This window comes from Pelophylax lessonae (assembly GCF_965119305.1).
Source record: "Pelophylax lessonae genome assembly, chromosome: 2".
In the NCBI taxonomy this organism is placed as follows: Eukaryota; Metazoa; Chordata; class Amphibia; order Anura; family Ranidae; genus Pelophylax; species Pelophylax lessonae.
The window spans coordinates 275,362,607-275,650,964 of NC_138769.1; the positions used below are offsets into that span (position 1 = coordinate 275,362,607).

General features: G+C 43.6%; 1 protein-coding gene across 1 annotated transcript; it reads left to right on the forward strand.

Moving 5' to 3' along the window:
- Positions 1-13,460: 13,460 nt before the first annotated feature.
- PROK1 (prokineticin 1) lies at positions 13,461-157,750 on the forward strand (the record flags this gene model as incomplete). Its single annotated transcript, XM_082247250.1, has 3 exons — positions 13,461-13,532; positions 51,550-51,675; positions 157,628-157,750. 3 exons carry the CDS (start codon positions 13,461-13,463, stop codon positions 157,748-157,750), a joined length of 321 nt encoding a protein of 106 aa, XP_082103376.1.
- Between the last annotated feature and the right edge of the window lie 130,608 nt (positions 157,751-288,358).

Sequence of the window (288,358 nt, forward strand, 5' to 3'; positions counted from 1 at the left end):
ATGAAACCATTATCACCAACGTACTCCCATCTTGTGGTACCAATAAGAGTTGCTAACTTTATATTTTGATATAACAAAAAAGAACTGACAACTTTGTGTTTTTCTTTTTATTTATATTTATTCATTTTAGTAACGATTTGATTTCAGGTCTTATACAGTACCATTACTTTTTGAGATATAAGTCTACTCACCCCTTAGGAACCTCGGAGGGGTCAATTCCAGGTTACCCAATCATACTTCTTATAAGCTCGCTCACAGTATATCCCCAACAGGGGTGACAGGCTTTACCTCACAGAGAGGTCATCTCAAAATACAGTATACCTCTAGGTTTCCCAGCGGTGAACAACAATAGTGTTGTATATCTTGTTTATTTTTTTTATCCTGTTCCTCAAATGTACAATGAATTCATACAACATATCTACCTGTCTATTGTATTTGTGCATCTTGAACCTTAATAAAAAAACTATGGTTAAAAGAAAACAATTGAGAGGAAGTCATCATATTTCTGGCACATTAAGTCTATTAATAATTATCTTAAAGAAATAATAAACCCATTTGCTTTGAGAAATTTTCCCAACTCTCGACAATCTTGATTTACCATTCAAACGACAATGGGAAGAGATCTTGCAAAAGTGCTCCAGAGATATAATGAACCTGTTAATTGAAGAGTACAACAAGCGAATTATCAGATTTGATGGGGAGATTGACAAAATTTACGCCCGACTGTCGCTTCTTAAAGCACATCCTTCATATTTGCTTCAAGAAACCATGCTAAAAAGAACATGTTGAGAAATACATTAGAGAATATTCATCAAGAAGGAAAATAAATTCTGTCATGATAGGATGGCATTTCTAGAAAACAGGGCCTACAAATGGCAAAATGAAAATGCACAAGTCAGAACAAAAAGAAACAATACTGCTTTTAATGATACTAACTATATTGTGTCACAAGCGTCATCTCACTCTCCCACTTCTTCCTTTCAAGGATCCTCCAAATTCAATAATTCTCAGAAAAATAAAAGATGTTCCTATGGTGACAACCAACAAGACTGACTGCACAAAAAACGCATGTGGTGATTTTAGTTTGGTGGTAGGTAAAATAGGGTGAGCCACCCCAGGCTGTATCCACGAGTAACAATCTATCCAATCTTTCTGTTTCCACTCACATGAAAGCCCTTTCACAATGACATACATACATTAGGGCACCTAATCCCGTTACTTCACGTTATGCATCCAATGACATACAAGATAACAAAAGGATAGAAATTGGTCACAACGTGTTAAAAAATGAAGAAAGCAGATTGAACGTAGTAAATCTATCTGACCATCAATATACAATTTATGAATTGTCAATTCTGTCTAGAGGTTTATGTTTTTGCCCCAACCAAAACATGGACAAATTTAGGGTGATTAAAGGCCTTCAACTTTTTGCTAGAAAAGTGATCTTAAAAACCCTCTATAGTCATCAAGCCAATAACGTAAACGTAACCCCCACACCGAGTTCTATGGATCCAGAGTCACTTGAGAACCTATTCTTAACGTTAGCTGAGGTTGGGGCGTTGGATCTAGTTGATCACCTCGATCTGTCTCAACTTCAACAAGTTGAACGATGCAGTACTGAAAGGTCTGTTAATCCACTAACAGGAAAAAATAAATCTGACAGGTTTCCTCCATTGAGCTTGAATTTAAATGTTTTGACATGTGAGGAAATCAAAAATTAAAAGTAACCGATTCAGAGGGAAATCCAACCAAAGAAAAGAGGACTGCACTATTCAATTTTTCCAACAACTTAAATATCACAATAAAGCCCGCCAATAAGGGGGGCAATATTGTGATAATGAATAACGAACATTACTTCTGTATGTGCACGAACATTCTCAAAAATAAATCATGGTATCGCCCCATATCAAATTTCGGTAGTTGAGAAATTCAACAGAGAATTACACTCATAAGTGAATTCGGTATATTCAAGTGGAGCCTTCACCAAAACTGACTGGGAATTCATTAGAGCCAAATACCCCCACACACCTACTTTTATGCTCTTCCCAAATTGCATAAGGAAATAAATCCCCCACCGGAACATCCCATAATATGGAATTTTAACTGACAATTTGAGCAAACCTTTTGATGATCACCTACGATCTTTGTGACCAACCTTGCAAGCTAAGGACTACAAGGCCCAGCATGTCTTATTTATGGTCACATGATAGGGGGGTCGTCTCCTATAGGTGGGGCAACTGGTGGCGAGTAACCCTTAAGGCCTGGCTAGTAGCTCAGGACTTGAAATTTTGAGCCCTGCTTTATGCAATACCTTAAGGAGAACCAACTAAACCTCAAATTCCCTATGAACTGTGATCTGAAATCTATCACGTTTTTAGATGTAGAAATTCAAAAAATAGAGATGGATCCTTATCTAGGAGCCGATTTAGAAAAAGTACAGTTGGGAATTTTATTCTGTATAGTACCAGCTTTTATTATCGCCCATTGGTCTCGTTAATACCATACAGCCATTGCCTTTGGGTACATCCTAACTGCTCAGAGGAGACTACTTTCAAATGGGAAGCAGACAAATAAAACAAAGACTACTCACACAAGGCTACTCTAATAATGTACATCTATAAAAAAAAAAAAAAAAGCATATACAGTAGATGTACTTTGCAGAAAACTCGCCACAAATTACTATATGGTAAAAAAACAAAAAACATCCATAAAAGGCTCTACGCATTATTATGCGATTTTCCCGTCAGCATTCCCAGATCACTAAAATTACATCTAAGTATTGGCATTTACTTGCCGTGGACCCCTCGGTGGGACCCCTTGTTCCACACAAACCTGCTTTTACATTCAAATGTGCCACTTCAGTGAGGGATAAACTGGTTGAAAGCAAATACATTGGTTCCAACAGATTTGATACCTGTAAATGACCAGAGATATTTACGTGTGGTGGCTGCAACTACTGCAGATACAGTATCACACAAAAGTGAGTACACCCCTCACATTTTTGTAAGTATTTTATTATATCTTTTCATGTGAAAACACTGAAGAAATTACACTTTGCTGCAACGTGAAGTAGTGAGTGTACAGCTTGTATAACAGTATAAATTTACTGTCCCATCAAAATAACCCAAAACACAGCCAATAATGTCTAAACCGCTGGCAACAAAAGTGAGTACACCCCTAAGTTAAAATGTCCAAATTGGGCCCAAAATGTCAATATTTTGTGTTGTGAAAAAGAGTGAAAATACAAGAGTCCAATTGCCCCCCGAAACAATGCCAGAACAGGTCAGAAGCACAGAGGTTAAGAAATGATAAGCTTAGAGTCCTGTCTACAAATGCTCGCAGTTTAGGTAAAAAAATCAATGAACTTGGGTCAATAATGGCATCAGAGAATGTAGATTTAGTGGCTGTTACGGAGACATGGTTTAATGAAAGAAATGACTGGGACATAACCATACCAGGGTACTCTTTATACAGAAGAGACAGAGAAGGCAAGAAAGGAGGAGGAGTGCCCCGTATGTGAAAGATAGCATTAAATCTAACCTAATACAAGTTGGTGAGGCCAACATAGAGTCAGTTTGGGTTACGTTGCAGTTTGCTAATCATGCAGTAACTCGTGTAGGTGTGATATATAGACCACCTGGTCAAGTTAAAGAACTAGATGATCTACTAGTTGAAGAAATAGCTAAAATGACAATGAAAGGAGAAGTTATCATTATGGGAGATTTCAATCTTCCAGATATAAACTGGAAAACCAAAATAGCAAGTTCTACCAGGAGTACAGATATTCTAAATTCCCTACTGGGGTTGTCTCTGCAACAAGTGGTTGAGGAGCCAACCCGGAGGGAGGCCATTTTGGATTTGGTATTCAGAAATGGGGATTCGGTATATGATGTCATTGTAGGCGAAACCTTGGGATCTAGTGATCACCAGTCAGTGTGGTTTAATATAAGAACTGTGAAAGAGTCACACCACACAAAAACACAAGTTTTAGATTTTAGAAAAACAGACTTTTCAAAAATGAAATTAGCCATAAATGAGTCCTTATCAGACTGGAACGGATTACATGGAGTCCAGGAGAAATGGGACTACTTAAAAGGTGCATTATTGAAGGCAACAGAAAATTGCATTAGACTTGTCAGTAAAAGCAAAAAAAGGAAGAGACCACTGTGGTACTCAGCAGAAGTGGCCCAAATCATTAAAAATAAAAAGCTAGCATTTTGTAATTATAAAAAAACCCAGAGCAATGAAGATAAGGAAATCTACAAGATTAGGCAGAAAGAGGCCAAGCAAGTTATAAGAACTTCTAAAGCGCAGGCAGAAGAAAAACTAGCTCAGTCTATGAAAAAGGGGGATAAGACATTCTTCAGATATATAAATGAAAAAAGGAAATTAAAACAAGGAATAACTAAATTAAAAACAAAGGATGGAAGGTATGTAGAAGAGAATAAAGGGCTAGCCGACTGCCTTAATGAATACTTCTGTTCAGTTTTTACAGAAGAAAAAGAAGGAGAAGGACCTCCACTTGAAAGGATGACTAATGAATCGTTTGATGCATGTGTCTTTACAGAGGAAGACGTTCTAAGATTGCTGTCTAAAGTGAAGACAAATAAGTCACAGGGTCCTGATGAGATACACCCAAGATTATTAAAAGAGCTTAGTGGTGAGCTGGCAAAACCATTAACAGATCTATTTAACCAATCATTAGTAACAGGAGTCATCCCGGAAGATTGGAAATTGGCAAATGTCGTGCCCATTCACAAGAAAGGTAGTAGGGAGGAATCGAGCAACTATAGACCAGTGACTCTGACATCAATAGTAGGCAAATTAATGGAAACCCTATTAAAGGATAGGATTGTGGAACATCTTAAATCCCATGGATTGCAAGATGAAAAACAACATGGGTTTACTTCAGGGAGATCATGTCAAACAAATCTTATAGATTTTTTTGACTGGGTGACTAAAATAATAGACGGTGGAGGTGCAGTAGACATTGCATATCTAGATTTTAGTAAGGCTTTTGACACTGTCCCACATAGAAGACTTATCAATAAACTGCAGTCATTGAGCATGGACTCCCATATTGTTGAGTGGATTAGGCAGTGGCTGAGTGACAGACAACAGAGAGTTGTAGTCAATGGAGAACATTCAGAACAAGGTCATGTTACCAGTGGGGTACCTCAGGGATCTGTACTGGGACCAATTTTGTTTAATATCTTCATAAGTGATATTGCAAAAGGCCTCGATGGTAAGGTTTGTCTTTTTGCTGATGACACAAAGATATGTAACAGGGTTGATGTTCCAAGAGGGAAACGCCAAATGGAAAAGGATTTAGGAAAACTAGAAGAATGGTCAGAACTCTGGCAACTGAAATTTAATGTGGATAAGTGCAAGATAATGCACCTGGGGCGTAAAAACCCAAGGGCAGAATATAGAATATTTGACACAGTCCTGACCTCAGTATCTGAGGAAAGGGATTTAGGAGTAATTATTTCAGAAGACTTAAAGGTGGGAAGACAATGTAATAGAGCAGCACGAAATGCCAGCAGAATGCTTGGATGTATAGGGAGAGGTATAAGCAGTAGAAAGAGAGAAGTGCTTATGCCGCTGTACAGAACACTGGTGAGACCTCACTTGGAGTATTGTGCGCAGTACTGGAGGCCATATCTCCAGAAGGATATAGATACTCTAGAGAGAGTTCAGAGAAGAGCTACTAAACTAGTACATGGATTGCAGGAAAAAACTTACCAGGAAAGGTTAAAGGACCTTAACATGTATAGCTTGGAAGAAAGAAGAGACAGAGGGGATATGATAGAAACTTTTAAATACATAAAGGGAATCAACTAGGTAAAGGAGGAGAGCATATTTAAAAGAAGAAAAACTACCACAAGAGGACACAGTTTTAAATTAGAGGGGCAAAGGTTTAAAAGTAATATGAGGAAGTATTACTTTACTGAGAGAGTAGTGGATGCATGGAATAACCTTCCTGCAGAAGTGGTAGCTGCAAATACAGTGAAGGAGTTTAAGCATGCATGGGATAGGCATAAGGCTATCCTTCATATAAGATAGGGCCAGGGACTATTCATAGGATTCAGATATATTGGGCAGACTAGATGGGCCAAATGGTTCTTATCTGCCGACACATTCTATGTTTCTATGTACAGTATATATTATGGTGCGCTTAATTCTAACTAATTAAGCGCCAGCCTACGCCACCCCCTGTGTCCAACACTAGGTGGAGCTATGACCTTTTACCTCTGAGCAAAAAAAAAACTCCTGACCTTTGACCTTTAGGGTGTATCCATGACCTGGGGTGGGTCCATGATCCATTCCCTGTGTCAAAACCATCCCCTGTGTCATTACCGGCAATAGGCAACCCTAACCCCTAACCCTAACCCTAATCCTAACCCTAACCCTAACCCTAACCCCTAACCCCTAACCCTAACCCTAACCCCTAACCCTAACTCCTTAAGATAGTGAAAAGATCTTGAATATAGTAAAAGATCAAAATAATGGAAGTATAGGTGCAGTGCTAAACAAACAGTATAATTAAAAACAAAATCCACATCCAAGGGGAATGAAAAACCACAGAGAAGTGTCCACTCAAATTCAAAAAGTCTTCTTATAGGTGATAAGAGAGCCGTCACCAGCAATGTTCCCTCTAATTTTTTACTGTTCTGAGCAAATAAAAAAAATTCTGAGCGCAGTGCTCTCCAACCTTTTTATCGCCGCGGATCGGTCAACGTTTGATCGTTTGATTATTTTTCTGTGGCCCACTGGGGGGGGAACACGTCAATGCAGAGTGACCAGCGTGCCCCCAATCAATGCAGAGTGCCCACACCATTGCCCCCAATCAATTCAAAGTGTCCACAGCATTGCCCCCAATCAATGCAGAGTGCCACAGCATTGTCCCCAATCAATGCAGAGTGCCCACAGCATTGCCCCCAATCAATGCAGAGTGCCACAGCATTGCCCCCAATCAATGCAGAGTGCCACAGCATTGCACCCAATCAATGTAGAGATGCCAGCGTGCCACCTTTCAATGTAGAGATGCCAGCGTTCCCCCTGTGAGACCAGTGCACTTACCTGACGGCAGCTTCTCTTCAGTTCAATCCCCGGGATCCCGCATCTCCTCAGTCCTCCCGGCGCCTCCTCCTCGGCCAATGGCATGGGGTTGGCCTTTCGGCCAATCAGGAAGCGGGAGGACCCCCTCCCTGATTGGCCAGGAGGAGGATCGGTGTGACAATAGCGAATTTTCATTTGCTATTGTCACACAATGGGCGTGCTCTCGGGGCGCACGCTCTGCTCCCCGGCCGCCACGTCTGCAGGTGCACGATCTGCATCTGTGCAGGACCTTCAATGACACTGCACGTCCGCGCATGCGCGCACCTTGCAGCAATGCTGACAACATCTGGATATGACACTGAGCACGTGCACTCAACTCCTTTGGTAGACCATGGCGAGGCCTGTTCTGAGTGGAACCTGTCCTGTTAAACCTCTGTATGGTCTTGGCCACCATGCTGCAGCTCAGTTTCAGGGTCTTGGAAATCTTCTTACAGCCTAGGCCATCTTTATTTAGAGCAACCATCTTGTTTTAGATCCTCAGAGAGATCGTAGCCATGAAGTGCCATGTTATACTTCCAGTGACCAGCATGAGAGAGTGAGAGCGATAACACCAAATTTAACACACCTTCTCCCCATTCACACCTGAGACCTTGTAACACTAACGAGTCACTTGACACCGGGGAGGGAAAATGGCTAATTGGGCCTAATTTTTACATTTTCACTTAGGTGTGTACTCACTTTTGTTGCCAGCGGTTTAGACATTAATGGCTGTGTGTTGGGTTATTTTGATGGGGCAGTACATTTACACTGTTATACAAGCTGTACACTCACTACTATTACTACTCAAACCATTTTACCTAATGGACAAATGTTTAAACCTCGACATTACACAAATTGCAAGACCCATGGTGTAGTTTATCTGCTCATGTACGAATGCCACTCTTTGGTCGACCATGGTGAGGCCTGTTCTGAGTGGAACCTGTTCTGTTAAACCTCTGTATGGTCTTGGCCACCATGCTGCAGCTCAGTTTCAGGGTCTTAGCAATCTTCTTACAGCCTAGGCAACCTTTCTGTAGTGCAACAATTCTTTTTTTTTTTAGATCCTCAAAGAGATGTTAGCCATGAGGTGCTATGTTGAACTTCCAGTGACCAGTATGAGAGAGTGAGAGCGATAACACCAAATTTAACACACCTGCTCCCCATTCACACATGAGACCTTTTAACACTAACAAGTCACTTGACACCAAGGGAGGTAAAATGGCTAATTGGAGCCAATTTGGACATTTTCACTTAGGGGTGTACTCACTTTTGTTGCCAGCAGTTTAGACATTAATGGCTGTATGTTGGGTTCTTTTGATGGGACAGAAAATTTACACTGTTATTCAAGCTGTACACTCACTACTTTACATTGTAGCAAAGTGTCATTTCCTCAGTGTTGTCACATGAAAAGGTATAATAAAATATTTACAAAAATGTGAGGGGTGTACTCACTTTTGTGAGATACTGTACAGAAACACCAATCCTCAAACCATTTTACCTAACGGACAAATATTTTAACAAATTGCAAGACCCATGGTGTAGTTTATCTGCTCATGTGCGAATACCACCGCTTTTACTTGGGAAAAACAAATAACTAATTTTGGAAAAGGGCCTAAAGGCATATTTCAGCCATGAGAACTTGCAATCCAAAATTACCACTTGACCATCATGTTAGACAGGCACAAGATGGCAAATTTCCCAAAATACAATTTTTAATACCAGATTGCATCCATCCCGGCCTACGAGGAGGAGACTGGAACAAGCGTCTCCTCCAATTGGAACTGCGGTGGATTTTCAACCTAAATGCTATTTCTTGTTATTCTAGATAATCGAAATACATGCAGTCCAATTGTACTATATAAATGTTGATAGTCTGTATACTTTAAATAACTACAAAACTGTGACAGCAATGTTAGTGTAAAGTTTTTCCTCCTTTCCTCCATCAGGGGGCATTTGGAATTTCTGATCGTCCATCTGTATCCCCAACTGGAGCACTGGGGTCGTTTCCTACCCTTCCTATACTGGCGGGGCAGGGACGGCTTTTGCATTGGCTTGCGCACCTTGGCATGGCTGCATGGGCATCTCTACGCCCTGGATCCTTACCCGGTCTCACCAGTGTGCCAGCGACCATTTGAGGTGTGTCGTCATCCCACTGAGGGGCGGGGGGCCGACCCAGGCAACACAGCTAGGACACTGGAGGCTTGAGTCTTGACAGTCATCGTGCTGCAGCTGGCCTTCCCCCATTTATTTAATTTATTGTCTTAATTGGAAGCAATCTCTCCCTGTGTCCCAGGCTTTTATGGACAGCATCAGTGCTTATGCTGTCCATTTGCCCTCTGATCATTGTTGTACCAGCAACAGTGTAATGTACACTCCCTGAATTTCAGGTAAGCACCTCTCTCTTGTCCATAGAACTAAGTGTCAGCAAATGAGCAAGTTTAAAAGATTTACATCTCTTCAGTTGTGCCCATATTTATATATACAAAAACAGACCGACAAGTTCCCATTTCTTCTTACAGGAAGTAAAGATCTCTACAATGATTCTGTCTGATTAGTTCTCACCATACTTTAGACAACCCAAACTGACCCTAAAAACTTGCTGCACCATAATTCGATTTGGACCAATCAGGTATACATAATTATACACTGCTCAAAAAAATTAAAGGAACACTTTGAAAGCACATCAGATCTCAATGGGGAAAAAAAATAATGCTTGATATCTATACCAGTGTTTCTAAACTCCGTCCTCAGGGCACACTTGTCTTCAGCAAACTGTTTGTGTGTTTTCTTATGCATCATCTTTAGAAGAGGCTTCCTTCTTGAACGACAGCCATGCGGACCAATTTGATGCAGTGTGCGGCGTATGGTCTGAGCACTGCCAGGCTGACCCCCCACCGCTTCAACCTCTAAAGCAATGCTGGCAACACTCATACGTCTATTTCCCAAAGCCAACCTCTGGATATGACGCTAAGCACGTGCACTGAATTTCTTTGGTTGACCATGGCGATGCTGGTTCTGAGTGGAACCTGTCCTGTTAAACCACTATATGGTCTTGGCCACTGTGCTGCAGCTAGGTTCAGGGCCTTGGCAATGTTCTTATAGCCAAGGCCATCTTTATGTAGAGCAACAATTCTTTTTTTAGATCCTCAGAGAGATCTTAGACATGAGGTGCAATGTTGAACTTCCAGTGACCAGCATGAGATATTAAATATAAAATATTTACAAAAGTGTGAGGGGTGAACTAACTTTTGTGAGATACTGTGTGTGTGTATATATATATATATATATATATATATATATATATATATATATACAGTCAGGTCCATAAATAATGGGACATGGACACAATTCTAATATTTTTGGCTCTATACACCACCAAAATGGATTTGAAATGACACAAACTTTCAGCATTTGCAGACTTTCAGCTTTAATTTGAGGGTATTTACATCCAAATCAGGTGAATGGTGTAGGAATTACAATAGTTTGTATATGTGCCTCCCACTTTTTAAGGGACCAAAAGTAATGGGACAGATTAACTATCATAAATCAAACGTTCACTTTTTAAAACTTGGTTGCAAATCCCTTGCAGTCAATTACAGCCTAAAGTCTGGAAAGCATAGACATCACCAGACGCTGGGTTTCATCCCTGGCGATGCTCTGCCAGGCCTGCAACTGTCTTCAGTTCCTGCTTGTTCTTGGGGCATTTTCCCTTCAGTTTTGTCTTCAGCAAGTGAAATGCATGCTCAATCGGATTCAGGTCAGGTGATTGACTTGGCCATTGCATAACATTCCACTTCTTTCCCTTAAAAAACTCTTTGGTTGCTTTCGCAGTATGCTTCGGGTCATTGTCCATCTGCACTGTGAAGCGCCGTCCAATGAGTTCTGAAGCACTTGGCTGAATATGAGCAGATAATATTGCCCGAAACACTTCAGAATTCATCATGCTGCTTTTGTCAGCAGTCACATCATCAATAAATACAAGAGAACCAGTTCCATTGGCAGCCATACATGCCCACGCCATGACACTACCACCACCATGCTTCACTGATCAGGTGGTATGCTTTGGATCATGAGTAATTACTTTCCTTCTCCATACTCTTCTCTTCCCATCACTCTGGTTCAAGTTGATCTTGGTCTCATCTATCCATAGGATGTTGTTTCAGAACTGTGAAGGCTTTTTTAGATGTTGTTTGGCAAACTCTAAGCTGGCCTTCCTGTTTTTGAGGCTCACCAAAGGTTTACATCTTGTGGTGAACCCTCTGTATTCACTCTGGTGAAGTCTTCTCTTGATTGTTGACTTTGACACACATACACCTACCTCCTGGAGAGTGTTCTTGATCTGGCCAACTGTTGTGAAGGGTGTTTTCTTCACCAGGGAAAGAATTCTTCGGTCATCCACCACAGTTGTTTTCTGTGGTCTTCCGGGTCTTTTGGTGTTACTGAGCTCACCGGTGCGTTCTTTCTTTTTAAGGATGTTCCAAACAGTGGATTTGGCCACACCTAATGTTTTTGCTATCTCTCTGATGGGTTTGTTTTGTTTTTTCAGCCTAATGATGGCTTGCTTCACTGATAGTGACAGCTCTTTGGATCTCATATTGAGAGTTGACAGCAACAGATTCCAAATGCAAATAGCACACTTGAAGTGAACTATGGACCTTTTATCTGCTCCTTGTAAATGGGATAATGAGGGAATAACACACACCTGGCCATGGAACAGCTGAGCAGCCAATTGTCCCATTACTTTTGGTCCCTTAAAAAGAGGGAAGCACATATACAAACTATGAAAAACAGGTGTTACTCATTCAGATGATTAGTATCGAACACAGTGACACTAGCAGCGCTAAAATAATGACATGCATAAATAAATATAATATGTCAAATAAAGTAAAATAGGGACACAGTATTATTGTGCAGCATGCAAGTGTGAAAATACACTCTAGTCCAGTCCACAATGGCTGGATTCCCATACAAAAGAAAGTGCAACAACAGTGCAAGATCCTTAGACTTTATAATGGAAATATAAGATTCTTCTACACACCAGTGCACCTCCACTGTCATTCAGTGCCACCCCAGTCAGAATGGACACTCACCAAAGGTAGATAAGTATGCGCCTGTATGACCCACGTATATGGTATAATCCACCAGAGGATGAGGATCAGCTGCAGCTCGACTCCAATACAGATTTGTGTCCCAAAACGAGTATAACTCACGCCGGTGTCCTGCCGATGCCAAGGATGCCAGTATCCATCGGAACTGTAGTATGCTCTACCAGTTGCACCACAATCTCGCATGAAAATTATAGTGGCAGAAGTATCTTCTGCATCCAAAACAGTTGCTAGAAAGTTGAATGTCTGTGGTGGCATCCACCAGCTTCTATGTCACTACGGTTTCAGGCATTTGTGTATCTAGGGGCAAATATGGAGATCTTCACTTGTCTGCATCAGAACTAAAATGCCTTCTGTATCTGAGGTAAAATCATTATCACATATACAAACTGTTGTAATTTCTACACCTTTCACCCGATTTGGATGTAAATACCCTCAAATTAAAGCTAAAAGTCTGCAGTTAAAGCACATCTTGTTTGTTTCATTTCAAATCCATTGTGGTGGTGTATAGAGCCAAAAAGTTTAAAATTGTGTCCATGTCCCAATATTTATGGACCTGACTGTATGTGTATATATATATATATATATATATATATATATTATATATATATACACACACAGTACACACAGTATATGATATATTGTACAGTATATAATGGAATTCAGGCACAGTATAGAGATTTGAAAATGTATTATAAAAATATAATACAAATTATGTGTGTTTACATGTTTTGTTGTGTCTTTCATTTGTTTAGTGCAAACATATCAAACAACACTTGACTTCATTTTGTATTTGCCATCAAAAGAAAAAGGATCTGAAGCTGGTAATACTCCTAGTTACAAGTGTTTGCAGTTTAGTTAATAGATATACTGTATATAAAGATTATAGGTCTAGATAGAAATAAAATAAACTTTCAGTAATACACAACATCATTTATATTCAATATAATCTTTAAGATTACACATTTTTCATTACATTTTTAATATAGTACAGTTTATGAATATATATTTACCGACAAAGAAATGTATGTGTTCCACACCTCCTCTGAGCGTTTGGTAGAGAAAATGGTCAGAGATCTTTTTATGCTCCTATAGTTCATTATTGATTCAGAAGAGCATCACATTAATGAAGAAACGCCTGCCTTATAAGCAGGGTCTAAAGGAAAAAGCTGGCAGAAAACTCAGAGAGTGAAGCAGCTGATCCAGGGCAAACAGACCTTTTCTCTAGACAACATATAATTTTTTTAAGTTGTCATGAAAATGATACTGCTGGCATATTTGCTTTTGCTGATAACTACTTTCGCAAAATGTGCAGTCATAACAGGGGTAAGTCTTTAAAGATGTATACTTTCTACAAACTTCATTATAACCAAACGTGTTATACTAATCATCCATTAACATTATTATCATAGTTGCACTTTTTATTATAATAGTCATTGTTAAGAGTGATGGTGTTAGTGTTCCACAACTTAAAAAATGTAAAGTAGCTGTAAAATGCTTAGCTGCATATAAAGTATGCTTTATGTAACCCTGATCATGTTAAATTTGTCTTGATTTCATTTTTTTATTCCTTCATCATTCTCATCTGTAATTCGGTTATGTTATCTGTTTATAGCACAAAGCATTCATTCTGGAGGTATTGCAGTATTTTGTATTGTTGTATTATTGTTTGTATTATTATGTATATAGTATTATTGACTGAATAATGCGTTATATATTTTTATGTGAACCAATAGCAAGGATATTCACTAAAGAAGTATATTTTACCCTAGACTGTTTTCAACCTAATGGGAACTAAAAATTGTTCACTAGACCTGGATTAGAGTTTAAACAGAGCATAGAATAGTGTTAAAGATTCCCCTTTAATAAAGTAACCCTATAAAGTTTAATTGTTAATATAGATAGATTTTTATATTGTACTAGACATTAAGCCCGTTAAATTAACGGGCGTTAGAACATATGTGGTCAAACATTTGTAAAAACAGACTTAGCAGTAAGTCCACACGAGCGCGCACCCGCCGCGCGCCCACGCACACCCACCGCTTCAACAGTTTTGCCCGGCCGCCCGAAGTCTCTGCGCTCCAAGTCCCAACGGCTGTCCATGGGGCACATGTGCAGTAGGGCAATCCCACGAGAGACACTTCTACTTTATATGTATAGATTATTTAGTATACTTAGAACAGAAGGAGCTATATATATATATATATATATATTTTCTTTTTATTTAATTTTTTTTTTATTTAGTATACTTAGAACAGAAGGAGCTATATATATATATATATATATATATATATATATATATATATATATATATATATATATGTATGTATATATATATATATATATATATATATGTATGTATATATATATATGTATATATATATATATATATATATATATATATATATATATATATATATATATATATATATATATATATATTTTTTATTTTATTCTTCCATTTATATATAAAAAAAAATATATATATATATATAGATATATATATATATTTTTTTATAATACTAATATTTCATATTTGGTTTTTAATATGTATCTTTAGTATTTCGTTATATTTTGTATTTCTTATTTTTTATTATTTATTTTTTATTATTATTATTATTTAGTATACTTAGAACAGATTACACGGCCGCTGTCCTGTCGGATAATGCCCCCCCGCCTCCTCTCAGTCAGCTGTTCGCTATAATTATTCTTCCCGCACTGTCTCCCGTCGAAAAATGCATCTGACGGACTGCGCACGCACAATAATGACGTCAACCCCAGCTGAGCGGAGCAGTCAGCTGGAGTGACATCATTTACCATGCATGCGCAGTCCGACAGATGCATTTTTCGACAGGAGGCATTATCCGACAGGACACCGGCCGCCCGAAGTCTCTGCGCTCCAAGTCCCAACGGCTGTCTGTGGGGCACATGCACAGTAGCGCAATACCATGGACACAGGGACTGGACGCAGAGACACTTGGACTTTATATGTATAGATATATATATACACACACACACACACACATCTCTGACAGGAGTTCTAATTCTCCCACACTTTATTCAAAAACATATATATATATATAATAATGTAGCGACAGTGGATCAGACGGGATACAATCTGATTGTACAAACTCTGCTCCATTTCCTGACATGGATGTAGAACCCATTGTACAGTGTATGGGGGACGGAGGGGATTGTAGTGTATGGGGGGGAGAGGGAGGGGATTGTAGTGTATGGGGGAGGGTGGGGATTGTAGTGTATGGGGGGACGGAGGGGATTGTAGTGTATGGGGGGGATTATAGTGTATGGGGGAGGGGTTCTACAGTGTATGGGGGAGGGAGGGTATTGAAGCGTGGGGGGGAGGGAGGGGATTGTAGCGTGGGGGGAGGGAGGGGATTGTAGTGGGGGGGGATTGTAGTGTGTTGGGGAAGGGAGGGGATTGTAGTGTATGGGGAGGGGATTGTAGTGTATGGGGAAGGGATTGTAGTGTATGGGGAAGGGAGGGGATTGTAGTGTGGGGGGAGGGAGGGGATTGTAGTGTGGGGGGAGGGAGGGGATTGTAGTGTATGGGGGGAGGGAGAAGATTCTAGTGTATGCGGGAGAGTGGATTGTAGTGTATGTGGGAGGGAGGGGATTCTAGTGTATGGGGGGACGGAGGGGATTGTAGTGTGTTGGGGAAGGGAGGGGATTGTAGTGTATGGGGAAGGGAGGGGATTGTAGTGTATGGGGAAGGGAGGGGATTGTAGTGTATGGGGGGAGGGAGGGGATTGTAGTGTATGGGGGAGAGGGGATTGTAGTGTATGGGGGAGGGAGGGGATTCTAGTGTATGGGGGAGGGAGGGGATTGTAGTGTATGGGGGGACGGAGGGGATTGTAGTGTATGGGGGGACGGAGGGGATTGTAGTGTATGGGGGGACGGAGGGGATTGTAGTGTATGGGGGGACGGAGGGGATTGTAGTGTATGGGGGAGGGGTTCTACAGTGTATGGGGGAGGGGTTCTACAGTGTATGGAGGGGAGGGGATTGTAGCGTGGGGGGGAGGGGATTGTAGTGGGGGGAGGGAGGGGATTGTAGTTTTTTAGGTGGAGGTGATTGTAGTATATGGGGAAGGGAGGGGATTGTAGTGTATGGGAAAGGGAGGGGATTGTAGTGTGGGGGGGGGTTGTAGTGGGGGGAGGGAGGGGATTGTAGTGTATGGGGGGAGGGGATTGTAGTGTATGGGGGAGGGAGGGGATTGTAGTGTGGGGGGGAGAGAGGGGATTGTAGTGTAAGGGGGAGGGAAGGGATTGTAGTGTATGGGGGAGGGAGGGGATTGTAGTGTATGGGGGAGGGGTTCTACAGTTTATGGGGGAGGGAAGGGATTGTAGTGTATGGGGGAGGGAGGGGATTGTAGTGTGGGGGGGGCGAGGGGGGATTGTAGTGTAAGGGGGAGGGAAGGGATTGTAGTGTATGGGGGAGGGAGGGGATTGTAGTGTATGGAGGGGAGGGGATTGTAGTGTATGGGGGGGATTTAACGATAAATGTCGGGTTGGAGATTGGTGTGGGGGAGGGGAGATGTGAGGGCAGGAAATCAGAGAGGAGGGGGAGCTCCTCACACACACACAGAACAGTGGATCATCCAATAGGAAAAGACCCCCAAATCCACCACCACCTCACCTCCCGGGAAAATTGCTGTCACGGGCGAACCAAAGTGTTGTGGGATTGTAGTGTATGGGGGACGGAGGGGATTGTAGTGTATGGGGGGGAGATTATAGTGTATGGGGGAGGGGTTCTACAGTGTATGGGGGAGGGAGGGTATTGAAGCGTGGGGTGGAGGGAGGGGATTGTAGCGTGGGGGGGAGGGGATTGTAGTGGGGCAGGAGGGGATTTTAGTGTGTTGGGGAAGGGAGGGGATTGTAGTGTATGGGGAGGGGATTGTAGTGGGGCAGGAGGGGATTGTAGTGTGTTGGGGAAGGGAGGGGATTGTAGTGTATGGGGAGGGGATTGTAGTGTATGGGGAAGGGAGGGGATTGTAGTGTATTGGAAAGGGAGGGGATTGTAGTGTGGGGGGAGGAGCATACTGTATATCCATTTTACAAGCGATATAGGTCCTGGTGGCCTGAATCTTTCTCGTGAGCATATATGATTCAAACACTATTCACAGGGTGAAAAATGTTCCTTCATTTTTTCGCATGGTGAAGGTGCTTTTGGCAGTCATCTATTTTCATCATCAATCACTAGACTTTATACACTAACATTTTTTGATTTGGACTGTCTGTGTTTTATTTCTATTCACAACATTTTATGTCATTGTATTTATTTGGCAACTTATGTATTACACATATGTCCTTTTCATATATTTACTACATATTTTTTGTCACATTGATATAGTCACTATTTTTTATATGTTTTAGGTGATATTTATATTATTTACTTATTATCCATATTCTCAACACAGTGCGGTAGTGATTTTGAGCAGTTTTTAAACAGCATGTTTTTTATTTTATTTTGTTTTACTTGTTTGCATGTGTTGATTCACATTTAAACCCCGTACACACTGGGGCGATGCTACTTGCCGGGGCGACCTTGGAGCGGCCGACACGGACTTCAACCTCCGGACCCTTTTTATAAGTCGGAGCGACTTGTGTCGCTCCTATTAGAACGGGTCCACAGCTTCTCTATGGCAGGCGACCTACGGCGATCTGTCAGGCGACCAGGTCGCCTGACAGGTCGCCCCAGTGTGAACGGGGTCTTAAAGGGTCAGCAGTTTATATTGGTTTTTGTAGTTTGTTGGGTTTTGGCACTTTCACAATATTATGTAAGGAGTTCAATTGGTACCACATCCTAACTTGATATCAATATCACACAGCGTGAAGCAAAAGAAAAAAGGAAGTGGGAAAAATTCACAGTCCTCTCCTTTCCCAACTTCGTAAAGTGGAATATGAATTGCTTACTTTCCCTATGGCGGCCCGCCTACGCACAGTCACCTCCCTATAGAACCATTTCAAAACTCTTGACATGAATATAATTTCCAAATCTTTCCTTTGGGCTAAGCAGAAATGTTATGATTACTCTAATAAACCCCATAGAATGCTGGTGAACAGGCCTAAACCCCGCCCATTTCATTCCTTTTCTGACTTTCTCATACAACCTGATGTATCCCCTACCTACTGCCCACAGAATATGTCCAAAGTATTTGGCAAATTTGATCATAAACTATATACGTGTCTAAATGCTGATTCTAAATACCTCTTTTCTCAAAATATATAAATTTGGCTCTTTCTTTCTTTAACTCCTTTCAATTACCTAGACTATCTCCCTCCCACATCTCCTCTCTAAACATTGCTATTACTTTAAAAGAAATAGCCATTGTGGGTAAAGATCTTCCTTCCCACAAATCCCTTGACCCAGACGTACTACCATACTACTACAAGACATTTCTTCTGATCCTAAGTTCCTACTTACTTGACTTATTTACCTCATTGATAAAAGGAATTGCCCCCCCCCCCTCCTCAATTTTTACATGCTCATATTACAGTTATCCCGAAACCTTGAAAACCCCATCCCTCCCGGATAACTATAGACCCATAGCTGTACTTAATTCTGTCTATAAAATATTTACAAAAATTCTAGCTAATAGACTTAACTCAAATACTTCCTAGACTCATACATAAAGATCAGGTAGGCTTTGTGTCTTCCAGGCATGCCGATGACAACACCAGATGCTACATTGAACTTATTGATTTGCCAAACAATACCACTCGCCCAGTTCTTATCCTGGGTTTGGACACCCAGAAAGCTTTCGATAGGCTTATGTGGCCTTATATGTTTGCCACCCTCTTAGATTACAGATTTACAGGTCCATTTGTTGCGGCCCTCCATTCTTTATATTCCCACCCTACTCCTCAGGTGCAATTGTCCTCCTTCCTGTCACCATCTTTTACCCTGAGCAATGGTATCAGGCATGGGTGTCTCCTGTCTCCTGTCTACCTTTATAGTATGCTTAGAACCCCTAGCTGAAGCTACACGTTCACATACTGACATCCGTGTGGTCTTTTTGTGACAGAGGGAGTATAAACTGTCTTCCTTATCTCCACACTTTGCTGATGACTTTTGGCATGCTCCCTGGTTATAAGACTGTAACAGAACCGCGACCCACACTGTACTTGTGGGCTTCCGTCAGTACACGGCTTCCTCCCAATAGATATCAGATTTTCCAGCCGCCCTACATACAAGTCTGATTCGTGCAGGCCCGACTGGGGTTCTTGGTCACCCTGTGCCCCTAATAGGCACAGGGTGACTTACACAGGGTGACTTACACATAAGAGGGGCCGAGGAAGCTGGACAAGGAGTTTCCCGACCTATCTTAATTAATTAGGGTTTCACAAGTCTCCCACCCAATGTGACTCCTGTCACAAAGGCCAACACAGCCAAGACAGAAGCCTTACCCATACATAGACTTTTGGCATGCTCCCTGGTTATAAGACCAACACACCCAAGACAGAAGCCTTACCCATACATATCAGCCCCCCTCCCCACACACACACGTCTTGCCACTCTGCAGGGAAATTTTCCTTATCACTGGTGCTCTTTCTCTCCCAAATACTTAGGGATACACTTTATACTTGACCGCATCCTACTCTACCCTTTACCAAGCCAATGACCCCACTCTCTTTACAGAGATTGGCCGTCCCCTATGGCAATGGGAAGACTTTCCACTGTCTCTTCTAGGTGGGGTAAATGTTCTCAAGATGTCACCCATCTACTCTGCTCTGATCCCTGCACCTCCGTTTCTCTGCCCTCCTCTGTGCAGTCCCCGGCCTGCACCTGTCGGGTACGATCCCAGCTCTCCTTCAGTATGGAGAGTCTTCTCAGTGTTGCTAGCTGCTTCCCTAGATTCAGGACCTGAGCTTCCAGGGAACGTGCTTACATTTTGTGCATTTGTATTTGCCCTCGATCGCATGATCGAGGAACGTATACATACCACAAGATGCACACCGAATCGCATCTCCACACCCGCCGGGCATTGTACCTACTAATCTAATCTAATGGGGATTCAGTAATTTAAGTCTGTCCTGTGTGGCTGTTTCCTAGCGTCCCATCTCTACTTTCTCACTTTCTGGTACTCCGCGACCCTCACTGACACTCCCAGACACTCAGGTACTCCCAGACTCTCACAGGTACTCACAGAGCACGGTCAGTCACAGAGCACAGTCAGTCAGAGAGCCCAGTCAGTCGCAAAGCACGCAGAGCCCGGTCAGTCGCAGAGCCCAGTCAGTCCCCTGAGCACAGTCAGTCACAGTCAGTCGCAGAACACAGTCAGTCGCAGAGCCCAGTCAGTCGCAGAGCATGCAGAGCACGGTCAGTCGCAGGCACAGTCAGTCGCAGGCACAGTCAGTCGCAGAGCACAGTCAGTCGCAGAGCACAGTCAGTCGCAGAGCACAGTCAGTCGCAGGGCAGTCAGTCACAGGTCAGTCTAAGGTATTTTTCCTGGTTGCTAAGGTGCTACTCCCAGTAACAAGATACTTGCAGATATCAAGGTACTAGGTACTGTCAAATCTACTGCTTTTCTGCCCTTGTCTGATGGAAGATCCTGCAGCCTCCCCCTGCCAGCCTCTCTACATGCTGTCTGTGCCTGTCTGTGTGATTCCCCCTCCCCCTCACTCAGCCAAACAGCTGATTCAGCACACTCACATTTCTGCTGTCTCCTGTCCGGTCAGTCCCTGCATGCCTCCAGTACTGTTCCCGCTGCCTGGTGTCTGTCACTTTGCGTCGGCAGTCCCCCATCAGTCACTGGCTTCTGTCTGTGTGTACATCAGCTGTTCCTCCGAACGTCTGCTCCCCCGCACAGCACGGCAATCACGGCTCCTCTCCTCTCCACGTGGTGCTCTCCTCTGCCTCTAGTGGCCACAGGAAGCCTGTATCTTGTGAATGCCTAATATACACAAATCAATAGTTTGAGACAGATCACAAAACCCAATATATCAATGTTAGTGATTCAGTGATAAAATAACATGTACAATAGAATATTTCTAATACAATGTTAATAGTGTAGAAAGTGACAAGTGCTTGCACCCTGTATGACAGTCCTCAAATATGAAATGCACTAAAATCAAAAATAAAAAATGTGCTTTCGTAAAATATTTGTGCCGGTGTCATCACCTGTGCTCCCCCATATGTGTCACACTCACTGAAAGATTCTCCCCACCATGGGGGTATTCAGCATTCACAGCACTATAAGCTGTATGTAATCTCCTTTGACAATGGATAGCTGACACTCTGTTTTCTTATACTCCAGTTACCCCCGCAGTCTCAGGTATGTATAAGAAATAAAACATCCATAGCGTAATTCTATGGTGTCGATTTTAATAAAAGATTAGCAGTACACTTTTAATCTGTATAAGCCAAGCAGTAAAAACAAATAGTCAAGAAGTTCGGGACACTGATGCGCTCCATAGACCCAAAACAGGAAGTGATGCAATGACGCTGTGCTTCTGCCCTATGCAATTTGTCACTAAGGCGTCATCGGGAACGGCCTATATATACAGTATATATAACGTATAGAAACCTAAATCTCTCTAGTCCTTTGTATGTAAATCTAGAGGAGGTAATGAAAACCGAGAGGAAGTAATAGAAGTTCCATCTATATGGACTTTAACCAGTATCTATAAAGCATTCTATATTGTGGCCATGGGGTTCGTAAAACTTTAATGGTTGGCCAATATCCAAGGGTTTTCTGTGTATCGGAAGGACAGGGAAGGAAAAAGAGGGGGGGTAGGTCTCTATGTCAAGAATAATGTAACGGTGGCAGGGCCGGACTGGGAATAAAAATCAGCCCTGGAAAAAATTTCATACCAGCCCCATAGTATTATTATACCGGCCCAATAGCATAACGCCATTATTTTCTTGTTTATAAAAGGGAAAACCATGCATTTTAAAGCAAATTTGAAGAGTGTACTATCATAGATAAGATAGATATAAAAGCATATAGGGCTTTATATATAAAAGAGCAAATTCTAGTTAAAAGTGGTAAAAGTGCGGACATGGTATAGGAGATGTCAGGGGCTGTGCGGACATGGTACAGGAGATGTCAGGGGCTGTGCGGACATGGTACAGGAGATGTCAGAGGCTGTGCGGACATGGTACAGGAGATGTCAGAGGCTGTGTGGACATGGTACAGAAGAGGTCAGAGGCTGCGGACATGATACAGAAGATGTCAGGGGCTGTGCGGACATGGTACAGGAGATGTCAGAGGCTGCGGACATGGTACAGGACATGTCAGGGGCTGTGCGGACATGGTACAGGAGATGTCAGAGGCTGCGGAGATGTTACAGGAGATGTCAGAGGCTGTGCGGATATGGTACAGGAGATGTCAGAGGCTGTGCGGATATGGTACAGGAGATGTCAGAGGCTGTGCGGATATGGTACAGGAGATGTCAGAGGCTATGCGGATATGGTACAGGAGATGTCAGAGGCTGTGTGGACATGGTACAGGAGATGTCAGAGGCTGTGTGGACATGGTACAGGAGATGTCAGAGGCTGTGTGGACATGGTACAGGAGATGTCAGAGGCTGTGCGGACATGGTACAGGAGATTCAGAGGCTGTGCGGACATGGTACAGGAGATGTCAGGGGCTGTGCGGACATGGTACAGGAGATGTCAGAGGATGTGCGGACATGGTACAGGAGATGTCAGAGGCTGTGTGGACATGGTACAGGAGATGTCAGAGGCTGCGGACATGACGAGGGGGGTGGGATGAGTGGCAGCAGGGGTGGTGGTGAGGGGGGTGTAATCAGAGGAAGTGGTGGTGATGGTGAGGGGGGTGGGATAAGTGGCAGCGGTGATGGTGAGGGGGGTGGGATCAGTGGCAGCAGGGGTGGTGGTGAGGGGGGTGGAATCGGTGGCAGCAGGGGTGGTGGTGAGGGGGTGGCAGCGGTGGTGGTGATGAGGGGGGGTGGCAGTGATGAGGGGGGTGGGGTCGGTGGCAGTGGTGGTGGTGATGAGGGGGGTGGGATCGGTGGCAGCGGTAGTGGTGAGGGGGGTGGGATTGGTGGCAGCAAGGGTGGTGGGGAGGGGGGTGGGATTGGTGGCAGCGGTGGTGGTGATGAGGGGGGTGGGATCTGTGGCAGTGGTGGTGGTGAGGGGGGTGGGATCGGTGGCAGTGGTGGTGGTGAGGGGGGTGGGATCGGTGGTAGTGGTGAGTGGGATGGGATCAGTGGCAGGGGTGGTGGTGGGGGGGATGGGATCAGTGGCAGGGGTGGTGGGGGGGATCAGTGGTGGTGGTGAGATCAGTGGCAGCTATAGTGGTGAGGGGAGATTAGTGGCAGTGGTGATGGGGAGTGCCATCCTCCCCACCGTGGTGGAGGTCGAAGGATGGGACCAATAATTGCACTGCTGCTGATTTTTATGACTTACTTGGTCAGTCGATTCATTCATCCAGTTGATCATGCTGCTGTCGTCTGTGTACTGACAGTACTGGATGTGGTGTGGGACTCTCGGCGCCGTGAGTGACCGTCCGACGTCCGTCTTGCTGAGTCACATGATCCACCGCCGAACACCGGTGCCGCGCAGGCGCTCCCGCGAGATGTGATGTCTAGCCACTCATAGCGGCTGACGTCACGTAGGAAAGACTTCACCGGGGCTGCAGCGGCCATCACAGCTCGGCCGCGGCGCGGTCCCAATAGCGCCCACGGCGCGGTCCCAATAGCGGCCGCGTCTTAAAGCGGCCCCCCCAATCTTAAAGCGGCCCCAATGCGGCCCCAGGGCCGGCGGCCCACCGGGATATTTCCCGGAATCCCGGTAGGCCAGTCCGGCCCTGAACGGTGGTGGAGAGGAGTGATATTATGGAAGGGATGAGTATGGAGTTACAATCCGTGTGGGTAGAACTCCGTAGGGAAGGTGATAAGGGGAAAGTAATTGTGGGGGTTTGCTATAGGCCACCCAACCAAAGGGAGGAGGTAGAGTTGGAATTTATGTCACTGTTGTGTAACGTTGCAAAGCTGGGATCAGTCATCATATTTGGGGACTTCAACTATCCTGACATTAACTGGGAAGAGGGGACTGCACACTCACTAAATGCCCGTCTCTTCATGAAACCTTACAGGACAACTACATGTCTCAGATGGTGGATTCTCCTACTAGAATAAATGCAGTGTTGGATCTATTAATTACTAATGACCCAGACCTAATCTCAGATGTAGGAGTCCGGGACAACTTGGGTTCTAGCGATCACATTTCACATAAAAGCAGAATGGGGGGTCCCCCTAGGGTGTGGGACTTTACCGGCAAACACACTTCCACAAGTAGATAAAAATAAATCATTTTATTAAACAAGGTTTAAAATTGATCTTACATTGATCGAACGGGTCACATAGATTGTACAGATAGTGTATATAGGTATAATTTTCAAAAGAAAAATGAAGAGAATTATGTTGCATATACTCAATGGTACATGTTGACTTCTTGAAGGAAATCCTCCCACCCGACGCGTTTCAGGCACGCAGGCCTTTCTTCAGGGGTCTGAAGTGGGGAGATTTGTGATTTTCCTGTGGGCTACTAAGGAAGTGACTAGAGAGTCACGGCTGTTAAAGGAAAGAAAAAATAGGATTCCGCTGTGTTAGATGCCGACGTGGGTGCCACTGGATCCCTGAGGCTGTAGGCTCTCCAGTGTGTGGCCCCAGCGAGGATGCCTATATTGAGGTCACACTGGCGTCTTTTGGCATTTGTCTCAGCACCTATGATTAGGGGGGTTGTGGTGTGTCTGTTCCGCTGAGAGTCAGAAGGTAGAAAATGTGGTACTTGTTTCTTTTGGTGTTTGTATCAAAAAGAACTTTATACCAAAGGGATTGGGAGTTGTGTTGTTAGTTCCCGATCTGTGAAGGACGGATGGTCCTAGATGGAGTGATTTTGATTTGTATTTAGTTTTCTCCTTCAAGTTGCTGGAATAAGTATCTGATATTATTTGGAGGTGATGCTGTTTTTGTATGGGAATCGGTCTCCCTTATGGTTCCTTCGGCTATTGTTGTGGGTTATTCTGCCGTGTCTGCATTTCACGTAAATCACAACATAGCAAGGCATGAGGGCAACATAAGAACCCTAAACTTCAGAAGGGCCAACTTTCCCAAACTGTGTTCAATGATAGAGGAAACAAACTGGGACAAAACCCTAGGAACAATGACCACGGAGGAAAAATGGGATTGCTTTAGGAACATATTAAACAAATGCATCTCGCAGTGCATTCCTATGGGAAATACATTTAAAAGAGCCAAAACCAAACCGAGCTGGCTTAACCATAATGTAAAGAAACTTATTCGGGGAAAAAAATGGGCTTCAAGAAATATAAATCGGAGGCGACGTTATCGGCTTTCAATTAATACAAGGAATTAAATAGGAAATGTAAATACCAAATCAAAATGGCTAAAATCAAATTCGAGAGACAAATAGCGGAGGATAGTAAAAAGAACCCTATGAAATTCTTTAAATATATCAACAGCAAAAAAAACGAGGTCAAAGCATGTTGCACATATAATTAACAATGATGGGAGGATGGCTACAGAGGACATGGAAAAGGCAACTGTGCTTCATGCTTTCTTCTCCTCAGTCTTTACACAGGAAAAGGAGGGGTACACTGACCATGACTGTATGGTTAGTAGTACTTCACAGGACTTGCCGCTATGGGTGACAGAGGGTGAAATCAGGGAAAGGCTGGATAAAATTAACACAAGCAAATCACCAGGCCCGGATGGAGTACATCTGAGAGTACATAAAAAACTCAGTAAGGTTATATCTAGACCACTGTTCCTGATCTTTGCTGACAGTATTGTGACAGGAACTGTACCAGGTGACTGGAGGAAAGCTAACATGATACCCAAAAAAGGGCAGAGGCATGTCCCGGGAAATTATTGGACAATCAGCCTGACGTCAATAGTATGTAAACTTCTGGAGGGGATGATAAGGGACTATATCAAAGAGTTTGCTAAAGTCAATAATATCATCAGCGGTAATGAGCACGGGTTCAAAAAGGGGGGTTTGTGTCAAACCAATCTGTTAACATTCTGTTAACATTCTATGAGGAGGTTAGCTGTGAGCTAGACAGTGGGAGACTTGTGGATGTGGTGTACCTGGATTTTGCTAAGGCATTTGATACAGTTCTCCACAAACAGTTGATTTATAAATGAAGGCATCGACCACAAGGTTTGCTCTTGGATACGGAACTGGTTAAAGGGGCGTGTCCAAAGGGTGGTAGTAAATAATGCATACTCGGACTGGTCTGAGGTGGTAAGTGGGGACCCCCAAGGCTCTGTTCTGGGTCCAAGTTTGTTCAATTTATTCATAAATAGCATTAAGGACAGGGTCAATAGTTCAAGCTCAGTTTTTGCAAATGACACAAAATTGAGCAGGGCAATAATTTCACATCGGGAGGCCGAAATCTTGCAGAATGACCTGAACAAAATAACAGAGTGGGAAACTACATGGCAAATGAGGTTTAATGTGGATAATTGCAAGGTATTGCACTTAGGGACTAATAATGTAAAAGCAAAATACACGCTAGGGGGGGAACCTCTGGGGGTATCAAAAATGGAGAAAGATCTAGGGGTCTTAATAGAAGATAGATTTAGCAATAGCATGCAATGTCAAGCTGCAGCTGCCAAAGCCGGCAGAATATTAGCATGCATAAGGAAGGGGATATATTCCAGAGACAAAGCTGTAATCCTTCCACTTTATAAATCACTGGTCCGACCACATCTGGAGTATTCTGTCCAGTTCTGGTCGCTGGTCCTCAGAAGGGATGTGTTGGAGCTTGAGAGAGTACAGAGAAGGGCAACAAGACTTATTAGGGGATTAGAGGACCTTAAGAGGAGCGTTTAGAAGTGCTTGATTTATTCTCCCTGGAGAAGAGACGCCTGAGAGGGGACTCGATAGCAATTTTCAAATACCTCAACGGTGATCAGAGTATAGAAAAAAAACTATTCAGTCACAAGGAATGCATGAGGACATGAGGCCATACAATGCGATTAGAGGAGAAGCGTTTTAACCTCAGGCTACGCCGGGGGGTTCTTTACAGTAAGGGCTACAAGACTGTGGAATTCTCTGCCACAAATGGTAGTAACTGCGGGGAGTATGGCTACTTTTAAAAGACTCTTGGACATACATCTCAAGGATCAAAACATTCAGGGGTATGGGAAATGATTCACACCTTCACAGGTTGAACTGGATGGACCATTGTCTTTATTCAACCTCAAATACTATGTAACTATGTAATTAATCCTGTTGTGCTAAAAAGCACAGTTCTCAGCTCTTTTGTATAAGGTAATGGAGCGCACTCAGCAGTATCCAGTAATACGGATACACAAGTTGTTATCACATTGTATGCTTGATAGAATGTCCTGCCTAAAGCATTGAGCTCTGTTTATTTATGGGACAACAGCAAGAAGTGATGGCTATACAACATCAGCCAATCGGTTCCGAATGCATAGTCACATGACATACAGTATCTCACAAAAGTGAGTACACCCCTCACATTTTTGTAAATATTTTATTATATCTTTTCATGTGACAACACTGAAGAAATTACACTTTACTACAATGTAAAGTAGTGAGTGTACAGCTTGTATAACAGTGTAAAAATTGCTGTCCCCTCAGAATAACTCAACACACATCCATTAATGTCTAAACTGCTGGCAACAAAAGTGAGTACACCCCTAAGTAAAAATGTCCAAATTGGGCTCAATTAGCCATTTTCCCTCCCCGGTGTCATGTGACTCATTAGTGTTACAAGGTCTCAGGTGTGAATGGGAAGCAGGTGCGTTAAATTTGGTGTTATCGCTCTCACTCTCTCATACTGGTCAATGGAAGTTCAACATGGCACTTTATGGCAAAGAACTCTCTGAGGATCTGAAAAAAATAATTGTTGCTCTACATAAAGATGGCCTAGGCTATAAGAAGATTGCCAAGACCCTGAAACTGAGTTTCTGCACGGTGGCCAAGACCATATGGCAGTCTAACAGGACAAGTTCCACTCAGAACAGGCCTCGCTCGATCAAAGAAGTTGAGTGCACGTGCTGAGTGTCATATCCAGAGGTTGTCTTTGGGAAATAGATGTTTGAGTGCTGCCAGAATTGTTTCAGAGATGAAGGGGTGAGGGATCAGCCTGTCAGTGGTCAGACCATATGCCACATGCTGCATCAAATTGGTCTGCATGGCTGACATCCCAGAAAGAAGCCTCTTCTAAAGATGAAGACAAGCAGACTAAGGACATGGATTACTGGAACCATGTCCTGTGGTCTAAAGAGACCAAGATAAATGTATTTTGTTCAGAGAGTGTCAAGCGTGCGTGGTGGCAACCAGGTGAGGAGTACAAAGACAAGTGTGTCTTGCCTACTGTCAAGCATGGTGGTGGGAGTGTCATGGTCTGGGGCTGCATGAGTGCTGCCGGCACTGGGGAGCTACAGTTCATTGAGGAACCATGAATGCCAACGTGTACTGTGACATAATGAAGCAGAGAATGATGCCCTCCCTTCGGAGACTGGGCCACAGGGTAGTATTCCAACATAACGACCCCAAACATACCTCCAAGACGACCATTGATGGTGATGGACTGGCCAAGCATATCTATGTAGAGTGAACGTCTCTACACATCTATGGGAAGGTTTTCACTGCCAGTAGTCTTTCCGCAAAGCTGGTTCACTCGTACACGCTCTAATAAGCATATTGCAAGCTGTTACGGAACAGGGCACCCCTGAGCAGGTACCTCCGTTGACAGATGCTCCTAGTGCTTCCCGAGGGCTCCAAGCACTCCACCAGACACCGTAAGCACTTCAGACTCCACGAACCGCCGCAGCTTGGTTAGGGTCTTGGCATCTCCTACCCACCCTGGACCAACGACAAGGCTCCAGGTTCCTGTGGGTGAACCTCTCTTTCCCCAGAGAGTGCAGCAGAACAAGCTTCCCCCAACAACCGCTTTCCCATTGGTCAATTGTAAAGTACTTGCAGTTCCCAATAAGGTCCTCTCCAGCCCATGCAAATGAGGGCTTGAAAATGAGTCAACAGTGATTGGTCAGATAGCTTTGACCAATGCAAGGAGGGCTGCTATGCAAATGAGGACTTGAAAATGAGTCAACAGGGATTGGTCAGATAGTTTTGACCAATGCAAGGAGACAGAAGCCCCAGGGGGCAATCAATGTAAACTATAGTCAGACACAGAACAATGGTTCCCTAATGAGCCCTCAATACACATTGCTCTGAGTGTCAATAGACAGCCCGTCTCCTCAGCACTTCCTGTAATGCCCATATTAGGAGTTGACTTCCTGTTCCTTACAGTTTACAGGAATACGTTTTAGCTTCCAGGATAAAGGCAAGACTCCATTAGCCACATTGGTTAAAGAAACACAAAAAGACACAAAAATGCATAACTCCCAGTCTACTGAACAGAACCCCCACATTCAACCCATCCCCAGATAGCCCGGATCTGAGCGCTCAACATATCCAAACAGCGCTCAGATGCCACAAACACAGTCAAATTGCCATGGTGTTTATGTTTAGCATGGGCTGATGATAGGGTCCATAGTCACATTGCAGGAGGCGAGCAACCAGGCTTCTCCAATGCCCAGTGGCGAAATTGGTCTCGTCACATCTCTCCCCCTTTCCAAAAAGACTAACAGGGTACCTGACCTCCTGCTGGTCAGTGCCCTTGTTAGTCCAGCAGCCCACCCACAATAAATGGTTACTACACTTGGTTAGAGGAGAAACTTGTCCATGTCCAGGTGCCTCACCACGGCTGTGTAGGGGACTGGTAGGCTGCCATGGTGGGTTGCTGAGTGGGCAGAGACCAGCGGTACTCTGTCCTGGTGCCAGCACTACAACCGGAGTAGTCTGGTTGGAGCCTGGTTGCTGGAGACGGACTGTCTCCCCCTTAGGTGCATAGCTCTGCTGCGGAATGGGGAGACCGGTTGTCTCCCCCTTGGATACACAGCTCTGTCGTGGGGGGGTAGGACCGCCCATCCCTACCCCCTGTGTGGTAAGTGCAGAGACCACGGTCCCATCTGCACCGGTGGGGGGCTTACAGTCAACCCCTGGTACATTAAACTGCCGCTGGGGAGAGGGGGTAACAAGCTCCTCTCCCGATAGAACACTCTGCCCATTAATGATCCGCCGCTGGGGAGAGGTGGTAACAATCTCCTCTCCCATACATACTTCCAGTCTTTGCGGAGGGAGACCGACTGTCTCGTCTCCTAACACAGAGTCCTGCTGCTGGGGAAAGGAGACTGGGCTCTCTATTCCCTGTAGGATACTCTGCCGCTGGGGAATGGAGACTGGGCTCCCAATTCCCTGCTGTATCTCCCGCTGGGGAATGGAGACTGGGCTCCCAATTCCCGGCACATCACACTGCCGCTGGGGAGGGAGGACACTGCTCTCCTCTCCCTGCACTTTACACTGCCGCTGGGGAATGGAGACTGGACTCCCAATTCCCTGCAGGACCGGTGGAGAGACCTTGGTTCCATCTGCACTGGTGGGGGGCTTACAGTCTCCCCCTGGTACATTAAGCTGCCGCTGGGGAGAGGGGGGTAACAATCTCCTCTCCCATACATACTTCCAGTCTTTGTGGAGGGAGACCGACTGTCTCTCCTCCCAACACAGAGTCCTGCTGCTGGGAGACAGGACCGACTGTCTCTGCCCCCTGTAACTCAGCCTGCCGCTGGAAAATGGAGACTGGGCTCCCAATTCCCAATAAATCAGGCTGCCGCTGGGGAATGGAGACTGGGTTCTCCTCTTCCCTTAACTGTACCTGCCGCTGGAGTTCCTCCCAATGTGCCAGCTGGCCCTCTCTCTCTGCCCTGTCTAGCAGAGTCCCGAACACTAAGTTCTTCATGAACCGCTTGGATCTCTCCAGTGGATTGGGTCCGAAGAAGTTCAGCCGTAACCACACCATACGGTCATATTCTCTCAGAGAGTATCTGTACTCCACTGCTGGTTCCATCCTGTTGCTTTAAGGGTCGCTGTATTGAGACATGCGTTGCCCCCAACTTGTAAATCCACGGAATGGTGCCTCCTGTAGCTGTCCTTCTGGCTGTGAGAACGATCCCGCCGCTTGCCACCAATTGTAACGTAACAGGGCACCCCTGAGCAGGTACCTCCGTTGACAGATGCTCCTAGTGCTTCCCAAGGGCTCCAAGCACTCCACCAGACACCGTAAGCACTTCAGACTCCACAAACCGCCGCAGCTTGGTTAGGGTCTTGGCATTTCCTACCCACCCTGGACCAACGACAAGGCTCCAGGTTCCTGTGGGCGAACCTCTCTTTCCACAGAGAGTGCAGCAGAACAAGCTCTTACACAAGCTCTTACAAGAGCTTAGTGATTCTCTAAGGGAGTATGGAAGACCATAGCAATCCCTGCAGCAGATTCCCCCAATAACGAGACAAAGCTCCGAGATGAGGGTAAAACAGGAACAACAACAACATTTATTGGAAGAACACAGCACACTTTTATACAGAAATTGGAACATCCTTCCCCCAACAACCGCTTTCCCATTGGTCAATTGTAAAGTACTTGCAGTTCCCAATAAGGTCCTCTCCAGCCCATGCAAATGAGGGCTTGAAAATGAGTCAACAGTGATTGGTCAGATAGCTTTGACCAATGCAAGGAGGGCTGCTATGCAAATGAGGACTTGAAAATGAGTCAACAGGGATTGGTCAGATAGCTTTGACCAATGCAAGGAGACAGAAGCCCCAGGGGGCAATCAATGTAAACTATAGTCAGACACAGAACAATGGTTCCCTAATGAGCCCTCAATACACATTGCTCTGAGTGTCAATAGACAGCCCGTCTCCTCAGCACTTCCTGTAATGCCCATATTAGGAGTTGACTTCCTGTTCCTTACAGTTTACAGGAATACGTTTTAGCTTCCAGGATAGAGGCAAGACTCCATTAGCCACATTGGTTAAAGAAACACAAAAAGACACAAAAATGCATAACTCCCAGTCTACTGAACAGAACCCCCACATTCAACCGATCCCCAGATAGCCCGGATCTGAGCGCTCAACATATCCAAACAGCGCTCAGATGCCACAAACACAGTCAAATTGCCATGGTGTTTATGTTTAGCATGGGCTGATGAGAGGGTCCGTAGTCACATTGCAGGATGCGAGCAACCAGGCTTCTCCAACGCCCAGTGGCGAGATTGGTCTCGTCACACAAGCAAACCAACAACAGGAGCTATAATGACAAGCTAAATAATACACAATAAAAATTTCCACTACAGTAACCCCAAGTCAACGCTGTAAGAGTGGCTCTCCTCTACATGTCAGGTACTGACCAGGTACGTGACAACATGGCTCCCTAAATCATCACAGACTGTGGAAAATTTTGCTTTTTATTTGGAAATCAAGGTCCCAGAGTCTGGAGGAAGAGTGGAGAGGCACAGAATCCAATTTGCATGAGGTCCAGTGTGAGGTTCCACATTCAGTAATGATTTGGGTAGCCATGTCACTTACTGGTGTTGATTCACTGTGTTTTATCAAGTCCAAAGTCAGCGCAGCCTTCTAGCAGGAAATTCTAGAGCACTTTATGCTTCCCTCTGCTGAACAGCTTTATGGAGATGCTAAATTCATTTTCCAGCAGGACTTGGCACCTGCCTACAATGCTAAAAGTACCAATACCTGGTTTAATGACCATGGTATCACTGTGCTTGATTGGCCAGCAAACTCAGCTGACCTAAACCCCATAGAGAATCTGAGCCAGAGGCTGATTGCCTCCATGACTTGATGCAGTAATTCATGTAAAAGGAGCCCGGACCAAGTATTGAGTGCATACTATACTGTACATGGATATACTTTTCAGCATTAGTAGCCAACATTTCTGTATTTAAAACCCTTTTTTAATTGGTCCTATGTACTTTTCTAAGATACTGAATTTTGGGTTTTTACTAGCTGTAATACATAATCATAAAAATTAAAATAAATAAATGCTTGAAATATATCACTATGGGCCTAATTCAGTATAAGTTTGGAGTAGAGCTGCTCACTTCTCCAGAAATAACTCCAGCCTAAACTCATTGCATCCTAATTAGGTAAGTGGCTGGAGTTAAACCATCAACTAGATGCTTTAATGAATTCGGAGTTGGAGTTAACTTAGACTGAATTCGGGTTTGGAGTTAACCAAATTCCCTTTGTGTTTTTCATAAAAGGAAATTTGTCTATTCTGAATCACTATTACACAGCAATGTCATCTATTGTGGTTTATTTTAATTTTAAGGTATAGTTACGTATCTTATGTGTTTTAACCTTTAGATTTTCTAATAGCAGACTACACAGCTGTCTAATTAGCAGTCTTCATTCTTTATTCATCTGAAACTTTCAGGCATGTCTGATTGTATTCAGCACTTTGGTGTAGTGGGCTAAGCTCACAGCTAAAGATTGCTAGGTCATGAGTTCAAGGCCAGACCATGATAACACCCTGTGTGCCATAATTTTTTTTGGCCACATAGTAATACATTGGCTACATCACCTAAAATTGCATGTCAATGGCCATGTATATTCAAGAAACAAACATGCATATGTGCAGGGTGCAATTATGCATTTGCCAAGTTTCAGTATTTATTTATAGCTGTCTAAAATTTAAGAAGGTGATGGCACACTTGGGATTTGAACTCATGCTCTCAGTGTTTATAGCCAGGAACACTAAGCACTAAACCATTGAGCTGAGCATGATTACCCCTGGAATATTTATTCCCATGTTTCAATAGTTAACCACTTCCTCACAGGGCAGTTACACCCCTTCCTGCCCAGGCCAATTTTCAGCTTTTTATACTGTTGCATTTTGAATGACTATTGCGCGGTCATGCAACCCTGTACCTAACACAAATGTATCACAGTATTTTCATAAAAAAATAGTGCTTTCTTTTGGTGGTATTTGATCACTGCAAGGTTTTTTTTCTATTGGCAAAAAGAACACCTAAATGTTTGACCCCTAAAATAATGTGTTTTTGTTTATGTAATAAAATTTGGTAAATCAATATGTTTTTTGTTGCACTGACGAGCATTGAAGAGGCTGCGCTGGCAGGCACTGATGAGACACTAATAATATGCAGCACTGATAGACAGATAGGTGGCACTGATATGCAGCATTGATGGGCATTGATAGGTGGCACTGATGGGCAATGATTGGCACTGGTGGGCAGCACTGAAAGATGGTAATGATGGGCAGCATTGATGAGGAGGGCACTAACAGGTTCCCTGAGCACTGATTGGCATCAATGGTGGCATGGGTGGGCATCCCTGGTGGCATCCCCCAAGGGTCTGCACTGGTAATCAATGCTCTGATTACAAGCACAGACCCCCCCCCCCACACACACACTTACTTTGCATATGAATGCCATTTCTTCACAGCTGAAAGTGGCCCTCACCATGATTAGCCAGTTGATTGTGACCACTTGCTGGAATGTGTGCAAGCCAATTTGGTGTCATTTCTGGTCCAGGGCGAACGCCAATGTGCCATTTGCAATTTATTGTAAAGAGATTTTGCTTTATTTTAAAAATGGCGCACACAGACAACTAAAATGTATTGGAAATGTTTTACCTAGGCCAGTGATGGTAACCCTTAACCCCCCCCCCCCCCCAAGATGTTTTTGCCCTACATTTCCCAAAATGCTCATGTACTCTGCAGTGTAGGTGAGCATAATGGGAAATGTTACAAAACACCTGTGTTGCCAAGGTTCATCATCACTGACCTAAGCCAACTAAAAAGGCGAGTGAGCGCTGTAGCAATCTTTTATTTAGTAATCATTTTTAGTGATTTTTTTGTTAAATGTCTTGGTTACATTCATCCACAGCGGCTGAATGGAAATTTTGTATTATTCCTTAATTTATATATTTTTAGCTAAATATATACATAAACACTTTAATTTTTTCTTACAATTTAGCCCCACACACACACACACCCCCCACACACACACACCCCCCACACACACACACACACACACACCCCACACACACACCCCACACACACACCCCACACACACACACACCCCCCACACCCACACACACCACACACACCCCACACACACCCCACACACACACCCCACACACACACCCCACACACACACCCCACACACACACCCCACACACACCACACACACACCCCCCACACCCACACCCCACACACACACACACACACCCCACACACACACACACACACACACACCCCACACACACACACCCCACACACACACACCCCACACACACACACCCCACACACACACACCCCACACACACACACACACACACACACACACCCCACACCCCACACACACACACACACACACCCCACACACACACACCCACCCCACACACACACACACACCCACCCCACACACACACACCCCACACACACCCACACACACCCACACACACACCCCACACACACACACCCCACACACACACACCCCACACACACACACCCCACACACACACCACACACACCACACACCCCACACACACACACACCCCACACACACCCCACACACACACACACACACACACACACCCCACCCCCGTCCATACACACCCACACCCATACACACTTCGCTGGAGTAAAGTGAGAAACCCTACCCATGTTCATACTGTACTGCCATTGCACACACACACACAAAAAATACAAGAAATGGATTACATTCAATAGACACAAAAGGTATCTGAATTACATCTAGACAAATATGAAGAAAAGAAAACAAAAAAACAGGAGCTGTGTACAAATGAATAAGCTTTATTGAACATGTATAAAACATCAGTAATCACTCAAGCAAGCATGTGAAATGTGAAATGTCCCCCCCCCCCCCCAAACCCCCAAATCAAGTAATTTTTATTCAAATTACAGTGCAAAAAGATACAACATATGATGGATAGATAGAGCTTACAATATCCAAAAGTCAAGCAAAATAAGTTGTAGACACCTTAGTATTAAGCATAAAACATACCCAACATACTTTTATGTTAATTGTTTGCATGAGCCTGTCTTTCCATTTAAATACCATCAAATCAGTAGAACATACAGCTACACAGAGGCATGAAAATAAAAAAAAAACATGTATAGAGTACATAAAGACACACTTTGCAAAAACTATACCAAACAGTTAGAGCATGAAAAGTATTCATCCAACAGAATACACTTAATGCAATATGGATCATTAGGCATGCCAGCAAACCCCCCCACCCCCAAAAGCAATTTCAGACATAAAGACCTGTGGCCCTTCCACAGGCCAAATGATATGATCTCATACATCCCTTTATATAACCTTGGTTAAACTACACCCACCCAGTATAAGAAACACCCAGCAAAGTAATTAATTGGGTCTGTTGGTTCCTAAACCAAAATCACCAGTTCACTAATGAATGAGTGTTTGGCTGGCCATCCATGATCCAAGTTTCTTACAAGTCAACACACATAAGAAATGCTTTCAATAATCTCAGCATGAGCACAAAGTGGCTTTTTCATTTAGACTAATGCCTCGTACACACGTACCGATCGTCGGCCGACCGATCGGCCGTCTTTTGTCCAGGGCTGTCCTGTCTGTTGAAAACTGCAAAAGACTGCACATGAATTTTGTCGGCCAACAACAGACGACTGCAGAAGTGATGTCATGTGATGGTTAACTTTCCGTGTGTTTTTTTTTTCTGAGCATGCCCAGTCTTGCAAATCTGCTGATTGTCGGCCGAATTCTGTACTGACTGGCGAACAATTGGCCGTTCTGGTGTTGGCCAACAAAAAATGTAATGCCTGCACGACAGATTCTGTTCGGCCGAAAATGCGCTGTCGGCTGTCGGAAGCATCATACTAACAAGCCTACAATCGGCCGATCGGTCGTCGGCCTAATGTTTACGGCCGACAATCGGTACTTGTGTACGAGGCTTAAGGCTGGCCATACATGTTCCAATTTTCTTACAATTTTCTGTCCAATTTTCTTGAAATTTACCTTCAAGTATGTAGTACAAAGGCCTGCCTAATTGGATACAAGTGAATGTGTTTTTTAGCTTTGACCTCACATTATGTGGTTTGTGGTAGATCTACCAGAAAATTGTACAACAAAAGTTGAACATGTATGGCCTGCTTAATGGGCCATACACACTATAATGCCTCGTACACACGTACCGATCTTCGGCCGTAAATATTCGGCCGACGACCGATCGGCCGATTGTAGGCGTGTTAGTATGATGCTTCCGACAGCCGACAGCGCATTTTCGGCCGAACAGAATCTGTCGTGCAGGCATTAAAATTTTTGTTGGCCAACACCAGAACGGCCGATTGTTCGCCAGTCAGTACAGAATTCGGCCGACAATCGGCTGATTTGCAAGACTGGGCATGCTCAGAAAAGAAAAAACACAGGGAAAGTTAACCATCACATGACATCACTTCTGCAGTCGTCTGTTGTTGGCCGACAAAATTCGAGTGCAGTCTTTTGCAGTTTTCAACAGACAGGACAGCCCTGGACAAAAGACAGCCGATCGTTCGGCCGACGATCAGTACGTGTGTACGGGGCTTAAGATTTTCTGAAGACTTTTTCCTTTAGATTTACCAAAACCAGATAATGTGAGGTCAAACCTAAACACTTTCAATTTGTATGCAATCTTGCAGGCCCTTGCACTACATAGAAAAGGTAAATCTGAAGGAAAAAGTCTTCGGAAAATCTTATAGTGTGTATGGCCATACATGTTCAATTTTTGTTGTACAATTTTCTGATAGATTAACCACAAACCACATAATGTGATGTCAAAGCTAAACAACACTTTCACTTGTATCCAATTAGGCAGGCCTTTGTACTACATACTTGAAGGTAAATTTCAAGAAAATTGGACAGAAAATTGTAAGAAAATTGGATCATGTATGGCCATACACACTATAAGGTTTTCTGAAGACTTTTTCCTTCAGATTTACCTTTTCTATGTAGTGCAAGGGCCTGCCAGATTGCATACAAATTGAAAGTGTTTAGGTTTGACCTCATATTATCTGGTTTTGGTAAATCTAAAGGAAAAAATCTTCAGAAAATCTTATAGTGTGTATGGCCCATTAGTCTAAATAAAAAAAGCCACTTTGTGCTCATTCTGAGATTATTGAAAGCATTTCCTATGTGTGTTGACTTGATGTAGTAATTTTTTATATATATATATCTATTTTTTTTTTTTTGGGTTGTTGAATTCTGAGTTCTGGGGTTGCACTGCATATGTTCAATCAATTTGCAAATTCTCAGATTTGCAAGCTCAAACACTGCTATTTTTCAGAGTGTAATGTGGCTCTATATAGGAAGCAACACTAATATGGCTCCCCACTCAACAAATATATTAATTTCACAAATATACAATGTTTTATTTTTGGGGCGTTGCTTGTCATATATAACAACAGACAGTTGTAGGTAGTTCAGGGATTTGAACACCCAAATACATTGTTGCATGGCAGCTGTGCTAACCACTTAGATATTTTGGTCAGTTTATTTAATCAAGCTCAAGCTCAATACATATTTGCAACATTTTTGCAAAACACAATTTACACAAACATAATCACTTTGTTACATTTATTTCATAATATATGCCACTGATAGTTTCTTAGCCTAACAATTTAAGTTTAAAATACAAATTTTTCACAGAAATAAATGTTTTAAACACCTATATATAATTTCCAGCATGCAGGATTATTTTTAAAAATTTGTTGATTTTATACAGTTTCACTAAACTAGGTTAATTATATGGGAATTGTGGTCTCTGAGGTTTTTTTTTTTTTTGTTTCTTGTTATCTTTATACCAAGCATACATGCACTGGCACCTTAAGAGCCCATTCACATTGAGGCGACATGACTTCGGGGGGTGACCTGTGAAGTCGCGTGCACCGCTGTGCACTGCGACTTGCAGAGACTTCACATACCGGAAGTCTATGCAAGTCGCTCCGAGGTCCCCCCAAAGTGGTACAGGACCCTTTTTCTAAGTCGGAGTGACTTGTGTCGCTCCTATTAGAACGGGTCCTGTACTACTCAATGGACCGCAACATACCGCGACTTGTCAGGCTGACAAGTTGCCTGACAAGTCGCGCTAATGTGAATGGGCTCTAAAAATTAATATAGTTTGATTCAATTAGTCCATCAAAAAATTTTAATAAATAAAAATTATTTGAGCTTGAATTGGGTCTAAATAGAATATATATATATATATATATATATATTTTTTTTTTTTTTTTTAAAGTACAAATCACACATGCTTTGAAAAAAAATGTCATTAGCTTTAGGTAGTTAAGTGGTTAGCACCGCTGCCTTGCAACAGTGTATTTGGGTGTTCGAATCCCTGAACTACCTACAACTGTATGTTGTTATATATGACAAGCAACACTAATACGGCTTCTCCCCAAAAATGAAACATTGTATATGTGTGAAATTAATATATTTTTGGGGTTGGTTAGATATAGGAAGTAACAATAATATATAGTTTTTTGCATATATATATATATATATATATATATATATATATATATATATATATACACACATATGCAAAAAACATATATTATTGTTACATTCTATATCTAACCAACCCAAAAATATATTAATTTCACACATATACAATGTTTAATTTTCGGGGAGGAGCCGTGTTAGTGTTCCTTTTCATATATATATATATATATATATATATACACACATAGGCAAATCAATAAATAAAACATATATATATATATATATATATATATACATATAATTATTTTTGGGTATCTATCTACATATATATATATATATATATATATATATATATATATATATATACACATATATATGTGTGTGTGTTTATATATATATATATATATATATATATACACACACACATATATATATATATATATATTTATGTATAGATATATATTTTTTTGTGATTCATATATATATATATATATATATATATATATATATATATATACATACATAGATATGTGCAAAAAAAAATAAAAAATAAAAAATAAAAAAAAAATAAAAATTTATTAGCGCCGGAATAGCGCCGTTTTACCGCGAATTTGCAGCGGTATTTGCCGCAAATTCAATAAAACTCCCACTAACGTTTTCAAAAACGTTATTTTCAGCCTAGTTTTTGGTTTGCAGCATGCTCACATGGGCTATCTGCCAGAAATTGACTCTGGAGCTATTTTTGCATTTTACACTTTTATTAATATCTTTTTTTCTACTTAACATTTTCACACAGTTTAAAAGCAGTTTAGCTCAAAATCATATAACACATCTTTCCCACACATTTTTTATTTTTTTCCTGCCATATTTTGTGATTTTGAAAAAATTAGTCCACCTTTCAGCTGGACTGTTTTTAAGTCCAGTCCTGACATTAGTTGATCTTAATGAATCTCACAGTTGGCGTTATTTTCCGCCCGCCGTTCTTTGAATACCAATTTCAGACTTAAAAATTCGCCGGTTCGCAAAATCCCGCCGAAACGCCAATTCGCCGTACTATGAATCAGGCCCTATGTGTGTAACGCATTTATATAAAGTAATAGAGTTTCACTTTTTTAATTGAATTACCAAAATGAATTAACTTTTTAAAAGATATTCTAATTTTATGAGATGCGCGTATAAAGGGGAGATTGTTTTTTAGGGTGCAGAGGAGGCAAAAAAAAGAAAATGGTAAAATATAGAGGAAAGAGAGGAGGAAAGAGAGCCGAAACAAAGAAAAGGAAAATGTAGGACAGACCAATGGCATTTTAACTAAAAAGAATTGATGGTCCTAAATAAAAATTTGAAGTTTTCACCTAAGGTCAAAATTCCTGACCTTTATAGACATCCAGAAGTTTACTAGACAACTAAATATTAAGAGGCATTTGTTACAAAATCCCATTTTAAGAAATGGTAACTATTCATCAGAGTATCGACAAACAACACTCAGAAATGCATCCCTTTTCAATCCACCATGCAACAGTGGATATACAGTCAGGTACATAAATATTGGGACATCAATACAATTCCAAACTTTTTAGCTCTATACACCACCAAAATGGATTTGAAATGAAACAAACAAGGTGTTCTTTAATTGCAGACTTTCAGCTTTAATTTGAGGGTATTTACATTCAAATCAGGTGAAAGTTGTAGGAATTACAACAGTTTGTATATGTGCCTCCCACTTTTTAAGGGACCAAAAGTAATGGGACAATTGGCTGCTGTCTAAACCATTGGCAACAAAGAGTACACCCCAAAGTTAAAATGTCCAAATTGGGCCCAAAGTGTCAGTATTTTGTGTGGCCACCATTATTTTCCAGCACTGCTCTAACCCTCTTTGGCATCAGAGCTTCACAGGTTGCCAGTGGAGTCCTCTTCCACTCCTCCATGATGACATCATGGAGCTAGTGGATGTTAGAGACCTTGCGCTCCTCCAACTTCCGTTTGAAGATGAACCACAGATGCACCACAGATGCACAATAGGATTAAGGTCTGGAGACATGCTTGGCCAGTCCATCACCTTTACCCTCAGCTTCTTTAGTGTAACGCTCCTGCGTTTTTATATGGTGTGGATTTTCAGCTGCAGAAATAGTTCCACGTCAGCAGTCATGTAAGAGATATGCTGAGACACCATTCCCAACCTCAATGACTCATCATGTGTGGAAGGTCTTATTTCAGCCAGTAAATACACACAATTAGCAAGCTGGTTCTTAGAGTGACTTTATGCATGTGGTAACACAATGATGAAGGTTGAGTGAAGGTGGTAGGTGATAGACACTTGAAGGTGAGACAGTAGCAGATGAATGCAGGAAGGTTTAGCAATGTTGTATGATAGCAGATGATAGAATAGCAGGTGGACATACAAAAGAGATCAACCCAGTGCAGAAAAGTAGCAGTAGTCTCAAGAGCTAGCAATCTAGTTTATGCAGATGTGATAAACAGTCTCTACTATGCAGAGCTAGATAGTGTAAGCTTAGTATAAGTTTATAGAGAATTCCCCTGTGGGGTACTTAGCACTATTAGCGATACAGCCGAAGGGTGGTTCAGGAGAGGCGGATGATCCAGTAGCGGGATACAGGGATCAGCGCAGCGAGGTTCCGTCAGCGAAGTAAGCTTGCAAGCATGGAAGCTTCAAGCAAGGTTAGCATCCAGATAAGGGTGTTTGAACGAACACATGTGAGTGAGAACCGACGCCTTAAATAGCCATCTAGTCCGGCGCTGAGTGATGACAGCTCCAGTCTTAAAGGTGTATGCGCACCTTTCCAAAAGTAAATGGTAGGGCGCATACACTTGTGGAAAGTGTAATTTAGGGTACAAAAGGTACCGGAACATTACAATACCCCCCCCTTAAGGCCTGCTCCTGAAGGCCTCTGGAGCTGGTTTGTCTGGGTATCTCGCATGAAAATTGCGGATTAATCTAGGGGCATGTATGTCAGAGGTGTTTAGCCAGGTGTCGCCTTGGGGCCCATAGTTCTTCCATCTAACCAAGTACTGAAGTCTTCTTCTGTAGATACGAGAATCCAGAATCTCTTTTATCTCGTATTCTTCTCCACCTTCAACTTGTACAGGAGGGGGAGGTGGAATATTAGGCCTTATTCCTTGGTCCGGAACATGGGGTTTTAGTAGCGACACATGGAAAATGGGATGGATTTTTAGCTCCATTGGCAATGTAAGCTGCACTGCAGCTTTTCCAATAAGTTTCTTGATTGGGAAAGGTCCCAAGAACAGAGGCCCAAGCTTTTTGCTAGGGATCTTCAGTCTCAAGTTTTTTGTTGAGAGCCAAACGAGGTCCCCGATAGTATACTGTGGAGAAGGTCTTCTACGAAGATCATAGTACTTCTTTTGTTGACTGTGAGCGTGTGCAATGGTAGTATTTAGTAAACCCAGAGAATCCTTTATTTGGGAAAGATAGTCTGAGGCTACTGGGTTATTTGAAGGAAGGATGCGTGGAGGGAGAATAGAGGGATGGAACCCATAGTTCAAGTAGAACGGACTCTGCTTGGTTGTACTGTGAGTTGCGTTGTTGTAGGCAAATTCTGCCAGGGGGAGAAGATCCAACCAATCATCCTGTTGGTAAGAAGTGTAACAACGTAAATACTGCTCGATGCATTGGTTGACTCTTTCAGTCTGTCCGTTGGTCTGCGGATGGTAAGGAGAAGTGAGCTTCCGCTCAATCCGTAGTATGTGACATAGTTCTTGCCAGAATTTAGAAATAAATTGGGATCCACGGTCAGACAAAAGAGTTTTTGGGATACCATGTAATCTGAAGACATGTTTCATCAGGAGTTCTGCCGTTTGTTTGGACGAAGGTAGTCTGCGAATAGCAATGAAATGTGCCATCTTTGTCAGATGGTCCACTGACACCAAGATGGTATTAAATCCTTTGGAAGGAGGCAATTCTACGATGAAGTCCAATGACAGAACCTCCCATGGAGTTTGGGGTATTGGTAGACTGCATAGTAGACCGGATGGTCTCGTAGTGTCAATTTTGGACCTGGCACAGACATTGCATGAAGAGACGAATTTTTGTATAGATGTTTTCATGTCAGGCCACCAGAATTGCAGAGAAATCAAATTGAAAGTCTTTGTCATACCCATATGTCCTGCCATAGGCACATCATGCGATAATTCCAAGATCTTGGTGCGTAGGGTAGGTGGTATGTAAAGTTTGTCGTTGTAGTAGAGGAAGCCTTCTGCATCGGTAGTTAGTTGTGGTGGGGGTGAATCCAACCTTATACCATGCAGAACCTCTTCCTTCAAGGAACGGACAACTCCAATAATGCGTTTGTGAGGTATTATAGGAACGGAAGGAATTTCAAAGTAGTTTTCTTCAGTTAGTCGTGATAGTGCATCCGCCTTTTTGTTCTTATCTGCAGGTGTGTAGGTCACTAGGAAGTTAAACCTTAGAAAGAATAGTGACCATCGTACCTGTCGATGCGAGAGAGTTTTGCTAGTCTGAAGATATTGGAGGTTTTTATGGTCCGTGTATATAATTATTGGTAATTGGGTGCCTTCGAGTAAATGTCGCCAATTCTCCAGAGCCAATTTTATAGCAAGCAGTTCCTTCTCATCCACGGGGTAATTTATCTCGGGACTGCTCAGGGATTTAGAAAAAAAGGCGACTGGATGAAGTGGTGAAGTGGGAGTAGGTCGTTGGGAGAGTATTGCTCCTACTGCCAGGTTTGACGCATCTACCTCCAGAATGTATTGGAGGGATGGGTCTGGATGGCGTAATATGGGAGCGGAAGTAAACCTTGTCTTTAACAAGTGGAAAGCCTTATTTGTTTCTTCTGACCATTTAAATGGTATTTTTATGCTAGTGAGCTGTGTGAGGGGTCTCACAATAGCAGAAAAGTTTTTTTATGAACTTCCTGTAGAAATTTTAAAATCCCAGTAATCGCTGTAGCGCCTTGCGTGTAGTTGGTGTAGGCCAATCCTGAATGCAGGATATTTTACTCATGTCCATCTCGATTCCTGTTTTGGATATGATGTAGCCTAGAAAGAGTACCTCATCTTTATGGAACAAGCATTTCTTCAGCTTCACATAAAGATTATGTGCAAGCAATCTCGATAATACAAGTCTTACATGTCTTATGTGTTCAGACAGGGTCCGTGAATATATAAGTATATCGTCCAGATATACCACAACACAGACATCTAGTAAGTCTTTAAAAATATCGTTTATAAATCGTTGGAAAACTGCAGGGGCATTGCATAGGCCGAATGGCATCACAAGATATTCGAACAATCCGTATCTAGTTCTGAACGCAGTCTTCCACTCGTGTCCATCACGGATTCGAATGAGATTGTATGCTCCTTTCAGGTCTAATTTTGAAAAATAGGTAGCTCCACGCACCTGCTCAATGAGCTCAGGGATAAGCGGTAGAGGATAGCGATCTTTTATTGTGATAGCATTCAATTTCCTGTAGTCGATGATAGGTCTGAGACTTGAATCTTTATTGCGAACAAAAAAGAGTCCTGCTGCTGTGGAAGAAGTGGAAGGTCTAATAAAACCTTTTTCCAAGTTCTCATCCAAATAGGTTTTGAGATGGGCAAGTTCATCCTGTGAAAGAGGATAAACATGACCGAACGGCAATTTGCTATTTGGGAGTAGATCAATGCTACAATCATAGTCTCGATGAGGAGGTAATGCTTGAGCATTTTTCTCAAGAAAAACCTCAGAAAGATCCTGATAACATAGTGGTGCAATCTCATCTGTCACCACAGACAGAATCTTCCCGGAAAACGGGAGGTTACACGTTTCCTCGCAATAACAAGAAGGGAAGGTCAAGGACCGTTTCTTCCAATCTATGGTTGGTTGGTGTGTGTGCAACCAGGGAAGTCCCAACACAATGGGAAAGTGGGGTGATGGTATTAAATCGAAGGTAGAAGTCTCCCTATGAGACTCGTTAATAGTGACTAGAAGTGCACGTGTCTGATCGGTGATCGGACCAGAGGATAACGGAACACCGGTAATAAGACTTACTGAGACAGGTTTGAGTTTAGAAATAATAGGAATTTTATTTAAAGCAGCAAAACATATATCCATATAATTTCCACAAGATCCTGTGTCAATCATGGCCTTAGTAGTAATCCTGTTCTGGTCCCACTGTAATGTCAAAAAAACAGAAATGTAGGGGTTAGTGAATGAAGTTGTCAATCCTCCTAGAGAGACATGTGAACACTCACCCTTCTTTTTGTTGACTAGGGGACAGACGTTTATCTTGTGATCCGGGGATGCACAGTACAAGCAGAGATTTTCATTTCGTCTTTTGGCTTTTTCCATAGTTGATAGCGGTGGGCGTATGGTTCCTACCTCCATAGGAACGGCCAGACTCCGAGAGGAAACGGATAATGGCATTCCCATCTTTTCAGCCTTTCTTTCTCGTAGTCTTCTATCTATGGTAATACTGAGTTGTATTAATGCATCCAGGGTTTTTGGCAGATCCGCTCGGGCGAGCTCGTCCTTAACGGCTTCTGATAGGCCAAGCCTAAATTGGGTTTTCAGAGATGCATCATTCCATTCTGAATCAAGGGTCCATCTCTTGAACTCTGCGACAAAGTCTTCCACAGGCCTCCTTCCTTGTTTCAAGGATCTTAACTGAAGATCAGCAGTACTCTGCCTATTGGGGTCATCATATAGGCTAGTGAGCTCTGCCAGGAACAAGGCATAGGAGTTGAGAAGCTGGTCGTTTTTCTCAAAAAGAGAATCTGCCCAGGCTCGAGGATCGCTTGATAGGTAAGAAATAATAGTACAAACCTTAATGTGATCAGTAAGGTAGGTACGAGGTTTTAGCAAAAAAAGTAACTCACATGCGTTTTTAAATTCGTGAAATTTTTTGCGATCGCCTGTAAATACCAAAGGGGGATTTATCTTGGGTTCAGAGGACTGAGCAGAGGTAAGTTGTGTCAGTCTAATTACCTGCTGCGACAGAGCCTGATTGTCTTCTTTTAATTCAGCAAGTGCGTGTATTAACGCAGATACTTGCTGTTTTAATTGTGTCACCTGAGTGGTTATTTCTGGAACTATTTCTGCTGAATCCATTTTTAGGTTCGTTCAATCTGTAACGCTCCTGCGTTTTTATATGGTGTGGATTTTCAGCTGCAGAAATAGTTCCACGTCAGCAGTCATGTAAGAGATATGCTGAGACACCATTCCCAACCTCAATGACTCATCACGTGTGGAAGGTCTTTTTTCAGCCAGTAAATACACACAATTAGCAAGTTGGTTCTTAGAGTGACTTTATGCATGTGGTAACACAATGATGAAGGTTGAGTGGAGGTGGTAGGTGATAGACACTTGAAGGTGAGACAGTAGCAGATGGATGCAGGAAGGTTTAGCAATGTTGTATGATAGCAGATGATAGAATAGCAGGTGGACATACAAAAGAGATCAACCCAGTGCAGAAAAGTAGCAGTAGTCTCAAGAGCTAGCAATCTAGTTTATGCAGATGTGATAAACAGTCTCTACTATGCAGAGCTAGATAGTGTAAGCTTAGTATAAGTTTATAGAGAATTCCCCTGTGGGGTACTTAGCACTATTAGCCATACAGCCGAAGGGTGGTTCAGGAGAGGCGGATGATCCAGTAGCGGGATACAGGGATCAGCGCAGCGAGGTTCCGTCAGCGAAGTAAGCTTGCAAGCATGGAAGCTTCAAGCAAGGTTAGCATCCAGATAAGGGTGTTTGAACGAACACATGTGAGTGAGAACCGACGCCTTAAATAGCCATCTAGTCCGGCGCTGAGTGATGACAGCTCCAGTCTTAAAGGTGTATGCGCACCTTTCCAAAAGTAAATGGTAGGGCGCATACACTTGTGGAAAGTGTAATTTAGGGTACCAAAGGTACCGGAACATTACATTTAGCAAGGCAGTGGTCATCTTGGAGATGTGTTTGGAATCGTTATCATGTTGGAATACTGCCCTGCGGCCCGGTCTCTGAAAGGAGGGAATCATGCTCTGCTTCAGTATGTCACAGTACATGTTGGTATTCATGGTTCTCTCAATGAACTGTAGCTCCCCGGGGCCGGCAGCACTCATGCAGCCCCAGACCATGACACTCCCACCACCATGCTTGACTGTAGGTAAGACACACGTGCTCCTCACCTGGTTGCCGCCACACACAGTTGACACCATCAGAACCAAATCATTTTATCTTGGTCTCATCAGACCACAGGACATGGTTCCAGTAATCCAGTCTGCTTGTCTTCAGCAATCTGTTTGCAGGCTTTCTTGTGCATCATGTTTAGAAGGGGCTTCCTTCTAGGATAACAGCCACGCAGACCAATTTTATGCAGTGTGCGATGTATGGTCTGAGCACTGACGGCTGACCCCCCCCACCCCTTCAACATCTGCAGCAATGCTGACAGCACTCATACGTCTATTTCCCAAAGACATATCTGGATATGATGCTGAGCATGTGAACTCAACTTCTTTGATCGACCATGGCGAGGCCTGTTCTGAGTTGAACCTGTCCTAGTAAACCGCTGTATGGTCTTGGTCACCATGCTGCAGCTCAGTTTCAGGGTATTGGCAATCTTATAGCCTAGGCTATCCCAACCCAACCCAACGCTGAGGCCAAGCAGCTGCACACCACCTGTCCAATAAATAGGTGCCAAAACGCCTGCTGCATTGGTGTACAGGTCAAAATCTGCATTTTTCTTCAAGGACTCAAGCCAGTAGGAAGTACCATTGAAAGAGCCCAGAAACTCCCGCCAAATCCTGAGATACTCATTGTGATGAAAAGTTAAACAAATAAAATGGTGTTGCTCATAAATACCCATCGTGGCTAAAGACAAGCGACCCGAGAAAATGTGGCCCATCGGCAACACTCTGCATTCAAAGTTTATTTTACCGACCAGTGACTGTAACTGCCTCAGTGTGACCTTCTTTACATGCAAAGCCATGCCAATCTTGGAAACCAGATCAGTAAGTTTGTCAGCAGGAAGTCTACTGAGTCATTTTCAATGCCAAAAATATGATGTCAGAGGCAGGCCCTTCAGGGAGGGAAACCAAATTGCCTAAAAATGTGCATAAGACTGCGGAGCAGGAGATCACAAACCCGGGGAAACCCTGGGACGGACACAGAGAAAGTCGTCCAGAAAATGGACAACATAGTCGCATGGACCCTGACGACCCATTCAAGGAAAGAGCTGAAAAGCTCAAAATATGCACAGGAAATAGAGCGGCACATGGGAAGGCACCTGTCAACAAAATAGGTCCCATCAAATTGACACCCCAACAGAAACAAGCTGGCAGGATAAACTGGTAAAAGGCGGAAAGCCGCCTCTATATCTATTTTTGCCATAATCTCAAGGACTTAACTAAGAAAAGGGCTGTCTTGAAGGATGTATATGAAACAGATGATAGATCCTTGCTAATGCCAGCATTGACAGACTTCCCTTTTAGAAATAAGTGATGTATCATGCAAAATTTTCCTGCCTCCTTCTTGGGAACCACCCCTAAATTGGGAAGAGGAGGCACAGAAAATGGGCCTGCCATGTGGACCAATGTGACCCCTTTTCTCCAACTTCTCCCAGATAATCTCTGGGGGCTGGTAAACAGATTTCAAATTCCGTGAGGCTGGCAACATGGGGGGATTCATGGGGAAAATAAAACCACTAACAAAGTCCTCCTCCAACAGTGACACTGCCCGGATATCTAGCAAACCAGTGTGGAATCACCTCTATGCTCACCGGAGACCTCCCCTTTTTCAGTCATGTCCCCTAGATTCCAAAGGAGGCCTTTGCCTTTTTTGAAACCGCGACTGACAGGGTGGCTGTCCCCCACATCCCGATCACTCATGTCAGAAACCACAAACTGAGCCCCACTTACACTGGGAATCATTGAAAGACTAACAGGTGCCCTTCTTTTTGATTCAGTGTGCTCCTGCTCCGGCAGAGGCAGCACCTGACTGAAAGGGGGACTGTTCAGAGACATTGGTATACAGGCCCCCCTTAGAATTCATGACCCGCATCCATACGCCGATGTCACTATGATCCTAACTAAGGTCCAGGCAGACAGACATACACTACCTGAACTGTTTGTCATATCAGAGCCATGCTGTTCCCCCGTAAACCCTGAGGGGTCTCTAAATTGAATCCAAATAAGAAAAAAAGGGTGAACAGAGTCGTGGGTGTTTCTCACCAATAACACTACCCAGGATCATAAAGGTCTGTAGCCAATTCCTGAAAGTATGAGGGATCAAGTGGTATTGCCACCTGTCGTCATCCTCCTTGCAAGATTGTAGTCACCAATGTTTGTCCCATTGCTAAAAAACTGTTGGTCCCATGTTACCAGTTTCTGCACTCAAAGTAGGAGACATTATGCAAGTTTATTACCTGCCCCACATATAAACAGTTGCAGCTGGGAATTTCCCACAAATGAACAGTTAATCTTTTCTTCAAGGTAAATTCATAGCCTAATATCACTCGCTGCCACACTGACCAGGAGGTCATTAAAGACGAACTCTGAAGTTGATGCATCTTTCTTGTTTATGCCTTCACAATTGCTAACAGTTTTGCAGACGTGAAGGACTCTAATGATTTCAAATGCACCTTTAAAAGAGCTCCAACGTTTGGCCAATAATATGGGTTATGTTTCACTTCTAGGTTATTGTTGCATCAATAAACCTTAGTCCTTGGCTCGAGATGTCCTTGAGATTTAGTTCCATTGCCATTTCCCTGCTCAGTTTTTAGGGAGGACCTTTTCAATACCCAGAGCTGGGGCTGAATATTAATGCCTTTCAGTTCTGTATGACTAATTAGAGGAAAAGAGGTCCTGTTGTATACCAAATTCGGGTTTACTAGTATTACTGTTGGAGTTGAATGCTTACAGCGTGGAATATTGCTTAAGTAAATTTTTTACATATTATTCTCATCAGTGTAATGTTAAATTGTTTTCAAAACATTGCCTGCCTTATAAAGATCTTGCTTGGTTCACTGAATTACATTGTCTGTTCAAAGTCAGTAGCAATGTGAGTGTGTTTGGTAGTGTCAGTGAAAGAGGGGAAAACTCAGTTGGGGGCCTCAGGAGTGAACAAAAACCCTTTTTAACCAAGTGGCCCTCAAGGGTGTGGCGCTAAACCTTAACCCCTCCCCCCCCAATACCCCAAGGGATTAATACTCATAAAGGGCCCTACTTTCACCTAGGACTCTATTTATTATTTTATTTATCAAAGACCTAAAGCTTGAACTGTTTGTGCTAAATTAAGTACAGTATTATATTTTTTTCTGGATCTGTGGGGTTGAGGTACAGAAGGGAGTGGTGTGACATAAGAAAGGGTGATTCCTTTGCCCTTCTTCTACCTGTACCAATAGGTTTCAACTTTAACAGAGTCCTGATCTTGTGTAAGTGTTCATTATATCCTGCAATTAGTTTCTGCTTCCTTTTTGACTGTTTTCTACCATCAGTATTATTTGTAATGTAAAATATGAGCAAGTGGCAACTTTGTTACTGAATCCTAAGGCTTTTAATGCCTCAGTAAACAAAGTTCAACTGTTTCACTTAAATTATGTGTGTTTCTAATTGTTTTGTCTTGGTCACTACCAAAAATGTCTGAATCCAGGGTGTCAGAGGTGTCGGAGGACTTGCAAGGTTGGGCCAACCTGTGGGGTGCAGATTTATTGAGCGGCCCTCACAGGGGTAGCGCTACAGTACATAGTTATGGTATATATGGTTATGATACATTTAAATGACAATGTAAAGTTTGGTTGTATTGTGTATGGCTACCCTAAAGGTTCACACTTGAATGCCCCTATATCGAGCAAGTTTGCCAGGATTGATCTAAGTGGTCTGAGAAACTAAAATACTGCGAATACACGAATACAGGAGTAAATACAAATGTATATCTTTTCTTATCCAATAAGAATTTTATTGAGTTTTTAAAACAATATATCTTTTCAATTAGGCTTGTGAGAGAGATCTGCAATGTGGGGTTGGAACATGCTGTGCAATAAGTCTGTGGTTACGTGGCCTAAGGATGTGCACTCCAATGGGACAAGAAGGTGAAGAATGTCATCCATTTACCCATAAGGTATTTATTTGAAATTTCTAAAACAGTAACATTTGGAATAGATTTAGGTTACTAGTTAAAAGTAAACCTATGCTCACTACACCAATTCTTAACTGCAGGCAACATTATATACACTATATTACCAAAAGTATTGGGACATCTGCCTATACATGCACATGAACTTTAGTGGCCTCCAAGTCTTAGTCCATAGGGATGAATATTGAGTTGGCCCACCCTTTGCAGCTATAACAGCTTCAACTCTTCTGGGAAGGCTGTCCACAAGGTTTAGGAGTGTGTCTATGGGAATGTTTAATCATTCTTCCAGAAACGCATTTGTGATGTCAGGTACTGATGTGGAGGAGAAGGCTTGCTGGCAGTCTGCTCTCAAATTCATCCCTAAAGTGTTCTATCGAGTTTAGGTTAGGACTCTGCGCAGGCTAGTCAAGTTCCTCCACCCCCAAACTCTCTCATCCTTGCTTTGTGCAATGGTCCAAATCATTTGGGGGAAGGGAGATTTTGGTTTGAGATTGTTTTTCAGGGGTTTGGCTTGGCCCCTTAGTTCCAGTGAAGGGCACTCTTAGGGGCATCAGCATACCAAGACATTTTGGACAATTTCATGCTCCTAACTTTGTGGGAACAGTTTGGGACTTGCCCCTTCCTGTTCCAACATGACTGCGCACTAGTGCACAAAACAAGGTCCATAAAGACATGGATGAGTGAGTTTGGGGTGGAGAAACTTGACTGGCCTGCAAAGAGTCCTGACTTCAACCCGATAGAACACCTTTGGGATGAATTAGAGGGGAGACTGCGAGCCAGGCCTTTTCGTTCAACATCACTGCCTGACCTCACAAATGTGCTTCTGGTCAAACATTCCCATAGACACACTCCTAAACCTTGTGGACAGCCTTCCCAGAAGAGTTGAAGCTTTTATAGCTCTTTTCACATAGTTCCTACTAGGTACCTGTACAGTTAGCGCCCAAAATGTCCCAAAAAAGGTACTTTTTTTTCTGAGCATGTCAGATGAAGGTGAAGCCTTTACTGACAGAAACCAGCTCAGAATACAAACCTGTAGAAAGCAGCACCATCGTGACAGCTGGCTCGGACGATGGAGAACAGGTCCCTGTGTGGCAGGACAAGGCCATGCCACTATGTAATAAGGCAGTCTGGGCCAGGTTTTGGAGAAAAGAGAAAACAGGCCCATTAATTGGTGGTGTGTGCTGTTCTTTTAGTAGTATCAAGATGAGAAAGGCGGGGCCCTTCCAAGAGGTGTATGCAGTGTGGTAGCGTCCAGGGCAAGGCAAGTAATTTGCACCCCCTCTATGTCTATGTATTGTACAACTAAAATGTATAGAGTGCAGGGGTCAGAAGTAACTAATTTACAAAACAGCATATAGAGTGTAGCAATCAGGATGACCCCTCTGTTCACATCAGAGTCTCCCTTTACATCACAGTCCCCATCATATCCCTATAGGTCATGGTTTCCAGAGTCCATCCTTACATTAGAGTCCACAGTGTCCCCCCCCCCCCTCACACACACCAGAGTGTTTCTCTTACATTAGAGTTCCCCTTTAATACAGAGTACACAGAGTTCTCCATTAAATCAGATTCTCCCCAGCATTCCCTCCCTACACCCCTAGCATTTAATGATGCTTAGAGTGAGACTGGGGGTTCCCCTTAGTCTGATTGTAAAGTGGCACATCTGTACTGTGAATAAAACCTGCTGCAGCAAAACTGACATATAAAGAAAAAAAAATTGTAAATTGATTTTCCCAGCTGCAAGCTTTTTTGAAAAAAAAAAAAAACATTGGCGGCAATACCAAAAGGTGGAAAAAATCAGAGTGGGGGTCCGCCCCAAATCCATATCAGGCCCTTTGAGTTTGGTATAGAGTTTAAGGGGCTCCCCCATGCCAAAATGTAAAAAAATGGTGTGGTGTCCCCCCAAAATCCATACCTGACCCTTATCCAAGTATGCAGCCTGACAGGCCAAAAAAGAAGGGGGCGAGATACCAGGCCACATGCCCACAAAATGAGCTCTGCCCCTCCACCCCAAAGCCCCTTGTCCACATGTTGATGGGGACAAGGGCCTCTTCCCCACAACCCTGGGCGGTGATGGCAGGGGGTTTATCAGAATCTGGAAGCCCCCTTTAATGAGGGGTCCACCAGATCCTGTCCCCCCCCCCCCCCCATGGGAATTCACCAAAAAAAAGTGTCTAAAAGAAATAAAAACACACACAGTTTTTGACAATTCCTTTGATTAAAAAAAACAAAAAAACAATCACACCGGCCATACCTGAAAGAAAAAAAAAAGCTTGCCCGTGATGAAGGCCACCGCCGTCTGCCTGCTCCGCCATGTGACAGTTCTTAAATAGGTAAGGGTCGGGCCACCAGGTAATGTTGCCAGGCGGCTCCACCCCTTATCAATTTAAGAACCTTTAAACAGCAGAGCGGGCAGTCGGTGGGGAGCCTTTTTTTGCAGGTGGAGTTTTTTTTTTCTGGTGGCTCCCTTGTTAAAAAGGGCTTCCAGTTTCCAATAAGCCCTCTACCAACTGACTCCCAAAACCACAGCCCAGGGTGTGGAGAAGAGGCCCCCCTGCCCCAAAGCACCCCCCATGTTGAGGGCATGTAGCCTGGTATGGTTCAGGGAGAGACACTCTCTCGCCCCCCCCCCCCCCCCTTTTCTGGCATGCCAGGCTGCATGCTCACATAAGGGTCTGGTATAGATTTTAAGGGGATCCCACATCGTTTTTTTTTTTTTTTTCAATTTTGGCATAGGGATCCTCTTAAAATCCATACCAGACCCAAAGGGCCTGGTATGAAATGGGGGGGGGGCACACTCACTGTTTTTTTTTTTTCCTCACATTTTTGTATTGTTTTTTTTTTCCATTCAGCTGTCAGCGGGGAAGACCACTGATAGCTGATTACTCCTCTATTGTTAAGGACGCAGTGGCCGGCTTCCCGACCCACTCCTCAACAACCAGCTATTCACTGTGCCCTGATTCAGCAAAGCCTTGCAGTGACCATAATAAGATGGGTAATTTACCATGGAAGATTGCTATTGATGTTAAACAGAACCAAGAGCCAAGGGTACCCACATAGGTTTTAGCGAACCTGAAAAACAGATGGTGGTGTTTGAGACTAATACACGTAAGAAGAGGAGTGGTTCCCTGACAGTTACCATGGAAGTAGGCCCCCTACAGTTCTGGGAGAGAAGTTTGGGGGGAGGTAAAAAGAAACACAGGAACCCAAGGCTAAAAGCTAGAAGGGATGGTAGAGATACCAGTGCTTGTGAAAATACACTCGGAAAAAGAGATGGATGGATTTCCTCTTTAGAGGCAAAAGACATAAGGTCAGACAGGATTGCACCCCGGTAAGTGGTAAGGAAGTGGTGTTTCTCCCTCTGTGCAAAACAAAGGGGGGTATATGTGGAGGCTGACACAAAGAGAAAGCACAGGTGCCTTCTAAGTGTAGCTGGTAAAACATTTATTACAGGATAAAACAAAGAACTATTCACAAATGTAGTGATAGTAAAAACTCATAGCTCATGAGGCTGCATTGATAGGTCCTCAGCATTGTGTCCGGGAGGTACACAATAATAGGATGTAGCTGTTTGCCAAGCCACCATTGGGGGATGCCGGTGGATTCCGGCGCTTCCTAGTCTGTGGAACGCATTGGGTTGGCAGTGGTGTTGTCACTTCCTGCATGGGGACAGAGGCAGTGACGCATCTGCAGAGCATGCGCTTCTTCTTCAGGCCGTCTCAGTGCCATGTTGGGAGAGGGCTATATATGGGCATGGCACTGGCAGCAGCTCCTAAAAGCTCTGCCCTAGTATTTTATTCACAGGAATTGTATATATAAAAAAAAACTTTGTAAAAGAGCTGGCTAAAGGATTAACAAATGTAAATGAAAACACTGTCCTATGCATTTAAAGTACATCAAAGCATCATGTATTAGTTGACAGAGCGGTGTGTCTGTGAATAATGAGAATGACACTTGCTGTGTGAATTGTACTAATCTATGTGCGATCTCTTACTGATATCTTTTTATATAAACGGTGTCATTTTAAAAAAATGCCAAGAAAAAATGCATACCTAAATAAAAAGCTTTGCCCAATCAGGCAATAGTGAAAAGCTGGTTGTTAAGGAGCGGGCTGGGAAAACCCCACACCATTTTTTTATTTTTTTTTTGGTGTGAGGTTTTTATTTAAAATCCATACAAACCCGTTTTTTTTTTTTTTTTTTTTGTGTTGCTGGCAATGATATTTTCCTGACAGACTCCATGGCAGCATACGTTCGGGTAGGCTCCGCCTCCTCTCCTACCTCATAGGACCCCACTCCCATAAATCTTTGCTCCCTTTCAGCATCAGTGTTCCTTTTTCGTCCTCCTCATACATATGTCTGATGTTCCTACTATCTGGTCCTGTATATCGGTGGCAGACTGAGTTTTGGAGTCTCCGATAAGCCCTGGCTCTTAGCGGGGTATGGAGGGGGCAATGGAAGAGACCCTTAGCTGGAGCTATGTGGTTTGGCCGAGAGAGCCCTGCTGCTGCGGGTGGCCTTTTATTGCCTGAAGGCACAAGCTGGTGTTGCGTCTCCTGGACTCGGTTATGCTATCGGAGGGTGGTAAGCCCTTATATGGGACCATTTCTTTTCCTCATTTTATGCTTATCTTTCGTTTTTAGTGCCTTTTTTGTCTATGCTCGTGTCTAGGGTGTTTTTCTGTCAGTTATTGCTCAGGGTTTGCTAGTTCTGTGGCTTAGTACTTACTTATGGTGCTTCTTGGCCGCCGCCACGGTCTTTGCCGCTACTTCCGGGTTGTTCGGCGCTTCTGGGCATGCGCAGTACGCTCTGAGTATCGGAGTCGTCGCGCATGCGCAGTGGTGCGGTCTGACGTCACGCGCGGTTGCGCAATACGGCGTGTCACGGCCCGGCGGTCTATTTAAACTTAGGATTAGACCGGAGCTGGCGGGAAGGTCGGCATATCGGTAGCCTCCCCCAGACTCCGGTCCTGTGGTTAAGGTAAGAAGATTCCTTCCCCTGGGGGTCTTGCTTTCTGGGTAAATGGGACTGATGGTTATGTCCTCTTCCTATTAGGATTTCTATCCCTAACTAGTGCACCATTGAGTTTACTCGAGCAATGGACTCATCGCCGCCCCCTAGTGGCCAGCCTGCTCTTTCTAGCTATGTGCTGGTTTTAACAGTTTTAATGTCCTGTTTCTCTTTCATCTTTCTTATGGCTTGTTGTATATGTCTGTCTCAGCTCTCTTAGGTCTGATCAACAGCCCCGCACACGCAGCGAAGACAGTCATGCAAATACGCAACACCAGCGCTCCTCATCTAAGTCTAAGCGCAGCTCCTCCCACAGCAGGGGACGTGAGCACCATTCCTCCTCGCACCATGGCAGCTCAGAACGCCCGCAAGGGAAAAAATGCTGGGGTTGCCGTACCCTGATACCAGACGGTTCCTCTTTGTGCAAACCCTGTTATACCCAAGCTACGGGTGAAAGGGAAAAAACGGACAAACATATTGAGGAGGTGGTACGCAGAGTTTTAAAGGACTCTCTTGCTGAATTGCATAAGCCAAGCACTTCTGCAGGTCCGTCACGCTCTCTTGACAGAGATTTGTCGGTTCAGGATCCGTTTGAGTCCTCCCAACCCAGCCATACATCTATCCTCCCGTCTGAGTCCGATTCCGATTCGGATGACTCCGGTACTGGATTTGAATTTGCCCTCGTGTCTCCGTTAGTTAAAGCGGTGAGAGAGGCCCTTGACTGGGAGGATCCTGCTGTCTCTTCTCCTAAGCAGAAGAAATATTTCAAGCAGTTATGCAAAGAGCGTTTAAATTTCCCATTTCTAGAGGAACTGGGAGATATAATGTCGGAAGAATGGAGCAAAGTGGAAAGGAAAAATTCCATGACCACTAAAGTATCGAAGCTCTATCCTTTTAAACAGGAAAAGGTGAAATACTTGGAGTCATCTCCTAGCGTGGATGCAGCAGTGATGCGTCTGGCGAAACACGTCACTCTCCCAATGGAGGATACAGCATCATTTAGAGATCCTTTGGATCGGAGGATTGACGCTGATCTTAAGCGTGCATACCTATCGGCCGGCATGGCCTGTAAGCCAGCAATGGCTTTGGCTACAATTTCCAAGGCCATGGAGGTTTGGGTTAATGCCCTCGAAGATACTCTTGGAGGAGTTTCGGAGGAAGTGCTCCAAAGTTCTCCTATACAGGAGCTGAAGATGGTAGCGGGCTTCTTGGGGGAGGCTTCCTTAGATACTATTCGCCTTTTGGCCCGGGTTATGCTGGCCTCTGTTGCGGCCAAACGTGCCCTTTGGCTTCGGCCCTGGGTTGCCGATGCTGCCTCTAAACATGCTTGGTGTAGGATTCCCTTTGAGGGTTCTTCCCTCTTTGGGAATAAACTAGATGCAGCCATAACTCGGGCCACGGGTGGAAAATCTGGGTTCCTTCCCCAGGACAAACGCCCAAGCAATCAGAAACGCTCTTTCCCAAGGAGGCAAAACGCTAATCGTTCTAGGGAAGCGCGCAGCTACAAACCAGGAAAATCCTATGGGAGAAGCTGGAAGTCAAGACAGTCCTCCTTTCAGAAAGGCCCCAAGGGCTCTTTGTCCGGTGACCGGGAGGCCACCAAATCCTTTTGAGGTTGGTCCCGTCCAGTCTGTTCCGGTAGGGGCCAGGTTGCTCCAATTTCGGGACGTCTGGGCGGCCTCGATCCAGGATCCCTGGGTTCTGAATGTTGTGTCGCAAGGGCACTCTTGGACGTTCAACAACGTTCCCAAACCCAGGTTCATTGCAACTTCCCTTCCTCCTGCAGCAGAAAAGAAGAAGGTTCTTCTCAGTTATGTAAATACCCTACTGGATCAACGAGCTGTCGTACTAGTTCCCGAAGAGGAAAGGGGTCAAGGAGTATATTCGCCTCTATTTCTTGTCCAGAAAAAGAACGGCACTTGGCGCCCGGTAATAGATCTAACTTATCTCAACAGATCTATACGTCGAGAGAGATTCAAGATAGAGTCCCTAATTACAATACAGCACTCGGTTCTCCCAGGAGATTGGTTGGCATCAATAGACCTAAAATATGCGTACTTCCACGTTCCTGTGGCAAAAGAGTATCATCAGTTCCTCCGATTTGCTGTCAATCGTGTCCACATGCAATTTACATGTCTTCCCTTTGGGCTCTGGACTTCGTCTCGCACCTTCTCCAAGACGCTATTGGCAATCTTGGCTCTCATCAGAACCAGAGGTATCAGATTACATCATTACCTGGACGATCTACTTCTTCTGTCCCAGGACAGGTCCCAGCTACTGCTACATCTGGAGCAGGTGATTCGTACTCTTCAGGAGTTCGGGTGGATTCTCAATCTGGAGAAGAGCCATCTGGTGCCCATGCAGTCCCTGGTTTTTCTCGGAGCACTGTTCAATACGGTGAATTGCACCATATCTCTTCCAGAAGAGAAAATTCCAGTGGTCCAGAGCAGGGTGGCTCTCGCCCTCGCTGCCTCCCAGCTCACTGCTCGTCAGTGTCTAAAGGTGGTAGGGACTCTAGTGGCTACCTCACCCATGGTGAAGTGGGCTCTGTGGAGGATAGACCCTTTCAGAAGGGGTTTCTCCACCAGTGGACGACAGAGAACCTGTCACAGATTATTTATCTAACACCATTCATGAAGGGGTGTCTTCCTTGGTGGCTACGCTGTGCAAATCTAACCAACTGCAACTCAATTGCTCCAATTTCGTGGGTGACGATAACCTCCGACGCCAGCAGTACCGGCTGGGGAGCTCACTGCCGGTCAGAAGTGGCACAGGGCAGGTGGAATTTCGCCAGTCACGGAGTGGTGTCCAACATCCTAGAGCTACGAGCCGCCTTCAAAGCCCTCCAGGCTTTTCACCATCTGACTCAAGGGGCCTCAGTGTTACTCAGGATGGACAACACCACGGCAGTGGCATACGTCAAGAGGCAAGGTGGAACCCGCAGCATGTCTCTACTCCAGGTGACGGATCCAATTATGTCTTGGGCCCAGCAACACCTGGCCAACCTCTCAGCGGTCTTTGTCCCGGGGATATTGAATACGCAAGCAGACTTCCTGTCCAGATTCCAGTTGGACAACAACGAATGGTCCCTCCATCAGGAGGTGTTCAATTGGGTTCTGTCTCTAGGAGTCTCACCGGAGGTGGATCTTTTTGCGAGTCCACATAACAAAAAACTTCAGAAGTATTACACGAGGTTCAGAGATCCTCGAGCCTTCGGGGTGGATGCCCTCACGGACAGATGGAACTTCCAAGTTGCCTATGCCTTTCCACCGGTGCCAATAGTACTCCAATTCCTTCGGAGACTGAAGATGGAGGAAGTAGAGGTCATAGCGATAGTTCCCTTCTGGCCCAACAGGCCTTGGTTTGCTCTGCTGTCCCTTCTCAGCTTCAGGGATCCGATCCCTCTGCCTCTCAGGCCAGACCTTCTATCGCAGGGGCCTACTCTACATCCGTGCCCTGCGCGTCTACACCTCAAGGTCTGGTTCTTGAGAGGGAGAGGCTGGAGGTCCTCGGATGTCCAGAAGAGGTGATTCCCACTCTTATGAGCTCGAGGAGGGCTAGCACCAACAGAGTGTATGAGAGAATCTGGGCAAGGTTTCTGAGTCATCAAGCCCAGGGTTTGGGTCCAGCAGGGGCACCTACCATTCAGCAAGTATTGAGTTTCCTACAGTCTGGTTTAGATCTGTCCCTCTCGGTCTCTTCTCTCTTTCTCGTTTCTGCCATCTCAGCTTTCACCGGAATTCAGTGGGCAAGACATCAACTGATCCAACAGTTTTTTAAGGGCGTAGTCAGGCTCAGGCCGCAGAGAAAACCTAGATTCCCGAAATGGGATCTTCCGTTGGTCCTGGACTTCTTTGCTTCGAAAGAGGTTGCTTCCATGTCCATCAGGGAGCTTACGTTGAAGACGGTATTTCTGGTGGCTATCACCTCTGCCAAGAGGGTCTCAGAGATACACAATTTGGGCTGCAAAGAGCCTTTTCTGACCTTTTTTCAGGACGGGGTGGTCCTAATCCCTATGTTGGGGTCAAACCCTAAAGTTACATCTGTCTTCCATGAAAATTCTGAGATAGTTCTGCCCACCTTCAGAACAAATGATGAATCCTTAGTCAATCCTTTAGATGTGGGAGACACTCTGAGTCAATACTTAGAGGCCACATCCTCCTTCCGGCAATCGGATTTCCTGTTTGTTCTTCTCCATGGGAATAAGAAAGGTACTCGTGCATCTTCAAGAGCGGTGGCTGCATGGATTGTCCAGGCTATACAATGGGCATATAGAGCAAAAGGCTTGGCTCCTCCAGAGGCGATTACGGCTCATTCTACCAGAAGCATTGCTACATCCTGGGCAGTTTCTTAACACGTCGCGCCTGATGTGATCTGCAAAGCAGCCGCTTGGTCATCTGTGAATACCTTCCTTACACATTACTGTGTTGAACCTGCTGCCTTATCTTCAGTTAACTTTGGCGTTCAAGTTTTGTCAGTTGACAGTGCCAATTAAAGTTTTCTTTGTTCAGCATCTTCCCACCCGGGAGTGTATAGCGAGTTATTTCCCGAACGTATGCTGCCATGGAGTCTGTCAGGAAAACGGAAAATTGATATCAAATACTTACCATAATTTTCCTTTCCTGATGGACTCCATGGCAGCAGGAGTCCCCTCCCAATTCCTGAGTAGGCTAGTTACAGAACACTGATGCTGAAAGGGAGCAAAGATTTATGGGAGTGGGGTCCTATGAGGTAGGAGAGGAGGCGGAGCCTACCCGAACGTATGCTGCCATGGAGTCCATCAGGAAAGGAAAATTACGGTAAGTATTTGATATCAATTTTCCGTTGTATTGCTGGCAATTTAAATGTCATTTTTATCTCTTTATAATTGTCAGTTTTGCTGAAGCAGGTTCTATACATGGTACAGATGCGCCGCTTTACTGGCAGACTAAGGGGACCCCCCAGGCACTAAATTTAAAGGAGTTTTTCATTTCTATTGTTTCACTTTAAGCATCATTAAAATCACTGCTCCTGTAAAAAATAAAAAAATAAAAAGTTTGCATTGATACATGTCCCCCAGGGCAGTACCTGGGCCCCATACCCTTTTTGGCCAATACCTTGCATATAAGCCTTCAAAATGAGGACTTTTTATTATTCAAGTTGGGGTCCCATAAACTTTAATAGAGTTTGTGGCTTGGATCCAAACTTTTTACATATTTGGAAGTTCTGGTACAAACCGAACTGAGGAGTGTTCAACCCATCCCTGTTAAGCAATATCTCCCCAGCAAGTGTGTCAGATATGGGGTCAAACTGTATAAGCTCTGTGAAAGGGCCACAGGCTATACATATTGTTTTCAAATTTTTAAGGGAAAAGACACTTATCTGGAGCCTCCCGAATGCCCAGACTAAATGGGGAGCAGTGGCAAAATATTATGGGACTTGATGTCATTGTTGTTTCCAAAGGGGTACCATTTGTACGTTGGAAACTTTTATGCAAGCGACTTTTCGACATTTGTTCAGTAACCACCAGGGCCGCTGCTAGTATTTTTGTATACACAGGCGAAGGTGCATATTGGTGCACTCCACCACCATTCTTTCACTACCCGGACCCCAGACAGCAGCTCTGCCGGGAGGATGGGAACCTTTCTAAATTCTAAATGAGCCCCTTCATTAGAACCCACAGAATTCCCCTTGATATTGTAATGGGAAACTCTGATGAAAAGGGGCTCTGGGCACCCTGTTTTAAGGGGGAACACTGGCAACTCTGATAAAAGGGGGCTCTGGTGACAAAGCCTTCCTTACAACAGGGTTCCTCTTTGCACCAGAGTTTAGAGTTCCCCTTACAATATATCAGTGTCCCGAATACATCAAAACCAAAATATTTTGCTATATAAAAATTTGGTGCGCTGTTCCTTTACATTATTTTCAATGCTATCAAAGTGTTTCTAAATTTCAAAAAAATTTCAGTAATACAAAATATCTTACATAAGCAAACAGAGCCAAAGAAAAAACATCTATCATATAAGTATGAACCACAATAAAGTGCAATGTGATTATCAAGAATAATATATGTGCAAAGTGCTAGTGCAATAAATAATATGCATAAAAAATAGATTTCATCTAAAAAGTCTAATAAAATTGTGCCGTGATAAACTTGTGCAGATCCACTGCAAGTTGTTTGCACCGACTTCATTGTAACATCACCAAGGCAAATCACATACCATCGGCTTACCAAAAAATTGACTTCATAATCTTTTGAGGTCATGTGTCATCTGCGGGATATTTGCAGCCACTTCACTCAAAAAGAAACAATGCAGGCATGATGGCTTTCTCCCAAAATTGGCCTTTCACCACTCCATTGAGTCCAGTGCCAACCACAGGAAACAATAAATCACTCTATAGTGCATTAGCAGGACAAACTGTGCTGCTTTATGAAAGCAATGTACTTACAGCAAACTTTACAAGGATAAAGAGACAAATTGTTTGATTGGCTTGGTAATGCACTATACCGTGCATTATTATTTGCATATACAGAGTTTCCTGTGGTTGGTACTGGACTGGATATAGTGGTGAAAGGCCGCTTTTGGGAGAAAGCCATTATACCTGCATTGTTGCTTTTTTGAGTGAAGTGGGTGCAAATATCCAGCAGATGACAAGCACACATGACCTCATGATTTTAAGAGGACACAATTTTTGGTAAACAAATGGTGTTTGCTTTGTCTTGGTGATGTTACACTGAAGTTGGTGCAAATATCTTGCATTGGATGTGCACAAGTTAATCATGACACAATTTCATTGGACTTTTTGTATGAAACATATTTACTGCACTAGCACTTTGGAACATACATATATTAATTATTCTCTATGTATCAATCACATTGAACTTTTAGAGTCGGTTCACACTATGGCGACACGACTCTGCACTACTTCGGGAGGCGACTTGTCAGTCCCGTGCACCGCGACTTCGGCGCGACTTGCAAGGACTTCATATAATGAATGTCTATGCAAGCCGCTCCAGGTCGCCCAAAGTAGTACAGGACCCTTTTTCTAAGTCGGAGAGACTTGTGTCGCTCTTATTAGAACGGGTCCTGTAGCAGTCAATGGACCGCGACTTGTCAGGATGACAAGTCGCCTGACAAGTCGCGGCAGTGTGAATGGGGTCTTAAATGAGCAGTCTAATTGGATCCACCTGTCTGTTTTTCAGGTGGACCCAATTAGACCCTCTGTTCTCTTGGAACAGCGGGTGTAATCGCCAATCTAATCTGCTCTACTAAAAACAATCGGAAGAGGAACTGTTCCCCTCCATCTGGGTCGAATTGGATCAGATTGCAGGTTGGTGTAAAAGGTGAGCAAAGTCTGTTTACACCTGACTGCCCATAGAGCAGGGTGGGCTCTGTCCCACTGTAACCAGCAGGGATCAGCTCACAGATCCCCCACTGAGCAAAGCAGAGCCCTCACTGCCCCCATCACTCTTTCTCCCTTGTTCTATCTCTCCTTATCTGTCCTCTTTTCCCCATGTGTTCACCCTAGAGAGGGTCCCCATGTACATGCAGTTGGCTGTATAATAAAAGTACACAGTCAGGCATTACCAGGCATTTAATCCATGCACTACCTTCCCCCCGAGGATTGTCATCTGTACCATAGCAGCTCCTGTGCCTGCCCCTGGTCTCACTCGGCTCCTCCCCCCGGTCTCCCAGGCTCCCTCTTCTCTTAATCAGCTCCAGTTCAGCGGCGATTGTATCTGTGTCGGACTGGAAGTGGGACTCTATGGCAGGGGATTGTTTACAGAGAGGGATGGAGGGGGAGAAACAAACAGCCAGCGTCTGCCATGCAACTCATTGCAAGAGGCGAAGGGGCCGGGAGAGGAGATGGAAAAGTGTGGAGGCAGCTCTTAACTTCACAGTGCCGGAACTGTGCTGCCTGTTACTGTGTGCTCCTGTTAATGGCAAAATCCCAGACGAGCCCCCAAATGTAGCAGGTTTTCCAGGCATTGGGCCTGATGTGGGTCTGCCATTGTTAACGGTTACCTCCCCAGCCCATGTGAGCTGTGACCCTGGGTGTGAGAACTGAGACATTGACAACTCCGGCATCTTTGTTTTGTGGTTTTATTGTAGATAAAGGGGATGGAAGAAGGGAACGAGTAGGATACTCTTTTAGGCTTAACTAGATACAATTTGGGACTTTATCCGGAAAATGTCCGTTAACGCTTCCTTGACGCCAGCCGACGCTAGCCATCGCTCACTGACGCTTAGAACACACTGTAACTTGACAGAAGTGCTGAATCCTTGACTCTATGTCCAGAAGACTCAGGACTGTGCAGCATAGAACTACTGATACTGCTGCAATGCAAAGTCTCTGACCACTCTCTCCAGCCTGGCACTGGCTGGAGGTGGTGTGCTGTGAATTACTGTATAGCTGCAACTCTCAACTGGTACTCTGTACAATTCAGGGCCCAAACCGCTGGTGCCCCCTTTACACTTTTAGCTCTTTAGGGTCCACTGACTATGTACCCCTTCTGCTACTTCAGGGTCCTCAACCTAGGTACTCCCTTTACAGCTAGTTGACACTGGATGCCAGAACCTCCTCCGGAGTGGTCTCCTCTAACTCTTCAGGCAGACCCCCAGGGGCAAACTTCAGTACTCGCGACCTGTGTAGGCTTTCCTGGGACTGGACCCCTCTCGCTCTCCACTGGTTCTTGGCACACCAGATCCCCTCAGCTCAACTCAGCACTCTCTGGATTCTCAGGCGACACCCCAAGACATCCACTTCCTCAGACAGGAGGAGAGACAGCCGTTCTATCCCTCCTGGGACTCTGTTCCCGCCAAAGACACTGTGTCACGCGCTTCCCCCAAACTTATACCCACTCCCAGAATCCTTTGCAACATATTCTGCCTTCTGGGGTAGTTACAGGCTTGGATGTGTCCCCTGATTGGATTTCCACCACTGCCCTATCAGAAGCCTCTAATAGAGCCAGTGGGGAGACTCCCCTCTCAGGAGACACACTTGGAAACTATGAAAACCTACCTAGCAAAAAGAAACATGGCCCTGCTGTTAGGCAGACAAGGCCCACTATGCATTTACCTAGCACCTACCTGTAGGGTGCTACACCCACCCCACACCAAAATGAGTCAGGTCCCTCTGACTTCGAGGCAGCCGCCTCCTATCAAAATTCTGCCAAAAAAAATCCCACAAACCTGGAAAGGGAGAAAAGGGGAAAAACAAATTTACAAATAAATTAGCGGGAAAAAATAGATCTTTACACTCTGCTGTACATGTATATTACATAGTTTAAGGTGCATGATAACTGATGCACCCCCCACCAAATAAACTAATTTGGTGGAGAACAACAAAGAAAAATACGATGCAAACATCCTGACTGTCTAGCTCTAGGGTGGTCCCAAGTGTATAGAGAAAAAGGAAGCAAAAGGTTAGTCAACCACATCACATATGAAATACAAGCCTAACTATCTGAACAGTTGAATGGAAAGACCCTCCTTCATGGGATGTAAGGGCGACCTTTCCATTCCCTCCCTGACTACCTCTGCCAACCAGTGTCTTGACACGCCGGGGTCCTCCTTTATCTGGAAGAACTTGTTCCCTAACACTAGCTGCCTAGACAGAGTCATTTCTGTTGAAGTGAAGCACAGCGCCCTCTGCTGTCCTTCCAAGCACTTCAGTAAGGAAACAGGGCAGGTCACACTCTCTCATGACCTACAGTCCTGCTGAGTCAGGGAAACATCACAGGGGTCCAGCAGGGCACCCCACACCAAAGTTCTTGAACACTTAAACTTTGTAGCAACATCTTCATCTGTACAGACTGTGGATGAAGTCCCACACAGCCATTTGTAATCCACAAATGGTCCTGGTCCGATGGCCCAAGGGACCTAGCAAACAAAAATAGCTTTCCAGAAGACCCGGACCCGATGGTCCCAAAAGGTCTAAGATCACAACACTTTACTTTCTGAAAAGACCCTGGCCTGATGGCCCAAGGGGTCTGTTCTAACTTCAAACAGGTGTAAACTTGAATTCAGCATTATGTCACTTAAACACTTCCTTGGTCAGTTGTTGTAGCCTGCCGTCCACACAAATTTCCCTTTGTTTGCTCCTGAAACTCCTCCTTTTAATAAACGCTGACAATCTTTAGATGTAATACTCTGGATGATACTTGAGCATACTCCCGTTCTCATTTTTGACTCGGATGGACCAAGCATGTCTTGAGCCGGACCTCCAGCCTATCTATGTAGATGGAGCACCCGTAATACCACTGAGCTTCGACCTTGTTAAATTTGTCTTTTAGCCCCTCCTCTGGAGAGTCCCAGTAAGGTTTTGGGACAAACAGGTAATCCCAGATCAGTTAATCGCACCAAAAGTCCCTGTACTTTTCTACTAACAACATTTCTTCCCTTGGTGCATAAGGGTAGTCATACCCGTATTCCAGTGCAACCTTTTTCTGCATCCATCGCTGCATTCTAGACAACCGGGGAATGGTCCTCCGGTTTCCTCTTCCTGGTGGAGAAAAAGGGGTGCATATCCTCTGAATCATTTCTTTATTTGCCGTGTTCTGGTCTCTGGCCCTGGCAATGTTCCCCGGTGGGGTGAGGTCTGGCACCCTTGGAACATAGGCATCGCAAAACCCCAATTTCTGGGCCAGTTCTCCCCTCTCAATAGCCTCCTTGGCCTCCTGGTCTAAAGGCACAGTCACTTCGGGACCTTGGGAGCTGCTCCCAGCCTCTGACACCCATTCCCACTCGGTCTCGTCAATTGATCCCCACTCATCCATGCCATCTTCAAATGATCCGTATTTTGTATAAAATGATGGGCAATCGACTCTAACAGGGCATCTCCCTCCCTCACTGCTGGTGCTGGAAGAGGACACCTGGGTGACTTCTGTCTTGACAGGCTGTGGAACAGTAATAGGGGCGGATCCCATTAGGGCCCTTGCTGTAGGCATCTCTGGCCACTCTCCTACAGTTTGGGTGGACACAGACCCCCTCCCTATGGAGTTCTGTGACCGAACTCCCTTCCCGCAGGCTGTAGGCCCACCGACTGCTGGCAGGGCCTCCAGCTGCATCATCAGCCTGAACATGCCCCTTCCTGCTCCACAGAGGAACTTGGACTCGTTCCCTGTCACCTCCTGGGGGAGGCCTGTCTCCCACATAACAGTCAGCTTCCTGGGACGGCCCTCACCCTTCTGAGCCCTGAGCAGCAGATCACCACATTGCCCACATTGGACCCACGCCTGCACTTTCAGAGTAATGGTGGCACATTGGGGACATACCACTCCAAGGAACTCTCGACCTCCTCCGGTGGACAACGTGAGTCTGCCGTCCGGCACCCTCTGGATACCAGTATCCCAGACTAGGAGGGAATCGGGCTGTTGGATCTGCTCCTGGCTTTGCTCCGCAGGGTTTTCTCCAATGGTGGCAGTAATAGCGGGAACACTCTTCGCTCCTCTGGTGAACGACATGCCTCCTTCTCCTACACGTGTCTCCCGCACGGCCGCACCCGAAGAAGGGGATATTAATAGAGTCCCCTGGATCACTCCTGATTGACCGGAGGTTCCCACTATCTCCACTCTTTTGCCATATTGGGCGGTTACTCCTCCCACTGGGCAGACCTGCACGTGGCGTGCTTTCCCATGCGGTACTGTAACTCTTCCCCTGCCATGCTGCTTTGCTGCAAACCTTTGGGAAGTAGCTGCAAAGCGGACTGTGTCACTTGCTAGACACACGTCTGCCCATCTCAATTGCACTAGGGCCTTCACTGCACTTTTCCTGGCTGAAGCCAGCTGTCCCTGTCCCTTCTTGCTCGGCAAGAGTAGCATCCCGCTGCCGGTTGCACGGCCGATACTCCTCTTCCTTGCCACACACATGCAATCCTTTTCTTCCATACTGGCTCCTGGACTAGCCCCACTGCCCTTCTCAGCATGGCCGACTGCGATCCCCACAGTATGTGTGTAGCAACTATAAAGAATAAATGTCCCGCTGTCAAATGCACGGTCAACATTCTTCCACATAGCGTGCACCACCACCAGGCCCCTGGCATCTCTCTTCCCGTGCCCCTGGCCTCCATTTTCACCGTCCACACTAGGACCTCCGGCGTCCTCTTCTCTGTCCTCCCTAGGACCCCTGACATCATCTTCACTGCCCACCCTGGGACTTCTCACTGTTAAGCAGTTGCAGCATTCATACACTCGGACACATTTGCCTCCTGCTCTCCATTTTCTGATAGCAGAAGACATTCCATAATCCACATGAAAAGTCTTTGTCACATCACAATTTCTCTTACAACATTTACGTTGCCACAAACATCCTTCTATGTGGGCTTCCAACTTCAACCCACTCTCCCTGCCTCCCATGGTTGTAGTCTCCCATCCGGCCTGGTGCTTGAATAGAAGTTCTGGATACAAAAAGGGATTTTTTTGGAAGTTTCTTTTTGCCGTTGCCAAAGGCAACTGGCCCAGTAACTAATGGCAAAATCCCAGACGAGCCCCCAAATGTAGCAGGTTTTCCAGGCATTGGCCCTGATGTGGGTCTGCCATTGTTACCGGTTACCTCCCCAGCCCATGTGAGCTGCGACCCTGGGTGTGAGAACTGAGACATTGACAACTCCGGCATCTTTGTTTTGTGGTTTTATTGTAGATAAAGGGAATGGGAGAAGGGAATGAGTGGGATACTCCTTTAGGCTTAACTAGATACAATTTGAGACTTTATCTGGAAAATGTCCGTTAATGCTTCCTTGATGCCAGCGCTCACCTACGCTTAGAACACACTGTAACTTGACAGAAGTGCTGAATCCTCGACTCTATGTCCAGAAGACTCAGGACTGTGAAGCATAGAACTACTGACACTGCTGCAATGCAAAGTCTCTGACCAGTCTCTCAGGCCTGGCACTGGCTGGAGGTGGCGTCCGGTGAATTACTGTATAGCTGCAACTCTCAACTGGTACTCTGTACAATTCAGGGCCCAAACCACTGGCGCCCCCTTAGCACTTTTAGTTCTTCAGGGTCCCCTGACTATGTACCCCCTCTGCTACTTCAGGGTCCTCAAGGGGGGTACCCCCTTTACAGCTAGCTGACACTGGATCCCAGAACCTCTTCTGGAGTGGTCTACTCTAACTCTTCAGGCAGACCCCCAGGGGCAATCCTCAGTACTCATGACCTGTGTAGGCTTTCCTGGGACTGGACCCCTCTCGCTCTCCGCTGGTTCTCGGAACACCGGATCCCCTCAGGTCAATTCAGAACTCTCTGGATTCTCAGGCGACACCCCGAGACATCCATTTCCTCAGACAGGAGGAGAGGCAGCCATTCTCTCCCTCCTGGGACTCTGCTCCCGCCAAAGACACTGTGGGCCTAATTCAGTATAAGTTTGGAGTAGAGCTGCTCACTTCTCCAGAAATAACTCCAGCCTAAACTCATTGCATCCTAATTAGGTAAGTGGCTGGAGTTAAACCATCAACTAGATGCTTTAATGAATTCGGAGTTGGAGTTAACTTAGACTGAATTCGGGTTTGGAATTAACTTAGACTGAATTTGAGTTTGGAGTTAACCAAATTCCCTTTGTGTTTTTCATAACAGGAAATTTGTCTATTCTGAATCACTATTACACAGCAATGTCATTTATTATGGTTTATTTTAATTTTAAGGTATAGTTATGTATCTTATGTGTTTTAACCTTTAGATTTTCTAATAGCAGACTACACAGCTGTCTAATTAGCAGTCTTCATTCTTTATTCATCTGAAACTTTCAGGAATATCTGATTGTATTCAGCACTTTGGTGTAGTGGGCTAAGCTCACAGCTAAAGATTGCTAGGTCATGAGTTCAAGGCCAGACCATGATAACACCCTGTGTGCCATAATTTTTTTTGGCCACATAGTAATACATTGGCTACATCACCTAAAATTGCATGTCAATGGCCATGTACATTCAAGAAACAAACATGCATATGTGCAGGGTGCAATTATGCATTTGCCAAGTTTCAGTATTTATTTATAGCTGTCTAAAATTTAAGAAGGTGATGGCACACTTGGGATTTGAACTCATGCTCTCAGTGTTTATAGCCAGGAACACTAACCAGTTACACCCCTTCCTGCCCAGGCCAATTTTCAGCTTTTTAAACTGTAGCATTTTGAATAACAATTGCGCGGTCATGCAACCCTGTACCTAACACAAATGTATGACAGTATTTTCATAAAAAAATAGTGCTTTCTTTTGGTGGTATTTGACGACTGCAAGGTTTTTTTTCTATTGGCAAAAAGAAGACCTAAATGTTTGACCCCTAAAATAATTTGTTTTTGTTTATGTAATAAAATTTGGTAAATCAATATGTTTTTTGTTGCACTGACGAGCATTGATGAGGCTGCGCTGGCAGGCACTGATGAGACACTAATATGCAGCACTGATAGACAGATAGGTGGCACTGATGGGCAATGATTGGCACTGGTGGGCAGCTCTGAAAGATGGTAATGATGGGCAGCACTGATGAGGAGGGCACTAACAGGTTCCCTGAGCACTGATTGGCATCAATGGTGGCATGGGTGGGCATTCCTGGTGGCTCTAGTGGCATCCCCCAAGGGTCTGCACTGGTAATCAATGCTCTGATTACAAGCACAGACCCCCCCCCCCCCCCACACACACACACACACACACACACACACACACTTACTTTGCATATGAATGCCATTTCTTCACAGCTGAAAGTGGCCCTCACCATGATTAGCCAGTTGATTGTGACCACTTGCTGGAATGTGTGCAAGCCAATTTGGTGTCATTTCTGGTCCAGGGCGAATGCCAATGTGCCATTTGCAATTTATTGTAAAGAGATTTTGCTTTATTTTAAAAATGGCGCACACAGACAACTAAAATGTATTGGAAATGTTTTACCTAGGCCAGTGATGGTAACCCTTAACCCCCCCCCCCCCCAAGATGTTTTTGCCTTACATTTCCCAAAATGCTCATGTACTCTGCAGTGTAGGTGAGCATCATGGGAAATGTTACAAAACACCTGTGTTGCCAAGGTTCATCATCACTGACCTAAGCCAACTAAAAAGGTGAGTGAGCGCTGTAGCAATCTTTTATTTAGTTATCATTTTTAGTGATTTTTTTATTAAATGTCTTGGTTACATTCATCCACAGTGGCTGAATGGAAATTTTGTATTATTCCTTAATTTATATATTTTTAGCTAAATATATACATAAACACTTTAATTTTTTCTTACAATTTAGCCCCCCCCACACACACACACACACACCACCCCCCCCCCACACACACACACACACACACACACACCACCCCCCCCCCCCCCACACACACACACACACACACACACCACCCCCACCCCACACACACACACACCACACACACACCACCCCCCCCACACACACCCCCCCACACACCCCCCCCCCACACACACACACACACACACACCACCCCCCACACACACACACACACCCCACCCCCCCCCCCCACACAAACCCCACCCCCCCCCACACACACACACACACACACACACACACCCCACACACACACACACACACACACACACACCTCCCCCCCCCACACACACACACACCCATACACACTTCGCTGGAGTAAAGGGAGAAACCCTACCCATGTTCATACTGTACTGCCATTGCACACACACAAAAAATACAAGAAATTGATTACATTCAATAGACACAAAAGATATCTGAATTACATCTAGACAAATATGAAGAAAAGAAAAGAAAAAACCAGAAGCTGTGTACAAATGAATAAGCTTTATTGAACATGTATAAAACATCAGTAATCACTCAAGCAAGCATGTGAAATGTCCCCCCCCCCCCCAAAACCCCCAAATCAAGTAATTTTTATTCAAATTACAGTGCAAAGATACAACATATGATGGATAGATAGAGCTTACAATATCCAAAAGTCAAGCAAAATAAGTTGTAGACACCTTAGTATTAAGCATAAAAAACATACCCAACATACTTTTCCTGGTGCCTCCATGGCAGCATACATATGGTGGTTGCTCCGCCCTCAACCAACCCACAGGACCTCCTTAACTCTATAAAAGTAAGAACTGCCCCCCCCTATGCCATTCTTTTTTCTGTCCTCAAGCCTGCAGGATCACGATCAGCCCTTACTGCACCTTCACATGGTGTTACCATTACAGGGTCATGCTCCCCTGTAGGATGGAGTCCCAGGTCTTAGGCTGCTAAAGGCGCCAACAAGGCTGGGAGCCTGTTTTTCTGTGGATCTTTTTCCAGGTAAGGAGTCTAGTTCAGCCATGCTCCTCCCGGGAACCCCCCCCCCCCCTCTGGTTTGGGGGCTGCCCCGGTAACATTGATGCTTCCTGCATTAAATTTAGCCTGTCCTACTTACAGTCTGTCCTCATGTGGGCGCTGGGGTGCAGGATTGCTAGTAAGCCTCTCTGGAGCCCCTGGGGCGTTTCGCGCCTGCCACCTAACCTCTGTTTTACTGTTCTGGGGGCGGGGCGATGGCGCCGCCCTATGACATCACCTGTAGGCAGATGAAGCCATCGGCGGCCATCTTGGTACTCCCATTGGAGTACATGTATTTATATGGCCAGCCTCTCTCATTCTGAGGGCGGATGTCAGAAGCATAACATCTCCCTTGCTGCTGAGGAGAAGCTTTCAAGTCTGCCTGTGCTGCTGCCTCCCGATGGAAGCCAGAGGTATTGCAGCTTCTTTTTCTTTTTCTCTCCTCTTCTTGGAAATATATATTTATTTATAATAAAAAAGGGGACTATTAGGTTGGGACCTTTCCATTTACTTTTTCTTTTCTTCTTACCCTTTGTGTCTCTCTTATCCCAGCCATCTCCCGTAGTCCAGTGGCACAAAAAGATCCTCAACATTCCGCTAGGTAAGGGCTGCACCATTCAGGTAAGTTTAAAAAAAATGTAAAAAAGAGCATCGGGCGTATGAAACATCAAAATTTCCTATGTTTCATTGCAGCCCGCAACGCCGATCATCCCGCAGGGACTCACCGGCGAGGAGGTCCAGAGGCCACAGCCACTCAAGACATGACCAATATCACTCGTCTACCCCTCGCACATCACACAAGTCTCGCAGATCAACCCATTGATCTGACAGACAATGCAGTTCCATCCGGCCTGGGGACAAAGCATGCTGGGTCTGTGGCGGACAAGCTCTGCCGGGAAAACTGGTCTGCGAAACATGCTTTTTAGAAGCCACGGGGGATCGGGAAAAAGAAAAGCAAGAGTCCATTGATACAATGAAGAAGCTGATTAAGGACTCAATTCGAGAACTGAACTTGTCCCAGGAGTTGATGGCCCCGACCACAAGTGGGGGATCCCTTGAGACTCCAGTCCAGTTGGCAGGTTCCGGCTCCAGCTCAGAAGACGAAGGGGACACAGCGGAGGAGAATGTGTCTACCTTTGATTTTGGGTTGATCAGCCCCTTCGTGGTAGCAGTCAAGAACGCAATTGAATGGGAAGAGTCACCTGAGCCCCCTGCCAAGTCCAGGAAATACTTTCCTCACCTCAAGAAAAAACCTCCTACCTTCCCACTTATGGAGGAGATAAGGGATCTGGTGACAGATGAATGGCCGAAGGTGGATAGGAGACCGATCGCCTTTAACCGCTTTAGTAAATTATACCCTCATACCCTCTGGCGGATTCTGATGCCCAACTATTTGATGGTATGCCGTCAGTGGATGCATCAGTCATGAGATTGGCCAGGAACACAACTTTACCCTTAGAAGACGCAGACTCCTTTAGAGATGTCTTAGATCGAAGAATTGATGCTGATCTAAAGAAGGCGTATCAGGCGGCCGGGGGGGCTTGCAGGCCGGCAGTGGCTTTAACCTCAGTATCCAGAGCAGCGCGTGCTTGGACTGACAATATAGAATCGATCCTCAAGCAAGGCTTAGACACAGACCAGATTGTGAAGGCTCTGGATGAGTTAAAATTGGCATCAGATTTTGTGGCAGAAGCGGCCATTGACACTCTGAAATGTTCCGCCAGAGCCATGCTATATTCAGTCACGGCAAGAAGAGCACTTTGGCTAAAACCATGGGCCGCTGATCCCTCCTCCAAGCAGACGTGGTGCTGCATACCCTACGATGGGAAAGCCCTATTTGGCGAACAGCTGGATACAGCCATTACCAGAGTCACAGGGGGCAAGAGCGGTCTGATTCCTCAGGACAGGAATAAAAGGAAGAAATTTGCAGCGAGGGCGGTTTTCCAGCAAAAAGCCAGAGAAGCCAGAACATACCGTCCAGGGAGAGAATACAGAAGAGGTTGGAAGGGCTCCCAGGCTACCTTCCTGAAGATGGGGAAACAGAAGGCTGCTACCTCGACACAGGAAGGCCAGAAGTCTTTTTGACTTCTTGCCCACCCAAACCGGCCCGGTGGGTGCCCGTCTCAGGGCATTCTCTCAGGTTTGGGTGGAAACTTGCTCGGATCGTTGGGTCACCTCCACAATCCTTCAGGGGCATTTTTGGAGGTTCAAGCGCCAACCGCCCCGTTCTTCTTTTCTACCCACCAGGATTCCAAACTCCGAAGAGAAGCGCAAGGTTCTGCTACAATATGTCCAGACGCTAATTCTTCAGCAGGCAGTGGTACCAGTGCCGGAGTCGGAAAGATTCTTAGGCTTTTATTCCCCAGTCTTCTTGGTACGCAAAAAGGCGGGAGGATGGAGGCCAGTTCTAGATCTGAAGCGGTTGAACAAGTTTATCCGCCTCGAGCGGTTCAAGATGGAATCCCTGAACACGGTCATCCTAACTGTGCAACCAGGCGACTGGATGGTCTCTATAAGGTCTATCAGGATGCGTATCAACATATACCAATACTTCACGACTTCCAGTCATTCCTAAGGTTCAAGATAGGGGAACTTCACCTACAGTTCCAGTGTTTGCCTTTCGGCATATCCACAGCCCCCAGAACCTTCACCAAAGTGTTGGTGGCAATGCTGGCACCCCTCTGGGAGAAGGGGGTCCGTGTCTTACATTATCTAGACGACATTCTCATCCTGTCGCAGGACAAAGAGCTCCTAAAGATCCATGTTCAACAAGTCTTGGACACACTGATGAGGTACGGATGGCTAATCAATCACTCGAAGAGCCAGCTTACTCCAGCCCAAAAGATGATATACTTAGGGGCACTGTTCAACACACGGAGGAATGCAGTGTCACTGCCACCCGAGAAGATTCCTATAATCACAGGGAAGGTGAAGAAGGCACTGGCGAGCAAAGCCATGTCGGCATTGGAGTGTCTGAGTCTCCTCGGAACCTTTTCCTCATGTATCCCGATGGTAAAGTGGGCCCACTGGCATCTTCGTGCTTTTCAACAGGGGTTTCTATCCCAGTGGAGAAGGAGGTCACTTTCCCAGGAGGTGTTGATCACGGTATCAATGAAGTCCAGCCTATGGTGGTGGACGAAGCTGCCCAACCTTCAAAATCATTGCCCCATCTCATGGATCACGCTTACAACCGATGCTTCAGCAGGAGTAGATGCCTTAGTTCAACCGTGGTCCTTCCGAGTCGGGTATGCGTTCCCTCCTACCCCTCTGATTCTCAGATTCCTTCAACGCCTAACAGGGGAGGAGGTGACCATCCTGGCGGTGATTCCCTATTGGCCGAAAAGGCCTTGGTTCACGCTGTTGACCCAGCTGTCTGTTTGCAACCCTCTAGTCCTTCCGAAGATTCCCGGTCTCCTGTCGCAGGGGGACTACATCCACCCACATTCAGAAATCCTGGATCTGAGGGCCTGGAAGTTGAAAGGAAGAGGTTGGAGGAGTTAGGTTGCTCTCATGAGGTAACCCAGACGTTGCTCCAAGCCAGAAAATCGTCCACTAATAGCTCCTACTACAGAGTATGGCAGAAGTTTTCAGAAGTTGCCGAATCCAACAAGTTTAATCCATTGAAGCCAGCTGTGCAGGACGTTCTACTGTTTCTACAGAAAGGTCTGGATGTAGGTTTGGGGCTTAATACCCTTAAAGTGCAAGTTTCAGCCTTATCAGCTCTGACAGACATCAGATGGGCCTTACATCCTTTGATAGAGCGGTTTATGAAGGCAGTACTAAGGTTAAGACCACCTAGGAAAACATTGTACCCGAAGTGGGATTTACCCTTGGTGTTGGATACTCTAGCAGCACCGACCATTTGCTCCTACTGAGGACTGTTCTCTGGAGGATGTTACTCTTAAAGCAGTTTTTCTCGTAGCTGTCACTTCAGGCCGTATATATACATATAATTATTTTTTGGGTATCTATATATATATATGTGTGTGTGTGTGTGTGTGTTTATATATATATATATATATATATATATATATATACACACACACACACACATATATATATGTATTTATGTATATATATATATATATATTTTTTGTGATTCATATATATATATATATATATATAGACAGACATAGATATGTGCAAAAAAAAAAATTTATTAGCGCCGGAATAGCGCCGTTTTACCGCGAATTTGCGGCGCTATTTGCCACAAATTCAATAAAACTCCCACTAACGTTTTCAAAAACGTTATTTTCAGCCTAGTTTTTGGTTTGGAGCATGCTCACATGGGCTATCTGCCAGAAATTGACTCTGGAGCTATTTTTGCATTTTACACTTTTATTAATATCTTTTTTTCTACTTAACATTTTCACACAGTTTAAAAGCAGTTTAGCTCAAAATCATATAACACATCTTCCCCACACATTTTTTATTTTTTTCCTGCCATATTTTGTGATTTTGAAAAAAATAGTCCACCTTTTAGCTGGACTGTTTTTAAGTTCAGTCCTGACATTAGTTGATCTTAATGAATTTGACACTGCTCTTAACGTTTCTGATGGTGTTAGAGTGAATTGCATTTGCACCTAAAAATAGTCAAAATTGAGGTAAAATAGAACAGAATCAGCATTGGAGGTACAATGAATTTGGCCATGTGTCACGCGCTTCCCCCAAACTTATACCAACTCCCAGAATCCTTTGCAGCATATTCTGCCTTCTGGGGTAGTTACAGGCTTGCATGTGTCCCCTGATTGGGTTTCCTCCACTGCCCTAATAGAGCCAGTGGGGAGACTCCCCTCTCAGGAGACACACTTGGAAACCATGACAACCTACCTAGCAAAAAGAAACATGGCCCTGCTGTTAGGCAGACCAGGCCCACTATACATTTACCTAGCACCTACCTGTAGGGTGCTACACAAGACTTTTACACAGCCTGACCACAGAAAGAGACTCAACATCTAAGTAGCACCTTCAGGAGCATAAATTACATTTTCTGACTAACTATTACAATTTTGAAGGCCCTAGAGCACCAAGACAATAGAAACGCCCACAAAATGACCACATTTTGCAAAGCAAACGCCCCAATGTATATTCTATGAGGCATTATGAGTCTTTTGAACATGTCATTTTTTTCCACAAGTTTTTGGAAAATGTGGGGAAAAAATGAAAACCTATTTTTTTTTACACAAAGTTGTCAATTTATAGGATATTCCTAACACATAGCATGTACATAGCAAAAATGACACCCCAAAATACATTCTGCTACCTCTCCTGAGTATCGCGATACCACACGTGTGAGACTTTTTCACAGCATAGCCACATAGAGGGGCCCGACATCCAAGGAGCACCATCATGCATTCTAGGGACATAAATCACACACAAAACTCTGATGGACAGGTGACAGGCAGATGACAGGTACTCGGGTACTGATGAGCAGGCGGCAAGTACTCAAGTACTTTGATAGGCAGGCAGCAGGTCCTCTGATGAGCAAGTGGAAGGTACTCAGGTACTTTGATAGGCAGGCGGCAGGTACTCTGGTGAGCAGGTGGAAGGTACTCGGGAACTTTGATAGACAGGCAGCAGGTACTCGGGGTACTCTGATGGGCAGTTGACAGGTACTCTGATGGGCAGGTGACAGGTACTCAGGTACTCTGATGGGCAGGTGACAGGTACTCAGGTACTCTGATGGGCAGGCGGCAGGTACTCTGATGAACAGGTGGAAGGTACTCGGGTACACTGATAGGCAGGCAGAAGGTACTTGGGTACTCTGATGGGCAGGTGACGCGTACACGGGTACTCTGATGGACAGGCAACAGGTACTCGGGTACTCTGATGGGCAGGCGACAGGTACTCGGGTACTCTGATGGGTAGGCGACAGGTACTCGGGTACTCTGATAGGCAGGTGGCAGGTACTCAGGTACTCTGATCGGCAGGTGACAGGTACGGATATGCTGATGTGCAGGTGACAGGTACTCAGATGGGCAGGTGACCTGGTACTCTGATGGGCTCACAGATAGGTACTAGTGTCAGTGTGGTGACAGGTCCTCTTTATTTGGTGGGGCAATCAGGGCAATTAGGGCACAGTGGTATGCACAGTAAAGTGGTAACTCACTGTTTCCAGATCTCCTCCTCACACTGGATCGGTGTGTGAGGAGGAGAACCTGGTAACAGTGAGTTACCACATCTTTGTTGACATTTGTGACCAGCTGTGATTGAACACAGCCGGTCACATGGTAAAGAGCCAATTTCATTGGCTCTTTACCTTGATCAGGGATGGGCTCTGTTCGAGGGAGGAGCCTCATTCCCGATCGCCGCGCTGCACGCCCCTGGGGGCGCGCATTGCGGGGAGAACGAGCGGTTCGCCCTGGAGCAGCTCATGTGATCGGCTGTGATTGGACATAGCTGATCACGTGGTAAAAAGCAAATTTCATTTGCTCAATACCTTGATCGGGGATGGGCTCTGTCTGAGGGATGAGCCTCATCCCCGATCGCCACTCTGCGCGCCACCGGGGGCGCACAGTAGTGGCGAGAACGGGCGGACGTCATATGACGGCCGCCTGGATCGATGAGATGTTCCTGCCGGTGTCATTTGTCTATGGCCTAGTAAGGAACTGGTTAAAGAATTTGGTTGCTGTGGCACCATGTAACCCAGTTGCAGGGGATTCCCCCAATGGCTCGTTAACACCTGACTTATAAAGGTGAAGAAAGCCTGCTTGCAGAATGATGAACAACTCACAGTGAAGTAGAAGGACAAACTAATTGTATTCATCCTGTCTTCCATTCACCCAGACACGGCAGTCTAAATTAGCATTGCATCTGGTGTTGTTAAAAAGTTTCTCTGTGTCCACAATTATAATCTTTATATGGGAGGAATAGACTTCAACGACCAAATGATGAAGCTGTATTTAGCATCCTGCAGAGCTAGCTGCATGAGAGACATTTTACAGATTTTCTCTCAGGCTTCCCAATCCAAAGGACACCCCAAAAAAGATGCATCTGTGGGAGAAACGGAATATGGCGTGACACCCGTTTTTTTTTTTTTTTTAGATTAATTTGGAAAAAGTGTGGACACCTAATGTTTGGAACACTGCATTAAGGACGCAATGTTTTTTGTCACTCCTCCTTTTTGCTATTCGGCACTGCGCTACTCTAACTGGTGATTGCGTGTACATGCAGCACTGTACCCAAACAAAATGTATGTATTTTTTTTCACACAAAAAGAGCTTTCTTTTGGTGGTATTTTATCACCACTGGGTTTTTTATTTTTTGTGATATAAAAGAAAAATACCCAACATTTTGAAAGAAAACAATATTTTCTGATTTTTGTTATAACAAATATCCAATCAACCTAAATGTTGTCATACATTTAGACAAAAATGTATTCTGCTACATGTCTTTGGTAAAAAATCTCAATAAGTGTATATTAATTGGTTTGCACAAAAGTTACATCTTCTACAAATTATGGTATATATACTGGAATTTACGTAGCTTTTACTTTCTGACTGCCTATCACATTATTTGAGGTGCTAAAATACCAGGGCATGACAACCCCCTCCCCCAAATTACCTCTTTTTGGAAAGTAGACACCCCAAGGAATTTGCTGAGAGGCATGTTTAGCCGATAGAAGAATTTAGTTTTTGTCACAAGTTTTTGAAAAATTATAAAAAAAATTTTTACACAAATTTGTCACTTAAATAATATACTGCTCAAACATACCTTGGGTAAATAGGAAATTATACCCCAATACCTTCTGCAGTATGTAATTGTATGGAGTATGGAGATACTACTACACGCAAGACTTTTTGGAAGCCTAGCCAGGTACAGGTGCTGAAAACCAATTTCCGCCTTCAGGCTTTAAAAGGGTGCAAATTGCTCATTTCACTTCCCCACTACCTATCACAGTTTCGGAGGACCTGAAATGCCAATGTAGCACTGCCCCCTAGAGGACTGCTGAGTATTACACCTTAAGGTTTCCCCTGGATTACCCGTAGCAACTGGTTGAAGAAAAGTAGTATTTCAGGGTCTTGGCTCAGTCAATAATCAGTCCAGGGGATGTTGTTATGTAGTTTTATTTTGAACTGGGATAGGAGAAGGGATGAGTGGGATACTCCAACTAGTAACTATTCACAGTATTGAGGACATCTGACTTGAGGATGCAGCAAGGCCGCTGCTTCACTCCGCCACTGGAATGAAGGTAATATAAGTGTTCCTACTTGTAATTATCTTCAGGGTTCTAAATTGGCACCCCCTTTCTCTCCTTCTGTGTAGCTGACACCCGTCCACTGACTCCTACACTCTGGAGTGGTCCCCCTTCCTGGGCAGACCCCGGGCTCCTCAGTTGCTCTATACTCACAGACTCCAGAGTCGCCAATGCCCCCAACTCCTCCAGTCAGCTTCTCCTGGACCTCCGGATTCAGCCACACACTCTGGTTCACCAGGCCGACCGCCTGAGACCACCATCCACTGCTGTAGAAAAGGAGACAGCCGTCACCCTTCTTTTGGAACCTGGCTTCCTGCCCAAAGACCCTGAGCACATGTGTCCTTGGCTTTATATACCCTGCCCCATAATGCACCGAGACAGTCAGTCTGTGCCAATCCAAGGAGGGCACTACACCAATATAGCACAACCCCCCCCCCCATGACCCCTTTTTCGAAAGTAGGCACCCCGAGGTGGCTCAAAAATTGAAAGAAGAAGAAAATATATTTTCGTTTTCTTTCTTAATTTTCTAAAAAATTGTGGCAACAGATGAAATATGCAAAATACCATGCCTCTTAGCAAATAAATAAATCAGCGCTGCTCTTAAACCAGTGGGCTCTATATATTAGTCCTAAATATAACGGATGATGGTAGGTAGCAACTAAACGTGTTACCACCCTTCTCAAAACTATAGTGTATATATTGATAGAGAAGAGTGACCAGCGCTACGGACTGTGATATATGGTGGGAGGGTGAAAAAATAAAAAGGTGTAAGCTGCCCCAATCAAACCTTAGGTGAAGGTGAAGAGTGATAAAATAAAGTATGACGATTGGTGTTGGCGCTACCTAATAAATTCTAATAACTCTAATAAATTGCCCCAAATGGCGTGAATGGGAATATGGGGTGTGATGACCCACAAATGATGGAAATGTGCCAAAGTAATATAAGTGAAAGTCTGAAAATACAAGGTGTTTATTCACATAAAATCAAATTAATGCCAAAACAGTGAAAATAAACAAATGCCGTGAGTATAGTCAACCCACTACCACAAAGTGTGTGAAACAAGTTACTAATAAAAAAATAAATAATCGTGCCACACAGAGTGTGATTAGGTGCTGAAAGGACGTTGGTATGTAAAGTTCACGAGTGGCCACTGGGTGGCGTTTTTGCTGATACAACCTGTATGATGATATGTGGGGGGTTCCTCTTCGTTGCGGGGAGCAATCGTGAGCCGGTGGCGGGTGGCCTAGATGCTCGCATAGGAAGAAGAAAGCCCCATGGTGAATAAATGAATCATACAGATAAAAACAAAGGCGTAGATAACTCACTCGTTAGATGATCGAGATCAGAAAAACACAGTTCCCCTTGGGATGCTTCCGCGTTCCACGGCCGACAACCGGAAGCGACGTTTGACGTAGGAGACTCTGCCCTACACGTTTCATCACGATGACATCAACTGGAGTGGCGTCAACTAAGCGTACTCCCGGACTTCTTATAGCCGCCCGTATCCAAGCAACGGAGGGGACGGAACAACACCGCCATCTTGCTACTCCCTCTCCGGAAGCCATGTTGCTCTACCAATAGCTTCTTTCTATGGATGTGCAAGGGAACGGCCATATTTCATCATATCTGATCAATCTATTATAACCGATTGTGTTACGAGCCTTAGACAATCCAAAACATTCTTTTATTAATAACGTTAAAAAAGTCTCGTAATGAAGAAATACCGATTAAAAACTACTGAATATAAAAGTTAAATAAAAAAACGGACATATGGATATATTGAGAAAACGGATATCTGGATGAAAAAGGGGAAGTAAAATTCTGTACGTTTAAGTGCATGTATAAAAAAAACATTCAAAAAAACGTGCAGATGCTAAAAAAACAAAACAAAAGGATACCCTCAATCTGCATCATTAAAGGAGGGGATAGCCAGTGCAGATGTGGGCCAAGTGACTTCATATTTAAACAGTGTTTATTAACTCGGGCCATAATTATGTGCAAACAGTAACAGTCATCAAATGCTAGATGACGGATAAAAATGACGGATAAAAATAAGTTAATTAAGAAGCATTTGTGCCTGTAGACATGATGTTGGATGAGAAGGCAAAATTGCACAGAAAAATTTTTTTTTAAACAATGTAAATATCCAGATTGATATCTGAAAGTAAAAAAATAAAAAATAATATGGAGAAGAGGTGGTTGTGCAAAAAAACAGAGATATGAGTAATACGGTGGAGTGTTAGACATGTTAAAACATACTTTTAGCGTATTCTGTGATGTTGAGTAGAAGGGTTAGAACGTCCGGGGTGAAATCGGTCGTATAAAACCCAGTAAAAATTCTATTCAAAAATTAATTGAAACAAGATATTAAAAAAGATATTAAAAAATAGGATATTAAAAAATATAAAAAATGTATCAAAAAATCAATTAGTGGAGGATGCTATGTATCTGATGGATGATAAAAAACAAAATCAAATGTACAAAAAAGGGAGGATGGGACGCAGAGATACACTTAGTAGTTGTGCCAATATTTAGAGGATCAGGAGGATGCTGGATGAGAAAGGATGGGAGATGCATACACATATGTTAAAAATTTATAAAAAATTATAAAAAAATACAAAGTTTAAGACATAGTTCAAAATGTCATTAAAAATGTCCAAAAACGGGTAGGGGCTCCCATAGGCTGAGAGAGAACAAACCTACACCAAAAAAACACATTGGGTTAAAGGGAAATGCTCAGAGGCTAAAAAATTGGTATATAAAACCCAAAAAAGGAGAAGTATATGAAGACAAAAGGAGCAACGATCTAGAATCCCAGTACCTAAAAAACGTCTGTATAAAACCCTCTGTGTGAAAAATGGGATAAAAATGGGATAAAAAGTGGGAATTGTGGATTAAAAAAGAAGAAATAGGCTGAGTGTTTATGTGTCTGTAATAAAACAGTTCAAGTCTATGTCAGCGTTTAAACCTTCAGGACGGAGAGATCTCATCCTATAAATCCACTTTGTTTCGCTGCGTGAAACCATTCTACGTTTATTACTGCCTCTCCAGTCTTCTTTGATCTTGTCTATTGCATAAAAAGTGAGGCCTGAGGGATCCTGAGCATGTGCTTCTTTAAAGTGTCTTGAAAGAGTATGTTTGTCAAAACCCTTTTTAATGTTTTTGATATGTTCCCGTATTCTGACGAAAAGCTGTCGGGTGGTTCTTCCGATGTACTGTAGATGGCACGGGCACTCTACGACATATGTCACGTAGGAACTGGTGCATGTGATAGTGTCTTTGATCGTAAACTCTTCTCCTGTGGTGTTGGATTTAAAATTGGTGATTTTTCTGGGCTGTTTTCTGTTCGTTCTACATGGTAGGCATTTTTTACATCTAAAGAAGCCATTGAGGTTGGTCGGGAGGGTGATCCGTTTAGGGGGGTTAATCACATTTTTTACCAATCTGTCCCTTAAAGTTGGGGCTCTCCTATATATAAAGGTTGGCCTTTTTGGTAAAATCTTCTTCAGTGTCTTGTCAGCTGCGAGAATGGGTCAGTGCTTCTTTATTATTCTCTCGACCTCTTTGTGTTGCCTATTGAAGCCGGTGATAAAGGCGAATTCATAGTTGTTCTTCCTTTCTTTTTTATCTTTATCCTTAATAAGTTCTTCCCTGTTTGTATTTCTTACTATTTTCTTGAGGTTTTCCATTTCCTTCTTGTTATATCCCTTCTCTATGAATCTCTCTATGAGTAGATCAGCCTGTATGTCGTAATCCCGAGCGTTACTGCAGTTCCTGCGTATACGTAACAGCTGTCCCTTGGGGATATTCCCCAACCATTGCGGATGATGACAACTTCTCTTGGGAATGTAGCCGTTCTTGTCGGTCTTTTTAAAAAAAGTTTTACTGTAGATATTTCCGTCCTGTTTAAATAATTCTAGGTCTAGGTACGATATTTTTTGCTTATCCCAATTGCCTGTGATGGTTATTCCGTACCTGTTACCACTAATCTCGTCAAAGAAGGTTTGTAAACTTTCAACATCCCCTCGCCAGATCAAAATGATGTCATCAATGTATCTTTTGTAGTATTTCAAATTTGGTCTGTCCACACTAAATATCTGCTATTCCTCCCATTTATGCATAAAAATGTTCGCGACGCTCGGTGCGTATTTGGCTCCCATCGCGACACCCTTGGTTTGTTCATAATACTTCCCTTTATACCAAAAATAGTTTGAGTTCATAGCCATCTTAAGGCCCTCAAGGATAAAGTGCATCTGTGCTTGTCTGAGGTCGGTATATTTGTGTAGCGCCCAGTCAATACTGTCTAACCCATCGCTCTGTATGATATTGGTATATAGGGAGTTTACATCTATGGTTACCAAAATATCTTCTTCCGTGACCGTTATGTTTTTAATTTCGTTTAGAAGTTGCTTGCTATCTCTAAGATAAGATCTCCCTTTGGGTACTAGGGGTTGTAGGAATTTATCCAAGTACTCTCCTAGACGTGAGTGCACCGAGTTAATACCACTCACTATTGGGCGTCCTGGGGGCTTTTTTTCATCTTTGTGGATCTTAGGTAAAAAATAAATAATCGGTGTTCTCGCTGCTTCCAACTGAAGGTATTCTGCTTCCTTGCTGTTTAAAATTCCCATCCTCTTTCCTTTTTCAATAAAATCCTTTAAAACCTTTTGTAACCTCATCTTGGGGTTTCCAGGTAGTTTCTTATATGTGTCTTCTGCGTTTAGTAGTCTTTCCAGCTCCTCCTCATAATCTTTTTGGTTCAAAATAACTAGACCTCCACCTTTGTCTGCTGGTCTAATAATAATCCCCTTCTTTTTTTCAAGTTTTCTAATTGTGTCCCATATATTTTTCTCTTTCCTCTTCTCAATTTTCAAATTCCTAATCTCATCCTCTACCATTCTTTTGAATACTTCCAGGTTCTCATTTTGTGGGTTTTTTGGATTAAAGGTTGATTTGTTTTAGTGTATATAAATTATTTATATAAATATAAAGTGCATACGGTAGTGCCTGTGATATATACTCCAATAAATATAAAGTGCTTGCAACCATGCCTATGATATATCATTAAATAAAATATATGCAGCAATACCTGTGATATATGCTCAAATAAATATAAAGTGCAAACAATAATGTCTGTGTTATATACTCAAAATAAATACAACAGCAATTGACTCTTATATAGATACAGTGACAAATGAATCTCATAAAAATTAGACAAAGTGAATAAATGAATAAAGTGACAAGTGCTGGTGCAAATCATCCATTAACTCCTCCTCATTCTGTTATTTAGTCCTTCTGTTATGCAGTTCATAAAGTGGTCGGTGTTCACTGTGCATATTAGCCACACTCGTGCTCTCTCACTGTGCCCAGTGCTGTAAAGCGTGCTCCCCTCTCTCCTCCCTAATTACCAGAAGTAGGTATGATAAGGGCCATATAAATCTCCACTGGCGGTTCTATAATACACCTCCTCCAGGGATAAGGGTCACTCCAGCGTACCCTCCTATACTACGGGACTATCTCCTCCTTATCTCCATGTCCCAGTCGCCATATAAAAATAACATGCTCCCATAGTGTGGTATATTTAAGAAAGCTTTTATTAACCACTTAAGCCCCGGAAGATTTTACCCCCTTCCTGACCAGGGGGTATTTTGCGATTCGGCACTGAGTGACTTTAACGGACAATTGCGCGGTCGTGCGACGCTGTACCTAAACGAATTTGACGTCCTTTTTTTCCCACAAACAGAGCTTTCTTTTGGTGGTATTTGATCACCTGTGCGATTTTTTGATCACGCGCTATAAACAAAAAAATAGCGACAATTTTGCAAAAATAACAATATTTTTCACATTTTTTTATATGAAATTCCCCCCAAAAAAAAAGTAAAAATCAAAATTTTTTAAAATTTTCGGCCAATTTGTTTTATGCTACATATGTTTGGTAAAAAAAATCGCAAAAAGCATATTTTGATTGGTTTGCGCAAAAGTTATCGCGTTTACTAACAAAGGGAAAGATTTTTGTCATTTTTGTTGTTTTTTTTTTAACGCGTAATGGCGGCGATCTGCGATTTTTTTTGCAGTACTGCGACATTGCGGCGGACAGATCGGACCCTTGACTGACATTTTTGACACTTTTGGGGTTACCAGTGACATTTCTACAGTAATCAGTGCTATATATATGCACTGTTACTGTAAAAATACACTGGTAGTGAAGGGGTTAACTTTATTTGGGAGGGAGGGGCTGTGTGTGTCCCTAGGGGCATGCTTTCTACTGTGATTGGCTGTGGCTTGAGCTGTAAGGACACTGATCAACGGATCTACATACTAGATCCGTTTGATCAGTGCCTTTACAGCGAGGAGAATGACAGGTCGCTTGTTTACACAAGCTGCCTGACATTCTCCCTCTCCCCCGCCGATCGCCGAGTGGCCGGCGGACATCGGGTCCGCTGGTCACACGCGCGGGGGGGGTCCGTGACCACGCGGGAGCGGGAGCGCGCCTCCGGGGGCGCGCGCTCGCTCCCTAGACCCTCACAAGCTAGTGACGTAGCCCTACGTCACTTTGCCTGTGAGGGGCTGACTGCCGACGTAGATCGGCGTTAGGCAGTCGGCAAGTGGTTAAATAAAATGCAAGGTAAACTTACAAACTCTCCGTGCTATAATGTGCTACTTCCTGGTGTGGTGGACTCCGTAACCAGCCTGCGCTCCAACCACCAGTAACGGATGTGACGTCAGACTCAAGACTCGAAGACTTGACGCGTATCGCCCCTCCCACAGGGCGTCCTCTGAAGCTACTGCTTTTTAGATCAAACCGGGTTTTTTAAGTGTGGTATATGCATTACATGTAGGACATGTAAAAAGACCAACAAGAAGATCACACACTTCAGATCAAACACTACGGCATGAAGTTATGAGATTGCCCAATTTATCACTTGCCATAGCACGCATGTTACCTACTTGCTGGAGTGTGAATGTGGACTCCAGTATGTAGGACGTACTACCAGACAATTAAAAGTGAGATTAAGAGAACATGTCAAAAATATCAAAAAATGCTTCCAACAACATAGCCTGTCCAACCATTTTAGGATCTATCATAATAGGGATCCAAGCAAATTGAAATTTTGTGGAATTGACAAAATTAACGCACATTGGAGAGGTCAGAATATGAAGCGTGTGATATCCCAAAATGAAACAAAATGGATTCACCAATTGAAATGTATGGCACCTGCAGGTTTGAACGTGGAATTGGACATCAGTTGTTTTAATAACAATTTTTTATATTTATTTATTTAGGTTTTTAATAGAGAGTGTTTTAGATAACCACATCTTTAAAATGCAGATATATCTTAATATTTATGTTGTCCCTGATCCCAGATCAAAAGTGCACCATATTTCCTTACAAATATTAACTACAATTTGTTATAATATAATTTATATAGTATATTTTAATAGTCCCAGCTGTCCCTAACCGCAAATAAGAACAATAACACAGTTCTTTATAAATTTTAACTTGTGACTGATAGTAATTCAATTTCCGTTAGGGTAATATAGCATAGTAATATATGCATTTATAGGAGTAAGTTTTTTACATTTTATTTTTGAGGGATTTTTTTACCCTGAATCCAAGCGCAATACTAAAATTGAGACAGGATGGTATATTGTGTTGTAAATGTATACATATCTTTAAGTTTTTTGTATTATCATGACATGACATATGATGATCGACGTTCATAGATAATCCCCTGATGTTAATTAAATAGTTGGAGCAAGTGTAGTATACTACTATTTAAATCAGACAGACGCATGATGCAGTAGCTTCAGAGGACGCCCTGTGGGAAGGGTGAAACGCGTCAAACTTCGAGTTGTGCGTCTGACGTCACATTAGTTTCCGGTGGTTGGAGCGCAGGCTGGTTACGGCATCCACCACACCAGGAAGTAGTGCATTATAGCATGGAGAGTTTGTGATTTTACCTTGTATTTTATTTAATAAAAGCTTTCCTAAATATACTACACTATGGGAGCATGTTATTTTTATATGGCGACTGGGACATGAAGATGAGGAGGAGATAGTCCCGAATTATAGGAGGATACGCTGGAGTGAAACTAATCCCTGGAGGAGGTGTATTATAGAACCGCCAGTGGAGATTTATATGGCCCTTATCCTACCTACTTCTGGTAAATAGGGAGGAGAGAGGGGAGCACGGTTTACAGCACTGGGCACAGTGAGAGAGCACGAGCATTGCTTGTTTGCACAGTGAACACCGACCACTTTATGAACTGCATAACAAAAGGAGGAGGAGTTAATGGATGATTTGCACCAGCACTTGTTACTTTTTTCATTTATTCACTTTGTCTAATTTTTATGAGATTCATTTGTCACTGCATCTATATAAGAGTCAATTGCTGTTGTATTTATTTTGAGTATATAACACAGGCATTATTGTTTGCACTTTATATTTATTTGAGCATATATCACAGTATTGCTGCATATATTTTATTTAATGATATATCATAGGCATTGTTGCAAGCACTTTATATTTATTGGAGTATATATCACAGGCACTACCATATGCACTTTATATTTATATAAATAATTTATATACACTACAGTTTTGAGAAGGGTGGTAACTAGAGTTGAGTGAACACCTGGATGTCCGGGTTCGGCGGGCGAACTTGAAAAAAAAGTCTGGGTTCGTGACCAGGACTTAACCCCGATCCCGAACAACTTTGAAGTCAATGGTGACCCGAACTTTTGAGCACTAAAATGGCTCTAAAAAACACATGGAAAGGGCTAGAGGGCTGCAAATGGCAGCAAAATCTTCTTAAGAGCATGGCACGTGCTCTGCAAACAAATGTGGATAGGGAAATAACTTAAAATAACATAAAATACATAAAAATAAAAAATAATAATCTTGAATGATGTAGGAGGAGGACGAGGCCCATATGTAGTAGGAGGTTGAGGTGGCGGTGGATATGGCGGTGTAGGTGGAAGCGGCGGCGGCAGTGGAGGAGGAAGACAAGGTAGCCAACACTGGTTTTGGTTTTTAATTTAATTTTTTTTTTTATATTAGGGTACACCCCAAAAGAGTAAGAAAGATTTAAATACAACAATGGCTGGGTAAGGCCGGTATACATGTCTATTCTGCAGAAGGTACAGACAAGTCCTGTGGGATCTATGCCTGGTTCATTTTAATGAACGTGAGCTTGTCCACATTGGCTCTAGACAGGCGGCTGCGCTTGTCTGTGATAACGCCCCCAGCCGTGCTAATTACCCATTCAGATAATACACTGGCTGCAGGGCAGGCGTGCACCTCCAAGGCGTAAAGGGCAAGCTCAGGCCATGTGCCCAACTTGGAGACCCAGAAGTTGAAGGGGGCAAACCCGTCATTCAGTATGTCTAGGCATGTGCACACATACTGCTCCACCATGTTAGTGAAATGCTGCCTCCTGCTAACACGTTCCATATCAGCTGGTGGTGCTGCTGCTTGTTGTGGCGTGCTGACAAAGCTTTTCCACATTTAGGCCATGCTAACCCTGCCTTCTGAGGTGCTGGCGGTGCCCTGGCTGCATTGGTGACCTCTTCCTCCTCCTCCGCCTTGGCCTTGTGCTTCCACTGTGCCCCCGCTGTCAGGTGGGAATGCCACCAGCAGCGCATCTACCAGCGTGCGCTTGTACTCGCGCATCTTCCAATCAGTGAGGGAATTAAGGACGGTACGTTGTCCTTGTAACGGGGATCCAGCAGCGTGGCCACCCAGTAATCAGCACAGGTTACAATGTGGGAAACTCGGCGGTCGTTGCGGAGACACTGCAGCACGTAATCGCTCATGTGTGCCAGGCTGCCCAGAGGCAACGAAAAGCTGTCCTCTGTGGGAGGTGTATCCTCTGTAACCTCTGTATTCCCCCAGCCATGCACCAGGGATGGCCATGAGCTGGCCTGGGTGCCACCCTGCTGTGGACATGGTTCCATCTCCTCCTCCATCTCCTCCTCCTCATCCTTGTCATCCTCCAGAACTGTGCCCCTGCTGGACAATTGTGTACCTGGCGTTTGTGGGTGCAGGAACCCACCCTCGGAGCCACTTGTGAATGACTGCCCTGAAAGCCTTGGAAATGATACTTCTTCCTCCTCCTCCTCATTTTGTGCCACATCCTCTTCCATCATAGCCCGAAGCATTTTTTCAAGAAGGCATAGAAGTGGGATAGTTAAGCTGAGAACGGCCTCATCGCTACTGGCCATGCTGGTGGAGTACTCGAAACAGCGCAACAAGGCACACAGGTCTCGCATGGAGGCCCAGTTATTGGTGGTGAAGTGGTGCTGTTCCGCAGAGCGACCCACGCGTGCATGCTGCAGCTGAGACTCCACTATCTCCTGCTGCTGTTCGCACAGTCTGGCCAGCATGCGCAAGGTGGAGTTCCACCTTGTGGACACATCACATATGAGGCGGTGAGCGGGAAGGCCGAAGTTACGCTGCAGCGCTGACAGGCGAGCAGCAGCAGGGAGAGATCGCCGAAAGTGCGCACAGACGGGCCGCACTTTCTGCAGCAGCTCTGACATATCGGGGTAATTTCTAAGGAACCTCTGCACCACCAAATTCAGCACATGCGCCAGGCAAGGGATGTGTGTCAAACCAGCTAGGCCCAGAGCTGCTACGAGATTTTGCCCGTTATCGCACACCACCAGGGCGGACTTGAGGCTCACTGGCAGCAACCACTCATCGGTCTGCTGTTGAATGCCCCTCCACAACTCCTGCGCGGTGTGTGGTTTTTCCCCCAAACAGGCACGTTTTAAAACTGCCTGCTGTCGTTTACCTCTGGCTGTGCTGAAGTTGGTGGTGAAGGTGTTACGCTGACCGGATGAGGAGGCGGTAGAGGATGAGGAAGCGGAGTAGGAGGAGTTAGGAACAGGAGGCAAACTGAAGCGCCCTGCAATCCTCGGTGGTGGAAGATTAGAACTGCTATCCGCCACAGGCCACTGCATTTACCCAGTGTGCTGTTAGGCAGATATAACGTCCCTGACCGTGCTTACTGGTCCACGTATCCGTAGTTAGGTGGACCTTTACACAGATGGTGTTGCGCAGTGCACACCTGATTTTGTCACCCACTTGATTGTACAGAGAAGGGATGGCTTGCCTGGAAAGTAGTGGCGGCTTGGCATGACGTACTGTGGGACAGCCACCGCCATAGGGCTTTTAAAAAAATGCGTCTCCACCAGACGGAATGATAGCATTTCAAAGGCCAGGAATTTTGAAATGCTGGCATTCAGGGCCAGGGATCGCGGGTGGGTAGGGGGGGTACTTCCTCTTCCGCTCCAGTGTTTGGAAGATAGAAAGCTGAAAGCTTTCACGGGACATTGTGGAGATGGTTGTTGGTGATCCAGGTGGTAGTGTTGCTGGCAGATCCTCTGTTTGCGGGGTGGCAGGTGCCACTGTCACTACAGAGGTGGATGAAGAGGCCGAGACTGCAGCAGAAGAGGAAGCAGGAGGAGCCAGAGACCTTTCTTGGTTTTTGAGGTGTCTACTCTACTGCAGCTCGTGCTTTGCTCTTAGATGCCTGGTCATGCAGGTTGTGTTCAGGTTGAGAAGGTTTATGCCTCGCTTCAGGCTCTGATTGCACAGCGTGCAAACCACTCGTGTCCTGTCATCATCACATTGTCTGAAGAACTGACACGCTAGGGAACTCCTTTGAGCTGGCTTTGGTGTGCTCGGTCCCTGCGTTGGGCAGTAGCAGGCGTAGTGTCTAGGGCACAGCCCCCCTGCTTTTGCACCCTGCTCCCTCTTCTGCTGTGCTGGTGGCTCTGTGCGACCACCGCCTCTTCCTCCAAACTACTCAGGTCACCTGCATTACATTCATTCCATGTGGGGTCGAGGACCTCATCGTCCTCCACATCGTCTTCCACCCAGTCTTCACTAGTGATGGACGAACATCGGCCGGGGCGGTTCGCGAACGCCAGCCGCAAATTTTCTCAAAAGCCTGCAAACCGCGAGTTCGCGGCGGGCCCCATTGACTTTAATGGGAGGCGAACTTTAAACACCTTTAGGTCATATTTGGAGCCACAAAAGACGTACTAGCTGTGCACAGATAGTCCTAGCACATGGACAATGTCATAACAGAAGTATTGCAATTGAAAAAGTTGCCCTAAATATTTTTTTTTTTTTTTACAGCAAAAAATATTTTTTTGTTTTCATAAATCAGCCAGAACTGACAGCAGCCGGTAAATACATTGTCTAATACATATAGGGTCTATTCACACATCTGTAAAATGGGTCCGCATCCATTCCACAATTTTACAGACTCATTGTTTTTCATTTCCAGTCTGAAAAATTCGGCATTCTCAGGATAAAGAAGTAAGTGTCAGCCATTCCAGGCCACAAAAATTAACCCACATGCGTTTACCTGACAGCTAAGAACGTAGTATTCTGTGGCTGAAGGTACATTAGGCATTCACAGGTAACAGAAGTAAGTGTCGGCCATAACAGGCACCAAATAATAGCCCACATGGGTTTACCTGACAGCTAAGAATGTAGTATTCTGTGGCTGAAGGTACATTAAGCATTCACAGGATACAGAAGTAAGTGTCGCCCATTCCAGGCCCAAAACATTAGCCCACATGGGTTTACCTGACAGCTAAGTACGTAGTATTCTGTGGCTGAAGGTACATTAGGCATTCACACAGTATATAGAAGTAAGTGTCAGCCTGTATAGGCTGCAAAAATTAGCTCACATGCATTGAACTGACAGCAAAGAACATAGTATATGATGGCTAGAGGTACAGTAGGCGTTCACGGTATACACAAGTAAGTGGCGGCCTGTATAGGCTCCAAAAATTAGCTCACATGGTTTGAACACACAGCAAAAAACTTAGTTTATGATGGCTAGAGGTATGGTAGGCGTTCACAGTACACAAAACCGTAAGTGTCGGCCTGTATAGGCTCCAAAAATTAGCTCACATGGTTTAAACAGACAGCAAAAAACTTAGTTTTTGATGGCTAGAGGTACGGTAGGCGTTCACAGTACACAGAACCGTAAGTGTCAGCCTGTATAGGCTCCAAAAATTAGCTCACATGGTTTGAACAGACAGCAAAAAACATAGTTTTTGATGGCTAGAGGTACGGTAGGCGTTCACAGTACACAGAACCGTAAGTGTCGCCCTGTATAGGCTCCATAAATTAGCTCACATGGTTTGAACTGACACCAAAGAACTTAGTATTTGTTGGCTGGAGGTACATTAGGCATTCACAGAAAAAATAATTGTCGGCCCTGAAAGTCCCCTAAAATTTGCCATTCAATGGACATGAAATGTCTTTTATGCCGCTGTATGGAGGGTGTGCTAGAGACCTAGAGCCTGTTGTGCCACATCACTAATAAATATGCGAAAATTTAAGGTTCCCCTAAATTGGGACTTTTAAGGCACATAAAATTAGAAAGATAGATGGATAGTATTAATGAAAATTTTTTTTATTAAATACAAATACAAATCAAAAATTAAGAACAATGTGCAAGCAGAAAACGAACAGAGAGGACATAACTCATGGCGCTAGAACATGACCCGACATGTTTCGGAGCTAAAGATACTTGCTCCTTCTTCAGGGGAGGTTTAAGCGGTACTCTGGTGGTATAAAAATATGGGCGTGTAAAAAACCAACATTTGTAGAGATTCTTTCATAATACAGAGTGACTAATACAGTTCACATAGTATATAGCATGTATAGTGAGTACTTACAGAGTTATATCATAGCTGAGTTTAAATAGCCTGCACAAGGGTTAAAAACAACTGGTGATGTGGATTGATCAGGCAGACACGTGTGGCAGTATGAGTTGTAAATTGATGTTGGTATTTAGAGGAAAATCACAGCTGTTAAATCACGGAGGTGACCAACAATCAAACTGGTCATCTGAAGTCCTCAGAAAGGGGGGAAGCCAGGTGCAGTCTCCTGGATGGAATAATTATCCAGTATAGGTACTGCCGGTCTGAAAGATAGGACGACAGCGACTAATTAGAAATCGGTTTAGGCATATCAAGGAGATTATGCAAAAAACAATATATGTTTGAAAAACAATATATGCTTAAAAAACATGTTTAAAAAAAAAAAAGGAGAGCCCACATCAGGGACTACAAAGTGTCACAAAATCAAGGGATAATTGAAAGATTAATTAAATAGATAAATATGTTCCTTTGAAAAATAGGGGCAGGATATTACACATACCTTGATGTTAAACCAGATTAGAATGGCAACGTCCTCTCCACACTGCAGCCAGCAAACAAGACGCTGGCTGAGTGTTAGGAGAGGTGCACTAATATGTGTGTGGTCATGTTCTAGCGCCATGAGTTATGTCCTCTCTGTTCGTTTTCTGCTTGCACATTGTTCTTAATTTTTGATTTGTATTTGTATTTAATAAAAAAAATTTTCATTAATACTATCCATCTATCTTTCTAATTTTATGTGCCTTAAAAGTCCCAATTTAGGGGAACCTTAAATTTATGCCGCTGTATGTAGCGAAGCCAAGGAATTGTTGTGGGTGGAGGAATTTCGATGAAACCTGGTCTACTGGTCACATGTGTTGAATTCCTCAGAGATCCATGCCTCATTAATTTTTATAAATGTGAGGTAGTCTACACTGTCATGAGCTAGACGAGTGCGCTTATCGGTCACGATCCCCCCTGCTGCACTGAACGTCCTTTCGGACAGGACACTGGATGGGGGGCAAGCCAACATTTTCATTGCAAATTGTGCAAGCTCTGGCCAGAGATCAAGCCTGCCCACCCAGTAATCCAGGGGTTCATCACTCCTCAGAGCGTCCACATTGGCCGTTAACCCGATGTAGTCGGACACCTGTCGGTCTAGGCGTTCCCTCATGCTGTATCCGGAGTACAGCTGTCGATGGTTCGGCTGAAAGAAGGATCTCCTATCTGAAGTGACCAAGACATCTTCCAACCGGCCTCTTCTTGCAGGCGCTGTTGGATTGCTACCCGCAACTGTCTCTCTGTGACTGGACATTCCTCTGCCAGCGCATGGAAAAGCAGAATGCAGTATTTCCCTCAGAAAGGCCTGGAAGTGCTGCATTCTGACCGCCCTCTGTGATTGTGGTAACATTTCCGCCATTTTGTGTTTGTACAGGGGGTCTAAGTACGTTGCCACCCAGTACTGGTCCTTGGCCTTTATGCGTTTTATACGGGGGTCCCCCTTAAAACACTGCAGCATGTAGGCCCCCATTCCCACTAAACTGGAAGAGGTATAGCGGCCTGCTTCCAGCTCATCATCCAGGATAATGTCGTCCTCGTTCTCCTCCACCATCCACAGATAACACCAGGGATCCCAGAAAGGTTTAAAGCATGCTCTTCTTGCTCCTCCTCATTCCCCCCAGCACCATCCTCCTCCTCTTACTCCTCTTCAGACTCCTGCTGTTGATTTGTCTCAGATGGAGTAGCACCCCCTGGGAATTCATCCAACATTGCGACTTCCTGATCTTCCTGCTCCTGCTCCTCGACAGCTTGATCAATGACACGATGCAATGCATGCTCCAGAAAGAAGGCGTAAGGTATGATGTCACTTATGGCGCCCTGGCCGTGACTGAATCGAATGGCTGCAGAAGTCTGCATACGTCCCGCATGAGCAGCCACTGGTCAGGTGAAAAATACCCAAGCTCCCCACAACCTGTCCTGCTGCCGAGTTTGAACAGGTAGTCATTAACTGCACGTTTCTGCTGGAGCAGCCTATCAAGCATATGCAACATTGAGTTCCATCGCGTCGGGCAGTCACAAATAAGACGCCTGAGGGGCAGGTTGTGTCGCCGCTGAATCTCAGCAAGGCGAGCCATGGCTGTGTAAGATCTTCGGAAATGGCCCGAGATTTGTCTGGCCTGCCGCAAGATGTCCTGGACCCCAGGGTATTTGCCAACGAATCGCTGCACCACCAAGTTCAGGGCACGTGCCATGCATGGCACGTGTGTTATTTTGCCCTGTTTCAGCGCGCTCAGCTGATTGGCACCGTTGTCGCACACCACTTTACCAACTGACAAATTCAGCGGTGTCAGCCACTGATCTGCCTGTGAACGCAAAGCTGAAAGGAGTGCAGGACCAGTGTGGCTCTTGGCTTCCAGGCAAAACAGACGCAGCACAGCATGGCAACGTCTCGCCTGGCATGTGGAGTAGGTTCTGGGGATCTTGGGCGGCGCAGGAGAAGAGACGGTAGCAGCGGAAGAGGAGGAGTCAGCCGAGGAGGAGAGGGAGGATGATGGAGGAGGAGAAGAAGAAAACAACAAGAGAAGGGCGCACCGACCTTGTTCATTACCATTTAAAAGTTTATTATAATCAAAGAAGGGTAGCGTACAATATACTCACAAACGTAGCATATGAACAAGCATATAGGAAATGGGCACCGCTCGCGATTTTGGCTCTGAGGAAGAGGGTCCTCCCTCGAAATGCGTAAGCCACATTAGGTTTTGAGGACGCCATCACGCTATCCAGCAGTAGAGAAGTGTCCTGGAAGCGAGCGGTGCCCATTTCCTATATGCTTGTTCATATGCTACGTTTGTGAGTATATTGTACGCTACCCTTCTTTGATTTTAATAAACTTTTAAGTGGTAATGCACAAGGTCGGTGCGCCCTTCTCTTGTTGTTTTCTTGTAGTGCCTTTTGGATACCCTTGGTCCTGAGGGGGGCAGCAAGTCCACTTCTTTTGTGTCATAAAACCGCCTAGAAGATTCACCTTCCCGTATACCACTTGAGCGCAGGAGAGATATTATTGGAGGAGAAGAAGAGGCAGGCCTGCTTGCAATCCGTGGCGGTACAACTAAATCTACACGGGTGCCACGGGTTACATGCTTATCGCCCATCAGGAGGTTCACCCAGTGGGCAGTAAAAGTGATATACCTTCCCTGCCCGTGTTTGCTAGACCATGTCTCTGTGGTCAGATGTATCCTGGCACCAACACTGTGTGCCAGAGATATATTCACTTGCCGGCTAACATGGCCATCCAGCTCTGGAATGCCCTTTTGCGAGAAATATTTCCTGCCTGGAACCTTCCATTGTGGTGTTCCAATGGCCACAAATTTACGAAAGGCCTCCAAGTCCACCAGTTGATATGGCAGTAGTTGGCGGGCTATCAGTTCCGACAAGCCAGAAGTCAAACGTTGGGCAAGAGGGTTATCCGGCCTCATCATTTTTTTCCGCTCCAACATTTGGACCACAGAAGCCTGCCTTTTTCCAGAACAACGAGACGATGGCATCATGGAAGTTGGAGTGGAGGGCAAATGTGAGGAGAGAGGAGAAGGAGAAGGGGCTGGATGGTGAGAGCCTAGAGTGTGGCTTTGTGGGTTCAACTTCTGACGTTGTTGCTCCCACTGGGCTCGGTGATGGGAGTTTAGGTGCATTCTTAAGGCGGTTGTCCCTAGGTGAGTGTTGGGCTTACCGCGACTTATGCGTTGACTGCAAAGGCTGCAGATGGCAACACTGTTGTCAGCAACGGACACATTAAAAAAAGCCCACACTGCGGAGCCATGTGTCGGCGTCCTGGAAGCGCCAGATGTGACTGTACATGGTTGATGGCTCGCTCCTGATACATTTGCAGTCTGCTTTCTACCTCTTGTGCAATGCAAGTTCTGCCTGCCCCTTCTCCCTATCTGCCGGTCCGTCTCTCCCTCTGAACTCCCTTCCTCTTCCTCTCTTGTGGACTCCCACATGACGTCCATAGACTCATCTTCATCCACGTCATCTTCCCCACCACTAACATTCAAGATCTCGGAGTAGGCAGCAACAGCGGGGACCAACCTCCTTGGGCTGATCTGGGTACTTGTAATGTTCTGGTACCTTTGGGTACCCTAATTTCTCTTTCATAAGTGTATGCGCCCCACCATTCTCTTTTGGTAAGGTGCGCATACACCTTTAAGACTGATGCTGTCATCACTGAGCGCCGGACTGGATGGCTATTTAGATCGCCGGCTCTCACTCACATGTGTTCGTTCAAACTGCTTTGTGCCTTGATGCTAACCTGTCTTGAAGCTCACATGCTTGCAAGCATACCTCGCTGTCGGAACCACGCTGCGCTGATCCCTGTATCCCGCTACCGGATCATCTGCTCTTGCCGAACCTCTCCTCTGCTACATTGCTATTAGTGATAAGTACCCCACAGGGGAAACCTCTATAACCTTTATACTAAAGCTTACACTATCTAGCTCTGCATACTAAGGACTATTACTACATCTGCATTATCTAAGATTGCTAGCTCTTGAGCCTACTACCACCTGTTCTTGCACTGGGTTGATCTCTCTTGTATGTCCACCTGCTACTCTGTCATCTACCACCATACATGATTGCTAAACCTATCTGCATCCCATCTGCTACTATCTTACTTTCAAGAACATTTCCTTTCAAGTGTCTGTCATCTACCATCTCTACCCAACCTGTCTCTTCAGCCTATCATCACTGTGTTACTATATACATAAGTCACTCTAGGAAACATCTTATTGAGTGTGTGTATTTACTTGCTGAATTGAGATCATCCACACATGATGAGTCATTGAGAGTTGGGAATGGTGTCTCAGCGTTTCTCTACATGACTACTGAAGTGGAATATTTCTGCAGCTGAAAATCCACATCATACGTAAAACGCAGGAGCGTTACAGATTGAACGAACCACAAATGGATTCAGCAGAAATAACCACTCAGATGACACAATTAAAACAGCAAGTAACTGCGTTAATGCACGCACTTGCTGAATTAAAAGAAGACAATCAGGCTCTGTCGCAGCAGGTAATTAGACTGACACAACTTACCTCTGCTCAGTCCCCTGAACCCAAAATAAATCCTCCTTTGGTATTTACAGGCGATCGCAAAAAATTTCGCGAATTTAAAAACGCATGTGAGTTACTTTTCTTGCTAAAACCCCGTACCTACCTTACTGATCACATTAAGGTTTGTACTATTATTTCTTACCTAACAGGCGATCCTCGGGCCTGGGCAGACTCTCTTTTTGAGAAAAACGACCAGCTTCTCAACTCCTATGCCTTGTTCCTAGCAGAACTCACTAGCCTATATGATGATCCCAATAGGCAGAGTACTGCCGATCTTCAATTAAGATCCTTGAAACAAGGTAGGAGACCTGTAGAAGACTTTGTCGCAGAATTCAAGAGATGGACCCTTGATTCAGAATGGAATGATGCATCTCTGAAAACCCAATTTAGGCTTGGCCTATCAGAGGCCGTTAAAGACGAGCTCGCCCGAGCGGATCTGCCAAAAACCCTGGATGCATTGATACAACCCAGTATCACCATAGATAGCAGACTACGAGAAAGAAAGGCTGAGAAAATGGGAATGCCATTATCCAGTTCTTCTCGGATTTCGGCCGTTGACCCCGTTCCTATGGAGGTAGGAACCATACGCCCACCTCTATCAACTATGGAAAGAGCCAAAAGACGATCTGGTAATCTCTGCTTGTACTGTGCATCCCCGGATCACAAGATAAACGTCTGTCCCATAGTCTACAAAAAGAAGGGTGAGTGTTCACATGTCCTCCTAGGGGGATTGACAACTTCAATCACTAACCCTTACCTTTCTGTTTGCTTAACATTACAGTGGGACCAGAACAGGATTACTACTAAGGCCATGATTGACACAGGATCTTGTGGAAATTATATTGACATACGTTTTGCTGCTTTAAATAAAGTTCCTATTATTTCTAAACTTAAACCTGTCTCAGTAAGTCTTATTAACGGTGTTCCTTTATCCTCTGGTCCGATCACTGATCAGACACAGGCACTCCTAGTCACTACTAACGGGTCTCATATGGAGACCACTACCTTCGATCTAATACCTTCACCCCACTTTCCCATTGTGTTGGGACTTCCCTGGTTGCACACACATCAACCAACCATAGATTGGAAGGAACGGACCCTGGCCTTCCTCTCTTGCTATTGCGAGGGTACGTGTAACCTCCCGTCTTTCGGAAAGATCCTGTCTGTGGTGACAGATGAGATTGCACCACTATGTTATCAGGATCTCTCTGAGGTTTTTCTTGAGAAAAATGCTCAAGCACTACCTCCCCATCGAGACTATGATTGTAGCATTGATCTACTCCCAAATAGCATATTGCCGTTCGGTCATGTTTATCCTCTTTCACAGGATGAACTTTCCCATCTCAAAGACTATTTGGATGAGAATTTGAAGAAAGGTTTTATTAGACCTTCCACTTCTTCCACAGCAGCAGGACTCTTTTTTGTCCGCAATAAGGACTCAAGTCTCAGGCCTATCATTGACTATAGGCAATTGAATGCTATTACAATAAAAGATCGCTATCCTCTACCGCTTATCCCTGAGCTCATTGAGCAGGTGCGTGGAGCTACCTATTTTTCAAAATTGGATCTGAAAGGAGCATACAATCTCATTCGAATCCGTGCTGGACACGAGTGGAAGACTGCATTCAGAACCAGATACGGATTGTTCGAATATCTTGTAATGCCATTCGGGCTATGCAACGCCCCTGCAGTTTTTCCAACGATTTATAAACGATATTTTCAGAGACTTACTAGATGTCTGTGTTGTGGTATATCTGGACGATATACTTATATATTCACGATCCCTGTCTGAACACATAAGACATGTAAGACTAGTATTATCGAGATTGCTTGCACACAACCTTTATGTGAAACTGAAAAAATGCTTGTTTCATAAAGAAGAGGTACTGTTTCTAGGCTACATCATATCCAAAACAGGAATCGAGATGGACATGAGTAAGATATCCTGCATTCAGGATTGGCCTACACCAACCACACGCAAGGCGCTACAGCGATTCCTTGGATTTTCGAATTTCTACAGGAAGTTCATCAGAAACTTCTCTGCCATTGTGAGACCCCTCACACAGCTCACTAGCATTAAAAAACCATTCAAATGGTCAGATGAAGCAAATAAAGCTTTTCACCTGTTAAAGACAAGGTTTACTTCTGCTCCCATATTACGCCATCCAGACCCATCCCTCCAATACATTCTGGAAGTAGATGCGTCAAACATGGCAGTAGGGGCAATACTCTCCCAACGACCAACTCACACTTCACCACTTCATCCAGTCGCCTTTTTTTCTAAATCCCTAAGCAGTCCAGAGATAAATTACCCCGTGGGTGAAAAGGAACTGCTTGCTATAAAATTGGCTCTGGAGAATTGGCGACATCTACTCGAAGGCACCCAATTACCAATACTTATATACACAGACCATAAAAATCTCCAATATCTTCAGACTAACAAAACTCTCTCTCACCGACAGGTACGATGGTCACTATTCTTTCTAAGGTTTAACTTCCTAGTGACCTACACACCTGCAGATAAGAACAAAAAGGCGGATGCACTATCACGACTAACTGAAGAAAACTACTTCGAAATCCCTTCCGTTCCTATAATACCTCACAAACGCATTATTGGAGTTGTCCGTTCCTTGAAGGAAGAGGTTTTGCATGGTATAAGTTTGGATTCACCCCCACCACAACTAAATACTGATGCAGAAGGCTTCCTCTACTACAACGACAAACTTTTCATACCACCTACCATACGCACCAAGATCTTGGAATTATCGCATGATGTGCCTATGGCAGGACATATGGGTATGACAAAGGCTCTTAATCTGATTACCAGACAATTCTGGTGGCCTGACATGAAAACATCTATACAAAAATTTGTCTCTTCATGCAATGTCTGTGCCAGGTCCAAAATTGACACTACGAGACCATCCGGTCTACTATGCAGTCTACCAATACCCCAAACTCCATGGGAAGTTGTGTCCTTGGACTTTATAGTGGAATTGCCTCCTTCCAAAGGATTTAATACCATCTTAGTGTCAGTGGACCATCTGACAAAAATGGCACATTTCATTGCTATTCGCAGACTACCTTCGTCCAAACAAACGGCAGAACTCCTGATGAAACATGTCTTTAAGTTACATGGTATCCCAAAAACTCTTCTGTCTGACCGTGGATCACAATTTATTTCCAAGTTCTGGCAAGAACTATGTCACATACTACGGATCGAGCGGAAGCTCACTTCTCCTTACCATCCGCAAACCAACGGACAGACTGAAAGAGTCAACCAATGCATCGAGCAATATTTACGTTGTTACACTTCTTACCAACAGGATGATTGGGTGGATCTTCTCCCTCTGGCAGAATTTGCCTACAACAACGCAACCCACAGTACGACCAAGCAGAGTCCGTTCTACTTGAACTATGGGTTTCATCCCTCTATTCTTCCACCACGCATCCTTCCTTCAAATAACCCAGTAGCCTCAGACTATCTTACCCAAATAAAGGACTCTCTGGGTTTGCTTAATACTACCATTGCACACGCTCATAGTCAACAAAAGAAGTACTATGATCTTCGCAGAAGACCTTCTCCTCAGTACGCTATCGGGGACCTCGTTTGGCTCTCAACAAAAAATTTAAGACTGAAAATCCCTAGCAAAAAGCTTGGACCTCTGTTCTTGGGACCTTTCCCAATCAAGAAACTTATTGGAAAAGCTGCAGTACAGCTTACATTGCCAATAGACCTCAAAATACATCCCATTTTCCATGTGTCGCTACTGAAGCCCCATGTTCCTGACCAAGGAATAAGGCCTACTATCCCACCTCCTCCTCCTGTACAAGTTGAAGGTGGAGAAGAATATGAGATAAAAGAGATTCTGGATTCTCGTATCCACAGAGGAAGACTTCAGTACTTGGTTCGATGGAAGAACTATGGGCCCCAAGACGACACCTGGCTAAACACCTCTGACATACATGCCTCTAGATTAATCCGCAATTTTCATGCGAAGTACCCAGACAAACCAGCTCCAGAGGTCTTCAGGAGCCGGCCTTAAGGGGGGGTACTGTAATGTTCTGGTTCCTTTGGGTACCCTAATTACTCTTTCATAAGTGTATGCGCCCCACCATTCTCTTTTGGTAAGGTACGCATACACCTTTAAGACTGATGCTGTCATCACTGAGCGCCGGACTGGATGGCTATTTAGATCGCCGGCTCTCACTCACATGTGTTCGTTCAAACTGCTTTGTGCCTTGATGCCAACCTGTCTTGAAGCTCACATGCTTGCAAGCATACCTCGCTGTTGGAACCACGCTGCGCTGATCCCTGTATCCCGCTACCGGATCATCCGCTCTTGCCGAACCTCTCCTCTGCTACATTGCTATTAGTGATAAGTACCCCACATGGGAAACCTCTATAACCTTTATACTAAAGCTTACACTATCTAGCTCTGCATACTAAGGACTATTACTACATCTGCATTATCTAAGATTGCTAGCTCTTGAGCCTACTACCACCTGTTCTTGCACTGGGTTGATCTCTCTTGTATGTCCACCTGCTACTCTGTCATCTACTACCATACATGATTGCTAAACCTATCTGCATCCCATCTGCTACTATCTTACTTTCAAGAACATTTCCTTTCAAGTGTCTGTCATCTACCATCTCTACCCAACCTGTCTCTTCAGCCTATCATCACTGTGTTACTATATACATAAGTCACTCTAGGAAACATCTTATTGAGTGTGTGTATTTACTTGCTGAATTGAGATCATCCACACATGATGAGTCATTGAGAGTTGGGAATGGTGTCTCAGCGTTTCTCTACATAACTACTGAAGTGGAATATTTCTGCAGCTGAAAATCCACATCATACGTAAAACGCAGGAGCGTTACAGTACTGTGGTCAGACTGCTGAGTGGCGGCTGTTGCTACCTCCTCTTCCTGATCCAATGCCAACAATGGCTGCGCATCGCAAACCTCTTGTGATGTATCGGAAAATAATTCCAGTGACTCAAGTGGAGGGTATGTGCTGGTGGTGGTGGATATGGTGTCTTTGGGGGTGCACACAGCAGAGCGTAAAGAGGGTGCAGACAGAGAGGATGAGGAGGGTGCAGAAGAGGAAGGCTGACTGACCCACTCAACCAAGTCTGGTGCGTCTTTTGTCGTAATTGCACGTGGCTTTTGAAACTTTGCAGTTAGGGTCCGGCCTACTGCTCCTGCCCTACCCTTACCACCCCTGCGTACGTCTCTGCCTCTTCCTCTGCCTTTCATGTTTTTTAATTACCCTGTGACAAAAGTCTCAAGAGAATCACAGTATATCTGGAAAAAGGTAGGTAACACCCCGCTTCAATATGTGCTATTGGGGGGCCACTGGTCTATCACACCAGTTCTACAAATAATTGGCCAGTAACTGTTGTCACTGTGTGTAGCACAGTCAACACAGCAAGAGAGGCCAAATTTTTGCAGGACTAAAATACCCTCTTAGAAAAGTATACTGTTAAATAACATCCCGCTTCAATATGTGCTATTGGGGGGGCCACTGGTTTATCACACCAGTTGTTGAAAAAATTGGCCAGTGAGTTTGGCACTGTGTGTATCAGACTTCACACAGCAACAGAGGCAATGTTGTTGCAGGACACAAATAAACTTGTAAAAGTATACTCAGTCAGATAACACCCCACTTCAATATGTGCTTTTGGGGGGCCACTGGTCTATCACACCCGTTCTACAAATAATTGGCCAGTAACTGTTATCACTGTGTGTAGCACAGTCAACACAGCAAGAGAGGCCAAATGTCTGCAGGACTAAAATACACTCTTAGAAAATTATACTGTTAAATAACACCCCACTTCAATATGTGGTATTGGGGGGCCACTGGTCTATCACACCAGTTGTTCAAAAAATTGGCCAGTGAGTTTGGCACTGTGTGTATCAGACTTAACTCAGCAAAAAAGACAATATTGTTGCAGGACACAAATACACTTGTAAAAGTATACTCAGATAACACCCCATTTCAAGATGTGGTATTGGGGGGGGGGGGGGTGGGGCATTGGTCTATCAAACCAGTTATAATATATTATAAGTGCTTTTGTCACTGTTTATAGTATTGCTGCAGCAACGCTCAATCACCACACCTGTCACAATGCTGCACAGTGAACAATAATACTACTAATCCACTATAATATGCTTTCTACAAAGTATATTATACTGTGGATTACCCCTCCCCCTTTTTAGTGCACTGCACAGCAATACCAAAAATTTTGCAGCCCTTTAAATGACTTTTGTGGACATTGACAGATCGATTTGTGTGTGACTGCAGCCGATCTCTAACTGCCCCTAAAGCAACCACTGTATACCTGCCCCTATAGTAAAGAGACTGTAATAGAGCCTAGAACGACATTGGAGCACTTTACATGACTTTTGTGGACATTGACAGAGCGATTTGTGTCTGACTGCAGCCGATCTCTAACTGCCCCTAAAGCAACCACAGGATACCGCTCCCTAAGCTCAAAAGATACTAGACCTATACCGAAATACCAGCCCTGAAAAGGACTTTTGTGGACATTGACAGAGCGACTTGTGACTGCAGCCGATCTCTAACATCCCCTAAAGCAACCACTGGATACCTCTCCCTAAGCTCAAAAGATACTAGTAGACCTATGCCAAAAAATACCAGCCCTGGAAAGGACTTTTGTGGATCTTCCCAACGCTATATGTGTCTAGCAAACTCTCCCTGATGAGCACAGCAGACCTCTCCCTACACTGGCAGAAAGCGGAATGTGAAATGGCCGCCAGATTGGGCCTATTTATAGGGTAGGGGGACTGTCCATGTGCTGGAATGTTTCAATTGGCTCTCCCATTCCACCTGACGGCTGTGTCACGGGTCAAAGTTCTCCCCAATGTAAACAAATATGGCCAGACATGTGTTCGCAAATTTGGCGGGTAGCGAACAAGCAAAGTTTGCCGTGAACCAAACGCCGGGCGAACTGCATAGCCATCTCTAGTCTTCACCCCTGCCCTCCTTGTCGGTCTCCACAATTCGGAATTCCGCAGCAGTTGGCACCTGTGTTTCATCATCATCCGAGACGTGATGCGATGGTCCTCCCATGTACTCATCTTGAGACATAAGTGGTTGGGTATCGGTGCACTCAATCTCTTCCACTTCTGGGGCAGGGCTAGGTGGATGGCCCTGGGAAACCATGCTAACAGAGTCATCAAAAAGAAGAAGAAACTGCTGCATGACTTGGGGCTCAGACTGCTTGGCTGGTTTGCAAGGGGGTTAGGTTACATTGGCTGCAGGTGCCAACTCTGACCTTTCAGCAGAAGACTGGGTGGGAGACAATGTGAAGGAACAGGAGGCACTGTCAGCAACCCAATCTACTATCGCCTGTACTTGTTCTGGCCTCATCATTTGTAGAGGCACATTAGGCCCTGCCAAATACTGCTGCAGGTTCTGTCACCTACTCACACTTGTGGAAGGTGTTTCACTTGTACGTGTAGCTGGCACAGAGCGACCACATCCTCTCCTTGCAACAGGAGCTCCACCAGCAGCACCACTACCCAGGCCACGTCACTTATTTAACCTTCTCCTCATATTTCTCTAATTTAGGATCTTCCCCTAAATGAGTGTTTATTGATAGGCGGACTACAACAACAGTATCCAAAGGGTGTATCTCACTGTAACATATGCAGATTAGGCCGTAATTCAATTTATTTCCCCTAAATGGGTTTTTATTGCAAAGCGGAATACAACAGCAGTATCCAATGGGTGTATCTCACTGTAACATATGCAGACTAGGCTGCAATTTAATGTTTTTCCCCTAAATGGGTTTTTATTGCAAAGCGGAATACAACAACAGTATCCAATGGATGTATTTCACTGTAACATATGCAGACTAGGCTGCAATTTAATTTTTTCCCCTAAATGTGTTTTTATTGCAAAGCGGAATACAACAACAGTATCCAATGGGTGTATCTCACTGTAACATATGCAGACTAAGCTGCAATTTATTTTTTCCCCCTAAATGGGTTTTTATGGCAAAGCGGAATACAACAACAGTATCCAATGGGTGTATCTCACTGTAACATATGAAGACTAGGCCGCAATTAAATTTTTTCCCCCTAAATGGGTTTTTATTGCAAAGAGGAATACAACAACAGTATCCAATGGGTATATCTCACTGTAACATATACAGACTAGGCCGCAATTACATTTTTTCCCCTAAATGGGTTTTTATTGCAAAGCGGAATACAACAGCAGTATCCAATGGGTGTATCTCACTGTAACATATGCGAACTAGGCTGCAATTTAATTGTTTTCCCCTAAATGGGCTTTTATTGCAAAGCGGAATACAACAGCATTATCCAATGAGTGTATCTCACTGTAACATATGCAGACTAGGCTGCAATTTAATTTTTTTCCCCTAAATGGGTTTTTATTGCAAAGTGGAATACAACAACAGTATCCAATGGTTGCATCTCACTGTAACGTATGAATGAAAAATTTAAATTTTTCCCTTTATTTGGTGATTTTTGAAGAGCAGATTTGCATTAAAGTGTCTAAACGCTGTATGACAGTGTCACAGTAAAGTATGAATGAAAAACTGAAAAATAATTGTCCCCTTAATTGTTGCTTGTTGAATAGCAGATTAGAACTGCAGTGTCTAAACGCTGTAAGTCACAGTAAAATATGAAGGAAAAAATTTTTTTTTTTTTAAATCCAGAATTAAGCAGACACATATGCACTGAGCTTGCATTACATGGCTGCTACACGCCGCACGCCTAACAGGTTGGATACTGTTGTTGTTCTTTTCCGCTATTGAAAAAAAAAAAAAAAAACATTTGAATGAAAAACTGAAAAATATTTTTTTTTCCCTAAAAAATGAAATAAATTTATCTTCCCCTTAAAGTGGTGCTTTTTGAAGAGCAGATTAGAAAAGCAGTGTCTAAACACTGTATGTCAAAGTAAAATATGAAGGAAAAAAGTTTTTTTCTTTTTTAAATCCAGATTAAGCAGACACATATGCACTGAACTTGCATTACATGGCCGCTGCACGCCGCACGCTGCCCACCTAACAGACTGATAAAAAAAAATTTTCTCCCTTCTCCTCACTGGGCTCAGGTCAGGGCAAAAAGATTGTGCACTGCACCCCACACAATAAAATCAATGTAGATCGCTGTCTGATTAAAGAAGATTCTTCCTATTCTTTCCCTGAAAGCAATCTCCAGCCTGCCCCTACAATAATCTCCTATCTCTCCCTCGGGAGCATCAGAAACCTGTCCCTAGTATAGTTAGAGCAGAGTGATGCGCGGTGCTATGTGACTCTAGCTTATGTAGAGGCTGGGTCACATGCTGCACTGGCCAATCACAGCCATGCCATTAGTAGGCATGGCTGTGATGGCCTCTAAGGGCACACTAGTTAAACGCTTGCTGATTGGCTGCCTTGCAGCTGTTGAAACCGCGCCAAAACATGAAATAACATTACCGAACAACGGACTGTATCCCGAACATACAGTGAGTGAAATGTTCGGGTCCGTGTCCGGGTACTGAATACCCAAAAGTCCGGTACGATCCCGAACAATATAGTCCGGGTTCGCTCAACCCTAGTGGTAACATGTTTAGTTGCTACCTACCATCATCCGTTATATTTAGGACTAATATATAGAGCCCACTGGTTTAAGAGCAGCGATGATTTACTTATATACTGTCACCTTTAAAGGAACCATTCCTTTTTTTTATCAGCAGCAGCCTATATATATTTTTTTTTACTGAGCATCAGGTTTTAACATAGAATTATTCTCCTAAGCGCAGGTACATCCCCTTTCTTCTTAGCAAATACCTTTCCAAAAAAGGGGTCATAGGGGGGTTGCACTATTCTGGCATTTTAGGGCCTCTGAAACTGTGATAGGTAGCCAGGAAGTGTAATGAGGAATTAACGTACTTTAAAAGACTGAAGGTGCTTATTGGATTTCGGAGTCCTGTAGTGTAGACTGCCAAAAAGTCTCTCACATGCGGTATCCTCATACTAAGGAGAAGTAACAGAATGTATTATGGAGTGTATTTCTGCATATACTCATGGCATGTGTGAGCAATATATAATTTAAGTAACAACTTTGTGTAAAAAAAAAATATATATATATATACAGTATATATACAGTGGGTACGGAAAGTATTCAGACCCCCTTAAATTTTTCACTCTTTGTTATATTGCAGCCATTTGCTAAAATCATTTAAGTTCATTCTTCTTCCTCATGAATGTACACATAGCACCCCATACTGACAGAAAAACACAGAATTGTTGACATTGTTGCAGATTTATTAAAAAAGAAAAACTGAAATATCACATGGTCCTAAGTATTCAGACCCTTTGCTCAGTATTTAGTAGAAGCCCCCTTTTGATCTAATACAGCCAGGAGTCTTTTTGGGAAAGATGCAACAAGTCTTTCACACCTGGATTTGGGGATCCTCTGCCATTCCTCCTTGCAGATACTCTCAAGTTCTGTCAGGTTGGATGGAAAACGTTGGTGGACAGCCATTTTTAGGTCTCTCCAGAGATGCTCAATTGGGTTTAAGTCAGGGCTCTGGCTGGGCCATCCAAGAACAGTCACGGAGTTGTTGTGAAGCAACTCCTTCGTTATTTTAGCTGTGTGCTTAGGGTCATTGTCTTGTTGGAAGGTAAACCTTCGGCCCAGTCTGAGGTCCAGAGCACTCTGGAGAAGGTTTTTGTCCAGGATATCCCTGTACTTGGCCGCATTCATCTTTCCCTCAATTGCAACCAGTCGTCCTGTCCCTGCAGCTGAAAAACACCCCCACAGCATGATGCTGCCACCACCATGCTTCACTGTTGGGACTGTACCAGCAAAGACTTTATGGACTTTATGGATAGTTGTTTACCCTTTATTAGTAAAGTCTGTTCCGGGGCTGGTTTTACTGGGAGTTTGATAGAGATCTGGGTGGGACAGATTCCCAATTCTGTGGACCACAGTTTATTGGTTTCTGTCTAGGTCTTGATTAATGCAGCTGGTCCTAGATCTCAGTGAGAGTGTGGATGTCTCCATGTGAGGAAGCAACTGGGAGCATGGCTGCTTATCCCTGAAACTTAGATACAAATGTTTGCTCTGTAAACAACACTGACCTTAGATGAAGGACTTTATCAGACTATGGACACAGTAAGGTAAGGTGACCAGATTTTTTAAAATGAAATTCGGGGACATATATGTATATATATATATATATATATAATTTTTTTTTGGCAAATAGTAAAATATTTTATAAACATATTTTCCTCATATTATATATGCAGTGTACTGTATGTGGTATGTGTTTATGGAATGATATATATATTTTATATATATATATATATATATATATATATATATATTATACACGTTTTCTTGTCACATTTTGTCCATGAGTTAAAAAAAAAAAAAGATACTTCTTAGAATTTTTTTGAGATATGACTACCAAATGTTATGAAGATAAAACAAAAGTTCAGAGTTCAGCAGTGCGTTGCATAAAGAATGCAGGGTTAAGTAGCACTCAGGAGTAAAGAATAAAGAATGCAGGACGCAGGAGTGCGCTACATAAAGAATGCAGGACGCAGGAGTGCGCTACATAAAGAATGCAGGACGCAGGAGTGCGCTACATAAAGAATGCAGGGCGCAGAAGTGCGCGCTACATAAAGAATGCAGGGCGCAGAAGTACGCGCTACATAAAGCATGCAGAGCTCAGCTGTGCCCATCCAGTGCAGCTTGACCAGTGCCCATCCAATGCAGTCTCACAAGTGCAGGGGATCAAAGAGAAAAGGAGAGCCGGCCAGATCATCACACAGGCCGGTGTCGCCCACTGTGTCAGTTTTAATTTGAATTGCTGGGCGCCCGCCATCACACAAGTCCCTCCTCCTGGATCGGCTCCTACCTATGATAGACAACATGCGTCCTGGCATTGGAAAAGTGTACTGTCTATCAGAGGAGCAAAGCCAGGAGGAGGGACTTTGGGTGACGGCAGGCGCCCAGCGATTCAAATTAAATCTGACTCAGAGAGCATGACACCCCCCCTCCCCCCCAATGTTTGGCATCTGGGGTGGACCATCCCCCGTTGGCATGCCACTGGCTTAAGCACACCCATCTGCCTCAGCCCCCACCCACGATCGGCCCTGCACCTAGCGCCGTCCCTGCAATCCGGGGACAAATCCGAGGACAGACTGGCTCCAGGGACAGTGTTATCAATCCAGGGACTGTCCCCAGAAACTGGGAACATCTGTTCACCCTACAGTAAGGCTCAGAAAAGAAGTTTACTTTTGTTTGTTTTATGGCAAGGAGCCTGTATCTATTGTTATGAATTTTCCTGTGGATTAAATTTGATGTTTTTTCTAAAGAAGCTGTGAGCGTGTCCCTGCATTGAGTCTGATCCCCTACAATTGGTGGCTTGGAGCGGGCACAAATTGTACCTCTTGTAGCGCCATTATTTAAAAAGCCAGCATTCTTAAAGGGACAGTACACCAAAATTGTTTTTACTGGGGCCTGTAAAGGATGGGGATAATTGAACTAATCAAGCAAGCACCGAACAACAGAAAACTAACCGTTTATTGCTGCTGCTACCCAAGTGGCCATGCAAGAACAAAAAGAGTTCAATAAGCTCAAACATATACAGTCCCTGACTGACAAGGCTCTAAGCGTGGATTAAGCCCCCCGGTACCCATCGGGTCCGCCGGTCACACGCACTGACTTGTCAGTGAACGAGCCGCGGCGGGCGCGCGCCCGCCCGCAATTGGCTCTCAAGTCAGTGACAGGCGAGTGACGTACCCATACGTCACTCTGCCTGGCCGGGGCTGACCGCCGCAGTATATAGTCGTGCGGTGGTCGGCAACCGGTTAACTGACCAAGGCACTCCTTTCATGTCAAAGGTTACCAAAGCATTGTGTAAATTGTTTAAAATTAATCACTTACACACTTCTGTGTACCACCCGCAAACGGATGGTCTAGTGCAGTGTGATCAGGGGGGGATCAGGGGGTTAAATCTTTATTGGAGGGATGGCGGGGACCCTAAACCTACTTGGGACAGAAACTAAGTCGCTAGCGCTAACTCAAGTCACAATCGCACTAATACAAAATACAGAAAAACAGTATAGGGGAGGGCTCAGAAGTAGAATCAGTCAGGAGGGAGCAAAGGACTGAAGGCAGTTGTAGGGTCAGCAGCGACAGTAGGTCCACAACGCCAATCGGTAGGTCTGTGCGGGAAAACCTCAGACCAAACAGGAATAAACATAACCACCAATTGCGCTCAACTTCCGTAAAACTAAGAGGGGTATATGCTAATGCCAGGAGCCTAGCTAATAAAATGGATGAGTTGGAAATATTAGTACATGAGGAGGACATAGACCTTGTGGGAATAACAGAGACTTGGTTCGACCCCTCACATGACTGGCTGGCCAATATCCAAGGGTATTCGGTGTACCGGAAGGACAGGGTAGGAAAAAGAGGGGGAGGGGTATGTCTCTATGTCAAGAACAATATAAAGGTGATAGAAAGGAGTGACATTACGGAAGGGATGAGTATGGAGTTAGAATCTGTGTGGGTTGAACTCCATAGGGAAGGAGAAAAGGGGAAAGTAATTGTGGGGGTTTGCTATAGGCCACCTAACCAAGGGGAGGAGGTAGAGCTGGAATCCTTAGCACTAATGAGTAAAGTGGCAAAATTGGGATCAGTCATCATATTGGGGGACTTCAATTATCCTGACATTGACTGGGATGAGGGGACTGCACACTCACAGAAGGCCCGCCTATTCACAGAAACCTTACTGGATAATTACATGTCACAGTTGGTGGATTCTCCGACTAGAGAAAATGCAGTCCTGGATCTATTGATCACTAATGACCCAGACATAATCTCGGAGGTAGTAGTTCAGGACAACCTGGGCTCTAGCGATCACAGGATGATCACATTTAGTATAAATAACAATATAACAAGGCAAGTGGGGAACATAAGAACCCTAAACTTCAGAAGGGCAAACTTTCCAAAATTGTACTCATTGATGGAAAGGGTAAACTGGGACCAAACCCTGGGATCCCTGACCACAGAGGAAAAATGGGAATGCTTTAGGAACATATTAGGCAAAGGCATCTTGCAGTGCATTCCTATGGGAAATAAATTTAGAAGAGACAAAGCCAAACCTGGCTGGCTTAACCGTAGCGTTAAAAAACGTATTAGGGGAAAAAAATTGGCCTTCAAGATATATAAATCAGAGAGCACTGTATTGGCTTTCGAGCAATACAAGGAGGCAAATAAGAAAAGTAAACACGAAATCAAAATGGCTAAAATCAACTTTGAGAGACAAATAGCGGAGGATAGTAAAAAAAACCCAAAGAAATTCTTTAAATATATCAACAGCAAAAAACTAGGGCAGAGCATATTGCACACATAATTAGCGATGATGGGGGGATGGTTACAGAGGACACTGAAAAAGCAAGCGTGCTGAATGCTTTTTTCTCGTCAGTCTTTACACAGGAAATGGAGGGGTACACTGACCATGACTGTATGGTTAGTAGTAATACACAGGACTTGCCACTATGGCTAACAGAGGGTGAAATCAGGGAAAGGCTGGATAAACTTAACACAAACAAATCACCAAGCCCGGATGGCGTACATCCGAGAGTACTCAAGGAACTCAGTAAGGTTATATCCAGACCACTGTTCCTGATCTTTGCTGACAGTATTAGGACAGGAGATGTACCAGGGGATTGGAAGAAAGCTAACGTGATTCCGATATTCAAAAAGGGCCAGAGGCATATCCCGGGAAATTATAGGCCTGTCAGTTTGACATCAATAGTATGTAAACTTCTGGAGGGGATGATAAGGGACTATATCGTAGAGTTTGCTAAAGACAACAACATCATCAGCAGTAATCAGCACGGGTTTACAAATGGGCGTTCTTGTCAAACCAATCTCTTAGCATTCTACGAGGAGGTAAGCTGTGAGCTAGATAGGGGGAGACCAGTGGATGTGGTGTACTTGGATTTCGCTAAGGCGTTTGATACAGTTCCCCACAAGCGCTTAATTTATAAAATAAGGTCTGCAGGTATCGACAGCAGAGTTTGCTCTTGGATACGGAATTGGCTTAAAGGGCGTGTCCAAAGGGTGGTAATAAACAGCGCATACTCAGACTGGTCTGAGGTTGTAAGCGGGGTGCCCCAGGGTTCAGTCCTGGGACCAACCTTGTTCAATTTATTCATAAACAGCATTGAGGACGGGATCAGTAGTGCGTTATCAGTTTTTGCAGATGACACAAAATTGGCCAGGGCAATAACTGCACAGCATGAAGCAGATATCCTACAGAATGACCTGGACAAAATAACAGAGTGGGCAACGACATGGCAAATGAGGTTTAACGTGGAGAAGTGTAAGGTTTTGCACTTGGGGACTAAAAACATAAAAACACAATACACGTTAGGAGGGGAACCCTTGGGGGAATCAAAAATGGAGAAGGATCTGGGAGTCTTGGTTGATGATAGATTAGGCAACAGCATGCAATGTCAAGCGGCAGCTGCCAAAGCCAGCAGAATATTAGCATGCATAAAGAAAGGGATGTATTCCAGAGATAAGAATATAATCCTTCCACTTTATAAAACTCTGGTCCGACCGCATCTGGAGTATTCTGTCCAGTTCTGGTCGCCAGTCCTCAGGAGGGATGTGTTGGAGCTGGAGAGAGTCCAGAGAAGGGCAACTAAACTAATTAGGGGATTGGAGGACATTGACTATGAAGAGCGTCTACAATCGCTCGATTTATTCTCCCTGGAGAAGAGACGTCTGAGGGGGGACATGATAGCAATTTATAAATATCTTAATGGGGATCCCAGCTTAGAAAAAAAGCTGTTCATTCGAAGGGATTGCATGAGGACTCGAGGGCATACAATGCGATTAGAGGAGAAGCGTTTTAACCACAGGCAACGTGGGGGGTTCTTTACTGTTAGGGCTACAAGATTGTGGAATTCTCTACCACAAGAGGTGGTTTCTGCGGGTAGTATGGTGGCTTTCAAAAGACTCTTAGACTTACATCTCAAGGATCAGAACATTCAGGGGTATGTGAGATGAGTACAGCCACACACACCTACACAGGTTGAACTGGATGGACTATTGTCTTTATTCAACCTCACCTACTATGTAACTATGTAACTATGTAACTATATTACGTTTGTATTAGTGTGCAATGTGACAGGGGGGAAGGGGTTAACTGGGGGTGATCAGGGGGTTAAATCTTTATTGGGGGTGGCGGGTATTTTAAGTGAAAAAGGGGGGGCCCGCAAGCGCTACACCTGGTCACAAATCACACTTATACAGGTATATAGGAAAATGCTATATGCTGTATACAGTGTGTCTTGTGACAGGGGGTGTAGGGGTTAACGGGGGGGGGGGCGATCGAGGGTAAAGTGTGCCTATCTAAGTGTATGTGGGTGTGCTTGGTGCAGTACTCACAGTTAGATGTGCTCTCTCCTCTAGATGAATCCAAAAAGGATCATGGGAGGGGAGAGCAGGTCTTTTCTGAGCCTGTGTTTACATTACACAGGCTCAGCATGGAATCTGATTGGGCAGGACCGATCAACAGGTCCAGGCCAAAAATCATTGGCCTGGACCTGATGACTGATCGGTTCTGAACCCAATCAAGCCATCGGCGGGGGGCGTGGGAGCACACACCAGACCGGCGGGAAGCAGCGACGTAGTCCTACGTCACTTTGCCTGCACGGGGCTGACCGCCGCAGTAAATAGTCGTGCAGCGGTCGGCAAGTGGTTAAAGGATTTCTTTTTTTGCTGCATAGGTCATATTTCCCTATACGGCCACAAACTCTCAGCAGGTATTTGGCATGTTGTGGAAATTGTATTAATATTTATGTGGACGTTTCTTTAGGATGTATTTTTAGTTAAATTGCCATTATGTCTCCCAGTGTCAGTTTACCGGTAATCGCATAGCGAATATTGCTTTAACTGGCATTGAGGAAAGACCTGATAGTGGAAATCTTCCATTAGATGGGATTGCACAATACTTGTAGCCTGATACATGGCAGCACAAGGGGATATACCCGCCATCCTGGGCCCCGGCTATTCACTGCGGAGATGTGTTTGTGATGTGGAATTCTTATAGTTTTACCAAGATTAATGGCTGGCATCTTTCTGTCATATTTAATCCATATGATTGAAATACTGCTGCTATTGTCTTATGCAAATATAATAAAGTCCCATTCACTGGAACAATAGCATGGTCACTATCAAAGATGGTTTATATGAACAGTATTTGATGGAATCCACTAACAGGTTAGGATGAGTTCATGCTTGTGGATTAACATGGCTGGGTCCATGGGAATCTATCTGGCAGCCATATTTCTTTGTTCACCTGGCAGTTAAGAGTCTCTGCACATGGCGATTTTCATACATACGTAGGCATTCACTCCTCCTTTCTATTGTACTTTTGAATGTATACATGTCTGTGATTGGTGGTCTTGAAGCCACTCCCTGTAACCTCCCTTTTGTTCACTTGCTGTAAATAAACCTAGCCCTGCTCTGGGACACAGGGAGACTTTCACACAGACACTCAGACTCACACAGACAAACTCTCACACACACACACAGACACTCTCACTCACACACGCACGCAGACTCACACACGCACAAAGGGACCCGGCAGATGTCATCGATATGGCCCAGCGTGTCTGTTCCTTGTTGCCGAGTGCGATGGCCTAACTTTATACAAAAGAGCTGTACATCGTACTTTTCAGTACAAGGGATTAATGGCGTTTGGCGCATATTAATAACCACAAGTGCGCTTTTCAGCACAGCAAAGTCTTCAGCGCACCGAGCGAATTTCTATGCTCCAAGCCCTATTAATTTCCACGACAGTAATGGCGAGCCAGGAAGTTCTAACAGAACGTTTCTGAACTTCACAGCGGAGAAAGAGAGGGGAGAGTCGGATCTGGTTCTACAATGGCCGGTCATGTGGTAAGAAAATTTGTTGTTTAGAACCAAAGCTTACTTTCTTTGTCTGCTGTGGAAGTTAGAAACACAGCTTAGCAAAGGACCTTTTCATTTGCAGCGTTCGCTCTTTTGTATAACAATGGGGTGTCTTGTATTAATATTTGTGGCTGGGGATAAGGTCCATTAATTGGGAAAGAAGCCTGTATATCAGTCCTCTACAAGGTTACCAGTTAATACAACCTAATATGGGGTTGTGATATGTGTTAAATATTTCCTTCTAGCATCTCTGTTGTAATATCAGCTTTGTTTGATAGGATAGAAATAGATTATCAATCGGTGTTGGTTTTGGCAGCAGATTGTTTGTGTATGTGCTGGAATTGGTTTGAGTTGAGCATAGAGCAGATAGTTTTGTACTGAGTTTCTGTTTTAACCACTTTACCACCGGAGGATTTTGCAGCTTAACCACTTAAGCCCCGGAAGATTTTACCCCCTTCCTGACAAGGGGGTATTTTGCGATTCGGCACTGCGTGACTTTAACGGACAATTGCGCGGTCGTGCGATGCTGTACCTAAACGAATTTGACGTCCTGTTTTCCCCACAAACAGAGCTTTCTTTTGGTGGTATTTGATCACCTGTGCGATTTTTTGATCACGCGCTATAAACAAAAAAAGAGCGTCAATTTTGCAAAAATAACAATATTTTTCACATTTTTTTATATGAAATTCCCCCCAAAAAAAAAGTAAAAATCAAAATTTTTTTAAATTTTCGGCCAATTTGTTTTATGCTACATATGTTTGGTAAAAAAAATTGCAAAAAGCGTATTTTGATTGGTTTGCGCAAAAGTTATCGCGTTTACTAACAAAGGGAAAGATTTTTGTCATTTTTGTTGTTTTTTTTTTAACGCGTAATGGCGGCGATCTGCAATTTTTTTTGCGGTACTGCGACGTTGGGGCGGACAGATCGGACCCTTGACTGACATTTGTGACACTTTTGGGGTTACCAGTGACATTTCTACAGTAATCAGTGCTATACATATGCACTGTTACTGTAAAAATACACTGGTTGTGAAGGGGTTAACTTTATTTGGAAGGGAGGGGCTGTGTGTATCCCTAGGGGCGTGCTTTCTACTGTGATTGGCTGTGGCTTGAGCTGTAAGGACACTGATCAACGGATCTACATACTAGATCTGTTTTATCAGTGTCTTTACAGCGAGGAGAATGACAGGCAGCTTGTTTACACAAGCTGCCTGACATTCTCCCTCTCCCCCGCCGATCGCCGAGTGACCGGCGGACATCGGGTCCGCTGGTCACACGCGCGGGGGGGTCCGTGACCACGCGGGAGCGGGAGCGCGCCTCCGGGGGCGCGCGCTCGCTCCCTAGACCCTCACAAGCTAGTGACGTAGCCCTACGTCACTTTGCCTGTGAGGGGCTGACTGCCGACGTAGATCGGCGTTAGGCAGTTGGCAAGTGGTTAAAGACCAGACCCCTTTTTTCAACTTGGCACTGTGTGAATTTAACTGACAACTGCACCGCCCCTCTATTGGGGTTCTTATACACTTAACTGCTTGCTACCAAACTGAGTTGGGATGGCTGATTGCAGGGTGGTATTGGACCAGTGGGACAGCCCCCATAGGTGTGTATGTAAATGCTTTGTTTTTAACAAGTCTTATGCCTAGTTACACCTGTGGAAATTAAGTCAATACCCCATTGGTGAAGACTGTATGAGTGGGCGGCAACTGTCGGAGGACTCAGAGAGGAATTTTACTGTAAGATTTTACAAAAATTCAGTTTTTTCCCGGTTTGGGTATAGGCTTGTAACATTTCTTCAGGGAAAGCGGAAGAGGCAGCTGTCCGGGCAAACACTGATGACAAATAGGGGGTAAGGAGCATGGAAAAAGATTTATAATACTCCATCAGGACCTGGGGATTTACCCTGTGGAAGAGACACTATAACTCTACTGATTTCTTGCTCGGAAATAGGGTCATTCAATACTTGTAATTGATCTGGGGTCGAGGAAGGGAGGTTAAGTTTAGCCAGAAAATCAGAAAATTTGGGATTCAACAGGATGAGACATGAAGGTATCGTCTTTTAAATTATAAAGGGCACTATAATAATCAGCAAAATGGTCCGCGATATCTTGGGGGTTATGGATTTTTTGTTTAGACAAGGGGTGTATGAGGTATGCGATTTATTTTTTATTCTGGCGGATTTCAAGCGGTTAGCCAAATACTTGCCGGCTCTGTTGGCATTAGCATACATTGTGAGTTTCAACCGTCTAACCGTCTAAGGTGCACATCGTATTTCTGCATAAGATGGACGGAGGGGGCGTGGCTTGGCACGCGATGAAGGCGGCACACTGAGGAGCTGCGGTACATGAATGGCTCTACAACATAGGCTTGCGGCTTGGCTTCCAGTGCGGTGGATGATGGGCAGGGTGACCCGTTACACCTACTACACAGCACACAGCAGCAAGCAGCACCGAACATCTTCCTCAATGGCAAGCAGAGATATCTCGAAGCTGTTTAAACCACAAATGGCTACTAGGAGCTGCACGAGGCTGGAAAAGATGGCGCTGACAGACAGAGAGGAGGAGTGCAGTGAGAGCTCCCAACCAGCGTTGGAGGAAGGGGTAAGCAATGCTTGTGTGGAAGATCCCCCCCTGACATTGGCGTCCATGAATAAAATCGCTGCAGACATTAAATTTACTCTCTCAGCGGCCATTACTGATTTAAAATCGGACTTTCTAAAACTGTCGGAACAACTTATGACAGTGGAGCAGGTGGGTGTGCAGAGACAGGTCAATTGGAAGACTGGAACATATAGCTGTCTCACATGCTGCACATTTAATTGAGATTAACAAGCATCTGGAAGATCTAGATAACAGAGGGAGGCGTAATAATCTGAGAGTCAGAGGCATTCCGGAAAATATTTTACATGACCAAATACCTCACATCTTACAAAAGATGTTTAATTCCCTTCATGAAGATGCAACCATTAATCTGGTGCATGCCCATAGAGCAATACGAACTAGGGGATCAGATAATGGTCTGCCTAGAGACATCATATGTTGTTTCCAGAGGTTTCAGCTTAAAGAAGAAATTATGTTGAAAGCAAGACAAAAGGAAGAAATTAAAATCAAGGATGCCCAGATCCAGATATTCCAAGATCTTTCTCAGATTACCTTGAGAAATAAAAGAGCTTTGCGCCCCCTCTTAAACCTATTGCGTGATCGCGAATTTAAATATCAATGGCGGTTTCCTTTCACTTTAACAGTGACTGTATAAGGTAGTTTACATATTCTTAAATCACCTAATGACTTGAGAGATTTCTGTGAGAGGTTACAGATACCAATGGTGGACCTTCTGGAGTGGTATCAAGAATATAAATTACCCCTAATATTTGGAGGCTTAATACGTTCACCTGTGCAATACTGGAAAAACGACCACATAAGAGCAGAAGTGTCAGTTATGGAAACCAAAATTAAAATAGACTGTGGCCTGTCGCTGGCAGCAAGATCACTGAAATAGGGGAAGGGGGGGGAGGGGGAATTAAAAGGTTTATTTAGATGGAAAATAGAAATTTAGAGGCAAATTAAAAGATAATGTTATATAGCCAAGTGGGAGGGGGGGTAGATTGGTGGGGGCAGGAAGGGGGGCGGGGGTGATGGGTAAGAGAAGGAGCAGATATGTTCTATATGTTTGTTTTTTGACCCCCTCTCCTTCTGCTTTCCTTCTATTGAGATAGAAAATCCCCTTTATTAAATGAGACCATTTAGGCAAAGCAAAAAGCTTGGAGAGGGAGGGGAGGAGAGGGAGAGGGGGGGAGAGGGGGGGACGGGATTTTTTTTTTTTTTTCTTTTTGCCTCCCTTCTTGGTGTTTACAATAGAAACAGGGAGGCATCATATAAGAGGAGGTGGAGGAGTATTCTAACCAACCCCAACACTAGTAATAGAATATATACCCCAACCCCCAGGAAGAGGGGAAAGAGAACCCCTCTGCCCCCTCTAGCCCCAACTAAACCTTTCCCCCACCATGGTGCTTTTTAGAGGGGTAAAAGAGCCGTTCCCCAAGAGCTATGATAACTGCATATAAAAATCTTTTTTCTTCTTTATAGTAGAGTGTTATTATCTTTGTTGTTCTGTTGGTGCCGCCTTAAACGGGTGCGCCTCCCACTAACCCCCAAATGGGGCCCTACATGATCGTAAGGTAGGGTTATGTATGACCCCCTTTTTTTTTTAGTAGTTAAACACAGGTAATTAGCCTTGTCTGTGATTGTGAACCCAATATTCTTCTCTTTTTGAGGCAGAGTGCTACTTACTACTAACTTTGCCTAAATATTTTCTTTTTTCTTTAACAAATTTCTTCTTTCTTTTTTTTTTTTTTATATTCTAGGATTTGCAGGGTGACACAGTGAGACACCGAGGTCGGAAATAAGTGGTCTATATAAGGTACTAATTATGACTTACAATTCGGTGGGCAAACATGCTACGGTAATATCTCACAACGTGCAAGGTCTAAATATAAAAGAGAAAAGACATTTCTTGCTTAGGGAGTTGAAAAAGGCCAAACCACGCTTTGTATTTTTACAAGAGACTCACTTTAACAAACACATATTCCCAAATTGACATCTGCATATTTTCCTACAGTTTTTCGTGCGTCTAATCCAATAGACAAACCAAAAGGTGTATCCATATTGATAAGTAAGACAGCAGGTTTCCAAGTAGAATCATATCTGACAGACCCGAATGGGAGATATGCATTCGTGAGAGGAACCTATATGGGAATACCTACTACACTCGCGAATGTATATTTCCCAAATAAATCACAATTGGAGTTCTGTCAAAAAATGATATACATGTTATCTGGATTTGCCAAGGGAAGGGTGATAATGGGAGGAGATTTGAATGTGCCCCTTTTCAGCCTTTGCAAGATACCTCAAACCAAAACTCCTGTATACGCTATAAAATACTTTCCCATATCAGAGTTAATTCAATCAGTAGACTTAGTAGATTCATGGAGAACTCTACATCCTGAAGGTAGAGATTTTACCCATTATTCGGCAATACATGATAGATACGCAGGTATCGATTATCTTTTCGTTTCGCAACGCGACATAAGTAACATACTACGAGCAACAATAGGGACGCAGGTTTTTTCAGACCATGCACCAATATCTATGATGCTAAAAACAAATAAAACACCAAGAGTTTTTAATTGGAGATTGAATGCAGATTTAATTGCAGACCCAACTAATAGTGCTTTGATAGCACAGCATATTCAATCCTATTTTAGGCTGAATACTGCAGATGAGACCACCCCCATGGTCAGATGGGAGGCACATAAAAGTCATACAGGGGGAACTCATCAAGCTGGGATCACAACGAAAAAAAGAGAAAGAGAAAGTGATTCAAAGTCTCATGCAATCAATCTCCAATTTAGAAAAAGTACACAAAAAATCTCTTTCAATTAGAGTGGCAACAGAGCTTTTACAAAAGCGTAAAGAACTTCAACAAATTGTTGAGGCCAAAGCTAAACGTTTATTTTTTTTTACGTAAAGGGATATACTACAAACATGGAGATAAGAGTGGTAGATGCCTTGCAAGAGCGCTTAGGGCGGTCCAGAATGTCAACATCATAACGGGAATTAAGAACTCATCAGGAAAGATAGAAATGGCAGCAGAAAAAATTGCGGCACAATTCCATGCTTTTTATTCATCCTTGTATAATATTAATCCACAACATAGACCTCTGATTTTCCCTGGGGGGAGATCCACCAATATTACATCATACTTGGAAAGTAGCGGACTCCCAATACTTACAGCAGAAGTAGCTAAGGACTTAGACCATCCCATTACTGAAGCAGAACTCCGTTTAGCTATAAAAGACGTTAAACCAAATAAGAGCCCGGGACCTGACGGATTTAGCTCCCTATATTACAAACAGTATGCTGACCTTCTTTTTCCACAGTTAACACCGACCCTGAACTCTCTGACACCCATCACAATCTTCATGCGCATTTTTACACGCGCATATATCAGTCATACCTAAACCAGGAAAACCAACAAATGATTGTGCTAATTATAGACCAATTTCTCTTTAAATACGGATTTAAAACTTTTTCGAAAATACTGGGCAACAGAATTAAGCCGATTCTGTCTACTATAATAGCGGACGACCAGGTGGGCTTTATGATAGGAGGTGAAGCTAAAGATAACGTAATCAAGACGTTAAACTTGATATATGACACCCGGCAGCGAAATGTCGTGGGCCTTCTCGTATCGATGGACGCGGAGAAGGCCTTCGACAGAGTAGCATGGGACTTTTTAATGGCAACCTGTATGCATGTAAATCTACTTCCGAAAATGTGGGGGGGGATAGCATCCTTTGTTATCAGAACCAATCAATATAGGGAATGGAACTCGGCAGGGATGCCCGCTGTCACCATTATTATTTATTTTAACTATGGAACCATTTTTGAGGCAAGTACGAGCAGACGAATCAATACATGGGATGATGGTTAAGAAGAATATTTATAAAGAAGCGGCATACGCAGATGATTTATTGTTTTACGTAACACAGCCTTTAATTACAATCCCGAATCTGATGAAAGCATTTGAAAAATATAGCAATATATCAAATTTTCGTATTAATTTCTCGAAATCCGAAGAACTTAATTTGAACACCCCAGAGAGTAAACTTATGCAAATAAAAGGAGAAAGCTCCTTCAGATGGGTAACGGAAGGCCTGAAGTATTTGGGTATATGGATAACCCCAATTTCTAGACACTCTGTATTTAAAAAACTTCATCCCACTACTTAAACAAATTGAGTCAGATTTAAAACAATGGCACTCGAAAAATTTTAATGGTTCGGAAGAGCGGCCATTATTAAAATGGTAACACTTCCAAGACTGCTCTACCTGTTTCATACCTTACCAATCAAGGTTCCAAATAGCTTTTTTCTTAGACTTAGAGTCATCCAGACTCAATTTATTTGGGCCCATAGACAGCCTCGAATACGGCACAATTTGATCTCTAGACGTAAGGAAATAGGAGGAATGAGAATTCCTGACTTCCGACTATATTATTATGCAACCCACCTCACCCAAATTATTGATTGGCACTGCCATATATCAAATAAGGCATGGGTGGCATTGGAGTCGGATATTATTGAACGGCCTGTACAATTTTTACCCTGGATAACTTGGCAGGCGTGTCCTGCCACAGTGAAAGCCCATCCCTTAATAAGACAGACATTGGCAGTGTTCCATAAAACCATTAAACATCATCATGGTTTTTCGAGCTCATCTGGTCCTCTCATGCCAGTGACAAATAATCCAGAGTTTCTACTGGGATTTTCAGATGTATGGCTTAAGACTCCGGAGAATAATAAATTCAAATTGGCCATACAATTTTTCAGAGAAGGCACTTTTATTAGACGAGACCAACTTAAACATACACAAAATGCGACACCTATGCCTTTTTGGTCTTATTTACAACTTCACCACTTTTTAAATGAGCCCATGAGGAAATATGCACGTGGGAGACAAGTTTCGGCTTTTGAAATAATTTGCCTTGCACAAACACCATATAAGAAAGCGACATCTTACGCTTACACATTGTTACTCACTAGTGCAAAAACTAAACCTGACACATTTAGAGATAAATGGGAAAAAACGTTGCAAATATCAATCTCAGATAAAAAATGGACCCACAGCATATATTATGACACATAAATGTTCAAGAAGCACTAGGCTTCAAGAAAATGCATATAAGCTCCTTACCCAATGGTATGTCACCCCAGTGAAGATTAATAAGTGATTTCCAAATACATCTGAAATGTGTTGGAGACGTGGTCAATCAATAGGAACTTTACACCATATACAGTACGGAAAGTATTCAGACCCCCTTAAATTTTTCACTCTTTGTTATATTGCAGCCATTTGCTAAAATCATTTAAGTTCATTCTTCTTCCTCATGAATGTACACATAGCACTGCATACTGACAGAAAAACACAGAATTGTTGACATTGTTGCAGATTTATTAAAAAAGAAAAACTGAAATATCACATGGTCCTAAGTATTCAGACCCTTTGCTCAGTATTTAGTAGAAGCCCCCTTTTGATCTAATACAGCCAGGAGTCTTTTTGGGAAAGATGCAACAAGTCTTTCAGACCTGGATTTGGGGATCCTCTGCCATTCCTCCTTGTAGATCCTCTCCAGTTCTGTCAGGTTGGATGGTAAACGTTGGTGGACAGCCATTTTTAGGTCTCTCCAGAGATGCTCATTTGGGTTTAAGTCAGGGCTCTGGCTGGGCCATTCAAGAACAGTCACGGAGTTGTTGTGAAGCCACTCCTTCGTTATTTTAGCTGTGTGCTTAGGGTCATTGTCTTGTTGGAAGGTAAACCTTCGGCCCAGTCTGAGGTCCAGAGCACTCTGGAGAAGGTTTTTGTCCAGGATATCCCTGTACTTGGCCGCATTCATCTTTCCCTCGATTGCAACCAGTCGTCCTGTCCCTGCAGCTGAAAAACACCCCCACAGCATGATGCTGCCACCACCATGCTTCACTGTTGGGACTGTATTGGACAGGTAATGAGCAGTGCCTGGTTTTCTTCACACATACCGCTTAGAATTAAGGCCAAAAAGTTATATTTTGGTCTGTATCAGACCAGAGAATTTTATTTCTCACCATCTTGGAGTTTTTTAGCAAACTCCATGCGGGCTTTCATGTGTCTTACTCTGAGGAGAGGCTTCCGTCGGGCCACTCTGCCATAAAGCCCCGACTGGTGGAGGGCTGCAGTGATGGTTGACTTTCTACAACTTTCTCCCATCTCCTGACTGCATCTCTGGAGCTCAGCCACAGTGATCTTTGGGTTCTTCTTTACCTCTCTCACCAAGGCTCTTCTCCCCCGATAGCTCAGTTTGGCCGGACGGCCAGCTCTAGGAAGGGTTCTGGTCGTCCCAAACGTCTTCCATTTGAGGATTATGGAGGCCACTGTGCTCTTAGGAACCTTAAGTGCAGCAGAAATCTTTTTGTAACCTTGGCCAGATCTGTGCCTTGCCACAATTCGGTCTCTGAGCTCTTCAGGTAGTTCCTTTGACCTCATGATTCTCATTTGCTCTGACATGCATTGTAATCTGGAAGGTCTTATATAGACAGGTGTGTGGCTTTCCTAATGAAGTCCAATCAGTATAATCAAACACAGCTGGACTCAAATGAAGGTGTAGAACCATCTCAAGGATGATCAGAAGAAATGGAAAGCACCTGAGTTAAATATATGAGTGTCACAGCAAAGGGTCTGAATACTTAGGACCATGTGATATTTCAGTTTTTCTTTTTTTATAAATCTGCAACAATGTCAACAATTCTGTGTTTTTCTGTCAGTATGGGGTGCTATGTGTACATTCATGAGGAAGAAGAATGAACTTAAATGATTTTAGCAAATGGCTGCAATATAACAAAGAGTGAAAAATTTAAGGGGGTCTGAATACTTTCCGTACCCACTGTATGGTGGCAGTGCACAAAAATGTCTGAATATTGGACTCGCATACGGGAGTTGATTGTGGAAATTGCTGGTACATCCATCCCATTAACTCCCGAATGCTGTCTATTACATATCACAGACATACCATGTCATAAGTACAAGAAATCAATAGTTTGCCACCTTTTGAATGTGGCAAAACTATTAATACCGAAGTATTGGAAATCTACCACTACCCCATCAATTAGAGAATGGATGTTCACAGTTAATGATATCTTTAACATGATAGAGACTATAGCTATAGCTTCATATAAAACTAAGAATCTACAACTATTGTGGAGACCATGGCATGTTTTTCGATGTTCTGATTGGTTTGCCCGCCTTGTAGACGCTTGATCTGACTCGGTGCCTCACATGTGAAACTCTATATCTTATATTTGCTATGTTAAATTTGATACGCTCGACATATTAGTATATATGATATGATAAATACATTAGATTTGAGGTCTTGTGTTTTTTTTTTTCTTCTTTTTCATTTTTTTCTGTCCTTTTTTTATTTCTTTTTTCTCATTTAATGCTTTGAATTTTGAATCTTTATAAGGAACCAAGAATGTAAAACTAAAAAGGTTTCAGATAATGAATGCAATATAAAACCAAACATTACCAAAAGGTTAAAAACCAAGGTATTTACCATATTATTTTGCTTCGGAGAGAAGTACCAGAAAAAGAGAAATTATTCTGGTATATAATACTGACAGGTGCACTGATATGTTATCTTAGCTGTTAATGTGAAAGGAGAAAGAAAATGAACATGTAATGCGGAACATAGATAGCATGAGGGGTTATATACACTTTTATATAATTTAGAAGTCTACCTATTATTGAGGGAGAAAGGAGGAGGGATGGGGAGGGGAGGGAGGAAGAGGGAGGGGAACAGGGAGGGGGAATTTAATTTCTTCCCCCCTCCCCCCTTTTTTTTGTTTTTGTTTTTTTTTGATTCACATAAGATTTGTTGATGAGGACTTTTGCACTTATTGAGGATTCATGGAAATGAAATATAATTATCACTATAGGGGGGAGGGGGAGGTGGGGGAGATGGAAAGGGGAGAGGATTTTTTTTTTTTTTAAAGAAATTTAAAATATTATAAAACAGGAAAGGATCTTTCCTCTTTCTCTCTCCATGCCCTTATTTTTGCAGGGAAGGAACTACCCTCACATAATTGACTTTAATTATATTCCTTCTCTATCTGTATATTTCTGCGATGATATTATAACAAATTAACAGTCGGGAATTAAACTGAAATGAACTGAATTAAACTAAAGACTGAATCAGAAGCATCAGAAAAAGGTTTTGTTTGAATTGTTAAAAGTTATAAGGTTTTTGAAATAATACGCTTAAAGTGTCTGCGCCCACTATGACCATGTACATTCTTATTTGTATTATTTTGAATTCTAATAAAATACAGGTTGAAATAAAAAAAAAAAAAAAGATGGAGACAGAGTTCCTCCCTTAGTCGCAGAAGGGTTTGTGCATGCGCCGTAGACGGTGTCAGTTTGTTCTGTTGATCTAGAGTATGAATGTCACCTAAGAGCGATTCAAAATGAGAGTTATAGCGTCTCCTAAGTTTAGCCCCCTGTTGCAACAACATTCCCCTAATGTACGCCTTATGGGCATTCCATAAAGTAAAAACATCAGAAGTAGAGGGGGTATTAAAAGAAAAATACTCAGTGAGATTAGCAGATAGCTTCTTAGTACATTCCAGATTTTGTGACAATTTTGTGTTGCATCGCCACACTAGGTTGGGGTTGCCACCTTCTGGGCCATCAAAAACGGATATCAAGATGGGTGCATGGTCGGACCAAGAGATATCAAATATACGTGACTGTGAAATCTTTTGGAGCAGCCATTTGTCCGTTAGGAACAGGTCTACTCGTCTATCCGAGAGTACAAGTTGTGTCTGGGAGAGAAGAAGGTGTAGTCTCTCTCGCTGGAGTGGTGACATCTCCAGACATCAAATAAGTCTTCCTTATGGATCATACTACCAATTTAGTGGCGTCCCTTGGAAGGACCTTTGGAAGCATCCAGGAGTGGGTCAGGTACCGCATTGAAGCCTCCACAAATGAGAATGTTACCATATTGATACGTTGTATTTTTTTGAAAAGCTTGTTTAAAAATCAAATCTGGTGGACGTTTGGAGCATAAAGAGATACAATCGTATATGGCTTGGAATTAATGTCGCATGTTAGTATGATGAATCTTCCATTTTCATCAATGGTGGAACTATGGAGATGGAAACTGACTGTTTCTCGTACGGCAATCAGAACTCCTTTTGTTTTATCACTTGCACAAGAGAGAAAAACATGGGGGAAGTTGCGATTGGAGCACATAGGACTTTTAGAGGCTGCAAAATGAGTTTCTTTAACACATAATATGTCTGCTTTGTGTGTGAGGGCTTTCCGCCACATGGAACGGCGTTTGGCGGGATGGTTCAATCCTTTAGCGTTGAGTGATAAACATGTGATCAGCATGGGAAAGGTGATGTGAGGGTACGTGCAAGAGATATTGCGGACTTACTTAGAATAAGGGTTCTTGGTGCAGGACTTCTCTGACTCGGCAATCTAGTAGGTTCTAGACTTAGTTTCAGGGCCGGAGGCACAATAGATGAACTTCGACTGTAAGGGAGCTCAGATGCTCTGTGTAAAGTATCCTGTGTAAAAAAACAAAAAACAAATGCAAAATTGACAAATGAAGGATAAAGATTAAAAGAGGAACCGGAAACAGAACCGGTGATATACTAACGGATATCCTTAAATACATGGGGTATTGTGGAAAGAAAACCACTAAGGACCGCTGATATTAGGTCGGATGTCGAGAGGTTGGAGAAGGGCCCATTTTGTGTCTCATTCTATGTGGAGGGCGTCTTCGGGCTACAACTTGCCAGTTGTATTGTGAGGTGCTCCTAGGCTGGAGGGGAATGAAGTTAGGAGAAGAAGACATCTCAGGTATTATGTCCCATTGTCTTAAGAAAGAGAGACCTTCATCCATTATATGTTATGAGCAATGTTGCAGGGTATTTCCATTTATGGGAAATTTGATGATTCCTCAAAGCTTTAGTGACACTGGCCAAATTTCTCCTACGTTGAAGGGTGTGACGAGATAAATCTGGCAGAATTTGGACAGATGCATAAGCAGGGGTCTCTGATCTATTTTGCGAAACTGCTCCATAATTGCCTCTTTGGTTTTAAAGTAGTGAATTCGCAGCAGGATATCTCTAGGAATATCATCAGCCAGAAAAGAAGTCTGTTGAAAGATGTCTTTATGACTACCCTGGATCACAGGGATGCCTACCTACATGTTCCAATACATCCGGTACATCAGGAATTCCTGAGATTCGCAGTGGTCACAGAAGGAGGGTCTTGTAACGCTCCTACGTTTTTGTAACAAGATGGATTTGCAGCTGCAGAAATCTCCACTCAGCAGTCATGTAGAGATGTGTTGAAATACCAATTCCAACTCCCAAGACTCATCACTTTGGCCTGCCTGATTCAGCATACAAATATACACACTCAATAAGATGTTAGATGTATATAGCAGTATAGTGGTGATGTGCTGAAGGGACAGGTATGAACAGTGACAGTAGATGGCAAGCACTCGAGAGAAATGTTCAGGAGAGTATAGATGGTAACAGGTAGGATGCAGATAGGTTAGCAATCATGTATGGTAGTAGGTGGTAGGATAGCAGATGACATACAGGAGAGACTAACCCAGTGCAAGGATAGATGTTAGTAGGCTCAAGAGCTAGCAATCTAAATAACAGTGCAGATGACAGGTTTAGTATTGCATAGAGAGTGACAGTCTTTAGTGAGCAATAGATATAGTGTAAGTAGGTTTTATGGAGGTTTCCCCTGCGGGGTACTTATCACTAGAGAGTAGGTTAGTAGCGGGGTCCGGTAATGAGGAGTGATCCGGTAGCGAGATACAGGGATCAGGAGCGAGGTTCCGGTCTGTTCAAGGCAAAGGAAAGCAACTGGAGGTTCCGACAGCGAGACACACTAGCAAGCATGTGGACAGCCAAGCAGGTTGAACGAACGATGTGAGTGAGACCGCCAGCGTTTGAAATAGCCGCTCTGCGGCGCTCAGCAGTGACCTCATCGCTCTTAAAGGTATATGCGTACCACCTAAAGGGAAAGGTGGGACACATTGAAAAGAAAGTAGTAAATAAGGGTACTAGAGGTACCAGAATCTTACAGGTCTGCATATTGGCAGTTCAGAGCCCTTCCCTTCGGCCTAGCAGCCAGTCCAAGGATTTTTTCTGGCAGAGGCGGTAGCTCATCTTCACCTACAGGGTCTAGCCTTAATTCTATACCTGGACGATCTGCAGATTTTTGCACTCTCAGCAGATCAAGTCAGGGCAGACACTCTAAAAGTGCTAACGGTTCTACAAATATTAGGTTGGCTATGGCTAATAAATATAGAGAAATCTTACATGAAGCCCGCTCAGGTTCAAACCTATCTAGGTTATCAGATAGCTTCCAGAGCTCAAAGACTTTTTCTCCCGGAAGAAAAGGTGGAAAAAGTGGTCTCCTCAGCAAAAAGTGCTTGTTCTCTTCCTCTGTGCTCAAGACAGATTCTGAGAGTTCTAGGGTTAATGACAGCTTGTATCCCAGCAGTAGTGTGGGCTCAGCTCCACTCAGGAGACCTTCAGTTCTTCCACCTGTCCTCTTGGGACAAAAGACAAGAGTCCTTAGATGAGAAAGGGATTCCCCCCCCCCCCCCAGATCATATCTTCCTTGAAATGGTGGACAAATCCAGAAAATTTGAGGGAAGGCAGGGCTTGGGCTCAATGGCAACCTTTGAGGATCACCACGGACGCAAGCACTTGGGGGTGGGGAGCTCATCTAGGGGGAGCTTATGCCCAAGGCACCTGGGATACTCAGATATCTCTAGCCTCGTCCAACCACAGAGAACTAAAAGCAGTAGGGACATTTCAGGGATAGAAGTCCAGATCTGCTCAGACATTGGTACAACAGTAGCCTACCTGAATCATCAGGTAGGGACCAGATTCTACACCCTGTTAAAAACAACTCAGGAAATTCTGTTTTGGACAGAAAAGAGTGATTTCCCTGTCAGCCATACACATAAAAGGGAAGGACAATTGGGAAACAGATTTCATTCTATAAATCATACAGAGTGGGAACTGAATCCCAGAGTTTTTCAGATGCTGGTGCAAAGGTTTGGCCAACCAGAAGTAGACCTGTTTACCACTTGGAAGAACAAGAAAGTAAAAAAAAATATTCTCCCTATCAAAGCAGAAAGGCATGCTGGGCATGGATGCTCTGGTGCACCCATGGCAGTTCAAACTAGCGTATGCTTTCCCTCCTCTAAAATTGATCCCCAGAGTCCTACAGAAATTCAGTGGGTTCCCAGGCTTACGTCTCATCCTGATTGTGCCTTGGTGGCCCAAGAGAACGTGGTTTGCGACCCTGATGTCCCTATCAGTAGCAGCTCCTTGGAAACTCCCAGAACTTCCAGATCTGTTACAACAGGGACCAATTGTTCATCCCAGGACACAATTTTTCCAATTGACAGCCTGGTCACTGAACGCAAAATTCTAAAAAACAAAGGTTGTTCAGATAGTCATAGACACACTCCTCCTTAGTAGGAAACCTGTAACAAGGAAAATGTATTCAAAAGTTTGGAAAGTTTTCTGTACTTGGCAGAGTCAGAAGAAGGATTCCTCTGCCTCCATCCCTAGGATCCTGGAATTTTTACAGGATGGGGTAGATAAGGGTGTGGCAGTTAACACCCTTAGGGTACAGGTAGCAGCACTTTCAGTGTTTCTAGATAAAAGCCTTGCTAAGGAGCCTTTTAATAAAAAAGATTTTTGTTAGCAAGAGATAGAGCTACCCCTATAAAAAGGTATAAAGGCCTTCCGTGGGATTTAAATATGGTACTAGAGGCGTTATCTAGTGAACCCTTTGAACCTTTAGATGGGGTTCCCCTTAAAGTTTTGTCTGTAAAGCTTGCCTTCCTTTTGGCGGTCACGACAGCCAGGAGGGTTGGGGATTTACAGAGCCTGTCCATTAAAGAACCTTTTTTGTTAGTTTTTCAAGACAGGGTTATTCTTAGTAGAACAATTCTCCCGCGCTCGAGTGAAATTTGATGGAGGGAAGAGTGATACTTCGGACTTGAATGGGTAAGATTTGTGGTCTTGCTGCCCCCTCAGGATCAAGGGTATGCGAAACAGACTGGGAAACAACAACAAAAGGAAAATGGGCGCACCGACCTAGTGCATTACCACTAAAAACATTTATTAAAATATTAAGTATATATTATACTCACAAAACAGGTGTGAATGTACACACATCAACATAATATACCGTATATACTCGAGTATAAGCCGACCCGAGTATAAGCCGAGGCCCCTACTTTTACCACAAAAAGATGGGAAAAATCATTGACTCGAGTATAAGCCTAGGGTGAGAATGCAGGGCGGCGGGCATGGTACAGGAGAATGCAGGGTGACTGGCATGGTGCAGGAGAATGCAGGGTACTGGCATGGTGCAGGAGAATGCAGGGTACTGGCATGGTGCAGGAGAATGCAGGGTACTGGCATGGTGCAGGAGAATGCAGGGTACTGGCATGGTGCAGGAGAATGCAGGGTACTGGCATGGTGCAGGAAAATGCAGGGTACTGGCATGGTGCAGGAGAATGCAGGGTACTGGCATGGTACAGGAGAATGCAGGGTACTGGCATGGTACAAGAGGATCCGGGGTTGTGGGCATACTACAGGAGATGCAGTGCTGTGGGCATGGTACAGGTGGACCATGCCCGCAGCACTGCATCCCTTGTAGTGTGCCCGCAGCCCTGCATAATGGCAGGTAGTGAAGCTGTTTCGGTAGAAAAATATACTGTGTATATTAGCGCGCCAGAGAGCTGGTATCTATGACCTGGTTTGGAATTATATATTAAATAAATTTGTGATAATAAATTAGTGATAATAAATTATTTGCAGCTGCTAGTAAAGTGCGGGTGCAGAAATTGAAAGAAAAGTATTCACAATAGTGATACCTCTAGCGCTTGCTGTTCCCTAGTGGAAATACATATACTCAAATATGTGCTAAAAGTTCATAGTGGAAAATAAATATTCAATATAAATAAATCATTTCAAAATTAATAATAAAAAATATTAAAAAAATATAATAGTCCTTTCCAATGTATAGTGATAAATCAATCAACCTTTAAAATAGTATATAAAGTCCAATTTCGATATATGTGCTAAAGTGCTGGTGCTTCTTCTAATAACTTGGTGCTTCCTTTCCCGTGATAAATAAATAAATTGCCCACTCACCAGATGCTGTGGGTCCTATATGTCTTATGACATTAGAACCAATCGTGCTTCAATAGGAAAAACCTTTCCAGGTTCGGATTCCCTCTCTCTGGATATGGACAGGCGCTGCGGTTAATCTTCCACCATGGAATGAGTCTCCTCCAACCACGGGCCAAAAATGTGAGATGTATCCCTGTAAATCACCTCCAATCACAAGCCGTGATGGGGGAATAAATGGATAGTGTGGTATTGTTTTCCAAAATTTTATTGCACACACTAAAATTAAAACCGCACACTCAACGGTATAAATCCATCCATAAATCCAAAGGTGATAAAAACAGGTGTCATACACTTCCACAGTTCCAAATAAAAATTGCAGCAAAGTGAGGAAAAACGTGCTCAATCCAAAATAGTGAGAAACAAACAGGACAGGATCGTCATATACGTGTGCTGGAGAAGTGGAGAGCGGTAGTTCCGGTTTGCGTTCCACTGAAGCAACGTATGACGTCACGGCGTGCGTTCCACCTAACGCGTTTCGTCATTGGTTTAGATGTCTTCAGAGGTGGAGTCACACGTCTAACTCAGTTCTTATATGCCGGAGCTGCCACTCTACACTCCACCCATCTCCGCCCATCGAATCTTCTATCGGAAACAGGAAGTGACTCCATGTCCCCGCATTACCATTGTGCTATATGCACCATAACAAAAATAAATCATACCAAATGTGTTTATGCTATCTCAAAGTGTGTTTCTTAATAACAGGCATTCTCCCCCCGATCTATAGCGCTTGGCTTTCATACTTTGTGTATGCTATTTTTATTGTTTATTAGTTTTCAATAATACTTTAATTGAATAATAAGTTTCTAAAAATAATTATGAATGACATTTTGGTCAATTCTTATACAATTTTATGGCATCTTAATAACTTTATGAATTTATATATTGCATAAATATTAATTTAATTAAAACCATTTTATTATTATAAATTAATACTTTTATTACTAGAATATGTGGATATATTTAAACATTATTATTTTTTATTTAATATTTTGATGTTAAATATGTAAAATATTGAGTATAGAAACAATAATATTACTACAATAATATTAACAATAATATTGTATAATTAAAATATATCATACTGTATTTAAAATATTGTATTTAAATTATTTTTAAAATTTAATCAAAGTTAAGCGGAAATTAAAAGCGGAAATTTTAATATTACTTTAATTTATGGATTTGATATAAAACAATTAATGTCCATGTCAATGTTCATACCCTTGGGTTGCATGGTAGAAAGTTCATATATCCACCGAGACTCGTTTTGAGAAACGGCGATTCGCATGTTGTTACCCCTCCAATTTTGTTCAATCCTGTCAATGCCCAAGATGGTAAGAAAGGTGGGGTCCCTATTATGTGCCAGTCTAAAATGTAGGGAAAGGCTGTGCTTTCTAAATCCTTTCTTAATGTTGGCGATGTGTTCACCCATACGCACCCTAAGTTCCCTTGTGGTGCGACCAACATACTGAAGCCCGCAGGGGCAAGTAAGGAGGTATGTGACATGGGAAGTACGGCATGTGATTAATTTCTTTATATTGTATTTCTTTTTAGTCACATTTGATTGAAATTCAAGTACTTGTCGTTTTCTAGTTTTCACAGTTCTACATGATATGCACCTTCCACATGAATAAAAACCTTTGTAATCTAAAAAAGTTAAAAGTTTCTTAGGGGGATCCGGGACATTTTTCACCAGTTTGTCTCTGAGGTTCTCTGAGTGAAGCTGTTTCACTTACCTTTTCCTGAGGCGCCTTCATTTTAAAAATGGCGCCACCCGGCGCCGACACGTCATTGCGCACGCGCCACCGCCACTCATATACTTTCGGCTATTCCCGGCCGCCGCTCGGGAGAGGCCGGGAATAGCCGAAATTACACGAGCGGCGGCGGCGCGTGCGCGGTGACATGTATGCGACGGGCGGCGCCATTTTTAAAGCTTAAGCCCGTCGGAGCGGACAGGGATTTTTTTTTTTTTTCCTTGACTCGAGTATAAGCCGAGGGGGACGTTTTCAGCACAAAAAAATGTGCTGAAAAACTCGGCTTATACTCGAGTATATACGGTACATATAATCTCCAAGGTAGCCAAGGTACTGCGCAATGCTGGATGGCAGGCAGTGTACCGCATGAAACTGTTGTGGCTAGACCGACGTGTTTCGGAGGCGAGCCCCCTTCCTCAAAGCCAAGAATCGCTGCTGAACCACACTCTGGACAGGCTAGGGACTAAATGGAAGCTGGCCACACCCATTCCTGCCCCAGTGTGTGGTTCAGCAGCGATTCTTGGCTCTGAGGAAGGGGGCTCGCCACTGAAACGCGTCAGCCTAGCCACAACCGTTTTATGCGGTATACTGCACGCCATCCAGCATTGCGCAGTACCTTGGCTACCTTGGAGATGATATGTATATCATGTTGATGTGTGTACATCCACACCTGTTTTGTGAGTATAATATATACTTTTTAATATTTTAATAAATGTTTTTAGGGTTATTCTTAGACCAGATCCATTATATCTGCCCAAAGTAGCATTTTCTTTTCACAGGAAGCAAGAGATAGTGTTGCCCTCATTCTGTGAGAACCCCAAGAATGAAAAGGAGCAGAAATGTCATTGTTTAGATGTCGGGAGATGTCTCCTCACCTATTTAGAGAGAACCAAAGAGTTTAGGAGGTCTAGTCACTTGGTTCTTCACTCTGGACCAAGAAAGAGACTGCAGGCTGCAAAGCCATCAGTCTCCAGGTGGATCAAACAAGCCATTACTATGTCTTATGAGGTTTCAGGTGTTCCTGCTCCAGCAAAGCTGAAGGCACATCCTGGGCCGAAAAAGCTGGAGCTTCCTGGGAACAGATCTGCCATGCAGCCACCTGGTCCAGCCATGATACCTTCCTGAAACCCTATCGTGTGGAAGTACTGTCTCAACAAGACCTTGCCTTTGGCAGAAAGATTTTACAGGCAGTGGTCCCACCCTAAGGCAGGCCGGATGGATTCCTTTACTATCCTCTCACTTGTAGGCCGTCCTGGAAGGAGAAAACCTACTGTTAGTGTACTGGTAACAGTCTTTCTCTGAATTCTTCCAGGACGGCCGGCCGGCCTACTTCCCACCCTGGTAAAAAGGTGGTGAATTTAAAAAAAAAAAAAAAGTGTGACAGTTATTAAATAACTGTATCCCTTGGATTTTGGTTGGAAAGTTACTTTTCGATTACTGAAGCACAAGGTGGGACCTTTTCATAAGCTGAAAATTGGTTGTGTTTCCGGTAGGGTGGAGCCCCAATCTCTCACTTGTAGGCCGTCCTGGAAGGATTCAGAGAAAGACAGTTACCAGTACACTAACGGTAGGTTTTTCATGTGACAACACTGAAGAAATTACACTTTGCTACAATGTGAATTAGTGAGTGTACAGCTTGTATAACAATGTAAATTTGCTGTCCCCTCAAAATAATAACAACACAAAGCCATTAATGTCTAAACTGCTGGCAACAAAAGTGAGTACACCCCTAAGTGAAAATGTCCAAATTGGGCCCAATCAGCCATTTTCCCTCCCCAGTGTCATGTGACTCATTAGTGTTACAAGGTCTCAGGTGTGAATGGGGAGCAGGTGTGTTAAATTTGGTGTTATCGCTCTCACTCTCTCATACTGGTCACTGGAAGTTCAATATGGCACCTCATGGCAAAGAACTCTGAGGATCTGAAAAAAAGAATTGTTGTTCTACATAAAGATGGCCTAGGCTATAAGAAGATTATAAATACCCTGAAACTGAGCTGCAGCGCAGTGGCCAAGACCATGCAGTGGTTTACCAGGACAAGTTGCACTCAGAATAGGCCTTGCCATGGTCAACCAAAGAAGTTGAGTGCACGTGTTCCGCATCCTATCCAGAGGTTGTATTTGCTAAATAGATGTATGAGTACTGCCATCATTGCTGCAGAGGTTGAAGGGGGGAGGGTCACCTTTTCAGTGCTCAGACCATACGCTGCACAATGCATCAAATTGGTCTGCATGGCTGTCATCCCAGAAGGAAGCATCTTCTAAAGATGATGCACAAGAGAGCCCGCAGACAGAACACAAGCAGACTAAGGACATGGATTACTGAAACCACGTCTCATGGTCTGATGAGACCAAGATAAACGTATTTTGTTCAGATGGTGTCAAACGTGTGTGGCGGCAACCAGGTAAAGAGTACAAAGACAAGTGTGTCTTGCCTACAGTCAAGTATGGTGGTGGGAGTGCCATTGTCTGGGGCTGCATCCGTGCTGGACAGTGGCGGAGCCAGAGGGCTAGCTGGGGTGGCAATTGACACCCCAGATGAAATCCTTGCCATCCCTGTTGCCACCCCAGCCGCTAACAGTACCTGCAACAATGTGCCGAGTGCGCTCCTGCACCCGGCACAAGCATACAAAAGACCAGCTTTTCATTTCCCTTCCTCCCTGTAAGCGGAGATACTCCCCCCCCTCCCCCTGACAGATGATTCGTAGACCCGGCCGGGCACTGCGTGACGTCACTCACAGAGAAGCCGGCTGGAGGCGTGATTGGAAGGACTCGGAGGAGCAGAGGAGAGCTGCTTGAGCTGCAAGTAACCTAGAGGAGCCGAGGAAGAACTAAGCACTGCATATACACAGACATCACACTGACAGGTATGTGGGAGGCTATATTATTGTCAGCCTCCAGCTCGCATCCCTGGCTGGCTGTCTGTCTGTCTGCAGCAGACGCGGCTCACTCTCTCTCTCCGGGTTATTTATTACCTCTCTCCCCCGGCGGCAGAACTGCAGGGGGGATGGAGAGCTACGACAGACTTCCTGGCAGAAGGGAGATCTGACCATGAAGACTTTCCAGAGGTGACTGATTCCAAAAAAAAAAAAAGTTCTATATTGTGTGAAGGGATGAATGGGCCACTGTTCTTCTATTATTGACTGCGATTAGGGATTTACACACAAAGTATTGTAAAAATGCAAATGTATTAATCATACAAATTCATTAAAACCATCATATAAAATCAGCAGCTGATCAGCCACAGGACTATTCTATATTCAGAGACCACCTTCAGGCAACACGCACATGTGAGTAGATGAACCGGTCACGGTGAGTAGCGGCACAGCGAACCAATCAGGTGTGCAGGCACGCGTGATTGGTTAGCTGTGCAGCGGCTCACAGCGCTGCTGCTGCTCACCACGCTCAGTCACAGACAGTCACAGAGAACTAGCTGCACAGGCGCCCTCTCGTTCACTTCTTCTACCTGTAACCTTAGGCAAGTCTCTCTCTCTCTCTGGTCTCTGCATGATTGAAGGGGACACGGCATGCTGGTCACTACATTGATAGGTTGGCAATCATGCTGGTCACTACATTGATAGGTTGGCAATCACGCTGGTCACTACATTGATGGGTTGGTACGCTGGTGGTCACTACTTTGATGGGTTGGTACGCTGGTGGTCACTACATTGATGGGTTGGTACGCTGGTGGTCACTACATTGATGGGTTGGTACGCTGGCGGTCACTATATTGATGGGTTGGTACGCTGGCGGTCACTACATTGATGGGTTGGTACGCTGGCGGTCACTACATTGATGGGTTGGTACGCTGGTGGTCACTACATTGATGGGTTGGTACGCTGGTGGTCACTACATTGATGGGTTGGTACGCTGGTGGTCACTACATTGATGGGTTGGTACGCTGGTGGTCACTACATTGATGGGTTGGTACGCTGGTGGTCACTACATTGATGGGTTGGTACGCTGGTCACTACATTGATGGGTTGGTACGCTGGTCACTACATTGATGGGTTGGTACGCTGGTCACTACATTGTCAATTGATGGGGGGGCATGCTGGTCACTACATTGATGGGGGGCAATATTGTGCAGCCCTACTCATAGGTATGCGCATGGGGTGTGCCGGGTGTGCCTAGGCACACCCTAATCACCCTCGTGCAGTGCTTCTGCCATGGCCGCCGCCGCTGTGTCTGCTGCTCTCTGCCCCTGGCTGCTCAGCTCCTGAACCCAATCCTGTCAGTGCGGAGACTGAGAGGGACTGTCTGGGGGAGGACCCTGGCCTGCTGTAAGGGGGGATCTATATAGGGGACCTCACCTCACCCTGGCCTGCTGTAAAGGAGGATCTATGGGGGACCTGCCCTAGCCTGCTCTAAAGGGGGATATATGGGGATCCTGCTCTAAAGGGGATCTATGCCATAGATCCCCCTTTAGAGCAGGGTCCCCATAGATCCCCTTTAGAGCAGAGCCCTGTGATCGGTGTGCGGCCTTAAAAGAATAATGTTTACTTTGATAATTGTTTATTTAATTAAAAATGTTTTAATACCGGTAAGACCCCGTTCACACTGGGGCGACCTGTCAGGCGACCTGGTCGCCTGACAGGTCGCCGTAGGTCGCCTGCCATAGAGAAGCTGCGGACCCGTTCTAATAGGAGCGACACAAGTCGCTCCGACTTAGAAAAAGGGTCCGGAGCTTCTTTGGGGCGACCCGGAGCGACCTGCATAGACTTCAATGTTATGAAGTCCGTGCCGGCCGCTCCGAGGTCGCGGTGCGAGCAGCGCGCCGCGACCTATGAGGTCGCCCCGGCAAGTCGGATCACACCAAGTGTGAACGGGGCCTTAGGATGTTTGTTTACATTTATTTATAAAAGTGTATGTATATATATATATATATATATATATATATATATATATATATATACACACACACGCATGTATATTGACCCCCCAAAATAATACCTTGCCACCCCTTTGCCACCCCTGTTTTAAAAGTCTAGCTCCGCCACTGGTGCTGGAGAGCTACAGTTCATTGAGGGAACCATGAATGCCAACATGTACTGTGACATGCTGAAGCAGAGCATGATCTCCTCCCTTTGGATGCTGGGCCGCAGGGCAGTATTCCAACATAATGATCCCAAACACACCCCCAAGACAACCACTGCCTTGCTAAAGAAGCTGAGGGTAAAGGTGATGGACTGGCCAAGCATGTATCCAGACCTAAAATCTATTGAGCATCTATGGGGCATCCTCAAATTGAAGGTGGAGAGCGCAAGGTCTCTAACAACCACCAGCTCCGTGATGTTACATAGTTAGTGAGGTTGAAAAAAGACATCAGTCCATCCAGTTCAACCTATGATGTGTGTTTGCTGTTAACCGTACATTGTATACCCCTGTATGTTGTGGTCTTTAAGGTGCCCATCTAATAGTTTTTTGAAACTATTGATGCTCCCTGCTGATAAGACTGTTTGCGGAAGAGAATTCCACATCCTTACTGCTCTTACAGTGAAGAACCCCCTACGTATTTTAAGGTTAAACCGCCTTTCCTTTAGTTTTAGTGAGTGGCCACGTGTCAGGCAGCAGCTGGAGTAGGGATTTATTCCCTGTTAGCAGATATCTGATTACACTCTAGTGTAGGTAGGGGTAATTGCAGAGAAGATACTAGGAGTTCATGAGCCCTTCTTCCACAAGCCTCTGTAGTTCCACTACAAGTACCCAAGGTATAAGGATGAGCTTCGCCTTTTATTTCAAATAGATCAAACCGTTCTGATTTTGCAGGTGATCTATTGCTCTGATCAACTAAGATAGCATACACCTTTAGAGTCTTTTCTGGTTGATCCTTGTGGTATATGTTCAGTTGTTCACCAAGCATATTTTAGCACAGGACTTATCACAGTGGCCTTCTCCACAAACTTCAGTGCAGGATGATGTAATTATAGTAGAATTAGGCACTTGGTCTGTAATCTCCATGCTATGCTTTGACCTGGGAGGAGAGTTACCAGGCTGTGTAGAGCTGGGCTCAAGCAGATAAAGGGCTTGCACATTTTCTTCAGAGCCACACTATATGCACATGATGGGCATGTTACAGTCTTTAGCAAAATGTTCAGTAGAAGCACAACACCTGAAACATACCCCAAATGTCTTTAAAAGCTCCATATGCTGTTCAAGAGGCCTTTTCCTAAAGCCAATAAATTTGTGAGGGGGTGTGGCTTCTTGTGAATGGGACACTCTCGGTTAGAGTTTTCAATCTTCCTACTCTGTTTGAGGCTACAATTGTGGAAGGAGTGGGAAGGATGTCAGTCTTTTTTATGGATACTGGGCCTCTATGGTTCCTATAGTTGCCCTGAAGACTGGTACTCTTAGAAAAGGGTGAAAGAAGACTTTACTCACTGTAGGAAAAACTTGGATCATTCTTGGTCTCTGCAATTTCCCTGATGCATTCGCAGAAGAAAGAGAATGGAGGGAAGGAAACTTTGTTTTCTTTTTTGTACAAACCCAATTCCAAAAAGTTGGGACACTGTACAAATTTTGAGTAAAAAAGGAATGGACTAATTTACAAATCTCATAAACTTATATTTTATTCACAATATAATATAGTATAGATAACATATCAAATGTTGAAAGTGAGACATTTTGAAATGTCATGCCAAATATTGGCTCATTTTGGATTTCATGAGAGCTACACATTCCAAAAAAGTTGGGACAGGTAGCAATAAGAGGCCGGGAAAGTTAAATGTACATATAAGGAACAGCTGGAGGACCAATTTGCAACTTATTAGTAGGGATGATCGAACTTTCGAAAAGTTTGGTTCGACCAGAACACCCGAATTTCCTGAAAGTTCGGTTCGGATTCCCGAACCCCATTGAAATCAATGGGACCCGAACTTCGGGAATCAAAAAACACAATTTTGAAGCCCTAAAACCTAATAAATGCCCCCTAAAAAGTGCCTAGGTTTCTGGGTCATGCCCCAGGGACTATGAATCAGGCGAAAAAAAGTTCTTAAAAATTGTCGTTTTTGATAGAGAGACAATTATTGAAAAAATTATTGAAAAAAATGAGATTTCTTTGGATTTAGTGTCTGGGGGGTCTAACAAGTGTACATGTGACGTTTCACCTCTGTAGCATGTCCAGTACCAGAATTATAGCATGCCAAACCTTCAAAAATGACTTTTTTGCTTAACCGCGCCTTTCTTTTGCTCCTAATAAAGCAGATGAGTGTGACGCCTTTTGCAGTGGACTTAATGCTTGCAACAAGAACAGGCGTCACTGAGGCTTTAAGTCCACTGCAAAAGGCTTTGGTACTCTGCGTCACACACATCTGCTTTATTTAGCGACAACTTTGGGTCGCATAGCAGTGTGTCTTGCAGGTGATTTTCACATCGCACAGTTGATAAAGCCTCAGTGACAACTATACATAAATTAAAATTCATCACAAAAAAAGATTAGTTTTCTTAGAATTTCAGTAGCGCAGGGATGGTGTTACCCTCCTTTCATAAAGTGCAAATAAATAAAGTGCATAAATTGCATAAATAATCCAAAACATCCAACTAAGCAAGAACAGAGTCCTTCAAAAGTCTTTGTTAATGTAGTGCCAGAGCTGATGGTGGTGACATTGTACGGTGGTTCCTATAACTGACACCAATGACCCTGCATTAAAGTCACTGTGTATTGCTCTGGCACTACATAAACAAAGACTAGTTGGATGTTTTGGATTATTTATGCAATTTTATGCACTTTATTTATTTGTACTTTATGAAAACACCATCCCTGCGCTACTGAAATTCTAAGAAAAATAATCTGTTTTCTTGTGATCAATTTTAATGTATGTATAGTTGTCACTGAGGCTTTGGCAACTCTGTGTGGTGAAATTCACCTGCAAAACACACACTGCTATGCGACCCAAAGTTGTCGCTAAATACAGCAGATGTGTGTATCGCTGCAATGTATTTTGCACAATGGCTGACTAGCAAGCACGTATACCTGCTGTAGATATATCAGCAGTGCAACGTGCTCACTAGACGGAACCCTGACACTTAAAAGTAACCCTACAAAAACTAGATTATTGAATCTAACTATAGTGGTATATAGTACCCTAACTACACTGCATATCCCTTTCCTCACACTAAAAGGAACAGCTCCATACAGCAGAAGATAATTTCTAACTGACACTGTCCCTTTAATTTTTTATTTATTTTTTCCTGACTCAAACAGCACAATCGCTGTATTTCTGACTACACTGACAATCTGTCTGTAAGCTGACTGCTCTTCTGCTGATATGGAGCTTTACAAGCAATCGGCTATGCAGCAAACGTTGTGTAACAAAGCAGGAGTAACACAAATGATTCCACCCTCTTCCACAGCCTATGTGTTACAGTGCTAGAGGTTAGGCGGGGCTATACTGGGGGGTGTATTCACTCCTGATTGGCCTCTGGTCCACGTAGTCACTCCAATCACGTTCCTAGCAGACTCCTGCCCCCTCGTTGGCTTTTACTGACGTTTCTGGGCCAATCACGGGCTTTTTAAAGCCCACTTCCTGTCCCATTGCATTTTGGGCGGTTCTGGTGACCAAATTCCGAACTTTTACAGCAAAAAGTTTGGAATTCGGCCGAATTTCGAACACCCAATGTTCAGGTTGAACCGATGGTCGACCCGAACCGTTCGATCATCCCTACTTATTAGGTTAATTGGCAACATGATTGGGTATAAAAAGAGCCTCTCAGAGTGGCAGTGTCTCTCAGAAGTCAAAGTGGGCAGAGGATCACCAATTTGTAATGTTCCGGTACCTTTGGTACCCTAAATTACACTTTCCACAAGTGTATGCGCCCCACCATTTACTTTTGGAAAGGTGCGCATACACCTTTAAGACTGGAGCTGTCATCACCCAGCGCCGGACTAGATGGCTATTTAAAGCGCCGGTTCTCACTCACATGTGTTCGTTCAAACACCTTTACCTGGATGCTAACCTTGCTTGAAGCTTCCATGCTTGCAAGCTTACCTCGCTGACGGAACCTCGCCGCGCTGATCCCTGTATCCCGCTACTGGATCATCCGCCACTCCTGAACCACCCTTCGGCTGTATCGCTTATAGTGCTAAGTACCCCGCAGGGGAATTCTCTATAAACTTATACTAAGCTTACACTATCTAGCTCTGCATAGTAAAGACTGTTTATCACATCTGCATAACTAGATTGCTAGCTCTTGAGACTACTGCTACTTTTCTGCACTGGGTTGATCTCTTTTGTATGTCCACCTGCTATTCTGTCATCTGCTACCATACAACATTGCTAAACCTTCCTGCATCCATCTGCTACTGTCTCACCTTCAAGTGTCTATCACCTACCACCTCCACTCAACCTATCCCTCAACCTTCATCATTGTGTTACCACATACATAAAGTCATTCTAGGAACCAGCTTGCGAATTGTGTGTATTTACTGGCTGAAATAAGACCTTCCACACATGATGAGTCATTGAGGTTGGGAATGGTATCTCAGCATATCTCTTACATGACTACTGACGTGGAACTATTTCTGCAGCTGAAAATCCACACCATATAAGAAACGCAGAAGCGTTACAGATTGAACGAACCAAAAAATGGATTCAGCAGAAATAACCACTCAGGTGACACAATTAAAACAGCAAGTATCTGCGTTAATACACACACTTGCTGAATTAAAAGAAGACAATCAGGCTCTGTCGCAGCAGGTAATTAGACTGACACAACTTACCTCTGCTCAGTCCCCTGAACCCAAGATAAATCCCCCTTTGGTATTTACAGGCGATCGCAAAAAATTTCGCGAATTTAAAAACGCATGTGAGTTACTTTTTGTTGCTAAAACCTCGTACCTACCTTACTGATCACATTAAGGTTTGTACTATTATTTCTTACCTATCAAACGATCCTCGAGCCTGGGCAGATTCTCTTTTTGAGAAAAACGACCAGCTTCTCAACTCCTATGCCTTGTTCCTGGCAGAGCTCACTAGCCTATATGATGACCCCAATAGGCAGAGGACTGCTGATCTTCAGTTAAGATCCTTGAAACAAGGAAGGAGGCCTGTAGAAGACTTTGTCGCAGAGTTCAAGAGATGGACCCTTGATTCAGAATGGAATGATGCATCTCTGAAAACCCAATTTAGGCTTGGCCTATCAGAAGCCGTTAAGGACGAGCTCGCCCGAGCGGATCTGCCAAAAACCCTGGATGCACTAATACAACTCTGTATTACCATAGATAGAAGACTACGAGAAAGAAAGGCTGAAAAGATGGGAATGCCATTATCCGTTTCCTCTCGGAGTCTGGCCGTTGACCCCGTTCCTATGGAGATAGGAACCATACGCCCACCGCTATCAACTATGGAAAAAGCCAAAAGACGAAATGAAAATCTCTGCTTGTACTGTGCATCACCGGATCACAAGATAAACGTCTGTCCCCTAGTCAACAAAAGGAAGGGTGAGTGTTCACATGTCTCCCTAGGAGGATTGACAACTTCATTCACTAACCCCTACATTTCTGTTTTTTTGACATTACAGTGGGACCAGAACAGGATTACTACTAAGGCCATGATTGACACAGGATCTTGTGGAAATTATATGGATATATGTTTTGCTGCTTTAAATAAAATTCCTATTATTTCTAAACTCAAATCTGTCTCAGTAAGTCTTATTACCGGTGTTCCGATATCCTCTGGTCCGATCACCGATCAGACACAAGCACTTCTAGTCACTATTAACGAGTCTCATAGGGAGACTTCTACCTTCGATTTAATACCATCACCCCACTTTCCCATTGTGTTGGGACTTCCCTGGTTGCACACACACCAACCAACCATAGATTGGAAGAAACGGTCCTTGACCTTCCCTTCTTGTTATTGCGAGGAAACGTGTAACCTCCCGTTTTCCGGGAAGATTCTGTCTGTGGTGACAGATGAGATAGATGAGGTTTTATTAGACCTTCCACTTCTTCCACAGCAGCAGGACTCTTTTTTGTTCGCAATAAAGATTCAAGTCTCAGACCTATCATCGACTACAGGAAATTGAATGCTATCACAATAAAAGATCGCTATCCTCTACCGCTTATCCCTGAGCTCATTGAGCAGGTGCGTGGAGCTACCTATTTTTCAAAATTAGACCTGAAAGGAGCATACAATCTCATTCGAATCCGTGATGGACACGAGTGGAAGACTGCATTCAGAACTAGATACGGATTGTTCGAATATCTTGTGATGCCATTCGGCCTATGCAATGCCCCTGCAGTTTTCCAATGATTTATAAACGATATTTTTAAAGACTTACTAGATGTCTGTGTTGTGGTATATCTGGACGATATACTTATATATTCACGGACCCTGTCTGAACACATAAGACATGTAAGACTTGTATTATCGAGATTGCTTGCACATAATCTTTATGTGAAGCTGAAGAAATGCTTGTTCCATAAAGATGAGGTACTCTTTCTAGGCTACATCATATCCAAAACAGGAATCGAGATGGACATGAGTAAAATATCCTGCATTCAGGATTGGCCTACACCAACTACACGCAAGGCGCTACAGCGATTCCTGGGATTTGCAAATTTCTACAGGAAGTTCATAAAAAACTTTTCTGCTATTGTGAGACGCTCACTAGCATAAAAATACCATTTAAATGGTCAGAAGAAGCAAATAAGGCTTTCCACTTGTTAAAGACAAGGTTTACTTCCGCTCCCATATTACGCCATCCAGACCCATCCCTCCAATACATTCTGGAGGTAGATGCGTCAAACATGGCAGTAGGAGCAATACTCTCCCAACGACCTACCCACACTTCACCACTTCATCCAGTCGCTTTTTTTTCTAAATCCCTAAGCAGTCCAGAGATAAATTACCCCGTGGGTGAAAAGGAACTGCTTACTATAAAATTGGCTCTGGAGAATTGGCGACATTTACTCGAAGGCACCCAACTACCAATAATTATATACACGGACCATAAAAACCTCCAATATCTTCAGTCTAGCAAAACTCTCTCGCATCGACAGGTACGATGGTCACTATTCTTTCTAAGGTTTAACTTCCTAGTGACCTACACACCTGCAGATAAGAACAAAAAGGCAGATGCACTATCACGACTAACTGAAGAAAACTACTTTGAAATCCCTTCCGTTCCTATAATACCTCACAAACGCATTATTGGAGTTGTCCGTTCCTTAAAGGAAGAGGTTCTGCATGGTATAAGTTTGGATTCACCCCCACCACAACTAAATACTGATGCAGAAGGCTTCCTCTACTACAACGACAAACTTTACATACCACCTACCCTACGCACCAAGATCTTGGAATTATCGCATGATGTGCCTATGGCAGGACATATGGGTATGACAAAGACTTTCAATTTGATTTCTCGACAATTCTGGTGGCCTGACATGAAAACATCTATACAAAAATTCGTCTCTTCATGCAATGTCTGTGCCAGGTCCAAATTTGACACTACGAGACCATCCGGTCTACTATGCAGTCTACCAATACCCCAAACTCCATGGGAGGTTTTGTCATTGGACTTCATCGTAGAATTGCCTCCTTCCAAAGGATTTAATACCATCTTGGTGTCAGTGGACCATCTGACAAAGATGGCACATTTCATTGCTATTCGCAGACTACCTTCGTCCAAACAAACGGCAGAACTCCTGATGAAACATGTCTTCAGATTACATGGTATCCCAAAAACTCTTCTGTCTGACCGTGGATCCCAATTTATTTCTAAATTCTGGCAAGAACTATGTCACATACTACGGATTGAGCGGAAGCTCACTTCTCCTTACCATCCGCAGACCAACGGACAGACTGAAAGAGTCAACCAATGCATCGAGCAGTATTTACGTTGTTACACTTCTTACCAACAGGATGATTGGTTGGATCTTCTCCCCCTGGCAGAATTTGCCTACAACAACGCAACTCACAGTACAACCAAGCAGAGTCCGTTCTACTTGAACTATGGGTTCCATCCCTCTATTCTCCCTCCACGCATCCTTCCTTCAAATAACCCAGTAGCCTCAGACTATCTTACCCAAATAAAGGATTCTCTGGGTTTACTAAATACTACCATTGCACACGCTCACAGTCAACAAAAGAAGTACTATGATCTTCGTAGAAGACCTTCTCCACAGTATACTATCGGGGACCTCGTTTGGCTCTCAACAAAAAACTTGAGACTGAAGATCCCTAGCAAAAAGCTTGGACCTCTGTTCTTGGGACCTTTCCCAATCAAGAAACTTATTGGAAAAGCTGCAGTGCAGCTTACATTGCCAATGGACCTAAAAATCCATCCCATTTTCCATGTGTCGCTACTAAAACCCCATGTTCCGGACCAAGGAATAAGGCCTAATATTCCACCTCCCCCTCCTGTACAAGTTGAAGGTGGAGAAGAATACGAGATAAAAGAGATTCTGGATTCTCGTATCTACAGAAGAAGACTTCAGTACTTGGTTAGATGGAAGAACTATGGGCCCCAAGACGACACCTGGCTAAACACCTCTGACATACATGCCCCTAGATTAATCCGCAATTTTCATGCGAGATACCCAGACAAACCAGCTCCAGAGGCCTTCAGGAGCAGGCCTTAAGGGGGGGGTATTGTAATGTTCCGGTACCTTTGGTACCCTAAATTACACTTTCCACAAGTGTATGCGCCCCACCATTTACTTTTGGAAAGGTGCGCATACACCTTTAAGACTGGAGCTGTCATCACCCAGCGCCAGACTAGATGGCTATTTAAAGCGCCGGTTCTCACTCACATGTGTTCGTTCAAACACCTTTACCTGGATGCTAACCTTGCTTGAAGCTTCCATGCTTGCAAGCTTACCTCGCTGACGGAACCTCACCGCGCTGATCCCTGTATCCCGCTACTGGATCATCCGCCACTCCTGAACCACCCTTCGGCTGTATCGCTAATAGTGCTAAGTACCCCGCAGGGGAATTCTCTATAAACTTATACTAAGCTTACACTATCTAGCTCTGCATAGTAAAGACTGTTTATCACATCTGCATAACTAGATTGCTAGCTCTTGAGACTACTGCTACTTTTCTGCACTGGGTTGATCTCTTTTGTATGTCCACCTGCTATTCTGTCATCTGCTACCATACAACATTGCTAAACCTTCCTGCATCCATCTGCTACTGTCTCACCTTCAAGTGTCTATCACCTACCACCTCCACTCAACCTATCCCTCAACCTTCATCATTGTGTTACCACATACATAAAGTCATTCTAGGAACCAGCTTGCTAATTGAGTGTATTTAGTGGCTGAAATAAGACCTTCCACACATGATGAGTCATTGAGGTTGGGAATGGTATCTCAGCATATCTCTTACATGACTACTGACGTGGAACTATTTCTGCAGCTGAAAATCCACACCATATAAGAAACGCAGAAGCGTTACACAATTCCCCCAATGCTGCTGCGAAAAATAGTGGAGCAATATCAGAAAGGAGTTTCTCAAAGAAAAATTGCATAGAGTTTGAAGTTATCATCATCTACAGTGCATAATACCATCCAAAGAGTCAGAGAATCTGGAATAATCTCTGTGTGTAAGGGTCAAGGCCAGAAACCCATACTGGATGCCCGTGATCTTTGGGCCCTTAGATGGCACTGCATCACGTACAGGAATGCTACTGTAATGAAAATCACAACATGGGCTTGGGAATACTTCCAGAAAACATTGTCGGTGAAGACAATCCACCGTACCATTCACCGTTGCCAGCTAAAACTCTATAGGCCAAAAAAGAAGCCAAATCTAAACATGATCCAGAAGTGCAGGTGTTTTTTCTGGGCCAAAGCTCATTTAAAACGGACTGTGGCAAAGTGGAAAACTGTTCTGTGGTCAGATGAATCAAAATTTGAAGTTCTTTTTAAAAAAAAATGGAACGTCACGTCATTTCAGTTCAGAAGCCTGCATCTCTGATGGTATGGGGTTGCATGAGTGCGTGTGGCATGGGCAGCTTACACATCTGGAAAGGCACCATCAATGCTGAAAGGTATATCCAAGTTCTAGAACAACATATGCTCCCATCCAGACGTCGTCTTTCAGGGAAGACCTTTTTTTCCAACATGATAATGCCAGACCACATACTGCATCAATTACAACATCATGGCTGCATAGAAGAAGGATCCAGGTACTGAAATGGCCAGCCTGAAGTCCAGATCTTTCACCCATAGAAAACATTTGGCACATCATAAAGAGGAAGATGTGCCAAAGAAGACCTAAGACAGTTGAGCAACTAGAAGCCTGTATTAGACAAGAATGGGACAACATTCCCATTCCTAAACTTGAGCAACTTGTCTCCTCAGTCCCCAGACATTTGCAGACTGTTATAAAAAGAGGGGATGCCACACAATGGTAAACATGGCCTTGTCCCAACTTTTTTGAGATGTGTTAATGCCATGGAATTTTTAAATCAAGTTATTTTTCCCTTAAAATTATACATTTTCTCAGTTTAAACATTTGATATGTCATCTATGTTGTATTCTGAATAAAATATTGAAATTTGAAACTTCCACATCATTGCATTCTGTTTTTATTCACAATTTGTTCAGTGTCCCAACTTTTTTGGAATTGGGTTTGTATGATGACCCTAGTGTAGACCATTTTTCTTGCAAACCTTACGAGAGCTTGGAGACAATTTGGTTTATCCCTCTGGCAGTGTCCAGGTAACTGAGTCTGGGTAGGTTTGGGTTTGCCCTGGCTAGCTGAAGCTCAAGAAGGTCCCTGGAATTCCTTCTTGTCCTTACCAGATATCTTTGGGAACGTTTCAAGACATTCAACAAAGCATTTTCTATAGCTTCTGAACTGCCATCACTTTGCACTAGTTGATCCCATGCAGCTGTGAGGCCTGCTGTAGGATTTTCCATGAAAACTTAATGGCTTAACACATGCAGCAAATCGAAGACCAAGCCATCTGATCAGCAGATCGAATTATTCAGCAGCTGTAATGCCAAGATCACTGATTGCAGTTCTGAAGGCACATTTTCAATTTCTGTAGCTCTCAAGTTGGTCATCAAAACTTGTGAGACCAGTCTTTGTGAACTCTCTGTGAAGTATGTAACTCACAAACTCTGCTGTCTCAGTTCTCTCTGCCTTTATGCAAAATGTTGTTGGCTGAATGGTGCTGATTGCGCTGTCTTTGAGAGTGTTAAAATACACGGGGAAATATGATGCAACAGATGCATTTAGGCGAGTTGCTTGCTTGAAGTCAGTTGTTCCAATGGTACGTTGATTTAAAGCTGTACTGATAGGAGATTGATGACTTGCTTGCAACTTGCTTTGATGCTCTGACGTACAAAGGAAGGTTGGGTAGGCAGGCAGGGAAGGCACTGGAGCGAATTTGCATGCAAGAAGTTGCTGGAACCTCTTTAACCTGATGCTGTGAAGAAGTCTCTATGTTGTCAGAAGCATTGGAGGTTGATCCTGTCTTTCTCACTTGCACCTTTTGTCTGCACAGATAGCTTGCTCTAGGACCCTTAGCTTTGCCATAGCTGCATCATGTTTACGCTGTTTACAATTTCTATTGCTGCTCTCTGAGATTCCAACTCTATTTTTTGCCATGTTGACTGATTTTCCAAATGTCTGGTGGAAACGGATCTGTGAGATGCAGTGTCCTGTAGCAGTTCTATCTTTGCTTCATGCTTTTAATTTGGTTTGCTGAATAAAACCATCTCTTTCTAGATTAAGAACCTGGAAGCTGTTTAATTCCTCCAGTGAATCTTCCATTTTCATACTTTGTGAAACATTAACCACTTGCTGTCTGCTCACTAGAGCTCTACTGCGGCAAAGTGGCTGTTGTAGGCAGACACTCCCCCTTCTCGGCGGCGCGTACGCGCCGCCGGAGGCTCGCTCCCGCTGTATTCAGTCACAGCGGGAGTCGGGCCAGGGGAGGAGCAGCGGCGATCGCCGCTGCTCTTCTGCGATCATCTGGGAATCGAGTCTGGAGATCCGCCCGCTTGTGTAAACAAAGCGGGCGGATCTCCGAAGTGACAGGCAGGGTCAGATTGCAGGGTTCAGCATAGCTGAACCTGGGATCTGTCCTTGAGTCACTCAGTCACCTCCCCCCACACACGTCAGTAAGCCCCAGGCATACATTAACCCCTCCCTCTCCAATAAAATTAACCCCTTCCCTGCCAGTGTAATTTTTACAGTAACAGTGCATATTTATAGCACTGATTACTGTAGTAATGTCACTGGTAACCCCAAAAGTGTCAAATGTCAGTCAAGGGTCCGATCTGTCCGCCGCAATGTCGCAGTCCCGCAAAAAAAATCGCAGATAGCCGCCATTACTCGTTAAAAAAACGACAAATCTTTCCCTTAGTAAACGCAATAACTTTTGCGCAAACCAATCAAATTGCGCTTATTGCGATTTTTTTTTTGTTTTTTTTTTTTTTTTTTGTTTTTTTACCAAAAATATGTAGCAGAAAACAAATTGAATTTTTTTGATTTTTACATTTTTTTGGGGGGGGTAATTTCATATAAAAAAATGTGAAAAATATTGTTTTTTCAAAATTATCGCTCTTTTTTTGTTTATAGCGCACAAAAAAAAAAGTAGAAATCGCACAGGTGATCAAATACCACCAAAAGAAAGCTCTGTTTATGGGAAAAAAAGGACGTAAATTTTGTTTGGGTACAGCATCGCATGACCGCGCAATTGTCAGTTAAATTCGCAAAGTGCTGAATCGCAAAAAGTGGCCCAGACGTAAGACAGCAAAATCCTCCGGTGGTAAAGTGGTTAATAAGCTTGTTACTGGTAAGCTGATAAAGCTCATATGAGGCAGAAAGTTGTTTAATGGCGCCTTCTAATGGCAGTAGTTCATATTCAGCAGACAGTATATTAGAGTAACAACCTTTTCCCATAATAACTTCAGGCTAGTTGTCATTTCAGTTCTTTAAAGCTTCATATTTCTCCATTACTTTCCAAGTTGGTTTGACTGAGAATTTGGGTAACTCAGCTGGCTCAGGGTCTTGTGTTTCTGTGTGTGAGAGGGAGCCTTTGTAACTCATATTGGCAGATAATGACTGAGTGATAAGCAGGATAGCTGTAGCTGTGTGTGCTGCAATATGAAGCCATGCAGCCTAGACTCAGGTTATGAGGCTTGCATGCGCTGCTCTCTTGTTCTTCCTTGCAATGAAATGGGCAGTAAATCTTGTCTATATCAGTACTCTCACCCAGAAATCTTGTAATTAGGCCATGAAACTCTTTAGTTTTTCTACTGTTCTCTAACTTAACTACAAGGTCATAAGCTTCTTTTTCTCTAGTGACATATAGGGCTTATACAACCTGGTGATTTATTTATCCCGTGCATCAATTCAGACAGTTTAATTTGATAAACTCCCATAATGAGGAGACAAATGATGAAGTCTTTCGAATGTTCAGTTTAATGGAGGATACTCACAGGTAGAAAAACATTAATGTTGTAAGCCACATGGAAAGATGTCTACAGCATGAAAGGATACCGTGTAATAATACCAGAGAGAGGGAGGGGAGGGGAGTATACAGAAGTAGGGTGAGAGAAAGAACTCAGCTTAGACAGGAGAACACAGCTTAAAGACACCGAACAATGACAATCCTAGTTATGAAGACAGCTAAATGATGATACGAACACTAACCAGGGAGGAAAAATGGGAATGCTTTAGGAACATATTAAACAAATGCATCTCGCAGTGCATTCCTATGGGAAATAAATTTAGAAGAGACAAAGCCAAACCTGGCTGGCTAAACCGTAATGTTAAAAAACTTATTAGGGAAAAAAATGGCCTTCAATCAAAATAAATCAGAGGGCACAGTATCGGCTTTCGAGCAATACAAGGAGGCAAATAAGAAAAGTAAATACGAAATCAAAATGGCTAAAATCAACTTTGAGAGACAAATAGCGGAGGATAGTAAAAAGAACCCAAAGAAATTCTTTAAATATATTAACAGCACAAAAACTAGGGCAGAGCATATTGCACACATAATTAAGGATGATGGGAGGATGGTTACAGAGGACACTGAAAAAGCAACCGTGCTGAACACTTTTTTCTCCTCGGTCTTTACACAGGAAAAGGAGGGGTACACTGACCATGACTGTATGGTTAGTAGTAATACACAGGACTTGCCGCTATGGCTAACAGAGGGTAAAATAAGGGAAAGGCTACATAAAATAAATCACCAGGCCCGGATGGCGTTCATCCGAGAGTACTCAAAGAACTTAGTAAGACTATATCTAGACCACTGTTCCTGATCTTTGCTGACAGTATTAGGACAGGAAATGTAACGTGATACCGATATTCAAAAAAGGGCAGAGGCATGTCCCAGAAAATTATAGGCCTGTCAGTCTGACATCGATAGTATGTAAACTTCTGGAGGGGATGATAAGGGACTATATAGTAGAGTTTGCTAAAGACAACAACATCATCAGTAGTAATCAGCACGGGTTTACAAATGGGCATTCTTGTCAAACTAATCTCTTAACATTCTACGAGGAGGTGAGCTGTGAGCTAGATAGGGGGAGACCAGTGAATGTGGTGTACCTGGATTTCGCTAAGGCATTTGATACAGTTCCCCACAAGCGCTTAATTTATAAAATAAGGTCTGCAGGCATCGACCGCAAGGTTTGCTCTTGGATACGGAACTGGCTAAAAGGGCGTGTCCAAAGGGTGGTAATAGCGCATACTCAGACTGGTCGGAGGTGGTAAATGGGGTCCCCCAAGGCTCAGTCCTGGGACCAACCTTGTTCAATTTATTCATAAACAGCATTGAGGACGGGATCAGTAGTTCTATATCAGTTTTTGCAGATGACACAAAATTGGGCAGGGCAATAACTGCACAGCATGAAGCAGATATCCTACAGAATGACCTGGACAAAATAACCGAGTGGGCAACATGGCAAATGAGGTTTAATGTGGAGAAGTGTAAGGTTTTGCACTTGGGGACAAAAAACATAAAAGCACAATACACTTTAGGGGGGGGGGGAACCTTTGGGGAAATCAAAAATGGAGAAAGATCTGGGAGTCTTGGTAGAGGATAGACTAAGCAATAGCATGCAATGTCAAGCGGCAGCTGCCAAAGTCGGCAGAATATTGGCATGCATAAAGAAAGGGTTGTATTCCAGAGATAAAACTATAATCCTTCCACTTTATAAAACTCTGATCTGACCACATCTTGAGTATTCTGTCCAGTTCTGGTCGCCAATCCTCAGGAGGGATGTGTTGGAGCTGGAGAGAGTCCAGAGAAGGGCAACTAATTAGGGGGATTGGAGGACCTTAATTATGAAGAGCTTCTGCAATCACTTGATTTATTCTCCCTGGAGAAGAGAGGCCTGAGAGGGGACATGATAGCAATTTATAAATAAAACAATGGTGATCTTGGCATAGAAAAAAAGTTATTCAGTCTAAAAGATTGCATGAGGACTCGAGGGCATACAATGCGATTAGAGGAGAAGCGTTTTAACCTCAGGCAACGTGGGGGGTTCTTTACTGTTAGGGCTACAAGATTGTGGAATTCTTTACCACAAGAGGTGGTTTCTGCAGGAAGTATGGTTGTTTTCAAAAGACTCTTGGACGTACATCTCAATGATCAGAACATTCAGGGGTATGAGAGATGATTACGGCCACACACACCTACACAGGTTGAACTGGATGGACTATTGTCTTTATTCAACCTCACCTACTATGTAACTATGTAACTATATGTAACATAGTGTAACACAAGGAGGGTGCAGTTTGGAGAAGGTGTTCGGGAATTTTAGCTTAACAATGTGAGCTCTGATCAAGTAAGCCCTGGTCAAGTCTTTTTCTGCACATAGTGCTTTTTTGGTTTACTGAGCTTTTGAAAAATCTTCATCCAACCAGGCCACACAGCAGCATAATCGCTGGTTTATTGAAGCAATATATTTCTTTTTCACCTTTACATTTTTACATTTTCTTTGATTCAGTGTTATTTCGGTTCTGAAAAATTATCTCCTAGTTAGAATGTATTGTTTATGTGAATTTATCAAACCTGTAGTGATCTGTTACTGTTTTTTTTATTCTTGCTATTAAATGTATCACCTGTCTCTATTTCTTGTGCTTTAAGACTTTCTTTTCTAATCTTTGCCACTGGGATGTTATTTACATTTAAGATATTTTAACTTATTTTTTTTCTCATGCTTTAGGTCCCCTTCCATGGTAAACGTCTGCATCACACCTGTCCTTGTGTCTCCAGTCTTGTGTGTTCCAAATTTCTTAATGGAAAATATCGGTGTTCAATTAACTTCAAGAACATGAATTTTCAATAGAAGGCTTTGTTTCTAATAGCTTTAGCTTAGACCAACCATTTTCAAACCGTGAGGTATGCCATGTAAACTACCAGAATCCTAAAAGTGTAGCTAAACAAAAAAACAATATAATATATTGCAGCTTACCAGACCTTAGACATTCTGACTGCATTTGTTTTCATTTTTCAGCCTTCTTTTTTCTTCATTGCCAACTGTTGATCCTGCTAGTAACACATTTCCTGTCCTAGGGTGACAATGCTCACTGTAATGCATCCATGGAAAAACAGTATTGTCACTTTAAGGCAGAAAGTGTGTTAGGACTGAAGAACAACTTTTCCTTCTCTAAATTTTCATAGTATAGAGAGGATGAAAAGGTGAAATTGGACAGGGTTGATAACATTGCATGAGATAACATTGCAGAGTGCACAGGACATAGAACAGCACTGGATTTCTGGCAGGATCCACAGCTACTCTTTTGCACTTACCAAACAAATAACAAAATGCCTTTTATTGATAGATTTAAGCTTACCTCCAGGCAGATATAAAATAATTCTATTAATCCAGTTCTGTATTCATTAACCACTTGAAGCAGGAGGGCCTCTATGTAAATGTTATCCCACGGAGGCAAAGCTATAATACACACTTTGCTATCACAGTAGGGCAAGCCACCATTTGCTGTGGGATGTCTTAAAGAGAATTAACCTGACGTATTCCTGTTCATACAACAGCAAGACAAACTGCTAGTTATATGGATGAAATCCAAAAATAAGGGAGCTGTTTTGCCTGCCAAAGAATGTGCATTTCTGATACAGAGTAACTTACCGGTGCAATTTGAGCCCATACAAAATGAATGGACTGCAAAGAATCACATGCAATTTGAACAGGAATGCACAACTCCTGTGTGAACCCAGACTGAAGTCACTATGACAAGCCTGGGCTCACACAGGAGCGATAGGGGAAACCGCATGAGCTTCGTATAGGAATAGCATCACCCTGTTCAAATCACATGCAATTCTTTTGAATGTGATTTGAGCCCATTCATTTTGTATGGGCTTTTTTTTGCACAGCAGTGATTTTAGTAATGCTTAACATGAAACATTATAAATGCAAAACTCATTCAAATAACATGCCTAGGGGATGCCCTGACCCTGCCTGTGCAGTGGTGCATCTGTACAATGTATAAAATGTAGTAACAAAGACATTTACAAAAAAAGTGTGCATTTAAATTCCTGGCAAAAGTACAGCCCTTGGCTACTTTGTTCCTTTTGTTAACAAAGCAGCCAGGGATTCCATTCTTCTATACCAGACCCTTGTGTTGTGGGTGAGGGTCTGGTATACATGTTGTTAAGGGACCCCCTCACACAATTTTGTACCAGGCCCTGTAAGTCTCCCTAGTACCCTCACTCATTTACCAAAAAAATGTAAACAGTAAAAAAAAAAAAAATACAAACACCGTTTTTGACAATTTCTTTTACAAAATAAAAAAAAATCCCAAACTCCACTATCAATCACCACTGCTGACACAAAAAAATCACAGATCTGGTCCCATGGTTTCATTCCAAATGAAAGAGAGGTCTGACAGATGGCAACTGCATATCATTTATATGTAACGGGACAGCGTCTCTTGGGGGATGTCATTGATTATATATGCTTATGTCAATATATGGTCAATGACCTCACCCAGAAGACCCTGTTATTTTTTTTTTTTATATTAGCTGTTATCTGCAGGACCGGTCGTTCAGCAGGACTGAAGTGATGGGACCAGACGTGTGTTGGAAAGTGACACTTTTGTTTTGACATTGGACTTTGACATGTATCTCTCTGGACGATATCAGTGAGGGTGGATACATATATGGAACTTTTTTTTATTCAAGCACTCATCAAAAACTGTTTGTAGTTTGGATCATCTGATAGTCATAGGTACCACACCCCCAGAAATTGTGAAAAATAGGCAATAAAGATAGTATGGGGTTTTTAAGGTGCCAATACACAAGAAAAATAATTCAATATAACATTACAATTAAACATACATTTTTTAATGTTATATTGAATTCCTTTTTTTGTATTGGCATCTCAAAAACAACAACTATCTTTATTGCTTATTTGTGTTTTCTAGTTTGTTTATACTCTTTACTTTATTGTGAATGTGTTTTGATACTTTGTGCCTCTTACTCATTCACTTATCGGGGGGGGGGGTAATAGTCCAGATTCCAATAAGCCCCTCAACTGCAGACATACTAAACCACTGTGCCAGGGTTGTGGGAAAGAGTCCTTTTTCCTAATCAACAAGGGACAAGGTGTTTTGCGGATGGCTACCCCCCATGTTGAGGCTATGTGGCCTGGTATGGTTCGGCAGATGGGGGAAAAATGCTCATCACCTTCCTTTTCTAGCCTGCCAGACTACATGCTTGGATAAGGGTCTGTTATGATTTTTTGGTGGGGACCTCACACTTATATTTTCTTGATTTTTGCATGGGAGCTTCCACGCTATCCTTGGCTTCTTTGCTTATATGGCCATGGATTTCCTGCCATGTAAGTGAATGGGGCTAATGATGTCACTAGTTGTTAAGGACTTGGCGGTACCTGCACAAACCTTGACAGCGGGAAGCTGTCATGTATACTAGCAGTAATAATATCATTTTTCTATAGGACGTTTTGCTTCCAATGAATTTGATGACTTTTAAATGGCCTAGGTTTGGTTCGAACATTTTTCTAACTGAACCTCAAGCTCATGCCTAGCTGATACTAGTTCAAATTCAGGTAAATACACTACTTGCATTTTAATAATACATTGAATGATGTATTAATACTAAATTGGTTTAATTTTTGTCTTTTATATCTGCTTGTAGTTCAGCCTTAACAGCATACTATATTGACAAAGTAACAGCATACTATATTGACAAAGCACTATATAAAACGTTGGTGTTTCTCAACCTTTTTTCAGTCAAGGCACCCTTTAAATTAAAAACAATCTCAAGGCATCCTTTACAATTATAGACAGTCTCGAGGCACCCCATTCTAAAATGAAAAAACTAATAGTTTTACATATTGCAGCAACATCCACACATGTAGGACACCCAACGGTCCAAGTCAAATAAACTTTTGCACATCAGTACTGGCTGAAAAAAGGTTGTTGTGGAGGTGACAGCCATCCTCCTTATTAACTGATGAGATGACATTATTGGTTTTTGGGATGCCAGTGTCTAGAAATTCGTAATGGTACATAATCAAAACCTGTGGCTTTGTGTAACTTAAAGGCAGGCTTTATCCACCTGCTGACTTGTATACAATTTTGAGCAATTTTTAGGCATTTTGTCAAGGCACCCCTGAAGAAGACTCAAGGCACCTCAAGGTGTCCAAGCACCATGTTTCAAAAAGGCTGTATTGGATAACACAACGCTCAAACATAAATATAATGTATTGCAGATTGACAGTGATTAAATGTGGTGGCTATATTTTTTTTTCAATTTTAAGCTATAAACATTTTCATTAAGCACAGAAAATACCTGTTGATCTTGCCAGGAATTGTGTTGTCACTTCCTGTCCACTGAATAGAAAGTAAAAACAATCTAATCTAATCTTACGAACAAAGTATTTGTAGGCCAGCCTGAGATACAGCCATCGCTTCCTCTATAAATACAGTGGGAGAGTGGTGTTATTCATGGGATTACCAGGTAAAAATAGGAAAAAAGCATAAACAGAAATCAATGCAGCCATCTCACCTAAGCTCTGGTAAGCTGCAATAAATATGTTTGCTTTTTGGTTTAGATAGGCTATTTTTGTTATGCGTTTTAGTTTTCCTAGTTCATTAACTTTTATAAGTTCTTAAGTTATCACTGTTAATTCTCATGTGTATTTTAATCTTTTTTTGCTTCAGTTGTTGATGGCACACTTCTTAACTTTTAAATGCATTTTGTGCTTTGACTAAAACTTTTTAAAGTTCAGACTGGTGGTCTGTGTATGGAAAAAGTATATAAAATAGCCACCGTCATGCCTCAGTTACTCCCAATTGCTACAGATTGGTTGCTCCTGTCAGGTTCTGTTCTCCTGCCACCACATCTTTACTGTGACATGCGAGTTGCACCCTCCATCCCATTTAACTCATTGGAACAAAACAGTTTAGTTTAAGAGGACATGGTAGAATTGCTATTTACAAATAATTTAAAAGCTGTGTATAGAAGTTACAGGGTTGCAATGCACAGTGACATTTATCTGTCTCCACTGTCCTTTACAGGGGATGCAATGGGATAGGTAAGCCAGCTCTGTAATTTTCCTTTAAAGATTTGCTCTAGATCTTAAGAAAGCATGTCTCCCATCTCTGATGGTAGCAGCTGCATTACTGAAAATTTAAACCTGGGCAGTAAAGGGTGGAAACTGGTTTGGGTCCCTGTGGCACAACTGCAGACATGACCTTTGCCACCATATTTCTACAACATTGACCATTTGCAAACCTGTAGTTTCATAGTGCCAACCTCAAAGCTTACACAAAATTTACTTCATATTCAATGTGTGAAAAGTTGCAGTTTATTTAAGAACATGTTTATGGTAAATTTTTGGAGTTTAAGTGGCTGTAAAGGCAGATTTTTTTTTTTTACCTCAATGCATTCTCTCCATTAACCACTTTAGCCCTGGAGGATTTTCCTGCCTAACGTCCAGGCCACTTTTTTCAACTTGGCACTGCACGAATTTAACTGACAATTGCGCGGTCATGCAATGCCGTACCCAAACAAAATTTACGCCCTTTTTTCCCCACAAACAGAGCTTTCTTTTGGTGGTATTTGATCACCTCTGCACTTTTCATTTTTTGCGATATTAATAAAAAAATGCAAAAATTTTGTGAAAAAATTTACATTTTCTAATTTGACAGTTAAAAAATATCCAATATATTCAATTTTTATCATATATTTAGGCCAAAATGTATTTAGCTACATGTCTTTGACAAAAAAATTCTCAATGAGCGTATTTTTAACTGCTTTAAGACCGGAAGATTTTACCCCATTCCTGACCAGGCTATATTTTGCGATTCAGCACTGCGTTATTTTAATGGACAATTGCGTGGTTGTGCGACGCTGTATCCAAATTAAATGTATGTCCTTTTTTTCCCACAAATAGAGCTTTCTTTTGGTGGTATTTGATCACCTGTGCCATTTTAAATTTTTTAAAAAAATAGCGACAATTTTGAAAAAAAAAAACAATATTTTTTACATTCTGATATATAACATTCCCAAAATATTTTCTTACTAGTAATGGTGGCGATCTGCGATTTTTTTTTTTTTTTTTTTTTTGCGGGACTGCAACATTGCGGCGGACAGATCGGACCCCTAACTGACATTTTTAAAATTTTTGGGGCTACCAGTGACATTACTACAGTAATCAGTGCTATAAATATGCACTGTTACTGTCACTTTCATAATGACACTGGCAGGGAAGGGGTTAACTTTATTGGTGATCAAGGGGTTAAATGTATGCCTCATGCTTACTGACGTGTAATCCTGTAAGCAGCTTGCTATAGGGGCGCTTGGAAGAGAGGAGGAACTGAGAGCGCCAGTGGGGGGGACCCCAGAAGAGGAGGTTCGGAGCTGCTCTGTGCAAAACCAGAGTAGGTAAGTATAACATCTTTAATATTATGAAAAAAAAATCTAACCTTTTACGAACAGGTTTTAACGGGATATATACATATAGAAAAATATCTTCCAAAATCCTCCATGCACACAGATGGACAAATCTGCTGCTATGGCTAGCCTATGGTCTTTTGATAGCTGGCTTCCCCAGTTATTGCTTCTAACAAGCCCAGTATCTAACAGTGTCTACACCCTTCAGCAGTCTAACATCCTCTGAAATAAACCCACCAGTCATTATTCTCTAATATGTTAGCTGTATGTGTCAGTGGCAGAGTATATATTTATTTAAGCATTTGCTACAGAGAGTAGTGTGTATTTGTGTGGGATTTTGAAACAACTTAAACCAAACTTTTATGATATGATAACATTCATAGTTTATGGGACCAAGACAACTTCCTGGAAAAGCAAGTGATGCCTCGGGGTAAAAAAAAAAAACTTTTGGTTTAAACATTATGAATACTTATCTGTCTTTTGTGTCTTGTACATTTGACTAATAAACAGTTTTATAAGCCTATTAGTAATTCTTTGTTAAAGTATATCAGGATGGTTGATACTTGTATGTGTATTTGTAGAAAAGAGAGTGAATTATAATAAGCTTAACCTATCAAATAAAATGTCAGAAATCCAGTATTTAACTGAATTCTAAATGATCAGCAAGGGCAAAATGTTTCAGTTAGCAGTTTTCTGCGGCATACATATTTTACATGCTGCTTATTTTTTTGTTATGTTAGTGTAGCGTACTGGAAATAGGCTCTCCCAAGTAGTACAAAGGCTGCCAGTCACACACACCATCTCACACACGCTAACAATAATGGCTCCATCTAGGGGGTGGCTATTTACTATTGATTGCAGTAGAATTTGGACATGAGAGGTGTTTAGTGTCACAGGATAATCTAAATCAGGCATGTCCAACCTGCGGCCCGGGGGCCGCATGCGGCCCACTGCCCCCTGAAAATTTTTTTATTTTTTTTTGCTGGGGAGGAAGGAAGTAGTGGCGGGGGCACAGCCACAGAGGCAGCCTCGGAGGGGATCATCCACTAGTTGTGTTAAATTAGTGCTGGGGGGGTGCGCAGCAGCATGGGAAGGGCACAGCGGCGTTTTATTACTTATATACCTTAACTAAAAGTATATATTTTATATGCGGCCCAAGAAAATTTCTGTACACTCAATGTGGCCCAGAGAAGCCAAAAGGTTGGACACCCATGATCTAAATGATGATTTCAGTCAATAAGAAGACAAACTTCTTAACAGAAGGAAAATCCTTGTAGGAGCAGGCACACACCAGAATCCCAAATCCGGTCTCACAATATCCCAAGAGCTGTCTGTCACCCAGCCTTCACAGGTAAATCCTCAGTGAGGGAGGTAAAAGACCATTCTGCAGACAAGGATTTCAGGACAATGACTTCAAGCAAAAATCCATCAGCAATCTTGTACAGCCCCTCATCCCATCTGCAAAGGCCCAGACTGCAATTCCTTTTATCACTAGCTATCTCCCAGGGGCAGTAGCCCCAGGAGAGCTGGAATCATCCCTGGAGATGAAAGAACACTCTGGACAGGCCTTCCAAACATTTAATACCTTCCCATCCACCTTCTGGATGCTTCTTCCAGTACACATGCTTTTTTGTAGACATTTAAAGAGGCACTGTCATCTTGCCCTTGCAGGGCAAAGTGAAATTATTTCTGGAAAGAGCATCCCCTGAGCCCAGTATACTTACTTTACCTGTTCTTCCTCACAGCAACATGTTCCTTCACAGCAAGCAAAACTACTCAACGTTTAGATGTATTATACTGGAAAGGCTGGGTACACTATATAGCTCAAAATAATTCACTGGATTGTTTTTGTGATTTCCAAATTGAACTTTTGCCATTGTAATTTTTGTGTTGAGTTGTAAAATTAAAATTCTTAAACACGTTGTGTTTGTGTCTACCTTATATACATGAATAATCTATATCCTTTTAATACCCATTCTAAAAGAGCACATAATGATTTCATAACTTCCTTCCCTTATGCTGAGATATTTGCAAGGGAATATTTTTCTCTTGCTTAAAAGAGAAATATGGGCTAAGCCAGCCACTCCCACCCCAACTGAGCTTGGCACTCCATTGAGCGCTGGAGGAGCAGAGCAGAGAGCGGTGACTGACAGCCACCACTCTATACTCACAGCGGACCCTCGGTTCTTGGTCTGCCAGGGGAAAGCAATTGCAGCCAGAAATGTTTGGTTTTTTTGATTCCCAAAATCTCCTTTAACATTATTGTATGTTCCTGTGTCCCTTGTTAAAATCTCTAAGTGAACCACATATTCCACACTCAAAACCTTATCCTGAAAAGACACAACCTACAACTTTTTTTTTTGAGCTGAGATAAGAAGGTTGATTATTAATAATAAGAAAGTTTAAATAAGAAATTAGAGCCAAGACCGAAGTTAGGTGTTGTGCATACTGATTGTTAAGGAAAGTCAATCAGTATCTCATCTACCTCTAACATACCAGGCCCTATACCTTAAACGTATTTCAGCCTTCAAATGGCTGAAAAGGGTTCAATATCAAGTAATGTACATGTACTCTCCCAGCAAAGAATAGTTATGCTTAATGTTGTCTAATTTATTATGTATATCTATGTGCGCACCAACACCTTTCAGAAGTATGTCATGGCATCTGACTGATTAATTAACAACAGCGTGTCCAGTAGCAGCCACCCCAGGACGTGCATTTTTTGCAAACAACATACTGTGCCCAATATCCCCAAGGCTGGAAACGATGATCATCTGTAAAGGAGGTTTGAGGGAGGGGGGCAAAATATACTGTATATACAGTATGTATATGTGCACATGCAATCATATTTATTCTTACATGTTTATCTGTGAACATGGGTGCCCTGACAAATATAAACCTATATACTCTGTATGTGGCCACACCTTTCCCGGTGTGATTTCATAGGATGAACAGTGAGTGCGAGTACGTCTGTAAGTTTTCTGTAATATTTGGTTAAACATAAGTTGGGTATTTTTTGTTTTTAGATATTTGAATGCCAATATTTCAAATTATTTTTTTTCCTTATGCTTTTTGTTTTTACAGCCTCTCCTATACCACTACTCTATGACCAGCAGCAGTGTAGGTTGGCAAAAAGCACCATTTTTTATTTTTTTAAGGTATCATCTGCAAATTTCTGACACCCCCTCTTTTTCTATATAGACGGCTATTGATATTTTGACTCTCAGCCCGTTCAGCATGGACCGGCTGAGATGCAAACCCTGTATGGGCAGACTAATTTTACCCAAGTGGATCCATGGATTGACTTGGGTACAACCAGCATATCAGATTTTTAAGATAGAAAAAAGATAACACTATACTAGTGTATCTCCCCGCGCCTCGGAAAAGTTTTTGATTAAATATAAGATAAAAATATAAAAATGTGTGTAATTAGTGAGATATAAATATAAAAATAAATATTGTGTGGCAGCTCCGATTTTTATGAATAATTGATGAATAAACTTTTAAAACAATAATACACTATCTGGAGCCTTTTTTTTAACCCCATATCCTGAGGATCGAGATCGGGGAAGGAGGAACCTAACCTGTATCCCACCAGGATCATCCACAAATGGGATCCCCAATCCGGCCTGAATGGCCTCCAAGCGCTGTAGGTCCTAGTGCTATACAGCACATAGGACCCAACAATTCTGGTAAGTCATTTATTTCTACCACAAGCCACAGGAAAAGAGGAATCAATGTCACTAAAGTCACAAACTTTTATTTATTGAGCACGAAGCACTTTGCACCTGATCACTACTTGAAAAGACTTTATTTATTGAATTTTACATTTATTTTATTCACATATATTGATCACCACCGGAAAATACTTATTTATCTATTTATCAATTCCTTGGAACTTTTTATTAATTTTCATGTGTTTAATTGATTTGTATTTTCACTTATACTGTAAAGATAAGTTTTCAACATTGTTCACATACATTAAGTTAATTGTTTTCCTGCGGAAAGCGCTGTATATAGCCTAGGCTATTTTTCTATCATATCAGATTTTTAGGATACGATTATTTCCAGCAGCGATAGCCGCTAGCAATAATCACTGTGTTCTCCTGGCAGGGACGGCTTACCGTGCCCCACCACTGGGAGAATGGAATAGCTTCCTGGGACTTTGTTGATGGGGGAATAAAACGGATAACCCATGGTTTCAGGAAGGAAAATCTCATCATCTTAACTTTCTAATTTCAAGTATACTTACATGTGTACATTGGAAAGTAATGTTTGTTTATTTTATTAGCCACAACCAGTCACAGATGCCCCTGAGTCTGGCTGAACAGGTGATAGGGAAGGAGGATTGCCCTGCTGTAGTCCTCTTCCTTTGAGGAAGAACAGATACAAATGAGCAACAATTTGTCCCCCCACCACAACAGGAAGACATTTTCGCCACAGCCTCCTCTAAAGAAGAGGAGGCAGTGGCTGCCCCCTCCCAAGCGATCATCATTTCCCATGTGGAACAAGAGGAAGTGACTAAAGAAAATTTAGGGGTCTAAAGTGGACTTTAATGGTGCCATAAAAAATTAGTAAATTAACAAAAATGTAGACACTGTGGGGGGACTAGCTCGGTGGCGGGTGTGGATGACCCCTTGGGGGGGTTAGTTACACAGGGAGATAGCCGAGAAGTGGTTGCAAACAACAGTTTGGTTTATTCATGCAATTTTCTTCACCAGACTGCAAGCGTCAAAAACATCCAAAATAAAATAAAACACAAAATAAATCCTTGCCACTGTGGGTGGCTACCTTCTCACACACAGGAACCTACCTACGGAAGTCTGTCCCCAACCTACTGTTGGGCAGACTTGGCTGATCATACAGCAGACTATCAATAGTCCATTTATTATCTCTTCACATCGAGAATGTCCCTTTTTTCTTCACACAGCACATGCTCATTGGACTTTCCTTTCACATAGAAACATCCATATGTTTTTCTCTTCACACTCTTCACATAGAAATAGTTCATTTTCTCACCTTGAGAAGTCTTCACACTTTTTACCCTCCTCAGCGCACATCGCTTCAGGAGGTCTTCCCCATGTTCACACAGCTTCAGGGGGCATCACATCTGACTGTCCTCCTCTCCCCAGCTCACACAGCATCAGGAGGCAGCCCTTCTCCCATGCTCACACAGCGTCGGGAGGCACACATCTGACTGTCCTCCTCTCCCCAGCTCACACAGCGTCAGGAGGCAGCAATCAATAGACTTCCTTTGGACAAATTATAGAGGCCTTAACTTCCTCATTCCGAACAGCTGAAGGCCTTTCAACTTCCTTAAGCCGTCCTGGCTACCTTTCCTGCTGCCTTTGCAGCCGACACCCTATAGTAATTGGTGAATTTTCTAAACCAGGTGGAAATGTATCTCCTGTCTGTGACTACATCCACAGATTTACCTGACTTCCTGTCACATACCCCCCCTCTTGTTTCAACCCTAGTTTTCCAGGCACGCATGTGTCAGGCACTGCTCTAGACTCTCACTGATAAGCCTCTTAGTATCTTCAAGCTTCAGGGTGAAACTGTTTCTGTCATCTTCATTGACAGATTTCTCATAAATGTCAGACAGCTTGTCCCTCATCTCATATACACATTCTTCAACTGCATTTTTGACATCATTTCGCTCCTTCTCAAGTTTGTCCTGCATAACCGTCTGTTCTATCCGCCATGGAGGACCGTGATCCATAGGCAGCTCAATTGTGCTAGTCTTAAAGTCTTCAACATTCTTGAGCCGCCTCTCTCTACAATCAATAAATGATTTCCACAAAACTTTGAGAACCTCTGCTTCTCTTGGCTTTGTTCCAAGAAATGCCTTCTTGAGCTTGGCTTGCTCTAAGATGCTGTGCAGAAGGCCTTCCATTTGCGACAACAGGCTGTCACACATTTCTTCAAAGTGACCCCTGTTCATTTTTCCAGCGACATCATCAACTTTCCTTCCACCAACATATGGGTCAAAAGCAACAACACAGTCTATTACAGGTTTCTTCAATACACTTTCTGCTATTGCACTACTTTTCCCTTGTAGCTCCTTTAGTATTTCCTTGATTTGCATATCTGCTGAACTATTTGACTGCTCAAGGTCACCTAGTTCCTTTTCTTTATCTGAACTCCACATGGAATGTATCTCAAGATCACGATCAAACTTCTGCCACCTGTCTTTCACCAGTTCCATTTTGGAAATATTCCCTGAAAGGCACTTATTCATTTGCTTCACGTTTTCACCAACAGCCTTAGTTTTTTCCACTAGGTGGTGTTTAAGCAACATGTCATCAAATTTCTGATGCTCACTCAGGACAGACCCCAAAACACTGATCCTTTTAAAAACTGCATCAGGCACACTATCCCCTCTTTGGGACAGATCCTCTGTTGCCTGTAATTCCTCTTCAAGTTCTTCCAACTGAATCTTCATCTCTTCTACTTGCTGTTCTAAGGCTCGCTTAGACTTTTCTAGCTCCTGAACGCTTTTCACAACCTCATCCTTGGAGCTGACCAAATCTTCCATTTCTGTACACAGCTGTTTGTTAACTCTTTCTAGTTCAACCTTACACTCTAGAGCTTCCTCCAAGCAGCGAGCCAAGAACAGGGCTTTGCTCTCTTTATCAGGCGCCTCCGCTTCTGCACGGTCGCGTTCTTCTGCATATTTTGCAGACACAGTCTTCTCCTCACCAAGCATCTGATCAAACTTCTTTTTCACATCTTCAACACTCTCTAATGAACCAACGCTTTCTTCCATGCGTTTTTTCATATCTCCTATCTGAGCTTGCAGTGTTGCGACTTGCTCTGATAGGTTTTTCTTTGCTTCCTCCTCCTCTTTTAATTGTTCCAGGACACCATTTTTCTCATCTTCAATTTGTTTGAGCTTTGTGCTAAAACTCAGCCTTTGACACCTCTCTTCCTGTAAGAGTTCCTGCGTGTCTTGCAGCTGTGATTCCAAGATAGAGAAATCTTTGGCAATTTCTCTAGATTTTCTGTCTGCTTGAGAAAGCTGATTAGTGACATTGTCCAACTCAACCTGCAGTCGGTTTGCCTTTTCTGACAGCTTAGCACACAATCGGTCACCTTCTGACACCTTGACTTGCGATTCCTGCAGCTGTGCCTCTACTTTTTTTCTCTTGTGTTCAGAATCTCCTTTTCCCTGCATAAGAGCCTTCACCTCATTGGCTAGTTTCTGGGAATGAGACTGTAATTCTGCCACACAGGCTTCTTTATCCTTTAACTGCTGCTGGACACGTTGGACTTCCTCTTTCCAACTTTAACAGTCTGTACGCAATTCATCTACCACATTGCTCAAAGTGGTGAGCTCATACACAGTACTCAGTAATTTAGCCTCTCTCTTACTTTTCTCCTTGTAGCTGAGAGACAATGTCGTTTTCAGAGCGACATTCTGTTCCTGCAACCCCTGCAGGTCTATTTTTGTAGCTTCCAAAGACTGAAGACTTTTTTTCCAACTGATTACGCAACTCCAACATATCACCCCTACTTTGCTCCTTCAAAGTCTGAATTTCACTTTCCTTTTCCATGAGGATGGTATCTTTCTCCATTATAGTCTCTCTACGTTTATGTAACTCGGAAAAAAGAAGAGCAGTGGATTCTTCCCACTGTAACACCTGAGCCTGCAAGTTTCTATGCTCCATCTTAAGCAACTCCAGGGATCGTTCCTTTTCTTCCATTTTCCGTTGCAAGGCATCCAGCTCAGCCCTGCACACATACTCGGTTTCCTCCAAACAGATGGCCTCCATTTGCTGCTGGCGTCTCTGTTTCCAGCCTGCCATGCTCTCTTGGTGAGCCTTTTGTTGAGCTGCAAAGCTCCACTGAAAATCCGCATTTGCCTGCTGTTGAGCTGCATTTGCCTCAGTGTTGCTAGGGACAACAACCTTTCTCTTTAGCAGATTCTGTTCAGGCATGGATGGGGCTCGTTCAGGCGGTAACATCCCCTCCATCCATAGAATCCGGTCTCTCATTTCAGCTATCTTTGCATCTTTCAGGCGCTTTGACCGCCCCATCTTCAATACTCCACAATAAATTTTTCACAGTCCAGCAAAAAATTTTGAGACCACTGCCTCTTTAAAGCAAGTAGCTTTTCTCTCTCTTGCAGGATCTCCTTTCCGGCACACAGTTTGTGCAGTCTCATGCACCAGACTAAACAAAGTCCATCAAAAATTTTGAGACCACTGTCTCTTTAAAACAAGTAGTTTTTCTCTCTTTCAGGATCTTCTCTCCTGCACACACAGATTGTGCAATCTCATGCACCAGACAAAGTTCATAGAACATATGCACTTCTTTGTAGGGATCTCTGCTTCTGCCCAATGCATACCTCCACCATATGTGAGATTGATTAGCTCGGTGGCGGGTGTGGATGACCCCTTGGGGGGGTTAGTTACACAGGGAGATAGCCGAGAAGTGGTTGCAAACAACAGTTTGGTTTATTCATGCAATTTTCTTCACCAGACTGCAAGCATCAAAAACATCCAAAATAAAATAAAACACAAAATAAATCCTTGCCACTGTGGGCGGCTACCTTCTCACACACAGGAACCTACCTACGGAAGTCTGTCCCCAACCTACTGTTGGGCAGACTTGGCTGATCATACAGCAGACTATCAATAGTCCATTTATTATCTCTTCACATCGAGAATGTCCCTTTTTTCTTCACACAGCACATGTTCATTGGACTTTCCTTTCACATAAAAACATCCATTGGTTTTTCTCTTCACACTCTTCACATAGAAATAGTTCATTTTCTCACCTTGAGAAGTCTTCACACTTTTTACCCTCCTCAGCGCACATCGCTTCAGGAGATCTTCCCCATGTTCACACAGCTTCAGGGGGCATCACATCTGACTGTCCTCCTCTCCCCAGCTCCCACAGCGTCAGGAGGCAGCCCTTCTCCCATGCTCACACAGCGTCGGGAGGCACACATCTGACTGTCCTCCTCTCCCCAGCTCACACAGCGTCAGGAGGCAGCAATCAATAGACTTCCTTTGGACAAATTATAGAGGCCTTAACTTCCTCATTCCGAACAGCTGAAGGCCTTTCAACTTCCTTAAGCCATCCTGGCTACCTTTCCTTCTGCCTTTGCAGCCGACACCCTATAGTAATTGGTGAATTTTCTAAACCAGGTGAAAATGTATCTCCTGTCTGTGACTACATCCACAGATTTACCTGACTTCCTGTCACAACACATATAATATAATAAAATCAAAGTATCCATACAATACAGTTTAACCAGACAATAGCATCATACGACAAGAGCTGATTATCCACCTAATACCGTCAAAAAAATACTGAATGGGCTGAGGACTGGTCATTCAAGGTAACCATATTCTCCAATCCTGAACATAGTGCAGTTATACAAGTCATGTCCATGCCCATTCATACTTAACATGTTTCGCGGGTGTAAGCCACTTCTTCAGAAGTCCTAGCAATTTAACTGTTTAGCTGGAACAAAGGTTGGTCTCAGAACAAAGCCCTGAGGATCAACATGTCCTTCAGTGAAGGATTGCTATTGTATCGTTGCCTTGTGTAGGTATAAATGATTCAGATACTATTGCCAAGCATAATCCCTATGAGATTATGTCTATGCACAGATAAGAAACTGTGGGTCATGTGCGGACGATATCCAGATAAGGACGTATTCTGTTTCAAACAAGGAGGGGATTCAACAACCTGCCATGTGGTAGTACATTCACCCTTGGAATTCCATGGGGTACACCAGGTTTAGCATGATCAAACAGCAAAGGGATATTCCATGAATTCCTCCAGGTTGAACTCCGCTCGTATGACTGCCACTATTGTCACTAGTGGCAGTCATACCAGCGGAGTCCATCTTGATTTAAATCCATCATCAATCACGACACCCACGGACCCGAAAAATAGAAAAAATAAAAACTCCATCTGCCTCCTCTCCACTTTGACAGCTCTTTTATAGGCAAGGGGTGGGGCCATCCAGCTACGTCACCCAGCGGCACTGACCCTTTCTGACATCATGTGACGTCAGAAGGGGCGATGCCACCGGGTGATGTAGCTGGGTGGCCCTGCCCCTTGCCTATAAAGGGACTGTCAAAGCTGAGACTTTCCACTTCTACAAAACTAAGAGGGGTATACGCAAATGCCAGGAGCCTAGCTAATAAAATGGATGAGTTGGAACTGTTAATACATGAGGAGGACATAGACCTTGTGGGAATAACAGAAACTTGGTTCGACCCCTCACACGACTGGCTGGCCAATATCCAATGCTATTCTGTGTATCAGAAGGACAGGGTAGGAAAAAGAGGGGGGGGGGGGAAGTATGTCTCTGTTAAAAATAATGTAAGGGTGGTAGAGAGGCGTGACATTATGGAAGGGATGAGTACGGAGGTAGAATCCATGGTGGGTAGAACTCCATAGGGAAGAAGTAAATGAGAAAGTAATAGTGGGGGTATTTTATAGACCGCCCAACCAAAGGGAGGAGGTAGAGCTGGAATTTCTATCATTGTTGGGTAACGCAGCAAAGCTGGGGCCAGTTAGCAAATTGGGGACTTCAGTTATCCCGACATTGACTGGGAAGAGGGGACTGCACACTCACTAAAGGCCCGTCTCTCTTTATGAATATTTTACAGGACAACTACATGTCTGTTGGGGGATTCTCCTACTAGAAAGAATGCAGATATATTAATTACTAATGACACAGATCTAATCTCAGATATAGGAGTCAAGGACAACTTGGGTTCTAGCGATCACAGGATGATCACAATTAACATAAATCACAAGATAGTAAGGCAAGAGGGGAACATAAGAACCCTAAACTTCAGAAGGGCAAACTTTCCTAAACTGTGCTCAATAATAGAGAAAATAAACTGGGACAAAACCCTAGGATCACAGACCACGGAGGAAAAATGGGAATGCTTTAGGAACATATTAGGCAAAAGCATCTCATAGTGCATTCCTATGGGAAACAAATTTAGAAGAGCCAAGGCCAAACCAGGGTGGTTAAACCGTAATGTAAAAAAATGGCCTTTTAAAAGATATGAATTGGAGGGGATTTTATCGGCTTTCCACCAATACAAGGAATCAAATAAAAAATGTAAATATGAAATCAAGAAGGCTAAAATTGACTTCGAGAGACATATAGCAGAGGAATGTAAAAGGAACCCTAAGAAATTCTTGAAAGAATAGGTTTTTGGATCTGAACTGGATAGAAAAAGTAGTTTCTGCCACCATCCCAGGGTTATGGTATGTCGGTCTGTGGTGCCTCAAGTCAAGTATGGGATTTTAAGGGCAGGAGTAAACAAGTACACAGAAGTAGTACAATTTTAAATAAAAAATAGAAATTTATTCCATGTTGAGGTTTTATACATAACATAGGTGAATAAATGGGTACAGTCCCATAGTGATAGTGAAGAAGAATAGTAAGTTGTGTTGAACGTGAATTGAGTGACTTTAAAGAAACAATTGATAATTGGTCCTGTTCTGCTGTTCCTCATATCCAAGATTAGGAATGATTGCAGAGAACGGGCTTGATCGGTATTTCCGACATGTTTCGGCCTGTAGCGGCCTTTATCAAGGATTTTTTACCAATTCTAAGGTAAATGAAAATAATGTCAGTGGTAACAGTATATGGCTGTAATCAACTTAATTTGTTCATAAAAATGTGATGTTACATACATATTTTTTGTCCAATTCCTAAAGTATTGTTTTTCCGGAATGTCTCCGGGAGCTGCAGGAACAGTGCTGTATTAGATGAGAGGCTATATATTAAAGTTTACCAGATTTGAGCAAATTGGGAGTAAAAAGTATAAAGGAAAATTTTGTATTTTTACTTATTGGGCCACGCTTTTTTGGGGTCCAAGATGCAATGTGGTCAGGATAGGTGAGAGTCCACATCGATGAGGGTCCTCTATAATAAAGGTATAAGGGTATAAAATGGTATTTGTGATGAGTAATACATCATGGGTTCTGAGTTGTACAAGTTTGGGAGTAAGGTGCAAGGTAGAGGTAAGTAGTTAGACTTGGTCAGAAGATATGTGATAATCTTCTCCGAGTCTATACTTACATTTGCTTGATGCGTGGTTCAAATAGGGTATCGCAGCACGTAGTCTCCAGGTCCTCTCCTCCCTTGGTCCGGGAGAGACTGAGGACTCGGAGATGTTCCCCGGCCTTTTAAAGGCTGTCGCGCATGCGCGGTAATGCGCTGCGTGACGCCAATGAGCGGCGTGCGTGGTCAGGTGGGGGATGCGCTTGCGCGATGCGGGAGCTGCATCCCTTGTGACCGTGCGGACGTGCCCAGACGGCCGCCGACACGGAGTAAAAGCCGAGATCCCCAATGGGGATGGTGGAAGGTCAGAGACCGACCGATCGGCTTTGAAATGCCCCGATCCAGGGAGGATTCGGGGCTTACCGTGCCGGGAGTTCCCGGAGTATGCGGGAAAAACAAAAAAGGAAAATGGATTGAACAATCTTGTATTGAGGTGATACTTACTTAAAAGTAATCACCTTAAAGTACAGTAGTATAATAGGCAGTATAATTAAGACATAAATTATAACTTTGTATAGAAGATGCAGCAATATAGTGGTGGAATGCGAGACAGTTGTGGGAGAGTCTGGATTGGGTTTGGGGGAAAAAATCAGAGTCAGGCATATGCCAATTGTGTGGCAAGGTTTTTTAAAGGGTTTTAAAGAAAAGGGATTGGATGGTGAGTGGTGATAAATTTGGACAATTTGAGCAATCTAAACGATTAAATGGTATGTGATAATTTTTTTGGTAGGTAAGGGGGAGTTGATGGGGGAGAGAAAAGGGTGGGGGGGGGGGGGAAAGAGGTTTTGATTTTTGGGGTTTAGTCTTTTTTTCCGGATGAGAAGCCTGGGAGAAAGGGGCGGAAGCTTTGTGCTTCGTTTAATCCTGGTGGAATGGTAGCTTTGAGATGTGTAATCCATCGCATTTCTAATTGCAGCAATGTTTTGTTCCAATCACCACCGCGTAGGGGGATGTGAATACTGTCCAGTGCCATAAAGTTGATCTTTGGTATTTTGTAGTTATGGTCGTCTCTCACGTGTCTACCTAGCGGTACATAGAAGTTGCCAACCTGCATGGTTTGAAGATGTTGGTTGACCCTTTTGCCAAACTCTTGTCGGGTCTTTCCTACATAGAAAGACCCGCATTCACAAGTCATCAGGTATACTATCCCTCTCGTTTTGCAATTGCAGAAATGTTTTGGTTGGTATGGTTCTCCATTGGGTAGGATGGTATTGGTTGTTTTGCGGATGACATGGCATTGGGCACAGCTCCCACAGGGGTAGGTGCCTTTGTTTTTACATGGATCTTTTTTAGATCCTTCCTGAAATTCGCTGCGTACAAGTTTCTGTTGTAGGGAACCTGCCTTTCTAAAGGTGATGAGTGGGTGTTGTGGTAGAAGCTTGGAGGTGCTTGGTTCTTCCATAAGGATCGGCCAATTTTTTGTGAGAATTTTTCTGACTTCTTGATGTTCATTGGTGAATCTAATAATAATACGGGTATCCAATCCCGTTTTGGTTGGTTCCTTGTTTTTGAAGAGGAGTGTTTCTCTGTCATAATTGTTGGCACGATTGAATGCTTTGCGTAGTGATGTTTTTGTATAGCCTCTCTGTAAAAGTCGGGAGGTTAGTGCATCAGCTTCCAATTGAAATTTGGCTGGATCAGTGCAGTTTCTTTTTAATCTTAGGTATTGGCTGTAGGGTATGGAGTGAATGAGGGGTGGTGGGTGAAAGCTGGAGGCATGGAGGATGGAGTTGCCTGCTGTGTCCTTTCTGTAGAGGGTGGTGGAGATTTTTCCGGTAGGTTCTTTGTATATTAGGGTGTCAAGGAAAGGTATTTGTTGCTTGTTGTAAGTCATTGTAAAGAACATGTTATATTCGTTTTGGTTCATCCTGTTTAGTAGTTGAGGTATCATATGTTCGGGCCCGTTCCATATGATCAGTATGTCATCAATATACCTTTGCCATGTGAGGATCCTGTCCGTGTAGATGGTATTGTCTTCATTAGATAGGAACTCTTGTTCCCATGAGCCTAGATAGACGTTGGCGTAGGAGGGGGCGCAGCTGGTTCCCATCGCCACCCCACAGGTTTGAATGTAGTAATTGCCTCCAAAGGTGAAAACGTTGTAGTTCAGTATATATTGTAACATGTCAAGGATAAATGAATTGAAGTTTTGGTCACATTCACTAAGGCTGCAAAGTGTTTTTTCCACTGTTTGTATCCCTTTAGTATGGGGTATATTATTATATAGGCTTTCCACGTCAATCGTGACTAGGTAGGTTTCTTCAGGTATAGAGAAGTCGTTGAGTATTCTGAGAAGATGCAGAGTGTCTTGGGTGTAGGAGGGTAATCCTTTTACGTGAGGGCGTAGGTATCTATCAATAACCTTGCTCATTGACTCTGAGATACTTCCATTTCCCGATATGATCGGTCTTCCGGGTGGGTCGTTGATATTTTTATGCAGTTTTGGTAGTGCATATAGTGTGGGGGTTTTGGGATGAGGTGTCCTTATGTATTCCCATAAGGTTTGGGAGATGGTGCCGTTCCTGAATGCATTGTCAACTTTGGTGTAAAAGATTTCGTTGTATGATTTGATCATTATAGGAGTGATTTGTTTGTAGCATTTGGTATTGGAGAGTATGGTGTGGCACATGTTTTTATATTTTTCTTTACTCATAATTACTACATTTCCTCCTTTGTCTGAAGGTTTGATAATGATCGTATCATTATTTTTGAGTTCTTGAAGTGCTCGTTTTTGGTTATTAGTCAGGTTTGCGACATATCTGTGTTCCTTGATGGCTTCTATGTCTTTAGTAGTTTGTCGCACAAATAGTGCAATGGCAGGATTTGTGTTCAAGGAGGGGAATTTGTTGGACTTCTTTTTGAATGTCGGTATGTCTGAAGTGGTTTCAGGTTCATCGTTGTCGGGGTCTTGGTCCGGTTCCATGGGATCATCCCAGTCATCTAAATCGCTTTCCTGGAGTAATAGGTTGAGGTCACGGATGGCTCTGAATTCGGCCGCTGTGAGTGTAGGTGTGGTTTGTGGTTGCGGTTGTTTTTGATAAAGAGTTTTAAGTAACAGGTTTCTGGCGAATAGATTGACGTCTTTGATTGTTTCAAATCTATCAATACGTGTATTGGGACAAAAAGAGAGTCCTAGGGATAGCACTTCTTTTTGATCTTCAGTTAGTATGGGAGGTGATAAGGTTATTACCGTTTTTCTTCCTCCTGTTTCTTCTCCGATTGGTGTTTTTTGGAGGGTTTTGGGTTTGTTTTTCCTAAAAAAACACCCTGTTTGGGATCAACTTTGGATCTAGTAAACATATTGTAAGGTTTGGAGGGTTGGTCAGAATTCACCGATTGTATTGTCTGTTCATCTATTAGGTTAGTCCCTTGAGGTTCAGTCTCTTGAGTGTTTTCATTGTCTGTTCTTCGTTGGGGTTCCTGTTGTTTAGGGGGTCCCCTTCTGTTTCTGTATTGTTCAGGGCCAGAGTTGTATGAAGATGAATCCGATGAGTAGTAGGGTTGTCCAGTTTTATCAATAGATCTGCCATATTGTGTTCTTCGGTTGGACCGTTGATTGGCCCATCTGTAAGCTCTACCTTGGGCAAAGGCATTCTTGTCACGCCAATATTTTCTTTCTTTTTTGCGTAGGATATCTTTTCCGTATTCTTCCAGGTGTGATTTGAGTTTTGTTTCTTGTTCAATGTATAGTTGTACTTTTTTAAGGGGAGCTAATTGCTCGTAGGTCTTTTTGATGTCAAGGTCCAGCGTTTTTATTTGTCTTAGATATTCTTCCTGTAGAAGAATCATTAAATTCCGTGAACATTCATTTAGCTGATTTTCCCATTCTTTTTTAAGTTGGGTTGAGATGTTTTCCATCGTAGGAAAAATTTGGATTCTTAATCCTACAGGATTAATTCTTTCGCTAATGTAGCGTTCGAATGTCTTGATGTGCCAGTGTAATGCTGACTTTCTCTCCAGATGTTTTTGGAGTGTTCTAAAAAGTGCCAGAATATCCGAATCAGTTTGTTCTTTTACCTTGAAATTGGTATGGATGCCTGACATTAGAGTCTCCCATTCATCACCAACCAGGTCTCCCACATCTTTTTCTCCTTCCTCTTCAGTCATCCTTACTTGTTTAAGAAAGGGTGTTGTTTTGAAACCAGGCAATTTACACGGCTTTCCTTAAAAACTGTAGTGGATTTCTACAGTGCAAGCCGTGTATGTCTGGGAATAGTAATTGGTGCTATTGCTGCCTAGCAACCAAAAATAATTATATGATAATGTTAGTATCTCCAGTGATCCGAGAGGCTTTGGATGTGTTATCCATCCGGGGTATTGGTTGAAAGAATAGGTTTTTGGATCTGAACTGGATAGAAAAAGTAGTTTCTGCCACCATCCCAGGGTTATGGTATGTCGGTCTGTGGTGCCTCAAGTCAAGTATGGGATTTTAAGGGCAGGAGTAAACAAGTACACAGAAGTAGTACAATTTTAAATAAAAAATAGAAATTTATTCCATGTTGAGGTTTTATACATAACATAGGTGAATAAATGGGTACAGTCCCATAGTGATAGTGAAGAAGAATAGTAAGTTGTGTTGAACGTGAATTGAGTGACTTTAAAGAAACAATTGATAATTGGTCCTGTTCTGCTGTTCCTCATATCCAAGATTAGGAATGATTGCAGAGAACGGGCTTGATCGGTATTTCCGACATGTTTCGGCCTGTAGCGGCCTTTATCAAGGATTTTTTACCGATTCTAAGGTAAATGAAAATAATGTCAGTGGTAACAGTATATGGCTGTAATCAACTTAATTTGTTCATAAAAATGTGATGTTACATACATATTTTTTGTCCAATTCCTAAAGTATTGTTTTTCCGGAATGTCTCCGGGAGCTGCAGGAACAGTGCTGTATTAGATGAGAGGATATATATTAAAGTTTACCAGATTTGAGCAAATTGGGAGTAAAAAGTATAAAGGAAAATTTTGTATTTTTACTTATTGGGCCACGCTTGTTTGGGGTCCAAGATGCAATGTGGTCAGGATAGGTGAGAGTCCACATCGATGAGGGTCCTCTATAATAAAGGTATAAGGGTATAAAATGGTATTTGTGATGAGTAATACATCATGGGTTCTGAGTTGTACAAGTTTGGGAGTAAGGTGCAAGGTAGAGGTAAGTAGTTAGACTTGGTCAGAAGATATGTGATAATCTTCTCCGAGTCTATACTTACATTTGCTTGATGCGTGGTTCAAATAGGGTATCGCAGCACGTAGTCTCCAGGTCCTCTCCTCCCTTGGTCCCAAGCGTGGCCCAATAAGTAAAAATACAAAATTTTCCTTTATACTTTTTACTCCCAATTTGCTCAAATCTGGTAAACTTTAATATATATCCTCTCATCTAATACAGCACTGTTCCTGCAGCTCCCGGAGACATTCCGGAAAAACAATACTTTAGGAATTGGACAAAAAATATGTATGTAACATCACATTTTTATGAACAAATTAAGTTGATTACAGCCATATACTGTTACCACTGACATTATTTTCATTTACCTTAGAATCGGTAAAAAATCCTTGATAAAGGCCGCTACAGGCCGAAACATGTCGGAAATACCGATCAAGCCCGTTCTCTGCAATCATTCCTAATCTTGGATATGAGGAACAGCAGAACAGGACCAATTATCAATTGTTTCTTTAAAGTCACTCAATTCACGTTCAACACAACTTACTATTCTTCTTCACTATCACTATGGGACTGTACCCATTTATTCACCTATGTTATGTATAAAACCTCAACATGGAATAAATTTCTATTTTTTATTTAAAATTGTACTACTTCTGTGTACTTGTTTACTCCTGCCCTTAAAATCCCATACTTGACTTGAGGCACCACAGACCGACATACCCTAAGAAATTCTTTAAATTTATCAACAGCAAAAAAACAAGGTCAGAGCATGTTGCACACATAATTAATGATGAGGGGAGGATGGTTACAGAGGACACAGAGAAGGTAACTGTGCTAAATTCTTTCTTCTCCTCAGTCTTTACACAGGAAAAGGTTGGGTATACTGACCATGACTATATGGTTAGCAGTACGTCACAGGACATGCCGCTATGGCTAACAGAGGGTGAAATCATGAAAAGGCTTGATAACTTGAACACAAATAAATCACCAGGATTGGATGGCGTGCATCTGAGAGTACTCAAAGAACTCAGTAAGGTTATATCTAGACCACTGTTCCTGATCTTTGCAGATAGTATTTTGACAGGAACTGTACCAGGTGACTGGAGGAAACCTAACGTGATACCAATATTCAAAAAAGGGCAGAGACGTATCTCGGGCAATTATAGGCTGGTCAGCCTGACGTCAACAGTATGTAAATTACTGGAAGGGATGATAAGGGACTATATCCAAGTCAACAGTATCATCAGCAGTAATCAGCACCGTATAGAAATATCACTGAATAAACTGTTATGTAATCCTCTGCGCTTAGAAGTGAAAGTGAACAAGTAAATGAATGAATCAGTATAAATGACTCAGTAATTCAAAAATGCTGCTACTTAACCTCCCTGGCGCTATGATTCTTTCGGATTTTAGGTGCTGAAAGCGGTACCATTATTTAGCATGTAATTCTTGAGAATAAGCAGCCCAAACCAACTATTTTACATATTTTTTTTTTTTTTACTGTGCGTTCTTCTTTATAACATCTTGGGTATGATAAAGTTTGAAACACAAAATAATTTTTTAATATAATAAAAAACTATAAATAAGTTAAAGTATGTATGTATGTATATATATATATATATATATATATATATATATACAGTGGGTACGGAAAGTATTCAGACCCCCTTAAATTTTTCACTCTTTGTTATATTGCAGCCATTTGCTAAAATCATTTAAGTTCATTCTTCTTCCTCATGAATGTACACATAGCACCCCATACTGACAGAAAAACACAGAATTGTTGACATTGTTTCAGATTTATTAAAAAAGAAAAACTGAAATATCACATGGTCCTAAGTATTCAGACCCTTTGCTGTGACACTCATATATTTAACTCAGGTGCTTTCCATTTCTTCTGATCATCCTTGAGATGGTTCTACACCTTCATTTGAGTTCAGCTGTGTTTGATTATACTGATTGGACTTGATTAGGAAAGCCACACACCTGTCTATATAAGACCTTCCAGATCACAATGCATGTCAGAGCAAAGTGCAGAATCATGAGGTCAAAGGAACTGCCTGAAGAGCTCAGAGACAGAATTGTGGCAAGGCACAGATCTGGCCAAGGTTACAAAAAGATTTCTGCTGCACTTAAGGTTCCTAAGAGCACAGTGGCCTCCATAATCCTCAAATGGAAGATGTTTGGGACGACCAGAACCCTTCCTAGAGCTGGCCGTCCGGCCAAACTGAGCTATCGGGGGAGAAGAGCCTTGGTGAGAGAGGTAAAGAAGAACCCAAAGATCACTGTGGCTGAGCTCCAGAGATGCAGTCAGGAGATGGGAGAAAGTTGTAGAAAGTCAACCATCACTGCAGCCCTCCACCAGTCGGGGCTTTATGGCAGAGTGGCCCGACGGAAGCCTCTCCTCAGTGTAAGACACATGAAAGCCCGCATGGAGTTTGCTAAAAAACACCTGAAGGACTCCAAGGTGGTGAGAAATAAGATTCTCTGGTCTGATGAGACCAAAATAGAACTTTTTGGCCTTAATTCTAAGCGGTGTGTGTGGAGAAAACCCGGCACTGCTCATCACCTGTCCAATACAGTCCCAACAGTGAAGCATGGTGGTGGCAGCATCATGCTGTGGGGGTGTTTTTCAGCTGCAGGGATAGGACGACTGGTTGCAATCGAGGGAAAGATGAATGCGGCCAAGTACAGGGATATCCTGGACAAAAACCTTCTCCAGAGTGCTCTGGACCTCAGACTGGGCCGAAGGTTTACCTTCCAACAAGACAATGACCCTGAGCACACAGCTAAAATAACGAAGGAGTGGCTTCACAACAACTCCGTGACTGTTCTTGAATGGCCCAGCCAGAGCCCTGACTTAAACCCAATTGAGCATCTCTGGAGAGACCTAAAAATGGCTGTCCACCAACGTTTACCATCCAACCTGACAGAACTGGAGAGGATCTGCAAGGAGGAATGGCAGAGGATCCCCAAATCCAGGTGTGAAAGACTTGTCGCATCTTTCCCAAAAAGACTCCTGGCTGTATTAGATCAAAAGGGGGCTTCTACTAAATACTGAGCAAAGGGTCTGAATACTTAGGACCATGTGATATTTCAGTTTTTCTTTTTTAATAAATCTGCAACAATGTCAACAATTCTGTGTTTTTCTGTCAGTATGGGGTGCTATGTGTACATTCATGAGGAAGAATAATGAACTTAAATGATTTTAGCAAATGGCTGCAATATAACAAAGAGTGAAAAATTTAAGGGGGTCTGAATACTTTCCGTACCCACTGTATATGTGTGTGTATATATATATACGTATATGTGTGTGTGTGTGTATATATATATATATATATATATATATATATATATATATATATATATATATATATATATATATAAATAAAAAGTACAGTAAAACTGCAGGAAAGGGCACTGGGGGGCAATGTAATGTGAATTTATTTTATTTTGAATGGTATCAGTGTGTTTGGTGTGTTTTACATTTGAATTTGCCGCCGGTTCCACCCCCTGCGGACGTCACGTCGCAGGAGACGGAAGTCAGGGTATGGAGAGGATCGGGAGGAAGATCCGCCGCCGCATACCGCTCGCATACATCGCTGGATCCCGGTGACAAGGTAAGTAACCTCTTTTACAGGATCCAGCGATGCTTCTGGCGGTACCCCGAGTATGGCTCGGGGTTACCGCTTTTGGCTCTGAAATGTAACCCCGAGCCACGCTCGGGAATACCGCTAAGAAGGTTAATGAATAATATGTGAAATTGAAATAACTTAGTGTCTAAACTGACTGAAATTTCAGTAGCGCAAGGATGGTGATAACCTCTTACCATCCAAATAATAAAACCAGTGCGGGTACAAATCCACAATGATAAATTACTAAATGTATAAATATATGAGATAAAAAAAATAAAATAAATATATTCAAATCAATAGGAGTCCATCAAAGTCAATTAACAAGAAAGTGCATGGAGCAGAATAAGTGTAATCATCCAAACAGGATCACTGGTGCAAATAACTGGTGCAAATTTATAGGAAACACCCTCGCTTGCCACCACCAAAGTGCCGGGAATAATAGCTGGATTTCAAACTCACCAAAAGAGCATGCCTCCCCACTTTCATGGAAAAGGCAGCAATAGCTTACAATAGTGGCGATTCCTCCAATCCAGATCCCTGAACACTGCTGACACTTCCTCTCAAGCAATTATGTGTGGATGACAAAACAGAAAAGCATCCAATAGCGTGATACCGTTTCAAACTTTAAAATGTATTCATAAACGTATAACATCACACTCACTTTTAGGGCACTCAGAGCTCCTCTCCCTAGTTGTTAGTACAAAGTGTGGACGCTGTATAGCCATGCCCCAATGCGTTTCGTCATTTCCGACTTCGTCAACGGTGGCATGGCTATACGGCACGGCAGTCCATCTAAATAGCAACGATCATGCCTGCCTCCCTTTCAGGGCAGCGGCGGTGCATGATAACGTAGGCTAGCTCACACAGCATGACTGGACACTGGACGCTTCATTGTTGATCATATAGACAAAACATCCACCTGTGCTCTTAACCCACTATATGCTGGCGTGAAATACAGCTAGCGGACATAATATATGCATACACTCCCTCTAGTGTTCAAACGTGTAACTGCACTGAGGCAATCACACTTAAACAGACCTAAATACCCACAGTAAATAGGACTTGCTATGGATGATATACATACCGAGGATATGGCTATATACTGAAGAGCCCAGAGTCCATATGTGTGAAAATCCATAATATAAACAACATTTTTTTAAAAACATTTTTAAAAATACGTTGATCATAAAAAAATCATATATAATGAACGCTACTCTCTTATTAGAGAAATATACATAAAATATATATCAAAAATATATATTAATAATAAAATTCATATATGTGTGTGACATCCCACTCAGCCAGATGCAAACACATATCACACCTATAAAATGTATATTAAAAGAATACATTAAAATTTATATACATGTATAGAAAAATGTGGTATAAAAATAAAATAAAGATTAACTCTCATGTGAAGCTGAAATGAATGTAATAGTTCAATAGCCCAACTTAGATGATCCAAACCAGTAGCAATAAATACTATTCCTAGGCGGTGAAGTACCATCTTAAGGCGACTTGGCTGGGTATAAGCTCCCCACTTCAACTAAAACAATGTATTAATAAAAAAACTGTAAATAACCATAAAATAGAGTAGATCCCAGCTGTTCATCAATTATGCATCCCTAATAAAACAGTTGAGATCTAACTCTATATTTAACCACTTCAATATAGGGCACTTTCACCCCCTTCCTGCCCAGGCCAATTTTTAGCTTTTGGCGCTGTTGCATTTTGAATGACAATTGCGCGGTCATGCAACACTGCACCTAAACCAAATTTGTGTCATTTTTTCCCCACAAATAGAGCTTTCTTTTAATAGTATTTGATCACCGCAAGGTTTTTTCTTTTTTGCTAAACAAATAAAAAAAGACCGAAAAGTCTGAAAAAAGAAAAGTTTTTTTGTTATACAATTTTGTAAATAGATACATTTTTTCCTGCACTGATGAGCACTGATGAGGCCACACTGACAGGCACTGATGAGGAGGCACTGATGGGGTGGCACTAATGGGGTGGCACGAATATGTGGCACTGATAGGCAGCACTGATGGGCACAGATATGTGGCACTGATGGGTAGCACTGATATGCAGCATTGGTGGGCACTGATAGGCGGCACTGCTGGGCACTGATAGGCGGCATTGATGGGCACTGATGGGCGGCACTGATGGACACTGATAGGCGGCACTCATGGGCACTGATGGGTGGCACTGATGGGCACTAATAGGCACTGATAGGTGGCACTGGTGGGCAATAATGGGCACTGGTGGGCGGCACTGATAGATGGCAATGATGGGCACTGGTGGGCAGCACTGATGGGGAGGGCACTGGCGGGCAGCACTGATGGGGAGGGCACTGGTGGGCTCCCTGAGCCCTGATTTCCATCCCTGGTGGCCATGGTGGGCATCCTGGGGTCATGGGTGGGCATCCCTGGGGTCATGGGTGGGAATCCCTGGTGGTTCTACTGGCACCCCCCCCCGCTAATGATCTGCACTGGTAATCAATGCTCTGATTACCAGTGCAGACCCCCCCCCCCCCGTCAGGAGAGCCACCGATTGGCTCTCCTATACTCGTGCCTGTAAGGCACGAACTAAGGAAAGCCGATCAACGCCACTTCCTATTTACTACGTCAGTAGGCTCTTTACCGAGATCGGAGATGCGGTGTGTCAGAGTGCCACTGTCGTATGACGTCCGGTCAGGATAATGCAACCACATTCCCGCCGTCAATCGCCTATAGGGCGGGTGGGAAGTGGTTAAACCAATCGGATCCAGAGCTTGAGTTAGAAAGATCCACTTTGTCTCGCATTTTGAAAGATCTCTAACCCAATTGGAACCTCTCCAGGATGGGGTAACCCTTTCTACTCCCCAAAAATGTAAGCCCCTGGGGTCCCTTTGGTGATATTTTCTAAAGTGGGCAGACACATTGTGCTCTTTTTTCCTTTTAGGATATTAGTAATATGTTCCCCCACTCATTTTTTCAGAGTATGTTTAGTGCGTCAGATATACATCATATTACATGGACACATTAATGCGTACACTACATTAGTTGTATCACATGTAATCAAGCTCTTAACTTTAAAATCCTTGTTAACCGTGGGCACCCTAAAAGTATCCATTTTCCTAGGGTTAGTCCGAGCGCAATGGCAAGATCTACATCTCCCACATGCATAAAAACCACTCCTTCCTGAAAAGGGGGTATTAGGTGGGTCCAGAATTTTTTCCCCCACTCGGTTACCAAAATTAGAAGTTTTTCTGTAAATAAAAGAAGGTGCATTTGGTATTACTTTCTCAAGTGTCTTGTCCATTACAAGGATATGCCAATGTTTCCGAAAAATGGCCTCTATACGCCGATAATCTTCAGAGTAATCAGACAAAAAACTCCATTCTCACAAGTTATCTGATGACCCAGTACTAACTACTCTATTGTCTAGAGAAGGTTATTCCTCTGAGTTTCCAATACATTCTGAATCTCTTTATCCAAAACATCTTCCCTGTACCCTTTATTCATAAATTTCTCTTTAATTATGTTGGCCTGGGACATGAAATCGTTATCATAGGTGCAATTTCGCCTTATACGCATTAGCTGGCCCCGAGGGATGTTTTTCAACCACATAGGATGATGTCCACTTTGAATAGAGAGATAACTGTTCCTATCAGTTACCTTAAAAAACACCTTGCTAATGAACCTGGTGTCCTCTCTCCGTATCAAAAATCTAAAAAGTGGACTTCCCTCTCATTCCATACAAAATATTGTTATGGTTGTCATTCAGATGGTGCATAAATTCAAATAGAGATGATTCTGATACCTCCCACACGAAGATAATATCATCAATGAATCTTCGGTAAAATCTAAGTTGGGGTCTAACAGTATTAAAAACAAATTTGTCCTCCCATTCGGCCATGAATGTATTTGCTAGGCTCGGTGCAAATTTAACACCCATGGCCACTCCTGTTTTCTGGCTATAAAAATTGTTTTGATACCAAAAATAGTTGTGGCCTAGACAAAAATCGAGAGCCTCCTGAATGAAGACCTTTTGCTCGTAAGGTACTTCATCCCTCCTGCTTAATGCCTAATTCAGAGCAAGAAGGGCATCATCATGTTGGATGATGGTGTAGAGAGACGACACGTCCGCCGTCACTAGGAAGGCGGACGAGCCGTCTCCCAACAACACATCATCCCAACAAACACAATAAATCTTTCGTGTCCTTCAAGAAAGCTCTCGTTGATGTCACACTGGGTTGTAAAAAAGTGTCCAAGTATTGTCCCAATCTTGCACATACAAACCCAATCCCATTCACTATTGGACGAGCTGGGGGACTACTGGCGCTCTTACGTATTTTGGGGAGGGTGTATATAATAGGTATTCGACAGACACTAGGAACCAGGTACTGTTTCTCCTTTTTTGTTAGTACTCGATTCCTAAACCCTTCATTAACCAAACTTCTTAATTATTTTTCAAATCTCATAGTTGGGTCATTAGGTAATAACTTGTAAGTGTCCTCATCCTTCAAAATACCTATCAATTAATTGTGATAAAAGGATCTATCCATTATCACTACCCCTCCTCCTTTAGTTTAGGAAATATTTCTTCAAATTTAATTTCCTTATGAACTTGTGTGTGTCGATATACTGTAGACACTAAATTTATTCATGGCCCGCTTAGGGGCACATTTTAGTCCCTGATTTATTTCAATGGTTTTTATTGAAAATTTTTAAAGCATCAACATAAACAATAACAGAAAACATCGTTCAGTGGTAAAGCCATCACCGCAGTAAGCTATAATAGCCCCCGGGGCAAGCAAAGGAAATACAGCAATTACCCATATAGCATTTGAACAGAAACAGAAGAAAAATAAAAAAAGCAATCAATACATGCGTGGTCCCCTTAGTTACTAGTGAAATGACAACTCCGTTGCCATGATCTACAGTATGCTACAGCTCTAGAAGCGAGCATACGAGGCCAGCCCGAGTAAGCCTCCCCGCGGCCCACTATGTTCAGGGCACCTTGGAGCCAAAACAAATGTGTGTGCAGCAACATGCCACCACTAAGTAAACCGAATAAAAAGGCATACACAAGATGACAAGGAAGAAAGGTGGAGAGAAAAGGAAACATGAAAAAAGAAAGGAAAAGAAGCGATAGAAGAAAGAATGGACCCAACTCCGCACCCCGCACCCCGCCCCCGGCCCCATGCGCAGCCCTCAAGCTGTTCCGGTTAGATAGTTGAGCCACGGTTCCCACACTCTATCGAATTTGTGCATTTTGTCATCTAGTTGAGCCGACATCCGTTCATTCTCCATGATCCAGGACAATTTATGCCTCAGCTGCTCAAACTGCAGGACAGGAGATTTCCAAGATCTGGCAATTGTAATTTTTGCTGCAGTAAAAATAAAGGTTATAAGCTGTCTCTGTGCCTTCGTGGCCGCATCCACCTTCCGGCCCAAAAGGGCCTGCTGCCGAGACTTGGTCAGGTTAACTTGTGTTAAGGTGTAAATGAAGTTATACACCCTAATTCAAAAACGTCTCACCTTGAGGCATTGCCACCAAATGTGGAACATAGTACCCTCCTGACCGCAACCCCGAAAACACAGAGGAGACGCTCCTGGCACAAAAGATGCTATCCTAGCCGGCACCATATACCAGCGTAGCAGTACCTTATAATTAGCTTCTATGATCGAGGTGTTGATCAATGATCTGGAGGCCTCCTGAGCCATAGCATGTCAATCCGCCAAATCAAAAGTGTCCTGGACATCAGTTTCCCAACGGTCCATATAAGGAAGTTTCACAGGTGAGTCAGATAACATTATAAATCATGGAGATATAACCCTGCAACTTATCATATTTGCGGCACAGATATTCCATAGACGTCATAGTTGTCATGTCCGAGAGACGAGACCGTAGTGTTCAATTTGAGTGTACCTGAAATATTCAGACTTAGGCAAGGCATATTTATCAATCAACTGCCGTCGTTTAAGGATACCCCTATGATAACATAAGTCCGCTATTCGGATCAGTCCCTTGTTCGTCCACCATTGAAAAGATCTGGGGAAGAGACCCAGGAGGAACTCGCTATTATCGAGAATGGGGGCCAAGGGAGTATGTGGAGACCTAAAGCCATGTGTTCTGGACAGCCAATCCCATATGGCTAGAGAGTGGGACAAGGACGGGCAGAGAACAGGAGGACGAGCCTTGGGTGGCAACCACATGATATGGGAGATCTCCCGGTCTGGGACGGAACTAGCCTCCAGTCTCATCCAGGCCGTAGGGGACTGATGAGAATGATATTGTACCAATTGGGCCATTTGCACAGCATAATAATATTTCATCAGGTCTGGCACCCCCAGTCCACCCCTGGATTTAGGAGTATAGAGCGTTCTCTTGTTCACCCTAGGTTTCTTGTTCCCCCAGATGAATGAAAGGACATGACCTTGGAACTTTAGCACATCAGACCTTCGCAAAGCAACAGGCAGCGTTCTAAACAGATATAGCACCCTCGGAAGGACGTTCATTTTGACAGAATGCAACCTACCAAACCATGAGGGGGGATGCAGTGACCACCTTCCCATGTCCTCCCTCAACCAGGCAAACAAGGGCGGATAATTCTTGGTGTACAATGTGCGCAGGGTAGGAGTCAAATTAATGCCAAAATAGATTCAAAATGCCATGTAAATTTAAATGAGTGCTGTAGCGTTAACACCGTCCTATCATCCAGGGATGAAAGTTTTGTGAATATCTAACGAGAGAAGCATACCCCTACGAGAACCACCCCCATCCCAATCTGACTGAATAGCTGAGATAATGTCCAGGACCCGCCTAGTCTGATCCGAGGTCTGACGACCCGGGACAAAAACAGCCTGGTCAGGATGTACATAGCTGGCCAGGAAAGAACCAAGTCTGGTGGCCATAACCTTAGCCAATATTTTCAAGTCAGAGTTGATCAAGGAAATCGGGCGGTAGTTTTCGCAAGTGCTATGGTCCTTACCCGGCTTAGGAAGGACGTGTATGTATGCCATATTTTCCTGGGGTGGAAGGGATTCACCTGCCCGAAGTGCGTTAAAAAAGGGGCATAGATGAGGGGATGGAATTTCCTGAAATTTGCGATAATACGCACCCGAAAAACCGTCAGGCCCGGGGGCCTTGGAGGGGTTCAAGCCCTTCATAGCCCGCGTCACCTCCGCTTCCGTGATTGCCCTGTCCATCAGTGCAATATGAGATTGTGACAACAACGGCAAATCAAGATCCGCAAAAAAGGCGTCGGCCAGTCCCCGAACATAAGGAGCTGGCGCCCGATAGAGCTTAGTATAAAATCTCGTAAATTCAGATGTAAGCAGGTCAGGATTGCGGGAAAGCACCCCAGTCCACAATCGCAACCTGGGCAGTGCAGACATAAAGGGACGGGGGGGCCAACTTCGGCGCCAAAAGCGTGGTTGGTTTATCTCCCATGGTATAATATCTATGATGGGTAGAGCGAAGACATTTCTCAGCTTGGGTCGTGAGGCTCAGATTCAGTGCCAGTCTAGCAGCGACTATCTTATCTCTGATGTCTACTACCTGGGGACGCGCCTTCTGTTCCTGGAGTAAAGTGGTCAGGGTTTGTTTTTGCGTTTTTATGGTGCTCTCCCGGTTGCGCTTTAGTCTAGCTGCAATTTGGATTAATTTACCGCGAACCGTTGCCTTGTGTGCAGCCCAGGTGATGGTCGGATAGGTATCGCCCGAACCATTTTCCTGAAAATACAATTTAATGTCCCGTCCCACCTCCTCCAGGACCCCAGGATCATTCAGAAGAGTCGCGTTGAGCCGCCACGGGGATGGACCTGGCTTAGACCGCAGGGGCGTGAATTGCACCAACACCGGCGAGTGGTCAGACCAGGGGGTCGCCAGAATCCTCGCTGCGCACACATACGGGGCATGAACCGAGCTGGCAAACACATGGTCTATTCTGGAATAGGTGCCATGAACATGAGAAAAATGCGTATAGTTTCTCTGGGACGGGTTGTGTTCCCTCCAGAGATCCAACAAATCCCAATCATGGAGAAGGCGGGCCAATTTATGCCCGTTCTTTGGCAAATGTCTATATCTGGGCTTGCCCGGGACGGATTTATCCAGGGTGTGTTCCAGGGGAAGATTGCTATCTCCCCCCAGAATCACCTTGCCCTGTGCCTTAGGAAGCAGAGTTCGCAACATGTCATGGAAAAATGCTAGCTGGCCCGAGTTAGGCGTATAGTAGGAAATAAAGGAGACTAGTTGGTCATTAATCAGCCCCACTACCATAAGGTACCTACCCTCCTTATCCCTGACCACTGTAACCAGAGTAAAAAAAACCTTACGAGAGAAGCATATGGACACCCCCCTCTTTTTGTCCTGACCAGAGGACAGATAAAACTGAGGATAGTAGGACGAGAGGTAACTTGGGGCCGAAGTTTTTGAAAGTGTGTTTCCTGCAACTGCAGAATGTCAGCTTTTTGACGTTTGTAATGCAGGAAAGCCTTGGTGCGCTTCACTGGAGAATTAAAACCCTGCACGTTATGGGAAATAAGGGGGAATTTAGAGGGGACCAGAGGTGACATGGTGGTTTGGTAGTTTGCACTCATCTGTTCGCAGCTCTGCAGGTTGCAGCAGGTCAATATTCGACATCCAGGCACCCATGAGGCCCAGGAGCATCACAGTGGGGCCGGCACGCAGAGTCAGGGTCCAAGAACAGAAAAGAGAAAAGAAAAAGTTAAAGAGAGTACAAAAGAAGGCAGGAGGAGTTACCCCCCCATGGCGATTAGGCAAGCAATGTAAACACAATAAACAGTACATGGGATTTGTATTCCCCCAGTTCCCATACCTGGGGTAATTGGCATGAGGTTGCCCCCATTACAAGATAAGGGCAAATTCACCAAAGTGGCATACGGTAACACCCCGGGCCACAACCCGATAAACATAAAAAGGGGGCGGAGGAGCAGAGGGGTTCCATTCCCCACAGCCGCCCAAGTCCCTGAGATAAACAAGGTGACAAGAGACCCAGCCCACCCTGCACCCAAACCTAGGGCCTCAGGGTCAAAGCCAGGCCCCCGGGGACTGGACTACAAACTACCCCTGTATATAACCCAGAAATTAGTCAACTGTAGTAAGCGAAAGAAAGTAAAAAAATATATATGACCGAAACTGTCCGTTACGGCAGAGTTCAGTCTATCAGGGCAAGATGAAATACATACAAACAGGAGGTGGTCATTAAAACTACCTTTCCCTCCCTTACCAAGCCTCTGCCGCAAACTCAACGTTGGCCAGGATTGACAGGGCCGGGAAGAAACATTAGAAAACACATAAAACAGACAATGAAAAGTGAAATAGGAATAGGTAGAACAAGTTCCCGATCACACTTCAGGTCTTGCGGTTGCTCTTCTTAGTGGATGGGGTGCCCCGACGAGACCAGACCAGGGACAGAGGACGATCTGGCAGGGCAGCCTGAGGCGAAGAGCGAGGTTCCCTGGACAAGATGCCCATCTCCAAGAGCAATTCCTCCCCATCATGAAAGTTAGTGAACGAATAGTTCTTGCCATCATAGGAAAAAGAATGTCTGAAAGGGGAGGACCACGATACTTGATTTGGTGGTTCATCAAGTGTTGCAGTAAAGGCTTGAGGGTCCGACGCTTCTGTACCGTGGAAGGGGCAAGATCTGTGAAGAGCTGTATTGGAGAGCCAAACAAGGAGAGATCCTGGTGATTCCTGGCTGCAGACATCATCTTCATTTTAATTTTATAGTAGTGTGGCTTCAAAATGATGTCGCGAGGGAGACCATCCTGCCGTGGCGCAGTCAGGGCCCTATGAACCCTATCCACCTCAAGCTGATGAGGGGAAATGTCAGGTAACAAGTCCTTCATGAGGTCGTGGACCGCCGCTTGCAGATCCTGATGCTTTTCAGGGAGACCTCTAATGCGCACATTGTGACGGCGCAATCTGTTTTCAAGATCTTCGATTTTAGAATAGGCCTCCTCCAGCCTGTCATGCAGCTGTGTCACTAGTTTGGTATTCTGGTTAACCCTTTGCAGAGAGCCATCCACTTTGTGTTCAATAGCGTCCAGCCGTACCCCAAAGCTTTGCAGGTCCTGCTTGATGTCTGTAGTAATTATGGAGCACGCCTTGGATAGTTCCTGCTGCAGCATAGTGGAGAAACGTGTCAACAAAACTGCATAGGGGGCCGGGGGGGGCGCCAAATCCACGTCCGGGGGGGGCTAGATTGGCTGAAGAGGGAGTCCGCAATCTGGGCCATATTCCGGTCCATAGAGGAGCCTGGAGAACAGGATGGTTCAGGTCTACCGAGGGAGGCGGCGGGGATGGGACTCGGTACCCCGATCCCCCGGAGAGTTGAGAGGAGAAGGGGTCCCCCAGATCCTCCCTAGAGGGAGAAGTAACTGCCAGGTGGGGAGATGCAGAGTCCGGAGGTCCCACTAGGGCCACATTCCGGCCGCTCCGCGTGGTCTGCTTGCCCGGCGCCATTTTGGGTGATGGTGTCTTGCCGGCTGAGGTAGGCCTAGAAGTGTCCCGCCTACCGCCCTGCTTATACTGCCTTTTCCTGGGCAAGCCCGTAGTCCCCCGCTTCATGGCAGACTCACCGCCTCCCCGTGTGTCCGTTGGGGCAAACTCGCCGTCCCCCGCTGCTGATAATAGCTGAGTTGTGGCCGGTGGTGTGCGGAGCGCGACTAGGAAATGTCCTCTCTCGTGCCCGCGTGCATGCGCACTTAGTCCCTGATTTAAAATGTGTAATTCATTTTTATTCAGCTTCACTTGGCTTAAATTAAAAATACCCTCATTTCATATTCTCTCCTTTGTTTTTTTGAGTTGGATACGTCTTCCAGCTCTGCATCCCCTATATGTCCTAGATCTTCTCTGAATGCACTCCGATCTCCTCGTTGTCCTCGGTTAATCAGCACCGGTTTTCAAAAGGACGTTCTTGTCAGACCAATCTGTTAACATTCTACAAGGAGGTGAGCTGTGAGCTAGATAGGGGGAGACCTGTGGATGTGGTGTATCTGTATTTTGCTAAGGCATTCGATACAGTCCCCCACAAAAATAGGCAGGGCAATCTGCGAGCGGCGTGCTGTTGGCAGGTGGTGCTTTGGACCATAGCAGAGAGCGGGATCAGAGGCTGACAGGGCATGCGTGTGTGAGGAGTGCGTGTGTGACTGAGTGTGTGCGAGTAACCCCCCCAGAAGAGCGGCGGCGAGCGGTGCGAGAACCCCCCCCAGAAGAAAGAGTGGGTGGCGTGCGAGCGGTGCAGTAACCCCCTCCCTTTGAGGGCGGGCAGCGAGCGGTGCGGTAATCCCCCCTCCCCAGAAAGAGAGGGAGCAAAGGAGACGACAATACAAAGGGGAGGCTGACCAGGAAGTGACAGAGGAGGGAGGCGGGAGCAGAGAAGAAGACTGACCGTCTGAGGGAGGAGGGAGGAATCGCCGTCAGGAACTGCAAGTGTCAGGTTTAAAGGGACACACACTTGGTAAGTAAGACTGGTGACTGACTGAGGGTATAGAGTAGTACCTAAGTATCCGTGAGTACCTATTAGCACCTGAGTATCTGTGAGTTCCTTTTAGTACCTGAGTGTCTGTGAGTACCTATTAGTACCTGAGTATCTGTGAGTACCTATTAGTACCTGAGTGTCTGTGAGTACCCGAGTGTCTGTGAGTACCTGTGAGTACCCGAGTGTCGGGGAGTACCTGTGAGTACCCGAGTGCCAGGAGTACCTGTGAGTACTCGAGTGTCTAGGAGTACCTGTGAGTACTCGAGTGTCTAGGAGTACCTGTGAGTACCCGAGTGTCGGGGAGTACCTGTGAGTACCTGAGTGTCGAGGAGTACCTGTGAGTACCCAAGTGTCTGGGAGTATCGGTGAGTACCTGGAAGTGTCTGGGAGTACCTGTGTGTCTAGGAGTACCTGTGAGTACCTGAGTGTCTGGAGTACCTGAGTGTCTGGGAGTGTAGCGGAGTACCAGAGGGTAAGCAAATAGAGTTAGGAAGCTAGAAACAGCCACACAGGACAGACTTAAATTACTGAATCCCCATTAGATTACTAAGTACAATGCCTACAATGCCTGTTGAGAAGCGATTCGGTGTACATCTTGTGGCATGTATACGTTCCTCGATCATGCGATCGAGGGCGAATACAGCTGCACAAAATGTAAGCACGTTGCTTCCCTGGAAGCTAAGCTCCTGAATCTAGGGAAGCAGCTGGCAACACTAAGAAGACTCACCATACTGAAGGAGAGCTGGGATCATCCCCGTCAGGTGCAGGCCGGGGTGCAGGCATTAGAGCAGGTTAGATGGGTGATGGTTAGATGGGTGACAGGAGGGGTAGAAGGGAACAAGGCAAGGAGGCCGTTCCTGGGCTGGAACACCCCAATAAATATGCCCCGTTGCGTGATGTTGGGGAAACCAGTCAGGGACCAGCATTGCTGGAGCAGAGCGACGCCCCTAGCTGCCAGGGGAAGAATTCCTCCAGTGAGGCCGGGAGAAAGGGAAAGGAAAGACAGGTGCTGGTGGTAGGGGACTTAATCATTAGAAGGACAGACAGGGCAATCTGTCACAAAGACCCTGAGCACCGAATCTGTTGTTTACCGGGCGCTCGGGTTCGGCACATCATGGATCGGGTGGACAGATTACTGGGTGGGGCTGAGGAAGACCCAGCTGTCATGGTACATGTGGGTACCAATGACATAGGCAAAGGGAGATGGAGAGTCCTAAACAAATTCAGGGACTTAGGAGCTAAGTTGAGGACTAGGACCTCCAAGTAGAGATGGTTGAACATCGGCCGGGGCGGTTCGTAAACGTCAGCCGCAAATTTTCTCAAAAGTCCACGAACCACAAGTTCGCAGCGGGCCCTATTGACTTTAATGGGAGGCGAACTTTAAAAACCTTTTAGGTCCTATTTACAGCAACAAAAGACGTACTAGCTGTGCACAAATAGTCCCAGCACATGGACAATGTCATAACAGAAGTATTGCAATTGGAAAAGTTGCCCTAAATTTGTTTTTGTTTTTTTTTTACAGCAACAAATAATTTTTATTTTATTTTCATAAATCAGCCAGAACTGACAGCAGTCGGTAAATACATGTCTAATATATATAGGGTCCATTCACACCTCTATAAAATGGGTCCGCATCTATTCCACAATTTGGCGGAACCTTTACAGATCCATTGATTTTTAATTCCAGTCTGAAAAATTAGGCATTCACAGGATAAAGAAGTAAGTGTCGGCCATTCCAGGCCCCAAAAATTAGCCCACATGCGTTTACCTGACATCTAAGAATGTAGTACTCTGTGGTTGAAGGTACATTAGGCATTCACAGGATACAGAAGTAAGTGTTGGCCAGTATTGGCCCCAAAAACTAGCCCACATGGGTTTACCTGACAGCTAAGAACGTAGTATTTGATGGCTGGAGGTACATTAGGCATTCACACAGTATACAGAAGTAAGTATCGGCCTGTATAGGCCCCAAAAATTAGTCCACATGGGTTTAACTGACAGCTAAGAACGTAGTGTATTTGATGGCAGGAGGTACATATGGCATTCACAGGATACAGAAGTGTCAGCCTGTATAGGCCCCAAAAATTAGCCCACATGGGTTTAACTGACAGCTAAGAACGTAGTGTATTTGATGGCTAGAGGTACATTAGGCATTCACACAGTATACAGAAGTAAGTGTCGGCCTGTATAGGCTCCAAAAATTAGCTCACATGGGTTTAACTGACAGCTAATAACATAGTGTATTTGATGGCTAGAGTTACATTAGGAATTCACACAGTATACAGAAGTAAGTGTCGGCCTGTACAGGCTCCATAAATTAGCTCACATGGGTTTAACTGACAGCAAAGAACGTAGTATTTGATGGCTGGAGGTACATTAGGCATTCACAGGATACAGAAGTAAGTGTCGGCCTGTATAGGCCCCAAAAATTAGCTCACATGGGTTTAACTGACAGCAAAGAATGTAGTGTATTTGATGGCTGGAGGTACATTAGGCATTCACACAGCACTAGGGAGCTGGACTTCACTGGAGTATACTCCTGTCTCTCATTGTCCACCTGAAGCTAATTGCTCATTAAGCAAGCTATAAAACACTGCCTCTCCCTTAGAGCAGTGTCAGTTCATTGCTAATCTTTGTTCCTGTTTGACAGACTTTGTTCCTGTGATCCTATTTCCTAAGCGTGTGTTCCAGACTGACTCCGGCTTCCATCCTTACCTTCGCTCCTTGTTGTTTCTGCGATCCTTATCCGGACTCTTGTCATCCAGTGACTACAGTTATTCCTGGACTTCCCTTCCCATTGTATTCCTGTCGGTCCTGCTTATTAGCGCACCTTCCCTGCCAAGCCCCCGTGCACAAATTCACAGCCCAGGTGGCTTTCTTACCTGATCACCTTGGACTGTGGATATCTGCAAGGGTGAGCGTACATCTCTGCGTTACAGACTCCAACAAAGGTAAGCCCCGTGACATAATGAACTGACCATATGGAGCAGAGATGTGCAAGCAGCTCACCCAGCAGGTGTCCAGCCTGGCCTAGACTGTGGCTGAATTGCAGCAAGAAGTGCTGATACTTAAAGGCACAGTACGCCCAGCCCTGGAACCTGCACACCCAGAACCCTATGCCCTGTTACCTGCCAGATTTGATGGTTCCCTTTCCTCATTTACAACCTTTCGTATGGATTGTGAGCTCTTGTTTGTGCTTAAGCCCAGGACCTATTACAGTGACTTTATCAAGGTTCATTCTGCTATTAATCTGATTTCCGGAAGACATGGGCATACCAGATGCTGCAGGAGAAAAGTCCTATCTTGGACAATTGGGAGTCATTTATAACTACTATGGACTCACTGTGTCTTACCTCCCAGAAAGAAACTTCCAAGCCTGCTCCCCGTTACCGCAGACCTCAAGTACCTAGAGACAAAGCAAACCCATACGAATATGACTCTGCCTGGTCATGGTACAAGCCTGCCTGCACCAGCCGACTTTGTCACCTTGACACTACTCCAATATGCCTTGATCCTCCAGAGGTTAAGGAGGAGTCCATGGAGATCGCCGCCGTGCGCACCAGGCTGTCTTCCAAAGAAAGAGACCATAGGAAAAACAGTGGCCTTTGTTTGTTTCGATTGTGGAGAGAGAGGACATTTTATCCCATTTTGCCCAACTCGTCCATCCAGGCCTAAGGCTCTCCCAGTGGATACCATGCAGATCCGTCCTGTTCTCCCAGAAACACAGCCTGGAAACTGCCAAGGTTGCTGCCAGCCCTGTCCCTGTTTTGTGTCCAAAAAAGGCACCCAGACTATGGCAATAGTTGAAACCAATACCCCTGTGGAAGTCCCTCCTCCAGCTCCAGTAACGTCTGTACCTCTTTCCAAATAAATTCCTGTTCTAGCAAGCACCTTCATTACTTCCTGCCCTGACAACGAAGTTCTTTCACCTGACTGCACATATGCTTCTAATGGCACTGTGGCACGTAAGGAGTATCTGAATTTGTTTGAGGAAGTATTAAAAGCTGCAAATGCCTATCCTGTAAAAGATGTCTGCAAAGAACCTGTTCCTGTCCGTAGGGTGTCTTTAAAGGGGGGGTACTGTCACGGTTCTTGCCATGGCTTAAAGACAGCCAGGCGTGGTCGCCGTTAAGTACCTGACATGGGATTTGAACCTGTGTACTTTAATATTCTGTCCTGTTATCCTACCTCTGAGGCACACTTCAGCTCATATGGATCCAGTCCTGTTAATCTGGTATTGCCTGCAGCACTAGGGGGCTGGACTTCACCTGAGTATACTCCTGTCTCTCCTTGTCCACCTGAAGCTAATTGCTCATTAAGCAAGCTATAAAACACTGCCTCTCACTTAGAGCAGTGTCAGTTCATTGCTGATCTTTGTTCCTGTTTGACAGACTTTGTTCCTGTGATCCTATTTCCTAAGCGTGTGTTCCAGACTGACTTCGGCTTCCATCCTTACCTTCGCTCCTTGTTGTTCCTGCGATCCTTATCCGGACTCGTGTCATCCAGTGACTACAGTTATTCCTGAACTTCCCTTCCCATTGTATTCCTGCCGGTCCTGCTTATTGGAGCACCTTCCCTGCCAAGCCCCCGTGCACAAATTCACAGACCAGGTGGCTTTCTAACCTGGTCACCTTGGACTGTGGATATCTGCAAGGGTGAGCGTACATCTCTGCGTTAAAGACTCCAAAAAAAGGTAAGCCCCGTGACAGAACGTAGTGTATTTGATGGCTGGAGGTACATTAGGCATTCACACAGTATACAGAAGTAAGTGTCAGCCTGTATAGGCCCCAAAAATTAGCCCACATGGGTTTAACTGACAGCTAAGAACATAGTATTCTGTGGCTGAAGGTACCTTAGGCATTCACAGAAAACAGAAGTAAGTGTCGGCCTGTATAGGCCACAAAAATTAGCCCACATGGGTTTAACTGACAGCAAAGAACATAGTGTATTTGATGGCTGGAGGTACATTAGGCATTCACACAGTATGCAGAAGTAAGTGTCGGCCTGTATAGGCCCCAAAAATTAGCTCACATGGGATTAACTGACAGCAAAGAACGTAGTGTATTTGATGGCTGGAGGTACATTAGGAATTCACACAGTATACAGAAGTAAGTGTTGGCCTGTATAGGCTCCATAAATTAGCTCATATGAGTTTAACTGACAGCAAAGAACGTAGTATTTGATGGCTGGAGGTACATTAGGCATTCACAGGATACAGAAGTAAGTGTCGGCCTGTATAGGCCCCAAAAATTAGCCCACATGGGTTTAACTGACAGCAAAGAACGTAGTGTATTTGATGGCTAGAGGTACATTAGGCATTCACGGTATACAGAAGTAAGTGTCGGCCTGTATAGGCCCCAAAAATTGGCCCACATGGGTTTAACTGACAGCAAAGAACGTAGTATTGGATGGCTAGAGGTACATTAGGCATTCACACAGTATACAGAATTAAGTGTCGGCCTGTACAGGCTCCAAAAATTAGCCATTCAATGGACGTGAAATGCCTTTTATACCGCTGTATGTAGCGAAGCCAAGGACCAGGAATTGCTGTGGGTGGATGGCGGTCTGGCGGATATTTGTGGCCTGGCATGAGGAATTTAAATTAAACATGGTCCACTGGTCACATGTGTTGAATTCCTCAGAGATCCATGCCTCGTTCATTTTTATAAATGTGAGGTAGTCTACACTGCCATGAGCTAGGCGAGTGCGCTTATCGGTCACGATCTCCCCTGCTGCGCTGAACGTTCTTTCGGACTGGACACTGAACGGGGGGCAAGCCAACATTTCCATTGCAAATTGTGCATGCTCTGGCCAGAGGTCAAGCATGCCCACCCAGTAGTCCAGGGGTTCATCACTCCTCAGAGCGTCCACATCGGCCGTTAACCCGATGTAGTCGGACACCTGTCGGACACCTTTTTTTATGCTCCAACATTTGAGCCACAGAAGCCTGCCTTTTTCCAGAACAACATGACGACGGCATCATGGAAGGTGGAGTGGAGGACAAATGTGAGGAGAGAGGAGAAGGAGAAGAAGAGGCTGGACGGTGAGAGCCTGGAGTGTGGCTTTGTGGGTTCTGACGGTGTTGCTCCCACTGGGCTCGGTGATGGGATTTCAGGTGCCTTCTTAAGGCGGTGTCCCTAGGTGAGTGTTGGGCTTACTGCGACTTATGCGTTGACTGCAAAGGCTGCAGATGGCAACACTGTTGTCAGCAACAGACACATTAAAAAAAAGCCCACACTGTGGAGCCATGTGCCGGCATCTTGGGAGCGCCAGATGTGACTGTACATGGTTGATGGCTCACTCCTGATACATTTGCAGTCTGCTTTGTACCTCTTGTGCAATGCAAGTTCTGCCTGCCTCTCCTCCCTATCTGCCGGTCCGTCAGTCCGCCAGTTAAATACAAATAATTGGCCAGTAACTGTTGTCACTATGTGTAGCACAGTTATCACAGCAAGAGAGGCCACATTTTTGCAGGACTAAAATACAATCTTAGAAAAGTATACTGTTAAATAACACCCCACTTCAATATGTGGTATTGGGGGGCCACTGATCTATTACATCAGTTCAAAAAATTGGCCAGTGAGTTTGGAACTGTGTGTACCAGACTTAACACAGCAAAAGAGGCAATATTGTTGCAAGACACAAATACACTTGTAAAAGTATACTCAGATAACACCCCACTTCAATCTGTGATATTGGGGGGCCACAGGTTTATTACAACAGTTCTACAAATAATTGGCCAGTAACTGTTGTCACTGTGTGTAGCACAGTTAACACAGCAAAAGAGGCCAAATTTTTGCAGGACTAAAATACACTCTTAGAAAATTATACTGTTAAATAACACCCCACTTCAATATGTGGTATTGGGGGGCCACTGGTCTATCACACCAGTTGTTCAAAAAATTGGCCAGTGAGTTTGGCACTGTGTGTATCAGACTTAACTCAGCAAAAAAGGCAATATTGTTGCAGGACACAAATACACTTGTAAAAGTATACTCAGATAACACCCCATTTCAAGATGTGGTATTGGGGGGGCCATTAGTCTATCACACCAGTTATAATACATTATAAGTGCTTTTGTCACTGTTTATAGTATTGCTGCAGCAACGCTCAGTCACCACACCTGTCACAATGCTGCACAGTGCACAATAATACTACTAATCCACTATAATATGCTTTCTACATAGTATATTATACTGTGGATTACCCCCCCCCCCTTTTTAGTGCACTGCACAGCTATACCAAAAAATTTGCAGCCCTTTAAATGACTTTTGTGGACATTAATAGAGCGATTTGTGTGACTGCAGCCGATCTCTCTAACTGCCTCTAAAGCACAGACTGGATACCTGCTCCTAACCTGAAAAGAGACTGGACCTATACCGAAATACCAGCCCTGAAAAGGACTTTCGTGGACATGAACAGAGTGATTTGTGTGACTGCTGCCGATCTCTAACTGCCCCTAAAGCCCCGACTGGATACCTGCCCCTAACCTGAAAAGATACTAGTAGACCTATACCGAAATACCAGCCCTGAAAAGGACTTTTTTGGATCTTCACAGCTATTTGTGTCTGGCAATCTCTCCCTCATGAACACAGCAGGCCTCTCCCTATATTGGCAAAAAGCAGAATGTGAAATGGCCGACAGCTCAGGTCTATTTATAGGGTAGGGGGCATGTCCATGTGCTGAAATGTTTTAATTGGCTGTCCCATTCCACCTGACGGCTGTGTCATGGGTCAAAGTTCTCCCCAATGTAAACGAATATGGCCCGCCGCGAACAACGCCATGTGTTCGCAAATTTGGCGGATTGCGAACAAGCAAAATTTGCAGCAAAACGACCACCAGGCGAACCACAAGGCCATCTCTACCTCCAAGGTAGTATTTTCAGGAATACTATGTGTACCTCGAGCCACACCAGAGAGGCAGCAGGAGATTAGGGAAGTTAACAAGTGGCTGAGGAGCTGGTGTAGTAAGGAGGGGTTCGGGTTCCTGGAGAACTGGGTCTACTTCTCAGGCAGCCACCGGCTCTTTGGTAGGGACGGATTGCACCTAAATGGGGAGGGTGCAGCCGTACTGGGTGAGAGGATGGCCAAAAAGTTAGAGGGGCTATTAAACTAGGTGATGGGGGGGGTACAGATGTAGAATTAGCGGGGGGGCATGGCTGAACCGTTCATGTAGGCAGACGTGTGTTGCCTCGGCTCCGCTATCCTTTGCTAAAATATCCTGAATAGCTGCCCGCTATCTCTACAACAATTGCCCGCTTACTTCGCTCCAGGCTCTGCCTACCTCCGGTACCGATCCCAGGGCTCCGGACCTCTCCAGTCATCATGGCTAATAAGAAGAAGGAGAACGGGACGCAAGCGGCCAAGCAGGCCCAAAATGGCGGCGCTCCGCTGCCTCAGAGGATGGGGAAGGACAAGCAGCCCTCGGCACTCTCCAAGCTGGGGCAGTTCGCCCACGACCCGGCTGCTCGCAAGCAAGCCACTGCTACCTCCACTGCCGCCCGCATGCCTCAGTCCAGACATTCGCCTCCCGCCCGGACCCCTTCACCGCCACACGTTCACCAGGCTTCAACACCGCCGAGGACCACAGTGAGTTTCCCTCTGGAGCAGGGGGGGTGGCCGAGTGGCGCAGAGGCCGGGGACACCTCGGAACCTACCCTGCACGATGTTCTGGCAGCGGTCCACACATATGGTGCCTCTATAACGGTCCTGTCGGCAGAAGTTAAGAATATGAAGGAGGGGCTGCTGCACATCTGGCAGGACATGCAGAAGATCAGGGAGAGGGCCACCGCGCTGGAGGGCCGTGTTAGTGCGGTGGAGGACGATCTTGGCCCTCTGGCTCAGGATGTCCGGAGGAACACGGCGGGGGTCACCGAGGCCTGGAACAAACTCGAGGATATGGGAAATCGAATACGCCGTAGTAACCTGAGGTTAGTAGGCATTCCTGAGAAGACTGAAGGGAAAGACCCGGTAACGTTTATTGAACAATGGCTGACCGATACCTTTGGTAAAGACAATTTGTCCCCCTTTTTCTCTGTGGAGAGGGCGCACAGAGTGCCGTTCCGTGCCCCTCCACCCGGTGGCCCGGATCGCCCCTTCCTGTTAAAGCTATTGCACTATAAGGACAGAGACGCCATACTGAGACTGGCTAGACAGCAACCTAGGATGGAAATACAAGGTGCGAGGGTCTCCATATACCCTGATTTCTCAGCTGCCTTACAACGACAACGTGCCAAATTCCTGGATGTCAAGAAACGTTTGCGGGCTATCCCCCTGGTGTATTCTATGCTTTACCCTGCCAAACTCCGAGTGGTGGCTAACGGTACCGTGCACTTCTTTGACAACCCCAAATATGGCGACCAACTGGCTGGATCGACAGGAGGGTCAGCTGAGAGCTGCTGCGGAGAGATGATCTTTTTGCCTTGAATCTCCTTACTACTGCGGGTGGGCTTTCTATGCCCCTCAACAGGAGCCTAGCTGTTTTTTCTTCCCTAGCTGGATTCAGTGCTGCCTGTAGTTTGTTTCATGAACTGTTTGCGGCACTATGATTCTATTGCTTTCACACGTTTTGGGACTTGTGGACATGCACTTACAGGTCTCTGAGTTTGACCGAGTTCGGGCCCTCACTACCTACCCCCATGCCCCCTTGGGGCCAACAAACTGTTCCCTGCGGGGCTTGGATGGCCGTGGCCTTGTTTGCTGCCTGCCATCTCCTGTTTTGTGTTCTGTTTTGTCTCTTTTTGTTTTTGTTTTTATCTCAGCTCATTTTATAGGTGAATCCCTCCTTCTTGCCCACTGTGCTTATTTGGCTTCTCAAGCATGGGATGTTGCTCTCCCCATCACACCATTGCTTCTGCTTCTACTGCCACCCAGGCCCACCACTGGCGCTCTAGTGTTCATACCTCTTGGCAGACTGTTCTGCCCCCCTACCTGGTTGATTTATCCACATGGCTGTCACTGAAGGTTCGTTGCTCTCCTGGAATGTGCGGGGACTAGGTGACTCTCGTAAACGCACAGCAGTGATGTCATTCCTGTCGCTCCATGGGCCCACCTTGGTTTGTCTACAAGAAACTCACCTCACTGCAGACTCGGTCGGAAGCCTCCGTTCGCGGAGGTTTCCGGTTCAATTACACTCTTTTCATAGTCAATACTCCCGGGGGGGTGTCTATTTTAGTCGCTGCTACTGCTAAATTTGAATCTCTGTACTCCCTGATAGACTCGCAGGGTAGATTTATTTTTCTGGTTGGGATGTGGGATGTCTTTAAATGTATTATGAAAAAACAAGAATATCAGCGCAAGCATGAATAAATAAATGGATGGAAATAGATAAAAGCAGCTGACACCAAGGTAAAAAATATATAAAACCCAATGTAAAACTGATAATGAAAAGTGCAGCGCTAAAACAATAAGACAATAAAAACATCAATGGATAAATGAAAAGTCTATGAATGGCACACAGTAGTCTTGTAAAAAAGAGGAGAAAACAGTCCAATAAGAAATCCCAATAAAAGTGCTCAGTGCTGATCAGTAAACAGGACACAAGTGCTTGTTCAGTGCAATCCTTCACCAGAGGTGCTAGCCTCTCACCTGTAGGCTGTGAAAAGACAGCCTTAAAAGTACACTCCCAGCAATGTGAAAATCCTGACCAGGACAGCAATCACAGAGGGCATCTCTCCTTTTTGTTAAGGTGTTCACAACGATCCCCATGCAATAGAAAGGGGGCAGACCATAGTGCAATATGTTTCAAACACCACAATTTATTGATAAAACAAATGGACAGCCTCTTACTTCAAGGTAATGCAAAAACGAGCAGTACAGCAATCCAGCTGGTCTCCAGACAGAGTGGAACGCTCTGCTGACAGGGGCTACGAGTGACGTCACGATCTCCTCTCCCTTGCGCACGCGTATCGTCCGTGGGCGGGACTTCCTCAGCGTATGGGCGGAGGGGCGGACGTCACTCTTTTTATATGCATCACTCCGCTCAATTCAGCGTCGCTGCTGGCATAGCAACGTCGGAGGAAAACCGGAAGTGCCCCAGGGCCCGCCCCACACAGGAAGCAGTACATTGACCCAGGAACATAAACAGAGTCCTCCATATACACCGAGACAGCAACAAGGGCTAAAGGGCTAGTAACGCCCATTACTGTTCAAGAGCGGGGGGATATAGAATATCAGAACTAACATAAATATGGCAAAACATATATTAATAAAAATTACAGAAAAAACATATATTTGGGAACTAATGCCCCTAAATATATAAATACATGAGGGGATCATGATAAATCACTCGCAGCCCCTGTATACAAAAGAAAGCAGTACAGAAAAAAAAAAAAAAAAACGACAATATATAATAAAAAACGTATGATAAAAACATCAAATGTATATCCATAAATACAATAGCGTTCAAAGGTCAAAAAAACATACATAAAATGGGTATATAATAGAGTCCATATCATAAAAGCCCATATGTATAAGGGACCTAAAATTCATATGTTGATAAAAAGTATTGATAAAAAACTTAAGGGTAAAAACGAAGTAAAAACTACCGATCTGAGATAAAACAGTTGAGGTCGAAGTCCACATTTAGACCTCTGGGGACCCCAACTTTTGTCTCAAAGATCCAGTAAGATTCACGCTTACTTATTTGCCTAATAAAATTACCCCCCCCCCTCCAATGTTTCTTGACCTTTTCGATCCCCCAAAATTTCAAGTCCTTGGGATCTTTGTTGTGAAATTGTTTGAAGTGTTGGACAACATGATGGGCTTTCTTGCCCTTTCTTATACTACTCATATGTTCTCCAACACGGACTTGTAGCGCCCTAGTGGTCCTGCCCACATACTGGAGCCCACACTTGCACTCCAGCATGTAGACCACCCCTGTGGACGCACATGTGATCAGGTCCTTGATTTTATAGGATTCACCCGTGGTGTGGGCTACAAATTCCTTTTTCTTCTTAGTATTAAACTTAGAAGTTTTACAGGCCACACACCTTCCACATGCATGAAAACCCGAAAGAAATGAAAAAAGCTTATTTTCACCCGGGTTGGGGGGATCAATTACCCCTGGTGCCAGGAAATTTCTCATTGTGGGGGCTTTTTTATAAATAAACGCTGGTTTATTGGGTAAGGTAGGGCCTAGGATCTTGTCCTGCTGGAGTATTGGCCAATGTTTGGTGATGATTTTCTCCACTTTCTTAAATTGTGCATTATATTCCATGACAATCTTATATCCACCGTTGTCATATGGTGCTACCTGTGTCTTATCTACCAATAAACTGGACCTCTCTTTATTTTTTACTTCAAGGATGTCACTCTCAAGTTTTGTAGTGTCATAACCCTTTTCGACAAACCGATCTTTTAATATATGTGCCTGTGTTTCATACTCTTCAACATAGTGTGCAGTTCCTTCTTAAACGCATAAACTGCCCTTTAGGTATGTTACATAACCAGTTCCTGTGATGGCAGCTGTCTAATGGAATGTACGAGTTACGGTCAGTTACCTTAAAGTGCGTGTGCGTTTTGAAGTGATCATTGTCCTTAGAAATGACAAGGTCAAGAAAGACAATATCACTGTCACTCACGGTCCATGTGAGGACTATATTTTTATCATTGTTGTTCATTTTATCCATGAATCTATCTAAAGAATCTCTTGTACCATCCCAAATGAGCAGCACGTCATCTATATAGCGTTTGTAGCAAAGTAACTCGGGAGGGCGCTCTTTAAAGATGACTTCTTCCTCCCAGTGGGCCATAAAAAGATTGGCCACACTGGGAGCAAAACGAGCGCCCATCGCTACGCCTCTTGTTTGTAAGTAGTATTGTCTGTCGAACCAAAAGTAGTTCTTAGACAAACAAAAAAACAAACTACTCAAAATGAAGCTGCGTTTCTTTCTTGAGAGATCCGATTGTTTAAAGGCCCATTTAACTGCATCCTGGGCCTCTTCATGATTGATGATGGTATAAAGAGAACCCACGTCTGCTGTCACCAGCAGTACCGTGGGATTACATGGTAAGTCCTGTAGAATTTGTATCACATGCTTAGTATCTCTAAGGTAAGCTTGTGTGGAAATGACGAGTGGTTGAAGATGTAAGTCAATGTATTGACCCAGTCGCGATGAGACCGAGTCAATACCATTGACAATTGGTCTACCCGGAGGGACCTCACTGTTCTTGTGTATTTTTGGTAGGAAATACACAACTGGTGTACGGCAGAACAGTGGGTCCAGATAGTGTGATTCCTTCTTACTTAATATACCTCCCTCTTTTCCTGTCTTGACCAGCTTTTTCAACTCTCCCTTATATTTAATAAGGGGGTCTCCTGGTAATATAGTGTATGTTTCTTTATCAGACAGAAGACATTTATTAGGGATCTTACTGATCTGAACACAGACAATGTGTTCAAATGGCAGAAGACCATAGCCAATTTGGATAATGATATGGAGGTTGGTGAATCCGACCCACCCCAAACCCCTATGGTTGCATCATCCCGACCCATAATGCATCCTCCCCCTCTAGTTCACCCAGAAACACAGGAGTTTGTCCCAGTGGTTCACAACAAGGGGAAGAAAAAGAGGGGAGGAGGAAGGGGGGGAGGACGTAACTCAAATGGAGGAAGAGGGAGAGGTTATTATCACCATGAAAACCCAGGAGGTAACCATGGTGACCCTCATCATTATTATCAGAATGATCAATACTATGCTCATAACACTAATCAGTATGTGCCAAGCCCTAGGAGAGGAGGCAATAGAGGGAGAGGGAGACCACCCTCTAGACCACCACCCAGACTACCTAATCCCACCCTAAATACTCATAACAGGTTTGAACCCCTGCAGGATAATTTTTTAGGGTATCAGGGGGGTTGGGAGAGACCACCTCCCCCCACCCCCCTTCCCCCACCCCTTCCACCTCGTGTTGCACAGGAGAACGGCTGGTGGAGAAACCGGAGTCCGGGGCCCGCCAGTCCGTTCCCCGGAAAAAGAAAAAACTCAGAGGCAACAGAGGGGGAAGGCGAGTTCAAAAGAAAAAAGTCCCGATAGGTACAGGTATTTTTAACCTAAGCGGAGTCCCTCTTGATGCAAATGAGATAAGGGTTTTGGACAAAGGTCTTAAGTTTGCTCCAATTAAAAACTTAAATAAATTCCAGGCATATGTAGGAATCAAGAAATTTGTTCGGAGCCTAAACATCAAAAAGTACTACCTTTCAAATCCTATAGTGCGGAACTCTGAACAAAAGCGATCGCTGATCAAAGGCCAGTACCCCCTAAATTCACCAAGTTAAAAAACAAATCTGTTTTTAACCCTCCAAACAAAGATAATAAATTTTTAGATGTTTTTAAAAATCTAGTGTGCAGTGATCTGGAGAATCTGAAGATCAAACCATATACCGACCCTAGGTCGATTAAAGCCGGTATCAAATCCTTAGAAGCCAATAAGGATATTGTCATCCGACCGGCCGATAAGGGAGGCGGTCTGGTAGTCCTTAGCAAAAGTTATTATCAGGACGAAATGAACCGGCTTCTGTCTGATAAAGAAACATACACTATATTACCAGGAGACCCCCTTATTAAATATAAGGGAGAGTTGAAAAAGCTGGTCAAGACAGGAAAAGAGAGAGGTATATTAAGTAAGAAGGAATCACACTATCTGGACCCACTGTTCTGCCGTACACCAGTTGTGTTATTCCTACCAAAAATACACAAGAACAGTGAGGTCCCTCCGGGTAGACCAATTGTCAATGGTATTGACTCGGTCTCATCGCGACTGGGTCAATACATTGACTTACATCTTCAACCTCTCGTCATTTCCACACAAGCTTACCTTAGAGATACTAAGCATGTGATACAAATTCTACAGGACTTACCATGTAATCCCACGGTACTGCTGGTGACAGCAGACGTGGGTTCTCTTTATACCATCATCAATCATGAAGAGGCCCAGGATGCAGTTAAATGGGCCTTTAAACAATCGGATCTCTCAAGAAAGAAACGCAGCTTCATTTTGAGTAGTTTGTTTTTTTGTTTGTCTAAGAACTACTTTTGGTTCGACAGACAATACTACTTACAAACAAGAGGCGTAGCGATGGGCGCTCGTTTTGCTCCCAGTGTGGCCAATCTTTTTATGGCCCACTGGGAGGAAGAAGTCATCTTTAAAGAGCGCCCTCCCGAGTTACTTTGCTTCAAACGCTATATAGATGACGTGCTGCTCATTTGGGATGGTACAAGAGATTCTTTAGATAGATTCATGGATAAAATGAACAACAATGATAAAAATATAGTCCTCACATGGACCGTGAGTGACAGTGATATTGTCTTTCTTGACCTTGTCATTTCTAAGGACAATGATCACTTCAAAACGCACACGCACTTTAAGGTAACTGACCGTAACTCGTACATTCCATTAGACAGCTGCCATCACAGGAACTGGTTATGTAACATACCTAAAGGGCAGTTTATGCGTTTAAGAAGGAACTGCACACTAGTTGAAGAGTATGAAACACAGGCACATATATTAAAAGATCGGTTTGTCGAAAAGGGTTATGACACTACAAAACTTGAGAGTGACATCCTTGAAGTAAAAAATAAAGAGAGGTCCAGTTTATTGGTAGATAAGACACAGGTAGCACCATATGACAATGGTGGATATAAGATTGTCATGGAATATAATGCACAATTTAAGAAAGTGGAGAAAATCATCACCAAACATTGGCCAATACTCCAGCAGGACAAGATCCTAGGCCCTACCTTACCCAATAAACCAGCGTTTATTTATAAAAAAGCCCCCACAATGAGAAATTTCCTGGCACCAGGGGTAATTGATCCCCCCAACCCGGGTGAAAATAAGCTTTTTTCATTTCTTTCGGGTTTTCATGCATGTGGAAGGTGTGTGGCCTGTAAAACTTCTAAGTTTAATACTAAGAAGAAAAAGGAATTTGTAGCCCACACCACGGGTGAATCCTATAAAATCAAGGACCTGATCACATGTGCGTCCACAGGGGTGGTCTACATGCTGGAGTGCAAGTGTGGGCTCCAGTATGTGGGCAGGACCACTAGGGCGCTACAAGTCCGTGTTGGAGAACATATGAGTAGTATAAGAAAGGGCAAGAAAGCCCATCATGTTGTCCAACACTTCAAACAATTTCACAACAAAGATCCCAAGGACTTGAAATTTTGGGGGATCGAAAAGGTCAAGAAACATTGGAGGGGGGGTAATTTTATTAGGCAAATAAGTAAGCGTGAATCTTACTGGATCTTTGAGACAAAAGTTGGGGTCCCCAGAGGTCTAAATGTGGACTTCGACCTCAACTGTTTTATCTCAGATCGGTAGTTTTTACTTCGTTTTTACCCTTAAGTTTTTTATCAATACTTTTTATCAACATATGAATTTTAGGTCCCTTATACATATGGGCTTTTATGATATGGACTCTATTATATACCCATTTTATGTATGTTTTTTTGACCTTTGAACGCTATTGTATTTATGGATATACATTTGATGTTTTTATCATACGTTTTTTATTATATATTGTCTTTTTTTTTTTTTTTCTGTACTGCTTTCTTTTGTATACAGGGGCTGCGAGTGATTTATCATGATCCCCTCATGTATTTATATATTTAGGGGCATTAGTTCCCAAATATATGTTTTTTCTGTAATTTTTATTAATATATGTTTTGCCATATTTATGTTAGTTCTGATATTCTATATCCCCCCGCTCTTGAACAGTAATGGGCGTTACTAGCCCTTTAGCCCTTGTTGCTGTCTCGGTGTATATGGAGGACTCTGTTTATGTTCCTGGGTCAATGTACTGCTTCCTGTGTGGGGCGGGCCCTGGGACACTTCCGGTTTTCCTCCGACGTTGCTATGCCAGCAGCGACGCTGAATTGAGCGGAGTGATGCATATAAAAAGAGTGACGTCCGCCCCTCCGCCCATACGCTGAGGAAGTCCCGCCCACGGACGATACGCGTGCGCAAGGGAGAGGAGATCGTGACGTCACTCGTAGCCCCTGTCAGCAGAGCGTTCCGCTCTGTCTGGAGACCAGCTGGATTGCTGTACTGCTCGTTTTTGCATTACCTTGAAGTAAGAGGCTGTCCATTTGTTTTATCAATACATTGTGGTGTTTGAAACATATTGCACTATGGTCTGCCCCCTTTCTATTGCATGGGGATCGTTGTGAACACCTTAACAAAAAGGAGAGATGCCCTCTGTGATTGCTGTCCTGGTCAGGATTTTCACATTGCTGGGAGTGTACTTTTAAGGCTGTCTTTTCACAGCCTACAGGTGAGAGGCTAGCACCTCTGGTGAAGGATTGCACTGAACAAGCACTTGTGTCCTGTTTACTGATCAGCACTGAGCACTTTCATTGGGATTTCTTATTGGACTGTTTTCTCCTCTTTTTTACAAGACTACTGTGTGCCATTCATAGACTTTTCATTTATCCATTGATGTTTTTATTGTCTTATTGTTTTAGCGCTGCACTTTTCATTATCAGTTTAAATGTATTATTACAGATGTAGAATTAGCCAGCGGGGAGCAAGATTCAGAGGGCACAAATGGGGACATTAGCGGAAGGGTGTTCAGAGTTCCTAAATCCAAGGTGGGTATGGGGAAAAATCACAAGAGCAGCCTAAAAACAACATCAAATAAGGATATGGTATGCATCCAGTCAAAATTACGAGGTTTGTATACCAATGCCAGAAGCCTGGCCAACAGGATGGGAGAGCTGGAGCTGCTGATGTATGAGGAGGACTTAGATTTTGTGGGGATAACAGAGACTTGGTTTGACAACTCTCATGATTGGATGGCGACCATTCAGGGGTATTCCCTTTATCGCAGAGATAGAGAAGGTAAAAAAGGGGGAGGGGTATGTCTGTATATTAAGAATAGTGTACAGATAAATATGAGGGATGATATTAATAATGGAGCTATGGATGAGGCAGAATCCCTATGGGTTAAACTTCAAAGGGAAGGCACTATGGAGAAGGTAATATTGGGCGTATGCTATAGCCCCCCAACCAGAGGGAGGAGGGGGAGGCAGACCTCTTTTCACAGATAGGATTGGCAGCAAGGATGTGAAATGTCATTATAATGGGGGACTTTAATTATCCAGACGTAGACTAGGCAGAAGGAACTGCGCATCCAGCCAAGGCTCGACAGTTCCTATATGTTTTGCAGGACAATTTTATGGGTCAGATGGTGAACGCACCGACAAGAAACAATGCGGTACTTGACCTACTGATTACCAAAAATACAGACCCGCTCACAGATATAGAAATACAGGGCAACTTAGGAAACAGTGACCATAGGTCAATTCGTTTCAGTATTAATCATAGTAATAGGAAACATAAGGGTAATATAAGGACACTGAATTTCAAAAGAGCCAATTTCCCAAAACTGCGCTCTTTGCTAGAAAATATCAAATGGGATAGAACCCTGGGGACAAAGAACATGGAGGAAAAATGGGAGTGCTTCAAGAGCATACTAAACAAAGGGATTGGCCAGTGCATTCCAAAGGGAAATAAATTTAAAAGAGCAAAACTAAACCCTGGGAGGCTAAACTCCAACATAAAAATGCATATTAATACTAAAGAAAAGGCCTTCAAAAAATACAAGGCTGAGGTGTCATTGGCAGCATTCAAGCATTACAAAGAGTGTAATAAGAAATGTAAAGGCGAAATTAAGGTGGCTAAAATAGAACAAGAGAGACATATAGCGGAAGAGAGTAAAAAGAACCCTAAGAAATTCTTTAAGTATATAAACAGTAAGAAAGCGAGGCCAGAACACATTAGCTCCATAAAAGACTACGATGGAAATCTGGCCACGGAGGACAGAGAGAAGGCGAAAGTGTTAAATAATTTCTTCTCTACAGTCTTCACAAAAGAATTGGGGGGCTACACTAACCCAGCGTGCAATGCTAAACTAAGAAATACACCTCAGGAAGTACCGCCATGGCTAACAGAGGATAGACTTAGGACTAAACTAGAGAAACTTAACATAAATAAATCACTGGGACCAGATGGCTTGCACCCGAGGGTTCTTAAAGAGCTCAGCCAGGTGATTGCCAGACCATTATTCTTGATCTTTAAGGATAGTCTACAGATGGGTATGGTGCCAGCTGATTGGAAAAAAGCCAACGTGGTATCAACATTTAAAAAAGGGCCGAGATATATCCCGGGTAACAATAGGCCGGTCAACCTAACATCAGTAGTCTGCAAGATTTTGGAGGGGTTGTTAAGGGACCACATACAAGACTTTAGTAATAAAAACACTATTATTAGTAGTAATCAGCATGGATTCATGAAAAATCGTTCTTGCCAGACCAATCTATTAACCTTCTACGATGAAGTGAGCTGCCACCTAGATAAAGGAAAACCTGTGGATGTGGTGCATCTGGACTATGCAAAGGCCTTTGACACCGTTCCCCACAAACGCTTACTGTACAAACTAAGGAATGTAGGTATGGACCATAGGGTGAGTACCTGGATAGAAAACTGGCTCCAGGGGAGAGTCCAGAGGGTGGTGATTAATGGGGAGTTGTCAGGGATGTCGTGGCAGAGCCTGACGTGTAGAGGTATGTCTCACCGGATGAAGAGCCTGGAACTATGTGCGATCCCAGGACAGGGATGCTGACAGGATATCTTAGCAGGACACAGGTTCACCAGAGGCGCGGAGTCTAAGTGCTAGCCGGTATTCACCAGGGCCCCTAATGGTGGGGATGGATTTGGCTGAGTGCTAACACCAGGTCGCGGTCCTCCGGATTCCCCAGCCAGGCCAAGAGCAGGTCCAGTTCCAGGTCCAATAGCCGGTAGCGGATAAGCAGATCAGGGTGAGGCAGAAGAATAGTCAAGACAAGCCGAGGTCAGGGCAGGCCAGGGGCGGACTGACCATTCGGGGATTAGGGCACTGCCCGAGGGCCCAGGGTCAATAGGGGGCCCCATGAGAGGCCACACACAACAGAAAGAAGCCAGGAACTTCCATGCAGGCTATGCTGTGGTAGATATTTAAATGCCCACTCTATGTGGCTGAGCTGCAATTTGTAGGTGGGGCTTTGTGTGGCTTGAGTGTGGACACAGGGGGCCCCATGATCTCTGATTGCCCGGGGGCCCCATGAGTTGTCAGTCCACCCCTGGGGCAGGCAGCAGGTTATGAAGGTCGAAGGCAAGCCGGGTCAGATGATCAGGAACAGCAGGTAATTCAGGTACAGGAGACAGGAGAGCTGAAGATCACACAGCAAGGAATCAGTGTGACCACTCCCCTTAAATAGGGCGTTTGGCGCCAAATAAGATAGGGTAGCCTCGAACTCTTCTATGGTAGCCTCGAACTATTCCATGGTAGCCTCGCACTGTTTCATGGTAGCCTCACACTGTTTCATGGTAGCCTCAAACTGTTCCGTGGTAGCCTCGAACTGTTCCGTGATAGCCTCGAACTATTACATGGTAGCCTCTAACTATTCAAGACGTCTTTGCGTACGCCTCTGCGTACGCGCATGCGCATAGGCGTTTGCTGGTTTGCGGAGCCAGTGCGCCTGCGCATAATAGTGAATCCCTGACATTGCCCCCTCCTTATGGGCAACCTCCGGGTGCCCAAAAGATTCCTTTTCTGAGGATGGCTACGAAAGAAATTACGGATTAGCTCTTGGGCATGAACGTCCCGCTCAGGTTCCCAGGAATTCTCTTCGGGACCGTAGCCTTTCCATTTGACCAGGTATTGCAGCTGATTCCTCCTTCTTCTGCAGTCTACAATGGCCTCTACCTCAAATTCTTCATCACCATTGATAATTACAGGTGCAGGTGGCCCCGAGCTTCTATCTGGAAAAGGATCGGGTACTGCGGGTTTCAACAAAGATACATGAAAAACTGTATGTATTTTGAGTGAGTCGGGTAGGGCAAGTTCGTACGACACCTCATTTAATTTCCTCTTCCCCGGAAATGAACCTATAAATCTGGGTGCCAATTTCTTAGAAGGGCAAGCCAATCGAAGATTTGTTGTAGACAGCCATACTTGGTTGCCTGGTTGTAGAACTAGCTCCCCTCTTCTTTTTCTATCAAAAGTCTCCTTATAGGAGGTCTGAGCCTTGGTCATAGTGTCTTGTAACAGTTTGCTGTTACGTTTGAGAAAATCCATGATATCCCGGGCTGCTGGTACTGCGGATTCAGGAACAAGGCAGGGTAGGAAGGATGGGTGAAAACCGTAGTTGGCATAAAACGGGGACTGACCTGTAGCCGAATGCTTGGCATTGTTGTATGCAAATTCCGCCAAGGGTAGCAATGAGACCCAATCATCCTGGACAAAGGTGGTGAAGCATCGAATATATTGCTCGAGTGTCTGGTTGGTCCTCTCGGTTTGCCCGTTAGTCTGGGGATGGTAAGCAGAGGACATTGACAATTTGATCTTTAAAGACTCACATAGTGCTCTCCAGAAGCGAGAGGTAAACTGAACCCCCCTATCCGACACAATGTCTGTTGGGACCCCGTGGAGCCTCACTATTTCTTTGATAAAGACCTGTGCAGTCTCCGGAGCGGAAGATGTGCTCTTCAGTTGCACGAAATGGGCCATCTTTGACAAACGGTCCACTACTACGAAAATGGCAGAGCACCCATCTGACGGAGGAAGTTCTACAATAAAGTACATGGCAATCATCTTCCATGGTCTGTCAGGAACCGGTAGTGGTCTGAGCAAGCCCCAAGCTTTGTTTCGAGCAGTCTTCGGGAACATGCGTTGAATAAGGTCAAGGGTTTTATGAATCCCAAAATGGCCCGCAAGTGGATGGTCATGACAGAGTCCCAGTATGGTTACACGGGCACTTTCCGGAATGAAAATTTGGTCTCCTTTCCATAGTAACCCATTCCTGGGTATCAGCGTAATTCCAGGAGGCCGGGGAACATCTACCGTGGCTTGTCTCAGAAAGGAAGGAAAATCAGCCTGCAACAACAGGAAATTACCTTTGGTTAAAATGGTGTCTGGTACGGGAGTTTCCTTTGGGCCGTCATACATCCGGGAGAGAGCATCTGGTTTAATATTTTTTGAACCCGGCCAGTACGTGATGTGAAATGAGAACCTAGAAAAAAAAAGTGCCCATCGTGCTTGGCGAGGTCTCAAGCGTTTGGCTGTTCTTAAATATTCCAGGTTCTTATGGTCGGTGTAGATGAGGATAGGATGTGCTGCTCCTTCCAACAGGTATCTCCACTCCTCCAGAGCGGTCTTGATAGCAAGGAGTTCCCGATCTCCCACATCATAATTTCTCTCCGCAGGCGAGAGTTTACGGGAGAAGAAGGCTACAGGGTGGACCAAATCCTTGATACCCTGGCGTTGGGAGATAACTGCTCCTACCGCGTTTTCAGAAGCATCAACTTCGAGAAGATAGGGTGAGGTAGGATCCGGGTGACTCAAAATAGGAGCAGTAGTAAATAGTTCTTTTAGGGTTGTGAAGGCGGCCTGAGCCTCGGGAGTCCAGTGAAATCGGATACTCTGTTTGGTGAGCAGGGTAATAGGGGAGATGATGGAGGAGAATCCCTTGATAAATCTTCTGTAAAAATTTGCAAACCCCACAAAACGCTGCACCCCCTTCTTATCCACAGGTGCTGGCCAGTCCAGAATGGCGGAGACCTTCTGTGTATCCATCTTGATCCCTTCTGAGGAAATCACCAGACCAAGGAACTGGATACTCTGCTGTTCGAATTCGCACTTTTCTGGTTTAGCATAGAGTCTGTGCTGCCGGAGTCGGTGGAGTATTTTCTTAACGTGTTCTCGATGCTGGACCAGGGAAGTAGAGAAAACCAGGATATTGTCTAAGTACACGATTACGAAAATGTCCAGGTAGTCTCTGAAAATATCGTTAACGAAATGCTGGAAGGTGGCCGGGGCATTGCAGAGACCAAAAGGCATTACCAGATATTCGTAGTGACCAAATCGGGTGCGGAATGCTTTTTTCCATTCATCCCCCTCCCTGATACGGACCAGGTTGTAGGCTCCCCGTAGGTCCAGTTTGGTGAACACAGAGGCAGTTCTTAGTCTCTGAAAGAGTTCGGGAACCAATGGCAGGGGGTATCGGTTCTTAACCGTGATTTTGTTTAATTCTCGATAGTCCACACAAGGTCGAAGCGAATGGTCCTTCTTCTCCACAAAGAAGATTCCGGCTCCTGCCGGGGAGGTAGAAGGTCGGATGAATCCCCTCTTTAGATTCTCTGCCACATAGTCCTTTAAGGTGCCTAATTCACGTTCCGATAAAGGAAAAATGCGTCCAAAAGGAATTTCGGCCCCTGGGAGCAGCTCGATCGGGCAATCATAGGGGCGGTGAGGGGGTAGGGTCTCAGCCCCCTGTTTACTGAAAACGTCCAGATACTCATGATACGGTTCTGGCACGGAGGAACGTATTTCCTTATCAGAGTCCATACATAGCAGAGTGCTAGAAGAACTGAGGGGTACTGGCAGGCAATGATTCTGGCAGTAGGGGGACTGGAACTTGATGTCTCCAGAAATCCAATTTATTTGCTGATTGTATGCTTGTAGCCAGGGTAACCCCAGGATAACGGGAAACAGGGGAGAGGAAATGGCGTCCAGGCTTAACAACTCTTTGTGATTTTCACAGGTGATTACAGGCAACGGAGGAGTTTCTTGAGTTACCGGTCCGGACTTGATGTGAGTCCCGTCAGCCAGGAAGATGGAGAGTCCTTGTGACTTGGACTGGAGTGGAATGCGCTGCTGTGCAGCAAAATTTAAATCAATGAAGCAGCTGCACGCCCCAGAATCAATTATAGCGGTGACTGGAACCGGACCTTCTGGAAGCTGGAACGAGATAGGAAGAGCCAGGTGAGTAATACTGATAGCAGATGCTCGGTAGCTTGAGGGAGAGATAGAAAGACACTTACGCAGTTTCGCTGGGCATGAGCGTACAAAGTGTCTGGCCTCTCCGCAGTACAGGCAAAGGTTGTTTTGTCGTCGCCGCAGTCGTTCTTCTGCCGTTAAGGAGGGGCGCATGAGCCCAAGTTGCATAGGTTCAGAAGTATCTGGTACTGGGTTAACCGGAGCCCTGCTGCTTGGACTGGGACTGGAGGAGAAGACATGAGCAGGGGTGGGAACCCGTGGCATCATCCAGACTGGATGGGACTGCTGAATGGACCTCTCTGCTCTGCGTTCACGGAGCCGGCGGTCTATTTGGATGGCCAGAGTGATTAGTGCCTCCAGAGATTCTGGTATGCCAACTCGGGCCAGTTCATCTTTTAGGCCTTCTGAGAGGCCAAGGCGGAACTGATGTCGCAGAGCCGCATCATTCCAGTGAGTGTCCGTACTCCAACGTCTGAAGTCGGTAACATAATCTTCCACGGCCCTGCGGCCTTGCTGAAGTGTGTGGAGTGCGGCTTCTGCGGTGGAAGTGCGCTGCGGGTCGTCGTATAACTGCGCCATTGCGTCAAAGAACAGTGTCATAGTATTCAACTGATCACTGCGTTCCTCGAGCAGGCGGTGAGCCCAGGACTGAGGTTCACCTTGAAGCAGGGCTATGATGAACCCTACTTTAGTGGCTTCCAAGGAAAAGGTTTGTGGTTGTAGCGAGAAATATAAATCGCAAGCATTGCGGAAGGTCCTAAACTTGCTTCGATCCCCTGAAAACTTTTCCGGCATAGGGACCCTAGGCTCAGGGGACAGCATCACCACCGTAGGTCCGGAGGTGTTTCCGGTGGGAGCCATGGGGGCAGAAGAGGCTGAAGCCAGCGCAGGGTCTGTGGCGGAGGTTAGGGACTGGACACGACCTTCCAACTGAGTGTAGCCCTCCTGCAGGGATTTGACCGCCTGGGTGAGGGCCGCAAGATGCTGGCAGATCTCATCCATATGAGAAGTCCCTCTTGCAGGCTCAGTCATGGCTGTGTGATACTGTCAGGGATGTCGTGGCAGAGCCTGACGTGTAGAGGTATGTCTCACCGGATGAAGAGCCTGGAACTATGTGCGATCCCAGGACAGGGATGCTGACAGGATATCTTAGCAGGACACAGGTTCACCAGAGGCGCGGAGTCTAAGTGCTAGCCGGTATTCACCAGGGCCCCTAATGGTGGGGATGGATTTGGCTGCGTGCTAACACCAGGTCGCGGTCCTCCGGATTCCCCAGCCAGGCCAAGAGCAGGTCCAGGTCCAATAGCTGGTAGCGGATAAGCAGATCAGGGTGAGGCAGAAGAATAGTCAAGACAAGCCGAGGTCAGGGCAGGCAGCAGGTAATCAAGGTCGAAGGCAAGCCGGGTCAGATGATGAGGAACAGCAGGTAATTCAGGTACAGGAGACAGGAGAGCTGAAGATCACACAGCAAGGAATCAGTGTGACCACTCCCCTTAAATAGGGCGTTTGGCGCCAAATAAGATAGGGTAGCCTCGAACTATTCCATGGTAGCCTCGGACTGTTCCATGGTAGCCTCGAACTCTTCTATGGTAGCCTCGAACTATTCCATGGTAGCCTCGCACTGTTTCATGGTAGCCTCACACTGTTTCATGGTAGCCTCAAACTGTTCCGTGATAGCCTCGAACTATTACATGGTAGCCTCTAACTATTCAAGACGTCTTTGCGTATGCCTCTGCGTACGCGCATGCGCATAGGCGTTTGCCGGTTTGCAGAGCCAGTGCGCCTGCGCATAACAGTGAATCCCTGACAGGAGTACTCAAATTGGGCGGGTGTGGAAAGTGGGGTCCCCCAAGGTTCTGTCCTGGGACCAATCCTGTTTAATTTATTCATAAATGATCTAGAGGAGGGGATATCTAGCAAAATCTCGGTATTTGCGGATGATACTAAACTAAGCATGCCAATATCTTCTATGCAGGATGTGGAAACCTTACACTCGGACCTGAACAAAATAATGGGGTTGGCAACTACATGGCAGATGAGGTTTAATGTTGAAAAATGTAAAGTAATGCACTTGGGCATCAGAAACACGAAAGCAAGCTACTCACTAGGGGGGGGGGAGCCTCTGGGTGAATCTAAGATGGAAAATAACCTTGGGGGTACTAGTGGACAACAGGCTTGGCAGTGGGATGCAATGCCAAGCCGCTGCAAGCAAAGCCAACAGAATACTGGCATGAATAAAAAAGGGGATTCACGCTGGAAAAAAAAAGATTATTGTCCCACAAGACTCTGGTCCGGCCACATCTGGAGTATGTTGTCCAGTTCTGGGCACCGGTCCTCAGGAAGGATGTGCTGGAACTGGAGAGAGTCCAGAGAAGGTCAACAAAAAAAATTAGGGGAATGGAGGACATCAGCTATAACGGAAAGACTACAAGCACTGAACTTATTCTCTCTGGAAAAGAGACCAGTGGTGGCCTGTCCATAGGGGGTGCAGGGGCGCTGCCCCCCCCCCCCCCCAAAAAAAAGAAGAAAAAAAAAAAGATAAAAAAAATTCAATTTTTAGTCCACTAGGGGGGCCGGACCTAGTGGTGGGTATGGGGGGGGCGGGGAGCAGAGGCGCCGATTGTCGACCTTCTGGGGGTCATCGGGGCGCAGAGCAATGCGCCCAGACACTCCCCACTTTTCTGATGTCCTGGCTGTGATTGGTCCAGACTCCAGTTCGTGATACCTCAGGGGGGGCCCGGGGGGCCCGCCCGGCCAACACACTGTCACTGACAGCTTTGAAGGGGGCATGCAAGCACGCTGATCTCTGCATTGGGGGCATCATGTATGCTGGTCACTACATTGGGGGCACGCACGCACACTGATCTCTGCATTGGGGGCATCATGTATGCTGGTCACTACATTGGGGGCACGCACGCACACTGATCTCTGCATTCGGGGCATCATGTATGCTGGTCACTACATTGGGGGCACGCACGCACACTGATCTCTGCTTTGGGGGCATCATGTATGCTGGTCACTACAATGGGGGCACGCACACACGCTGATCTCAGCATTGGGGGCATCATGTATGCTGGTCACTACATTGGGGGCACGCACACTGATCTCTGCATTGGGGGCATCATGTATGCTGGTCACTACATTGGGGGCACGCACGCACGCTGATCTCTGCTTTGGGGGCATTATATGTATGCTGGTCACTACAATGGGGGCACGCACGCACGCTGATCTCAGCATTGGGGGCATCATGTATGCTGGTCACTACATTGGGGGCACGCACGCATGCTGATCTCTGCTTTGGGGGCATTATATGTATGCTGGTCACTACAATGGGGGCACGCACGCACGCTGATCTCAGCATTGGGGGCATCATGTATGCTGGTCACTACATTGGGGGCACGCACGCATGCTGATCTCTGCATTGGGGGCATCATGTATGCTGGTCACTACCTTGGGGGCATGTACGCACGCTGATCTCTGCATTGGGGGCATCATGTATGCTGGTCACTACATTGGGGGCACGCACGCACGCTGATCTCTGCATTGGGGGCATCATGTATGCTGGTCACTACATTGGGGGCACGCACGCACGCTGATCTCTGCATTGGGGGCATCATGTATGCTGGTCACTACATTGGGGGCATGCACGCACGCTGATCTCTGCATTGGGGGCATCATGTATGCTGGTCACTACATTGGGGGCACGCACGCATGCTGATCTCAGCATTGGGGGCATCATGTATGCTGGTCGGTCACTACATTGGGGGCACGCACACTGATCTCTGCATTGGGGGCATCATGTATGCTGGCCACTACATTGGGGGCACACACGCACGCTGATCTCTGCATTGGGGGCATCATGTATGCTGGTCACTACATTGGAATGCACACACGCACGCTGATCTCTGCATTGGGGGCATCATATATGCTGGTCACTACATTGGGGGCACGCACGCACGCTGATCTCTGCATTGGGGGCATCATGTATGCTGGTCACTACATTGGGGGCATGTACGCACGCTGATCTCTGCATTGGGGGCATCATGTATGCTGGTCACTAAATTGGGGGCACGCACGCACGCTGATCTCTGCATTGGGGGCATCATGTATGCTGGTCACTACATTGGGGGCACGCGCGCATGGTGATCTCTGCATTGGGGGCATCATGTATGCTGGTCACTACATTGGGGGCATGCGCGCACGCTGAACTCTGCATTGGGGGCATCATGTATGCTGGTCACTACATTGGGGGCACGCACGCACGCTGACCTCTGCATTGGGGGCACGCACGCACGCTGATCTCTGCATTGGGGGCATCATGTATGCTGGTCACTACATTGGGGGCATGCACGCACGCTGATCTCTGCATTGGGGGCATCATGTATGCTGGTCACTACATTGGGGGCACGCAGGCACGCTGATCTCTGCATTGGGTGCATCATGTATGCTGGTCACTACATTGGGGGCATGTACGCACGCTGATCTCTGCATTGGGGGCATCATGTATGCTGGTCACTAAATTGGGGGCACGCACGCACGCTGATCTCTGCATTGGGGGCATCATGTATGCTGGTCACTACATTGGGGGCACACACACTGATCTCTGCATTGGGGGCATCATGTATGCTGGTCACTACATTGGGGGCACGCACACTGATCTCTGCATTGGGGGCATCATGTATGCTGGTCACTACATTGGGCTGCACGCACGCACCCTGGTCTCTTTTTGGCACCTGTATGACAAATACATGCGATTTCAAATTTGTATGGATTTTTTAGCAGCAGGGCCCATTCCTGCGCCCAGCAATAGTAACTGCGAGGGGTTACAGTGTTCAGGCACCACCAACGACCAAGGCCCAATTTTTGTGCACCTGTATGACAAGTACATTTGATTTGAAATGTGTATGTATAATTGAATATGACATTTTTTGCTTTAGAAATGTCAGTGTTGCTGCAGCAGGCTACATACATCGTAGAGATGCACTACTTTACAGGCACATTCAGGGGACCCCCCCAGGCACAATATTTCATTTTTATAGTTTCACTTTAAGCCTCATTAAAATCAGTAAATCAGTGCTCCTTTAAAAACGATTGTTTTTAAAAACTTTTTTTTCATTGCTACATGTTCCCCAGGTCAGTACCCGGACCTCCATACACTTTTTTTGGCGCAATAAGCATTTAAGCCTTCAAAATGAGGCCGTTAGTTTTTCGAGGTTCGAGTCCGATAGACTTCAATGGGGTTTGTTTGTTCGAACAAACTTTTCCTCTGTTTGCGGTGTTCTGGTGCGAAACAAACCAGGGGGTGTTCAGCTCATCACTAATATGGAGTTCTCTGTCCAGTTCTGGTCACCAAACCTCAAAGGATGTGCTGGAACTGGAAAGAGTCCAAAGAAGGACAACTAAGCTAATTAAGAGATTGGAGGACCTAAATTATGAGGAGCGTTTACAAGCGCTTGATTTATTCTCCCTAGAGAAGAGACGCCTGATACATGATAGAGAGACGTGATAGCAATTTACAAATACCTCAACAGTGATCTCAACATAGAAAAAAAAACGATTCAGTCGCAAGGAATGTAAGAGTACACAAGGCCATATAATGCGATTTTAGAGGAGAAGCTGCGGGGTATGTAGTATGGCTACTTTTAAAAGACTCTATGACATACATCTCCAAGATCAAAACATTCAGGGGTATGGGAAATATATACGTCCACACACACCTACATGAGGTGAACTGGATGGACTGTTGTCTTTATTCAACCTCAACTACTATGTAACTATAAGATGAGGCAGACAGTGGGAGGCCTCCCAGGAGGCGGAGAGTTTTTTCCTTCTATTTTTAGGGTCCGGCTGTAATGTTCTGGTACCTCTGGTACCCTTTTTCCACTTTCTAATTCAGTGTATGCGTACCACCATTCTCTTCTGGTGAGTGCGCATACACCTTTAAGACCGATGCTGTCATCACTGAGCGCCGCAGAGCGGCTATTTCAACCGCCAGCGTTCTCACTCACATGTTCGTTCAACCTGCCTTGAAGCTCATATGCTTACAAGCGTACCTCGCTGTCGGAACCTCGCTGCTGATCCCTGTATCCTGCTACCGGATCACTCGCTCATACCGAACCTCTCTACTACTGCTTGCTATTAGTGATAAGTACCCCGCAGGGGAATCCTCCATAACCTTCCTACTAAGCTTACACTATCTAGCTCTGCATATTAAGGACTGTAACTATCATCTGCACTGTTGTTTTAGATTGCTAGCTCTACTAACATCTATCTTTGCACTGGGTTAGTCTCTCCTGTATGTCATCTGCTGTCCTACCACCTACTACCATACATGATTGCTAACCTATCTGCATCCTACCTGTTACCATCTATACTCTCATGAACATTTCTCTCAAGTGCTGTTCACCTATTTGTCACTGTTCACACCTGTCTCTTCAACTCATCACCACTATACTGCTATATACATCTATCACTCCAGGAACATCTTATTGAGTGTGTATATTTGTATGCTGAATCAGACAGACCACAGTGATGAGTCTTGGGAGTTGGAATTGGTATTTCAACGTATCTCTACATGACTACTGAGTGGAGTTTTTCTGCAGCTGCAAATCCATCTTGTTTCAGAAAACGCAGGAGCGTTACAGATTGAACGAACCTAAAATGGATTCAGCAGATTTACCCACTCAAGTGACACAATTAAAACAACAAGTGACTGCGTTAATACACGCTCTTACTGAATTAAAAGAAGACAATCAGGCTCTGAAGCAGCAGGTAACCCGTCTATCACAACTTGCCGCTGCTCAGCCCCCTGAACCCAAAATAAATCCTCCTCTAGTGTTTACAGGTGATCGCAAAAAATTTTGTGAATTCGAAAACGCCTGTCAGTTACTTTTCTTGCTAAAACTCGTACCTACCTTACTGATCATATCAAAGTCTGTACTATTATTTCATACCTAACGGGTGATCCATGGGCCTGGGCAGACTCTCTTTTTGAGAAAAATTATCAGCTTCTCAACTCCTATGCTTTATTCCTAGCGGAACTCGCTAGTCTATATGATGACCCCAATAGACAGAGTACTGCCGATATTCAATTGAGGTCCTTGAAACAAGGTAGAAGACCTGTAGAAGACTTTGTAGCAGAGTTCAAAAGATGGACCCTTGATTCAGGGTGGAATGATACATCTCTGAGAACTCAATTTAGACTCGGCCTATCAGAAGCCGTTAAAGACGAGCTCGCCCGAGCGGATTTACCGGACACCCTGGATGCCTTGATACAACTCAGTATCAACATAGACAGGAGGCTGCGAGAAAGAAAGGCTGAAAAAATGGGAATGCCATTGTCCAGTCCTTCTCTGATTTCGTCCGTTGACCCTACTCCTATGGAGGTAGGAACCATACGCCCACCTTTATCAACTGCTGAAAGAGCCAGGAGACGATCCAGTAATCTTTGCTTGTACTGCGCATCCCCGGATCACATGATAAGCGTCTGTCCCCTTGTCCGCAAAAAAGAGGGTGAGTGTTCACATGTCCTCCTAGGGGGATTGACAACTTCATTTACTAACCCTTATCTTTTTGTTCGTTTGACATTGCAGTGGGACCAGACTAGGATTACCACTAAGGCCATGATCGACACAGGATCTTGCGGAAATTATATCGATATAAGTTTTGCTACTTTAAATAAAGTACCTATTATTTCAAAACCTAAGCCTGTCTCTGTGAGTCTTATTAACGGTATTCCGTTATCTTCTGGCCCTATCACTAATCAGACACAAGCACTCCTAGTCACCACTAACGAGTCTCATACGGAGACCACTACCTTCGACCTATTGTCTTCGCCCCACTTTCCCATTGTTTTGGGACTTCCCTGGTTACACACACATCAACCAACCATAGATTGGAAGAAACGGACCCTAACCTTCCTCTCTTACTATTGCGAGAGTACGTGTAACCTCCCGTCTTATGGAAAGATCCTGTCTGTGGTGTCAGGTGAGATTGCACCACTATGCTATCAGGATCTGTCTGAAGTTTTTCTTGAGAAAAATGCTCAAATACTGCCTCCCCATAGGGATTATGATTGCACTATTGATCTACTCTCTAATTCTAAATTGCCTTTTGGTCATGTTTATCCTCTTTCGCAGGATGAACTTTCCCATCTTAAGGAATACTTGGATGAGAATTTGACAAAAGGTTTTATTAGACCTTCCACTTCTTCCACAGCTGCAGGACTTTTTTTTGTCCGCAATAAAGACTCAAGTCTCAGGCCTATTATCGACTATAGGCAATTGAACGCCATTACAGTAAAAGATCGTTATCCTTTGCCGCTTATCCCTGAACTCATTGAACAAGTGCGTGGAGCTACCTACTTTTCAAAATTGGACCTGAAAGGGGCATACAATCTAATCCGAATCCGTGATGGAGATGAGTGGAAGACAGCATTCAGAACCAGATACGGATTGTTCGAACATCTTGTAATGCCATTTGGGCTATGTAGCGCTCCCGCAGCCTTCCAACGATTCATAAACGATATCCTTAGAGACTTACTTGATGTCTGTGTTGTGGTATATCTGGGCGATATACTTATTTATTCACGATCCTTGTCTGAACATATAAAACATGTAAGACTTGTGTTATCCAGATTACTCACACATAATCTATACGTGAAACTAAAAAAATGCTTATTTCATAAAGAAGAAGTATTATTCCTAGGATACATCATATCCAAAACAGGAATCAAGATGGATATGAGTAAGATATCCTGTATTCAGGATTGGCCTATACCAACCACCCGCAAAGCACTACAGCGATTCCTTGGATTTTCAAACTTCTATAGGAAGTTCATCAAGAACTTCTCTGCCATTGTGAGACCTCTCACACAACTCACAAGTATTAAGAAACCATTTAAATGGTCAGATGAAGCAAATGAAGCTTTTCGCTTGTTAAAAACAAGCTTTACCTCTGCTCCCATACTACGCCATCCAGACCCATCCCTCCAATACATTCTGGAAGTAGATGCGTCAAATATGGCAGTAGGAGCAGTACTCTCCCAACGACCAACGAATACTTCACCACTCCATCCAGTCGCCTTCTTCTCTAAATATCTAAGCAGCCCAGAGGTGAATTACCCAGTGGGTGAAAAGGAACTGCTTGCTATAAAACTGGCTCTGGAGAATTGGCGACATCTACTTGAAGGCACCCGATTACCAATACTCATATATACAGATCATAAAAATCTTCAATATCTTCAGACTAACAAAACCCTCTCCCACCGGCAGGTACGATGGTCACTATTCTTCCTAAGATTTAACTTCCTAGTGACCTACACACCTGCAGACAAGAATAAAAAAGCGGATGCGCTATCACGATTAACTGAAGATAATTGCTCCGAAATCCCTTCTGTTCCTATAATACCCTACAAGCGTATTATTCGGGTTGTCCGTTCCTTGAAGGAAGAGATTTTGCACAGTATAGGTTTGGATTCACCTCCACCACAACTAACTGCTGATGCAGAAGGCTTCCTCTACTACAACGACAAACTCTACATACCCCCTACTATGCGCACCAAGATCTTGGAATTGTCACATGATGTGCCTATGGCAGGACATATGGGTATGACAAAGACCCTTAATTTGCTTACCAGGCAGTTTTGGTGGCCTGATATGAAGACATCTATACAAAGATTTGTCTCTTCATGCAACGTCTGTGCCAGGTCCAAAATTGACACTACAAAACCATCCGGTCTACTATGCAGTCTACCAATACCCCAGACTCCATGGGAAGTTGTGTCCTTGGACTTTATAGTGGAACTACCACCTTCCAAAGGATTTAATACCATTTTAGTGTCAGTGGACCATCTGACAAAGATGGCACATTTCGTTGCTATTCGCAGACTACCTTCGTCCAAACAAACAGCGGAACTACTGATGAAACATGTCTTTAAGTTACATGGTATTCCAAAAACTCTTTTTGTCTGACTGTGGATCACAATTCATCTCCAAGTTTTGGCAAGAACTATGCCACATACTACGAATTGAGCGAAAGCTCACTTCTCCCTACCATCCTCAGACCAACGGACAGACTGAAAGAGTCAACCAGTGCATTGAGCAATATTTACGTTGCTATACATCATACCTACAGGATGATTGGGTGGATCTCCTCCCTCTGGCAGAATTTGCCTACAACAACGCAACCCACAGTACGACCAAACAGAGTCTGTTCTACTTGAACTATGGGTTTCATCCCACTATTCTTCCACCACGCATCCTTCCATCAAGTAACCCAGTAGCCTCAGACTATCTTACCCAAATAAAAGACTCTCTGGGTTTACTTAATACTACCATCTCACACGCTCATAGTCAACAAAAAAAGTACTATGACCTTCGTAGAAGACCTTCTCCTCAGTATGCTATTGGGGACCTTGTTTGGCTATCAACAAAAAACTTAAGATTAAAGATCCCTAGCAAAAAGCTTGGGCCTCTATTCTTGGGACCCTTCCCAATCAGGAAACTTATTGGAAAAGCTGCAGTACAGCTCACATTACCAACAGACCTCAAGATACATCCCATTTTCCATGTGTCGCTACTGAAGCCCCATGTTCCTGACCAAGGAATAAGGCCTACCATCCCACCTCCACCTCCTGTACAAGTTGAAGGCGGAGAAGAATATGAGATAAAGGAGATTCTGGATTCTCGTATCCACAGAAGAAAACTCCAATATCTAGTACGATGGAAGAACTATGGGCCCCAAGACGACACCTGGTTGGATACCTCTGATATACATGCCCCTAGGCTGATTCGCAATTTTCACGCGAAATACCCGGAAAAACCAGTTCTAGAGGCCTTCTGGAGCCGGCCTTAAGGGGGGGGTACTGTAATGTTCTGGTACCTCTGATACCCTTATTCCACTTTCTAATTCAGTGTATGCGTCCCACCATTCTCTTCTGGTGAGTGCGCATACACCTTTAAGACCGATGCTGTCATCACTGAGCGCCGCAGAGCGGCTATTTCAACCGCCGGCGTTCTCACTCACATGTTCGTTCAACCTGCCTTGAAGCTCATATGCTTACAAGCGTACCTCGCTGTCGGAACCTCGCTGCTGATCCCTGTATCCCGCTACCGGATCACTCGCTCATACCGAACCTCTCTACTACTGCTTGCTATTAGTGATAAGTACCCCGCAGGGGAATCCTCCATAACCTTCCTACTAAGCTTACACTATCTAGCTCTGCATATTATGGACTGTAACTATCATCTGCACTGTTGTTTTAGATTGCTAGCTCTTGAGCCTACTAACATCTATCCTTGCACTGGGTTAGTCTCTCCTGTATGTCATCTGCTGTCCTACCACCTACTACCATACATGATTGCTAACCTATCTGCATCCTACCTGTTACCATCTATACTCTCATGAACATTTCTCTCAAGTGCTGTTCACCTATTTGTCACTGTTCATACCTGTCTCTTCAACTCATCACCACTATACTGCTATATACATCTATCACTCCAGGAACATCTTATTGAGTGTGTATATTTGTATGCTGAATCAGACAGACCACAGTGATGAGTCTTGGGAGTTGGAATTGGTATTTCAACGTATCTCTACATGACTACTGAGTGGAGTTTTTCTGCAGCTGCAAATCCATCTTGTTTCAGAAAACGCAGGAGCGTTACACTGGCGGGCTTTGTGATTGACGACGGATTTATATCGAGGGACACTATTCTTTTACTTTTTAATAATGGACTTGTCAAAAACTGTTTCCTGTGGCTCTTACTTCTTGACACTTTTTTTTGTGAATGGGTAGGGGTACGATGTACCTGATATCCATTCACATGGGGGAGTGGGATCTAGGGGCCCCCTTGTTTAAGGGGGCTTTCAGGTTCTGATTAGCCCTCTGCTCTCAGACCCCAACAACCACAGCCTAGGGTTGTTGGGAAGATGCCCTTGTCCTCATCAACATGGGGACAAGGTGCTTTGGGGTGAAGGGCGCAGACCCAAAGGCCTGGGATAAACTGGGGGGGGACCCTACGCCATTTTTTTAAAACATTTTGTGCAATATTTTGTGCAAATTGCTGCATTCTTTTCTTTACATTCATCTGACAGTGGGGAAGCCCGCTGACAGATAATGACTCATCGTTGTTAAGGATGCAGGCAGCCCGGCTTCCGACCCGCTGCTTAACAACCAGCTATTTCATCACACAAAATTCAAATCGGTCAATTTTTTTTCAATCTATCCGAATTCTATTCATTCTGAAAAGTTGGAATTCATAAAAACAGTATCTCGGACCTGCCTGGTGTGTTCCTTGTTCTTCATGATGCTCTCTGCGCTTTAAACGGACCTCTAAGACTATCACAGTGCAGGTGCATTTATACGGAGACTTGATTACACACAGGTGGATTCTATTTATCATCATTAGTCATCTAGGTCAACATTGGATAATTCAGAGATCCTCACTGAACTTCTGGAGAGAGTTTGCTGCACTGAAAGTAAAGGGGCTGAATAATTTTGCACACCCAATTTTTCAGTTTTTTATTTGTTAACAAAGTTTGAAATATCCAATAAATTTCGTTCCACTTCATGATTGTGTCCCACTTGTTGTTGATTCTTCACAAAAAATTACAGTTTTATATCTTTGTGTTTGAAGCCTGAACTGTGGCAAAAGGTCGAAAAGTTCAAAGGGGCCGAATACTTTCGCAAGGCACTGTAAGTTACAAGGAACTACGTCCCTATCTCTTTGATCTTTTTGTCACCTTAGCCCCTCATATTCCAGACATAGATTGGCATCTCGATCGGGCTCACAGGTCTTGAGCCCCCAAGCCACCACCAGGTGCAAATCCTAGAGACATCATTGTCCATTTCCATTATTATGAGAGTAAAGAAGCACTCACTTCGGCAACACGCAACAAATGCCGTATTGATTTTTAAGGTGACAAGATTCACATTTTTAGTGATTTGTCATCTATCACCTTGGCAAAACGGCAAAATCTACCCCCTGATACTACCCATCTACAAAATCACAAGGTAACCTATCGCTGGGGATTCCCCTTCCGGCTGCCTACCTCCAAAGATGAGATGCAGTACTCCATACAGGATCTTCAAGAAAGTGAGGCGTTCATTCGCAATCTGGGCCTTCCACCACTCTCTGAAGAAGACCTTTAACTCCCCCCACCAACATCGTAACCGCTTTCTACCCCCAGATAAATCTGGACCCCTGTTCGACTGAGATCGCAGAAAGCTTCTTCCACTACTCAACGTGCTACTCAGATACCCCACCTGATGACTTCATCCTGATTAATGTGCAGTTCTATATTTTACATGGATGACTCCTTACCCATGGGAATATTACTAAGGTCTGCATTACAATAATCTGTTTCGTTGTTTCCACCTTGTTTGCTTTATTTCCACAATTTTGGAAGGAGACGGGCCTAAGTGCCAGTTCTTGCAGGACATCTTGCTCCTCTCCACTGTCCTAGGCACCGGGCTTGGACTCCTTGGACTTGGGCTGACCATGCACCTATAGTTTTTGATCTTACCCTGTCTGTACCAACCATAAAAACTTGTCATTGGCATCTTAATGAATCTCTTTTACAGATTCCCACTATTAAAGACCAACTATATTAGAAATTGTCAGAGTTTTTTCAACCTAATCAGGGCACAGTATCTGAGACTTCCACTCTGTGGGAAGCCCATAAGGCTTTTTTAGGGGTGAATGTATCTCCGCTGGTTCCCATATGAAACGTTATACCAATCTCCAAAGATCAACACTTCTTACCCAACAGCACACAGTGGAGATGCATCGACCCTTTTTTCCCAGTGTGAAACATCTACTTGCTGTTGTATCTCTAGGCAACCATATCAAGTTGTTAGATATGGGTAAGATCTCAAAATCCTTGCTATGGGCTAGACCGAAGTTTTATGAATATGCTAACAAACCCCTGAAAAATGCTAGTCCGTAGGCTTAAACCTCGCTCTTCCCTTTCCATTCCTATTTTCCCCATACCATGTCCATAGTTTTTGGTGATTTTTATCATAAACTTTATAATTGTCTAAGCTCTGATCCACTTTCCCAGTTTTCACAGGAGAAATCAACAACTTCTTTGAATCTCTAAAACTACCTAAATTATCCTCAGCCAATCATTCCAAACCTAATTTGCCTATTACTACTGAATAAATCGGACACCTGACATTGCACTAAACCCAGGGCCAGACGGTCTACCTTATTCCTATTATAAAACCTTTCTCCCTATTCTTTTGTCACATATGTCAAACCTCTACCTCTCTGATGAAAGGCAATGTTCCTCATCCCCAATTTCTACATGCTTTTAGCACAGTCATTTCGAAGCCGGGCCAGGACCCATGGACCCCTGAAAATTATTGCACTATTAAATTCAAATTACAAAATATTTACAAAAATCCTTGTAAATAGACTCCTACAGTTACTCCCCTCCCTCATCCATAGGGATCACGTCGGTTCTGTTCCTACTCGGCATGCTGTAGACAATTCATGACGCACTTATGACCTTATCGATCTTTTGTCCAAAACGAAACGCCCTGCCATAATTCTAAGCCTGGATGCTCAAAAGGCCTTTGATCATTTAAACTTGCCCTTTGTGTTTGCAGTCCTTTGCCACTATTGCTTTTCCGGTCCCTTTAATTTATGCCTTACAAACGTTCTATTCCAATCCCACCTCCCAAGTGCAGCTCGCCTCTTACTTGTCACAATTGTTCCCCTTGAGTAATGGCACCAGGCAAGGCTGTCCCCTGTCATCTTTAGTTTTTATTCTCAGCTTAAAACCTCTCGCTGCTGCTCTTCGCTCTCATTCTGATATCCGAGGGGTATCTTTGCGACAACAAGAGTATAAATTATCCCTTTTTGCTAATCACATCATATTGACATTGACCCATCCCCTTACTTCCCTACCGTTCTTACATAACACTTTATCAAATTTTGGCTCTCTATCAGGCTTCAAGATCAATCCCACTAAGACTAATATCCCCTCGACTCTCCTCACCTCTCTCCAGCAAAATCTCAACTATTATTGGTGCTCTCGCACACTTAAGTACTTAGGTGTACATTTGACTCCCTCTTATTCTACCTTTATCAGGCTAACGTCCCTCCCTTATTAATAGATTTTTTTTCTCAATAATAAACTTTTATTGTAGATTTAAGTTACAAATACAAAATTCAAACATAAAATAGGGATGAGACAGTGTTTGTAACAAGGACATAAACATTTCAATATGTGAAGGTTCAAAGGTACTTGTAAAAAAGTATAAAGAAAACATTGAATGCAATATAGACAATGAGAAAACACTTTCCTGAAGACGCACAGATTGCGAAATGCATTGTGGTCTAAAGCCGAACTATTGACCTTCACGCGTCACTTCCTAAGCGGTGGAACGCAGGGCAGAACGCATGCCATCACCGCAATCCACTCCTGTCAGCCCTGAACTCACCTGCCGAAAAGACAGGAACAGCGGCGTTTCAGAACCCTTAACAGCTTTCTTTCTGGTGCTAGGAAGGCACCTTACAATGTAAGCACCCATTCTATTATGTTATTTGTGATTTTATGTCATAAAACGGTATCACACTATCCCTGGTTTCCTTTCTCCTGCATCCTCCCATTGAGTCCTCTATCTAGAGATCCCATACTGTTTTTTGGATTAGTATTGCTGGGAGGTAAGTGGAGCAGTGTATTCCTTGAAGCCTGGTGAATACCGTATCCCCCTGGTGAATATCTGGTGATGACCATACCTCCTATTGAAAGGGTTTGATGGAGGAGGATTAAAGAGCGATTTATATAAATTCAAATGCCTGCAGGGTCTGTGAGACCCACATCTTTCTGATGAGCGCATTATACTATCCACTCCTTGCTCACTGGATTACTGAATCACAGATTGAGTACACCTGGATGATTTTAGTCCACCTTTAATACCACTATATGGACTTTACCATTGTTCATAAGAGCACATTATTTGCACGGTTAACCATCACTTTTGAGTGATTTACACTTTGTCACTTTGAGTCATAATTTTTTTGACTATTAGTGTCACACCATAGCACTTTATTAGTCTTATATACAAATTATATATTTATTTATTGCGTCATTTGCACATATTGCACAATTGCACATGAATTAATTTTTTGATATTGATGTTCATACGATTCATGCTTATATGTAACACTGGTATAAATACATCTGCTATGGTGTACAAAGCCGCGCTCATCTAAAGTGCACTGTGTGTAATAAGATTGTCAACCGTTATGAGCCATTGACAAATAAAATTGTATGTAAATATATAAATATAAATAAAATGCTTCCAACAATTGATTGAGTAAAGCCCCGTACACACGTACCGATCGTCGGCCGACAGAACGTCCTACAAATGTTCGCGGCTGGTGTGTTTGTTGTTTGTCTGTTGAAAAGTGCTCAAAACTTGCCCAGGACATTTGTCTTCCGACAGAAAATGACGTCACTACGTTCCACGCACGTTCGCCGCTACAAAAGAGGAAGTGAGTGTTTGGCCGTGACCCTTCTGGGCATCTCGCGCTGATTTCGGTAGCATTTGTTTGGTTGACGACATTTCGCTATTTTCCGAGACATCGTTCGAGAATTTATTATGGCGACCGTGAATTCGTCCGTTGCTGTCGTTAGTGTTGGAGTTTTGGCTCTGAGACGACGTACGAGCAATAGGAAGAAGAAGCGGACCTCCTGGACGAAAAATTGGTTGCTTAACCGTGATCAATTTTCTCATATGTCCTTGCTGAGGGAGCTCCAGGAAAATAATCCTGATGACTTCAGGAATTATTTGAGGATGACGGATCCCATCTTTTACCGTCTTCTTGCCCTGGTGTCCCCCTATATTCTGAAGCAGGATACTTGTATGCGGCTTGCAATTACTCCTGAGCAAAGGTTAATTGCGACGTTGAGGTATCTTGCAACAGGGAGAAGCCTGCAGGATCTGAAGTTCACCACAGGCATCTCCCCCCAAGCTCTTGGTATCATCATCCCTGAGACCTGCTCTGCCATCATCAAGGTCTTGCAGAAGGACTATATCAAGGTATGTTTGATTTTTTACATTACATTACATGTATTACTAGTTTCACCCGAATTATGATGTTTTTGGATGTACAGCAATTGACACAGGCCATTATTTGTAAACTACCCTCTGTCCGCATGCACATAGAAGTAAAGATGTAGATTATCTTTAACCATTTGTAAAATTACCCACTAACCACCCCACCATTCTCTCCTATGTGTCCCTAAACGCATTGCCTGTTAACAGTATGTCGAATTTTTCAAATTTTATTGCTTTCCCTCAAACAATTATTCCTTGGCCAATGTTTTAGTACCTAGTTAATGATTTATCTAAAATACATCAGTCCATCCATTCCCACCTATGATTCTGTATGTTTATGTAATGATGTTAAAACCTTCACTGACCACAAGCCCTTATTGATGTATAAATGCCCAGTTTTACTTACCCATCCCCCACCCACATGCTAAATCTCAAAGTCAGCATATACCAAAGCTCAAGTTCAGAGGTCTTCAAACTATGGCCCTCCAGTTGTTCACAAACTTCAATTTCCATCATGCCTAGTCATGTCTGTGAATGTCAGAGAATTACAAGGCCTCATGGGATGTGTAGTTCTGCAACAGCTGGAGGGCCGTAGTTTGTAAATCTCAGCTCTAGCTGGTGAGTATAATGGGCCATACACACTAGAAGATTGTCAGAACAATTTATCCTTCCGATTTACCAAAACCAAATAATATGAGGTCCAACAAACACTTTCAAATCCTATGCAATCTGGTAGGCCCTTGCACTACATAGAAAAGGTAAATCTGCACGAAAAAGTCTTCAGAGAATCTTCTAGTGTGTATGGCCCTTTACAATATAAGAACAATAGGAGGTTGAAAATAAATGTATGTAGATGTTACATCCCCATATCCAAACCTTTGCCTTCCTGTTGTTTATTTTTTTAGCAAGTTGCATAAGCATTTAACAGACAACTGTGTGTGTAATTAATAATGTGATGTGCTCAAGCACTAATTTTTTTTTTTTTATTTTTTCCCCACAGTTTCCTTCAAACGCAGAGCAATGGCTGGAGATTTCTGATCAATTTCTGGAGAAGTGGAATTTTCCCAATTGTGGGGGTGCTATTGATGGGAAGCACGTCCGCATTGTCCCCCCTCCGAATTCCGGCACATTTTATTATAATTATAAAGGTTTTTATAGTATAGTCATGCTAGCCATAGTTAATGCAAACTATGAGTTTATTTTTTTGGATATTGGCAAAAATGGCCGCAATTCGGATGGGGGAGTTATTGATCAGACGGAGTTCGCTCGTCGTCTAAAGAACGGCACTCTGAACCTGCCATCCAGGGAGCAAACTGTTGAGGGTATGAGCTTTGTGTTTATCGCAGATGAGGCTTTTGCGCTTGGGGAGCATCTCATGAAGCCCTACCCTCAGAGGAACCTCACCCCAGACCAAAGGATTTACAACTACCGGTTGTCCAGAGCTCGCAGAGTTGTGGAGAATGCCTTCGGGATAATGGCCAACCGGTTCCGGATATTCCTGACGTCCATAAACCTGGCACTGTACAAAGTGGATAATGTGGTCTTGTGTTGCTGCATTTTGCACAACTTCCTACGCAGGAATGCACAAAATTATGTATTGCAGCAACTGGATACTGACCCTGCTATGCCAGGTACAAGTGGAGAGGCCCAACCTTCTAACCAAGTGGAGTCCATGACGTCAATGGAAGTTGGACGGTCAGCATTGGCATCACACAGGGCCCGTCAGATCCGCCAGGAATATCTGGACTATTTCGTGGGGAGAGGAGCTGTGTCCTGGCAGCAATCACTGTCACACACCCATTAATCTTGTTAAAGATTGGACACACAAGATAAATGTCAGAGATATATTATTTTTCAACACATTAAAAAAAAATTGCAATGATTCAGTATTGTGGATTCTAATCATTTGGGCACATATGCCAAACACAATAATTTGGGTTAATCATGTGTTATATATGTGTGACTTTGGAAGGGTTAATACATTCATCAGTGTGTTTCTTTACTGTAGTCTCTCACCAGCTGATCCAAAGTGATGATGGCCATGTGTTATTTTTGAGCCAGTGGTGTAAATACAAGGGCCTTCTGCACCCCACAAAATTTACACAAACCCTGTCACATTGAGAACTAGGTCACACCCATGGTTCATCTAATGTCACCTTACATTGGTGGTTCTTGTCCAGAAGTTGCCCATAGTATATATTTAATATAATACATTAGGGTATTAACAACGTACCTACACCTGTTATGTTGTGTTCATTTATGACATCCTTCTCACTGCCCACCAATGTTAGGATATGTCAGTGTTATGTGAAACTTGATCATTGTTCATCTCAAAGTGTTATATATATAAGTAATGGAAAGTGAACTAGAGCAACGAACAAGCAATACACTATAGATTACACTGATCTCCCTACACTGCCAATATCAATGCCATATTGAATCCTAGGACTGCTAGTACCTTGAGTGTTGAGTCACACTTATGCAATGTGGGAAGTCTGCGACTTTGCATCCTTCCTGCATCGCATAAGGGTGACCCACCACTTACTTTTTCCACAGGATTGTATTACACAAGTCTGAAGAACTGTGCCATCCAATCCTGATACATCAGAAATAAAGGGTCATGTGCGACTTGTGTGCGTGTTCAGTGTGAATGTAGCCATACAAAGTGTATGTCTCAATTCGCACTACACTCGCACAAAAGTCGCACATGATGCATTTATTCAGCTGAATCAGGATAGGATTGCACAGTCGTTCACACTTGTATGATCCAATCCTGTATGAAATGTCAGATCGCACTGTGATATGCGTATAAACGGTTGGGATCTTTAACATTTCATTGACACCTCCAGCAACTCGCATATGGCAGTGTCCAAAATGCTTTCATTAACATGTAAATGTGGGAATAGGACAGCCATCATACATGTAATGCTTCTTTACACAGCTTTAGATCTCGACCCCCCCAACGAAAGTCAAATAAAGAATGGAACACACATTGTTGAATGTACAAAATTTTTTTTTCAAAACATTCACAGGGTTAGGGTTAGGGTTAGGGTTAGGGTGTTTTCAAGTTTTTTTCCCAAACGTGGGTACACTCTTAACAACTGAGTGCCATCAAGATATCATAAAATATTAAAAAAACTTTTGTAAGAAAAGGAACCGATAAAAACATAAAAAATGTCTTTAAAACTTTTTAAAATTTGGCAATCATGTCGACAAAATCTCGCATTTTTGATTGCAATGCCGTTGCTGTTTCCTTGATTTGCTCGAGGTCTGAGCAACATTGGAGTGCCTCACGGGTTAGTTTTGCTAAAGTGCAAGTAGGTAAATCATGATCTGTAAAAAAATATACAACTGAGTCAATGTGAATCACCTACATGAGGTCATAATAGAGAAACATTTGGTGTCCAGGTTATTTTTAATTACTCTCGAGTTAATACCTACCCTGTTCTTATGCTCTTTTGCCCTAGGCTCTTATTCTTCCTCCTGTCCTCCTCTGATCCTGTTGCTGATGATTCTGCCAGTCTCCTGAGCTTACTATATATTCATTAGGGGTGTGAACGCATGATGACGTCATTGTGAGGGCATGGTCGTAATGTATATATATTAAGCTGCAGAGACCAGAGACGGGCAGAATGCACGGCAACAGCATCAGATGAGGACAGGAGGAAGAAGCAGAACCTAGGGCAAAAGAGCAGACAACATAAGAGCAGAAGATTGCACAGCAGAAGAGTGGAGAGGAGAAGATCCAAAGAGCAGAGTGGAGAAGACCGGATGAAGATATTTAAGAACATTTCATAAACGTCTCCTGTCGTTATTCACATACACTTCCATTTATGTGGTTAATGTGTAGGGGTACTATGTACCCCATACCCATTCACACAGTGATTGGTGTCTGGGATCTGGGGGCCACCCTTTGTTGAAGGTTGCTTCCAAAGTCCTAGGAACCCCCTGGCCGCATGACCCCCCAAAACCACCAGACAGGGTTGTGGGGATGAGGCTCTTGTCCTCCTCTACATGGGAGTAAGGTGCTTTTGGGTGTGCGGTGCAGAGGCCCCCTGGCCCAAAGCAACAAAACCCCCCCATGTTGAGGGCATGTGTCCTGCTGTGGTCCAGGGGGTGTTTGTTCCGCTTGCTCGTTCTCTTTCCTGGCCTGACAAGCTGCATGCTTGTATAAGGGTCTGGTAGGGGTTTTGGGGGTAACCCACGCTGTTTTTTTGTTGTGGGCATACCCTCAAACTCAATACCACACACAAAAGGCCTGGTTGTGAACTTGGGGGGACACCCACGGTGGGTTCTTCAATTTTTTGGTGTAGTTCCCCCTAAAAAATCTTCACAACGCAAGTGGCCCCGCAAGTCAGAGCATCCTGATCCGACTTACGGTGCGACTTCCATTCAAATAAAGAGGCTCCCATAGGGAACTAGTGTTGTAAATTGGAGGCTAAAAATAACACTGATAAAAATCATTCTGAAAAAACCTACGTGGGCACACAATTGGCTCTTGGACACTTGGTCCGGGATCCTCAAGATTTTGGGAAGTGGCTTCCACGCTGCTTGGCAAGTTGCCAGGAGATCTGGGTTCTGAGCTGGCTGGGGATGCCACATCCTGGCATGATGCAACATCTGCAATGTAAATTTGTAAGGGAATACAAGAATATAAGGTTAAACAATCATTGCAAATACACATATTTGGTCACTTGTTGGCTCCACCAGAATAACCTCAGGCATAATGTCTTCATCTACATAATACAAAACATTGGCCATATCATAAAAGTCACAAGAGGTACATTTGTTAGGACATGGTGCCCTGCTTGATAGCTCTTTCAGTAACAAATATGAAGACATGTACATGGTTATCTACGAAAAATATGGTACATTAATGTTTGACAGTGCATAGGAACCAATTACCTTTAGTCGAATCTGTGCCACCATCTGGGCCCATGTCCTCCTCTTCTTCCACAACTGCCGATGGAGCTGCCAAACTTCTCCTCCTCCTTTCCCATTGTTTGGCACGGAGTTTACGTTTTTCTCCTATTTAAAGGTTTGAATAATAATCTGTGATTAATAGGAATGTTTGCTGAGAAGATTCGTGCAGGAAAGAACGTTCGTTGCAACACAATACATATATTTTTAACTATGGCTTCCTGACTTTTAATGTCATATACTAAAACATCAACAATAGATCGATCTAATCACGACATGACAACTAAAATGAGTAATCTAACTTTTTACATAGACATTATAATCTAGACATGTTAATACAACATACACCAAATTATAAAAAACATATTGCATGATTAAAAAAAAAATAAATAAATAAAACTTACTTTTTTTCAAAATCCTATGGATTTGGGAAAGCTGATCCTGCTCACGGTGTTTCAGGTCAGACCACCGTTTACGAATCTGATCTTTCGATCGCTCCACACCGAATTTTTTTACCAAACAGGCCACCACCTTATCCATGATGCCATCTTTCCTGGCATTGGGCCGATCGTAATTTGCCAACTTGCCATCATAGTCCATTTTTTCTAAAATGGAGACCATCTCCACCATTTCTGGCTTTGACATGAGTGTAGCCCTTGATTTTCTGGTGGCCCAATCACTTCGGCCCACACTAATTGAGCTCCCAGATTGTTGAGACATTATTCTTGATTACAAGATTTTTCCACTGCTTCAGGTGTGAGTGTCGCATGTAGGCCTGATCTTCGGCACGTACACACCCCTGCACAAGCCCGCCACTGGAGGAGGAGTTGACGCCTGCGCTGTATTTAAAGGACGCAAGTTCGTTCGGCCGACGATTCGCTAGCGGACATATCGAGGGTTGGAGCACGATCGAGCGGCGAATCACGACTTTTCCCCACAAACAAAGGTACGACTCTTTTAATAGAAAGTGTGTGTTTTGGGCCCTATACAGCTTTTATTAGGAATATCTTTATTATGTGCCAAAATACATGCTATTTTAATATGTTTTGTGTTGTGTTGTGTCTTGCAGGCATATACTGTCCTGCAATATGGTGGACAATTACACCACCCACAACTTTCTCATCAGTTTCATTAATGAGTACAGGCAACTGCCGTGTTTGTGGCAAGTGAAGTCGGCAGAATATAAAAATAAGAAACTAAAAAAACAGGCCATGGAACATTTGGTGGCCTTCTACAAGCCCGTCTGTCCTGGGGCAAATTTTGATTATATACGCAAAAAAATAAACAGCATTCGCACTGCCTACAGGCGGGAGGTAAAGAAAATAGAAGATTCCACCCAGTCTGGAGCAGGTGCACGGAATGTACATGTACCACGGCTGTGGTACTATGATAACCTGCGGTTCCTGGCAGACACCTTGGAATCCAGGCCGTCAATTTCTACGCTGCCTTCGACTTCGGCAGAGGGCTCAGTGTCAGTTGATCCAAGCCAGGATGAGGATTTCCTGGAAGAGAGTTTTACTCAGGTATGGCATTTCACAATATATTGTCTGCTAAAATGTAATCATGTAACAAAATTATAAGCTAAACCATAATTGACCCTTTATGTAAACGGGCATAGCAAGGGGTTGGCATGACAGGCAACCGCCAGGGGCGCAGGCCAAGGGGGGTGGGTCACAAAAACATTGGCATTGTTTTAGTGTTTATTTTAACAATCCACTCAGCCTGCACACCCCAGAACCCCCAGTTTGCAGGTGGATTCATGCAGGTGTAAAACATTGAGAGCAGCTTCATGCAGGTGTAAAACATTGAGAGCTGCTTCATGCAGGTGTAAAACATTGAGAGCAGCTGAGCCAAAAGACCAGGAGACTGAGACTGCCTCTCACTGCATCCCCAGCACACCTCTGGTCTTACAAACACTGCTGCATCCCCAGCACACCTCTGGTCCTAACAAACACTGCTGTAGCCTCAGCATTCCTCTGGCTCAACCTTTTTTAATACAAAACTAACAGCTCCTGCAAATGATCCATCCATCCTTGCTTCCATGTCTCTGGTCTCTCACTCTGGGTCAGCAAGGCAGGTGGCTTCCTTATTCCTGTTTCCCTGCACTGCTTCACCCTCAATGCCCTACATCAAGCCCTCTGCAAGTTCAGGCCCCTCTCTCTCTGCAACCCCCTCCTCTCTCTCTCACACCCCCTCTTTCTCTCCCTCTCTCTAGCTCTCAACCCTCTCTTTCTTTTTCACACCTGAGACAATGATTGCCCACTAGAGAGCTCTACACTGGGCAAACAAGGGGCAAATTAGAAACTTTTAATGCCCTTTAATTTTTTTTTGGGGGGGTGGGTTACAGTTTTACATTGATCTTGGGGGGGGGGGGGGTTGTTGCCAAATACAGCTCCTCAACAAGGGCACTGGAGACCCTAGATACGCCACTGTATGTAAAGTCTGCTATTTGTTCACAATAATATAACAAACATGATTTTTTATATACACTATAACATTCTAATCAATTGTTCATTTCATCAACAGGGAAGTGTCACTGAGGAGGAGCCAGGTTGCAGCCAGGAGCCTGGGGAGCCTGCGGAGCCTGAGGAGCCTGTGGAACTATTTCCACCACCACCTCCTCCTGCCAAACGGAGGCAAAAGAGGAAGCACGTGGATGATATCACAGACGAATTTATCCAGGAGGCCACCATAGCCCTACGTCGGAAACCAGAGGCCAATGAGTCCTTCGGCAACATGACGGCAAAAATTTTGGATAAGGTGGACCTCAGGCAGTGTCAGTATGCCAGAAAAATTATCCTCGATGTGCTGCAAAAGGCTGAAAACGGGATCCTTAATGAGCACAGCCATGCATGCCAGGAGCACCCGTGCCCTCCACCTCCACCTCCACCTCCACAACACCCACCACCTCGCCAAATGCCACATGGCCAGTGGCAATATGGCCAGCATGATCCAAACCTGCCCTCATGGCAACCTGATTTCAGTTACCAGCAACTTTAATTTTTGTAACCCCCTATTATTTATTTTACCCCTGTTTGCCAGTTTCTAGTTTAATTTTGTCCAAATGGACCTTTTTTATGTTTAGTTATACGGAAAGTATTAATGTTTTCTTTGTTTTTTTTTGCTGAGATACAAAAAATAAAGAAAATGAAAATAAAAAATGGCCTATCTGAATTTGTTAACATGTTTAATATTGTGCATAACCTGAAAAATATGTTTTATACATTAATTCATACAAGAATAAAGGGTCATATCAATAGTTAGATCTTTGCTGTTTACAAAATAATAATGGTGAAGAGTTCAAATTATTTAATTATAAAATTTGATAGAACAGATAGAATAGACAAACATTATCTTCATCATAACAGAACACATGCCTTTTGATTAGAAAAGTATGGCATTATGAGCAGCATCTTCCTTCTTCTCACATTTATCAAGATGAGCATGTGCTCCGCATTTCACCTATTTCTTGGACTGCCGCGAGCCGAAAGTTCTTTCTGAATAAAATGATGAGTTTACTAGAGAAAATTCTTCCGGGAACTCATTTGGTTTGATCATGCGTGTTGGGATTTGTAGCTGTGTGTCGGCCGAATTGTGTACTGACAGGCGAACAATCGTCCATTCTGGTGTCCGCAGACAAAAATTTTCATGTTTGCAAGAAAGACTTTTGTCCGCGGATTGTGCGCAGACAGCTGTCGGAGGCACCATACTAACACGCGTACAATCGGCAGATCTTTCGTCCGCCGACGTTTGTATGACGACGATCGGTACGTGTGTACGGGCCTTAAGGTGAATCCTCCAGGAGGGCTGAGATCTACTCTGGATTTTGATTTTCATTCTGCCTATACTGACCCCCTATAATCAAGGGGTCGGTGTTTTCTGGTAAGCCTTTTCACACATTGGGTATCCGTGTGGTGAAGGGATTGAAGATCTGATTTTATGTGGAAGAATCTTTTAGAGACTGCACTAAATCTGTTGGTGTATGGGACTTTATTTGTGATTCATTCACTTAATACTGATGCACTTTATATTTATTCACCTATTGTTGATGCATTTTATATTTGCTTATGCACTTTGAATTAATTGTTGGAAGCACTTTATTTATATTTATATATTTACATACAATTTTATTTGTCAATGGCTCATAACGGTTGACAATCTTATTACACGCAGTGCACTTTAGATGAGTGCGGCATTGTACACCATAGCAGGTGTATTTATACCATTCATACATTTTTACGATTCAGCTGCTGCTCTTTTATATGGTTTCCACCTATATGTTGAACTTTATGGATTATTTATTTATAAATTTCTTTGTATAGGATTTTACACAGTTACATATTTATATATTTATTTTTGCCATTTGCGCAGGTACTGTTGGCGACTAACGCCATTATATATTCTCTTTATATGTAACACTGTTTATCATATAAGCTTCATCATTTTTTTAAGTATATATTTTTAATATTTACAGTAAAGTTATATAACAGTTTTTATATCAGCGCCTCTCAAATCTGTCATCTATAATGAGAAAACACGTTACCACTAAATCAAGGGGGATTAAATCCCCTAACTGCAACCATAATGACCTTGACCTAGACCTAGTTGTGAGCTCCTCTAATATTGGGGAGCCACAAACCTATTGTGTCCACCAGGGAGGGGTGCCCAACAAGAAAAGGTAAGGAGAAGAAGAATGGGGAAAAAGAAAACCCCATGTTAGAAAAGGTTGAAGAAAGTAAGGACAGTTATTTTCTTGCCTCAGCATATCAAAAATATTTACAAGTCAAATTAGGTAGATACCAGGTTTCTGCATAGGTCCAAAAGGACGAACGTTTGCCACGGTCCCCAAAGATTGTGAAACTGATCATTTTTTTTTTTCAGTTTAATTGCAATAGTTTCCTCCATGTCATATATCAAGGAGGGAGCTTCTCAAGAACCATCCAAAAAAGAATCTTCTGATGTTAGCAAACCTAGATTTAAACCCCTTAGGGATAATCCACCTAACCATCAAAAGAAATCTAAAAATAAGGGAGATAGTGGTAAAGGGAAACCACGTCCATCTGGACAAGACCACCATAGACAAGAACAGGAGTATCGTTACTCCTTGCCTGAAAGGACACATAGGCGTTCGAGGTCCAGGTCTCCCAGGAGAGTCCCATTAGATTATATGGGAAACTACTCTGACACACCCCATACTCCTAGACCATACCCCTCCGGTTCTTATAATAGGTAAGAACCTTTAAGACATGAGGGATATGAAGAAAGGGAGGAGTGGAGGGAGATACCAACACCTAAGACACACATCAGCTCTATTGTAAAAGGGTTGCTGCGCTTAATGAAGATAACACACTTGATTAAATTAAAACAATCAATACAGCTGCCAACACCTGATCCTGAACCAGAGAAACCAGATCTAAAGAATATAGTACATAGTGAATGGTGTAGTGCTATATACTTTCAATATAAAATGGGCCTAGCTCTAGAAGGAAGAATTTTTTAGGACAGGGTCCCAAGAAGGGAAAAAGAAGAAAATAAAAAAGAGGCTGTAGAGGAGGATCTACTCGGAAGAAAATTGATGTAGAGACACATGGAATTTTTAATATCAGTGGAATTCCACTTACAGATTCCGAGAAACGCACTCTGAGCAAGGGGTTGAAATACGCCCCAAGAAAACCACTGAATAAATTCGAAACTTTTATCGATATTCACAAATTCATCAGGAAATTAAATGTTAAAAGACACTTCCTTTCTAAGGCTAATAAAAGGAACCATGTTTCCTATCAACCGGCTTCTTTCATTCCGACAGGTCTAAGAAATGCCTCCTTGTTTAACCCCCAAGGGGTGCAAAGTCACCATGTGACTATTTTCAAAGACCTAGTAATTAAAGAATTGGAAGAGAAAGAATTCAAACAGCCGCCTCAAAGAGATTTAATGAAAGGAGTGAAAACCTTATGTGAGAATAAAATCTCATTATAAGACCTGCTGACAAAGGAGGGGGTATAGTGTTGCTCAATGAAGAACAGTATAGAGAATAAATGGAAAGACTTCTTTCTGACAGCAATACTTATGAAATTAAAAAAAAAAAAAGACCCCACATACCTTTATAAAAAGAAATTGGAAAAATTGGTTGATAAAGGTTTTGAGAAGGGAATCATTAACAAAAAAGAAAAATAATTTCTGGTCCCTTTGTCTCCGAGAATACCTACAATATATTACCTTCCCAAGGTACATAAGAGTCTCACTAGACCACCAGGAAGTTCAAAATGGAAGGATTGGGAAGACAAGGATTTCGGGCACATTATGTCTATAAAATCAGTTTTTATTTTAAATTCACTTAAAATCAAAGAAATCATACATACATACATGTGTTGGATAAAGGAAAGAACCTATAAAAGGTTCATGGGATAATGCATACACGGTTCACAATGGATGAAATCACAGTTTTCGTACAGAGTAATAATACAGTATGTTGACAGTTTCAGTGATCAAAACATTATACTTCACATCAGGAGATTCCTGCTGACTGATACCCAAATAGGCAAGGTGCCGGCCAACCGGGTCAACTGATGTCGTGTTCAGATGTTCACTATAGCAAGTTTAGTATTTTGCTCAACATGTTTCGCTTTGCTTCAGAAAGCTTCGTCTGGAGCTATTACTAGACTTATCTGCGTAATATATAAATATATTTTAGAAAAATATATATACAATGTATAATAACTGGACACTGTACAAATGAATTATTAACGTTATTGTCATATTCAAAAGACTGTACATTGCATTGCATATTTTCTATCTCAACACATAAAACATTCTAACGTTAAATATTTGATCATATCTGGGACCAGAAAAGACCTAGGGAGACAAGGTAGGGCAACCTGTCTGTGATTACATGTGGGGATCCATGCCGTAAATTGAATAGTTGGATAGTACATATATATATAATTCATTTAATTAGTATACGTACCTGTATAATATATGATGAGACAAAGTCTCAGCATCCTTAGGTACGTAACGAGGAGGATTGTTGTGAGTTTACAGGAGACTCTTTTAATAGTAGATAGTTGTTTTACAAAATGATATAGGTGATCTGATTTTAATCAGTATCTAGACAGAATATAAGGGTATATTTGTTGTTAAACAGAATGGTTATAATAGTTAGGTAAAGTAGGACACCCAGTGTATGTGGATAAGCAATCTTGAGAATGCATGCATGTAAGCTACATGGTGACCACCAGGAAGGCCCATTGTGAGTGGGGTAGATTCTGTGACCTCGAGAATAGGAAGGTGCGTAGATTTTTTCCTGCAACCATTAGTACAGGAAACCCCTGCCTATCTGAAGGACACGACACAATGCATCCAGGAGATTACCAAATTAGAAGTAAAAGGTGAAGTTTTATTAGTGACAGCGGATGTGACGTCATTATATACTGTAATACCACATCATATTGGATATGAAGCTGTCTGCACCTTTTTAGATGCCAATTATGATATTCCGGTCGAACAAAAAAGGTTTATTTTAGACCTTCTCATTTTTGGCATGGAACACAATTACTTCTATTATGGTCAACAGTTTTATCTTCAGTGTCTGGGTGTAGCTATGGGGGCAAAGTTTGCCCCCAGCTTAGGTAACTTGTTCATGGCCTTGTGGGAGGACAGGAATGTTTTCTCCAATAGAGCAAAGGAACTTATAATGTGGAGACGCTACTTCTATGACACATTGTTAGTGTGGCAAGGAGATGAAAATTCACTAAGGCTCTATATGGAAAATCTTAATTGTAATGATTGGGGGATTAGATTCACCTATCAGCACAGTAATACTTTGAAAATACAGTGAATTTTCTAGATTTGATCATCTTAAGAAAAGGCTCAGGTTTTATGACTCAATCATATTTTAAACCTACCGATAGAAACGGTTTTATAGCCTTAGACAGCTGTCACCATCCGACCTGGCACCTAAGGGACAGCTCAGAAGAGTCAGGAGAAATTGCACTGAGGATCAAGATTTCCAAAAACAGGCGCTAATTTTAAAACAAAGATTCCTGGAAAAAGGTTATAAGTCCGAAGAGTTAGAGAGAGAAATTCAAACGCTAAGTCTGGTTAAACAAGAGACACTAGTTGCACCAAAGGAAGAAGCAGTTTGTAAAAAGACTAATTCTAATTTTTAATATGCTTTCATCACCAAATTTTCGAGCAACTACAAATGGTTAAATTATGTGTTTCGGAATCATAGGGGAGTCCTTCAAGGAGATAAATTCCTCTGACCTACAATACCGGCTGCTCCACAAATCATTTATAGGAAAACTCAAAATTTGAAAGATTAGGGTAGCACAAAATCCCATAGAGAAACCCAACATGTCGAGGATTTTTCCAGACATGAAGGGTTTTTTTCCCTGCAGAAATTGCAAAATATGCAGAGAAGCCAATACTGTAAGGACCAATATATTCTGTTCCACAGTAACTGGAAAGGAATATCCCATTAAAGAATTTATTTCCTGTCACACCAAGGGGGTAGTATATCTACTCCAATGTGATTGCAACTTACAATACGTGGGGAGGACTATACGTAAAGCCTCCATATGTATTGGGGAACATCTGGCCAATATCTATAAAGGTTTTCCAGGACATAGTTTGTCCCAACACTACAGCAAATGCCATAAGAAAAATCCCGAGAACTTGAAAATAATTGCTACTGAAAAACATGTGCCCCACTGGAGGGGTAGTAATCTGAAGAGATCTATATCCAGAAGGGAAACCTTCTGGATATAGGAGCTTAGATGCTCCAGACCTTTGGGACACAACATAGAGTGGGATATCAACGCCCATATAAACAATAGTTGATTTCTCCGGGTATATTTTAGATTTTAATAAAAATCAAATACATTGATTTTATATTTTATTCATCTTTTAACGATTGATTTTATATATTTTATGATGTATGTGTTCATATTTATGTAGTTTATGTACAAATATTCCCAGAATTGTGTATCCACTTTCTTATTTACACCCTTGTAAGTGTTCATATAGGAGAAGTAGGAAGATGTCTACTTCCGGTGTCACATCTGGGAAAATTGATCATTATTAGTATTAGAGAATAATTGGTCAAGTTTTTAAAGGTTTAATAAAGTTATTTTATTAGGAAGATTTGATCATCTGAACTTAATAAAATACCGTTCCTATTTTGCACCTATATATTAGCATCCAGTGAACCGGCGTTTCCTTGCAGACACCGGAAGTATGGCAGCTAGTCTTGGTGTATATAAAGGCGGAAGTGACTGTGCGCAAGCCACTCCTGTCTCAATTGAAGTCCAATAGGAGGAAACGCGTCAGTAAGGAGGCGTACCCGTCACACACGTCACTCGCAGTCCATGCTGCAGCCAGACACGAGTTCCCAAGAAATTCTCCGCATGATTTGTGTATAATGCTGGCTAAAGTACATCCCATGTAAGTGCAATATTGTTTGTAAAATAAATTGTTCGGAAGGTCTATCGGCTGCTTTTTTCTTTATACCATATGTCTTAAGGGTGATCGCCAGATCCATGTTTATTGAGACACCTTGTTAGAGTGTAGATGAGGAGGAGAAGATAGTGTCCTGTTGGAGTATTTAACTAGCGCATATTGTCTGCAGTCTGGTAAGAGACTAATTTGGGTGTTTTTCACTTGGAGATTGGAAGCACCTTGGGATTGTTTTGTTTTCAGTTTACTACATCAAATCTGCACCTTATTTTTTCCGTCTGGTAAGGAGGAATTTCACCTTTGGTGGTGGGCTTTTACATCGAATTGGGAAGCATTTTGTTTTCATCTTTTCACCAGTTTGAGCCATCACTCTATGGACATTTATGAACTTTTGGATGTATTTATGTTCTGTATTTTTCATAAATGTTATTACTTTTTACATTATAAATATTCACTTATGTCACATATGGATTAACCCCTAATTATTCCCCATTTGTTTGGATATTTATCATTGTTTTAGTGCACCATACCACACATTTATATTCATTCATTTATTCACTAGGCACTGAATACCGGTAGCAGCTTTAACCATCTATCAGCGCACCCTCCCAACATATATTCATATATTTTTAATATATACAGTAAAAATATATAACAGTTTTTATATCAGCGCCTCCCAAATCTGTCATCTATAATGAGAAAACACGTTACCACTAAATCAAGGGGAATTCAATCCCCTAACTGCAACCATAATGACCTGAGTTGTGAGCTCCTCTAATATTGGGGAGCCACAAACCTATCGTGTCAGCCAGGGAGGGGTGCCCAACAAGAAAAGGTAAGGAGAAGAAGAATGGAGAAAAAGAAAACCATGTTAGAAAAGGTTGAAGAAAGTAAGGACAGTTATTTTCTGTCCCCACAGATTGTGAAACGGATCATTTTTTTTTTAGTTTAAATGCAAGAGTTTCCTCCATGTCATACTGAATATCAAGGAGACTTTGGAAATCCATTCAGTCACAGTGGCAATATATTTAGAGTTCCAGTGTATAGGGATGAGCGATTTAGCTGCATTAAGAAGGTAACGTGTAAGGGATTTTTTGTTTTTACTGTAGGAAAGTTTATTAATATGTAGCAGGCAGCAAGCAGCATCAAAATCTATACTAGTTTCTGTGATGTGTTTAATCCAACGAATAACCTCATTCCAGAAACTTTGTATATTCTGTCATGACCACAAAATATGAAGAAACGTGCCTTTGGCGGAGTTGCATCTCCAGCATAGATCAGAATTTGGGGGGAACCAGTGCTTCATTTTAACAGAAGTCCTGTACCATTGGGTTCTTACCTTATAGGAGCTTTCCTGTAAGCGTGTGCTTAGAGAACATTTATGTGAGAAAGAACAAGGTTTTTCCGGATGACAATGAGCATCCCAGGTCCTGTTTCCATGTTTGTTTATATTTATCCATAAAATTTGCGGGGGCTTCAGTAATCCATCTGTAGGATTGAGATGTGGCCCCTTTTGATTGGGGTCTGATTAAGGCAAGTTTATTCAAAGCTGGTCAGAGATCTCGTGAGCAATTGTTTCTGTTTAAAGTTAAGGATATAGTCATGTATTTGTACATATGTCCAAAATTTCAATGGGACATCCGTGGAACACATTTCTTTTATATCCAAGAAAGATTGAAACTTAGAGTTATGATAGCAGTGAGTAACAAACATACCAACATACCCGGCGCAAAATCTGGGTTATTTAAAAGTGGAGTTGGAGGACTGGGGTTCTTAGATAAGTTGTGCCTAGCAGCAACTTTGTGAAATATGTTCAGAGTAGTTATTGATCAGGGGGTGATGTCTGACAGCTGTCGGGTAATTGTGGGGATCAGACCACAAAAGGAAGTGTGAAGGGAAAGTAGTCCAATGTCTCTCAAGTTTGACTCAATCCTTGTTCATACTATGGCAATGCCAGTCAAGTGCCCTCATCAGATGTGTGGCATAATAATGCTTCTGGAAGTCAGGTACTCCCATTCCACCTTTTAGTTTTGGCAGTTGTAAAAAATTGTTGAATTCGGGGGTGTTTATTAGCCCAGATGAAATCTCTTTGTAGCTTAGTCAGCTTGCAAAAGAAAGAAGAGGGAATTGCAACTGGCATTGCGTGGAATAAATATAATAGTCTGGGCAGAACCGTCATTTTTAAAATGGCTGCCCTACCAAACCACAAAAATTTTTTAATATTCCAATCTTTTAGATCACTCGCTATTGTTTTAAGCAGGGGGCAGAAAATTGGTCTCAAATAGGGAGTCCAGGTTCGGGGTGAGTCTGATGCCCAAGTATTATAAGAGGTTTTTTCCCATCTATAGGGACAATTAGTGACAGTCAGTTTCATTAGATCTGGCGGGAGGGTTAGGTTCAATGCTTTTGATTTACTAGGATTTATTTTGAAATTTGAAAGGTATCTGAAGAGTTGAAACTGTTTATTAAGGTTGGGGATGGATATATGTGGCTGAGAAATATAAAAAAGTAAATTATCGGCATAGGCCGAAAGTTTATATTCTCTGTAATCCATGTGGAAGCCATGAACTGCCTCATCAAGGTTTATAGTTCTGATCAGGGGTTCTAAGAATAAGATAAACAGAGGGGGCGATAAGGGACAGCCCTGTCTGGTGCCATTTTGCATGTGGAAGGGTTCTGACAATAAATTATTTATTTTGACTCTAGCCGTAGGGCCCAAGTAAAGTGCTTGAGTCCATGACATCATATTTTCACCAAGTCCAATATGTTTACAAGTAGACAATAAGTAGTCCCAGGAGACCCTATCAAAGGCCTTTTCTGCATCTGTGGACAACAGAAGGCCCTCGATATTAGACCTACGGGTGCCATGGATTACATTTTTTTTTAATTCTTTTTATTTCAATATGTGCATAAAAACGAACATTCCAAACGTCCTTTCAACAAAGGGACAAAACAATATAAAATAAAAAAAATTATACAATATCCAAATAATTATCTGTTTACTTAGTATTCATAATCTCTTTATGCCAAGGTATATCCATTTAGCTTAATTGATCGCCGTTGTCCCGGTGTGCCCCAACCCCTTGCTCCATTGCATTCATAGATTTATTTCCTCATCATACTATGTGCATCCCTCTATATCCTCTTAGATATCTCCTTATATTCAACCATTGGTTAATGTTGATTGACTCCAATTATCCCAAATTTTATTATATTTCGTTGAGCATCCTCTATGCATATACAATACTTTTTCAAATGGTAAAATCTGATTTACCGCTCTTATCCAGTTCTTAACAACAGGGGGCTTCACTTGAATCCACTTAACTGTGATTGTTTTCCTTGCCATAAACAGCGTTTCTCTAAGCATTATCTTGTGATATCTAGACCATGTTATTTCATCTAATATACCCAGCAAACAGGTTTCTGGGGTCAAAGGTACAGGCATATTCAGGACAGAGGATAATATTTGAATTATTTCCTGCCAGAATCTTGATATCACTGGACAAAACCACATAATATGTATAAAGTCTGCCTGCTTAGCACTGCATCTCAAACATTTAGGAGATGCAATGCTTTGCATAGCATAAAGTCTACTTGGAGAGAGATATGATTGATGTAGCATATATAATTGTATTAACCTATTGTTTGCTGCTGGTGATACATATAAATGGGATGAACAGGCTTCTTTCCAATCTTCATCAGTTAAATTGGGAATTATTTCCTGCCATTTTATTCTTATTGCCAAGGGATTCATTCCTGAATTAACCCTGGTTAAATTTGCATATATTTTAGAGATTAATCCTTTAGGGCCCTGGGACCTAAGGATACCAATCATTGGATATCTAGAGATCCCAGGTCCCAAAACTCCAAATTGCGCTTGTAATGCATGTCGCAACTGTAGGTATCTATATAATGAGGTATGTGGTATATCATATTTAATTTGTATATCTGAAAAAGAGTACATATGTGTTATGTCATATACGTCTGCAAGGACTGATATCCCCTTTTGTTCCCAGAACTGATACTCTACCAATTGTTTCAGTTGATTAACATTGGGTTTCGCCATAGTGGGAGATCCATGTTTATTTGTGTGTTTCCCTCTATACGTTTTGCCTCTCTCCATATTGTACGAGCTAATGTTAACATTGGTATTTGCTTATATTTTAATTTATTCAAAGGTGCTTCTAGGGCTATAAGTAAATTATCGATTTGTAAAACATGAGCCAGGTGTGATTCTACCATCTGTAGTGTTACTGGTACTATCCATCCTGTGAGATGTTTAAGTTGTCCAGCGAGATAGTATCTGTATATATTAGGAAGTGCCATACCTGCTTCTGTTTTAGCTCTCTGAAGTGTGGTTAACTTTATTCTATTTCTACCCTTTCCCCAAATAAATGTGGTAAATAGGGCATCTATTTTTTTAAAAAATAGTTTTAGGGACTATAACCGACATATGTGAAAAAATGTATAAACATTTCGGTAATAGGACCATCTTGATTAAATTTATTCTCCCTGCAACTGAAAGTGGTAATTTAGCCCAAGTAGCTAATTTAGTTTTAATTGTTGTCATGAGTGGATTAAGGTTAGCCAGTAAAGCTGCTTGTGGTAATCTTGTAATATTTATTCCCAGGTATTTGAAAGAGGACACTACCTTTAATAAACTTGAATTCTTGCTTAGTGTGAGTAGTTGTGGTTGCAATGGCATAAGGGAGGATTTTTGCCAATTAATTTTAAGGCCTGAATAAGAACCAAATAGTTCTATTATATGCATAGCTGCTTCCAATGATCCATGTGCATCATTTAAATATAAAACAAGATCATCAGCATATAATCCCACTATATCTATCCTTTCTGCCAATGTAATGCCCCGTACAGAAGGGCTTTGCCGAAGTCGAAGTGCCAAAGATTCAATAGCTACTGAAAATAAGAGTGGTGATAGAGGGCATCCCTGCCGGGTGCCTCTATATAATTGTATGGCCTTGGTTAAAAAGCCATTTACCAACAGCTGAGAAGTTGGATTTAGATACATTATTTCCACCGAAGTACAGAATTTCTCCCCAAATCCAAATGCCCTAAGCACTGCCTGCAAAAAGGGCCATTCAATAGAATCAAAAGCCTTTGCTGTATCAAGAGAGGCCAAGACACTTGAGTCTGGTAGTTGATCTCTAAGCTGAGCTATAAGTTGTGTTCTTCGAAGATTTATAGATGTGGATTTTCCTGGCATAAATCCAGTTTGATCTGGATGTATAATATTAAGTATTACATTGTTTAATCTATGGGCCAAAATTTTTGCAAGAATTTTGTAGTCTGTATTTAATAATGATATGGGTCGGTATGAAGCGGGCGGCCGGATTTAAAGAAACTGCAGCTTCAGACATCCATGACGTGTTTCAGTTTCGCCGCTTTCAAATCAATTAACTGGCGCTGCGGCGAATTGGCTAGTGAAACAGCAATAATGAATTCCGCCGTCAGCGGTATTCACTTACGATCGCGGCTTCGCAAATTCGCAAACTTATGTCTTCGTGCTTATAGCAGCTTCACATAGCGATGTGGGCTAGTGGATTAGTGCACACATCACGTCTGTAATTCATCTCCCTCTGCTGTAGGTTTGAGGCTTACCATCTCCACCTAACTTTTTTATTCTCTTTTTTTGTTTATATTTCAAAAATGTAACGGATTACATCATATATATTGCTAAATAATGTTACACTCAGAAGCGCTTGCAAACTTACAGCATTTTAAGTGGTTTTATGATCTTGTCTGTGTGTCGAATCGATCTTATGATTGAAAGTAGCAAAGGCAAGTGACCAAACCCCTACACTACTTCAGGTCAAGATGAAACCTCACAATTTTACCATGGTCTTCTTCCCAGATTCCATACAATGTTTAGTACTTTAGCTATATGTGCTTTTTAGCCTTAACACACTCCTTTTTTTCCACCAAACAGCTTTATTATGCACAATAGCTAAGTGCTTTGCAACTTCACTGCAGTTTACAACGTCATGGGTTCAAATCCCAACAATCACTACACTTGGGATCTCTTTTCACTCTCATTTTTTTTAGAGTTTTTTTAAACTATCTTGAATTTGGGGGGGGGGTGGAGGGGGGGGGTGTCCTACCCAAATTTCAAGCACATTAATGGAACCAACACAATTTTGATTTTATGAGTGTGGTCCTAGTTTTCTCGAGATGCAATTCTTTACATATTTACCATGGTTCTTACAATTTCTTGACCAATAAACATAGGTGTCTGATATTGGACTCTCTCCATATTTCAACAACACAGACCCTCATAATCCAACACTACATTTGCCTCACACCTCAACACAACACTGTCACATCCCTACTCTACATTCCAACCCCTCACATCACCAGTACAAGCAGCATGCAAAGTGCAAAGCTCCGGCCTTGGCAGCTTAATGGGCCATACACTAAGAATTTTTCAAGACTTTTTCCTGTAGACTTAACCAAACCATATAATATGAGGTCAAACCTCAACACTTTCAATTTGTATGCAATCAGGCAGGCCCTTGCACTACATAGAAAATGTCAATCTGAAGGATAAAGTCTTCTCTAAATATTACAGTGTGTATGGCCCTTTTGTCTGTAGGCACCCACACAAAACAAAAAACACATGTTCCATTCAAAAATCTTTATTTATTCTAGAATGACAGCATAAGGAGGGATGCAGCAAGATAATATTGTCAGTCTCCAGTACGTGTGCCTTTACAGCGCCAGCCCACGATCTTTGCTCCATGGCTACGGGATTCTGATGTCTTCCCCAACTTCATGCAGAGTTCAGAATCCATTCTGCACCTCTACCAGCTCATAGGGGACAGGCATGGCCAGGTTGCTGGTCAGCTTCCAAGCCACTTTGTAAGTTCCAGGGTGTTCATGTTGGTCATCGATGCTGCTTTTGGCCATGTGCCTTACCAAATATCCACTGACCACAAAAGAAGATGAGTGGAGTCCATCAAGGTGGGTTTCTACCAGCTACAACCGCAAGCAGTACCACTCCTGGAAAAATAAAACAAAGGATAAGACATTTCATTATGAAAATCACATCTTAATGCCTGTTTGCTTCATTCTGAACTTCATTTAATTTCGACATCACGAGTGAAATAACACATTTTCTGCCAACTTACACAAACCAGAAATCATTAATGCAAACATTTGAATACACACCTGTGACGCCAGACAGCCCATCACCACAGGCTTCTCATGGTACATGCCATGATTCCAAGATGTTCACGTTCTGGAAAATTAGAACACCATAAGATACCAAGCAGCCGTTCATGTTATCAATAACTACACAGGTGGCATAGACACAAATAAACACCTGCCAGCTCTTCTCAGCCCTTTCCACTATTCACAATACCAACATGTTTATGGTTAGAGGTGCATGTTTTTGCTCAAGTAACACAATTTTACCAATGTTGACTACACTTTATCTACAATGGCAAGTGTCATTGGCAGATGATAATTACCCTCTGTCTCCCTGTGAGTGGCACCTCTGCTAACTAGCAAATTAATACACATGCCCTATCTTGACCGGTTACAGTACTTACATGTAAAGTGGCTAGCAACCAGGGTATTCCGGGTGGCAAAACCTGCAGCGGTGCTCCGCCGCCTGGGGGCCGCCGGCTGACGGACCTCTGGCTCCCTCTCCTCCGTCAGCTCCCAAGATTCATCCCGGGCAACGCACATGTTGTGCAACACACAGCACGCCAGGATGATCTTGGAAGCCTTTGTAGGAGAGTACAGGAGTTCACCCCCAGGCCGGGCCAAGCAGAGAAACCGGGATTTGAGAAGACCTATGGTCAACTCGATGATACTCTGGCTTCTCCGCAAGGCCCTGTTGTAATTCATTTCTGCTGGGCCCTGGGGGTACCTGATTGGAGCCATCAGCCACGTCAGCTGCGGGTAACCAGCATCCCCTGAAAAAAATTAAAAATATACATTAGTTCTTCATATCATGTGACTTTAGATGACTCCTCAAAATGGGAGACAATTATGCATTTTACTAAACAACCTGCTCGTCTGTTTGCAAAAACTCATATGAAACATCTCAACTCTGTCTAACTGCCTAAATCACTAATACAAATGGGAAAAAGGACACACAAAGTGGTGTGTTTCTCTTGCAAGTTCCAACTTGGCCCCTATTTTGTTCCTATTACATTAGCCTAGGTATTACTTCTGGAATATATCTGCAACTAGAGTGAGGAAACCAATATTGACTCACTTATGCAAAGTACTTTGGGGATATGGCAATACCATTGGAATCATTTGTAGGTTTTGTTTGGGTGGCTAGAGGACACCATTTACACATTGGTTAACCACCTTCATTTGACTCAAAGACAACTTTGGAAATCTTTCTTTTGTGAGCTGCTAAGCTGCTGATCTGGTTGTGTGTGAACAGCCTGCCAACTCCTAACACATCCATTTTAGGTAGGCTTTGCTTAAATCAGGGTGTACACCGATGTAGCTTATTCCTATGTCTATGTAATCTTACAGTTTATGTTGTTAAGACAAAATACTTTACCAATAAGCCACCCTTGGGGCATTTGGCCACTTTCAAACGCCTCGTACAGAGTACTGGTTCTTAACATACTGGAATCATGGCACGACCCTGGGTGACCAGTGTTGACACTCATGATGCGCTGTTTGGCGTCACAAACTAATTGGACGTTCAGGGAGTGGTACTGCTTGCGGTTGCGGTACTCCACTTCGTGGCTCCTTGGTGGCCTAATGGCTATGTGGGTGCCATCGATTGCCCCTAGTATTTGCGGCATGTGTGCCCGCAGGTAGAAACCCAACTTGACTTCATTCCACTCATTTTCATTCTGTGGCCAGTGGATAAAATTGGGCACTATATCGACTATGGCATTAATGACCAACAGGAACACCCTTGAAACTGTGGGCTGGCTAATGCCCATGATACTTCCCGAAGTGGCTTGGAAGCTGCCACGCCCTAAAATATACAAAGTGGCCAGCAATCTGGCCATGCCGGGCACCGCATGGCCGTGCTGTGTGTCCGGGTCAATTTTGTCTGCTATGAGCTGGTAGAGGTGGAGAATAGTTCCTCGCTCGAGCCGGAATTTCCTCCTGACATCAGAATCCCGCAGCTTGTCCAAATAGATCCTTGGAGCAAAAATGCGTGGCTGGCGAGGTAAGGGCACACGGACTGGAGGTGCTGCTGGAGGTGGTGCTGCTGGAGGTGCTGCTGCTGCTTCCCCACCTTCTGCTGCCTCCTGTGCTAGGGCCTCCTCAAACAAGGCACCGATGAATGCCAACATTGCACCATCTAATGCGTCTGGGATATCGTCCTCCATTTTGAACGCGCAAATTCGCGAATGCGCAGATATATATAGAAACGGCCGCTAATTATCACACCTGTGAGCCAGCTATAAAAGGAGCACATGGCCAATATGGCTGCTGGATGTTATAGATCGATGTTTCTTATGTGCTAGCAAGACCCTGTGACCCACAACGTACATTATCTGGAGGTAAGACAATTGTATCTCTCTCTCCCAAAAAAAAAAAACAACAAATTCTCTCTCTCTCTCTCTATACATATATATATATATATATATATATATATATATATCTAGATCTGTCTGTTTGTGTGTTCTTGCTCACCGTTATTGTTTACTGAAGGAGAGAATTTGTACTTATCTTGGGTGTGCTTAAGTTGTCTATGGTGAATCCCCTCCAACCCACAATAGCTTGTGAACCCCTCAAGTGTCTTTTAATCATTGGCAGTTGGCCCCATGTGCATGTGGTTTTGACATGTGTTTTCTCATGTTTGTTAAAGGTGTGCAGTCTAGATTTGACATCTAAACCTGCCCCCTTACCTTCCCAGCTTCCAAAGACACCATTTTTGCTTTCCTGATAACTGTAATTTATTATGTGCACGTATGTAGGTCATGCAATTTCTCATGTATGTTTAATGTTTGCAGCCTCCTTTGGCCTATAAAAGATTACACCACCACCCCCCACCAAGTCTGTTTGTGCCATTAGGTAAGTGTTTGGAGGGCCTCGTGTGATTTGTGCCCATATGCGTTTTCTTATGTGTTTTTTTTCTATTTCTTTGCAGCCTCTTCTGCTCTTTCACCACCACCACCACCCCCACCAAGTCTGTTTGTGCCATTAGGTAAGTGTTTGGAGGGCCTCGTGTGATTTGTGCCCATATGCGTTTTCTTATGTGTTATTTTTCTATTTCTTTGCAGCCTCTTCTGCTCTTTCACCACCACCACCACCACCACCACCACCCCCACCACTGTGTTTGTGCCATTAAGTAAGTGTGTTCTGTAACTGTTCACTAATTATACTGTATATGAAGAGCAATCTGCAAATCATGTTTTTTTCTGTTTTCTCTTTTGTCATTTCAGATTTAGGCGTTTGGGGCTATTTGCTGCTGCTGGACAGCCAGATTCTCTGCCCACCTCGTGCTCCCATGGCCCCACCCACTGGAAGGCTGAGGAGAAGGGGCAGGGTGGCCAGGGGGGGCAGGTTGGCCAGGGTGGCCATGGGGGGCAGGGTGGCCAGGGTGGTCATGGGGGGCAGGGTGGCCAGGGTGGCCAGGGGGGGCAGGGTGGGCAGATCGTCTGGCTCTGGTGTGAGGGAGGCTCCAGCTGTATCCATGAGGGAGTCCACCATCCCCATCCCGGAGGAGGAAGCCGGGGGAGGTGGTAACACACCAAGTGGACAAGCTGGCTCTTCTGACAGTAGTCCTGAAGAGGGTCCGTCCACCCGAGTCAGCTTGTCCACATTATCCCGGCTTCCCCGTTTCTCCCACAATCAGTGCTGTGTCTTGGTCCAGGCCTATATGGCCAGATATCAGGCGATACATGGGACCAGGGCCGCGGTTAGCTCTGTAACCGAGAAGCGCAGTTTGTGGGATGAAATCCGGGATGCTGTAAATGCACTGGGTGAAGCACCTCGCCACCGTGACAGTGTGCGGAAGAAGGTCACCGACATCTGTGCGTCCGTTCGGAAGAAGCTAATTGCATGGGCTGCGGAGGGTCTTTATGACTGACAAGGTCGGCTGGATGAACGTGCACGAAGTTCTCTCTGGGATTATCAATTACCTTTCTTGCAGATCATAGGACCCGATACCATCTTTCCCAGAGAGGACTTAGATTCGGATGCTTTGCACCGAGGTAGGATATTATCTTGGATGTCAATTGTGTGAGTTGTTTTGAAAAGATGAACTACTATCCTATGTGTGACATGAATAGAATTTGATACTTGCCCTTCCAATTGTCCTTTTTTTGTTTTCCCCAACCTGCAATTTGTTCATCTGTAGCACGGATCTCAGCCCCTCCACAGCCCATGCAGCTTGGCGACCCAGACGGACTCACGGGTGTTGACATCAGTGCTGACCCTCCTCCTGGTAGGTCCCATATCATACTGTGCCAAACAATGTAGATATATATTTTATTCTTTCCAAGATAGCTCATATTGCTATGTCCTTTACAGAAGATCCGCAGCAGGGAACACACCCAGTGCAGCAAGGCCTGGAGGAAGGTGTTGGTATGTCTAGCAAATTAATATTTTTTTTGGAATCTTATTAACCCTGTTAACACACGTTTTTTCTTTTGAAAGAGTGTTGCCTTTTAGATGTTTACCCTGCAAAACACCGTTGACAGCATTAATGGGTGCCGTCATTAGTATTCAGACCAAGCCTTCTTAACCTTTTGTGAGGGTTTAGCAAGTGTCCTATGAGGCCAGGAAAGCACTTTTGAATGTTTGGCCTCAATGCTTCATTCCTGAAGCTAGGAGGGCAATCTGGCCATAATCATTACTGCCTAAGGTTATGTACTAAACATGTTTTTTTTTTTTTACAAAGAACATCAGGCCCCTCTTGACGTAGCAGCTGGAGTTGGATCAGGAGCTGGCGAGGATTCTGCATCCAGTGCTGTGGTATGTGATATAAGGGAACAAGGTGCACATGTAACATTTCAATAGTAGTAATGATTTTGGGCTAGATGTGGCTTACATTGTGTGTGTTAAATTAGTGCTATGACATTCTGACGATGCACCAGCACAACAAGAGTTCGATCTTGAACATCAGGGAATTATGTTATAATTTGGTGTGCCACTAATGTTCCAAAAACATCCAGGACCTTTAAAGTCCGGCCAGTCTTTGATTTTCCAGGTCCAAATTCATGTGTATCGTTTTGTTGGGTTGTCCTGTAGCCGATTGATGGCGAGATTTTAGACAACATACGTGGATGTAGAAAGTCATTGGTGTAGTAACAGATTTACCAAAAGCATAAACAACCTACCACACCAGGGTTAATTGGGAACACCTTCATGTCTAAACTTTTTTGCCTTTGTCATATTAGTCCTACCAATATAATATGTACCCATTATCAGAAGTGTTGCTAGCTTGGATAATATTACAATGAACAAGTACTTATTAGAAGCACATCTGCTTGGGGTGTTAAGTGTTAAGTTGTCAAACTAATCTGAACTATTTAGTCATGATGTTTGATAATGATTGGGTCTATTTCTTCTGCTTTCAGGTAGCCTTCGATGCAGAGGGATTGTCACCTACCCAACCTCGTCCATCTATGCTGGATGTAGCCGAGAGGCTGCTTGATGAGTATCGGATCCAAAATGAGTTAAGGAGGCGTACTCAGCAATCTACTGAGGTAGTACGTCTGCTCCGGCTCATACAGGAATCTGTAGCAACAATGGTACAGGTTCAACAGGATATGCGTAACAGCTTGGTAAGTTTAGCAGACCAGCATCAACGGGATCGGCAAAGTGTTGACACTCAGGTGCTGGCCACACGCCAATGCCTGTTTGGATCTGAAGATGCCCCATTGGCAGAGCCCTCCCAAAAATCTCACTCACCTGCCACTGCAGGTTGTGGTAGTGGGAGGGTAATGCCAGTGTTGGCCACTTGTCAGGCAGCTGGGGATGGGACAATTCCTCCTGTAGCCACTCCTAGCACTTCACACTCCGTTCGGACTCCCACACCCCTCAATGAGCAATCCTCCTGCACAACCTCATTGCGCACTGGTTCCACAATGCCCCTTCCATTTGACTACACTCCCTACACACCTTTAGAATGTCACTCCTACCCAGGCCATCACCCTTTGTCAACAGCCCCACATGCCATTTCCCCCCACACCGTGGACCACAACAACCAATCAACCACCACTCCCCACACATCTTCACAACCCTTGCACCACCAGCAGCATCAAATAGCCTCGGGGCAGCAGCTAACAAATTTACTGGTAATGGCACACGTTCCCCAAATTCTTAGGCTGAGCACAGAGCAGATTGGACTATTGGCACAAAATCTTCAGTCTGGGACATTTCCAGGGTTCACCACCCTGCATCAGCAGCAGCCTCCTTTACAAGATCTGATCATAATGGGCCACTATACCACAACTCTAAGGCTGACCCAAGAGCAGATGGGACTATTGGCCCAACATTTGATGGCAGGAACCTTTCCAGTGTTCACCACACTGCATCAGTCACCACCACCACCACCACCACCAACTTAATTTGATCTTTTTTTATTTATTTGTGTTAGTTTTGTTAATGATTGTTACATTGGCCAATTTGTGGGGCCATTTTTTTGTTTAATTTGAGGGTGGCACAATATGATTTATCATAGTGTTTTTTTTTGGTGATGCAATTAAATTTTATGCAAAATGATTAGTTTGTGTTTGATCTTTGGTTTTTTAGGAGTGTTGGTGGCCAAGTAAGGGCCCTGGTTAATGTAGGCATTTATACACACGTGCTTCTCTATCTCCAAACATATGATTTCATTTAAATTTGGAAAACTCAATGTTCACATAATGACCCAAGAAAAGGTCTCCCTTCAAATGTAGCTTCAAAACAAGTCTCAAGGATAACATAAACCAAAGCCAACATGCTAACAATTACAGACCACACCACTCGACAAAACAAATACAACACAAAAGACATTCGATGTGTACACCAAAAAGAAAACTTTGGTAATAAAAGATAAACTCTTTTTAATAACACATGTAGGTGTCTACCAACTGTAGCGTCCAAAAAATATTTTATTAAAATATATAATATAATTAACAACATTTCAAATGTACCGTTTGTGTTGCAACGTGCAACAACAGACAATTTTTTTATTTTTCTTTTTTTTTTTAAATTTTTTTTTTGTTCCAAAATTGTTTTATTTTTTTTTTTTTTTAGTAAACATTTTTTTTTTCCCAAAAAAGGGTTTTTTTTGTAAACATTTTTTTTTCCCCAAAAAAGGGTTTTTTTAGTAAACATTTTTTTCCCCAAAAAAGGGTTTTTTTAGTAAACATTTTTTTCCCCCAAAAAAGGGTTTTTTTAGTAAACATTTTTTTCCCCCCAAAAAAGGATTTTTTTAGTAAACATTTTTTTTTCCCAAAAAAGGTTTTTTTTAGTAAACATTTTTTTTCCCAAAAAAGGGTTTTTTTAGTAAACATTTTTTTCCCAAAAAAGGGTTTTTTTAGTAAACATTATTTTATAATTTTTTTTCAAAAATTTTTTTTTTTTAACTAAACTTTTTTTGATATTTTTGTTTAAAACATTTTTTTTATTTTTTTCCTTTTTTTTGTGAAGAACGAGTCAAAGGCGTGACATTACGCACAAATGGCTCCTTAGGGTCCGGATCCACCCCACACAGCTGCTCCAAATACAGTATTCGGTCTACACACCACTTTAAATACTCCAGCATTACCTCGCTGGTGAGGTGGGTGTGCCCTGGGTAGAAAAAGACATGACAATTAGTTTTATGCAAAATTATCCTAACAAGGATTGTAATTAATGTGCCTCAACAAATATGCTTAGGAGTCTATTGTTTGGCTTTTATGAGCACTCTGAAGCAAATATGCAAAATTGCTGTTTTAAACCTTGAACTCAAACTTTCAACTCAAATTGTTCAAAAGGTTACATAAGATGGCTTGGAATGTTAGTAGCAGTTCCACCAAAGCTAAGTAAAAGGCTTTTCTGCATGTAAACACAAGAAATCCTTTTGAAGAATGTAAGGTGTTTTGTGTTCAATTGGTCAACATGATGCATGTGCACACATTTATCTCTATCACCATTGGAATCTGTGGAGCGTTCTCTCTCCCTCTTACTGTCTATAGTTTGAACCTGACACATATTAGAGACTCACCCTTTGGAATTATGAGGGACAGTTCTGGCCGGAGTAGATGTGTCTGCTCCCCTGATCTCCTTTCCGCCATCCCAGGTGTGTTAAGAGAGAATAAAAAGTTTCTCAACAAATGGACTCACGCTAACTGTAGGTTACGCAGTCATGAAAACGCTCTAACACCCACTCCTTACCCCTCCACACTTCCCTGAAAGTTTGATTTAGACATTGATACGGTGGTGATGCAGATTTGTACAGTGCAAGCGTCATTCTTCTGGGTGAAGCTTGTAGCGTTAAGGATACGTACTCCCTGCTTTTGTGCTGATTGTGTTTCTCTGATGTTTTTTGTGCCTCAGCCCTGCCTGTTCTAAGTGTTGGTAACATATCATTTTTGGAGGGCTGTGGAAAACTAATCAGGTTAGACTTACTCTCTCTAGCTTTTTGGGGACGAGAGAAATCACGAACCTCCTTTTTACATGGCCCCTGTACACACCTCTAGGCACCTCCCTCCTGTTGGTTGACCCCACAGCAGGCAGCTTGCTATGGAGGCACATGAGATGAAGCCAAGCACCCTGTGCCTGTTCAGGCACTAGGCTGTGAGCCAGCCTTGCCCCCCTCCCTTCCGATGGTCTCAATGATTAGGAGTGACAGCATCAGGAGGCAATATTGGCATGCTGTCACCTCAGTTAAGGAGGAGGGGGAGTCTGTTCCAGACAAGTATTTGTGCAAAATTTTGGACAGTAAGAAAATGGTCCCAGTAAGTCTTAGGGGGAATATGCACACCTATCACTTGGAATACTAATGCATAGAATGCATTCACATAAAGAACCTGCTGCCTTTAGAACAACTTGAAGCCTGATCGGGGACATACACAGTTAGCATTTCTCCACTTACTAAGTAGACACATTACTGCAAAAGCACACAACTTACCATCAACAAGGTTTGGTTGGCCCCCAGAACTTGATGGGACTGCCGGCTCAGGAGAAACTGCACAAAAAGAACACAAATTGTGAACTGGAATGTGGTACATTACCGAGGAAGAGTATTTATGAAAGATTGATAAACACGCATTTTCAGTGTTGACTAAATCCGGACATGAGTAAATTAACATGGCCCCCAAATATTTCTAAGTACAAAGCACACCATTTCCAATGTAGAGAAACTAACACCAATTTAGAATAGGGTGGCTTGAGAAAACTTAAAAATAATAACATGTCCTGTAATGCTCCCCAAAACCACCTTTCAAACATGAAGGTTAAGCAAGAGTGTTTCATGACCAACCTTCCTGTCACATATAGCAAAACTGTACTTGCTTTGACTCCAACTTAGATTATCCTAGATACACATCATCCTAGCACACACAATACATGTGATAATCTAATTTTATGTACTTACAGACTAGTTCAGGGGAGCCACAAACATCATCCGGCTCCACCCCTGGAGTGGGGGAGGATGGGGGAGACCCTTCATGGGGGGATGGTGTCCATTCATGGGGGGATGTTGTCGTATCTCTTAGAAACACAAAGACACAAATACAATCCTTGAACAAAAGCTATTTGATAAAGGCACACAGAAAGTAGTTGGGAAACATTGAAGGTAGTAGTTACAGTGGACTGGGTAAGCAGCGGCCCCTCTTCCCCAGTCCTCCACAACAAACATCCTCAATGTCAGCTGCTACATAACCCCAATGTCAAAATATATATATTACAGCCCTTATATTTCCCAGGACACATTGAACACACAAACACATGTAGAATACTTACTTCCCATTTGAGGAGAGCCCAGGTCCTCATCACTGGGTGTCAAATCGGCCTCTTCTTGGGCACCAATGTCCTCCTGCCCCAGATCCTGGCGACTTGGCCCTGCCTGAGGCTCCTCTGTTTCTGAAGCGACCACAAAAGAAAACATCAACCACCAACTTCATCAACCACAAAAGAAAACAAAACAAACAATCATTCCTCCAAGTTAGACCTAATACACAACACACCAGCACATCCACATTACTTACAGTGGGCCTGAGAAGGCTGAGCCTCCACATCCTCATCACTGGTTTCTAAAAAAAACAAAAAAACATTATATATTATTTATGGACACAAATAGGCAGTAACCTCTCATCATGCTAGCACCATACTCAATGCCCCTACAATTCAGAACATAGAAGCGCACTTACACCAATGAGATGCATTGACCATGTTTTAAAACAGGAGGGCACCATGCAAATTAGGTGGTCGCTTAAGGCCTCGCACCTACAGGGGCCTTGCGGCCAGTGACGGAGCAACAACATTTAGAAGGGTGCAGTCAGGGAAATCGCCCAAGTAAAAGATTGCTTCCAATCCTCGGATCTAAAAGTTGCAGCAGTGTGCTGCAGTCCCTTCACTGCGTCTGCCAGGTGTCTGTTGTCCGCTGACACTTACCCCTCCTTCTCTGTCTGGGGATTGGCCGTCTGATCATGTTATCCTAAGATGTTGAGGAATCGGTAGGTGTGTACCTGCACCAGTAGGAAGTGACTGCCCGGTCAACTCACTCTGCTATCATCAGTTGTTGCTCTGGGAGGAGAGCTCCGCCCTGGACCCGGAACATACAGGTAACCAGGCCCAGACTTGATATTTTGCAGGCTGGTCATAGATTTGTGGTGTCTACTATGCAAAGGGGGTGAGTAGCCCCAGGGAAGTTGGAAGAGTCCGAAAATGGTTGTTGGAGAAGAAGGCCCTGGGTGGCTGGGGGACAAGGAGAGGGCCCCTGGGTGTTTTCTAGAGGAGGAAAGACCCCCAATGACGCCAGAGTCAGTTGCCAGGGAAGAGAGTGGAGCTGAGCAAGTCCTGCATTTCTGACCTGAAAGCCAAACATGGTGTAGATGGAGCCCTTTGCCCTACACAATGACAGCACCCGAGGTGGAAGGTGAGTGGTAGCGGGTCTTTGACATTATATAGCATATGGACTCTGTCCATTATTGGTAGTTTTGTTTGGAGTTGTCCTTTAGATGTTTAACTATGTTGTTTTTGCCCCGAGCTGTGAGGGACTGAGGTATGACAGCCCACTATGCTGAGACTTATAGTGCCCTAGAATGTTGAGGACTGAGGAATCCTTAGTCCCTAACAGAGGGCACTACAAGTCTTAGCATAGCAGGCAGTAGTTCCTCAGTCCCCTACAGAGAGCAGTACAAGTCCAAGCAGGTAGCCTTCTGCAGTGGGACTTGTTGTGCCCTTGACTGTGGTGGACTGAGGAAGGGAAGTGTAAGGGGGTCTCTGTAAGCTCAGATGTATGGGGGAGCTTTGGTGACCACAGAGTTCCCTTTTACACCAGAGTCCCCAGCTTCCCCCCTCAAATAATGGTTCCGTGAACTCTCCTTACATCAGAGTCTTCACACTTCCCTCTTACAATGTAGTAAGTCTGGAGACTCCGATGTAAAGGGGGCTCTGTAAAATGTGATTAGAGATTTGAAAATGCTACCATTTTTTTTTTCTACTTACGATCCACAATTTCGAGCTGCTGAAATGGCTCGCTGTCTCGGAAGGCGTATTTAAGTGTGGCCGTCCTCCTCCTCCCCTTCTTCACCAAAAGCACAAGAGGGTGCCGGCCGTCCGCTTTGGCTAGAAGCAGAAGAGAAAAAAGAAACATAAAAAATACGAATGTACATAGTAGTATTAAAGGTTGTGAAGAGACACTTGATGGAGGTAGGAAAGGTAGGAGCGAGAGGGAGGAGGGGGGTGGGTGTTGGTATTAGTGTTGTTGCATACCTAAACACATGTCCACCTACCCAAAAAATTGTAACCTATCTGGTCACATGTAATGTATATTTTTACTTACCGGAGATTTGCTCCACAGCCTTTTTCAGGAGCCTGGGTGAGCGCCTTTTGTCATCACTCCTGGCCCGCTGCAGATCCACCACCCGAGCCTGGAACATGAATCTCCGCCGCAGCCTCATCCGGACACGACACATCATCTTGTGCTTTTGGTGAAGATGCATGTTCACCTTTTCATACCCCCAGAGGAGGAGGAGCTGTGGAAAGAGCAGTGTATGTTTGAGTCCAAGTATGTCCAAAATAGTACAGTCTTCAAAAAACATGCTAGGTCGTCTTTGAGATATTGTAGAACAAAGAATTCAATTTCTGGTGATACATATACATCGATGTCCAAATCTACCTCCATGACATAGGTTGCCCCACACTGGTGATTTTCTCTACATGATATTGCCATTTTCTCAATTGGCCTTTCATTACGCACCCAGGTCCGCCATCAGGGGGGGACAGCCAGTCACTGTATTTACAACCTTATTGCTGTCCATTTAGCAGGGTGAAAATAACTTTACACACATGTAGCATAGGTATCAACTTTTGTCACCATGTTAAAAGGACAGCAGTATGGGTAGCATTACAGTGACTGTTATTAGTCCAGGCTCACTAAACTAGACAATGCTTGGAAAAGCAAGCCATGCAGATTGCTTTTCAGGTCCCTTTTAACATGAGCTGTCTGATTGGGTGTGGCTGTTCATTTTTCACGCAGACCTGATAAGCCCCTCCATTCTCCTTTATGGAGTGTTATATGTAAATGGGATTGATTCATTTGAGATGCAGATTTAAACTATGTATGGCTAGGCTGAAGGTACCCAAGTTGATTGATCGATCACCTTGAGGACAACGTACAACCAGTCTGTCAGATTTGACACACACTTATCGCTAGCAGCTCTTGTAGCCACTAGCAATAATCACTGTGTTTTCCTGGCAGGGGCAGCACCGGGAGAACACAATGGCTCCACAGGAGGGTTTCCCCTGTCTGTGTTGATGGTGGAAGCAAGGCAAAATGTTTTTCCTGCAAGCCACGGGACAAACAAATATAGTTTCTTTAATTAATCCATGATTTTGCCAAAATGGGAAAAAAAAGATGTTTGCTTTGTATATTCTTAAGTTTGCTACATAACTAGAACATGTAACAGTGTTATATCATTGCAGGAGATTTCCCCTCACTTCCTGTCTTGGTGTCACCAGGACAGGAAGTGAGGGGAAATCTCATGCAATGATATAACCCTTTAAACATATTGGACTGGGTGGGACTTTAGATGAGACCCAAGCTGGTGTTGCCCGGCGTCTCCATCCCTATAACGAGAAACAAAAAATTATTAGAAATTTTATTTCCGTCTAAAAAGTATACATAAAGTAAGCACTTGGTTTCCAAAGTGGCAAAATTATGGAGGAGTTCAAACCCCATAGTGTGATCGGGGAATCTGACGCTGTGCTCATACACTCCTCAATGTGTCTGTTCATTATGCTGTGCTGAATTATCCTGGATTCGCAATTCCTGCAAGAGTTGCACATGGTATGTGGGAGATGCAAATTTAATGTGGCAGAATTATCCACACAATCACACATAATCCTTTTTAAAGGTCCCCAGCAGAATTTGATGGCATAGTGGTTCACAGCAGTGCCATCAGATTCCAGTTAGATCTGTAAATTAACAAAGCAATGGGATCTGGGGGTGTATTTAACTTGCAATGGACACCCCCATTCATTATCATATGGCAGTGTGAGATGCGTGTGTTGGGAATGTGATCCATTAAGACAAGTGATTATACACTCATGTGTTTCATTTAGAGGTGATTTGTTCAAGGCAATCCTTTGAAGACATGACCATTCCAGATTTTTGTGATCACTGATCCATCTCAGGTGAACCAATTAGCTGCTGTGTGCAGATCCAGCTTATGATGGTGAGAGTGTCAGACAAGACAAACGCAGAGCTTGCAGTGTGTATGTATCCTTGTAATGGGATCATTGCATATTGGTAAGAGGCCATTTATTATCTTGGTGGCGGTTCCTGCACTCGGGGCTTTTTCCAAGTTTGAAGTGGTGGACAGTTTCCCTTCTCTTTGGAGCACTCTCTGATGAACTTTGTTTACTGCATTTTATATTTGATCCATTGTGAACATTTGTATGGACTGTGGATTTTATTTATTTTTGTTAGCGCTGCACCATTTCCATTCTACAGTGCCATTCGGATCTGGTATTTCTGATTCTAGATCAGGTGCTGGCTGCTTTCAATTGGTCTGTTGACCTTTCATTTATTTTATGTATGGTTTTATCTTTACATTTTAGCGCAGCAATATCCCCATTTTTATAGTGTGTATGTATGTTTTTAAGGCAATAATTTTTGGCATAATTTATTTAGGGAATATAATGTTTCTAATCTTGCTTATATGAAAAGGGGCAATCCATTTGGCTTTATGTAGACAGATTCCAAAGCGTCATGGCAATCTGTCAGAGATAATTGTGTTTCATTTTGTGTAAAAGTAGAAAGCAAGCAAATCTATCTATATACAGGCATACCCCACTTTAGGTATACAATGGGACCAGGGCATGTATGTAAAACGAAAATATACTTAAAGTGAAGCAATCCCTTTTTTGTTTTCTCAATGCATGTAAATACACCAGCTCCGTAGTAAATTTTGGGCACCTTGACATGGCCTTGCTCCCAAACCATGTGGGAGCATGTTAAGGGGATCCAGGACTATGACATGATAGATTACCTAGGCAAGCTGGCCAGCAACAAAAAGGATATGTTGTAGTCCTGGGTACCCTCTCGGTGCTTCCTAAGTTTGTTATCCCTGTCACTTATGGTTTGTGAGCAGTGTCATGCCAAGCTGAGTCCTTACTCACGAGTGTATGTAAAGTGAGTGTACTTAAAGCAGGGTATGCCTAGCTATATCTAAAGTTCCTAGATGTGAACCTGTTCCCTACTAATAATATATATATATATATATATATATATATATATATATATATATATATATATACACACACACACATATATATATATATATATATATATATATATATATATATATATATATATATATATATACATACACATAGAGTAGGGAACAGGTTCACATCCAGGAACTTTCTATAACAGGAAGCTTCTATCTCACGTCTAATAGGCAGAAAGTGCATGCGCAGATCTGCAGACCAAAAGTTAACTGCACACCCGCTAGATAAGCGACACCCCCCCCCCAGCCACCATCCCCCCCATCTCGCACATTCACCCCCCCTCCTTCTTACCTTACAGATAAATGCCACAATCTCGTGGGTAAAGAGCGCAGGAGCCATTATGAATTAACTTGCCGAACAAACTGTACTGTTTCCGGAAACGTGTGCACCCAAAAATAGTTTCGTTTCCGGTTGCATTTACAAATGTGATAACGCAGTTTTTTATATTAGCGAATTCGCCAAAAATAATCACCTTACACAACCATTAAGCATATCTAACAAATAGACAAAACATACATTTGTGGACACCAGAAAACTTTATTTAGACACATGAAGACATTTAGAAAAAACATTTGAAACATGCTCTTTATTACAAAGACAATACACAGCTCAAAGATTTCACATGACATTTTTGGCACAGTCTCCACAGTATACCATTGAAGCCACAGAATTGAATATTTTAAAGCAAAACACACTTTGTACAACTTTTATAGCATATACATCAACAAAGAGCCCATAATCTGCAGATACATGTGCAGATTGACAGAACAATACACAATTATGTTAACACCAAAAAATACTTACAGAGAGAGAGAGTCAAGTGCGCTATGTGTCTTTGGACATAACAGACAACTGTAACGCTCCTGCGTTTCATGTATGGTGTGGATTTTCAGCTGCAGAAATATTCCACTTCAGTAGTCATGTAAGAGAGATGCTGAGATACCATTCCCAACCTCAATGACTCATCATGTGTGGAAGGTCTTAATTCAGCTAGTAAATACACACACTCAACAAGCTGGTTCCTAGAGTGACTTTATGTATGTAGTAACACAGTGATGAAGATTTAAGAGACAGGTTGAGTGGAGGTGGTAGGTGACAGACACTTGAAGGTAAGACAGTAGCAGATGGATGCAGGTAGGTTTAGCAATCATGTATGGTAGCAGATGACAGAGTAGCAGGTGGACATACAAGAGAGATCAACCCAGTGCAGGAATAAGTAGCAGTAGTCTTAAGAGCTAGCAATCTAGATATGCAGATGTGATAAATAGTCTTTACTATGCAGAGCTAGATAGTGTAAGCTTAGTATAAGTTTATAGAGGGTTCCCCTGCGGGGTACTTAGCACTAATAGCAATACAGCCGAAGGTTGGTTCAGGAGGAGCGGATGATCCGGAAGCGGGATGCAGGGATCAGCGCAGCGAGGTTCCGTCAGCGAGGTATGCTTGCAAGCACGAAAGCTTCAAGCCAAGTTAGCATCCAGGTAAGGGTGTTTGAACGAACACATGTGAGTGAGAACCGGCGATTTAAATAGCCATCTAATCCGGCGCTGAGTGATGACAGCTTCAGTCTTAAAGGTGTATGCACACCTTTCCAAAAGAGAATGGTGGGGCGCATACACTTGTGAAAAGAGTAATTTAGGGTACCAAAGGTACCGGAACATTACAACAACACAGCAAAATCCGACCTCCATAAATAACAAAGGACCCCAAATGTTAACCATAAAGCATGTGACACACAATATATTTGACCTCTTGCTAGGCCAAATCTTTACTCCCGTCTGAGTGACCTATATATAATCAAGGGAAAGACACACCCAGTAATGGTTACTCCCAGGCAAAAATTTAACTGTGTGTGTCCTGTGTGTTTTGGAGCATGCTCAGTTGGGAAAAAAAGGGAAATAGAAATGTGAATTGAGAAAATTCTCTCTTCAAGTTTGCTAGTCATTATTTAGAAGGTTTAGATACAGGAATACATACAATTACATGAGAGAGCGAGATATATATTTTAGGGAAACAATTGAAACACATTGAACAGATATGTATGCCAACAATCTGACTCATCACTCATGAACATCCCTAATCTTGGCGTAGCAATTATATCAGGGGTTCTTATGGGCGTTTTTGCTGGCGTTTTCCCAGGCGTTTTGACATGCATTTTTTGGCAAGGCATTTTTATATGAAATAACGTTAAAAAGCCCCAAAAACAGACCACAACACCTACATGTGAACATAGCCCGTTTGGGGGCGTTTGGGGGGGATTTGTACAGCTCAAGGATCAACTCCCAAAACAGCCAAAAAGTCCAATCCTATTCAGTTCAATTGCCCCTGTTCCCATGTGAGCATTTTGACAGCATGAGAAAAACACCCAACGCTCACAAGAGGACATGAGCTTGTTTAATGGCAGTAAGGACTGAGAAATAGCACAATCATTAGGGAGTCTGCCTTCCTGCTGTAGGTTTGTAAGTTCGAATCCAGAAGGAGCCCTCTGTATGGGCAACACTTGGAGGTCTCCAAACCTCCAAATGTTTACATCAATAATTTTGCTCATGTTTGAAAAAGGCATGTGTATCAGTAAACTTGTAATCTAAAGACATGAACAAAATACAAAAGATGCCACATAAGTGAATATGTAGCAATATTGTGAGTGAGCTAAAGCTATATTTGTTTGTTGGGCATACTTTGCTAATTAGCCAAGTATGGGGATATATATATACCTTCAGTTACATGGGTAGTCAAATGCTAACACTTGGCCATACCCATATGGAAGAAAATGTTGTTATATTTTTGAAAAACATTCTTTGTAAACACGTAGAATATTGGCAAAATTGTGACATTTCCTTGATATTTGTGAAATGCTAATAATCTTTCTTTGAAATATGTTTTACATCTATTTTTGTTCTATCTGACGACCCATTCCCCAATGTAATATTTTGTGGGATTTTTCAGATAATGTGGAGGTTCTATATAAACACTGTAGATTTCACTGTTATGATTTCTGAGTTAGCAGGAAAGGTGTATGGAATGTGATGGTGTTTACTAAGGGATCCCTTGTTGGAAGTGTGCATGTTTTTCCAATTCCGCCGTTTTTTTCCATTTTCTATGGGCAAAACAGCGGATTTTCAATCGGTATTCAAAGAAAATATTGCCCAAAATCGCGCTGGCGGAATTTTTTGAGCCTATTTGGCGTTGCGCATGCGCACATTCGTGCGTTCGCAGCTCGGGGCTGGAGGAGCTTTTTTACCTTTTTACACTTTTGCAGATATCTCTCTTTCTAAGTCAGTTTTTGAGATTTTTTAAAAGCTAGTCATCTCCAAATTCTTCACACCTTCCACAGTGATTTGGGATTTTTGGGGGTACAGGGGAAAATTTGGCAAAACATTAGTCGAGCTTTTAGCTGGCGTGTTTTTAAGTCCCGCTCTAAACTTGTAGCATCTTAATGAATCTCACAGTTGGCGTTATTTTCCGCCCGCCGTTCTTTGAATACCAATTTCAGACTTAAAAATTTGCCGGTTCGCAAAATCCCGCCGAAACGCCAATTCGCGGTACTATGAATCAGGCCCACAGTCTGTTAAATTTTTATCTGGTTTTGGAATTAGTACTACTGTAGCTAAATACGTGGATTCAGGAAGTCTTTTTACCCTGAAAGCTGCATCAAATATTTGAACTAGCACTGGGGCAAGAATATCCACGTATTTACTATATACTTCTAACAGAAGTCCGTCTGGTCCTGAAGCCTTTCCTATTGCTAGACTTGTTATTGCTCTTCTTACTTCTTCCTCGCTTGGATTTTCCTCTAATGATTTAACCTGCTCGGTCGTTAAGGCTGGAAAGTGTATTTCACTCAGATAATTTGAAATTTCATCTGCATTATACGTAAGAGAGGTGGCATACATATCAGTATAAAACGAGTGAAAGCATGACATAATACCAGCCACATCCCTAACGCATTCCCCGTCAGGGCGTTGTATATTAGTTATAACTAATCTTGTACTTTGTTGCTTAGCCATATGTGCTAAAAGACGACTTGAAGTATTCCCTTGTTCAAAGTACTTCTGTTGATATTCAAATTGTTTGTATTTAGCTATTACTGCTATATGTGTAGTATATTTTCTTACTGTCATTTCCCATTTTTCCCTATTTATTTCAGTTGGGGTTTTCAAAAACGCAGCTTCTGTATCTCTACATTGCTCTTCTAGATCTTCCGTTTCCTGCCTGGTGGCTCTTTTAATATATGATATTGTTGATCTAAGTGCCCCCCGTAGATATGCTTTCAAGGTATCCCAAAAGATCAAATCTCTTTGGGATCCATGCGTTTCTAAAAATATCTGCAATTGTTCAGGTATACGATTGTGCGTTCCAATCTGTGATAACCAATATGGCTGAAATTTCCAGTTTTGCTTCATTCCCTCAATTCCTATTGCTATATTTACCAGGAGTGGTGAGTGATCAGACACTCCTCTAATCAAATATTCAACAGAGACAACCCTAGAAATAATTTTATCATTTCCCAGCGCCAGATCTATTCTTGACAGACATCCCCTTCCTGGGATGGCCCAGGAATAAGCCCTGGTCTGGGGATAAAGCAATCACCACAAATCTCTCCATCCAAATTCTTCCCCTAACTCACGAAACATAAGTGGTCTTCGAGTTTTTTTTAGGGGGGGTCCATGCCTGTCCACCAGCGGGTCCCACAGAAGATTAAAGTCTCCCAGGCATAGCACTAATGCCTCTGGGTATACACTTGCAAATAGCATGGCTTCTTTAATTACACTTAATGTAGCAGGTGGTGGATTATATATACCTAAAATAACAAATGGTATATCATACACTTGAGCTCGTACAAATACATATTGCCCTTCAGGGTCTACCTTTTTTTGAAAGCCCTTCCATGGTACCGACCTATGGACAAGCAATGAAACCCCCCTTGCATATGTTGAATAGCTTGAGTGTATTGACCATTGGATCCAGGGTTTACACAATTGGTTTGTTGTATCTGGGATCAGATGTGTCTCTTGCGGGCATATAATTTGTGCTTTAGTTTGTAATATATTTGTAATTACCTGGGATCTCTTCTGGGGGGTCCCTAGACCCCTAACATTCCATGATAGGAACCCACATTTTGTAATCATCTTAGAGGTTTTTTTCTATATATAGCTGTAGATTCACTTCCCAAAAGGGATCCCATATATCTAACCGTCTATCTATGATATTTATCATGATAATACCCCATAGCAATGTACTCCTTATATTTTATACCAATATAATTATTGAGGTCAGTTGGGCACACCAGGACACAGCGATCTTCAAAAGTAACAAGAAAAAATATGAAAAAGAAAAATAGAGAAAAAGAAAAAAAAAATCACAAACAAAATTACCAAAGAAAAAAATATATCTTTTTTTTTAAAAAGAAAAATCATCATGCACATATAGCAAAATTTTGACCAATAGGTCTTACTCAAAAAAAAAAAAAACAATGGGACATTGCCCGAGCATACAAACATTTGCATGCAAGGACAATATAGCTGCGGCCTCCACTCAAGCTCCCACCTTACTCTCAGAAAAATTTCATGTTTTTCTCTAAGAAATAAAAAAGGAATTTTACTAAGCCATCAAAAAAAAAAAAAAAAAACGCACAAAAAAAAAATAATATAAACAAAAAAAAAAAAAAGCCCCCATAGTTCCTTAACTCCCAGTCCCTCCACTCCCCCCGCCTCATCATTCCATCATCCACATGCTCTTTTTTTTTTTCTCCTTTTTCTTGTATCCTTCACCAGGAAAAAAGAAAAAGTTTTCATTACAAGGAAAAACAAAAAGGAAAATAGCAAGATTCTTCTTTCCATTCACTTTATAGTTCCTTTCAAACAAAGCCATTCTTGTACACTCTCCGAAGTATTGAAGAAATATATTTTCCCATCTTCCTCCACCCTCATCCTCGCAGGGTATGCCATGGAGTAGCTAATGTGTCGTTCTCTTAATTTTTTTTTAACTTCAATAAAGGTAGCTCTCAATTTTTGTAGATCTATTGAAAAATCAGGAAAAAAAAACACTTGTGCGTTTTCATATTGAATGGTGCCCTTTTGTCTTGCTTTCCGTAGTATAAGATCCCGATCTTTACAATTCAAAAATCGTGCAAGTAAAGGTCTTTCAGGTGCTCCAGGGGCTGGTGGTTTTGCAGGAATTATATGGGCTCTTTCTACTGCAAATACTGTGGAGAAAGTAGTATCAGGAAATAGGGTTTTAATCCATGTCTCCACAAAATCTCCAGGGTTCTTCCCCTCAGCCCTCTTCTCCGGTAAGCCCACAAATCTGATATTATTACGTCTTAATCGGTTTTCTAAGTCATCAACTTTTTGATTAAGGTATGTTACTTGCTTTTCAGCTGCTAATACACGATTTGGCACTGGAGTGTAATTATCCTCTAATGAGGATATCCTTTTTTCAGCCTCTGCCATCCGCTCTCTCACAGCCTGCAGATCATGGTGTATTAAACCAATATCCATTCTAATTTCCTCCATTTTACCAGTCAACATAGTATTACTTGCAGTTATAGCAGCCATAAGTTGAGAATGTACCTGTTCAAGTGAGAGTTTTGCTGGTTTCTCCGCCGGCATGTTGCTCTGTGTATTGCTGCTGCTTCCTCCACTACGTGTGTTTGGTGGGCTCCGACCTGCTTCCTGTTTCTCGGTCCGCACAAACTCCTTCAAACATTCTGTTGCCGTAGCAGGACGTTCCTTACTTGTCTCCTTACTCATATTGCCCGGTATGTATCGCAAGCTGCCGCAATACTCGCATGGATGTCTGGATCAAGGTGGGTATTAAGGTGCACCGCATGGAGCTCGAGTGGAGGCCTGCAGAGCTTCGATCACATGCAGCCAGCCATCTTGCTGGCTAGCCACGCCCCGGCGCCATGGATTAAATTTAAAGTAGTGAGCGACCGATATCGGATTTTTGTTGCCCATACCGATATTTCGGCCATTGCATATCGGTATCGGCCGATATTGGCTGATATTTTGCCACATTTAAAATTTTTCAAAATAAACACTAATTTCGACACAAATCTATTAATAAACATGTTAATCTTTATTTATTACCAATTTAAACATTAAGGCCTCGTTCTCCACGCCTTAACTGCATGAAAACTGATAGGAAAACTTAAATTGCAGGGACATTTAGTTTCTCATCATACGATTGTGCATTAATGCATAATAAACTGCTGCAGTACTGCAGTCACTCACTGCAATCATTTTAAATCACTACTGCAGTGCAGTCAGTGCAAAACTGCTAGAAAAAAGCTAGGCAACAGATAAGACAGTGGATTGGATTGAAGTCAGTGGACTACCTCTGCAGTAGGGCACTCACTGCACCTACAGTAGTTAGTGCAAAACTGCTAGAAAAAAAGCTAGGCAACAGTCAGCTACACAGTGGATTGGACTGGAGTCAGTGTGGACTACTTCTGCAGTAGGGCACTCACTGCAACTACAACAGTCAGTGCAAAACTGCTAGGAAAAAGCTAGGCAACAGCTAGACAGTGGATTGGACTGGACACTACTCTTTTCAAATCTGCCAGTTAAGTGGAACAATATTATACTGCAGAAAGCAGAACATTTCAGCATGTCCATGGGCACCTGTTAAAGGTCTTCTATTTTGTTCATATAATGCTGCCACTTCATCAACATGCTCAGGAGGAGAGGAGGACAGAGGAGCAGAGAGAGAGAGGTATCTTCCAGCATGGGAAGCAAGTCTTTTGTAGCGTGCCTCATTTTCTTTCCACCACTGAAGAGGATGACTTCTTCTGTCAATTACTGGTTCTTTCAAATAGAGATGAAGTTCATCATCCAGGCTCATAGTTGCAGATTCCGAAGAAATTGAATCCTCCGCATGAGGCCCCAATAAAAACACTGAAAATGTCCTGATCAATTCGACCACAAATTCAAGGTCATTGACGTATTTTTGGACATTTTTCTGTTTTTGCAGCATGCTGCTCTTTATAAAAATAGTTTTCTGGACTTGTCTTTTCGGCAGGAACCTCCTGCACCTCCTGTTGAATATCTTCTGTCAGCCATTGTTTTGCCTTTGCCAATACATCATCATAAGAGAAAGCATGGTTCTTGCATCGAGGATTCAAAAGACTTGCAAGCACAACATTTTTAATCTCTTCATGCTTCTCAAAGCATATATTAATCAAAGCTCTTTGGCTTGACAGACCATCATTTGAAAGTTGGAGGATGTTGTGTGCCATGACACTGAGGTCTGACATATCAGCAAGCCTCATTCCTTTCCACATGTCTGTCTCGAAGTAGCACAAGCATCACTCGGTCTTTGTTGATTCCCCAGTCTTCAAGCATGCCTAGAAACATTTCTCTACTGTACTCCCCAATGTGGGATTCTTGCATCACTTTTGTATTCAACACTAACTGCCTTTTTGTTCATCCGCTGTCAATGAAGTGGCATGTAAGAATCATTGGTAACTCTGACTCTGTTGTTTGTCCTGACCAGCAGTGAGTCGTGAATGAGAGTGAGTTTCCAGCATTCTCGGTTGCAGCATAGCCTTTAATTTGTCAACAACCTTTTGGTGAAGCTTTGCCAGCATTTTGGTTCAATAATACTTCTCACTCTTCAGTGTGTAGCTTGGCTCAAGTATGGACATCAACTGCTTAAATCCTGAGTCAGTTAACCAGTTAATGGCTGGTTAATATCAGTGACAATCATCTCTGTGATTTCTCTGTCCAACAGTTGGGATCTTCCATCTGAATCTGGACAGTGACATCTGTTTTTTTTTTTCAGAAACATATCTGTTATTGTTGCCTGGGATAGTGGAGGAGGTATTTCAAAATCACATTGATATTCTTCTAATTTTGTTTTTTTCTATGCTGCATGATATAGTTTAATATGATGAACTCTTAGATGGGACCAAAGATTTGAAGTATTTTTGTTTTTTGAAGTTACTGATCCCATGCTTATGTTGTTTGTACATGTGTTGCACACTGCTGCTTTTACTGGAGAGGGTTGAGACGAGAAATAGTCCCAGACCACACTTTTACTTTTCCTCTCCTCATCCATATCCATTTCAATTTGAAAGACACAAAAAAGGTTAAAAAAATGGCTTGCTGAAGCTGCTGGCACCATATTGTGGGTTGGTGGCTGATGCCTGGCAGTGTGGGTTGCTTGATAGCTCCCTGTTGTGGGTTGGTGGCTGATGCCTGGGAGTGTGGGTGGCTTGCTGGCACCCTCTAATGGGTTGGTGGCTGATGCCTTGCAGTGTGGGTTGGTGGCTGATGCCTGGCAGTGTGGGTTGCATGATGGCACCCTGTTGTGGGTTGGTGGCTGACGCCTGGCAGTGTGGGTGGCTTGCTGGCACCCTGTTGTGGGTTGGTGGCTGACATCTGGCAGTGTGGGTTGGTGGCTGACGCCTGGCAGTGTGGGTTGCTTGATGGCACCCTCTTTTGAGTTGGTGACTGATGCCTGGCAGTGTGGGTGGCTTGCTGGCACCCTGTTGTGGGTTTGTGGCTGACGCCTGACAGTGTGGGTTGGTGGCTGATGCCTGGCAGTGTGGGTGGCTTGCTGAGTTGCTGGCACCCTTGTGGGTCAATGGCTGATGCCTGGCAGTGTGGGTGTCTTGCTGAGTTGCTGGCACCCTTGTGGGTCAGTGGCTGACGCCTGGCAGTTTGGGTGGCTGTCTGGCCCCGTGTTGTGGGTCGGGTGGCTGACGCCTGGCAGTGTGGCCAGCTTGGTGTCACCCTGTTGTGGGTGGCTGGCTTGCAGGAACACTGTGGTGGGTGGCTGTCTTTGTGTCACTCTGTTGTGGGTGGCTGTCTTGCAGGAACACTGTGGTGGGTGTCTGGCTTGGAGTCGCCCTGTTGTGGGTGGCTGGCTTGCAGGAACACTGTGGTGGGTGGCTGCCTTTGTGTAACCCTGTTGTGGGTGGCTGGCTTGCTGGAACACTGTGGTGGATGGCTGTCTTTGTGTCACCCTGTTGTGGGTGGCTGGCTTGCTGGAACCAAACTCCCCATTTACACAAGGTTGGATACCAAGCTAGCCATGTCCCGTTCCTTGTCCTCACTGACGTCATTGAAGGTCTCTTCCTCCACCCAGTAACGTACAACACCAAGGGTCCCCGAAAGGTGACAACAAGCCCCCTGGGACACCTGCTGTGGTTCGTCTTCCACCTCCTCAAAGCCACCTTCCTCCTCTGACTCCTCTTCTTCAGACTCCTCTCTCTGCGTTGCCGCAGGTCCAGAAATCGATGACAAGGCTGCTTCTGGTGGTGATGGTGACCACAACTCTTCCTCTTCATGCTCATCTACGGCCTGATCCAGCACTCTTCGCAGGACACGCTCCAGAAAAAACGCATATGGGATGAGGTCGATGATGTTGCCTTGGGTTTGACTGACCAGGTTTGTCACCTCCGCAAAAGGACGCATGAGCCTACAGCCATTGTGCATGAGCGTTCAGTAACGCGGCCAAAAAATACCCAGCTCCGGAGAGGCTGTCCTATTTTTCTTAAATTAAAAAAATCTGTTCTTACCAGTTTAATCTCTGTTTTGTCCCCTATCAGGGGCCGGTGTATGTAATAGATTTTAGGAACTGGGAGATGGAAAAAGATGGTTGGTCGGTCCTTTTACTTCCAATTTGGGGCACGGTGCACGCACAGCTTTTTGGGGAGCTGTCAGGACGCTGTCCTTACAGCAGATGAGTCTTTGAGGACTGGAGTGGACACAGAACACTGGCCTAGCTATTAATTCAGCAGCAGCAGCACTCTCCCTGCTCTAACTAACACTGCAGCTTCAGAATATTAGTGATACTATGCGTGCAAGGTACTGTGCCACCCTACATGAGTGGTGTGCGCACAGTACAGTCTGTGGGCCTGTGCCCTCTCACACACAAGCAGGCAACTGCAATATATATATATATAAATATATATATATATATATATATATATATATATATATATATATATATAAGAAAAAAAAGCAGACTGATGTACCAGCCCTAAAAAGGGCTTTTTGGGGTGCTGTCAGGACGCTGTCCTTACAGCAGATGGGTCTTTGAGGACTGTAATGGACACAGAACACTGGCCTAGCTATTAATTCAGCAGCAGCCTCACTCTCCCTGCTCTGATTAACACTGCAGCTTCAGAATGAATCTAAGATGGATGCTGTCCTTGCTTTTTTATAGGAGGTGGGAGGGTCTGGGATGGAGGGTATGCGGATTGGCTGGAATGTGTCTGCTGACTGTGAGGTACAGGGTGAAAGTTTGCTCAATGATGACGTATAGGGGGCGCACCGAACATCGCGATGTTCGCCGGCAAATAGTTCGGGACATCTCTAGTTAGGGATTGTTTATGTTGAGCTGCAAGTGATGTTGTTTTGGAAATTATTTTGTTTACATGGGCTTCCTTCCCTATCTCTTTTTTTCTTTGCACCATATTTAATTAACTCCCCTATGATTACACCAAATAGTGAGTGGGGACAAATCAGGTGAACAGTTATCCCTGAATTAATTAGTAAGGGAGTTTTGTATGTTAAGTTGAATCTCTGGGTCCACAAGTAATGAGGAATTCAATCTCCAGTTGAAATCATGTCTTTTGGGTGAATTGGCCGTCAGGCTTATAGAGATAGGAGCGTTATCAGAGAGGGAGATCAAACCTATCTCTGCCTCTGTCAACTCAGAGAGGTCCCTTTGAGTAATAAAAATGTGATCAATTCTCGTATATCTGTTATGGGGTGCAGAGTAAAAGGTAAAATCCTTGTCCGTGGGGTGGAGTTTATTACTCATGTGTCTATTAGGGTCAAGGATTTAAAAAGGGACTTGATCCTTTTAAGAATTTTAAACGATATACAAGTTGCAAAAAGCGTGGACCCATCCGGAAAAAATGTTGCAAAGGGCCTTATCATTTTGGGGGGGGGGGGGGACTTTAATATTCCATTAAACCCTACACAAGACACATCCACTGGCAATACTTGTATATCGTTTAAAATTCTTAAAAGGATCAAGTCCCTTCTTAAATCCTTGACCCTAATAGACATATGGACGGCACTCCACCCCACGGACAAGGACTTTACGCAACATCAGCATCTCAAGCCCTTAAATCCAAGCCGTTCCTATAAAGGTAAACACAGGCTCAAAATGCTGCCAGGCAACCATGTGATATTTCCAGATCCTCACTTCCCCTGATGCACCAACAGGGTGGGAAAGCGAGGACCCCGCTATACTTCAAAGAATTGTGAAAGATAAGACATTTTAATCCACTTCCAAGCATAAAACCGATGTCAAGGACCAGTATGAAGAGAAACACTCAGATGGCCTGTTAAGTGAAAAATATTTACTTTCCTTCCAGTAGGCCGAACGCCAATGTCTCCATTACCAGGAATGCTCAGAACAACGGGTCAGATGATCTTCCAGTATTTTCTCCGAGCCACATTATGTCCCTTCTGTGACAATCTGCTGAAATGAAGCTAGGTGAAGGGGGGAGATATGCAGAGTAAAGGTAGTCATTCTTACTGAGAAAAATAAGAGAATAAGGGAAGCAGCAGAAGACAGTAGGCCTGGAAAAGTCCCCCGAATGACATCTCAAGGGAGAAACCCACACTGCCAAGTCACATGAAAGGGAGAGCTAAAAGAAGCATATCTGCATCCAAATTAATCAAAATTCCATGCCTGTTGATTGTCCACAGAAATAAATATTATAAACTTCTAGATTGTAAGCTCTAACGAGCAGGGCCCTCTGATTCCTCCTGTATTGAATTGTACTGTAACTGTATTGTCTTCCCTCACATTGTATATATATATCCTGTATAATAATAATAAACTTTTTAACTTTTTTTTCAATCAATAGATTTTTATTTGAATTTAAAAAAGGAAAACATACATGAGAACAAGGATACATCAAGTGATAAAACAACAGGGTAGTGGAACATCTTCCATTGGTGAGCTTTTAGAGTGCATATAGTTATTAGCAAATAAGGTACAATAATTTTATACATATGTCATAGTAATGTAATACACATTTCCATTTGCAATTGGGAGAGGAAAGGGGTAGCATCCACCGCCTCCAGACCGGAGCCCCGAAGGGAGCAATGACGCCGGGTCAGGGGTAGCGAGTACATCCCTCTCCTCTTGAAGAGGGATTTAAAGGCTCAGCTGTTAATACTTCATTAATTCTTAGTTACAGGTGGTGAGTAGGGCCATGCCAACCAAGCTTTTTGGAATTTTTGGTAGGATAGAGCATTGAAGAAGAGGGCTTTTTCCTGTTTATAGTTGTCATTCACTAGGGCTATCACCTCGGAAAGGTTTGGAACTACTGTGGTTTTCCATTTGCGTAGAACAAGAGTTCTGGAAGCCAATAGGAGGTGTAGAACCATCTGTCTGAAGTTGAGTGGGTACAGATCAATATTAATATTTAGTAGTGCAAATTCTGGTTTTGGTGGAGACAGGATTCCTGTTGTGAATGCTATTCACCTGAATATTGACCTCCAGAAACTTGTGAGAGAGGGGCATTCCCATAGTATGTGCTGTAGGGTGCCAATTTCCCCACATTCTCTCCAGCATAATGGGGAGACAGTAGAGTTCATTTTAGATAATCTATACGGGGTAAAGTACCATCTGTTGGTAATTTTCGTCATCATCTCCCAGTAATTGGTTCAGTGTGATAGTTTGTGAGTTGCGATTAGAGCTTTTTGCCATTGTTTAAGGGTAAAATAATTATTTAGGGATTTTTCCCATTTTTCCATGTGTGTAGATTTGACTGTAAGGGAGGTGGATGTTAGTCTAGAGTAGAAAAAGGAAATACTCTTAGTTTGTTGTGTTGTTGCCGTGAGAAAACTCCACGTTTGGGAGTCAGTGTTTAAATCGATTATAGGGTGTTTCGCTAGTGCGAGATTAATCTTAGGGATGGTGATGGAAATCTGTGGAGGGAGAGAGTGATCGCGTGTAGTTTCTTCAACTGTTTTGAGCTTGTTATTATCATATAATTGGGAAATTAGAGATAGTCCAGACTTCTCTAAGTTGTCAGTGTCAAGTTTACTAAATTTCGATTATTTTGATAGGGATATTGTAAGTGTGGAAGAGGTTTATTTTGGGAGAAAAAGTTGAGATGATCCTCCAGGCCTGCAATGAGATTTTGATTGTGATGGGTAGCTTGGACCATTGCCAAGGAATCCAAAGGTCGCTCAAGAGCATGTGTATTAGATTTTTGGTTGGGACAAGCTGTTCTTCCATCAATGCCCACCTTGGTTTGTCATTATCTAAGAACCAGTGTTTAATGTGGGCTAGTCTAGAGGCCCACCAGTATGCTTGGAGGTTGGGTAAACCTGCTCCTCCCATGGATTTATGTGCTATTAGTATCTCGAACGCTATACGTGCTTTTTTTCCAGACCAAATAAATTTCCTCATTAAGTTGGTAAGAGCATTCAACTGGGATTTGGGCATAGGGACAGGTAGGGTTCTAAATAGGTATAGGATTTGTGGGAGTATAGTCATTTTGATTATTGACATTTTTGCACCCCAGGAAAGGTCTATAGTAGCTAGGGATTTTAGATCCTCTGAGATTTTGTGTTTTAGGGATTTGAGGTTTGCATGGATTAGGTCAGAGGTTTTGGGAGTGATGAAGATACCTAGATAGGCAATTTTTTCCTCTGTCCAAGAGAAAGGGCACTCTTGTTGTAACTTGTTTTTTAGGCCTGGTCCTACGTTTAGATTAAGGACTAGGGATTTTGAGTTGTTAACTGTATAGTAAGAAATCTTACTAAAATTGTTTAAAATGGTATGGGCTGCGGGTAGGGACATTTCTGGTTTAGTTAACATTAGAATAATGTCGTCGGCAAATAGAGTAATCCGACGGTCGGTATTACCAATAGTGAAACCTTTGATGTTGGGTGCTGTTCTTATTGCTTCCGCAAGAGGTTCAATAGATAAATTGAAAATAGTTGGGGATAGAGGGCAACCTTGTTTAGTTCCATTCGAGATATGAAAAGGTTTAGACAATGTTCCAGAAGTAAAGACCCTAGCCGTGGGCTGGGAGTATAATGCCATTATTGCAGAATATACATTGCCTTCTAGGCCAAATTTTTCCAAGACTAGTGACCTATAGTTCCAGTTGATCCTGTCGAAAGCCTTCTCTGCATCAAGCGTGAGCAACAGAGAAGGCGTTCAACGTTTTTCCGCGATATTAGTGATATTGATAATTCTCCTAGTGGCGACGTTTGACGCCCAGGTATAAAACCTAACTGGTCATTTTGGACCAGAGAAGGAAGGACTTTTTGCAATCTTTTAGCCAATAGTTTTGCAAAAAAATTTTAAGTCTTGTGTTTAACCACTTGCCGACTGCCTAACTCCGATTTACGTCGGCAGTCAGACCCTCACAGGCAAAGCGACGTAGGTCTACGTTGCTAGCCTGTGAGGGTCTAGGGAGCGAGCAGCGCCGCCGGAGGCACGCTCCCGCTCGCTCACGGACCCCCCCCCGCGCGTGTGCCCGGCGGACCCGATTGTCCGTTACAGCGGGAGAAAGGCAGGCGGCTAATGTAAACACATGCAAAAA